This window comes from Zonotrichia leucophrys, chromosome 4 (genome assembly GCF_028769735.1).
Source record: "Zonotrichia leucophrys gambelii isolate GWCS_2022_RI chromosome 4, RI_Zleu_2.0, whole genome shotgun sequence".
Taxonomy (NCBI): domain Eukaryota; kingdom Metazoa; phylum Chordata; class Aves; order Passeriformes; family Passerellidae; genus Zonotrichia; species Zonotrichia leucophrys.
The window spans coordinates 27,491,483-27,747,578 of record NC_088173.1 but is presented as its reverse complement, the minus strand read 5'-3'; the positions used below and the strand labels follow the sequence as shown (position 1 = coordinate 27,747,578).

At 38.2% G+C, this 256,096-nt stretch overlaps 3 protein-coding genes across 5 annotated transcripts; 2 read left to right on the top strand and 1 right to left on the bottom strand.

The window, feature by feature from the left end:
• The first annotated feature begins 128,901 nt into the window (after positions 1-128,901).
• GIMD1 (GIMAP family P-loop NTPase domain containing 1) lies at positions 128,902-132,522 on the top strand. Its single transcript, XM_064712281.1, has 3 exons — positions 128,902-128,992; positions 130,275-130,696; positions 131,899-132,522. The coding sequence occupies exons 2-3, from the start codon at positions 130,304-130,306 to the stop codon at positions 132,166-132,168; spliced, it is 663 nt and encodes a 220-aa protein (XP_064568351.1). The 5' UTR covers positions 128,902-128,992; positions 130,275-130,303; the 3' UTR covers positions 132,169-132,522.
• A 1,574-nt stretch (positions 132,523-134,096) lies between these two features.
• Positions 134,097-166,144, bottom strand: AIMP1 (aminoacyl tRNA synthetase complex interacting multifunctional protein 1). 2 transcript variants are annotated; one of them, XM_064710927.1, is made up of 7 exons: positions 165,814-166,144; positions 150,131-150,264; positions 149,289-149,402; positions 146,872-147,030; positions 144,190-144,401; positions 140,769-140,937; positions 134,097-134,346 (listed from the first exon to the last, which is right to left on the bottom strand). In XM_064710927.1, coding segments are annotated over exons 1-7 (957 nt in total). In that variant the 5' UTR covers positions 165,816-166,144; the 3' UTR covers positions 134,097-134,179. The 2 variants fall into 2 exon arrangements, with proteins under 2 accessions (XP_064566997.1, XP_064566996.1); XM_064710926.1 differs by lacking the exon at positions 165,814-166,144.
• TBCK (TBC1 domain containing kinase) lies at positions 166,134-253,961 on the top strand. Of its 2 annotated transcripts, none has more exons than XM_064710924.1 (26): positions 166,134-166,177; positions 169,904-170,138; positions 171,997-172,069; positions 187,694-187,808; positions 189,287-189,360; positions 190,355-190,496; positions 190,994-191,054; positions 192,312-192,373; positions 193,123-193,184; positions 193,550-193,698; positions 194,631-194,769; positions 196,252-196,351; positions 198,219-198,268; positions 198,610-198,739; positions 199,550-199,648; positions 200,671-200,733; positions 201,574-201,700; positions 202,265-202,315; positions 203,023-203,106; positions 205,335-205,420; positions 211,555-211,591; positions 213,013-213,174; positions 226,918-227,096; positions 239,756-239,931; positions 243,405-243,564; positions 253,308-253,961. In XM_064710924.1, exons 2-26 carry the CDS (start codon positions 169,946-169,948, stop codon positions 253,416-253,418), a joined length of 2,685 nt encoding a protein of 894 aa, XP_064566994.1. In that variant the 5' UTR covers positions 166,134-166,177; positions 169,904-169,945; the 3' UTR covers positions 253,419-253,961. The 2 variants fall into 2 exon arrangements, with proteins under 2 accessions (XP_064566994.1, XP_064566995.1); XM_064710925.1 differs by lacking the exon at positions 166,134-166,177 and adding an exon at positions 167,551-167,568.
• Positions 253,962-256,096: the final 2,135 nt, after the last annotated feature.

Here is a 256,096-nt window from a genome sequence, read left to right as displayed (position 1 = left end):
GCAGTTCCTTGCACACCACAAATGCTGCGCCACATAGCTGAATGGAGTAGCGTGCAAGCAGTTTCTAAAGACTGAACTTTGGTTGTTTAGAAGACAGTCAGTCAATGTGTTGTGGAAATATACATCAGTTTGAGAATAAAAGAACAGCTACATTTTGGGATAATTGCTCTCACTCACTGTGTCACTCATCACAGGAATTAAGAATGAGTTTGGTTCAGTAACGTTTCAGAAATCTGCTATCATGACACAAGTACACAAGATGTTATTGCTGAACAATTCAAATAATTTTCCCATTAGCCTAGAATAGCCTCAGCAGTGCAACATCTCTTTGGAAATGGTTATCAACTTTCCTAAAAATAATGGATTTCTACTTTGTAACTACATATATTTGATTTACTGTATAAATGTGGGTGTGTATCTATTACTGTACTATTTGCTTTGTCTCATTTTGTTTGCAACCTATATTATTTATGGTTTTAAACATTTTTTAATGAAAACAATTAAAATTATTTATCTGCTTCTATAACACTTTCAACAGCTTACATCCAGCATCTGCCACCTAAACCAGAATTCACTGAAATTTAAGCCATCTTCTGCATATTCTGACTTTCCAGCTCATTGTCTCAGCAACAGCAAAAAAAGCCCTCACCAAATAAACACCCTAAAATATCTTGGGCAGAGGCTGAGAAGAGACATTCCTAAACTATTGCTTCCCTATCTGCTTTTACTTTGGAGCTCTGCATCATCACCTCCACTAGCAAAAGTAAGTGCTAAAGAAAATTTGTATTTTTCATCCTTTCCAGTTTGCTTTCCTTCTAGGAAAGAGGAGATCCTGAAGGCCAAAATCAGCAGAAACTCATAACAGAGACTCTAAGCTCAGGATTTTAAGAGTTTTGAGACCTATCCTCTAACTTTCAAAAATTTAATTGCTAGACAATTACGTAATATCAAGACCACGTTTATAAAAAATAAAGAAACCTTGTTCTTTGGGTTGTCAGTCACATGTTCTGAAAATAACTGCCCACAGTGGTGGAGTAAAAACAAACACTTCCTCCTCGCCCAGGCAACCTCACCTGTAGTCCCTGACAAAGGGAAAGCAGTTGTTTTGGATTTCTTTTGCTCTGGGCACAATGTACACAAAGGAATCATTAATTTTGTTTTATAATAAAGTTATGGTTTCTTACCTTGCTTACCAGTCTGAGGTATGATATCTCTCTTTTGCTGCATGAGACAGGAGTGAAGAAACAGAGTTAGTTTCAAGTTCTGTGCTCCCTCATTTAAATCCCAATGTTTCACTGAGATAAACAAAGACTTTCAGCTCAAGTGCCTTATCAGCTAATACAGTTTTTTACATGCTCACCACTACCAAAGAAGGCTTACAGTACAACACACATCCTGTATCCATTCTTGCCATTTGTTCAATTTTACCTGGCTGCTCTGAGTTACTGAGAAGCCCCAGATGTCTGCTGCAGCCCCCTCTCACTGCTCTGCCAGCTTTGCACAGCCCTGCTTGTGGCAGAAATGTGGGAGGTGAGGGGAAAGCACCGAAAAAGCTGGAGGTGTCAAGGGTGGGAGCCAGCCCAAAGCTTGAAATGGTGAGGACAGGGGGCAAGCTACCTCAAAAAGTGGTTAGATGCTATTGCAAACACTGTGAACATTAATGGTATCCCACACAACAATTAAGAGCAAGGCAAAGGCAAATGCCCTCTCTTTGTTCCTGAGCCACAACCCCGCAGTACTGACCCAAAGAAGGGAGGCCTGGCTTAGTGACTCAGGTCCCTCAAAAGCTGAAGTGTTGAGCTTATTTCCCCTGGAAATAGTGTGCCTCTCACCTTGGTCCTCTGTGTGTCCAAAATCCCAGTAATTCCAGAGGCTTTGGATTCAGGCACATTGTTTGGATAACATTGCTATAGCTCAGAGCCTGCCCCTGCAGAGGGATCCCACTGAAAGTCTTTGCAGAAGGAAGGAAGAGACAAAAGCAGGAGACAACTGCTCTTTACAGAGCTCCAGCAGGTCCTGGAGCTGTTATTTTGACCTCCACTGATGGGACTGACCCGGATGGATATATGGCATTGGATAGAGCTTGTTGCAAATTTGTTTATTCTGGCAGCTCCCTGAGTTTTTTTTTGGAATTTCTTATTGTTATAGCATGAGTGTCAATTACTTATTTACAGATGTCTGGTACCAATAAACTCTGCATTTTGCAGTACCAGCTTGCAGCTTGATTTAGAAGTGGTTTGCTGCCTGCCAGCTTCCTGAAGCAGAGGAAATAATCTTTTACAGGAAACTAGGATTTGAATAAGCACAGGGGTGGGTTTTGTTAAATTTTTTTTCTTTCCTTGTTAGGAAAAAAATATTTAGAATAAAAATAATAAAACACCATTAACACACCAAGATTTTTTGACACAAATAGTAGTTTTAGAGTCTTTGGCAAAGCTTGTACTGTAATTCTCCACTGCTGTTATCAAAGTTGGCTGAAGAGTAGTTAACAGATCAGAAATGTATACCAGTGTGGTTGCTATGGGATGGTTGTTCCAGTTTTCTATTCCTCATGAGCTAGTTATTTCTGAGAATACCTTACTCAGCAATATTCACTCAAACTTACAAACTTTTTTTTTAAATCAAGTATTAAACATTCAATTATTCAGTACAATTTTAATTGCAGGGCTCACAAGTATTGTGTTTTTCCTTAGTGAAGGCAATTTTTAATGGAGTCATCAAAGTATATAGATACATTGAAAGTACTGAATGCCACAGTGAGTTCTGGAAGAAATTTGCCAGAAATTTTGGAATGCAGCACTCTAATGAATCCAATGACCACCCAAAGCTTTAGAAAAATCCACCTCAAAGTTATTTGGGCAATGTCTTTTTCTCAATATCTGAGCAGTTTCGGATATTGCAACAATGCTTAAAGGAAAATTTTAATGTATGTGCTCTCAAAGGACAGTTAACTCTTCTGTTTCAAGAAATATTTAATTTTTCTGTGAAGTTCAGAGGAGGGTGATAACTGTGCTTGCCAGTGCAGCATACAGATAGCTGGTAATACTGTACATTTTTAGACTTATTGGATTAAGTTATAAAGACTTTTTAATTACTTGAAAGTGAGTGCTCTTTATCCTGAACCTTCCTTCCAACCTGTGTGGAGATCAATGGTTATGGAGGGAGCATTCTGCAGGTCATAGATGAATTTCATTAGATGAATAGGAATAGAAATTTCATTAGAAATTCATCAGGATGGCTGTAAATAACTCTGGAGCAAGAGGCCTTCCCTCTGCTACTGCAGCTTCCAGTGAGAGCTCAAAATGAATCAAAACCTATTCATTCATCAGATTAATTTTGATTTCTCTGCATCTCTGGATTTTGCCTTTTGACAGAGTCAGATGTGAAAATGGCAAAATACAATTCTCATACTTTCTCCAGCATTTAAAGTCTCACAAAATGACAGCATTTAGAATCTCACAATAATAAGTGCCATTGCAGAACTTTTTTCCATGAGATTTGCAGCTCAAAACATTGATCCAAAATGTTGAGAAGCTTTGAAGCAGAATACAGAATTCCTTATGTTTATTCAATTATCAATTCTGAAATATGTGGAGGTTCTTATGTAAAAAGCTCTTGTAGAAATATATCCTTATGTGATCGCAATTGAATACCATATTGTGCAATGCACAAAGTACATACTTTGTGCAGAAAAGATTAAAAAAAGCAGAAAAGATCAAATTAAGGAATTTTCTTTCCACATCTGATGCTGAAAACTAAAAGTCACCCATGACAGAGTGCGAATATTCAGCACTCGTATTGTACAGGGACTATATTAATGATTCAAACCAAAAATGCAGAAGTGTGTTAGCACAACTCACTTGAATGCTGGAGTGACACCAAGACTGCAATATTATATGCAATATAATAAATAAACAAACAAACAAATAAATAAATAAATAAAAATAGCAATATTAATCTAAAAAGATATATGTAATAACTAATTTAATGCCTTCCTCACTAACTAATCATTGCACTGCTGTATACCTGTCAGCATTTACAGCAACAGGATTTCACCCATATGAAAATTACTTGTTGAAAATATTTGGTTGTAAACAGGTAATTCCCATAATGGCACCATAAACCTGTCCATGCAATCTGTGCGTTGACAGTCATTACTATAATTAGTAACAATCTCTCTAATTAGGCAATCAGGAAGACACTCATATGAAGGAATGTTGATTTGCATGCATTCATTTTAACAAAAGCTGAAATCACTTACCTATAATAAGAGTCAACTTCCCTGGTGTAGCCTTTCCCATCTGGACAAAGAGATTCATTTTTATATGACCAAACATATTTAATGAGCTTCTCAGCTGTGTTATCAGAGCAATTGTCCTAAAAACAACATAGGAAATTAGTTTTCATTTTTGAGCTCAAATCTAGTTCTATGTTTGATGATATGTTCACATATCTGCGTTTTTCTAAAAAGATAAACTATCCTAATTTTCAGATTGTTTCAGTTTTATTTCACCTCTAACCCAGTTTCAGAATTTAAATCAAAGCAATTGCATGGAATGTAGAAGTAAACAGAACTGAATGATCATTTCTAGTTTCTACTGAGCACTAAAAAATCTAGTAGACAAACTGTCAGGGAAATGTGAGATTAAGCCTGCAACAGTTTGAAATAAATGCTAGAATTCCTGTTTATTTCAATACATTCTGAGTGTTTCCTTAAATACATCTCTGATATACAAATACTTAGAGTATATAGAGATTGACTTAGCAACGATCCCCTCACTTCAGTGATCAGGAGTAACAACATTGCAGGAACAGAAAATAGCTGCAGGAGAAGATTCATGGAGGGGAATAAGGAGATTTGGTTCAAGGTTGAGGGTTTATTGACTTTTTAGAAAGAAAATTACTGTGAAGATGATGATGAAGTGCTATAAAGTCATAAGAGATTGAAAGAAGGTAACCTGATGCAATAATTAAAAATTCTTCATGTTAGAAAGAACCAGTAGGTCATCATAATGTTCATGTGCATAATGAGATACTTTATTTTATCTACTTAGCCCATTTAAACAGTCAAGAAAACTGTCCTAAAGCGCAGCTCACACATGATATCAAATATTTCCCTTGAAGTCATTTCACTTTGAAGTCACTAAGATAGAAGGTGTCTGGTTTCATGTTTAAATATATCTTTTTTATCCCCATTTGGTTTAAATTGGATTTTTTTTCCTGTCTGGATGAAGAAGACACATCTAGCCACTCACATTTCAGTTAATCTAGGGAAACTGGTGAGACTGTTTGAAACATGCACAGAAACTGCTAAAGTGATCAATAGCTCAAATCAGCTTCATTGACACTTGAATTAGTAACTGTGGAGACACTCAAATACTGTAGTTTAAAGCTCATCAGAACTAGAACTTGTAGCAAAATCTGTGGAAATTTTTGTTTTTACTCTTTTACTGCTTCTATTTAAGGCTAGAAAGTGGCGTTTTTATCAGTGATTTTTATTTTTGGATAGCTCCAGATAAAAATTCCTTTTGAGGACTCCTTCCAGCTCTGGGGCCTCAACATAAGACACACATGGACCTGCTGGAGTGAGTCCAGTGGAGGCCATGGAGATGCTCAGAGGGCTGGAGCACCTCTGCTCTGCAGACAGGTTGAGAGAGCTGGAATTGTTTAGCCTGGAAAGGAGAAGGTGCTGGGGAGACCTTACAGCACCTTCCAGTGCCTAAAGGGGACCTACAGGAAAGCTGGAGAGGGACTTCTTACATGGGCAAGTAGTGACAGGGTAAGGGAGAATGGCTTTAAACTGAAATACTGCAGGTTTAGTTTAGCTGTTAGGAAGAAATCCCTTCTTATGAGGCTGGTGGAGCACTGGGATGGGTTGCCCAGGGAAGTTGTGCATGCCCCATCCCTGGAGGTGCTCAATACCAAGTTGGATGGGGCTCTGAGCAACCAGAATCCATGGAAGTATCTTTGCCTGTGGCAGGGGAGTTGGAACTAGATGATCTTTAAAGTCCCTTCCAAGCCAAACAAATTTTTTATTTTATCCTTAATCAAGTGTTAAATATTGGTGTTGCATCTTTTTTTTGCCACAAACATCCCACTACAACACTGACATTTAGAATATTTCCTTACATGATAGCATGAAATGTAGACTCCATGCCTCCCTAAGTCACAAGGATGGTTTCCAGTTCTTAACAGGGAAATATTAGCAATGAGAAATTAATTTTAACTTGCTTCCTGTTTGATATAAGGATTGAAAATACATTTTCTTTAGAACAAGTAGTTTGGATTATTCCTGGGAACTTTAGTGAAAAAGTTTTGTAGAAGAATTTTTGTATTAACAATAAAAATAACAGCAACAACAACGTGATAGCAGTAATAACAATATTTTTCTAGTTTGCTAGAAGATTTTACTACATTTTTAAATATGTTACTTTTAAGGCTTAAAAATGTACAGGACTTAATAAGGGATTTAGCCAAAGAGGAGACCTGGCACAGGATTCCTTTCAGCAAATTTTAACCGTCTGAAGGTCAAACATCATGACAAGATTATCCAGACAAGAGACACTGAAAAAATCATTCACCTGCCTCGTGTCAGAGCCTGCTTCTCTGTAGAAGACAGCCTGGCGCTTGGTGCTTGCCTTTTTTTCTCCACTGAGAGGAGGGAGAGCTTCAACACTGAGCTCATACCACAGCTGCTGCCTTCAGATGAGTGAGGAACGGAGAATATTAATTGTACCCTTTGTGCATAGAAGGGGAAGGTTTATGGAGTGTATGCACAGCAGGAAGAGTGGGTCAAATACTGCCTGAGATCAATATTTAAAGATACATAACTGTCTATATTTTAACCTTCCCGTATCTCACGCTAGCGTGGTGCAGTTTTTGCACCCACCTAATGAATACTTTATAAACTGCCTCTCATTGCATCTGGGTCTGGATCTGTTCTTCAAACCTCTAACAGAGTGCAGTGCTGCCCTGACCCTTGAGGGACATCTACCACATATCACACCCTCTGAGCATCCCTCCCTCCTGGCTCTGATGATGCCCCCTCACTAACTGACCATTAAATCTTCAGCCAGAGTTTTGACTCTCATTAACCCTTTGTTTCTGGAAGACACTCCTTGAAGACACCAGGACATCCACAGGCATCTTTGACATCAGCAGAACCACCGGCATGGCCCTGTTGTTTTGTTTTTGCTTATTCCCCCACCAGTCTGCAGCCACCTCTCTGAAAAAACACTTTGGTGCTGGGGCTGAATTTTTCTTCTGTATTTGTACAGCACTTAGCACAAGAGCATAAAAATTCACAGACAAAAGTCTATTACCATTCCTATTTTTACTAATTTATACGTATATTTACTACAAATTACAGACGGGATTATTCTGTTAACAATTCCTAGAGCCAAATGAATATCGAGCATTGCCCTCCCTCACACTGCAACAGTTTTCAAGTTGTTTCATGGCCCTCCCATGTTCAGAGACCTTAAACTGGGAAGTATGCCTGTTGTCAGTAAGTTGGAAAATAATTAGGAGTTTTCAAACCAAAAAAGGCAATAAAAGTATTGTAGAAAGAAAGAAAGAAAGAAAGAAAGAAAGAAAGAAAGAAAGAAAGAAAGAAAGAAAGAAAGAAAGAAAGAAAGAAAGAAAGAAAGAAAGAAAGAAAGAAAGAAAGAAAGAAAGAAAGAAAGAAAGAAAGAAAGAAAGAGAAAGAAAGAAAGAGAGAGAGAAAGAAAGAAAGAAAGGAAGGAAAACCTCATACTCTGCATAAAGGTGATCCTAAGACAGGCTCTGGGAAGCTGTTCTGCCTTTTCAATGAGAATGTGGATGAGAAAGCTGTGGGTATCTTGGAAGACAAGCTGCAAACACAAGCAAACCCAGCTGATGGCAGCTTGCCTCAGTGTCTTCTCATAGGGAGGTAGAATTGCTGGTTCTGCATCTGAACATTTCCATCTACAGCCAAAACACTTTAAAGTGTCTTGCCATCACACTTGATATCATGCTAACTGCAGAAACTCTTACTATCTGCTGTTCCCATCCCATGAAAAGCATGACTTCACTATAGTGGGATTACAAACTGCTCCTCAAGCAATGTGGTAATTTAAATTCCATTTCCCATATGGACAAGGCAAACAAGCTGTAGATGGACCTTCCAGCTATTCTTTCCTTTTAATAACTGATGCATGATGGTCATATGCTAAACTCATTCGTCAATCTTATTTTTTTATCTATTGCCTGGAAAATACAGCAACTTAACCCTGGACGGATGGAAGGGAGACTTCAGGGCTGTGAATTAAAACCAGCCTGCTTGGAGAAGTGAGGACAGGTGCTGGCTTTGGCCAGTAGAGCAGGTGGAAGAGGTGATTGTGAGCAGGAAGGGTCCAGACAGACCCACTAATTGGGAGGGTGATAAGAGCAGGGCACTTTGTGTAGCCAGTTTCCAACCCTGTAAGCTCTCACCTGAAGCACCCTGGCTGAGCCCAGCCATGCCCAAGGAGCTCCACCTGCCCTGATGACGTGCTGGTGAAGGCTCTGCACACCCGGTGGTCGCTGCTCTTGGACCCGTTCCCAGAGACGTCGACTTCCCAGCTTCGGTCCAACTGGCAGCCTCAGTTTGCTCTAACGAGACCCAAGGTGGAAATTAGCCGGAGGGGCGCATTCCTGCTCTCCTCCTGACCAGTGCCTCTCAAGGGAGCTGCTTGCATGCTGCTGTGGCCGTGTGAGCTGAGCCATCAGCACATGCCTCCCTGGGACGAGAAAAGTGACACAACCCAGCCATCACACAGCCCATGGGGAGGGGTCATGTGTGATGGCTGGGTTGTGTCACTTTTCTCGTCCCAGGAAGGAAGAAGCCGTGTGCACCTGTGGCTTTATTAAGGAAAAAAAAAAAGAAGCCTTAAGTACCACATTTCTATATAATTCAAAAAAAAATCCACCTCTTTTAAATGTTTTCAAGCACTGACATCATGTTTCTTACAAAAAAATAGTGCAGTTCTACTTGTATTAGTTTTGTCCCTCAGAGACTTTTTTTGTTGTATTTCAAACACATCTGAGCTAGGAAAACCAAGGACAAATTTAAAAAATCTGTATTTGGAGACACAAATTGGGAAACTATTTTGGAAATGGATTTGATTGGTGAAAGGAAAGACAGCCACTTTACACAATACATAAAAATGGTTTTGGAATATATTAGACAATAAACAGGGTGAAGAAAGATATTTACACTACTTAGCTGCTCTAAAGCAAGGCATGCTCTTAGCCAGAGCTGAAAAACACAGATTCAACAATCTAATTTACATATTTTGAGCTTAATAAAAAAGGCTTAAGCTTTTCAATTACTTTATTCTTATAGAAAAAATTTCAAGGGCTAGATTTCTACTGTGTTTTTTCCTGTATATGCAGTAAGTTGAACTAATCTTGTCTTTGAATGAGTTCACATTTAAAATTTAAAATTACATTTAACATTTAAATTTAAAATTCAACTAAATAATGATTTAATTGAATTTACAATTCTAGGGAAACAAACAAACTTTCCAGTACTTGTTTCAACAAGGCTAGTGTTTTGCAGAGACAAAGCACTTAATAATTTCTAAGATACCAGTCCTGAGATGGGGGGTATTTTTAATGTGTCTAAGATATCTGAAGGTGTTGAATTGAGACTTTCAGAAATATTTACCTTTTAGTAATTCTCCTGGCTTTTAAGTTGAATTCTTCAATAATTTACATTAAATATTTGTTTCTTATGACTGCTCTTGCAACCTGCACCTGTCATTAGCAGACATACCTTCAGAATTGCAACTTGAATTTATATCCTATTGATAAACTTCTAATATCTGGGTATAAAAAGAGTCCATTTACTCTTGTAACACTTATAGACCCTGCATATCAAGCCACATCCTGCATGCCTGAAAGCCTTGCTCAGGTTGGGAGAGCAGCTTCTCAGGGCTGGGTCTGGGGGAAGGAGAGGGGGATTCCTGGTGCCACTGCCCATTTTCCCCCTGCAGCCCGCCGTGCCAGGGGCTGGGACCCCTCTGTCAAGGGCAGTGTGTCCCCTCAGACAGGAATTCCTCTGACCCAAGCCACAGAAGCTTTGCAGAGGAACATTGTGGAGTCAACAACCGGGCACCGACACCAGCAGAGAAGATGTAGAAAAAGCAAAAGCAGGAACTGAAAATATTCTCTCTCTTCAGACTGGGCTTAAGCCATTCTTGATGCTTGATCCAAGCTTGTTCCAATCTCATCTCAGTCTCTCCACCTCTGCAGTGCTCCACAGCCCTTATCTTCTCTTTTCCTACTCTTTACTAAAAATTTCCCCTATTTCTTGTCTTTCTAATCCCTAAACAATATTCTTCTGCCAAAAAGGGAGAATTAACATGTCATTTATCATCACAACATTAATAGCTATGTATTACTGCTCTCCCTGTTTTGTCTATTCCTATACTACTCTCCAAGGCAGGAAGATTACCTCTTACCCTACCCTTTGTATCGTGCCCAGCAAAATGTGCCTGGTTTTGGTCAGTCCCTCATAAACAACACAATCAGTAAAACCTCTGCAAGAAGAAAAGCAAGGAAACTTCCTCACCAGGATTTTTGATGCTGATGAGATATTCTCTCAAGCTGTACTCTGACAGAAAATACCATGTTCTCACTAAGTAGAAAATTCTATTTTTGTCATTTGACTTAAATGGGTGAGTTGTTTATACTCACAGCACAGGCTATAATTCTTTGCTCATGGCCTGATAAAATGCTTCAATTTCAGAAGTTTACCACCTTTTCTGTTTGAATTTCTCTTCACTACTCAGATAGTATAGCTACAATACTTTGTTTCTTGAAAACCCAAAAACCAAAGCAACCCAGACTTCCATTTATCCCAAGCTCCTGCAAGTCATTTTTCTAGGACATTTTTAAACAGAATAATTACGCCAAGACCCAGATAATTTATGTAACATCATGAGAAATCAGACAGTGTGAGAAGCATTCTGGAAACCTGTGAAACTTGTTCCAAGGAAGCTATAAAAACAAACTGCCAGCAGTGCTTGCCAGGTTTCCTAATGTTCTTACCCATTGTCTTTCCCAACAGGTACTCGAGGCTCTTCAGAGCTTCCATTTGCCCGACCCTGGTTCCTGTGCATGGTCAGTCCTGTCCTGAGGGCACGTCTCGCTGCAGATCCATCGCTGTGCCTTCCCCAAGCCATGGTGAGACGTGCAGCACACACCATCTGGCTCCTCAGCCTTCTGCCTTCCTGGCTTGCCCTTCCCTGAGCCGTCTCCTTACCCTCCTATGGACACTGTCCCTTTGTTATTACCTGCAAGAGCCATAAGCCCTGTGGGTTTTATGCTCCTGGCCAGGCTTCAGGTTCCAGCGCTTCCCTTGCTTCTCACCCTCCGCACACTAATCAGGGCTTCCCTGGTGGGGTCTGGGATGTAGATGCCTGTTTAACTTCTGTCCTCAGCATTTCAAAACCATTAGTCAGGGCCTGGACTGTGGCCATCAGAATACGAGAACTGTAAGGTAAACAGTAACTCCCATATTTTCCTCACCCCCTGCATCTGGAAGACAAATAACGAGTCCCACAGTGTATTGTTTATTCTCATCCCATATTAATTTTAGTTATAATGGTCAGCTAATGGCCTTTTCCTGGACATTAGGTGGAGCATGGCAGGGTACCACAAAGCATGGAGATGGGCACCCTGAGATGGGAGGATGGCCAATTTGTGCCTTCACACACTTCACCATATTCTGAACTTTATCTCCAACTAGCAATCCTGGTCATTGTCACTCTGAGTTACCTGTGACAGTCTGTACTACCTGCAAAACAAATGCTTGATCCAGACCAACCTGTGGTCAGAGCAAGCTTCTCTGAGTTAAACCCCATGAAATCCCCAGGTGGCCATGCCTCTACCTGCATTGCTATAAATAACATCCAGCCCAACTGTTAAACTCATCTGCAAGCACTGAGCCTTCAGCTCATTGCTGTTAATTCATTCAGGCTCCCCTCTTCGTCATTTTAGGAAATGTCAGGTTGCTTCTCCCTTGGGTGAGATAATGCTGTGCTCACTAATTCCCAGCTTGTGGGAAGGACAGAAGACAATGGGAGCTTGTAGAAGACTGAGACAGTCAGAGAAACCTGGAAGACAATCTGCAGTTCCCCTGTCAGTCTCAGGCTTGAGACTATTGGGATCTACTGGTTTGCTTAAATTTTCTTTTGGTAGCAGCCCTTTCCTAAAATGACCTTCATTTCTCTGATCATTTACCAAATCACTCCACTTCTATATGTGCAAGTTGCAATGCTTTTCTTCATTTTAACTTGTCCCTTTGCTTACCAGCATCAACTGTTACTGAAGATCAGCTTCTAAAACATGCTTACATTTATATTGCATAACTTGCATAAAATATACTATAGTTTAGCAAACTACGTTAAAATACAGACGTGTCAAATTACATAAATCCTAATAAATATCCAGACCAAAGCTGTAGGGTCTCTTGTACTCACATCTGTTCACCTAACAGACCCAGTCCCTGTCTTTATCATAATAATAAATCCTGGTCCTCAACAAGTGCCGGTGAGATGTGCATGCAAATTGATTTGTTTTCATCAATGCAATACCTAATCAGATTCTGGTACACATTAATAGTGATCTTCATCATAAAAAAACACCCCAAAACAAAACAACGAACATGTGAAAATGGAAACAGATGTTTTCCTAAATACCATAATCAAGAAGACCAATTTACAGAGTAGAAAGTTATTTGCATGGTCAACAATGATGTAACAGATCATGTATCTTCTGCTACATGTTATAACAAATACCTCATTTTTTTGCCTTAGGATGAAGTATAAGGCTCTTACCCAAATAGACTGAGGAAAGAACAGTGAAGAAATTGTACAAAAGCATAATTTTTTTTCAGTTTTATGGTTATGTTGTTTTCAATATTGCAATCTTCATCATTTACTGGTAAAGAAAAAAAAAATGTTATAAAGGATGAAATGGTATTTTTGATGCAATCTATTGCTATTTAAATGGTTATATATCCCAAAAACATTAGATCTTGATTTGTGCCCATACTACATGCAAAAAATTGGCTTTGAATGCAATGGAAATCAATCCCTTCTTGGAATAACTGTTTTTATAGACTATGTGTTCATTTGAATCATTATTTGATACTTGAGGGCATCAAATTTTTATGAAAAATGAAAGAAAAAAGAATTAAAAGGAGCAGAAAAGTGTAACTGTACCTAATATTTCAACAGGAGGAAAGATAAAGACTTATGCCTCAAGACTCCAAGGTCTAAACTACCATCACATCTCACTCATTAGATAAAACATGAAATCTCTCCCTGTTCCCAAAGAAGCAGGAACATAAGACCACAGACAAAAGTAGTTTTGCTAGGAGAGGTCTGCACAGAGAAAAGTTGTTCCAAAGAGAGGCTTGAATGACACAAAGGGAGGTCCTTGGTGCTTGACAGATGGAGAGTGGGACAGCGTCATAAAGATGTTAAGCTATGACAGAGAGAAAATAATAAAATCAGAAAGAAGTTACTGGTGGTCAGCAGGGAAGAGCGTGTAAGTGCTCTCTGGGGATGTGCACCCCAAGCCCCTAGAAGTTAACAGGAGATTACATTCATCTTTGTGTAACTGGAATATAGACTGGAGCCAAATAATTTTGCCCTTAGCTTCAGCACTGTCAGGACTTCCACTTATTTCAATGCATCATCGGCATAAGAATACATTTAGCCTTGGTGCTAAACTGCAGTCAACACGAGGAAATGTCATCCAAAATCAAACTTGATACTGAGCTACCCTGATTTATGACATGTGTAGATCCAACATTTTCAGAAAGAAACCTTCAGCTCAGAAATAATAGAGGAACGTGTAATTCTTGCAAAGCATCTAAATCAAGCGCTTACAGGAGGAAGCTGGGGTCCTGACAGCGCTGGGGGGAGGCTAAGTCCTGAATTCAGGTGGTCTGAATCATCACCTGGCAGGTCCCCTGCACTCTGCAGGAAGCACCAGCGCTGGGGCTGGGCAGCCCCTCTGCCATGTCCTCGGAATGCCCTTTGTCCAGAGAGAGAGGAAGCAGAGCATTGCACACATCCTCAGTTTTACTGAAAGCTCTGCTTTTCCTCTGAAGATTACTTGCTCACTCTCCCACAATAAAATTTAAAAATGTTAATGAAGAAACCTACATAAGTTAGCATGAACAGAACTGCAGTCACCTCTCAGTTACGCACTTGGAGTGTTGCACAGTTTGTACACGGAGCACAGAACAGCTCTGGCACAAGCATTTCACTGGATTTGCTTCCCTAAGGAGCAGATTCACTCTCTCTCTCTACTCCTCACAAACGGATGTAGTAATGAAGTAAGCTATCCCAGGCCAGAAAATGCAGATGTGCTGCTCTGCGTGCTATTGACACCCAACGCCGCGTCCAGCGAGAGTGAAGCCAGAAACATCCACCACACCCAGAGCGTCTCTGAAGAATCAGACACGTATGCCCTTCCTCCATCAGATAAAAACCCCTGAGAATTACAGGTTTTATTAACTGCTTTCTCCATTTCTTTCCTTCTTGCCTGCCAGCTCATTAATCTGAATGAAGGCCCTCTGAACACTTTCTAACAAAAAATGTCTTCTCAGAGATACTTTACATTTTTCCCAAGAATCGCACTTCGGCTACTGCATGGTCCACCTTCTGTTTCACACACTGCTCATCTTAGAATACAGCAAAAGTCAATAATGATTGTGGGGAAAGGAATGCTAGAAGAATGATAGGAGAAGGAGTGATTTTCAAAAAGTAAAATAAACAATTTCTCTTAGTCTCCTGCCACTCCTCTTTGCTCCCTCTCCCTCCCTACCGGCTTCTATCTCATGCACAAACACTGTACTTTGGATAGGTTACAAAGTTTTGCACAGAATGAAGAGCAGTTATTCTTACTGACAGTACTATATGAAGCCAGTAACTAGGAGTAACTGGGGCCAGGTCCTTTGGGAAAAAGGTCAGCAGAATTCCAAGGTATTTTTTCTGTCAGCACTAAGCAATCCGCAGGGAGTCAAAATTTATCATTATACCGGACTCATGCTTGAGCCTATCAACTTTTTCTTCCAGGAACTTTGGTCCATATATAAATATAGACTAAATATATTCTTACATGCTGAAATGCTTGGCTTTTGTTTTTGCCACAGGCATTCAAATATAGTTATAAAACAATGAACACAAGGAAGGATATATGGACAAATCAGAAAGAGTGCTTAAGACATAAATCTATGGTCTAAGGAAAAAAGTTTTTCTTTAACAATGTGTAACAGATTATGGACCTGATTTTACTATGAACGTATATTTACTCATTTGACAATTGCATTCAGTATTCTAAAATTAATCTAAGTTTCTTTATAAAAAAATATAATTTTTCAATCATATCTGTTTTCTGTGAAAACAGATTTTATGGAGACACATGGAACAGGAAAAAAATAAAAAGTCTGTATAGAGCTGCACATGGTCAAAAACCTAAAAAATGTATATGGGGCTTCATTGCTAATAAAATCATGCGACAATTATTATGAAGCCTGTTCTTCCCTTCCCTCAGAATAGCAGAAGAAAAGGCAAACCCGAACTTTTGCAGAAACACCCAGAAAACCACCTGAATAATCCTGTGCTGGGTTAGAGTTAATTTTCTTCCCAGTGGCTGGTATGGGGCTGTGTTTTGGATTTGTGCTGAGCACAGAGTTGATAACAGAGATGTTTCTGTCATTGCTGAGCAGACAAAAGAGCCAAGGCCTTTTTGTACAGCCATGCTGGCAAGGGCTCTGGGGGTGCGTGGGTCTTGGAGGAGGTGACCCAAACTGACCAGAGGGATATTCCAGACCACATGACATCATGCTCACTGTATAGTGTGGGAGGAAGAAATAGAAAGGGAGGGGCATTTGGAATGATGGCGTTTGTCTTCCCAAGTAACCACTGCATGTGATGGGGCCCTGCTCTCCTGGAGATGGCTGAACACCTGCCTGCCCATGGGAAGCACTGAATTCCTTCCTTATTTTGCTTTGCTTGTTTGTGCATCTTTTGCTTTTCCTATTAAACTGTCTTTATCTCAGTCCACGAGGTTTTGGCCTTTTACCCTTCCAATTCTCTCCCCAGTCCCACTGGTGGGGGAGTGAGCAAGATTGTGTGGGGCTTGGCTGCTGGCTGGGGTTAAACCATGACACATCCATACATTCCCTTGGCATAAGGTAACCAGTTCCCCTATGTACAACTTCTCCTCAAATTCACTCCGTAATTCTTTTTTCCCCAAAAATGATGAAAACTTCAGCCTTGAGAAGAGGAGACTTAGAAGAGTCTTTATTTTGATTTTTAATGTCCTCACAAGGGGAGACAGGCACTGATATCTTCACTCTTGTGACCAGTGACAGAACCTGATGGAATGACATGAAGCAGACTCCCAGGAGGTTTAGGTTGGACATCAGGAAAAGGTTCTTCATCCAGAGGGTTGTCGGGCACTGGAACAGGCTCCCCAGGGAAGTGGTCACAGCACCAAGGCTGTCTGAGTTCAAGAAGTTCAGACAATGCTCTCAGCACAGGGTGTGACTCTTGGGGTGTCCTGTGCAGGGCCAGGATCTGGACTCAATGATCCTGATGGGTCCTTTCCAATTCAGCTTATCCTGTGATTCTATGACAGAGTAGCTAAAAACACGGAAACTCAAGGATGGTTAGTACATCCTCTTCCATTTTAAAACCAAATCAAGAACCTCAAACTTTCTCAGGTCCTCAAGCACTTGCTCCAAGCCATGGGCCAGTCATACACTTTTAGTTCGGCATCAGTCCAGCAAAGCACTTACACATGCACTTAACTTTGAGCACTTGAGCAGTCCCATGGATTTCAGTGGGACTTCTCACAAGTTTGATGTTTAGTGAGGGCAAAAGTGACTTACCTGGACCAGTGCCATAAACTGGAAAGCCCGTACTGCTGAGACTGAATATTTTCATGTATGAAGTGCCTGTCCTACTTTGTGGGAATGGATACTTAGAGATAATGCTAATAATCACAAGAACCTCTGTTATTTCAGGTACAGGAGGGAATGGAAGATTTTTTTGGACAGAAAAGAAAACAAATATCCATCCAAACTGGTATAAGAACCACCGTCAGGTGTTGCGTCTGTGTTTCCTAGGACAACGAAAATAATATTATTGTGTTTCCAGAGCAACACAAATGTATATGCCATGATGCAAAATACATTCACAGTATGCAAAGGAAAAAAATGTCTTTATGTATAGTAGCATAACAGATGAAAGATCCCTATCCAGCTCAAGGACAGTTTTCCCTCCCAGTAACCCAAATAAAATAAAATCAATCTAGCATTTACATTTTTCTGTTTCTGTGCTATGCACTGACACAGATCTGCTGTGCATCCGTGAAGCAACCCACATATTTTTGGGGTTTGAGCCCAATAGGTGCTTTACTTTGTGTGATTAATGAAGGACATCAGCCAGGAACTGTCTTTTTCCTCTTTTTCCAAATGTAGATTTTAAGTGCTTTTCGGACCCATTCATTACTTTTAATTTTATAAGTGTGGAGCACTATAGAATGGACAAATAAATAGCACCATGGGCAAAAAATGAAGCTGGAAACTGTAGGCACAGTGAGGATTGGCTGGGTCTGGGCTGCCTATCTGGGCCCTAGAGGATTCAGCAGTGCTCAGGTGCAGACCAGCTCTGTGATTCACACACAAGCAGCCAGCAGGGTGAGAGGGGTGCAGCACACTCCAGGTTTTCCAAGAATCACCCCTGCGGGGTGAAATAGAATCAGTCCCATGTTGTATTTGCTGGTTTCATTAGAACAGCCTTACAGGGAAGATTCACCTGCACAAAGTCTATGCCATGCATATGCAGTAACTCCTAAACACATCATGTACACAAAGGTTGCTGCTTGTATCTCATGGACCACATTTTTCTCCAGGATGACTCTGGCAGACATAGAAAATCTTTATCCATCACCTATGAAAACCACAATGAAAACGGTCACTCAATCATTAGCGGAGGTGCCAGTAACTGAAAGGCATGGAGATGAAAGAAGGGATTTTCGCTATAAAACCATCTTTCTGATGGTGCATGCTGACTTACTGTTGCTCTAAAATCTGTGAGGAAAAGGAGAAATTGTTTTCATTACTACCAGACTACCCCCAGTTGAACCTGTGCACCAACAGGATCTTATCAACTGTGAGTGGGATATAACTGCACCAAATTTATTTCTGCTTTGAAAAAGTCATAGCCAGCATCTTCTAGGAGTCAGTTCCTCATAGCTCTGTTCCTGATTTTACCATGAAATGTCAGCCTCAGGTTACAGCAAAACTGAAACAGAACTGTGGGACAACGCAGGAAAGGTTGGCTGGCTGAACAATTTGTGAAATATAATTATTTCATTTTTGATGAGAAAAGAGTGATCAGGGTCACAGATACAAGTATTTACAAGTGCAAGCTATTATCCTAAGAACTCTAGGATTTAGCTAGGGAAAAATACATTTACTGGAATGAACACTGACAAGTAAAATATTTAATCCCTAAAGTTTTATTTCCCCCTAACATAAAATAATATTACTTTGAATGGTCCATAAATAACGTTAATGGAGAGATTTTGAATGGTAAATCTCTAATGATATACGAGAGAGGACTTAAATAGGTTTAGCTGGGCTCTTTCTCAAACTTGGCAACTGTGTTACAAATGGTTTTAGGGTTTTTTAAGCAGCATTATAATCTGTTATCTTTTTGGATCAAGTCCTAAAAAAGCTTTTTGTTCCAAATTTGCAAACACCATCAGTGCAGAAGCAACTAGAAGAAAAGCATTTTTAGTGCCCCTACCAAATTCAGAGAAAACACCAAGAGAAAAAAGCACTCTGGTGCTCTGTGGTGTGATGGGAGCTCTCTGCAGATGCCAATGAGGGGCTGTGCAAAGCCTCCACTGGGCTTCAACGCATGGAGTATGTAAAGGGAAGCTTTGTAGCAAACTTCTGCCAACAGAGCTGCTACCCGAGTCCACATCTACAGCCCAAATGGGTTAAATGCTTCTTTTTAAAAATTAGTGTTCCGATACAGCGTTACTCAAAAATAGTCTGAGATAGTCAAGGGTTATTGATCATATTTTTGTGAGTTAAATAAGAGAAACAGAAAGATGGAGAAGAGTTTGTCCAAATTAGCATAGGAATGCTTTCCTTCCCACCCTCCGCTGAGCCCCTTCTAGTCCTCAGCTCTGTGCCTCAAGCAAAACTAGTAACACTGGGACATAAACCACAGGTCAGAATTTGAGGTCATGTGAATTGACAATATTCCCCCCACACGATAATTTTAAGCAAAATAAAAATTCCATCAATAGTGAGTCATCAACAGAGGTTCAGTCTAAGATCAGAAACAGGACTAAAACTGTGTCTGGAGGAGGAAACAGCCCAAAGCACTGTCTTAGAAAGTGTGCAATGAATTTGTGTGGAAAAGGCTTCGGCTGCACACACTCGCAACAAAATTGTGCATTAATCTATAACCTTCTCTGGTTCACATGCTGAACAATTTTAAATGCAATAAAATAAGAGTTAAATTTACTGAACTGGTGATATATGTATGCCACAGCTTAGCCCTCTGAAAATATAAAACTGTATCTTATATAATTTAGAGAAACTATTCCGAAAAATCATTTTGCAAATAAATAACAAATTGAAATCCCTCTAACTAGCAACCTCTTAAGCATATAGAAGAAGAGAATTGTTCAAGAGTATAATTATAGAGGGAAGTCTGTTTTTAATTTTTGTTTTGATATTATTTTGATTTTGGTTACGTGTCACAAAAAAAAAATTTAGATTTGTATTTAGCATGCGTTACCTTGGTTAAAATGCTGTACAGAGGATTTTACTAAGCCAATGTTAAGATACCTTAATTCCAGCATTAGAAAGAAACACTATTTAAAAATGCAATAAGTTTTCTACTCTGCTGTAAAATTTCTGGACTACCTAGATGTTATGCTTTATAAATATTTCTACACTGGTAATACAAATTAAGAAAAAATATCCACAATCAGAAGTTCCACATCTCACCCTTCTTATAACATAGACTTCCAGAGTAACTTTCTTCATGTTTATCAGCTGTTGTATCTAAATATTTTTTCCAAAAGATTTCCACAGTATTGGAAGTCTTTTGGAAAAATATTTAAATACAACAAACTAAATTAGATAAATTTAATAAATTGAATATTTAGATAAATTAAATATTTAGATATAACAACTCTAAATTGTGCATTAATCTCCTACAGATCACATATTGAAATAAAAGCATTTTTGACTACTTAGATAAATAGTCAACTGAGGTCCATGGTTTCAATGCTTATGAAGATGAGCATTAGGTTAAGCAAAACTTATGTCTTTCAAAATTCAGGGAAAGAGGTATATATTCAGAATTTAAATTGAACTTGTACACAATCAGAATTTGTATACAAATCAAACTCCTGGCCAAGGTATTCTAAAACAACAACAACAATAATGGTCAGCTCAAATGAGATCAACTTGTACTTTTATTTTCTCTGCCTCAATCAATAGTATTTATGCCTTTTTTATTTCTGTATAATTAATCATTTAGATAAACTAAACTCTGTCATCAATGAAATCAGCTCTAGCAAAGTCAAAATATTATTCAGTGGAATTTTTTCTCCAATTTTCTTGTACAAAAATTAGGAATTCCTCCACTGAATAGACTTACCTGGGTACATAGTCATCAAGAAAAAAGAATTCAAAGCCAGTGGCTGAACAGACTTTTTGCAAACAGGCAATCGCTGCGGTTCATTTTTTTCCACATAATTTTTTTTGCAAATGGGCGATCGCTGCGGTTTATTTTTTTCACATCATGAAATGAAATTTTCAAGGCTTGTTTTTCTCTAATGGTCATTGTAGAATAGAATACCTTCAGCATAATATTTTTTCCTTACATTTGAGTGCAGTATGGGAGAAAAACAATACTGAGGCTGAATTACATCTGTTAGTGATCATATAATTTCAAATTCATACATAATCTTCACTACAAAAAGATTTCATCGGTGGCTGTGTTTCATATAACAAGGACAGCAATTACTAACAGAGTTTTAACACCCCTCCCAAAATCAAAAATCCCTTTAAAAAACCAAATTAGATATATTGGAAATAATGTGTGCTACAAATCTTTTTATCAAAAGGAAAGAACTTTTAAATAAAGTTTTCTTATAACTTCTTAATCTGCTTTTCGCTTTACTTTTCCTTTTGTATTTTTTGTGCTTTCACCAAAATTCTCCCATTGGTCTTGAAGCACGTAATGATTTCTTTGCTTTCAGATAAGGAAGAGAATTCAATATTTTTAGCAAATTTAGGTGTCTAAACCAAAAATGCAGGTGCGTGTCCAATCACTCAAGGAAAAAAGATATCCTCAAAGCCACTCAAGTAAAAGGGAGGGAGTCATGTATGATAACCCTGAACGGAGTATTTTGAGGAGGAATTAAAGAGAATGAGACTGTGCAACTTTTAGGCAGGGCATGAAGAATGCAGACAGCAAAAGACAGCAGGCAGCACACTATGTTGAATGAAAGACTCATACAGCTACAGAAAAAAAAGACACTTGCCACGTTTCTATTTCAACTGAGCAAATTATGCATTCTATATTTAAGATCATCAGTTTTGCTTCAAAGGTCAATCTATTGTACAAATATTCTCTCCTATTTTGAAGAACTTGTATTTTTTAGGAACTCAAATGAAATGAAGTTGCTAAAATTAATGTGTCCTAATCATATATGCTCATCTTCTGATATTTTCATCTTCAGTCTCTTTGGTGGAAAATAGGGATACTTTGTTCAGCTACTCAAGACAGTGACATTAAAGCTAAGTACTGAAAATTAAGCTAACACACTTAATTTTGACACTGTTTCAATCAAAATACTTAAGCAGAAAGAAACTATGAAAAAATAGTTATACCCAAATCCTAACATTTTACCTTTTTGAACCCCACAAGTCCCCTGAATTGTTTGCAAGACTCCCTGCAACAATAATTGGGATGATGGAAGCAGTTCCAAGCCATTTAGTAGAACAATTAATGTCTTGGATTTAATGCTGAGAAAAAAAAAAAAAACAAAACAAAACACCAAAACCAAAACCAAACAAAACAATAAAACCCACAAACACAAAACAAAACCCAAAAAAACCTAAACAAATAAAAACAAACAAAATCATTGTTTCATGTGTAATTTTTGATCAAATTTGTAAGACATTGCCATAATCCTGATGTTATTATCACTACTGAAAATCCCAATGAAGGAACTTTTCATAGAATGAAGAAAATTGTTTTGCCAGAGGAAAAATATGAGAATATACCTTTTTTTCTCCCAGTTCAAAGTCACTGTTCAGTGTTTGCTGAAGGTTTGATTTTGCAACACCTTGAGCCTGATTCAGTTGGTGCCAAATTCCATGGAACTGTACCTCGTCCTTCAGTTAACTATTGGACCATATCCCATCACAAGACAAGCTATTCCCTATGATTAACACTTGGGAAACACAGCACTCTCGGTGCCACAAAACATTTGTAGAAAGGATTAAAATGCTTTCAAGATGTGAGAAGTAAAATTAAAAATTAAGCTTCAAACAGTACAAGGTTACTTTTAATCAAATACATCATGCAGATAAAACCTTATTTTTATGTATTTGTTTTGTTTAATCAAAAATACTGGTGTGGTATTCCAGAAGATTAAAGTTTCCTTACATCTAACTATGGCAATAAATCATCTGTATTTTTAACACATTTAAAAGTGTTGAGTTCCCTGTGCCTCGGTCACACAAGTTCAGAATTTTCCTACATTTAAATTAAGATCTTTGTCATTTCCAGATTCTTTAAGAATCTTTTCTCATAGGTCAGATTAAGATGTTTCTAGTGTGCCAGAATCATCATCTTTTTCTGTTTGTTTGTTTAAATGAGGATTCCTGTAGGAATTCTGTGAAATGTCAGCATAAAAATACCTTTTTTTCTGTCCTTTGACTGGAGTAGGGCAGCTTGAAAATTCCTAAATTCAACCGCAGCTAGCACTTCTCGTCCTGCAGGGATTCCTGCAGTTCCTGTATTCCTGCTTTCACTTCATTTTTTAAGCTGTTACAGATACCTTTTTATGAACTGATATATCTTCACAACTACTTTACAAGCATTTTGTGCTTCAGAATATTTTTCAGACTGAGTTTTCATCTTTCACTCAAGCGAAGAAGTTTATCGCATCTCCTTGCATATCTCTATGTTTAGTTTCCCAAATATCTTTTTGAGCTTATATTTAACTGGAAAAAAGCCCTAACACCACACCTCACAATGACCAGAGTGTGACCTAACTCACACCATATAGATCATTGATATTGATACCAGAAACCCCAATATAAATTCACTTAGATAAAAATGGACTCTCTTCGTACACTTAGATGTAGTAACTTTGTTTTCCTAAGGCTTGCCTGTTAGCTGATGCTTCAAATCATACTTTGCTGCTGCCCTGTCTTTTGGGAAATCCTCCTTTTCTTGCTTTTCTCTCCTCTATTTTCGTTCCTCTGCCAGCCTATGAAGCACACTGTAATTAATGGCATCTTTGAGGGTGCTGATGAAGCAGAGCCTGGAGCCCATTCTGTGTGGGAGAAGCAGGGCTGATAATCCCAAATTGAGGGAGCCACATCCAATGGAAGTGAATGTGCAAGCTCCCTGCTTGACCTGCTGATTTTTGATATTGGTCCCAAATATTCAAACACTACAGCATAAGTGGTGCACTTTACTCCAAATAAGAACTTTTTCTTATGGCTCAGATCCCAGGACTTCATATCTGGTTTGAAAGAGTGATAGAAAAGCGACAAGAAAGAAGAAAGGGAAAAATGAAAGAGAAAAAATGTAGAAGCCATTTCCAAAGGGGAAAACAAAAAGAAATGAAAAAAAAAAAAAAAGAAAAATAGAAAGAAAGGAAAAAAGGAAATAAAAAACCAAGTGGAGGGAGAGGGGGGAAAGGAGATGTTCACAGCATCCAGCTCTGTTTCCCGGTCTGAATCAGTTGTGGGTTTGGACTCAGAGTCACAGATGCTCCAGGAATGTTTCTCTCCCTGTTTAATCACCACACCTCAGATAACCACTTGCATTTAAGGGAATGAATCTCCCTTTGCAAAGCTATAAGAATCTTCCCAGTTACACCAACAGGATCCTGGTCAGCAGCTTTATGAGGATAACTACTAGAATTGCTAAAAACATCCTAAATTCTATCTCTAAATGAAAGTACTCTTAATTAAGGTACTTTTGCTGCCTTGCAAAAGACTTGCTCAAACTTGTGTAAATCAGCACAGTCCTTGGCTCGCACAACTTTAATAAAACCCATGTGGATTTAGCCAGATTATATGACACATGTTAAGGTTCATGTTTGATATCAAATTAAGTATACGGATGATTTATGGAAAAGAGTTCACCTCCCTTTCCCCCACGTGAGGTTTAAAGACTAATCTTCAACCAGATCTTCCTACACTTTCTGCTTTTAGGCCTTTCCCACTTGAAACCTTCAATGTTGTTTTTATTATCACAAGAGACTGATACCCAGCCTAGCATCTGTTATTATTCCCTTACCTTCTCTCCCTGGGAGAATGCATGAACCCAGCACACATCACTGTGATTACTGGATGCTGCTAAATTCCTAGAAAAAAGAGCAGCATTGCTTTCCTTGTAGAAGGATTTGATTGCACTATTACTCTATGCACTAATGTGCTGCTTGGCTATAAAGGGAATTGTTGAGTGATTTCTTTTAAAAAATTCCAACATACTAATAAAACAAGTTCTATAAAATAAATGAACACCCACCATTAGCTCTTACCCACCAGGATCAGCACGACAGATGTATTGATAATGACAGATATTTGGCTGGAATAACTTTGGGAGGCAAAATATGAGTTAACACCTCTCTCTCCCCAACAAGTTGCTGTGCTCTAGCATCTGCTGTCAAAAGCAGACAGGTGATGCTGTAGGTCATTTACTCCCTCTTGTCATCTCCACTGATAGAGAAGCTTCACAGGTCACCAGGGACATTAATAAAAATTATCTCCTCAGACTGAAACACAAATTCACTGCTTCACCAGATAACCTTGGTTTATCACTTCTGCTCTTTCCAGGCAATCAGTGCCCTGCTTTGAAGTGCACTTGGTTGCTGTGACCCTAAAAACTCATTTCCATTTGTTCTTTTTTTTTTTTTTTGGATATGACAGGAATCTAATTCCTGCTGCCAGTATTTGGGGCTTCCTACTCATAGCCCTGACCCCTTTCCCACCCTTAATACTTCTTATTTTTGCAATGTTTTCCCCAGTGCTTTTTTATTCTAAAAAAAAAGAAACCTCTCTGTAGGTATTTAGTCAATACTGTAATGAAATCTGAGTTTGGTTTCATAACATATGCATGGTTTTTTTCCTACTGCTTACCATCTTTCTTCGGAAGGGAAACTAACCTGGTGAGGACCATGATGCAAAAAATTTCCTTCTTCTTTAGAACATGGGTACATTCAGGTACGTTGCAAACTCCTAGAGAAAAAGTTTCAGAACAGTAAATACTTCTGAATATAATACAGATGTATTCATGTTTATATACGATCTCGCCTGATAAATTTGAATCAATGCATAGATCTGGAATTAATTAACTGTGTGTTGTTACTTTCAGCAGACCCTGTCCTCAGCAACAGACAGCAGTCTCTAGTTCTACTTATGGTCTGAGTTATTACAGGCCAAAAAAGATGTCCCTCTTAGATTTACTGCCTGAATAGCCAGGCTGCACTGGTATTTACATGGGATTTTAGTATATGCATATCACAGGGCTCATATCCCTCTTTTACAGATGGCTCTTTCAAAATAATCTGACAAGGGTTAAGTTCCTCACATGCTGAGACCACTTGCTGTCCTGTAGGCAAATATACTTTTATTACTTTCCTCTACTGTGTACATAGGATTCCTCTGCAAAGATGATATATTCCTAGGGTCACAGACTGTCTTTTTGTGCTGCATTTTGCTGCACTTCTAGCAATGGGAACACACTGAATAACAAGGGTGAACAGACTAACCAAATTACTAATAAATAGAAAATTCAAATTACTTGACAAAAACCTCATAGGAAAACCTAGTGAAAATGCTGTGGCAGCAAAAGACCTTTATCTGTGTATATACACATAAACTGCTCCTTTCCACCATGTACCTCAGAGATTTGTGTCCTCTGTTCAGTATCTTAGAATGAATTGATCACAGCCTGATTATATAGAATTTTTTTACCCCATAAGATATCAATCTATGGGACCTCTTTATGGAATCCTGAACCTTTAGGTTTATATACTTTACAATGTCTATAAATTCATTGGCTTAAGAGAGGTTAGGAACAGCCCAACAACATTTTAGAAACCTTCATTATGTGAGTTTTGCTCACGTATCTCCATTAAAAGCAGATGCACACAGTTAAATACCTTTTCTGGTTCTGACTTTCATTTGACAGACAAATCCATTTTAGAACAATGCCCTATTAGTGCTAGCAATTTTATTCTACATGCTTTACTGATAAGACCTTAAGCGGAGTATGACAGTGCATATAACAGGCAATATATCCAAAGAATTACAGATGACGTTTTATCTGTTCACGGAATGCTGTGCACATTTCTTTAAACTATCTTTGAGAATCCAGTCGTCATCATACAAGAATTTTTCAAAATCTTATTTTAATGAAACACATTTAGAATCTTGTTTTAATGAAACACATTTTACCTTCTCATTCATTGAAATGAAGTAAGAGTTTGCCCTACTGCTTGCACCCCTTTAAGGAATCAAAGGCACAAGACAGTTTCATCACAAAACCAGTAGAATCACCTGCAATTCCAGTTGTCTGTCTCATTCCTCTTTCATTTCCTCTGCCTGACAGCAGGCCACTTGATATGCCCCCAGATGAAAAAAAAAAACATTTTCATGTTTTCATCCTTAGATATCCAGACTTGATTTTTCCCTCACTCCTATGAACTGGACTTTCAAAGTCTGGTCAGCTAGCTGAAGTTTGCCTTTTTCATCACAGCTAGCAAACAGAGTAGCTGCAGGAGTTTAAAAATTTTAAATCATAGTCACAGCTATGATGAAGCCATCTGTTTCCTTCTGTCATGGTTTAGGAATGGTATTCCCCAATTTATCGTATCCACTGAAACACTCTAAGCCATGTGTCGCTTGCTCACTTCCCCCTGCACTGGGCTAAAACGAAGAATTGGAGGAACAAAAGGTAAAGAGGACAGGTTGAGATAAAATCAATTTACTGAAAACAACAATGAAATAACAAGGTGATCAGTGACAGCAACAGTGTTAATAAAGTGTATGAGAGAGGAGGGTGATCCAAGTGCAATTTGTTCTCCACACAGAGCCCTACAACACCTGATTCTCACTTCCCACTAGGAGACTGGAAGGGCACCCTTTCCCCACCCCCAGAAAATAACTTTAGATGCTGTGGAATAACCTCCATGTCCTAACTATGCCCTCTCCTGACTACTGCAAAAATTAACCCTGTTTTGGCCAGAACCAGGACACTGTCTGAGCCTGTCAGCTGTAAAAGAGTGCTGACCACATCTCCATGAAAGCTGGGATGAGGAGGAAGGCAGCTGTCCTTCTCATTTGGGGACCTCACACTTAAACTCCTAACCCACACACAAAGGCAACAAAGACAAGCATGACAGCAAGCTCTAACTCTGCAAACACTTCAGCACTTGTCTTACTAAGCAAAGGCACCTCAGGTTTTTGCAGAGCACTGCAGGTTACAGTAAAGATGGATCACAGCCTAACTACAAGCAGCGTGCAGAGGACCAAGCTCACCACAGCGTGAAAAATATGCAGCCACCTAATTTCTCCCAGCTCATACCCAAAATACAGATATGACTTGGAGGACACAGATTGTCCTTTATGCAGCCTGATTAATCTGAAATGAAGTAATAATAACATACTTTAAACTTTCTTGTTCCAGTAAAACTCCTTCCTCTTCAATTTCCAATTTATAATACTTGAAGATAAGAAAACTCTAAACAAAAGTAGCAAGAGGATTTAAAAGATAAAAATAATGAATATTTTTCAAAAAGAACTCAGTATCAGATATAATTTTTGTAAACACTCTTCTAAAAAGCTTTTTACAAACACTTTGTAAAATCCCCACTGCCATGGGAATATCATTCAATGTCCACAATGAATAGATGTATTAAAAGATAAAAACTAAAATTTAAAGCTAAATAAGATGCAACAATGACAAATAGAAACTTTACAGAATGCAATAATATATAATATTCATTGGTCAGACAAGGCTTGGAAGAAGAGTACACAACATTATAATCAATTTAAATGAAAATAAAATCAGACACACATGCAACATTTTTACAGATCCCACCCTCTACAGAAATTTCCCAGAAAATTATTTCCTTCCGAGGCAGAAAAATAGTCTTTGGTAAACTGTGTACAGCATGTGTCACTTTGGGACAGTTCTCTTGTATAATCTTTGTCTCCAGGCTATAAACATAAAAGATGGATAGATCTAATTTATGAAGGTCACTCCATTCATTTTACCCCTACTTTAAAATATGAACCTATTAATTTTTACAGCAAGAATATTATAGCTACACCCAAACTTCACTATAAAGTCTCCAGTTTCCCTTATTCCAGGTCCAGAGGCCCTAATCAAACTCCAGGAAAGAAAGTTATCAAATTATTCCTGCAAAGAATTTAAAAAAACAAACACAAACATCCAAAAAGCTCACTGCTGAACACGCCAAATGAACTAAATAATGGGAAACACATTCACAATATCCTTTAATGGTAAGTCTATCCAATTTGTGATTTAAGAGGTCAAGCTATTGGTTATTTTTGCATTCCTGGTAATTTAAGAAGAAACAGGCTGGGAAATGTGTACTCACAGGCCTTATAAAACTGCCGGCCTTATTTTGAATAATGGACATCCATTGTAAAAAGCTTACTGGTGGAAAAGCCCCCCTCCACCATGGAGAGCCCGCTGCCCATGAGGCTCACAAGGAAGATTGAGTGCTTAAAGAGACAAAAGAAGTCGGCCACAAAAAATCCTGCCACCCATGAGTCCGGAAAATGTGAATTGCTCCAAGAGCTGGGACGGGGAGAGCCGCGGACACCAGATGGGATCGCTCCCTGCAGGAGCTCCGGCCGCGCTCTCGCGCTGGGAGCCAGCGAGGGCTCTTCTCAGGGCCTCAGGCTAAGCCTCGTAATTGGGCAAGCAAGAGGAAGGAAAGGATGAGGTGGAAAGACGTCTGCAGCTCCCAGCTGGGGCAGCCCCAAAGACTTCCACCCTCACTGCACCAGCACAGGCTCCAGCCAGCCCACCCACAGAAATCAGCGGCCTGGTCTTACCTGGGCTTATGATCCTTTCATAGGAACTGAGGGCCCTTAGGTTGATGTCAGTGGAATACTCCCTTCAATGTGAAGAAAAAAACCCAACAAATCGAAGCAAATTACAACACATCTATAAAATAAATTAAAATTTTTAAGTGTACGAAAATCTTGATTTCTTTCCCTACTCAAGGTGGACTAGAAAAATAACTCAGACAAATGCTACATTCTAAAAAGGTAGTTGGAAACCTAAAAAAATCTTGCACAAACCACTGAGCAGTTCTTAGGGAATCAAAGAGCCTTTCCACTGTCAGGTTAGTGTTGATTCTATACATCATTGTCAAAAAGCATTTAATAATTTCACAATTTAGTTATACAGCATTTCTGCTCAATGATTAGTGCTAACTGGAACATTTCTAATTAAATTTCATTTCATTACAGCTGAACTGGGCATTGCTTATTTGAGGTTTTCTATTCCAGCATGAGTGGAATATAATAGGCTGGTGGTTGGGACACTAACTTGAGGTGTGGAACAGTGAATTCCAGTTTCATTCACTGCCTGTGTTCATCCAGCTCCAGAAGAAATAATCTGCCTGAAGCTAGCCAGAAGCAGCAGCAGGGAATGGGGCTGTGTTCACGCTGTATCTACACAGCTATACTTTTCTAGTCAGTCTTATTCTTCAAAAAATCATGCCAATGGATTTTTTGTTTCTTTTTAAGTCATTTGCAGGCCAAGTATTAGGACCATTTTTCTGTGATTCTGAATGAAAAGGAGATTTAATTTTTTTTCTTCCACACAGCACTAACCTGGCTTTGTTAAGCATCAGCAGAACCTAAATTGAGTTCCACCAATTATTTCCAATTGCAAGGACAGTGAGCAGGAAGCTGAGACCCACACTTAATATTCAGCAGTAAGCAGGGCTTAATGTCAATATATCAGCTGCTCCAGGACAGGCAGAAAGAGAAGAATATTCCATGCCTGCTAAGTGGAGGCTGGCCATCATTTTGTGCTCTCAGTACACCTGATCTGTTCCACTTCCTCTGACCCCACAAAAATTTACAGTCAAAGCCAGCACGACTTTAGGTATGATAGCCTCTTGCAAGCTGTGTCTGCAGAAATTAAATTAGCAGCAATATATCCTTTGCCTCAAAGGACTGCGTGGAGTCTTCGTCAGTCAGGTTTGTGGAAGGTTGGAGGTCACTGGATGGGAGTTCTGCACGAGTGCAAGGCATTACAACATTACATACTGCTAAACTTTGTAGAGCTACAGTGTTTGTGGTAGCCTGGGGATTGTCATGGTCAGAATCAACTATGTCACTCTGCAGTTTTGGTTACTAAGTAAAATAAATAGATTCCGCTATTTGGTTTCAGCAAGGTACATATGTTTTACTAGGTCATTTTGTTCACCCTTTACTTGCTGTCTCTCGTTCCTCTGCTGTCCTCACTCAGGATCAGAGCCTTTCAGGCTGGAAGGGACTTTGGGAGGCCATCCACCCAACCCACCCTGACACACAAAGCAGGCCCAGGTCTGGACTCATGCCACACTGCCGGAGGCTTTGTCTAACTTGGTCTCATCCAAGAATGGAGACCACAGGGCATCTCTGGTCCATTGCTTGGCTGTCATAGTAAAACATGTTTTTCTGTGTCAAATAGAAACCAGCCCTCTCTCAATTTATGCCCTCTGTCTCTCCTCCTCTTACCTTGCAGCTGCTTAAGGCAGCCTTTGGCATTTCCTTGCAGCTTCCCCCTAAGGCAGTGGCTGCTGTGGGCTCCCCTGGGCTGCGTCTCTGCCAGGCTGAGCAAACCCAGGTCCCTTTGCTGCCACTCTCAGGGCTCCTGCCTCGCTGCCCCAGCTGTCCTGGTGGCCCTCAGCTGACCCTGCTCTAGTCTATTAACACCTCTCTGTCCTGAAGCCCAAAGCAGGACGCAGTGCTCCAGATGTGGTCTAATGAGTAATAAGTACTGTTTTCTCTTTCAATCTTCATCTCAAAAGCAATCTAACATTTCCAGCGTTGATGGTCCCTAGATTCAAAGAGAAAATTGCAGAGATTAGCTGCAAAAATTCCCACTGAAACAGTTTAAAATACTTCAGCCTTTTAATGAACTTAGCCCTGGAGAACTGCTTTAAACTCAATAGGCTGAATTTCTGAAGATCATTTGGAGTTAACAATTTACATGCACCGTGCACCATGACAGCTCTGCCAGGAGGGGCAGAGCCACTTTTACAGTGCACTTTTAACCATCTTTGCCAAGTTTACCAGCTAGAAGTGCCTCTGCCTCTCCTGATCCCTGAGCAGTGTTAATCAGTCACCATTTCTCATATCCTGTCTGATTTATGGTTTTCCTCCAGGGCAAAGGCTTCAACAATTGAGTTTGGGTTTGGACCTACAATCTGACATATGTTAAACATTACCAAATTTTCAGGTGTTGTGGGGTATAGGAACTGTGCAAATAATTACTTTTTTGGAAACATGACTGAAGTTATTTTTAATAAGACTTTGTTTGATTTCTCAGCATTTTGGACTATTTGCTTTCATTACACTTGTAATACATTTCTGGCAATTGCACTCACCTTCCTGTACATGACAGGAAAGCTATGAATGGCTTGATCATACAGAGTGATTTATAAATCTGTTAATTAGTACCATGGATCACTTATTTTAATCCTAAGGCTTAGCTGAGCTGTATATTGGCACTGTGAACAAAGGGAACAAACATATCTGAAAATAGTAGTTATGTTATTTGTTTAGCTTTAATAAAAGTTGAAATTAAACTCTTTTCTGCTCCCTTGACACAATTTTTGGACTAATCAGGATGGGACACAGTTGAGAATTCAAGAAAATGTACATACCTAGCTGTGATTGATTTCAAATGGTGTTAGGTACGTTTCAATGTTCAACCTGAGCCTACTTTCTCAATACCACAGAGAATCTTTTTAATTACATAGGCTCATTTATAAAAGTCATTTAAAATGGCAAGGACAGAATGGATTTCCAATAATATGTTGTCACACTGATACCTCTACACAGCAGCCTCTTTCCCTTGCTGAATTACAAAAGCGCATTAAAATTTCCTGCCATTTAAAAATAATCATTAGGAGGAATCAAGACAATATTCTTTCTATTCAGAGGGTCTGTCTCTGTCTTGCCCCTGGCTTGTCTGGGCTTCAGTACAGCAGTTTGTCTTCTCTGCCAGACCGCTGGGGTGTCAGCAGAGAAAATGTTTGCTAGTTCTACTTTCATTATTTATGTCAAATATCTTAAAAGATCACCCTCCTCAGGAGCTTGGTTGGCAGCTGAATCAATCATTTTAGCCAAAGCTAAATGTGTCCTACCTAAGCTAAATGAATCCTTAAAAAAAACGAGTCTTGAAAATCTTGAATTGAGTTTTGAAAAAACTGAATTAATTTTTGTTAATTAATTTAATTTTGAGTGGAGAGGATGGAAAGCAAGAAATGAGGAAAATGCTGGGAACTCCAGCTCAAAAGTTTAGCAAAGAATCAACCTCTTTTGAAAGGATCTTTGAACAGGAACACTTGGCAACATTAGGCAAAACAGCTTATTTCATCTACCTATGCAAAATAAGATAGAGGTGCAGGAAACTGGCTACTTAGTCTATTTGCATGGTTAATTAATTGTTTTTCTTCAGATTCTGAAAATTTTTGTCTCCTGAGCCATCAATACCGACAATATTTGAAGAAATCAATTTTTCTTTGACATGCTAAATTTCATATATGGCTGATACTGAAATGCAAGTTTAAAAGACCATTTTCACCTGTGGTTAATGTCTCATGAGCAGAAACTGGCTATGGACAGCTCATTTGAAAGGCAGGCACATCTATTTACTACTCTAACATTACACTAGGAGCATCAAGAGAAAGATTCTTTTGTACCACTTGAAACTGCCTAACTTATTTCCTAAATGCTGGGAACTGGTGATGAATTTTGATCATCAAAAAGCAATTTGGCATGCCACATAGTGTGTTCAGTTGTTTTATTAGAGACACACCTGGAAAGCACATTTTCCCATAAGATTTAACAGAAAAGAATAGTGTGATGCATAGGGCAATGCTTTATTTAACAGTAGTTTCATAAACTGTATAATGTTTAAAATTTTAATGACACTTTCTAGATCAACATGAAGGGAAAGTGTCTTGAGAACTCTTACCATTATCCTCCAAATAAAACAACTTTATCTAACAGTATTACAAGTTTTTTTCAAGCTGTGAGTGGTAGCAAAGGGCTAGAAACCTTCAAGAACCAGTTACCTAATCTGGCATTTGTACAAACAGAGATTAGACTGTCAAGCCAAAGAATGTGTCAATCATGATACTGGAAATATAGAAAGTTTACTTTTTAATCCACTGCACATGGAACCTTTTTACAGTGTGTTTCATATCATTGCTTCTCATCCCAATTATCAAAAATCTTTTCTTTCCCTATTCACGACAAGCATGAACAATATAAGCACAACTGCAAGTGGTTGCCAAAGAAGTTACTTCATTGTGGATATCAGTTCATAGTTTCAAAATTAATATTTTCTTTGGCTTGCCTTTGGCTTTTTTTTTTAGTTTTTATTTTTTCCCTGACCATTTAAGACAGAGTAATACAGAGTCACCTCAAGTTAGCATGCAATGTTGATCTTAAACTACAATGGAAAAAAAGAAAACTCTGTCAGTGATAATCAGGTTTGCCTTGCAAAGAGCTTTCAGGTTTGTTTTTTGTTTTGGGTTTTGCCCCCTCCTGTCCTCTTTGTCCCACATCAGTTCTTGAAACTCTTATGGTACAGCTGGGTGTTAGCTTCAGCTATACATAAAGGAACTAAAGCTAAAGAAAACTCCTTGACTGACAATTGTGGAGTGATTTGAAGGTAAGTAGATTTCATTTGTTTGCTTATACGGTGTGGGGAAATGATAAACATTTGTGATAAACACATGGGAGTACAACATAAAACATTCTTCTGGGTCTCTCTAACCAGAAAACATATTTGTTTCTTGCTTTCATTTTTGAATTCTCTAGTCCATTGGACAGTCACATATTTCAGTCACATAGACAGTATTCTGTATTCTAATCCATAGTCCATTGGACAGTCACATAGAAAGTATTAGCAACATATACATATTGCTATAATAATTTTGTGGTTTCTGGGAAACCATTGATTTTATTATTTCTAAAATGCTTGGACTACCAATTTAGCAACTTTGAATGCTTCAGCCACCTCCTAAACCACCAACGTAGCATCAAAATTAACAAATCCCCTTTTACCCAAATTTACTTTAAATAGGTTTAGTCATTGATACTACTGATATAAATGTCCTCAGAGCAGACAAAACTTTGGGTGAAACCACAGCCAGAGATGGAAAGAAGCAGGGTGTAGCTACCAATAGTTTATGTCAGACACCCAAATAATTTGGATAAGGTCTTTTGATCATGCTGCTGCTGTGTGGGGACACAAAGCAAGCATCTCTTCCTGGCCATCACCAGGAATAACGTATTTAGCAATTAACCCTTTGCTTAGGTGACATTTCCTGATAAGGAATTGTTAATGTCTCTCACATTAACACATACAGTGAGCACCCACGAGTGAAGGGCAAGGAGAGGGTTAAAATCCATTTCTCTCTGCATATGGTTCCTGTCTCAGCTGTGAGATCAGTTATAGGTCCCTGGCCAAAGATAACAGCTAAAATATAACAGATGCTGGTACTTCCACAGCCGAGGTGAAGTATTTCCTTTCATCCTCACTAGTCCCTGATAATGTCCCAATTCTCCATTCACTGCAAACGTCAAGGGCACGAGCAGGTTATTACAGCAGGGAATGAATGGGCTGCTTCAACTGAGCCCATGCCTGCGCACAGTGTGAAGTTTCTCCAGCCCTAAGGGATTCAAACTTGGTGGGGAGGAAAATGCTGCAGTCACAAAGGCAGTGCCTGGATGCTGAAAGCTGGGGTCCCTCTAATAGGGTACTGCTGGGGAGGAGGGGCTGCCTGTCCCCATCCCAGTTTTCCAGGCAGAGCCATCAGTGCAGGGCTATGTGCAAGTACTTCTGGGGCTGTCACTGCTCAGTCTTGGACTGTTGCTTCCTCGTCCCACTCAAACCAAACGTTTTGGAGGAAGTATCCACCTTGTATGGATGTCCCCAGTGCATGGGGACCCAAAACAGCTTCTCTGAATTCAGGCTTTCCTAAATATTGCCAACAATTTATACCACTACCTAGCAGTCATTCATATGGAACATTTTGGTCACCATTTGAATATGTCTTAACCTGTAGGATTTTTTTGTGCTTTAAACACAACCACCAAATGTTGACACATCTGAAACCAAGTCTACATACATAACATTTTCCAACCATGGGTAATAAGTTTAGGCATGTATTAGTCCTGCAGGTAGTTATACTGGCAATCAAGTTTCTTTTCATCACTATAGCTGAAATAACTTTATAAGATACAGTGCTGGCATCAGTGCTGCATCAAAATTGGCAATGTTGCTAGAATATAACAGGGGAAAAAAAGAGAGAAAAAAGGTGCAAGATGATTCACAGAAAAGGAGGGTGGAGTTGGTGTGAAGGGCAAAATTGGAATATTTCTGTAGGAACAATATCCTGGGAAAATGTGGTTCCCAGTTATGCTCATGCATAAAGCTCCAGAGCACAATCATACAGAACTGCAATGCCAGGAACCAAGATGACAGGACGACACTGAGGTAAATAAATAAAAAAAAAAATGAGACAAAATTACTTAAAGAGAAAAGGGAATATATAAAGAAACAAATAGAAAAAAACAGCTTGTGGTGTCTATTTTCCTTGCATTAATTAAGGGGCACCTTCAGAAGAAATACATAGACTGTAAAACCTAGATTCAAGCTCAAAGTGTTTTCTACTTTGAAATCAAAGTTGCCAAAAATCCACAAGAGTTGCAGTGGTGATGTGTACAATTCTGAATTTCTCAACACCATCTGGCCATAGTATTTGTACACATCTCAAATTCTGTTTTTGTGAAACATGCACCTTGATTGCTAACCCAAACCAGCAGAAAAATTATACATCAAGAGGAACCAAAAAAAGTAATAAGACCAGAAAGAGTCATTTTAAATACGAAATAACAAATAAGGAAAATCTTGAAATTCACTAAAATTAAAAAAATACTATATGAAATGTAATCTGCTGTTGGTAGGAGAAGACTGTGAGAGCTGTAGCTCAGGTGGATCTGTGTGGATGCTCCTTGTCATTAGGATTACCTGTGTAGCTGCTTGCTTTGGAAACTGACACACAAAAACCAACATTGCCAGTGAAGAAATATTCACTCAGCCTTAAAACTCTTGCTGACAGAAGTATGTTTTTCCAAGAAATAGACACATTTCTGCAAAAACTATCATCTTTCCCTGGGAAAATACTGACAGGCCACTAGAAAGCATATAAAATTAAAATCTTGAAGTAAAACTATACTGGTAAAATATTATCTTTTGCTCATATACATGTGACTGTGCCCTGTGGAAGCTGCCAGCCACACTCCTGTCCAGGCTGCTCTGCACTCTCGTGGCAAATCTCTTCTTCTCAGCAAGAAGAGAGGCTGGAATTTGTTGTAAATGCTGTAGCACAACCAAGAAACTCATTCCAAAGAGAAGAGGGAGAGAGTGAGACAGGCAAAGTACATACGTCCACTTGGAACTGGGCATAATTTCAGAAAGGCCAGTTAGTCAAAATACAAAATATCCTCACCTTTGGTACATTTTTTTTTTCTCTTTTGGCAATAAAATAGCAAGCTTCATTTTTTGGACAGTTTGGATTACTTTTTTATGGTTCTGATTTGAGCAATATTTTCTTCAGAAGAGTAAAATTTCACCTTTCTTCCAGGAAAAGATTACCTTTTGAGTTGCTCATAAGAAATCAACCTGCAGGGCAGGAAATCTGCCTGAAAACTTAGAATTTCTTAAAAGCATTTCAAAATAAAAGGGGAAGGACAGGAAAATAATACAGCAACTCATATTGCCAAAAGCTAAATAAAATATCAAAAGCAAATAAGGCCAGAAAGATGTGGGTTTTTTATTCAATATTTAAGCCAGCATCTTGATGAGAAGTTGTGTTTCTAAAGAAGTACTTTAAAAGAAAATCTCTATTTGAACAGCTGTGCTGAGCTTTACCTGAATCTGTAGGGGGAACTAAGCTCTAAAAAATAAAGTCGAGCTGCCTTTTTTAAAGAATTGTAACTAAAATGACCAAGAACATAGAATTAGATTTTTTTTTTTAGTCCCTTATTGGAGCCAGGCAAAATAACACCCTTGCAGCTGTAATGATGCTTTTATCTATGAGACAGTGCAAGCTGTAATGTGCCATATATAATTAAGGTGCTACTACAGGATATTTTGTTGATGGTATCCAGATATCAGAAAAGGAACAGTAATCAGTAATTGCCCAGTGACAATGGCATGGCATGCTGCTCTCTAACACACTGAGAACAGCTGGGGAAGTTAGATACATGCAAATCCAGAGCTGGCACCTGAAGTTGTGGGTATTTCAGAGTGGTAAAAACTGTGGGCCATCTTTTCAGCCACTCTGTTTAGAAGTATTGGCTACTGATCAAACACTTGCCAAATAATTATGAGAATATTGAATTTCATTAGGTCCTTGCAAACACAAACCACAGCCATAACTAATGTTTTAGCAATGGCAATCGCTGACAGCAAAATTCAGGGTCTTAAGCACAAAGCATCCTTTCCATGTTCCCACTGACAACTCCTCTTTTCCCTGTGAGTGCCAGATTATTGTTAGCATTTGGATCTCACAGTTCCATTAGGCTCACTGAACAGATTCAAAAGTGCTCCTTGCTACCTTATGGAAATATCAAGTAAAATAATCTCTTTTCAAAACCTGGGAGAGTAACTGTAGGTCTTCTAAATTTATTTTTGATAGAAGTCTGTTATGGCAGACAGAGATGAACTGTCTTCTCCTTCTTTTTTTTTTTTAATGCAACATGTGTTAAAGGTATTATTTCATAAAATACATGTTTATTATGCAGTTATCTCAGCCCGAAGGCTTATGGCTTTCCAGCATGTATAAAACAGTACATAACTATAATCCATAGAGACTCTGGGTTTATTTAAGTCTCTTGACTCTCAGCAAAAATACCAAAATAGCATAAGTAAATAGAAGGCTGTCTGAATGTAATAATCTTAAAAATAAACAAACACATCTCGTAAGTGAGCACAGATCAGCAATATTGTCTAGTTTAAGTTCCAAAGCTTACTGTCTCCATCCAGAAACTGGTAAGAATTATTCACATAGTTGTAAACTTACTAGCTTCAACCATGCTTTCCAAATAAATCATGTAACCATATAAAGATATTTTAATAGCCAGATGTGCTTTGGTTCCTCAATCATCTGAGGTAGTAAGAAACATCTGGCAAGGAACCTGTCCAGAGAAGTACAATTTGCCTCCCCATAACAAACACACATACACATATGCATAAGAAGATACCTTCCAGCCTCAAATATGCAGGTCTACCTCTAAATATTACATCTGCTCATGTTTAATGGTTCTCTGTGGTTCAATATTTAACTATTTTAGTATTTAGTCATATAGACAAGTGCATGTGCTTTTGTATTCAGCAAACTACCACTAGGAATAAATGATAAAGAATAATGTTCTTTACTGATTGTATCTCAACCAAACACTCAGTCAAGGAACCAAAACAGATGTCAGCTTCTGAATCTCAAGAGGTGGATCTAGGGGGAACCTTCTGCAAAAGCCAAATAGGTTTTCACACTTAACACGTGCACAAGGAGTTTCAATGTTCCCTTGCTGAAGCTGGTGCACACACAGAGTTTAAGGGCTGTTTTTGCCAGAATAAATCTATTGCATCCAGTTTTTGTTCTCTGGGCAAACCATTACTGTTTTCCCACGAAACTGAGAATGTAATTCAAAAAAAATGGAAAGTTTTTGGAAAATATGACAGTCTTTTGAAAAGGGATTTGGCAGCTTGAAAAAACACTATGGATGAAAAAAAAAAAGGAGACAATCCCTGATATTTAATTTATCCAGACTAATTTTCAATAATATAGCAGATGATTCTCTTCTTCTTCAGAAAATCATTGCTGGGTCTTGCACACTAGCAGTATCACAATGGCATTAGCAAGCAAAAGCATTATTATATTTGTGACTGAATATTGTTTCTAGCCACAGGGCTGACTTCAGTTTGTGGGTCTATTGCTATAAGAGATAATTTATCTGACCATTTATTTAAAGGAATTTTTATTTTGTCCATTTGAAGTGTGATAGAATGTTATCTGGCTTATTTATTGCAGAAAGGATCAATATACTTCCAGTATTTCCTTTATTTGCAGATGCAACTCTGTTCAGACGCTTATAAAAAACCCCTTGTTTTTCAAAGAATAGACAGTGTAATATTTGGCTTATTGCTAAGCTGATCATTGCAGGCAGCTGATCATTGCAGGCAGATACACAGAAATAAGTGTGTATATAATACAGGCAGAAATAAGTTCTTTCAATATTTTCAATTTTTCAACTGAAGTCTTCTCTGTTACTGGGACTTAACAGCCTGATATTCCCTGTTAAAATGCTCTGTTAAAAGGCTGAAAGCAAAGACTCTGCCCTTTAGTAAACACTTCAGCAGTAAATTGTGGGGTATGATAACTGGACCAGGTGAACAAAAAGCCACACAGAAAATCTAATTTTTAGAAAGAGTAACACAGAAGCCAAACCATGAGATTGGAACCAAGCGGTTTTTAATAGTTGTTTTGTAGTTCAAGTAATAAAAATAAAAAAATTTTCTTACTGCACAGTAAACTAAAGGAAGCTCTTCTAAAAATGTTGCATCTTTCTCCCCCTTCTGTTTGCACCAAGAAAACCTCTTTTACAATCCGATTCATGGCATCTGGGACGACAAGGATGAGGATTAGGAGAACTATTACAACATAAAACCTTACCCTTAAAATTCTTCTCCAAATGGGAGAAATGTCAAAGAAATCTACCCTTAAAATTCCTCTCCAAATGGGAGAAATGTCAAAGAAATCTACACTTAAAATTCCTCTCCAAATGGGAGAGATGTCAAAGAAATCTACCAGCTGATCAATATATGATCCTTTGTCAGTTTTCCCTGTAATAGGTAAATTTACCCCATTGCCTATTGCAATTCAAGACCCCAAGGAGAAAACCCCCCAGAGTCTTTGGTTCCTCTTGTTTCTCTTCTGAGTTGTCCTTTGCAGTCTGAGTCCCGACTTTTGTCTGAGTATTCGTTTCTTCTTATATCTTGTTGAGGAAAATCGCTGCATAGTTGCAGACTCGTTACGAGATGACACTGTGGCTCTGCTGAACCGATCTGGCCTGTCGTGCACTTCGGTCATTCCCCCACGAGGTGGCGCTGTCACCGACCTCCCTGGCTGGGGCGACTGCATGAACACAACTTCCTCCTTGTTCAGCGATTGTCGCTGTTTGCAAGCTCACTCAGGGGTTACCTGGTTTTTGATTCAACTGACAATAGGGTTAGAACACACAAGCCTCCCCAGGAGGGGAGAGGCTTGGACTCCACGAGGGTTTTTACCAAAGGCACCAAGTCTGGAGAGGGCCCCTCCTCGCCTGAGACGTTACCGGGGGTCTGGCCCGCCCCCGCCCGCGCTCTGCGCATGCGTGCTTTCCGAGCCGCTCCCTGTCTCTCCCGAGGTAATTTCTCCCTCTCCCTTTTTGTTCCGCCTCTGAATTTTCCCTCCTCGGTCTGCCCCTGACTCTGTCTCCTCCTCCTCCGACGCTGTGTGTGTGTAGCCCCTCGTCGGTGTGTGCCGCCCGCCCCCGCCGGCACCCGCGCCCGCCGCGACTCGCACCGGGTTTTTTGCGTCACAACCGCGCGCCTCCTGCGTCTCACGGCAGCCTTCTGGGGTTGCGCAATTTCCCCTATGCCGCTGCCCATGTCGGACGCCCCTGCTGCGCTGGCATGTGACTTCTCCCCCCGGGTTTTTGCGAATTTCGCCTGCCGCGCGCGTTTCTGCTACCTTGCCGGCCCCCGGGGCGGCTGCCCCCGCCGGCCCTGAGCTTAGCAAAGCCGTATCTGAACACGCGTCTCTTGTTTTTTCTTTACCCGCGCTCCCCGCCTGCTCCGCTGCAGCCTGGCTGCGAGAAAGCGCCTCCCCCGGTCCCCTCTCCCCCCCCTGCTCCCCCCCTTCAGCTCCTAAGTCCTCCATGCTCTCTGGAGTTTTTGGACGTTTTGGGGGTTTCCCGGGGTTTCTGGGTTTTGGGACCGGGTATTTTAATAATATTTCCTGCCCTCTTTCCTCGAGAGCCCTTCCCCCTGGCTTCTTAAGGCCAGAGCTAATTTTTTTTTTTTCCTGGAGCCTTGCTCCCCCCCCTCCTTTGAGGGCCCCCCCCAGATGTCTGCTGCGTCTGGAGGTTTTCCTTTTCCTGGCCTTTTAAGGCCAGAGCTAATTTAATTTTTTTTTTGTGTATGTTTGTGTCACACCTTGTAAGGCAGACAAAATTTCCCGTTGTTCCTGGGAAAGTGTGCCCCCCATGTTTTTATTTCTGGGCTTTCTTACCAAATTTTTCGTCAGGGCAGTCCGGAGGTCTCGGTCTCTGTCCAGCAGATCACGAGATGTGGTCCCAGGGCACCTTTCTGGGTCCAGTCCGGGCTGTTCTGCTACGAATTGTCTTCGGCAGAAACTGAGAGATGGATTCCTCAGTGACTGCTGGTTTTTGCAGACTCTGTTGGCTTTTTGTTTTCTTCTTCTCTCTGGTCTTCAGGGCTTTGAGGGTGCCCCCCCCGAAAGGTTGTGGTGGTGGTGCCCGCCAGGGAACGCCAAGTGTCCGGTTATCTCGGCTGTTTGAGGGGCCTGGAAAGGCCCGAGGTGGCCTTGGGGCAGCCCGCGTATCGAAGGACGAGAAGAGGCTTCAGTTCTTCTTTCGGTTTTTATGTTTATTAATTGTTTATCTAAAAGATGTTCTTTCAGCCGAACAGAGATCTGCTCAGCAGTCAGCCATGAGCACACTGTGCCGTCCTCCGGACCGCCACGTATCTTTATACCCATTGTTACGTGTACAATATTTATCATTTTTCCCCAATACCATCTATTCTTATAACTCGGTGCACTCTCAGTAATAACCAATCCAAAGGTGCCACCGTGGCCAAAGAAGATGGAGGAGAAGAGGAAGAAGAAGGAGGGCAGGACACACCCCAATTCCTCCATCTTACTCCTCTAAACCCCCCTGTACAGAAATCCTAAACCCTGTGTCTCACCCTCTAATTAGCTAATCCCTTCACCATTCACCCTGGTGAAGCCCTCATCCTTGTCGTCTCCTGTGTAGGACCAAAGTCCAGCCACCAGACACTTCTGGCAACATTCCAGGACTCCCGAGCCCCCCAAGGTGGTCTCGGTGGCTCAGCATCTCAGGACTGAGATCTTGAGATCCGACACATCTTTTTCCTCCGTTCAGCTAATAGTTACTACCATATTGCCAGTGGATATACAAATTTAAAAACTCCATGAAAATCAACTCAAGGAGATAACCAATATTAGTAAGGGTAAAATTTAAACAATGTAATAAAAGCAGATTAGATGTAATGTTTAGGCAATAGCAAATGAAAATGCAAAATATTCTATTTAAGCACTGTTCTTATCCAAAACTCAAAAGGAACTTTCCCAAATCGGTAAGTCATAATCTCACAGATGGTAGTACAGTCCCTTTAGCTCCTCAGCCAAGCTTATAAACATGTTTCAGACAGCTAGCATACTTCATCTTATCTGATAAGGTGATTCCTTTCCTACACAAAAAAACCCCACAGAAAATGTAATCCACTGGACTTTGCTGAGGCATTTGATATGTTGCCATATGGGAAGTTATTAATTCAGCTGCTAAGAGTGGAGATTAGCACCAGAACTATGAAAGAGATAGTGGACTTGACCACTAATTGTTGGGAAGTACAGAAATTATGGGGCCAAAAAGAGGTTACCAGCGTAACTCCTCAAGAGTTCGGTCTTGGAGACAACTCTTTTCATTTAGTGACATTTTCACAAACTGAAATAATTTGCTAGTGAGTCTGCCAATTACATAAGTGTGGTGGAGGTCTGGAATATCCCATGGGAAAAAACAGTGATCTTAGGGATGGAAATGATACCAAAAGAATTAAAAGTTAAAAAAAATACCAAAACAAACAGAAAACCAGGAACAGGATTACTAGATTTCTCTTGGACAGCTCTACCAATGGAAATGGCAGAGGACAGAATGATCTGGCTACATTTTCCAGAGACAGGGGGACTCTCACATGTTTATGCCATCTAACCCTGAATGTACCTTGAGGATTTTCCAGCAGGAACAAACATTTGTGTTTCAATAGAAGACACTGGCAAGATCTCTTTTGGAAGACTGTGTACACTTATGGTCAGCCAAGCTCATAAAAAATTTATTTAAACCAGAACAGAGCTACCAGAACAAATAAGAACACTAGAATGTAAAAAAACAGGGCAGCTTATTCAGGCTCTTAAAAAAAAAATGTTTAAAGGGACTTAAATTTTCCTCTGCAAGCAGTCAGAGTGATTAACACTAGCAGGGGAGAAAAGCTTTCCAGGATCCTCTTGCCATAGGCAAATATAAGTGAAAACATTCCTCTCCCAGTGCATATTCCTCTCACTCCATGTGAACTCCTCTGCTGCAGTTCCAGCAGGCCTGGACTGGGGCTGTGCTGGCACACCCAGCCAAAACAGCTGCATGGGGCAATGGGGGCCTCATCCATCCACATCACCTGCAGGCTGCTGAGAGCAGCTTTTCAAAGAAAATCAGAGAAATGACACAGATTCAGAGACCCTCTGCAGAGCAGGCTCCAGAAGAAGCTGGTTCCTTGTACCTCGTTATTATTACCTGTGTTTTTGTATTTATGGAGGCATCAACGTCCCATCTTTTGCTAGATCAGATTGCTCAGAGCCCCATCCAACTGATCTTGAACACTTCCAAGGATGTGGCACTCCCAGCTTCTCTGGACCTGTTCCAATGTTTCACCATCCTCATCATAAAAGAAAATTGACTATGCAGTCATAGTCCACGTAAAAACTGGGAATTTCCTGCTGAGAAGAAAATTGTGCATCTTCAGGAAGACTTCTGGGATCTCCTCATGTTCTCTCAGTCCTTTCCACGTCCAACTCACAACTCAGCTCTACTTTCATCACTTCACTGTCATGCCACATCTTTGGCTCAGGGAGGGTTCTCCTGTCAAGCCCTAAGAAAATGTAAGATTTTTTCCTCTTTTTTGACCATCACAGTCTATCCTCCTCCATTTCAGTCTTTCTGCATCTGTCTAGCCCAAATACTCAGAATTTGGTTTTTCAGTCCTTTGTCATACAATACTCTGCTCAGATGGTAGCAAGTTTAGATGCCCAAAGAGATGAAGAAGCCGTTCAACAATATACATATTGTTTTTCTATATCACATCTGATAGAACTTTTAGGTTTTTTTCCTTATTTTAAAAACAGAACCACAATCACAAAAAAAATATTTCTTGAGAGTTTGCCCAAATGAGCAATTACACTTTTATTTCAAACATTGGCAGTTTAAGGGGACACAAGAGCAAAGATTTAGTGAATCAATGGACACTAATTTCTAAACGAAGTTATTGGGGGATTTGTGGGATGCCAGTGCAGAATGATGGAAACATGGCTAAATAATGCATACTTTGAAGACACAAACCTGTTCATACATTTTCTTGGTTATCTAAAATGAAACGTGTTTCAACCCAGATAATATATAAACATGAACTTAAAATAAAATTCTTCCAGATTGCAGTGACACAAAGATTAAGAGATTTTTAGATACTAGAAGTAAATTTGAATTACATTGAGATATCTGACTAATAAGGTATTCTAGATCATGTAGTTAAACACCTAAATACCACCTAGATGGCAGCAAATACTGAGTGGTAGTACTTACATGAAACTGAAAAGCCCTGTAATTAAAATCTACCCTTTGTTCCATGTGCTTAGAACTAAGTTCAGGTTTTTGATTTAACTGCTGAAGAATACCAAGCTTACATTATTATAACACACTATAGCCTGAAAGATGAGAACAAACACCATAATGGTCATTAAAAAAAAAAAAAAAACAACCAAAAAACCAAAACCAAACCAAATCCTACAGTATAATGGCTTTTAAAATGTTGGGTTAGATATACTACTATTATAATTCACCACACCTATTCTAGGGCACTTCGGGAGGAAAAGACAGCCACAAAACTCTCTGCTCACCTGGCTATAGCTATGCAAAGTGTTGCTGGTTTCACAACAGTGAGCAATTCCAAGTCAACCATACATGGTAAAGAATCCAGCCTGACAGCCCCACCTGCAGCATGACAATGCCATGCATAGGCTTGATTTATACCTTGACCAAAGGAAAAAGCTTTTTCAGCTCCAGGAATTTTTATGTAACCATGCAATAAAGATCACCAAAGAATATGTTTAGTCATAGGTTAATTAAGATAGAAGAAACAATTGTACAATCATACTCAGCTCACCCAATGATTTTGTGGAGCATCTGGGTGTCATTAGGTTGGCTTCTTTTAGTCTGATCATATTGCCAGCCAAGTGGTTTCCCCATAACCTGAATTAATATAGCTCTTTTGCCAGCTAATTGTTATAATCCAGAATCACAGTATCAAAACATGGTAATTGGTCTACTTTTTTGCTCATTACACAACCCTATTATTGACAAAAACATAAAAGTAAATGATGATGGAGTATCATGCCTTTATTATTTTCATTACCACTGAGCCCTGGAGCCACATCACTAGGGAGGACCCCACTGTGCAAGGCATTCTACAAACAGAGTAAAAACGGCTCTGGACAGAAAGCAGAGCTCTGCAGAAAACCAGAGAGGGCAGTTAAAACATAATAATTTACATTGGGATGAAGCAGACCCAAAGAGTGAGGCAAGTTAAAGAAAAACAATGGAGAGTCTCTAGGAGGAGAGTTGCTCTACCGAGAGGGGAACAGGAGAGGTGGTGCAGGAGACTAAGGGAAATGCAGACTTAGAAACACTTCTAGTTTTGTCTATTAGTCCTAATTACTCCACAGTTACCAGTTTAGTTCTAGTAGTGTTTGTCTTAGAAGAGGCAGAGAGAGTTTCCTCATATTTTAGGGCGAGCAGGCCTGCTCTGTGAGGAGGCCTCTAATGGCCTCTTCAGATCCATGTACCTTCCAGTAGGACACAGCCACCAGTGTGACTAATGCCAGTCATATGCAATTCATTCCCTCTCTCATCCTGCTGCCAGGGGAACAAGTGAGTGTGCAGGGAATGTTTTGTGTTAGCAGCATTTGGGTTTTCCCATCCTTGCACACAATGCAGAAGACAAAGCCAGCTGAAGAAATGCATTTTTCCTTTGCAGCAGAAATGCAGAGGCTCAAGAAAGTTTTATATTCCTGTGAAAGTATATTAAAGTTCATGCCCCAATGTAAGTACAAATGGCTAAAAATTCTGGGTTTGAATGTGGCTTGTTTATTTAATTGGGAATCATCAGATTATCTCACCCCCTGTATTTCTGAGACCCAGACCTACAGGGACATAACCATGGCAGACACAATTCAAACAAAACGATGAGAAAATAATATTTTCTCTGTGTGCATGTGTGCAAATGATCAAACAAGAAAAAAAATATCTGAATGCTGCTTCTCATGGAGCCAGTAAAGGAGAGGTGTCATAGGAATGAAACCACGGCTACAGGCAGACCCTGGAAACCAGCAGAAACACTGCTGATTGCTTTCAACAGATGAATAAACCTGGTGCATCAGTAGGCAAAGCCTGCACTCTCAACAACCCCTGCAGCAGTGCAGAGCACACAGTGATGGCCCACAAGTCCTTTCAGTTTGCCTGCAGTAAGTGACTCTCATCTCAACTCCATGATGAGCAGAAGCAAAAATGACATCCGGGTGTAAAGGCGCAGCAGGCAGCCATGGGCTGTGGTGTTTCTCAGTGGTTCAGTAGGCGAGGATACTTGCTCAGGGAACAATTCTTTCACTGAGTAACTCTCTCTCCTAAATCCACTTTAAAATGGGTTTGTAGCTGCCACATTGCTCCAGCTCTGATGAGCGAGACAAGACATGTATGAAGAAAGGTACCAGCGACACTTTTATTAAACCAGTTGTTGCAGCCGAATACCTTATCTTAGCCATTCTTTCATTTCCTGTTGTTTCCCTCTCACAGCCTGTTTTGATTTAAAGCTGTTCCTTCAGGCAGGAGTACTTCATATAGGTAACACAAAGTTTACAAGACACAAAAAGTGTGTATGCATGCACACATATACACACACACACTTGCCCGTTATTCCCACACCATCCATATCTGTAGTCTAGACAAAGCTACAAGAGCCAGAAGTGGGGAACAGGAAAGGGAAATAAAAGGTGAGGATTGCATCAGTGTCACCAGAGCCTAAACTGGGAAAAAAACAGAATGAAAACTTGCATGTTTCTCAGTGAGCTGGGATTTGACCTTCCATCAACCCTGGTCCACACAGACCCAAAAGATATTAAATCACCTCTGTGGCAGGAGCACAGTAATCAAGCCCTCAATCCCATAAGAATTTATTTGATGCACTAATTTGCCTTTGAGCTGCAGAAGGACATACTTTCAACTCAGGGTCTGAATAGCAGCTGATGCTGTGCCACAAACAGCTGGGACAAATCTACACTAGAAAGATGGGGTTCTAGCAGGAGTAAAAATGCTTCCAGAGAATATTTTAAAGTCCACAAAAACAACTGGCCCCCAATATGTCTGCTCTTTAAAAATAGCACAGAGCAACAAATCACACAGGGGATGAGATGAAGGGCATAGTATTGGGGCATACTCATGAAATACTTTGAGTATAACCTTGGTTATGAAGAATTAAGTTTTAAAAAAATCACTCATTTTCTATTTATTTCTTTGATTCACCCTGCTGGAAAAATAAAATAGGCAGTACAGTTTCCTAAACCACAAGACTTCACCACAAACCATATCATCTTTCTGCTGGTATCCAAACACAACAGGCATGGGATATACCCCTTCATCTCCCTGGGTGGCAAATTGTTACTCAGTCCATGGAAAACAAAAGGAACAGATGCACAAAATAAAACCGTGGTGCTCAGTTTTGCAGGTTGCAAGAGGCAGTTCCATCCCCTCAGCAGCACCACTAGCCCTGCAGAGCAAACCCTTGCCATGAGGGTGTTGGTGTGAATGACTGACAACTGCACTGCGGTAAATGCACATTAACACTTCGGGGTTGAAAGCAGCCAGGTTGACAAGAGCTCCATGGCAACAGATGAGTCAGCTCTGGATGGATCCTAATGGAAGCCAGCAGCGTTGCTGGACATTTTGCACCAATGTGCTGGCCACCTGCTCCCAGGGCAGCAGCAACGCTCAGCATGGGCTGCGTGCCTTGAGAGGGGAATATTTTTCAGATGCTAAGTAAGTTCATGGGCTGAATGATTTCAACTAAGCACAGCTATCATATCTCAGGCACCTTTAGCAGAATACAATCCAGAACATATACCAGAGTATAAATGCTGCCGCTGTTATAGAACATATAATCTATTGTGTATGGGCTTAAGCAAGGGGGATAAGGCTTTCTTGAAACCAATGTACAATCAAGCCAACTCATAGCCAAAATCTAGCCACTATTCTGAATTTGTTGGTTGCTTTGTTTTTAAACAGAACTTTAGGAACTGCATAACTTTGGTGTTTTGGCTGTTGTTCATTTAATGGCAGAAGGATTTGGACGAAATTTGACACAGAGCCTTGCTGTCTTGTTCAGCCATTTCTAGTGAGAACGTTATTGGTGATAATTCAGACATGTTCCAGATGTCGAAGAAATGTTCACTCATTTCTAAGATTCTTGTGTTATGCCAAATACACACAAATAGAATTCATACCAGAGGGTGCATAATTTGTCATTTTCCAGACCAAGAGGCAAGATAAAATGAAAAGATCCAGCACAGATACCACTATATATATTGCTAAGATAAAACATAATCATTTACGAGACACCCCAAGTCCCAAAAAAAGACAAATGTAATCTTGATGCGTGCACCTACTATAAGATTCTTTCTTTTTCCTATGAATTCAGTTATTATTTATTCTGTAAGTGTTCAGTTAAGGCATTGGTTTCTAAATTGCATTGTCCTCTTTGATTTTATTATATATTTGAGATTTGAGGTGTCTTGTTCATTGGCACTTGTGCGCTCAAACAACTAGTTTCATGTGTATGGAAAGAGTAATATTATGAGCAAATAAAAATGCAATAGCACACATTTATCCTCAATTAGACAATCCCATTTAAAAAAAGATCCAATAAGCATAGTGAGCCAAACTGTACAAAAAAGGTTGCCTATTTTCATAAACTGAAATGTTTACAAAAATGTTCCAATTACTAATTTCTTTGTTCACCTCACTCCTCATGCTGAATGAAATAAAGTGCTTAAAATCACGCCACAGAAGTTTTACAGAGCTTTGCAAGTCTCTTCATATACAAATGATATTCAATATATGTTTCAGTGATGCAGTTTCTACATTTAAAAATTGACCTGTAGATTGCTCTCCCTAATTCTTTCCTCTACATCTCACTAGAATGTTTTTACATTCATCAGTCACCCACAGACAAAAAACTTCAGATCTGGAATATGTTTGAGATAATAATAATTTGAAATAGCTAACAAAGATAAACCCTAAGAAAACAAATTTTAGAATTTTCACTTACTATACATAGATAATCCAAAATATTGTATTTAAAACTTAGCTGAAAAATCAGTTTTAGAGAAGGTAGGAGAAGGAACAGAAGGAGAAGGCTGTGGATTTTCACTTGAGGGCAGGGAGGGGAGTTTTAGTTTTAATTTATTTTACTTATGGCTGGTGAGTTGAATTAACCAGGTATGGTTTGAATACATAGATAATTCATTAGACTAAAGCTACATTTGCATACAGAAGGTCATTTTGCTTGTTAATACTGAAAGACTTGCTCATGTGCTGAGTTTAACTTGACATGAAATCCCATGTCAAGTCTGTTTTGCCCATGATGGTAATTGGTGAGCGACCTCTCCCTGTCCTTAACTCATCAGCCTTTTGTTGTATTTTCTCTCCCCTGTCCAGATGACGAGGGAAGAGAGAGAGAGAGGCTTTGATGGGCACGTGGCATCCAGCCGGAGTTAACTCATCACACAGAAAAGTTGGAAAAGAACTATTTAGAAGGGCATGTGGTGGTAGGGCACAAAGGGTGGCTTTAAACTGAAGGAAAATAGGTTTAGATTAGCAAATAGGAAGGAATTCTTCACTTTGAGGGTGGTGAGACACAGGAACAGGCTGCCCAGAGAAGCTGTGGATGTGCCATCCTTGGCTGGAAGTTGGACTGGCCTTTGAGCAACCCAAGTTAGTGAAACCTGTCCATAGCCATGGCAGGAGTGTTAGATGATATTTAAAATCCTTTCCAGCACAAGTTATGATTCTCTAATACTAAAGCATTGTCAAGGGATTTATCACAAGGTTGCCTATTACAATAAGGAGCAGACATTCCCATTACATGAACCTGCTAAAATACATTAGTTCAGCACCTGACTATTTTTCCAGTAAGGTGAGAAGAGGGGAAAGGTGCAGCAGGCAAGGCTAAAGCAACATGCAAACGTGTTTTTTTGATATCCCAGGTATTACAGGAAGGGTACCCATAAAATCCCTGAAACAGCTGACAGCAGACAGCCTTCACCCTGCCCTCCTCTCCAGACATCCAGCCCAGCAAAGGGAAAACATGTCATGGGCAAAGGTCTCCTGAAAACCAATGCAATCTGTTGGCATCCAGTGGGTTTACAATTCAAACTTACTGCACCCAAATGAAAAATAAGTTTGAGGGGGATCTCCAGATCTTCCTCTGCTGGCCCCCGAAAAGCTCAAGTTGCCCTTCACAAGAAGATGATGGTTGCCCACTTGGTGTTTTAGTGGGCACATCTACCTCCCAGATATTCTGATGCTGTTCTAAGGTAGCTCACCCAGAGAAACATTTCTTATCTCTTCCCTGCCTTCATCGACCTTCTCCAGAAGAAAATCTGAGCTAATTCTCCCTGGTCCTTTCTGCCAGCAGGTATATAGTTGCTTGTGTTTCTATCTGTTACCATTCTTTCCACTTTCTAAAATATTTTTTGCTCTTTCTACAGCTTACTAGGCCTAGTCTACACTTCCAAATTTATTTTCTATTTGAAGCCTAATTAAATGTAAATCTGACAGAGAAATCCCAAATGATGTGTGCCTTTAAATTCAACATTTTATTTTAGAATTGCACTCCACTAAACTGTAAATATCTGTCTGAAATTACATATAATTTCAAAAAAAGAAATATTAATGCCCTGATTGACAATTGCACAGATGTAATCTGAGTGGCAGTACTCACACCACACAAGACCAACACAGCATCCTATTAGAATCCACTTGCACAGACTGTATTCTTTAAACTGCTTATTTTCCTCCACTCCAGACACACTGAACTCATTGTTTTAATAATTAGCATCAAAAAGCCTGAACTTTAAAAAAACACAATAAGCATACAAGTAACACAATCCACATAAAAGACAAAAAGCATTTGTTCTTTCATTAGATTGACTTTTGCTTAGATGCACTTAAAATACCACATCATAAAATGTATGTGAGGAGACCATTTATTATATGAACAATTAAAAATTTTCTCTTTCTTTATTTATTTGTATAGGACTAGCTACCCCACAAACCACTTGGCCAAACAACCTGTTGGAGTACTTCCAGGATGCATTGAGACATCCACCAAAATATCAAAGGCTGTAATTACACTTTCATCGTATGTTCCAACTCATCCAAGAATAGTCAAGAAACATTAAAGACAACAATCTCATCTGAAGCTAATTACTGACAACTAGCTCAATACTGCCTATAGAACTCATCATCTTTGATTCTATTCTTTAAAGAGCAGTCTCATCAGTTCCCATGTATCTCAAAGTATTTCTTGAAAGGGTTATAATTTAGTGGCGATGAATTCCAGGTCCAGGGTTTCTGAAATTTTTATAACTTCGCTGTCGTAATAGGTTCTTCGTAGTTGGTCCAAGTTTGATCATTACTGTAACGATGAAATGATTGGTTGAGGGAGAAAAAAAAAAAAAAGAAAAAAGAGACTGCTGAGTTAATAAAAAATTGGGTGGGATTTTGGCCCAGAAAAAAAAAAACTTTCAATCAAATATATTTTATGATTTCTTCTCCCATTGAAATTTTCAGCATATTTAATAATTTTATTGTTACTCACGAAATATTGTTTATTAAAAAGAGAAAGTACTGTTGCAAGCATTTTAGAGCTAGAGAAATGAGACACTTTGGAAAACTGCAGTAGAAAAGGAATTTTTAGCCTGGTGTCCAAACTATCAAATTGATCTTCTAAATACTAAAAATCTTTTCTTATTGCTGCTCTCAAACAGCAGCTGCACTAACTGCAGGCTAACCACATTCTGGCTGAAGCTGTGCTGGAAACCAGATTGATTAAACCAGTGGAAGCATTGCTGAACAGATTGTCCTAACCAACAAGGTCAATTCATTTTCAGATTTTTCCCCTCAAGAGAGATGGTGGACAAGCTACTTCAAGGAAAAGGCTTTCTATAAATATTAAGCAAATTTTCCATGAAATCAGTATTTCATTCAAAATATAAAATGGAAAAAAATGCAATAATACTGCATTGCTTTTGAAAGTCTCACTTTCCCCTTGGTGATTCCTTTGGCTAAAGTATTTTACTGAAGCAAAGCACACTTTTTGGTCTTACTAGTGGAACAGGACTTGTGGAGACCACTCTTCTCCCCCAGGTGGGAGGAAATCTCAGCAGATCACAGACCCGCTATTGTCTTCTACAGAAAACCAAAAGAGAAAGCACTCTAAGAAGCACTGGGTGGCAGCAAGGCATGCTGAAGACAGTCTTGAAAAAGTTCTGAAACCAGCTGTTCTTTAGTATTTGGTCTATTCCCTGCTAAACCACAGTCCTGTAACTGAAACATACCAAACACTGTGTTTTCTAGAACGTTTGGTCGCAGAAACCCCTCTGCACTGAGATGAGCCTCACGTCCTTGCACTTCCACATCTGAAGATACACATAAGCTTTGCTTATCTGCATGGCTTGAGGCTCCCTTTGAGGTAGTAAATGGCAACATCAAGTCCTGCTTGGGATCCTAAACCAAAAAAGTAACATGGGGGGGGCATAGGACAGAAGCTTAGCTTTGTTTGTGAAGACTCAGGGTTACCCTGGAGGTCCCAGGGTCATAAGCTGCTGGCAACCAATGCTCAGTGACTAGCCAGGAGAGGGATGAGTCCTTGGGAGATGGGTGAAACCAGCCAGGGGTAACCAAGAGAGCAAAGAACAAGTGTCAAACACATGTCAAAACCACCATATAGAGTAAATTCAAATGCTATGTGGAACTACAAACCAGTCAAGAATAAGTGCCCACCATGCAAAAATGCCTGCAAGCAGATCCTAAAGTGAAGGGGAAAGAGTTCTCCCAAGGATGTGTTTGGAATACTCAGGATGTAGACAGCTCACCAGAAACCACCACTTCTGCCAAGACTGAAAATACTGACCTCCAGACCCAGAGTGCCAGTGGAAAGTATAACTTAAAAGAAAGAGATACATAAAACTTATATAATTGTATACATAGTAGAAAATGTATGTATGCCTCATTTTACCTGCATTTACTTTGATGTATACATGCCACTATTATTGTAACTAGACAAATAATAATCTTTTGACTGTAAAATTAAGATTTTAATAATACTAATGATAATTTCTTGTCTTTGAATAGAAGTTGAGGTTTTTTTGCCTATTGTAAGTTCTTGAATGTGACAAATTTGTGGGAATTCGAGGAACCTGTCTGTAACTGGGATGCAACAATTTCCTAAGAGTAACATGCTCACTTGGTTCATCAAATTCAGGTTAATTCTTCCTTGGGGAGGGAGCAGGAGTGCTTCAGAAAAGTCAGAGCATTTAATAGGCGTCAGTTCAGAGAACATGATACTTACAGGAGTAAAAACCATTGACATCAACATTTTTTCACCCTTACAGCCTCAGAAATGTTTCAAATGTGATGGATTTTGTGTCGATACAGATCACTGGCTCACCCAGCACTCAAAGCCCAGGCAGATGACACATATCACAGAGCATCATTAACATATGGTGCTCATAAACTATACTGCTGCCCGCTCATATTTGGGGAGGTTTATGGTTATGTTCTACACGGAGTTATCTTGTCTGAAGGTATCACACAGATGGATCACAGCTATGAGATCTGCACCTAAGGAAAACCACCGGCCTCCCGGCCTGCTCCTATAGTAATCAAAGCTAAGGAAATAATGCTGTTTCCAGCACACTCAGCTACAGCTGAAAGGGCTCCATGAATTCCCCAAGGCCACACATCCCTACAAATGTCACAGCCTAAAAGGGAGAGGCCAGCCACATCCCCTACCCATGGCTTTTTGCATCACCTTTGCTTTGCTTGGGGCTGCTGATCATTAATCGACTTTCTGCCCTCCGCGTCCCCCTCGAGCAGGGTGGGCAGCATCCCCCACAGCACCTGGGAAGTTGTTCCAGCAAGAGAACCTGGCCAGACCTAGCGCCTCAAAACTGAGACCCTGCTCCCTGAGTCAAAGGAGGTTTGCCAGGATTTTACGCCACACATCAGGTGCTGCCAATTAAAAAGTCCCAAAATAGTGGAATTCGTGCAATTATATGAATAATAATAATAATATAATGTGTAAGTTAAGACTAAAACCCTGAATTAATTAGTAATTTTATTGAATAAATGGAAAATATAGATTAATGGTGAAAACTGATATCTAATATGACTTTTAGTTATGATTTTGGAATAGGAGTTCTAAACATTGGAGGGGGTTTTTAGAATAAGACTTTATTAACTGAAAATCAGATTCTGTAGAAATTGCTCATTTTTTCTTTTACCCTTTGTTTTATTGTTGGACTAAGGCACAGCAACTTTTGCCAAGAAAGGGTAAGATCCTATATAATATAGCTGCTCTAGGGATAGTAAGAGGTTCTATAAATCCTCCCAAAGGAAGGGATTTGTATTTTTTTGTGGAACTATAAACATAAAGCAAATGGAATCGCTTAAGAGTTGCTATTTGCCCTGTTGGTTCTCGTTCATCTTGTAAACTAAATGCAATAAAAGAACAAAGACTATTTTCCATTTTTAAGGATTGTTTCTCCATCAGAGCTATTCAGAAACTGTTTATTTTCCAGTTGGTGAATTCAGATTCAGGAGATTTCTGTCTCTCCTTCCTATACTTGGCACAACTATTCCATTTTTGAAAAGTACAGGATCATGTCAATGCCTTACATTTTACTTTAGTGCAAGGTAAAGAACTGAACTTTGACTGCTGAGGAAAACAAACAATATGTTTTAGAAAATTGCTAAAGGAAAATTTAAAATAATTCATATATTCCTTTATGGAAGCTCTCAAGGAAATATTTTAAAATAGAAAACACAGTGAAGAAATTAAAAAACTTATTCCTAATTTACTTGAGCCAGCAAATATTCTTTAAACAAAACAAGCAACCTACATGACAAATAATTTAGTAGGAGCTGCTGGTAGCTTTCTACCAGGAAAAAAAAAAGTATTTATTTATGTACTGATTTGTGGGACAGGATGGGTATTTTAGATAGTGGCTAGGGTTCTTTGCAATCAGGCTGTGATTATTTCAGACCATGTAAAAATTTATTAAACCTTCATCTACATTTCCTTCTTTCGTGTGTGTGGACAAAGCAAAAGATTTGAGAGACACTGAGTTAATGAGAATAAATTTATAGTGCTTCATTAGTAACCCATGTCAACTTGGAAAAAAAGGACAGATATTAATCATGCAGTTCACTCTCCTGGGTTCTCCTGGTTTGTTTTAACCAAGTAAATGTATTGATGGAAATGGGGAATCTCTAGAAAAAGGAGAAAAATGTGCAAGAGTCATCCATCATGCAGAACTGGGAGAAAAACAAATATTTTTGCTACTGACAAGAATTCCACAGAAAACACATTTTCCTCCCTACAGGCTGGAACACACACAATGCTCCCTGTTCTTGAGACACATATCAGAGTGGATTTAAAGAAAAATATCCCAAAATTCATCCTCATTGTCATACATTATTTGGTCTCCTTAGGCCATTAAAAAAAAATACTGGTGATGATGCTCAGTAAAATTGTGCCTGTTGAATGCAGTTCTATACCCAACCACTCAGGAAGACTTCTGGCCCCTGTGAGTTCTGCTTTATCCCTTTGTATCCCTTTATTGGGCTGACACATCAATTCGCATGAGGTACACAATTAAGCCAAGTGAGAAGTAGAGAGGTTTTCACAAGGCACACTATTGCACTCAGTATATTAATGTATTTTTAAAGCTGAAACATCACACACCTTTCCCAGATATACCTTGAGGAAGGAAAATAATTTTTGACTCAATTAGCTGCAGAAACATCTTGCAACCTCTTTGCAACAATTTGTTACGACCTTTCATAAATCAGAACTGTGTTGTTTAGCAGCCAATGAAAACATCTGTCAGAAGACAAAGAAATTAGTCCACACTCACATGCAAAGACGATTAAAATCAAATTCAGACATTAATAATTGATCCCAGGTGTCCCTCTATTCTTTGACCCATAGTTGTCAGTTGTCGCTGATGTAGTTAGATGGTTAGAAGGCTTTTTCTTTTTTTCCATGGTGATTTGGCAAGGTTCTAAAAGCTTTTAAGAGTCAAATCCTGGAATTCATGCAATAAATATCATTATTGTAGAAGCCACAACAATTAAAACCTTTTCCCAAGAATTTTAAATCATCTTAATCTGGAGCATTATAGACCATAAAAATAGCAAGTGTTTGTGGATAACATTGTCTGCACTTTTTCTTTGGAAATTTTGAAACAGACATTGGAGATGGGTTGCAAAGTCAGCAGTATATTTTGATCATTCAAATGTGCAAATATTCAAGATGACATGTTTTCTTTCTATCCACAAAACACAGGCACTTCAACAGCTGAAAACCAGTAATGCCTAAGTTCATGAGCTAAGGAGCACTATGGCTCCATAACAGACTTCCTTGATTCTTGGGCCTATTGCATTTTTTAACCATTTATCTTCATCTTTCAAAAAAACAGATCAACCTGCTATAGACAGAGGCTACTATTGCCTACAGTTTAAATTTCAAATGGCAGCTCTCATCACGGTGCATGTAAAAGAGGAGAGTGGGAAAGTCTGTAAGGAGGCACTGTTTTTGAGTCAGCAATGAGTAACCACTGCTCTCAGTTTGACCTTTTGGGTTGATGAAGAGTTATAAACCAGTCACCAAAGCAGCAATCAAAATGTTACTGGACATTAAATGAAAAATGCATGAGTTAATGGTCAATTAAGAATTGTCAGTCTTTCTTTCACTATCCAGACTTAGATGAAGATTGTTTACTTTTAGACACACATGCCATGAGGCATCACCGCCAGGATGCCACCACGCTCAGACACAAAGACCCTTGTTACAGCAGAGACAGCTAACCCAGCCAAGAGACTGGGTCCCCATGGTGACCCTTGTGGGGATGCAGGTCTCAGTCTCATTTCGTACTGCATCATCTATTCAGGGCATCTCCTCAGTCCATAACTTACAGTTAAGAGTTTGTAGAACTGTAGTAAGCCTTGCCATCACATTATGTTTTCTCTAGTTATGTTGCCAGCTGAGGCAATGTGTAGTCTTTCCTGCTTTTCCCAGATTTCTTCACAGGAAACCTAAAACCCACTATGTCTGGCAACAGCAGGCAATTTCCAGGCAAAAGAGAAGAGTAATAATGCTCCCAATTAACAGCCAAAGGCCAAAGAACCAAAGTTTCTAAGCCACAAAAAAATGACGCATCATAGTTGCGTCAAGGGTACTTGCTATTTTTAGTTAATGTAGAGAGAAAAAGAAAATTTTGTTGACAGGTGAACTTCTGACATTTCCTTTTCCCAAAGGCCACACATCCACAAAAGCATTCCAGAAAACAGCAGTAGAAAAAGACTTCATGTAGGAAAGGTTCTGTTGCATCAGAGGCCAGTATGGCTTATTTAGAAGAGGGGTATCTGTGTCTTCACAGAAATACTTGGTTGCTCTTGCAGTGAAGGAATAAACACAAGGTTACATAAGAATTTAAACTCGCTGCCTCCTAACATCAGTCAGGACTATGCTGGCAGCTCCCAGGCTCTTTTGTTTTCCACATCGAGCTGGAACTTGATACAAAGAGGCAGATTTCCATGATGTAATTAAAATCTTGCTGGAAATGAGATTTTTCACGTACTTCATCAAGCTTAAAAGCAGAGGCATTCAAACAGACTGCATCTTTTTAACTCTTGGATAAGATGCAGTCTGTTCTTCTACCAGCTCTCATTATTATCCGCGCAGAAATTCTCTGCAATTACCATTACATTAAATTAAGTCCACAATCTTTCTGCTATGATCAAAGTAGGTGCAGATGTTAAGATTGTATAAGGCATGGTTGGCAAAAAATAGGATGGGAGTTGAAGCAAAATCACATCACAATCCAATAAACCAGATAATTAGTAACAAAGATGTTACCTCCTCTGAAGATACTATCATTTCCATCTAATTTAACTTACTCTTGATTATCTTACAAAAGAAAATATCCTAGGCCTCAAAAAACGTTTCTCACCATCATTTGTCTTTGGAAAAAGTCACCCAAATAAATATTTATTTTCAAAAATCATATTCTTCTGAGTAATATCATCTAAATGAGATCCCTCCATAGCATTTATAACCCTCTCTGTTATCTATGAGACTCTAATCATGCTTTTCAATAACTGAGGACAGTATTTTTCCAGAAGAACCACTAGAGTTCATGTTAACCATTTCTAATGATTTTTATTTTACAGTTCAGAAAAGGCCTGCAATACAGTATGGAAGTATTTAGCATGCACACAAGAGTTAGGTATTTCACTCTTTTTTCTTTTTAGTGCCTAATTGTTTTCAAATTCCTGACAGAGTAAATTAGTCAGAAAGAAAATCAAGAAAAAAATTGTACTGGCATTTGGTATTCTGAAGGTCCTGTTCCTAATTTCCTCCATTCTTTCATGTAATAATAGCTTTGGTTAAGCCTCCGGATACATGGTAAATTGGACTGAATTTGAGTTCTTCCTCTTAACAGCTTTCCCTGTAAAAGGGTCCAATGAGAATAAATACAATAGGTCACATTAATCCATAAGTTTTTTGGAGGGGGGAAATCACAGAGTGATTAATCAGAAGAACTGATTAAAAGTTTGCAAAAGATTCATAACTTTAGAGAAAATAAAAGGTTCATTCAGTTCTCGGCTCATCTCCCCTGTGATGCATGATGATGATTCAAACCCACCAAGATGTGCACATGGAACAAAGCAGGTCTGGCTCTCCTTTCCTGTGACTCCTTATATTTGGCAGATAATTATGACTTGAACAGCCATGACTAGGTAGGTGACAGATTACTTTGGATGCTTTTTTAGAACCTGGGGTGGCTTTGCAGGCCAGGCTAAGAGTGAGAAACATCTTCCCACAACAAGCAAGGGGAGCAGGTGGACAGTAACGAAACTTCTAACCACAGTCAGATGCTGAGAATTCAGCCTGAAAGTTGGGTTTTCAGTTGATGACAGGAGCTAAATCTTATTGCGTTTCCAATTAAGTCCCTAAGTGTTTCCAATTGTTATGCTAATGTAGACAACATCAGCGTACCAAGTTTAGAAAAATATACATATATATTATATGCACATCTACAGTAAGTGACAAGAGCACCACAATTTTCACAGTTCTCAGGAGGTGTCCCTGCAGGGGACACATCAAAATCTTGCACTTACATAATACATAATGATTATTTTCTTACCCACCCTCGTCCTGATCACCTTAGTAACTTATTACCTATCTCCTTTACTTTGTCTATAAACATGGATGCAGTTTTGGTCCATCCAATTGCTTGAGTTTTCTGAGCAGCACTGCACCTGCAGAGTTTACAGCCTCCTACAATCTGCTGCAGCTAGAAGTTATCCTCCCACTGGTCAGCCTGTAGGAGAATTCTCCAGCTACTTACAATCAGCATGAGACTGATTACCAAAGACACACAATTTGAACTAATTAACCTAGTCTAGATCCTTTTTGCTTAACCAGGTGTGGGGTCAGCCCCATGACCAACTTAGCTGGCAGCTGTGAAAAAGTGGAAACCTCTGGGAGGAAGGATGTGATGAGCAGCCAGTAACCATACTTCGTACTTCCTCTTCCAGCTGCATCCACAGCTCTCCCTCTAAAAACAGCCCTGATCCCCCTTGCAAAGGGTCATGCTTTCCTCTGCAGACTAAGGCAACACACAGCAATACTAGCAGGCTGAAACCTGAGAAGAGCAACTCCAGTATAGCTCTTCCTTATGCTGTCCCAACTATTCTTACCAGTCTCTGAGGACCTCCTCTGGCCATAACTTGGCATTTGTAGGCCATCTGTTTTCACCTCCTCTGTTTGTATACCACCAACACCATTAGATTGTTCCTTTTAATGCTGTGTCCCGCCCAAGTTTCCATAACTCTGCTCTGGCAGTTTTCCCCCATTCCAGCTAAGCAGTGTTGAGTAAATGAGAACATTTGGGTGTCTTCACACAACAGTGTGTGGTCACTCCCTGGGACACCCTCCTTCACCTGTTCAATTAGGCTGAGAATAATTTGAAACAAAACTTGTGCTGAAGGTTCTTGTTAAATACCAGCTGCTCCAAGGTCCATAATTCAGTCATCCCTGAAGCATTACCATGCCTATGTTGGCTGACATTTCCTCTGAAAATAGGCTCCCAGCAGTTTTCTTCTGTACCTTTGCAACGTGTCATATTTTATGCTTAAATACAGTACACTTGAACAGTCGTGCCAACTTTTTAATTAAAAGCCCCTTTTTGTTACTTCCAATTAGGTAGGAGAGCAAAAATCTCCTTTTCCCAATTACAGAAACTCCTATTTTTCCTCTATTTTTACAAGAAACACAGAGACATTTCAAAGCATGCCCCAAATGTGTCATTGTCCAATAAAATTCCACATGTGCAAATCCAGCCCTAAAACTAAGATACTATACTGACAAAGTTATAGCCAGAGGGAGGAAACAAAAGATAGTGAGGTGCAAGTTAAGAATATCATTACTAGCTGTTGAGGGAGAGTCCAGGGTATATTTCAGAAGTTCAAGAGTGAAATCGCCTGGCCAATATTATAACAGAATTCCCAAAAGCATCCAAACAAGTTTTTCCTTCGTCTTGAGGAAACCCTGTTATTATGCCTTTTCAGGTCCACTACAACACTTCCAACAACATGAACCTTTTGTTCTGGAAACCAGAGGAGGAAAGACCTGGAATACATCTATGCAACATGAAAGCTGGGAGGAGACCCAAGCGGGGTGAGCTGCACAGGAAAAGAACAGTCTTTGATGGGTCTTGAACAAGCACAGGTGTGGTGGCATGAATTCCTAGTAGGATTTATGCATTTGTAGGAAGAAAGACCTTAAAGAACCAAATTTAATTGTCAAATAGTCTAGAGGACGACTATTTCTCAAAACACATAATTACATAACCATATATGATTTACAGATGGTGAAAAACTACAGCACCTGTCACAGACTTTGCTAAGCCAAAGCCTAAATATGTTTATCCTTCATAACATGTTTCTGACAAATCTTTTTTAATTCTAGGTCTGCTGCCAAATGTGAGGACTAATCCGTTCACCAGAAAAGCAGACAGAAGTCTTTACAACATTGTCATCAAACCAATGTTTACCAGCTGAGGAGAAACCCAACGCCCTAGAGGGCATTAGTCCTGCTGAGAAAAAACAGGTAAGGTGTGCTCAAAAATAATGTGCTCTGAAATGAACATTGTAGTGCTTTAAACACTGGTACCAACAGAAATTATTTCAGCTAGATGAACAAGATAAGGGTTAAATATTTTCCTCCAAGTTTTCTTCAATGTTCAAAACACCAAAAGGTCTTCATAGGGTATGAACTAGTAGGATTAAGAACATAGACTAAGCAAGTAGTGCAGCATGATAGAAATGCATCCATAAAGAAAAGCAGCTGGTGGTGAAGATGAGATACCCTCACTGTAGGATATTCAGCAGCCTCTGGTGCCCAGCAGTCAGGTCCTGGGAGCCAGATGCCCACTAGCAGCTTGGAATGTAATTTTTTGTTTAGCTGCAGCCAAAGGAAACCCCACTAACGTGCTGCAGGCTGCTCCACAGAGCACAACAATTCACTTTCAATGTGGATGAGTGGATGATGTGTTTCAAAGCTCACTAACATACTAATGGAAATGTTGAACACAGAGGAGGATAAAGCTAAGCCTTGTTTAGGACTTGTCACTCCAGGGCACAAGATGTGCAGCTTTCTTCTTCACTGATTGCTGGCCATCATGGCAGGCTCATGGATTTCAGTGACAACTTCAGGAGCTCCCTTCACTCTGAAATCTAAGCCATTTTTATTGGGTATCTAGTGTTAGGACTTTGTATCTGATACTATTTATTTACATGTTTTAAGAAATGGGAAAGTGTAGCTGAGGTGAAGACATGTGGCAAGAGTATTCCAGATGGTCTGAGCTGTAGGGGAAAGAAACTGGATTACACTGGTGTGTTACAGACCCGCTGGGAAGAAATTAAACTGAGTAAGTTAATGATAAATTATAAATGAAGTATGTGCCATGAATATTAACCACACACACTGTGTACTTTCTGAAACTGTCTGTCTCCAGAAGAATAGTTTTGTAGCCACAAGACAGCACCAGTTTATTTAGGGGACATGGGAACTCTGTAGGGAGTAGGAGTCCTACAGAACTAAAGAAATTGTCCGGTGTTGTGAAAAACAGACAATTATTCCTAACTTACACACCACACTAAATAACAAAGACATTAAACTTTTATGGCACTCTTAGGGATGGATGGAAGTCCATTTCAATAGCAGATTTAATTCTCCCCAGTTACAAAACATCAAGATTTACATGAACCTAGGGAGGAGGAAAGCCTGGGAGATACAGAAGAAGAATCACATCCCAGTACAACATTAATTAATAAATAACAGAAGTGTCTTGAGAGTCAAAAAATGTGGGTAGAAGTATTAATGTCAGTAAGAGATATTTTTGGAAAGGATACCTGTGTGACTTCAGAACAATGGGGTTTTTTAAGTGTTGGAATGAAACTTCCACATGTCAACCATAAAAATGAAAAATAAGTTGTCACTTTAATTTTTTTCCTAGGCAAGCACCTTGTTTCAGACTCTACTGAGTGGAGAATCCTTTTTTTTTTTTTAACTTTTTGAGGATATACAAGTGCACAGGCACTTCTTTAGCCTGTAGTTCCCCATGCCTTAAAAGGTTTACTCAATAATATCAGATATGAAGACTGTGCTGGCACAAAAAACTGAAAGCACAATGCTCCTGACAGCCTTTCTAAAGGCTCAAGTGTTTGTGGTCAGACACCTCCTGACTCAGACATGTAACTTCCCAGATTCCCATTGTTCTGGCATGTGGACATGGCAAAGAGGGGAACACAGCCTTGGAGGTCCTCACTGGCCAAGGAAGGGCAAAGAAGTCACCAACAACCTCTGCCAGTGCCTGGCTCAGGAATAGGCATTAGCTGCTGTTCCTCTTTGTTTTGCCAGCAGCAAAGGAGCCAAACCAGCACTGGTCAGAGCACAAGGTGTCAAGATGAACTCTTGGGAGTAAGTTAATGAGTCAGGCAGGTAAGAACACCGCCAACCCCAGGCACTCTCTGTCAGGAGCTGGGCTGAGCTGCTGCTGGTGATCACATGCAACAGGTAAGAAATGCCTGAGACACAATGCAGGGAACAGACCTGGGACTAGTGGCAGAGAGATTACAGCAGCTGGAGAAATCAATCACTTGCTACAGTGCCTAGACCTCACTTAGGCAAGAATAAAGTTTAAAATTTACTTTGGCTTTTATTTTTAGAAGATTAACTTGCTTTTCTCTGTATTACATGCTTATTAAAGACATCCAGAAAACTATACTCCGGCCCTGTGCCTCAAAAGTCACACCTAAAACTTACCATAAACTTCTACTCTGCTCTAAAAGTGCCAGCAGTGACAGTTTCAGGGCAGAAATTGAAGGACAGGTTTCCAAATACATGGAATATTATATCATTTATATAATTGGCATAAAGGAAAAAAATGCAAAGCATTAACATTTACTGTAAGAATTAAAAGCCTGAAAAAGTCAGGATGTGTAGTTTACAAGGTTGTCAATCATGCAAGAAAAGTCCATATAAAGAAGGAATATATTGGCAGTAAGAGTCATATGAAGTATTAATCAAGTGACTACCCCCACACTTCTTCTGAAAAAGGAAATGTTTTCTAGGTATACAGAAGAATACAGGCTAAGTGGACATAAGCAACGTATTTCACTCCACTTTGCAAACACCTAAAAATTTTTTGGGTTATTTGGTTTTTTCTTTTTTCCCTAGTAATTTAACTTTGGAAACAGCTAGGCATTCTAGCATCAGTTTATTCAAAATGTCTGCTTCAACATGGGAAGATAATGGCTGCTTTCTCTTATTGTCTATGATATGAAAACTTCTACAGATATTTTATCTCTGCAAAATTCTTTGAAGTTTTGCTGAAAGTATTGCAGCTCTTTGAAGGAGGACCTCAAATTTAGAAATGAAATGGCACTAATAATAAGGAAGTAATGTCAAAATCACAAGATAGCGTGCTGTGTATCTCTTAAACATTATTTTCCCCTGCATATAGAGGTAAATAGAAGGGTGATTATAGAATATCCTGCTGTAATAACTTAACCTAGCTAGCAGCAGCACAGGTTATCCAGTAGCATGGTCTTCAGGGCTGTGATGACTTGGCAGCTGGGGGCATGGCACACATGCTCTGATGGTCGGCAAGACCTGGAGCCTCTGTTGCAGCATCCTGAAGCCCCATCACCCTTGTCTCCAGCTTGCTCTAAAGATGGGGAACAGACCCTTTGGAATGCCATGTGAAAAATATTTTCAGAGCATCTGCTGTGTAGAGCTATTCATATACCAGGAAAAAACCCCAAAACAACTAAACAAACAAAAACAAGGCTGAAAGCAGAGAAGAAAACCAGATTACTCAGGTTGGCAGTGGTTTAAAACCTATTCCTATCAGCCTGAAGCTGGAAAGTGACAGCAAGCACAAATTCAGGCAGCTCTGAGTTAGGCAGCAGAGCCAGGGTGAGCAGAGGGGGAGGCTTGGCTGTGCAGCAGCCCAGCCTCACTGTGCTGAGTGTCTGGCTGGGGAACCTGCATCTGCAGCCTCCAGGGATGTAAGTAGCTCACAAGGCCACACACAGCTTTTGCTGGATAAGGCTCATGGCGAGCTGTGCTCACTATCCTGTTTTCCAGGGACATCAGGGCCCAATAACTACTTAACTTTTCACTTGTTCACTCCTTGTCACTCTTCAAAAGAAGTTCTAATGCCACCTAACGCATACTGGGTAGCAGATACAGAGTGTGTGTATCCTGGCAGGGATAAGCTAAGTGAGTAGAAACAAATGAGGTGTTGCAGTCTGTGACACAGGAAAGCAGGCAAATGATTAATAGTCAAATGAAAGATTATCCTCATCTGATATTTCCACACTTGAGTGAAATCCATCCCAGCTGCAATTTAATGTAATGGTTGTCTATTTGGAGCTCCTAACAACTCTGCCTCAAGTACTTTTATAATTGCTTGCATTGATGTTCCAGTAATCTTTAAGAATTAGTGTAAAAACACCTTAGAATCCTAAAGATTTTTAGCTGAAGGGTTCAAAATAATTTGTTTTCCAAGCTTAGATACCACAAAATGGTAGCAAAACTCTCTAGCCATGGCAAAGAGTAACGCTGCTGCTCATGTGGCAATGAAGACTTACTTCAAGGCTAAACTCCTTTCTGTAGCTTAAGAAAGCTGCCATTGGCAACAGTGTCAGCATCAATCACACCAGGGAGAGGAGGAAAATGCCTTTCTTAAATCTAACCACCAAATACCAGAGCTTTTGTAAAGATGAGCCATGTCTCATGTGCAACTTGCTATTTAGTAGATAAATTCTTAAGCATCTTTTTATCTCCTTGTGCCTACAGTGATCAAAGGTTACAGGAAATTTCCTGTCCTATCTTTCTTCATTTATTTCTCACTGTTTCAGGAGGCCTTTGCAAAAAAAATCAGTATCGCTTACTACAGCAAAAAAAATACTTTCTGTAGTTCTCTATTCTTATTACAGGTGAAAAGGCAAGAAAATTCACAGTAAAAATCCTTTACCAAATGACTACTGTTGTGATATATATAGAATAATCAGGGGAAAAACTTGTCATTAACAAGACATCATAAGAACTCTGAATTCTTGTAAGATCTATTACGCCTTTTCACCAGTTCTTCCATGGCCATGTCCTTTGATAGAGAAGGGAGAGTTCATTATTTTCTGATATACCAGGTGGGTGGGAAGGAACAAAAAAAAAAAAGGATAGAAAAGAGAAGATCCACAGGAGAGTGTCATGATCTGGTTATGTTCAGCTTATACAGGAAGTTTAGAAGGTCAGAGTTTATAGAGACAAATGGTCCCTCTCCTGCAGAAAATCTTGTTTCTACAGAGGGAAATCAGCTGACTGCTCCATCAGTTATTCAGGGTGGCAGCTCAAATCTTCCCTCATTTCCTTCCTCTTTCCATTACATTTCATGTACCTTCTGATACATTGCTATTGCATGTAATAGCAGGTGTCCTACCTTACGGTAAACTTCCTAAGGAAAAGCCCAAGGAAAACATCTGACAAGCCTGGAGACACAATATTTTTGGTACCTTTGGGGAGGAATCTTAGGGGAACACACTTTCAAGCTGTGCCTCCCACCTCTCACTTGAGTGGAAAGACTCAAGGAGAAAAGACTTAAAGACAAGCTTCTCCAGGGAGCTGGAATGCTGCACCTGCAGCGAGTGCAGAGAGAATGCTTTATGTCAGTGAAGTTATTAAGACCTTTGCAAACATTCTTGTAACCACAGTCCGGGTGGATTTTTTTTTTCCTTTATTTTCTTTTTTTCTTTTGGTTGTTTTGTGGAGGCTTTCTCCTCACTTCCCTTTATCTTTCAGATTGAGTGGGCAGTAAAATAATGAGCTTGGTATTCACCGGATCTAAAGATAAACTATTAATAGATAATGGGGATGAGGCTTAGATTTAAAGACAAAGTATTAATAGATAATGTGGAGGAGGCTTGGGCTAAATACCATACAGGAAGGGAGGCTCCTTTGAAAAGCATTCCATACTAATAATTTTTCTTACAGTTAAGGAAATGGTATGATCGTATCCTATGAATATTACCAGCCATCATAATTCCTATCTCTAATCTCTTTATCTAACCTTTCAGAAGCCAAACAATCACAACAACAGTGATGATGCACCCTGTCAAAGCTGGGAGAAAAGAATAGTCCCCATGGTCACTACTATTCCATCCACATGCTATTTAGTAAACTTCTCTCTCTTTCGGGGAAAAAAAGAACCTTACAATGTCACAAGATTTGCATGGACATTTTGGAGCATTTTCTTCTCTGAGGTTTTGCATTAACTCTCAACTAAGTCAGATGAAGGAAAGCAAGTAGAAAACTAAACAGAAAATTTATCCATTTTTCCTAGGTTCTGTCTTATGACTGGATGAGTCTTCAGTTGTTACTTTCACGCTACTTTTTTAAAACAACTTTTTGTAAGTGCTTCTGACTTCCTTTAAAAAATCCAAATTTGCTCTTCATTGTGGAAAGCTACTTTTTCTTAGCCAACAGGATACTCTATTTACCTCAACTCTTTAAACCTTTCCATCCTCCAAGTCAAATAGAACTACCAGATTTCCAGATCTAATTTCAGTGAATTGTGGGTTGGTTATTTTCTGAACAGGGACTTCAACAGGTTGAACAAAGCTGAGGAGAGGAAGTTCTGTAGACCAATATTTCAGCTCCTTCTTCATAAGGCACCCAGCCAAAACATTCATCTGCAGAATTTCCTTCCTAGTTATAGTGAGATTTACCCCTGAGTGTTTGCAGTGATAGATAGAGCTTTCAAGAGACCAACTCTCACTCAGTCTCAAAGGCAAGGAACAAGAACTATGAACAATATATAATCCACACCATCAACATCTGTACCCAGTGTCTTTGCAAGTTTACTTCATTTTGTTTGACCCCTCATCTTTCTCAAGCATTTTTCAGGAACCAGCCACCTTTGCTGGGGAGTTCCCCCTCTTCTGTCCCTTGAGAAGATGCAAGTGACAATGACAACATTACTGCTCACTTAGGATTTGGATAGTGAATGTTCATTGTTTTATCAAGGAAAGTTTATTGAAGGGTACATTTCACAATTTTTTGCATGTTTATTATGGGAATAATTACCACTCAAAGAAGTGTGTTTCTGACATTTATGATACAATTTTCACTTTTCAAAAAAAGGGAAGGGCTTGAGTCTTACCTCACTGCACATAACTTAAATAAATTGCTCCTAAAAAGTATCCTCTGGTTTTGGATGAAATATTTGAATTTTAACAGTTAAGGTCCAGCATAAGTTTTACACCAAGTTTAAACTAAGTTTCTTCTACTGATTCTGGTGGAATTATTCCATCTTTTGGTAAATATCATATCAGTGTCAAAACAGAAAAAAATTTTCTTGAAGAATGTAGACTAATATCTAGATATTTTTCCTTCCATTTAATTAAAATCTGTGTTAATAAACTAATTTCTTATATTAAAACTTGCTCCACCTAGATTGGACCACAGATGGTGTCTCTGTCTTAAACAGAGTATGCATTTTGTAAGCAAAACATCTAATATTGTGGGTAAGGCAGGATTACGGTGGAGACACTGTTAATTTAAGTGTCAAATGCTTTTAAGAGTTGAAAGTGTTCACTCATAACTGTTATGAATTCAGCATATGTTATAAATTATGTGCATATAATCTAAAAAACAGATGAATTCTGTGTAATGTCTTCTTTCAATTAAGACATTAATTGGCCAACATGTTAAAAAAAAATCAGGAGTAGGATAGGTGAGGCTGCTTTCTGGTGTAAAAAGAAAGAATTTTTAGAGGAATCAACCAAATAGTTCCCTGGTAAAATTGGTAACTTCAGTGGGAGAGGCAAGGGTGTCTGTTGTTTGATGCTTTTAAGTCTTTCATAAATTTACACTTGCATCACATCCTTGATAGCCTATAGTAGCTGAAAATTCAGATGGAAAGTCACAATATTTCCTTCATGGAGGGGCTGGACAGCAACTGGATATTTTGTCTTAATACCTTTTTTCTAACTTGATACCCTATCATTTTTTACTGTCCCATGTGGACTGTAAAGCAGTCAAAGCCCACATTAAATAACAATGAATTTATAACGCCTTCATTCTGCACCCATTTCTTACCAAAAAAAAAAAATCCAAGTAGCTAAGAATATCAGCTGTACCATTTTCAAATACTTTTAGTTCCCAAGGAAAACAGTACTACAAACAAAACCACCCCATGTACACAAAAAGTGCCCACCAAGGCTATACCAGAGATTCCTTCAAGCAACCCAAGCAGCTTCTCTGCAGCTACCAGGGTTTGGCAAAGGCTGTTCAACAATGACATTTCCTGGCAAAAGAAAAACCAGGCAAGAAGAAATGAACAGTGGTGAGTAGTACTTTGTGATTCAGATGCATATAAATTCAATTACAAGTCTGAAACACCAAATAAGAAGGAGCTGTAAATAAAGGTCATAAATGTTTCACATCAAGATTTACACAAAGAAGCTGTAAAGCAATGTCATGTCTGCACTCTGTCCAAGCATACATTAAATGAACTCTAAGTTTTGTCACAGTGCTTTCCAAGGTATTAAACATAGCAAATAAATAAAAAATTATAGACCCCTCAGCCAATATAAGCATGTCGGATAAAGACTTCCCATCTAGCGACCAAACAAAATTACAGTCTTTATTTTCCATAGTAGCTCGTTCCTCTTTTCTGGCCATTTTCAAGTGTTTGCAAGTTACTGGTTTCCCAAAAAAGTCAATATGTGAAAAGTCACAAAAAAGACTGACCCTTGTGTTATTTTTGACTCTATACGAACCAAAAAAATGCTGATGTACACATTATGGCTTTGTCTCTTACAACTTGGAACTCCACAAAGCACATTAAACTATTACTTCTGTGGTCTAAATCTCCCCTGAATGCAAACTTCAACAACCTTTAGCAAAGAAATAGTTGAGATTATGATTTCTAGTTCTGTTAAATGCTTTATAAGAATTTGAACTTGAAACGATCCAAGTGCCCTCTCCTACTGAGGAGATCACAATAAAAATAAATTATTAAGGAGAAAGAAAATGCCACCAAAAAAACGCTTAGTGCAATGAGGTTGACACTTGCAGTGTTTACGGGAGGGAAAACAAACAGTAGTTAACTTCTCCCTACGTCTAAAAGAGGCAGTAAAACCTAAAAGCAAAGCCAAGGTCTTCCAATTCTCACTCCTCTGTCCAAGCCACTCGGTCTCAGTTGCCTTAATTTGATGCCTCAAAGAGAGGTCAAGGTACGGACTGCCTTTCAATCTAAAATACGCTGGAAAAGAACTGAAGCAAATGTCAACCTCAGCACAAGCAAGGCAGCCAACTGATGAATGAACTGAGGGGTTTGGACCCACTTTTAATTGAACAGACCAAAAATCTCCTTCAATGGACTTTGAATGAAATCTTTAGGGAGAAATTCTGGTTCTGCTGGATGAGTAGGAGCTTTGAGTTCTTTAAGCGATGAAGTCAACAGTTAAGCAATGAAGCAAGCAGTCCAGAGTTAACCGCAGAAAATATTCAGGGCTTCTCACCTCCAAGTTCAGCTTTCACATTTAAATTCTACTGAGGATAACTACAGTAGTCTGCCAATTCCAATTCGCAAAAAGGCAAGCAGAGCCAGCCAGACTCCTTCTGTGCAATCTACTGGAGACAGCATCACAAACTTTCTGCCTCTCACTTCCCATTCTCTGAAGTAGCAGACCACCACATCTGACTCACAGGCATAGCACAGGAATTACTCCAGTCAAATTAGTGTAGGTGCTCAGACTGCTATGGTAAGGACCACAAATAAACCTTATAAACAGAGAGGAGATAAAAGCTTCTCATTTCTCTTGTTTACAGAGGAGACACTATCCTGCTCCCCAGGAAGCCAATACTAAAACACTCACTGACGTCAAAGGGAGTGCATTCAAGAATCAATTTAGGTTAAAATTGAGTCATGTTCAAGTAGTAGTTTTTGTCTTCCCCTTTGCCCTCTATATAAAATTGAACAACTCCATCCTCACTAAATCATTCATGTTTGTCAGCTTCCTGCCTCTCCCTGCATGATGGGATCCAAGCAGCCAAACTGTTTATAGATACACATAGACTTGTCCATGATTTTAATTTTCTTTGGCTCTAGAGAAGAGCAAGCCTTGCCAGGGGTGGTTTCTGTCACTACAGGATTCACTCATTTTCTTCATTCCCATCATATTTGCAAAAACAGTGAAGCACATTCAAGCTAAGACTCCTGTGGGTGTGGCAGGACATAGAATCCCTAAATATTTGTGGGAGCTCCTATAAGCCTTCCATTGTTTGAAGAACTTAATTCAAAGGTTTTTCAAAAAACACTGGGATTCCCGCAGATATGAGAGAAGACCTTGTCAGATCCTCAAAAAAGCATAAAGCAACAAAGATACATAATTCCCCTTTTATCTCAGAAGTAATTAGGTGCATTACCTTCTTGGTTAGAATTACTCTCAACCCTCTTTTCATGGATTTGCATCAATACTTATTAATCACACAGAAAGTGGATAGCAGATCTCTGCTCCCATTGATTTTGCTGAGCATAGCTGGGCTCTTAAAAGTTTATGTCAGTGTTGCCAAATGGCCCTAAAGGGATAATTTGGAGAGAATTGTTGCTACTGAGATACTGAACACTGACATCAGAGTTAAGCATGAATGCTCACCTTCAGCATTCCATTTCAGTTCAACAGCCGCAGCTTCAAAAATTTGTTTCCCAAATGCTTCAGTCCCATATGCATTCACCTAGAGATTTCCAACCACTCAGCAAGGTTCCACTGAGTATCTTACTTCCTTTGATTTATGAATCTCTTCAATAGGCAAGAATTGAAGAAAAGCCTGAACATCTTGGAGAAAGTCAGAGAGATATAAATATGCTTACATTTGTTTCAGTATGTGGCAGTTGCTGTTTGTTGAGTGAGCAAAAGTCTCAAATACTGCAGTAACTGGAAAAAACTAATAAAGGAACCATACAGGGAGCAAAGCAGTTAGGAGAATATTGACCAAATATCCCTTTTTCTTTCTCACACATATCCATTTTATATAATAATCAAAGAAAAAAATGGGTTTTATGCAGGAAAGGAAATTGAGCCTCTCTACCTAGTTTGTTGCATATTCTTCTTTCTGCATATTGTGACATGGCTCTTTTAGAAGTCACTTATTGAAAATTTCAATATTGTTTCATCTTAATATTGAGACCAAGTTGCCTAAAATATATGACTTCCTGAATAGCTGCACAGTGTTCTTTGACAGCCTCTTTGCCTCACAGAGATGTTACAGGGGTGGGCTCTTCCCCCTCGCCTTCCCAAATATTTTCTTTATTGTGATCTGAACTTCAGAGAAAGATCCAGGAGGGTAGCTGTGCATCAGCCAGGCCCCACACTGGCTCTCCTCAGGGGTGGGGAGCAGGCACTCCAAAGCTATCCTGCATGGCAAGTGGGGTCTGTCCTAATTACTAACAGACTGACATAACAGGCACCAATCTGAAGATGATTAAGTCTCCCCTGACATCGCTCCAAAAGACACTTACTCACCCTCCTCCAGCTTTCCCCTTCCTTTATAGGTGAAGAAAGGCCACAGCTAAGATCACTGCTTCTGCAGTAAGGCCAAAAATTAGAGGGGAAAGTGATGGCTAACCACACAGCTCCATAGTATAAACTCTGTTAATGAATATAAACCACTCCTAATGCACAGTTAATAGTTTCTGCTCCTGAAACTGCCAACATCTGCTGATTTATCCTTAGCTTACTTACCACCATTTCAAAGCCTTACCTTCAAGAAAACGGGGCAGATGAGCACCGTGTGCATTGCCTCAGATTGGTACTTAGCATTGGATGCTTTTTGCTTATTCTCTATTAAAATTAAGTATGCCATGCTTGCCAAGGTTTCCTGTGCAGACACACTGCAGAAAGAGAGTGAATTGGAAGCCTCCAAGCACTGCAGTCTTCTCAGAGAGCACAGCTTTGTTCACAGTGCAGTGAAATGGATCTGTCCAATACGAGCAGATCATCAGTGAAATGTCTAGGAGAAGACACCTGTACAGCAGAGAAAGCCAGCTAAAGCTGAACACAGAGAATGCTTTGGTAAGCTGAATAAATTCTGCCCAGTCACATCAAAGAATATTCTCAGGCAACTCAAAGGAAGTCAGCAGAAAGTCCAGTAACTGAAAGAGTGGAAGACCACAATATAAGCTGCTGGCATTTACAGAAATTACAAACATAAATCAAATAAGAAAATAACACTTAAAAAAAGAATTTTATTTATTAATAAAACATATTTCCATAATCTAGACCATACACTGGCACAGGCAGAAACCCATCAGTTTTCACTTTCTCATTCAGGACAATTTATGGTGTCAAATAAAAAACTCATGAAATTAAGGTGTCTAGTGAGTACAGCATTTTCTTTAGAGAAATATATACCAATAGATAAGTCTTAATGAAAATAGTTGAGTAGAAGACAATGAAGAGAGTTTTGTCACATGTCCACAGTATTGTCAGAGAACTGCTGCTTATTGAACTTCACTGAATATTTTCCGGCAATGTACTTAGCATGTGACCTCTCTGTGGCTCCACAGTTTCCCCAACTGTTTTCATAGCTCATAAAACGTTTAGGAAGTGTTTATAAAAACTGCTTGAGGAAACCGTGCCACAAAGAACTTGAGCTTCGCTTCTCAGCAGTGCAGCTTTGATTTAGCTCTCTTCGACGGGATTTCATTTTGCAAATGCCCCACTAACATCTGCATGCAGGCCCTCTCGGGATAGCACCGAGACAGAGCGCAGCTTTATGGATATTACTTGGCCAAGTTCCTCCAGCATGTGATGGTTGACTTGCCTCCCTCATGAAATCACACATGCAAATGTTCCCCATGCATACACTTACTGATGGCCACTTTCAGTGATCTGTGTTGGGAAGAAATATTATGTCATAAACACCATCGCAACATCTGCGGCGGATCCTTTTGGAACCCGACACGGCCCGCCGAGCCCAGAGAGCGCTCTCACATCACACGGCCGTGACTGACGGTGCTCGACCCGCTGCCCTGCAAGCTCACCCCGGCTTTTTCATGCATGCTCTAGCCGGCTGTTGGAAACACACAGCCAGAGAAGTGTCACAGACAAGCTCTCAGTATACAGCTCTCCAGAGAATGTTTGCAGAGTGCAACAATGAAACACGATCATGCAAGAACAATGAGGTTTAAAACCAACATTTTACAATGCTTAATTAACTAAAACCAACATTCAGAGTGTTCTGGTGGAACTCTAGTCTTCAGCCACAGACTCATGACTTCCTGTGTCTTGGATATTAATTAGCAATTATCAAGAGCCTTTGAATACACTCAGGATGAGGAGATTCACCCCTACAGAAAGACTCTTCATTGAATTTCTATGCTGTAGCTTTCAAGTCAAATGCCACCAAGAATTCTACTAAATAAAGTAAGAAATCCTTCAGTCATAACATATTTTTCTTATAAGTTAAGAAGAAAATTCTTCTGGTAAAAAAGTAGTAGACATAGCTCTAGTAGACATATTTTAAATACAGCCATCATTAGCCTCTTTAAGTACAAAGGGAAGATCACATGGCAAACTGATGGCCCTGACTACTTGTCTGAATAGTCATATAATCCACCAAGATCATCTTAAAAGAGTTAAGCAAAAAGCTCTTCAATCCTGTTCTTGTACCTATCTCCATACACCTAAACTGGTTACTAAGATAGCTTGTGAAAAAAATACCAATGCTATATGCAACAAAGTGCCACCAATAACTATGGAAAAGATTTTATTCTCCTACTGGTAGAGATTAAATATCCTTGAGCAAGACAAGCCCTATTTGTAATAAAAATGAATTATGGCATAAACATAAAACTTTTAGCACATGCTTTTGACAATAGAACTTTTCCAGTCCAAGGCTGCTTTACATACTAAAATAATGTTATTCAAACCCAGGAATTAGTTCTGTGATTTTTGAGTGTCTAGTCAAGCATGCACATTCTCACCCCTGTTAATTAATTATCCACTCCTAAGCAGTAAATAAGAAGCAGTACATACCCTTGAGGAAAAAGCAGGACATATGTATCAGGTGTTAGACATAAAAACCAGCCTCAACTGTTTATTTGGCTCTCAGGCTTAGCCCAGGAATTCAAATGAAGCAGTCAGTGAGGAACAGTTACCCTGTTCCTACCTCTGAGGACCACAGGACTCTTTAGGAGTTGTCAGAAAACACAGCACTGCACCTTTCTTTAGACTTCAAGTTACAACTAAGTTTAAGTCATTCAGACTTTAACTCCACCTTGACAGACATGAAAAGGGACAGGGGTAAAGTGAATGCCTCTTCTACACTCTCTTGACATCATTTCAGAGGAATGAGTAAACCCTGCTTATGACATTGAGAAGAAATTGTAGCATGACCTTTGAATCTTTTTTTTTTTAATCAGTTCAACTAAAATATTAAGAAACGTGTTATTGGCTACCTTTAATCAAAAAAGACCTCTTGTAATGCACACACATACACTCACCACACTACACCAGCTCCTTTACTTCGTTTTACCTTCCCACTAAAAAAAGGAAGCCTGCAATAGTGCTCTCACTGCCCTCCACCTGAACTGAATGACCCAATCCAAACATTTCTTACTGTCTTGATAGTTAAACAGAGACAGAAAAGGCACGAGCACTCTGATCTGAAAAACAAGATGAAATGCAGGAGGTCTGAACTGTGGCAAAGTGTGACCATTATTGATTGTGGTAGTTTTTAACTTTCTCGAAGCTATCAGCCACAGTGCTGCTGGTTGCTACAGTCTACATATCCCAGAACATACCTCAATTGATTTAACTTCACAGCTATGGCTTTTGTACTTGAAGGAACGGCCAACATATCCAGTAACAGCTGGAACACTCAAAGTATATGTTCTAAAAATTAGATTTTATGTGTGCTTTGCTCCTTATAAGGTTAACCGTGATTGCGAAGGCTCATTTTGCAAACGTAGAGGAAAACAAAAAATATAATTCAATAATGATGAAGGAAGGCTTCAGAGTATTATCAAATCCCTGGTTATGAAAACCACAGAGAGAATATAAGAGCTGCCACGTGAGTATGTATGTATGTAGCTCATGCTTTCCTAAAATCCCTACTTCACAACAACCCTGTCTCACAAAAATTACTTCATAACGGACAAAAGTCAGGCAAGAATCACATCTGCCTTGTTCAATGGAAGAGATTGGTAAGTCCCCATATTTTCCAGTCATTGAAATCCTATGATGCAATTCCTTTGGAGAAAAAAATTACTCTAGAAATTTTTTGGGGAAAAACAACAACCAGCAATCAACCAAAACCAAAACCAAACTCCCAGAACATGACCATCATTTAAATATCCTATGTTCTGAAAGTCTGTGCTCACCATCTGCCTTGAGAATTAATGAATTTTTTGCTCCTTAAAAGTCATGTAATCAGACCACAAGTGAACACAATCTAATACTAGCATTAAAGAGGATACATCAAAGTTGCATTGCCCAATTCCTCATTTCTTAATGAACAAAATACCTACAGACATCACTATTTTTCTCCCCCCTACTATCTACCTCTGTACTTGGCTGTCACAGAAGCAGATCATTAACAACACTACATCACCATCATATAAGTTAATAAGAATGCTGTTGGTTTGTTTTACTAAGGTCTATAAAGCTATGATAATATGGAAACAAATATCAGCTTTGAGGATCTTCCATTCAAACATATGTATGCTTGCAGTAATTTCTCTATATAATTGAAATTTACCTTTGTGCTTCCTCAAAATACATATGACTTCATCAAAATGTCAGCCAACCTACAACTGCTGGAAAGGGTGTGATACATGAAGTACACAATTTAAATTTACTGTGCTCACGAGGGGTAATTCCCTCTTTGCTGAATTAAGTTGAAGGCTTTCAATCATCATTGACAAGCAGAAATGGAAGAGGCAATCAGCAAGAAACATTGTTAGGTGTGGAGAGAAATTCACAAGAGGAACTGCTCTGGAAAGGCTCTTTGATATAAGACATGACACTTTATGGTCGTAGTGAGATTTTTCTTCACACTGCTTGAAGTTCCTCGCCATTCTACAGATGGCTGATATTTAATGTTTTTTTAATATGAGAGAACTCAAGTCTATTTAAGAAATCCCTCTTCTGTTACCTTCACAACACGTTTGCTTTATTACTGAGCAGTTAATGCTGCAGACATACACTCACATGTCTACAAAATTAATTCACTGTCTTGCTGTAGCAACATTAATGGGCTCTAGCTGAATAGTTTTCTTTTAGATGGAAAATAGATGAAAGAATATTTCTTTAAAGAAAATAAGGTATTTCTATTATAAGTAAAAACTTCTAAATGGACCTTTTTTGGGGGGTGGTTAAAATAGTAAAGTTAAATGAAGATGGGGAATGAATATTTGGGCAGAATCAAGACTGACGGATACAACTCACCAATCAACATGTCTACAGCAGGATGACAAAGAGCTCTGCTCACAAGGGCACCTTCTGTTCTGTAGCCCTCTCCTTCCATCCCCACAAATGGGGAACCTGCATCACCCCTTAACAGCTCATCCAGAGCCCCTAACATTTCCCTCACAAAACTGAACAAAATTAGTAGCTTGTAATGTGCCAAATTCATAAGCTGTGATTGCAAGAAAGGTGTGTGGTGTCTTAACAAAACCAAAATCGTAACACCATCCTTCCACCTTAGATAAGAGAAGGAGTGAGGTGCACTCAAGCAGAATTCAAAGAATTCTTTTCTGGGGGGTTTTGAAAATGTCATTTCTAAGCTATGGCGCATTCTGTCGTTACCTTGGGAATCTTTCCATTTTCTATCCCATAAAAGTACAACACTTCAACTGATGCAGAATGTCTCTAACTGGATGACTGCCCACCACTTAAAAGGCACCTTGCTTGCTTGACACAGTTATCCTTCTGCCAGCCGTGGAGCACAGGCAGTCTGGTCTCATGTGGTTTCACTTGTGCATTTGTTTCTCCCTTTATTGCAGATTCCACACCTGAATATGTAATCTTCAATGGTGGTGTGCGTGCTTGGCCAGAACTGAAACATTTTATGCTCTTGCCTTGCATTTCCCAGTGCCTATATGAACACCAAGGATTTGCACAGAGTATTTCTGACCTCCAGCTGCCAGCAGGATTTCAGCAAGGTGGCTTCTTTTGGAAGAAGTGGGGGAGAAGAGAAAGAGGGAATTCCTTCCTTTTTGCAATGGCTCTAGGACCCCGATAATTTAAGGTAGGGTGATCAAATAACAAACAGAAGTGTCCCACGTCTAATACTCTTGAAAGACAAGATAATTTTATATAAAACATTCTTTCTATGGCTTCCCCACTTTTCATTGCTAAATACCAACATGAAAAAATATTTAAGAAATTATCATACTTGTTTCCTAGGCTCAAAGGTACACATCTAGTGTTAAAGAACAGAATTCCATAACATCAGGGACACTAGATGTGCTCCACATACCATCAAATCTAATAAAATATCTAGTTTTTCATTGTCCACTTGTCAGAACACATTTTTGACCAAATAATTATTTGCCTTTCTGTTTTATATTGAATAAAAAATTAATTATAAGACAAGTCTGGTTCCTGTTCATGTTTACAATAGTACAAAATCAGATCAGACCTTAACTTCATTAATTATTTAGTAATCACACTGACAAAAGCAAAATGCCACTCATATATGTCTTTCTACATTCCTTTCAGCTACTAAAACATACAATCTTTTGGTTACATCATTGTACAATCAAAGAAACTTGAAACCAGTATTTTAAACCCTAACAATGCATGTTTCTTTTCTGAGGAACTATAGGACAAGACAATATTGCTTACATTTATTTGTATCCCCATCACTCTATGTGGCAACCCTGAAAGCAGAGCTTCACAGAACTTTATGACCTGACTCTGCATTACTTAAAGAAAGTTCTAGTCACCTTTTATGGGTCTTCAGCCTGTAGAAGGGAAATGCTGAGCAATACTAGCTTATCTTTGCAGGAGTAAAAGTCATTAACTCAAACCAAAAGCCAAAACAAACTAGGAGAAGTTACAAGAACTTCGAGAGACGATTCTCCCCAGTGCAAAGAAGTTTTCTGATCAGACTATGCCTTGTTCCAAATAACAGAACAGTGCTACACCCACAGTGACTTACAGCATGAATTTCAGTGTGATAGACAAGAAATCCCAGTCCTGCAGTTGCTAGTAAGTTTTCAAGCCCATGAGTCCAGAGAGCAAGCTTGTTCAGGTACAGCCAGGAGTTTGAGTGGTACACAAAAGCCATTGCTTTGACACCAGATCTCAGCATACTTGTGTACTTCAAATGTAGCAAGTTATTGCTTCCTCACTGATCACTAATACATCTGTATGTTTGCTTTATGCCTGGGGGCAGTTGCAGGCCCCCAGCATTTTAATAAGGCATCATACATGTACTTTCAAAATTCTATTAAGAAATTTACCCTACAAAATACTGCCAGAAGATAGCAGAGGGGGGAAAGCCTCAAAATCCAAATAAAACGAAACAACCCCACAAGTGCATCTGGACCTCCTATTGTCAGTACAATACTAAAGTTACATTAGATTAGATCCCATTCAGGAAGATGAAACCTGCACCCAGGATGAAGCTGCACACTAATGACAATTTGACCACCTTAGAGAGCTTTCTGTTAGAACAAAAGCACCTTTAAAAGTCAAAAGGTATAGAAAGCTGACAGTGAAGCAGCTGCATTTATTTCCCACTGGAGTTTGGCTGTTGTTCCAAATGGCCCAGTTCATTGTTTTCTAGGCACCAATACGGCACCAATACGCTGACTGATGCTCCATTACTCCTGAATATTAGAGTCCTACTGACCCAAAAGTATCTGCAGATTACAGTCAGGAGACTCTCATTTGCTAGGGAGAATGGTTCTTCTTCAATAAGATATGCTCACAGCGCCTCCACTTCACTGACTCAAGCACCTGATGTGCCTCATGAAAGAAGAAGAGTAAAGAAATACCAGGAATTTATGTATTAAACGTTGATTTGATTTTTCTTTCATTTGAATAACTCTGAAAAATGGACCCTACTATGAGACATAAGAAACCATTTACTTTCAAAGAAGTGAAGTCCACCAAATGGTTAAAGACAAAAAGCTATGCAAAAAAAGTGCTGTAGCATTGGTCAGTGCTGATATGCAGTTTGTGCTTATCACCTTATGGCAACGCTCCTTGGAGTCAAAAACTGCCCGTATTTCATGTGAGCCAGAAGGAGGAAAATGCAAACCAGACATTTCCAAACTATTCTAGAAGACCACGGTTATATCCTCCCTTCTACCTCCAGCATGAGCTCACTTGCAACCTGTCAAACATATGGCCACATTTGACATTTTACACATATCAAGCCTTCCAGCCTCACCTGTGGGGCAGTAAGTGAGCACCAACTGGATGTCCACCAGCTGACCACGGATTTCTCACCTGAACATGCTAATTTCCATATGGATACAAGTCTTGTCAGGGAAGCAGGGAGGTGGTACAGAAGTGATGATTTGAATTTTACTGTTCTGCGTTACTCCTCCTCTTCCCAAGAAAATTCGGTGGTTGAAGTATGAAATTAATTTGGTACTCATTATTTGGTTTTAATTATTAATTATCCTTATGGCTTTAGCATAAAGACAGCCGCCTTGCTTATTGCCCAAAGTGCAGGATGCTTTCTTCATGTACTCAGAACCACTTGGCCTGCAGTGACATGTGTAGGAGTACATGGTGATCAAGTGTAGGTGTTAATTAAATGGGACTTGCCTAATGAGGAGCAGCGCTCTCATTGAGAAGAGATAGGAGTGTTTCTGGATATACAAGTTACTTACATGCTTTAAATAGAATATGGCAGTTTGTAAGTCACATACTCATGCAGAAAATGGCATGTCTATTATTCAGAGTTCCTCCTACTCAAAAAAAAATATTTTGAGTCAGGGAAAAACCAATGGCATAGTTTCAAGTTGATGAAGAGAGATCTATCAATGTTAACAAAAATACTTAAATTCATTCTAGGAATTGAACAATTTGGCTGAGAAGACTGAAATATTTTAAATTTGTTGAGGTTTACTGATTCCACAAATTATTTTTTTTTGTTTTTAAAACTTCTAAGTGGTAATGAAGTTATCTTAATTTCCCAAAGGAATTTAAACCGTGTTGTTTCTGTGAGGCTCATGTTGAGAACACTTCTGAATAGCTTTCACTTATTGAACACCAGCCTTGAAGGTAAGCAATTTTTTAACCCTTATTTTGCACATGGACTACAAGACACAAACCCCCTGCTTTTCTACCCTATTCTCCTTTCCTCTAGTCCTCACCCTTTCTGAGGAATTTTTCTGTATTATTTTATTCATGGAAGTTTCACAATAAAAACTAAGTTGGTAACTGGACAATGTACTAGGTAAATCTTTTAACTTACACTGGTTTCAGGCCCACCCAAGGGTCTGAAGAGAAGTAAACCAGGTGGTCTAACCCAAGTCCCATGGCAGAGATATGCTATATTGCCGAAGCAAAATAAGTGATCCCACAGAATCTGAAACATATCTGTTGACTCTTTGCAACGAAATGAAAGCTGAAATGAATGGAAATTAAATTATCTCCTCCCCCCAGAGGCAGTCATCTTCTCAGGTCAGAGGTATGCAAAGGAAATATGAGTTCCCATTTCATGGCTTGCACCATAGCTATGACTAGACAGACACAATCTCCTTTTTTTTTCCTCTCCCACCCCACCATCCTGACTTGAATCTTCCAAATATTCCTCGTAATAGAACTATTACAATACAGAGGAGGAAAAAAATATATTCAGATTTAAACAAAGCATTACTTGTGGAAATGTGTTGAAACTGAAAATTTTGTGGTTTTGTATAAAGGAAGAGCATATTGTCACATAACCTTACAGAAACATATGGTTTGCATTCATTCTCAAAAACGATAAATAAACATTAGGAAAATAATTATGAAATTTTTCAGAAATTGTTTGTGGGAATCAGAAAAGAAGAGACACTGCAAAAGAAAACAGACTGTCAGATTTGCAACTGCAAACTAGCTGAGAATAAGTACATTCAAAAACAAGCTTATGGTTTACAAATATTTACAGTAGATTAAAAGCCTAAAGGCATTACTTCAAAAAAAAAACCCAAAAATCAGGAAGAAGCACAATTTCACCATTAAGATCAGCATGAAAATGCCTAAGCCTTAATGAATTCACAAGTCCTGCCTGGGCCTCTCGCAGTGATTTAATCAGAATTCAAGATCAGCATTAACAAAGATGAGTTCTACCACATGTGTAATCTGTAAACATACATATAAACCAAAAAATGTAACAGACAAACATTTTAATGCTTGCAATATTTTAAAAATTTGATTATTTTTCTCCAACACTGTGACCAAATTACCTTCCAGATGATCAATAATTTTTCTTGAAAATGTATCCTGTTTTTTTAGCTATCAGAAAACCACATGACATACCAGTTACTGCTCGAAGGATTAGAGTTTTAGATCTCTGAAAGTGCAGACTGAAATATCTTGGCCTATGATAGAATAGCTGTAAATCCATCAAATAATATTGGGGTGGTTTTTTTTTCACACTAGCCACAAAATAAGTACACAGTCACTGAGAAATACCTGCTGAACAGTAGTAACTAATGAACAATCAGTAATACAATCACTTCTGATTATCTACACATACCCTTCACCAGCTTGCTCACTAAAGAAATGCTTTTTCTATTAAAGATATTAATGATTAAGTCATGTTTGTTTTGTTTGCGTGACCCAGGCCATAATCCATACAAAATTGACATCAATAATAAGCCAGTGTAAATTGAGTCAATTCCTCACCTTTTACAATATTAAAGAAACAACCCTATATTTAAGCCATTCATTTCTATTACAAAGAGATGCAGGAGTGAGAGCCATTTCCTTCCCCTTTTGTTGCTTAAATCTTGCCACCAATCTTAAAAATGCAGGAGTCTCAGAAGTTTCTGTAGTAGCCTTCAGTGTTCCTGCTCAGACTGCCTCAGAGCAGGACCAGCGTCCTTTAGCACTGTCCTGCATGCTCATGTGTCTGCGCCTTTATTCAGGAGAGAAGTTTAGCTTATTCTTATCCAAGATAATAATTTCCACTGTGCACCCTGAAACTCTGTTTCTAGTTAGTCCAACACTTGACCATATTGTTAAAAATATGTAAGAACATTTTTGCAAGAACTGAATATAAAAGTCCTCTAAGTCATCAGGAAAAAAAAATATGGATATGGTAAAAGAAACACTTTCCAGGGAAAAGACACACACTTTTCAAATCTTGTTTCCCTGGATCCTTTATGACATGATTTTGATAGGAGTCAAGTGGAATTTGATTTTACTTTTTCCTTTTCCTAAGGAGCGTTGGGGTGAGAAGATGGACGTGCTGCCCATAACAGTGAGCTCAGCTGCATGAGAAGCTGCAGTGGGTTTGTGACCATGTATACAAACAGAGCCTGAGAAACCACATCTGTCCTGTCTTTGGGGTCTTCTACAGAGAGGAGCTGATGACAGCTCAAGCAAAAACAGGCCATCTCACTATGGACAAATCCCTTTGTGGCACACACTTTGCTATTACAAAAGTAAAAATAACAAAAGCGCTTTATCCAACTATAGCATGCCAAAATAAAATAAGTAACTAAACTGTCTCCTCCCTCCCAAAACAATCCCAAAACATGTCCAATGAGTACCTAGATCCTCCAGTGCTGCAGCTGTATGGTCATCATGATACTTGAGCTTATCCATCTTAGCCTGAATTTACTCTCTGGCATGGAATTGTTCATCCCGTGAGACTGGTTTTATGTTCAAAGCATTCTCAAAGCTTTGTTGCCTTTGTGGCACATTTTGTATCCATCAACATCAAGCCACAAGCTCCATTTTTTCCTTGTTAATTATGCTTATGCTGCTCTGCTCTGGCTTTGTTCATTGCAGAGCTTTGATAAATGAGCTTTCTGCCCCCATCGTTATGAGGACACAGAGAGAATTCCCATCCAGTCCAAAATTAAATTATGAAAATAAGGAAATGGTTTAGTTTTTATATTAGAAATTGATGAAGTGTGCAAGAGAGGGAGGGTAGGGGGGGAAAAAAAAGGAAAAAATCCCCAGAATTAACCAGACTTGACCAGCAGCTCTGACTTCCTGGAGCCACTCCAGTCATCCAACTCTGGTTATGCTTCCAGCTATAAAACAGTTTTTCACTTCATTTTTGCACCAGTGGGCTGGGAACCTCAGCCTCAGCTAGAGGCTGGTTTTACTGCTCTGCCTAGGGTTAGGGTTATGCTCAGGATTAGGGTTGAGAAAGCCACGAAGCCCAGAGCTCCAGGGACACAGCAACTCCAAAAGGCCTGCCAAGGGCAGCCCAGCACTGCCCAGCTCTGCTCCCTCCACACCGTGCTCCCTGGCATCTCCCACGTCCTGGGCACCTCAGCCTAGGAAAATGCTGGTTTTACTGCTCAGCTTAGGGTTAGGCTTGAATAAACCACAGAGCCTGGAGCTCCACAGACACTGCAGCTACCAAAGTCTTTGCAGTCTGAAAAACTGTAAAGCTCCTCTTAATTGGATAACTTTTCTTTTGAGTGCACCTTGTTTCCTCTGATTAATAACTGCACAAGTGCTGCATGAAATTACTCAAATGCCACAAGACCACTAGGAGATGTCCTGGGTTTGTGACCAAGTGACCCACTCACATTTAAAATTAACTCTCTGCTCAGGATTCTACTCAAATATTCTAACATTGCAGTTACTGTGTATCAGCTCACTTCTACCTCAGTGGACCTTTACTGGAAAAAACAACCAAAGCTAAATTCTGCATAAAAGTACGGTGTCCTCTCCTTCCAACACCCATGAAGGAGTAAAACAGAAGGGACTGGTGGGCTAGGGATGAGAGAGGTAGAGAAAGAAAAAAAACCCAATCCTAAAAGCACAAGCCCATGACTGCTCAATTATATAATGACAAGGTCTTTATAAGGGTGGTGGCCCCACCTTCTTATGGAGGAACTCCATATGGGTTATAACTGTATAATTACTGTGTATAATTACTGTGGCCTGCACAGATTGGTTAGATGACAGAAAAGCAAGAACATCATAAAGAAAAGTGATTTCGGGTTGCTTTGCATAACCAGCTCAAGCAGGTATAACATAATGACAAAACTTGTTCAAACAGCAGCAGTCACCTGGCCACTCAGGCCACTCCAGGCTCCCAAGTGAGGTGCAGGGCAGCTCATTTCAATGCAGGACAGGACAGGCTATTCCAGGTCCCTGCTCAGCAGAGCGAAGTTGTGTTTCCTGTGCTCGTTGCCCAGGCCACACTCAGAACAGGGAACACCATGAGCAGCAGCACTCACATCAGAGAGCAGTAGCACAATACCATGACTAAGAAGGAGTGTGTTTCTTTCACTTATTATCTTAATTCTTTCTTTTTGTCTGTTTTCTGTCAAACAAAACATCCTTCACTTTTTGCTAACACATTGCAATGAAATGTACCTAGAGGGACATCCAGCTGTGTTTAAGTTCACTTAATTTCCTTGTTCTCAGGAAACTTTGTGAGTTTCAGGCATGATATAAATAAGGAAGCAAAACAGACGTGATTCAGAACAAGAATCTTGGTGTTCCCATGAGCTGTCTCTTTGCTCTTCTTCTGTTTCTCTCTCTCTCTATCTGATTTTTCCTAAGCTTCCACCAGCAGGATGGCACAGCTTTTGAATTTTGCTAACTGCAAATCACTGTTGCTCTGGGTGAAATAAATGGAGTTTTCCTCTGTATTCTATGTTGCCAAGCACTTTTACCTGCTGATTTAGTCTTGGATATCCATTGCAAACAAGGCAGCAATATTTTGTATGAAATAGATATTTCAGTAATAAACATGATTGGACAAATTCTGCACTGAAAGAAATACTGTGCAACATCTCAAGATTAAATGAGCTCATCTGTAGACGTACAGCACTTAAAATATGATTCAATTTGCTTTGAAATAACTGAGAGGAAGATGCAGATTTCTGGGGCAATCAGAACTGCTACAAATGTCCCTCCTGCCTGACCAGGTCATACAGGCTGTTCTGTGAATGCACACCTTGGGCAGTGGGGTCACACAGACCTTTTCCAGCCCTTCCTTCAAATCAGTCTCCAGGGAAGCAATTCAGATTAAAGATGGTACAGCCATTGTGTGCCCCTTAAGCACATGCATCAATGTCCTCTGCATAACTGGACTTCTCTGACCTTACGCTTCTCATGTCTGACATGTGTTCCCCTGTTCTCATAAAAAGCCCCTCTCACTCTACATTTTAGTAATTTGCCCGAGCTATCCTTTCGGGATACTCCCATTTCACATGCACAAGTGAACTTTATTAATCCAACAATTTCCAAGTTGGTGCCACTTGACTGTTCAGCCACCATGAATGTATTCCTAAATATCTAACATGACAAAAAAATAATTTAGTTAAATATGCATATGAAAAAAGCAAAACAGATGAAACTGTTAAGTATGGTTTCCACTCAGCAATTACCCAGTTGCACAGCATTATCACAGTTTTCTTCATTTCCATCATAGCAGATGTGCCTACTAGATGCCCATACCAGTTTTGTATGCATTTGCAGGCACACAAAAAGGATCTTATTTTCTCAGTCCTAAGTTCTCTCCCTGATCTGAAGGAAGCAGGAAAGTAAAGCTGAATAACTCTACCAAGTTCACCTATTTTAATGTGAAGGTCTTTGAATTCCTCATTTTAGAGGCAGTGGATAACTTTTAATTAAGTAATACTTGTGTTTTAAAGGTAAACAAATGTATTGATTTTCGAAATACTTACTTGGAGCTATGATGTTTCTTTTGAGTTTTGATTTCCTGATAATGGAGAAAACAGTCAACAGAAAACTCAACAGTCTCTTACTGAAATCACTTTCATACCACTGCAGAGTATAAAAACCAGCTACAGTACACCAACCCCAGAAACATAGGAAGCCACATCAAAGTCAGAGTATTTTGGTGTCTTTCCTGATGCTTATGTCTTCTCTTCATACACTTAGCTCAGGAAAAGCCCTGAGTTCACCCTATGCCTAAGAAAAGAGATTGGAAAAAGTTAAAGGGAGGGTTGTTCCAATATAAAAATAGAGTTTACAAAGTGTGGTGACTTGTGTAACATGCTTTCTGTTTTACTGACATGCAAGCCAGGCACATCTGATATTCAGCTGGCTTTTTTTCACACAAGATAGTGGGATTATATCAAACACACTGTGGCTCACCACAGCAGAAAGAGAGGTGTGCCACATGACTTTCATTTGACCAACATGAGTAAACATGTCACTAAAAGCTTTCTTAGGAAACATTGTCTTCTTGAAATAAAAAACATATTTTGAAAGAGAGCCCACAACAGAAGTCATGGAATCTTTGGTCTTTGCGTAACATGGAACATTTTCTGGGATAACCATCATGCTGCAAGTCCTTGGGAATGCCTTCTTGCTGGCCTTCAAGTAACAATGCACAAGGGTTTCAGACACTCCATGTTTGGCAGCTGTAAAAGGTACCTTGAAATATCAGGGAAACTGAAGTGGCTACAGTGCTATTAGGCTGTGTGCTGGCAGCGGCCCAGACCGTGTTCATTTTACTCACAGGAGCCATCCAGCTGAGGTCAATGTGGTGTCTCACAGGGACAGAGTGCACAGGACTTGGCACCGAGTGCTGCAGAAGTGCAGATGTGGAAACTGCTCCACAGCCAGAGACAAGCAGGATTCACAAGGCAAGGAAGGTTTTGAAGTTGTTTCTGCTGACCTGTTCACGCTCTGAGACCCAACCAGACAACCACAACTCCCTCAATGTAGAGTTCATTGCTTGTGTGTTATTTATGGCTTCAATAACCTCTGTCCCAAAAACTCCCCAGTTCAACAGGACCCATTGACATTTTTCTGAGCACCTACTGCAAGCCAGGTCCAGCGATTAGGCCTTGAAGAGAGAAATGTAATTGAAGATTCACAGTTCCCACAAGAGCACCTTAACATGTTCACATTTCCCTACATCTCCAGTACAGGAAAGTATTTTTCCCAAGACATTATGTGGAATCTCAGACAGTTTTGTTACTCAACATTAACCTTCCAGTGCTATTCCTGATAAATCACCCCCATACCAGAAATGAGATCTTAAAGGCTAAGTTTTAATTATTTATTTAACAAGCCATGTTGTGGAAACGTTGAGCAGCTGTATTATTTTCCAGTACACATTTTTTCAAATTAATCAATCTATTCACTTTGAGTAGATGCTCTCAGATGTCTCAGCTTCTTATGTGGTATGAAGGACCTGGATAACTGTGTGAAAAGCCTCTGAATAACTGCAATTTTATGAACTTTCATTCCATTTGGAATACATCGCAGTCAACAAGTTGGAAACTCCACCAGTTTTGACTTGTGAAGTGTTTCTATGATTTTTCTCTCTCTGAGGGCATTTTTGACTCTCCCCAAAGAAATCGGGAGTTCCAACCGACAACTCCAGATGGATCACTAGAGACAAAGATCACCTGCCGTGTAGTTTACTACATGTGCTACTCCCAGGAGTATACACTCTGCTTGAGTACTCTTTCCAAGTACTTCCTTGATAGTGTTTGTTTTCAGAACATCCCTTCAAGGGGAACTTCCAAACCACAAAAGGGCAAACATTATAGTCTACTACTGACTGTGAATTGCACTGTTTGTGAGAGAGAATAAAAGACAAAGAGTACTACCCCTGCTCACTCACAGAGAAATTAGGCATCTCCACCAAGAAACAGTGAACAGAAATTGCTTCAACCTTGCTACATTAAAAGCCGAAAAGATGCTTTGTGGCTATGCAATGTTATCAAGACTGAGCTATTAACATTTTCCCATTTATTTACATTGCTTGCTACAGAGCTGATCATAACAAACTATTCGCAGAGTGCACTTGCATTATCTGGGTAACTCTGGGCAAACCTACGTAGCCCACTTGCTCTGGAATTTCAGAGGATTTCTCAGACCCATGTTGAATGAATTCTGTACATGCCAAGTTATTTGGAACTTTGCATCAGTGTGTGTAGCCTGATTACAGGGTAATAGAATAAAACACTAACACCAGCATCTGACATCTTGCTTGTTTGATGGTTCAGCTCTTCTCTGCAGCTGTAAAACAACTAAAGCGCATCCTACTAGATTTGTTACAGGCCTTCCACTTGCCATGTGAAGTCTGAGGAAGAGCCTTGAGCTAATAATCCGAAAGAACGCTCCCATAACCTAGCCCTGGGCAAAATTTACACTGATCCTTCACACTGCAATCAATCCTTGTTTAGTTTTGTAGTCTGAGTCTGACAGCATCTGCCTTCTGTCAGCTACAGGAAGCCATATGTGACGCTGGGCACTAGAAAGCAGACAAGTTTTGCATTTTCATAGGTTACACCACATATTCAGGACATCACAAATGAAGAGACAGGTTTGCTTAATATTAATCACAGACAGGACTGTGTTCTATAACACCAGAAGTTTAGACTTGATTTAAACCAGGCACTACAAAAGAGTCTCTAACAACTGTCTCAACTCCTACAGGAACAGCACTTCTATTCAGTTTATGGGTATAGATGTTTGCACTGGTCAAATAACATAATTATTTATAACAATCTCTGCTGGTTTATCTTCCATAGGTAGCACAGCAGAAGAGTAACAATTCCAAATTATGGCTTTTATACAAAACTGTCTCTTAAGAACTGACTCAACTCCTACGGGAACAGCGCTTCTATTCAAGTGCTAATGACAACAAAGCATATTTTGAACATACACCAGAGTTCACCAGAGTGACTCATGCTTTTACTCTTCTGTTTTAGGCTTTTTTGTGAACCTTGGCTATCCTCCATCTTTCCCCAGCCTACGACAGAAGGAGAGAGCAAACATTTCTGTCACAATGGCAAAGATTATTGGCCATTCAGTCATACCTGCCCAGCTGGGAAACAGTTCATAAAGAAATAAAGCATTTTGGAAGGCCTGCAGGACCAAAGTCCTTGCAGGGACCATGTTAAATATTAACAGCATGAATGGTCTGGTGTCAGCGCTTGGGTGATCCTGCTTAGCATTTGCTCTTGCCTCCATTTCTCAAGGAGAGTGGGGTTTTGGTAAGACACTTTGTCAGCTTTGCAATCTAGTTTGAAAACCGTGTAGGGAGAGCACTTCCAGTCAAGTTCAGTGAGCTCTGCTTTTTGATATCATTACCTCACACAGACAATTCTCCCACGCAGCTTTAGCTCCAATACCTGGCCAACAATATATAGGCATAATATCTCCTTATGTGATGTTGCCCTTTCCAGCGCAGCCATACTTGTAGCCCTGTTTTTCCTGATCAAAAATGTGTCTGTGTTTGCATTCTTTTATTTGCATGTAAAGAGGCATTTTGGCTTCTTCTGCTAACTGCTCTAACAGCTTGGTAAGGAATTTTTAGCTTGTTTTGTTGGGTTTTTTTTTCCCAAGCATCGATTCTCTAAGTCAACCTACAAGAACAATCCCTCATAAATGTTGCCTCTCATATTTATTGTGCTCTCATAATTATCCCATTATTTGCAGTATTTCAGGCACCCTGTATACCTTGCCTAGCAGCTACATGCTGTTGCTGACATCAGCATAACGTCCTTGGTGAGAAATGATGCTAGTTAGAAATATAAAGCAACAATAATAAATTCAAGGGAAAAAAATGCAAAAATGCTCCATGACCTCCCTGACAAACTGCTGTAATGGTCTGAAAACTGCAGATGTTTTTCCACTAAGTTTTTACAATGTTTGTTTTGAAATGATTCTTTTTAAAATCATGTTGTTTTCCTGTTGTAATTTCTGCAAAGCAGATGTGACATCTTGGGCTTAAGGGCTTTAGGCTGATTTTGATGGCTCAGTCTTGCTGCTATTCAGGGAGCACAAAAAGTTCTCCTGCAGTGGAATGGAATTCTCTGTGTAAAGAGCAAAGAATCACCCGGGAGGAAAGGGGTTATCCTCACTGTCGGTGATGGGACCTGGCTGCTGGATTTAGGGAAAAGGTCCATCTACTGCCTAGTCCCATATGGCTAGTTCTCAGAAACTGGAAGAACACAATGGGCCATATCCACTGGCCTAACCCATCTCTATTTCCAGCAGCCTAGGGTCACTCATCTGCACACAGACTAGTGTTACAGCAAAACTGTGCCTGAGAATGGCAGAAGCACTGACTGCATCCTTGGAAGCATTTACAAGATAATTCTTTCTCCTAAAATTAAAAAAAAAAAATCTGTAGGACAGTTAGGAACTGGATTGAATAGATTACCCTCTTGTATTACCAAGCTACAGTCAGAGCAGAATGAAACCTTTCTGCCATCATATGTTCTCAGAACAACTAGGAGAAAAGCCATGAATGTCCAGCTGGTGAGAGCGATCAGGAACCCTAAATGCCTTGTCTGCCTGCCAGTTAAGCTGTGAATAGCATCAGTGAAGTGCAGAACAAAGTTATGTAGGTTTTTCCCAGTCTACAATCTTAGGTTTCACTGAAATCTACAACCCAGGCAGGTTTATACCCACAAAATCAGATTATTCCTATGTAGTAATACAGGAATAATAAAGAAGATGATTTTTCTTTCTTCCTCATGGCCCTGCTACCCTCCTCATCCTCAAGGCCCTCTTACAGACTCCCACCTTTCAGCATAGTTCTCCCTGTGCAGGGAGTTGTACTTGTGGTTGCCATTCAAAACCTTTTGTGATGAGTACAGATGTTATTCTAGAGTTTCCAGAGAGGCTGTGGCTTGTGCAGTGAACTTTAACACACATTAAACACAGCTCCAAGACAGAGAAACATCCCTTATGGAGGCAAAACAAAAGACAAATAATGATGGATGGCTGTATTAGGCCCTCAAGCACTTATCATTAGAGCATCTTACCACATCTGAGATAGTCAATAGTGCAGAAACATTAAAAATGGGGATTTCAGAACTGTCTGGATGATTTAGATATTCATTAATTTTCAAATATGCTTGACAGGTCAAATGCTGCCCATAAATTTCCAGTGATGGTTTAAGGGCTGTATAGCTAAGATTTAAAGAAAATTATAGTCATAAGTAGACAGTAGGAACTGAAATAAGAAGTTAATGTAGGGGGGCAGGCAATAAACCTAGAATGAATGTTTATTTGATTTTTCAGTATAAAAATAGCCTCTTTTTTTTTTAAGGCTTTTTCTCTCTTTACACATGCTGAAAAGGAAGCTGCACAATGCAGAACAATGAGACTTCATCAAATCCAACATTCAACAAAATACTGTTGTTGGTGTTACTCTAATTCAAATCTTCTTGTCAGTATTTTATTTCTTTTGCACCATGAATCAGAGACAAGACAGCAAGTAGTGTAGTCCCAAAAGGCATAAATAAGGCAGCTCTGTAGTCAAACTGAGACCTCCACCTCCCTAAGGATTGTTCTTTCCAAGCTGTTCAAATATTGAATAACTCCAGAATATAATTACCCCTTGTATTCCATCATGTGCCAAAGTTAAACTAACCAAGCATTGTAATGTAATATAGTTCCTTGAACCAGCTAAACTTTCATATTGTTTATCTCTCTGCCATATGTAAAAGGACCACCCAAACAGTATACCAGGTAAAGATTCTGTAAAAAATTAGAATATCAGTTATTGTCCACGAAAAGCAAAAAGGGAGGTGCTGGAGAAGAGGCTATAGATGACACAGTAGTTAAGGTGACTTAGTGACACACAAAAGAGTTGGAAGATTTAGGCTTTTTTCCTGGTTATAGCCACTGACAGCTGTAAGAAAAGCAGTCACATAACTTGTTTGGCCTTGAGTCAGTACTTTTTTTGTAAATTGGAGGCAACTCCATTGAAATGCATCTGTTGCCTAAAGGCTTTTTGAGCCAGATAAAAATGCAACATTATATTCCACTAAAACTAGATTTTAATTTCAGAAAATGGTGAGGGGTTTTTTTAATTATTAAAGATAACAAAAGTAGAACACACTACTTTCAAGCAATCAATCACAGAAAATTCACTTGTCTAAAATGTAATATTATAATTCGGTTTAAGATCAAAAAAGATAATATTCCATCCACTTAATCTGATGCTAATAAATATCCCTCTATTTTACATCAATGAAAAATGTTTCAAATTAAGAGATGCTATCTGAACCTGGGACTATAACCAGCTACTAAAGATTTTTTTCCTTTCCAGATAAACATTGAACTCTGAGACATATAAAAGTAAGAAAACACTAACTAATCTACTGAGACCAAAAAAGTTACATTCATAGATACCTTTTTGGAGAGTGTTTTAAAGACCATGTGGGGAAAAGCTGATGAATTTAACAGGATATTTTCTTAATGTGGGTCATATTAAAGACTAGGGTCATATTAAAGACTAGGGTCATATTAAAAAAAAAAAAAATTGTCAGTGCCCACTAAGCTTAGAATATGGCATTTCCTGTCTGATCAGTATCAGAACCCAATTTTCCTGCATTTTCTGCTCTGAAGTCCTTCCACAGCCCTTATCTGGAATACAAGGTAAGGCAAAACATGAAATGGATTTTCCACATGCAGTGAAAAAGTCATCATCATTATTCAGTTTAAACAAGGAGTGAGACATTATTATTATTTACTGTTGGTAGACAAGGATGAACCGGAGTCTCAGAACTTCTGATCCTAGTTCTGTATAGCACCATCTTCAGGCAGGTGACTCACACAGTGATCCTCAGAAGATGCCTGAGGACCAAACTTTCAGTGGATTTTAGGGCTCACATCCCAATCCAGAAAAGCACTGTAAAGTATCACATGGCTTTCTAGACCAGGATTTCACCTCTTGTGCTTTCCTTTCAGTCTGCAAAAACAGACAGAAAACTGTATGAAAAGGTCAAAATAAATTTGTACAAGATTGGGAATAAGATTTCCCAAAATCTCATGTTCTTAAGTGAGGTGCCTGAATACCTTCTGTGCAACTCCAGCCTTTGTTTCTTTTTAAGCTTATAGAGACAGAACTTCAAATGTGGCTCTGACATACCATTAGCTTCTTTCCTGGCCATTCACACCACAGCACTGAAAAAACGCAATTATGAGGCTTTCTGTTTGAACTTTCATGAGGAGAACAGGGATCCAAATGGTAAAAGAAAATTATGTGAACCAGCAGCAAAAATCACCCTCTAGAAGGAGGGGGTGATGGAGTCACAATTTGGTTCAAGAACCATAGAATGGTTGAGACTTGCACATGTCAGCACTTGCACATGTCAGCAGATCATATATTTGAAAAGTTGTAAACTGAGGTGACAAAACTGAGGGAGAAGTGAGGAGAATTTTTGGATCATTGCACATAAACAAATGGCTTCAATATGCCAGGTTACTACCAGGTAAGCCTCAGAAAGATCCTACAAATTCTCATGATCTTAATCTTCTAGAGACAAGAGCAAGATGAAAAATAAGAAATATTTTTCAGAACAAGCCTCAACCCATCTGAAAACCTGAGCATATCCACAGTGGAGAAGGCACTTGACCACAGTAAGGAGCCAGCCATACCAGTGGGACAGCTAATGAAGGTGTAATGGACTATGCTAAAGAAGGGGAAGGTTTATCCTACACTTTGCAGGCTTTTAAGCTGCTAAAAGCACTTTATAAATTCCTCTGGCACCAGGAGCTACATAAGGAAAACATAAGTTGTTCTATATGAGTGTAAGAGTTATTAAAGCTTTCAAGGAAAGCTCAAACGCAGTGCTTATAATACTTTTCCAATAAAAGGAGAGATAAAAACAGGAGGAGAGATTTTTGTATGCAAAAATCCTCATTTCAAGCCACCTGTACCCTCTGAAAGTACTTGCTCTACACAGGCTATTCTTCAAATGCCATGCAACGCGGTTCCAGGTGATGGGATCGTCACCACAATTTTGCATCAGTGCACTAAAGAAAATGCCAAAAACCAAAATTAACAACCAACTAAAATAAAAAGGGCTCACACCTATCTTTGCTCACTTATTTTGTGGCACTCAACTCCAGCATAGGAGAGAACCTAAATTTTTAAACCTACTTTCTACATAACCCCCCCTCGGTTCATTGCACAATCTTGAATATGCCATCACAGCTGACATACGCATTTCAGAAGAGATTAAGTTTGTGGGGGGGAAAAAAAATCCCCAAAAACCCAAATAAAAAATTAACTAGTTTTTGGGGTTTCTGCAGAACAGTTGTAATCTGACATTTAGTTTTCCTGTATTGTGTCATACAAAAAAGCCTCAGCTGCTGTCACTGCCTGCATGTAATAAAGAGAGGCTGTGTTTTGCTCTGTTTGGACACAGTTACACCAAGCTGCTTTAAGCCACTGTAGAATTTAACATCAATGTGCCTCTTGGAAACACAATAACATCATAATTAGGGCTGGCAAATCACTTGCTATCATTAGCTAGGAGAAACAGAAGCAAACTTAAGTTGTATTTAAATTGACTGTTTGTTGTGTATTGAAAGTAAGCCAGCTATTCTCACCAGTGGGAGACAAAGTCTACAGACATAAATAAATATGCATTAAAATGTTTATTTATGAACAAATGCATGGTCTTTGAAACAGATACCTCAGAGAACATTGCTGACAGGCACTACATATCCTTCTAACCTTGAAATAACCAAATGCTAAATGCAGTGGCCACGTGATATTATTAATTCTTAGAATACAACATTGACCACAATTAACACATGTGTGTATAGACGTGACTAAAGTTTAAAATTTAAGAAGAAAAAAACCCCTTAAGAATAAAGAAGATGGGCTTCCATAAGAGTGAGGATCCAAAATATTCTTTAGCAAGAATTGTAGGTGACCTGAGACAATATGGCCTTTTAAAACAATGGGAAATGTGTATAAACAGCAGTAACAAAGTAGCAGTATTACTAACACATCAGTCTCAATTGTTTTGATATAAACATATTCTTCTTAAATAATTATTTTATTTCTACTTGGAAAATATCTATTTGTGGTACACAAAGAGCTGTGATTAAATTAAAATCAACTTCTGAACTGGAAAGTCTTCATTAACCACACAGAAAAAATTAAGATGCAAGTAGGTCACCCTTCACTCTTACAAATTTCTCAAGCTGTCATCCAAACAGCACATAATCAGGAGTCCTCTGTTTCAGAAAACTAGACTCCAAAAAGGAGGACATTCAAACTTTCAGGAAACTGGCCAAGGCTTGCAAATATGGGATTGATTTCTTGCTCTCACAAGGATTTCCAGTGTATCTTGGCTTACGTTACCAAAGGGATTCCAAAAATCTAAAAATCAGACTTGGTAACAAATTTAGCATCAAATATTCATCAAAGAGTGTTTGCTTGACTTGGAAGCACCCAAGACCATCAGCACGTATTCTTCCTAGCTTCCAATTAATAAAACTCTCTGGTTTAGAGTGAAACAATGACAGCCCTACCACAGAGAGACAACCATCCTCAAGTGGCACCCCCAAGGGACAGCCTCTGGGAGCCTGGGCAGCAGGCTTCCACCACCCGCTCCACATGGTGCTCCTATTCCTGCTCTTCTTCCATGTGTTGGTGGTGGGACACACACACACACACACACACACAGACTTCCTGCACACATGCAACAGAAGCAAACTGAGCAAACTGTACCTGTGCTGCCTAAATTGCAGCTGCCACACCAGCTCTGTGGGGTCTGCCTTCCACACCACTGTCGTGGAGAAAGCAGAAAGGTCCAGATGAGCTCCTCAGGCACTGCGGGAATAGGGCCACACTGCCCAGATGGAAAATATCCCCATTTGGGATGTGGCCACGGAGGGAAAGGACTGGAGAGTCTTGTGCAGCAAGTGTTTAGAAACTTTTCTAGGTCACGGTCCAAGGGGAGAACAAACCCTGGGGATTGCAGCGTTTTCTAGCAGAGGAAAATCCATCAGTTGTGTAAAAATGTCCTGACAGTTTGGCACACCTGTAGTTAAGGACTTCAGTGAATAACACCACTACACAGTAAAATGTGTTTTCTATTGTGTTGCACGAAGTCAATACTTAGATTAATTTTACTTGACATTTTCCACTTCATATCATTACTTTTTTCATCAAAATGGAAAAAAAGTAATAAGATGGATTCCCCTGAGTAACATTTTTCCAGTGTGAAGAATTTGTATAAGGGATTCTGGCCAAGGTACAAATTTCATATAAAACAATCGAATGCAATTTTACATGCAGCTTTCTACCCTCTCCACCCCCAACAAGTGGAAGGTAGTCCTGGTTTTCCATTTCCTTCTCTTCTGTCCTACTTGAGGTACTACCATGACCCATTGTATTATGAAAACAAAATATTTTTCCAAATTAAAATGGTCCTTTCTAAATGGTCCTTTCTAATCCTTCTCTACGTCCTGATAACCATGAAAGATGAAGCAATTTTCTAGGCCATTTTGAAAGGGGATTCTAGCAAGCTAACAACAGAAATCCTTGTAAGTAACTCACATTCATTTTCAGAATCACTAGAAGTTCAAAACAATTGGCTTTTTAAAAATTATTGTTCACTTATCTATAACACAAATACCACATGTTGAAAGGGATATTCTTTTTTTTTTTTCTTTTTTCCTGACCAGGCCAAATCTGGACATACTTTGTATGTCTGTCCCATATGCCTGGATTCCTTTAGATGTAAAGGAGGAAGAATTCTATCATGCCCATTCTAGCCCAAAGAGGCTTGAAATGAGCATGGTAGTGTGGCATGGTAGCTTGTAGGCCTTCCAAAGATGTGCAGTTTAGACGTATCTTTAGCAATACAGAAGAAAAATTTCACTGAGAAAGAAACTCAGCAGTCTTAGCCAGATATTCAGGAGTGGTTATGGATACTACAGGGACAGTTCTTCCTCAGCTGTTCATCCAGAGAGGTGAAAAGACATAGGCCAAAGCTGATAAAATTATCAACTCAGTGCTCTGACTTTTCAGCTGAGGTGCTGCTGGGAATTCCTCACATACCCAATCAATTCCTGCCAGTTTTAACCAGCAAAGTTCTGTTCTTTATGACAAGTTGGTTTAATTTCTCCTTATAAAATAGCAATGTAACTTTGTGCAAGATACCAGTATTATATATTGAAATAATACAAGGTGTTTAGAATGGGTTTCAGTAAAAGTCGTGCAGTTACTAGAGGAAATTGAAACTGCTACTTTAGCATACACAAAAATTTTGTGCATCTCCCGCTCAGTCCAGTATCAGTCACAAGCACAGACAGTGTGCCAGAATAAAGAGATCCAAGGCCAATTTTGAATCCAGGTGGCCATTTCTAAGTGCTCCTGTGTGACAGCTTTCAACAGCAGAAAAAGGCAATTGGTCATAGTTTTGTACATACAAAAATAATGAAGATTTTTACTTGCACTTTATATATATATATTAATCACACACAAACAGTCCCAGCAAAAGCCAGGATCAGGAACAAAATTCTCACATTTGAAAAAGAAGTTTCTCCTTTGAGCTATCAGCAGCTCAAGGACGTACCAGGAAGTGGTTATTTAAAGAGTTTTCTGATCTTTACCAAGAACTTAGCTGCTAAACGAAAAAGAATGTACGAGCACAAAAGCAGAAGCGCTTTGTGTTATGGTGACTGAGGAAGAACAGACTTCCCTATTCCTCCCTTTTCAGTGAAGCATCTTCTACACTTTGTGCAGTCCAGGAACATCTCTGGCACTGACATTTTAATGATCCTCTCCCACAAATTATTCACTTAACCGATTAACCTTATTGTTGTAACACTATACTGGTTTAATTTCACTTCTAATTTGGCGGAATTTTTCTGTCTGCCAAGACCACTCATTACTTTGAAGCACTGTTTGCAACTCAGCTCCAGCTATACAAAAAGAGTTCTTAAAATAGCCCATGAACTGTGTGAGGTAATGCCAGACTGAAATCAGATATTTGCCTGTGCTCTTCCAGCTACTTTATTTGATGTCTACTGAGAAGAACCCGAAATCTGCATTTATTTACTATACTTCATACAATGCCTAGCTATGGAGAGATGGGCTTGATGGATGTATATATCTGTGCTAATCTCACCCCTGGATTCATAGAGGACAGGTTTTTGAGCACTCGTTCATGAGAATGTTCAATTTATGAATTGCTGACCAAGGGATTACCTCTCAGCACAGAACCCTGCACAAGGGGAGAAAGCAAACGCACACAGCAACACATATGAAGGAAATAAAGTCAGTGATCTAAAGCACAGTATCCAAAGGTGCAAGAGAACATCTATAAGGACCAATTCTTCTAGGAAAGAGATTCTGGATGAATCTGCTGTTTTAACAGTAGGTGTGTCAGCTGTTATGCCAGCAGGGAGTTAGAACAGGGTCCTTTCAGCTGTGTGCTCCCACAGGGAACAAAAAATTAATCCTTTTTAGCTAAATTATATCAGAAATGTTTTTTGCTTGGCTGTATCTTTCAACTGTGAAGGCACTCTGAAGCCAAGGATTTGGTAAGCAATTGGAATTTGCTATAAATTAATTCAGATTTTACTCAAGTAGTCTAAAGTCCATGTTTCAAAAAACTTTACATGAACAAAGTTTTAGTAGGGTACATTTTCAGTGTGTTGCTAGTATTTGGTAACACTGCAGGATGAATAAATAAAACGTAAGCAGAGATATGCCTGATAGGGAAAGTGTGATTTATGAGCAGTAGGTAGACACTAATCACAATGCTTTGAAGAGGCCATGTAACCATAAAAAGGATTCAGAAAGTGTGAATTTTTGAAAGATGCAACATCTGGTAGAATTTTCTGAAGACACAAGGCCCTCCAAACCTCTAGAATAATCTATAGAACAAATAATGCCAAAAAAATAAAATCTGGGAAAAATATTTAGGAGAAAAAAGTAACTCTATGTGAAGACATCATCTCGCTATTCAAAATCTACATTATTAGCTGTTAAGTTGGAACAACTTTTATTTCTTCAAATCAAAACTCCTGGAATTCTCCTAAAGATACATCCTGGGCAGATAGCAATACTCTATCACCACATCATTACACTACTAAATTAAAATAAGCTGCATAATGTCAAGTTTCAGTTAAATACTTTACCAAAAGTTTGCAAAGCTACCCTTTAAACTAATGGGGAATTACTTTTGGAGTCTTCACTTGAACCCTTGCTGCCTTTCTGATTCTCAAAAGATTGAAGAAAGGGGGCTTTGGGGTGGAAATTGGAGGCAAAACTAATTGTGATACATTTTGTCCCAGCTAGGAATGCTGCCTGGTGAATCTTTCAGCAGTATAGGAATATTGGCAAAAGTCTTTACTATCCCCTGAGAATGTCATCTGGATTACATCCTCTCTAGCATTGGAATTAGACTGCTTGTAAAATAGAGATCCCTTTTCACTATTTTTAAAAAATTTATTCAAAGAGAACAACTATAAAACTAAACACATTTTTTTTAAAAAAAGAGGAACATTTGTGTGGATTTCTCAAGACCCAGTCTGAACTTCACAAGCTCTTCTGAAGGAGTAACTGTTTGGTTTGTATTTTCAATGTGTTGTAAGAGTCTCACTTATCCATGGGTCTGATCATGACATTCCTGTGGGGCAAAGTTGCTAAATGGTGACAACACAACACCAATAGTTTTGCAAGTATGAGGATGGGAATACAGGGTCCAACACTTACAGACAGAAATCTATAATCTCCTCCCCCCCAAAAAAGTTGTTTTGTTGAACCTACTGAGAAAGGGTCTTAGCTGTAATCAATAATTGCCCACTACAAGAATTTTGAAGACAGACGCTAAATATAGGAAGTAAATCACTACATTCTCTATTTCTTCAACACTGACCCTTTAACAGTATTAAGAGAAAGGTTTAGGGTATTTTTACATCTGCAGCTCAAACTGAAAAGTGATGATTTTGGCTGCAGTTTAAGCACACCTTGGAGTAGGATTTGGGATGTCTATAACCATAGAAGACAGAAGTTTATAGCTCCAGCTCTGATCTTAATGCTGGTTTCACAAGGGCCTGTGGGAGATCCTCTGACAGCAAGCAGGTTTGAAGGCAGCTGTGATTACAGTCACTCTGAGGCTGCCAAACACTGCCTGCGGGTGGGACAATGCACCATTCAAATTTCCAGCATGTTTTCTTCCAGCAGAGATTTTACATTTTGATAGAGAAAGAACACAGCATTAAGACATCACACAGAAGGAGCATGGGGGGAAGAGGAAATCTGTGAAAGTGAAAAAGAAACCTTTAGGTTTTTTAGCAGCAGCATGGTATGAACTAAAGGCACATGCACTGAAAAGCCATATGAAATGATACAAGACATTTTAGGTACAAAAAACAGACCCGTTATGGTGGTGGCTGGGAATCTAATAGTAATACGGGTATCCAAATTTGCTGTGTATTTTAATCTGTGTTTTACAGCAAACTCTTCAGAGGGCTCAAATGCTCCCTCTTTCCAAGCTGAGTTTTCACATCATTGTCCTCTCTAGTAGGCAGGTCAGAGCACACCCTCTCTGCCAGCATGCCATGCCCACCAAACTGTGCTTCGGAAGAAGTACACCACCTCACACTAGCATCATCTGCTCAACAACTTGTCCGGGTCTCACACACATCACTGGAAAGGGACCTACAGGGGCACTCTGAAATCAGCTGAGCTCTTTGCTGTCTACAGAGACAACTGTAAACTACATTTGCCATGGTTCTCTGAGTACATGCAAACCATCTTCCCCACTCCTCTAGACTGCATCCTGACATTTGATTTATTCATAGCACAAATGGTCTTTATTAATCTCTTCCGTATTTATCTTGCAGTCATTGCATATCCCTGAGTCAGGTGATGCAACACTTTCTGAAGAGTTCCTCATGGACTTAATCCAAAATAATAATAATAATGAAATAAGAAAAAATTATTTCCTCTTATTTGAGCACATTCTTTTTATTCTTACTGAGGAAAAAATATTTACTTCACTGTCAATGAGTTAACAGAGAATGTTCAAATAGAAGAATAATTGGTTTGATTTGATCCTTGTTTATCAAGATGGCATTTTTTGTCAAATTATGTTGATTTAGTTTGGAAATCCTAAAGTAGTATAGCACATGCACAATGTTAGATGAACTAAAAGTTAGCCCCTATTGTTTAGTATTATTTTAATTTATCTTAAAGTTTTATAAATGAATTGATGACAATTTATGACAAATTACTTGCAAGGATGCATACTAACAAAACAAGGACTGAATCTAAAGAATCTGTGCTAAAAATAAAATTACTGCACCCTAAGTCCATGTCAGACCCCTTAAACCCTTTACTTCATTCTCAGATGTCAGCTGGCCATGAGTTTCTGTTATCTAAACAATTGTATTTTAAGTCCTATGCAGCTATGCAAAAGCAGAAATGAGGAAGACATGTCTCAGTTCCATCAAGGGAATCCTTTGGATGACAGTCCTTGGCCATGACCTGGACTCTACTGTCTGCCCATTCTCACTTGTATTAGGCTTCAGTCTTTGTACAGCTGACTCCATTTTTACCTTACTACTATTTACCCTATCTTTGCTATAAATTTAGAACTACCAATAAAATGGATAAGACGACAATTGGGAGAGAAAGCTCATTGCTTGACATTGCATCTCTCAGTATCACCCCCACTGTCAGAATGATACTGTAATTGATGATGATGTCATGTAAGGCAGCTAAAGGCTACATTCAAGTTGTTATATGTAGTTGTTTCAAATTATCATATGTTGTTTCTCAAGCAATGACAATGGACTGTGACCTGCAAATTAAAAAAGCTGCATTATAAATGCAACACACTTCAAATAAAAATAAAATATTCAAGCTAATTTTAACCATGTTACCTAGGCATGTCTTCAATATAATATTCATCTGGAACAACAATGAACATGAATAGTCTTTCATTTTCTACTGTTTGTTTGGCAAAATCCTTCATTCTTTTACCTTCATCATGAATGCTTTTGACAACAGATACTTGGCTGAGAAGCTGAAAATCAAACTGTAAGTACTACTGTAAAGGGTTACAGACAACATCATGATCTTTCAGTGAAAAAGGATTCCAGCTTTAGAGTGCAATAGCAGACCTGTCTCTGAGATCACTTCTCATCCTTTGGGCAGGTATTGTACTGTTTCAGGACCACTCATTCCTTCCTGGAGCCAAATTAGAATCAAAATCATTTAGGTTGGAAAAATGTTCAAGATCATTAGCACAACCATTAACCAAGCACTGCCAAGCCCAAGTGCTGCCTCTACCCATCTTTTATCTGTCCAGGGGTGGTGACTCCACCACTTCCCCGGGCAGCCTGTTCCAATGCCTGTTCCCATTTTGGGAAATAAATTTTTCCTACTATCCATTCTCACAGGTCTTATACTCCAGACCCTTCCCCAGCTCCACTGCCCTTCTCTGGACACGCTCCAGCACCTCAATGTCCTTCTTGCGGTGAGGTGCCCAGAACTGGACACAGCTCTTGGGCTGTGGCCTCACCAGTGCCCAGTACAGGGGGACAGTCACTGCTCCTGCTGGCCACACCACTGCAGACACAGGCCAGGGTGCCCTTGGCCTTGCCTACTGCTACAGTTCTCTACAGATGAAACAAAACTATTGTCTGTAAAGTGAAATCAGCAGAGATCTTGATCCTTTGTCTTTCAGTATAATGCAGGTATCCATTTAAGTCACTTACTTTGCCTCAGCCACTAAAAGACCGCACTCTTCTTGGTGGTTAGGTTGCCAACATCTATTTTAGTACACACACATACAAAAGTGAAAAAGAAACTAGAGGAGTCATAGATCAGATTTCTAAAGCTGCCAAATAAAGTTGTATTTTCTACTTGATGTGAAAGCAAGAACAAGACAGTCATCCACCATCCAAATCATAATTCTGCTAGTTAAATGACTGCCTTTCTTCTCATTTCACTTCCAAAGTTCCCAGAACACATACTATTGCACACAAGCAAGCAAACAGATTTTGTAACAATTGCCACTGATTGTCAAGAAGCTGCTTCTTGTCATTTTAAGAATGCAGTTCTTCAGTGTTTGCAAGAGTTTTTAAATATGTGGTTAAAACACCAACATTTTTGTCACTGAAGCAAACAGATCTAAGTACAAAAAAAACCCCCAAAATCTCTATGATGTGACAGGAGTGAATTTCAGAAGCCCTGAACTCTGAGATGATCTGTTGAATCCTGGGACAGACACACTGACGCCTTTGTCTGTGCTTCCCCCTTCAGGCAAGTTGTGAATAAATCTTTCTAAGCACTTTTCATGACTAGCCCAGGTTTACTAACGGCAGAAAGTCTCTGATGCACAAACGTCCAACACCATCCCAGGATTAGGTGGCTATATAAAAAGTTCAAGACATTACTACTGCACACTGATGAGTAACTTTGTTAGCAAAACCCTGGTGGAGGCATCCATCACAGTAACTTCTACCTGAAAGAAGCACTTGAGGTGGTACTAAACCACATGTTTAATACTCATTTCATAGCAACCCTCACTTTTTCACTTTGCAAGATGCATTGCAGCTCACTGCTGTTCTTCCTTTAATATTTAGGTTGTCTTAAAGTCTCTATCCACAGCAAGTTTGTTTGGTGAGGTACCCAGTTACTCTTAGATCTAATTACAAGGTATGCTCACTATACAGGAAAACAACATAACTTTTATTTATTCTTTGTTATAATCTGAGAGTGAAAATGCTTGAATACTTTCTAGGCATCACAGGGATAAAATACCTTCTTCAGAAATAAAAACCCCCTAACAGGTCAATCCAAGACTATCGAGCCGCAATCAACACTTTCATAACAGTTCTGTTTGAACTTTGCAGTTATTCCTGACATACTTAGTTCACTTTTCACTTGATATGTAATACATTCTGCTGTTTCAGGCTGCCATGCTGTGCTGGCTCGCTGAGTAATACATGTATTGTATACTGCCAGCTATGAAATCATGCTAAGATTGTGAAATACATCAAAGCAAGGACATTCAAAGTTTCTTCAGGCATTCTCATCTAATTTCCTCCTTCTCTGCTTTAGCTGCAGTTTATGTTGCACTACATTGAGGCATGAGCTGGAGATTCTGGTAATCCATCAAAAGAACAAGATGCAGACTTTAAAGACATTTTTCAGCACTACTGTTAGTGGGTGAACCTCAAAGGCATGACTGAAAACACCCAGTGCATTCACTAAACCTCAAGTCTTTGTGACAGACTTTTGGAATCAGCTGGCATCTTGCTTTTTCTTCTCCTGAGTAATATGAAATTTTTCGTGCTTTTGGAAATCAAAATGTAGTTTTAGTGGTCATTTTGTTTGGTTTGTCATTTTGGGTTTTTTTCAAACCCAGATGAAACTCCTAGGGGCTCCATCTCCCTTGTTTAGCATTACTTGCAACAAACATTTCTTGGGAAACTTGGATATGAGTAGCTACAGTAGGTTTTAAGAGTTTGCAACAACATTTAGGTTACTACTTCAGCTTTTTCCACTTACAGGGAAAATGCTGCCAAAGCAGATCTTTTGGTCATACCACTAAACAGGCTAAATGAGCTGTAGGTGATGCTGTCCAGCCATCACAGTTAAATTCTATATTAATTTCTTAATATGTCTCATTATCAACATGAAGAAAAAATATTATTCCCAGTGATGATTTTGGGGGTTTTTTTATAGTAAACATTTAAGCTGACACAAAGTTGCTTTACTTGCATTATAAAAATCATTGATTTTTCTAGTTAACACCTTGTGTTTGCATCAGAGCAAGATGAGAGGTCACAGACATCTTTTATGTGTGGTAGAAATCACTTACGTGCTCCTACTTGACCAGTTTGCTGAAACAGCATTGGTCATTGTTTTTGTTCCTACAGTAACTCCAAACATCTCTTTCACAGGCTGTTACCCTTCTCTTCTAGGAGCTACTCTTCCTTCTGTCCAGAAATCCCACCTGTGGCTGGGATGCAGCCAATGCAAAGGAAGGGGGTGGATCAGCACTGAAGCTACGACTGTTCCAATTCTGGTCCTACTGTTGTCACAATCCAGGCTCTGTTCAAAGCATGTGAAGTGACATGAAGGATTTGCTAGTGAAAGTTACCAAGAATTTGGTGGGAGTTCAGGAATTATTTCTGTCATATAATAACACAGCTCTCTTCTGGATTTTAGACAGATCAAGCAGTAACATTCTATTTCACTGTGGCTCATAACACTGCCATAAAAGACAAAGATACTGGCACACCTCATGCATTTGCTCTTTTGAGGTTTCCAGATGAAAGAGACTTTAAAATACTAAGATACGTCTGTACTTAAGCTGTGCTCTTGCAAGCTGGTTCCTATGCCGACCTAGCTAAATTACCACTAATGGGATTTTTTATGGGATGCTGCTTTCTACTGCCTGCAACTTCCCTGTTCAGTTTCCTTCCCTAAATGTTGGCTCGCTGGCTGCACGTGCTTTGCTTAGCCAACAAACATCAGTTAAATCCTTCTCTTACTTAAAAGAAGAAATAAAATTAAACAGAAAAGCATTTTTTACTCTGATAAAACAGCTAATTAATCTATTCATTACGAAATTTCCATTACACACCAGTTAACAGAAAAAGTTTACAAGCAACTTTTCTTCAGAAAACACTTGGCAGCCTATTGTATCCATGCTAAGAACACACTCTTACAAGACTCTTCCATTGCTTTAATAAATAAATAAATATATATATATATAAATATGTATATATAATGTTATTTAAGATATTTCAGATTTTCAACTATACTGTTAAGACAACTTCATACTGCAGCTGGCATAGTTTAAAGGCTATTTTTTATTTGAAATTCAGCGACATGAAAGAGCCAATGGCGGCCAGACTTTGATTCACCAATCACTCATCAAAATTAAGCATGACCAGCCTCTTTTCCTTCCAATTATATAGCATTCTGCAGGAACTCAACTTTCAGGAGCTGGATGCATGTACATTTCTGAGGGTGAGATTTGGCTGCTTCAGTAATCCACAAATAAAATACAAAAGAAAAAAGAGTGTATGGGCTTGGGGATCTCTCCCCTCCTCTCAATTATTACTAAACAAATGTAATTAGTGGTCCCAGATGGAGTAGATGGAACTGTTACCCACACTCCCATTAGGACAGGCTAACACTTCTGCTAATGGGTGTTTGTCTGCCAGGACTTTCAATCTACCACATAATAAACCGCAAAGTGCTCTGGAGCCAATCCAGCCAGCAAGGAAATCAGAGTCCTGCTCCTGTATGTCTTGTTTGTGGCTGCACCAGCTCTGTAATTCTCAGTCTCACACTGGATTCATGAAGCTGTCACAGTCCTGCTCTACTTCCCAGCTGTATAGACCCCTGCTCTTTAGTGAATCCAAAATTTACAAAAATCCTCACTCTCCCTTGTTCAGCGACTGACTGCGTTGGTCCTCTGTAGTAAGAGGAGACTGATCTTTTGTTTGTTTTCCAAGAGTAAAATTGTATTTCAGCCATTCTTGAGGCATTTCTCAACATGCCCGGAGGCAAACGATCATATCAATTGCTTTCCTAATTTCCTATAAAAAGTCAGCATTCTGTTTTTGTTATGCAATACAAACAAAGGCATGGGCAGTTCAGGAGAGCATGGGGGTGGTATTGGTTTGGGCTTTTTTACTTTCTTCTCCTCCACTCCCACTAACTTTTTAAAATAAGATAAAATAGACAAATATCTTAAAAATTCTCCACTGTATATTTATAATTTTTTTAAAAATCTAATAGAATTTGTTACTTTAAAAGACCATAAGGAAAATGTTATTGTACATCTGCTGGAATGCAGGACTGTCATTGCAGAGCTGGGACAAATATTTAAACTCCAGTTTTTCTGAACACTGAAGTCATGTTAACATCTCCCATTACTTTTTCACTCTCTAAGCACCAACTAGTTATTTGGACCACTATAAAACAATGTAAAACAATGTCAAATGGAGACAAAGATAATCCAGTGAACATCAGATTTTGACAAGGGATGTTTTTTCCCAGCAGTCTTTAAGCCAATTTAGAGATATTTATGTTTTTTTAACTATTCATAGAGCAGGGAACTGCATGAACTGAGGAATTATTATTTAGCACTTGCATGAACCAAGCATTAACAGACAGCTCACAGAAAACTCTCCCTTATTTGAACTACTTTACTGTGGTACACCCAAATTGGAAATACCAGCTATTTCCAAAATTAAGCACTTGGTCTCAAAAAGATGCAAGAATGCAAGACGAAATACATTCTCTGCCATTTTAAACAGGCTGTAAGTCACTCTAAATAACAATTCATAGTGAAAACGAAGAAAAAAAAATCAAAAACTGTCACAATTCAATGTGCCTTACCCTGCAAATATTTACTTTTTAAGGGATAAAGGCAGCCAAAGCTATAATCTGGCAGCACATTCTTTCAGAAGGAATATGTTCTCAGTTGATAAAGAAATCTGTAGGCTTGTATCACAGCCATGAAGTATCCACACAGATGTCTTGTCCATAAAGACTCAGGATGCAGTTGGGGACTTACTGTGAAGAAGCCCTCAATACAGGCAAAATACAGCCTTCCACTGACAGGATAACCTTTGAGATAACTGTCCCCTCTGCCACAAGTGCCATCAGTAGGACCATTTGTGGCATCTAGCTAAATCAAAACCACCTAGAGCAAAATGTGGGGTCAGAGAGGAAAAGAGGAAGAACAGACTTGGGAAACTAGCTCTAGATCCATAGGCAGAGAGGAACAGAAGTCAATTACCTCTGATAAATGCACTTTAATAAATGCTCAAGTTCCAGAAAATTGCAGGGCATGTGATTTTATCATATTTGGGCCTTCTGTGAAACCTTGAAAGAAGAAAGTTTTGTAATGTTTTTTACTTTTTAATTGAAAAAAGTCCTTGAAGGTGTCAGTTTTCCATGTGCATTATGTCTATGGTTATTTCAGTGATTATTTCAGTGGCACAAACTGAGGACTGAAGCACATAAGCTGCCCTCAATACTACAAGAAAGGAACCATCCAAAAATAACATATTTTAAAAATTCTTTTTCTTGTTTCAAAGAAATTTAAAATGATCAAGCACAGTTTCACAGGCAGAAGCTTCCTGTAAACAACTGTGAGCCCTTACCACCTCAATATTTCTCTACAGTCATACACAGAGTAAAAGCCAGAAAGATTCCTGGTTTTTTCTGGAGAACCAGCTTAAACCTATCCCTCAGTATGAAGAGCTAAACAAGAAATACATATTAGAATTTGCATTAAATATATTCTTTAAAGAGACAGAAAGATGAATTGGCAAAGTTTTTGTGTTATTTAAAAATAAAGAGGAAGAAATAAAAACCCAAAAATATTTCCACAATTGCAACATCACTGGATGCATGTGGTAAACAAAAATATGAATTTTCACATTTTGATGGCATTTCAACTTCACTTGGTGGGAATCACATGCTGTACCCTGTAGCAACACAGTGTGAAGCTCATCATATTCAGTTTAGTAATCTTTATGCGTTGAACAGGTCATAGGATATAGTATAACAAGATGTATATACAAATATATAGAATAACTAGTATATCACTGTTAATCTACATTCTGATCCTAGGATTAATTAAGCTCTTATTTATTTTTTATTCAGTGCAAGTACATCTCCTTTCATGATTAATTTTGGTGAGTAATACTGTATTCCAATGAAAATTTTAATCATTTTAGTTAAGATGCAGTGAATCCCATAACCATGAGCCTTATAAAAATTAGGGTAAAATAGAAACATAAAAACAAAAGGTAGGGTGAAAAAGCTTCTAAATAAGTTCAAACACCTCAGTGTGACATTACTTTAGCAGGGTTACTCCTAATCAAGACCTGTTCATTGAAAACTGAGAAAAATATTTAGTACTAACAGTAGCACTGGAGACACCAGTCAAACAGATTCTGCATATTTGTTCTTCATTTAGAAAGTTTCAGAGCATTCCCCAAGATTATCTGGACTTTACTTCTGACCTAAACCCAATCCTTTGGACGGTGGACATGGCACCTTTTTAGCCAGCATGCAGCAGCAATCCTTTACAGACAATTACAACCAGATGAAGGCAGTGGACTAATAATGCAAATCACAGGTCAGCAGGGGAGTTAGAGCAGGAACTTTGTCTCTCAAGCAACCTGGTTCTCTCCTCACAGGGAAAGAGCTGTGCAGGCCCTGTGAGTGAGCAGCTCCACTGCAAAGCCCCTGGGCTCTTGGTGGACAGGACTCTGAGCATCAGTGCCTTGTGATCTGCCAGCAGCAAAGGCTGACAGCACACGTGGCTGTACCAACCCAAGAGCTATCCATTTTCTAACTAAATTATTAAGTTTCCTTAATTAGGGAACTTCAGACTGTCTCTGAATTCATTGTTGGGCAACCTCCTAGGGCTCCTCCCAGCCGGAATGATTTACATTAGTGCCACCAGATTGTGAGGATGGTAATTAAAGAGCTCACTTCTACTAGTGCAGCATCTCTCGAAATAAAAAGCATCTGCTTCTGCAAACCTTTGTGTCCAGAAAGTTTCACATCCAAGATTTAGCCTTACTTGGCCCTACCTTGCTTGAGATCAGACAAGATATCTTTATTATCATTAGGTATCATCTCTGAAGAATAGCACCTATCAAGCTAGCCAAGTCAATCTGTCTTAACAAAATCCATGCCAGCATATTTGAAAGATTACATGTATGAATCATTCCTTTAAAGCAATTACTGTGATGTTTTTATTGGAAAACTCTTGCATTCCTCAGATTCTCAGTGCTGTTCCTTGCAACAAAACCTACAAGCACAGAATGTTGTTTCTTTTGTTTCACATCACCAAAAGGAGTACAATCAAGTGAGCGAGATTTCAAGACTGTTATCAAGAGTCAAGCCAGATTGTCTTGTGAAAGGGAACCATCACCACATTTATCATAGTTCTGATGGAAAGGGGGAAAAAAAGGGAAAAGGAAAAAAAGAAGAAAATAAAAGAAAAAAGAAAAGGAAGTTACCACCCCTGTAGTAATGCTTTTCCTAAAACCTACAGCTGAACTGGGGAGAAAGTTACTCACTATATTACTATACTAGGCCATTGATTTATATTGTCTAAACACACACACTCAGCTAAAACATTGTACTCAACCACTATTCACCACCAACTCAACCATACGTGATGCAGCTGTGTCTGTGCTAGGGTTGCTGCAGGAGCAGCAACATCCCTGTCCCTGGCAGGATGGAGAGGGAGCAGAACAAGGAGGAAAAGTGGCATTTGAATAATCAATAGCAGTCAAAAAATTTGTTAAGTGAGATTAGTACATTCCAGCTAAATAGATGAAAATTACTTCATACTTCAGGCATCTCAGAATGTTTGAAGGCTTGCAATAGGTAAGTATTACTTTAAGGAAGCACCACATGGGATCACTTATTATGAAATCAGACTTCAAATTAAACAGATGGAAAAGAGAAACGCTTTGGTAATTTACTCTACGCCTACCTCTAAAACTCCCTGTTTCATCTTCCGCGCCGCCTGCTCGCTCCTGTGTCAAATTGTCTCCTAATGTGCTCCCAAGTCCTGCCTGGCTCTTGTTACTGCACAGGCGCGTGCCAGGCAGGCAGGCAGCCAGCCAGAGGCATGTGTCCTGCTGGCTAACTGGTACCAGCTGATTCCTGCCTCCTGGAGTTAGTGTGATCCACCCCTCACCTCCACATGTTAATCCTGACACACCTGTGCTATGCATCCAGTTCAGCACTGGCCTTCAAGCTGGTGCAACTTCATCCAGAATAAAGACTGTTTCAAAAGTTAGACTAATTGACTCCAGCAGCAGATTTTCCATAGAAACTTCCCTTTTTCCTTTAAAGTTGGTGAAACTCTTCTTTGTGAGAAGGAATAAAGAAATGAAACTACTTACGGCGTTGGCCTATTTGCATAAAATCTAAATTAAGTGAATACAGGAGTTTAAAAATACATTCTTTAATCATTTCCCATCCATATGTGGCATCCTAAGTTCAGCATGAGTAGAGACAAGGAGTAATTCTTTGAAAAGCACCAACTTTCACGCACACCAGAAGAGGTTCCTTTTGGTTTTGAGCTGCATCACCTCCTTCACCAGAGATGTCCATGGTGAACAGTGAGGGCTATAGTGGCAGACAAGAACTGCTTCTCTCTAACAGCTCCACCTCAGCATCACTGGCTTTCTCTTCCCTACACATCAGCAGATACAAAACACACTGCAGAGCTTCCCACAACTGTAAACACAAAGCCCTTTCAACTCAGTACCTCCAGCACTGGATTCACTGTCACTAAGGCTCAGGGGGAGGCATTTAGCTCTATTGGGAATGTAATCTAACACATATTCATATTATGACAGTCCATGTACCTAAACACACACATGATTTAAAGCCATGCAGCACATAGAGCTTACCTCAGAGTGGAGCTTCAAAAACAAACCACTATTCCCCATGCAGACCTAAGCAAGTCTCTCTGCCAGATTTCAGTTCAATATTATGGCAGCCACACATACTGGCTCACACAAACTCATACAAACTGGCCTTTCAAGAAAGGCTCCAGAAGCAGTGAGGCTGATGCTTTCCTCTCCTCCAGCTTTCCCCAAGAACACAGGGCACATATACAGTGGATTCATGTCCAAATGGCATCCTTCTCTCCATAACAGCCCAACTGAAAACTGAGTTGTCAACTGCTTCCCCAGAAAGCTCACAAGTTAGAACAAGTCTCTAGAGACTGGGGCTATTTGGTAGCAATCAGAGAGTGGATGAATTTCTTAGACATGCACAGAAACAGCTTCATTGAAACTCACCCAAACCTGGACCAAAAAAGCTTTTTTAATCTGATTTAGAGCCTCTAAATTTTGATTCATCCAGCAGGGAAGCAAAAAGGCACTGAGATATGAAGATATGCAGGAACAAATGCATTTTCCACAGGCAACAAGTACGAAAATACCACGATATTTATGGGGACCCACATCCTTTTGCGCACCTATAAGCAGCAAACAGGATTTCATTCACGTATCTTCCACTTAACCTTGAAACTCCACCACTTCTCCACTGTGCCAGTCTATCTTGTTCTCCCCAGCTTACATCTAGCTTACTCCTTCATTCTGTACCTTAATAAATAATTTCCACACTTCAACAGCAACTTCGCTTCAGCACCCAGCCACTCACCTCCATTATTCAATGCAGAAAACCAGAGGCTGCTGCTCAGCAGAAGTCATCTTCTCTTTTAGCTTTGCAGTGTAAAAGAATTAAAATAACTAACTGTACATCAAGCATTACTGCAGTTCTTTAGAGAAAAAAACCCCTTGCAGAGAGCAGATCATACACATCCATACTCACCCACACCCATCCTCAAAAAAGAGAGCAAAACCTTCCCATGGCATGCCAACAGCAACCCCATTTCATCACCTGTGTTACACAGGTGATAAGGATCAAAGCCACATTTTTGCTGGGTAAAAAAAAAATAACAGCATCATATCAACAATGCTTTACAGCTGCCATAAATGCTTCTGTGGACTTCTCAAAACAAACCACATATTTTCTTTCTATTGTTTTATTTGCCAGAGTGTTTGGAAAACCTTTTATTTCAGAAGTGAAGAGAGAGGGACTTCCCTCACAGATTTCAAAACTCTAACACCTTTCCTTGAAACCACTTGGTGTGTAATCTGAAGAAAAACATTGTAAGAAGGCTATAGATTTCCTTTTGGGCTTCAGGTTCCTTTCTCCAGCAAATCTCCTCTTTTATTGTCTCTCACTGTTCAGTCTAACAGATTTGTGCAAGTGAGCAAAGCCATGTAGCCCTCTTCTTCTTGCACTCTAATTCCTATTCAGCTTAGTCTGAGCCACTTCTCTTACACTCTTCCCTACTTTCTGATGTAGAAAACTATGATCAGGCAAGAACCTGACAATTTTTTAAAATGCATAATTTGTTCTCAGTGATGCTTTTAACAGTAGGGTGAAGACTCCATGTTTTAATGTTCTTTGCTGCTATATGATGAGTGTGAAAACACTGCCAAAGCAGCAGCCCTAGAGAAGGGTGTGAGTGCCATGGAGCAGCATGTGCCCAGCTCTCTGCTGTTCCTTTTAGAAAGGCTGGACACTTCTCCTTGCTTTCATGTGTTAAGCTTGATGGATTTTTTTGCTGGAAATTTTCTCCTGGAGTGACTGAGAAGGGGCATCTTTAAGATGATTTGGAGCAGTCAGTGTTTTACAGCTCCAAAAAGAAATGAATACAGTCCATCAGGAGTCAGCAAAGCTATTTCCATTGGCAATCTGGAATGTCATTAATAACATTTCTAAAAGTACAAGTAGAATCCCATCTTCATTACCTAAGTAATCCTGGAAGGAAGAGAAGCCAAAAAGCTTGTATGTTTAAAATTTTAGTTATGTGTTTTCCTTCATGTTTCTCAAGAGACAAATCTGCCTGCCTTTTCTGTGTAGTATGAGAGCCAAAGTTTTCCCATGCATTTCATTCCAGCTTTGTTCTCTATCTTATACCTTCATTAGTATATATATAACCTTTGTGGTTATATGTGGTTGTACACCACAGTTCATTGCACTGAACTATGCATTCTCACTTTTAAGAATATCATATAAAAAAAGGTCATGAGTCAGTCTTAAAATAAATTTTAGAGTAAGCTGTTCATATAGACACATGCTATGCAGCTTGAATAGCAGGCATACTATGCTTTGTCAGCAAAACTTATCTTTGGTAGCAGTTCTGCTCCTTAAAACCGAGTTTCTAGGGTTACCTCTCAGCATCTGCTTCTCTTTTCTTGCTATCTGTAAGCTGATGTCATTAATATATAGGTTATATGGTTGTACATTAATTCTGCTGTTCCTACTTTTTTTTTTTTTAAGTATGTTTCTGATACATGATATGGTAGGAAACATGGTGGAAAATATCTGTGGTTAGGCTGAAAACGAGAGGTATTTGACTGGCTTCACTTTTGTGCAGAGCACCGTGGAAAGGCCACCAGGAAAATGCTTCAGGAGCTGAAGCCTCTCAAGGCCTCTCCTCTTCTTCATAGACAGAGCTCCTCTGACAGTGCTGCTCCTCAGAAAATAGGAACAGTAGAACAGGCCAGTATCTGAAGTATAGCCACCTATAGAGGGAACAAAGCCAGCAGCTGGAATGCAGCAATGCCCAGTAATTAGAAATTGCTGGAACAAACACTTTTGTATTAGCAGATTGTACATGGTCAACAAAATAACAGATTTCATGCAGACAAATTTCAGTTTTAATTGATAAGTTCTATATTACCTTGAATAATAAGTTATATATTATTACCCTGATAAGTTATATATTACCTTGACTACATTCACAATTATTTTGTCCTTGAACTCCTATGATATTGACTCATACCTTTCTGTTTCACCTTGTTTCCTCTGCTTAACTCTACTTTCACTGTCTTGCTTAATCAATGCCTAATTTGCCAACAGAGGTCAGGGTCTGTTTGCATCCCCTATGTGTCCATTCATTTCACACAACAAAGATTCCTATCAACCACATCAGTGCTCTTTAACAAGCAGCCTTGTTTGCTGTCTCATGCTATCTCATGGCTTGTAGTTCTGAAATTCCTTGTTTGTTGCTATCTCATGGCTTCTAGTTCTGAAATTTCACCTTTTATTTCAGCTAACTGAAATGAGGGAAATTACTCTTGCCATGCCTGTGCCGCTTCTTTTTTAGAGTTCATCTCACTCTTGAGGAATCTCTTCATTCTGTGAGCAGAAACAGGAACTGGTTCAGTTACAAGACATTCCTCTACAGTCAAATTAAATGTGAGTTTTCTAGTATCAGCAAATAAAGTATTTACATTCCTTTAAAAACCACTTCATAATGAGCTATGTCCATTCCATTAGTGGCTTCCAGTTGCCCCTGAATTATGGTTCAAGCTAATGTATTGATTTTTTCTTTTGTTTAAAGCACTGCACAAAAACAGGATGTCTTGCAAGAACTGGCAGTGAAACCTGTGATCATTAAAAATCCAGTACTACATTTTGCAACGTTTTTGATGAATCACTGGATAAATATTTGGCAAGAGCATGAACTCTGCAAGCTTGAATTGACTTTTCTCACCCTATTTTCTTGTCCCTTCATGCTTTGATCTTGTGTAAAAGGAAGAATGGACAACAAAAACACTTAGACAGATATTCTGGTTTCACAAAACATGCCTTTTTAATTTTGACAGTTTTTAATAAGGTTTCTGATTTCTTGAAGAACTGTAAAAAGAGAAACTGTGATTTTCCAGAGAAGAAAATAAAGAATAAAAACAAAAGAAAAATATCCACAAGAGTTATAAAAGAGATTTTAGGATATTCCAGTTAAAGTTCACAAAAAGAAGTATCTCAATATGTATGTTATGAAATGGGTATGGGCTTTATAAAGAATAGCTATAATTATACACTGAAAACAAAGGCTTTTTTATCCTATCATAAAACTACACTTAAATAAAAATATCTACAATGAATGCAGAAACATTTTCTGAGGGTGGGGGAGCAAAAATATGAAATATATTAAACAGATGTTAAATGAGATAAACCCAGAAATTAATTTTGAAGTTAGAAAAAATGAAAAGACAGATGAAACTGTTTGTCAAAAAGTTTCTAATTATTTTAATGAAATAGTTTGGCCTTCAAGTTTTCTCTGAGTTCTGATTTTTAATACCTGTCCTTGCAAAAGAATCTTTAGAGAGAAGAATCAGACACACATAGTGACTTATGGTTTTTAAAATGGGAGCATTTTTTCTTGGCATCTACATATGACTAAAAACATTGTAAAGGTACTATAGATACTATCACAAACTGAACAGCATGAGGATAACTCTTCATATCTAGCAGCTGTTGTTCATGAGTCCTGGCAGGTAAGAATCCATGGATTTCTTAGCTGGAACTGTCAGTCAAGAAACCCAGCAGGGCCAGTGATTTTCCCCAGGGTATATCCAAGATGAAGCCCCTGTGATGTGAGCTGTTTTCTTTGTGACTTGAGGTACAACACCCAAAGTTATTCCAAAAAAAAGAGCAAATGATCATTTATAGCAAGGAGTAACTCAACCTCACAAATTGCATTAATCTTAATGAGACATGAGGTAGGAATTGGAGGGGTCAGTAGCAGACAGAAGTGACTCCTATTTGCACTGAGAGAAAAAACTGTATTTATCAGCACACAGAGGTATCACGACATGAACAGCAGCACTTGCTTCTGGTCAATATTGATGGCAACTTTCAGATAGGCAAAGTGGGAACATGGCAGAAATCCTTTCCTTGGGACCAACAACCAAAATTAAACCCTTGAGTGGAGGAGTCATGAAATGAGAACTTAACAAATAAAAGACACGCTGTTATTTCTTTGGTTTAGAAAGCTGTAAAACTTATCTTTCTTGTCTGCTCTTCTCAGTTACAGAATACCAACGCTCCTGTTCTTTTGTAGGCAGAATATATAATCTAAGAGAAATGAGAACGAAAGAGGGGGGAAAAGGCACTTAAAGATAGTGGCTTTTTATCAGTGACAAAATATTTGTCTCCCCTTTCTTGAGACATTTAGAAGAGTGCTGCTTTTTATCCTTTCAATAAATATTTTTCTCTCTCTCTATTCAGACTATTAAAAATAATAAGAGGAATATAATACAACTTTAAATGAGAGTTTATATATCACATGCTTTATGACAGCTGCTTTTATTTCACTTTAGATTAACAAAGCCTTTATGTTGAGACTTTGGAGCTGACCTTACAAAGAAGCAATACCATTAGCCCTGAAGCACATGTTTCCCATTTAATGTTTCTGAGGTAACATTCTTTGTGAAAGTGAGAGAAATGAGAACGCAAACTTGCAGGGAAAATAAAAGTCTGACTGTCCTCCTTTTGAGCAGAATTAAAGTCAGTTAGGACACTTGAAAATATGAAGTGAGAGGCCATGGCCTTACAAAGAGTTTCTCAATGTGATCCCAAGAGCTACAATGCTCAGCTTTCCTTTAGTATGCCATAGCTCTCTGTCATTTCCTCTCAAGAGGCTGGACATATTTTGCCATCTCAATCTGAAGTGAAAGGTGTCGCTTACATCAATGTTATTTCAGTTTTAACCAGCACTACCCCAATGATTTATCAGCACACCCAACCAAGAGAGCACTATAATAGTTAAAGCAAACAAATCCAACAAGTTATGTGGGGATATAGCAGAAAGGAATTGGATCTGCCGTACCTGAAAGAGCCCTAAGTTACTGTTATGCATGGAAATCAAATTTATCTTCATGATGTTTTACCATTGCCCTATTCCACTAGTTCAGTGCAAGAGCAATGCACTGTTTTTCCCATCAATAAAATGAACAGTGCCTACCCACAAGTCTTCTATCCTTTTGTTCAATGCCTTCATACATTAAAGTCTGTTCTTCAGCTACTGTCACAGTCAAAATTTTATGCTTCTAACCCTTCTTACACTCTTTTCAGCCAGTGAATGTGAAAACCTGCGGACTAGAGTTTACAAGGTTCAAAGCAAATTCAAGAGAATCTGAAAAACACAGGAAAGAGGTGAACAATGGCACAGTTTGGAAATCAGCGTATGCTCTTTGTATCTGGGGCCTTGCCAAAGAAAAGGAAAACCCGTATGCACAAGAAAAGGAGAAAAACTCTGTGAATTTGGAGGAGAAGCTGACAAATTCAGCACTAAAATAGTCATCTATGCCTGTGGAAGCTGGGCCAAAGTTCCTCTAACATATGGCCTTACACTCCAAGCAAGCCTCACCTTCTAAATACGCTTCTGCAAAGGCTTCCAACGGGAATGCTGCAGGATTTGCTGCAGGTGTATCCAGATTCCAAGAGACCACCCCTGCACAGGTAACTGGGACTGGTTAACAACAGAGACATGGGATTTTTCTTTTTCTATTAAACTTATTTTTAAAGAAAAAGCATTTGTTTCTTAAATCCATGTTTAAACACTTAAAATCAAAATTCTAAATGAAAACTGCTACTTTTCTCTCTTCCTATAGACACAAATGAGGCTGAGCACTGGAGGCTGAGCACTTCTGAAAATTAGAGATGTTTAGTACAAAAGACAATGAAGAAGCAGACTCCTTGGAGCATCTCTGTAATGCTCTTGTACTAAGCCTCAGGAATTTCAGCTGCTTTTTGCCCCAGGACCAATATTCTTTTCAGAGAGCCCACTGTAATCTGCACCTTAGGAAAATACCTTTTCCTAATCTTGCAGTGAATATGAACTTACATTTCTGGTATCAGATGCAAACAGACACACAGGTTTCCTAAGGCTTCCACTGGAGAAGAAGTGTACTACAGGAGCCTGTACACTCCTCCAGTTTGATATATTTAACTTCTGACTCTAAACTGTTGGTTTCCTATGCTACACTGATGACACAGCTGCAGTTAAGGGACCCCTATGTCTAAGTTTGTATTTCAGTAAGGCTTGATATGTTCAGATACAAGAAATCTGAAAGGTGAAACACTAGAAATAAAAATCACCCATGTGCAAGTGCAGACTTAAGTACCTAATAAGTCTTACTGAAATGACAGTCTGAATTACCACATTATCCTTGTACTAAGGTCCAAATAGGCTATTTTCACCACATTACAGTCCAAATTAGAATTTACTTTTGTCTATGATTAAATATGAACTCTGGGGAAATCTTCCTTTTCTTTTTTCCCCTTTTTGCTTTCTCTAATAGCTGGTCTTGATATCATTAAATGGCATAGAACAAGCCAATATTTAGATTTCTGTTCAATTTTCTGTGTTTGGTCATTTTGACTTCATTCTCTTTGATGTCTAGCAAATAACTTTTCTTCAAGCTCTTTGTATTCAAGGGCAAAAAAAAATCTGCAACTCTTTTGGTGTGCTAAGAATAGGCATGGATATGTTGGGACAGGAAATACATACATGCCACTACAATTAAAATAGACTAATTTGTTAGCAATTCCATAATATCCCCCAAATGCAGAAATTCTAAACAGTGTGTAGTCATCTGGGTAACTCCTCTTTTCTGCTGCCAGGCTCCACAAGCCGAGTCTTCCATAACAGTGAATATCGCGGGGAGAGACAGCATGACAAATGTTGTGGGCTAATATTGAACACTGCAGCACCAGCCAGTAGGATATAGTGCATATTTCAGACAGTCCCTTAGTCTCCCACCTACTAATGCCGACTCCTTTTTTGCAAGCTCTTTTCATTTTATGATTTCTCAGCTTTCTCTACGTGCTCTCATACATGACCGCCTTTCCTGACACATTCCCTGGATAATTTCACCACTGAATTCCAGTTGTATGCATGGTAGATAGAGAGCACTTTTTAAAATCAGGGTGGATTTGTGCTCTTGCTAGAATAAGAATTCTCAAAACCAGTCTGAAGTCCCAAACTCTCCAGAAAAAAACAGCCAAATGATGATCGTGAAAAGCAATTCAAGATGCAGCTCTCTGACAGATGTTAAAACCAACTCATCTTCTATGTAAATGCTGTAAATTTATATATATAATCCTTCCATTATTCAAGTCTAAAACAAGAAAAACAAAACCATATTTTGTCTTTACACCAAGATTATAAATTAAGACATGATAATTGAGTGTTGTGAGGTTATGGAAATGCTAATGGCTGAAAGTTTTTGTTCCAGCATTACAGTTTCTTTTTTTCTTCTTTTTTTTAAATGAATTCTTTTTCTCATTTGAGACAAATGCCATTTCTGAAGAAAGAAATGTGGGTGTAAAAAATTACTACTTGTTTTTTTCTTCATTGGCCTTTGATGATTTTATGCTGACTCTAAAAAGAAGTTTTGTATAATCTTAACTGTGACAATGAACAAGCACTGTTTGAGCTACGGGGGAGATAATGCAAGAATATAAACTTACTACATAATTTTATTTTTCCAATTCAAAACTGAACTTCACTTGCAGCCCTGAATTATTCTTGCTGGTTCACTTAACTGGGAGACAGAACTTCTTGGGACTCCCACTTTGGTCTCTGCTATACAGCTGTCCCCTGTACACCTCTGTTCTGAGAAAAGGCTCTGGAACATTGCATGACAGGATTTTATAGCTGAATTTCCACCAGCAGTGCTCCTCTTGCACTGAACTGCAGATGGAACACTCTCATCTCTGCCACAGAAGTTATTCACAGCGTGATGCCACGTCTTAAACTCGTCTCATGGTTTTGTGCAGTTTCATTGTAAAATACATCAGAGGCTTAACTCTTCAGATAAAAAACAGAGCTGAGAACAGGAAGGGGACACAATACTTTCACTTAACTTTATCAGAGTGCATGAACCTGATTGTTGGTTAGTGAGGCCATGTAATCATCAGTCTTCCCTTCTGAGCCTTTATCCCACTCTGTACAGGGAGCCCAGGTTTGCATCAGGACTGGAAGCACCAGCAAGAAAACCTTTTCCAGGATGCTAGATGTCTGATAGTGGGAGGGAAAAAAAGAAAAAAAAATCAAAACAACCCAAAAACTTTGTTCTGAGATGGAGAGGTTGCTGTCAACTAAGGAATCAAATGCATAAAAGTTGCACCCATTTCTTTCTGACAGGAAAGGCCATCACATGAAGAAGGAAACAAGCCAAGCCTAAAAGGCAAGCAGGTGAAGGGAAGAGGGGGCCATAGCAAGACTTTGAGGACCTGAATCCATTTAATTGGTAGTGGCAAACTGGTTTGTAGACCTCAAGGAAAAAAAAAAAAAAAAGGCAAAACCAAAAAACAAACAAACAACAACAAAACCAACAAAAACCACAAAAAACCCACAAAAAATCCCTGCCAAAATAAAATAAACAGTGTCAGACTTCTGAAAACTTTCTTCTAGTCCATATTTGTTTCTTTGTGCACCATTTTTACCTTTAAAGTTTCCAGTCTAAGTTTTGGTGACTCAACAAAAGGTGTAGGATGTCAGGAGGATCTGGGTTCACATTTTCTGTGTGCCACATGGAGTGCTGGACCTGGGCTGCCTCATCTGAGGATACTCAGCAGAAGGCTTCCACTGTGCGCAGATCAGATGAAGTCTGCCAAGCACTGAGAGAAAACCATGGAGGAACTCAGGGAAAAGTCCAATCATCCTGCAACTTCTCAGGCCTCTGCTGTACCTGAAGCTCAGGTGTGACTTCCATTGCTCCTAGTTGTGCCAGTGCTCTCTGTAGATAGGCTTCAGGTCTGCAGCATTTGCACAGACTCATTTTATTTCTCTATACCTACAAAACTTTAATTTCAGGGGAGTGAGCTGTGATGCAGCTCTGTGTTTTCCATCAACAGCAAATTCCAGCCACTGAATAAGGTAATGGTCTGTCACACTTCAAGGACTGAAAGATCCTAGACACATTCCACAATTTATAGAGGTAACACATTCCTGAATACAGCACATTACAGATGCTACAACACACACAGTATTAAAGAGAGGAAGCATTCTGATTTCTTATATTCTTTCCACTGTGAAAGGCAGGTAGGGATTTTTGTTCCTTTTGTCCTCTCATGCAGAAAAGGCATCAATTTGAAAAGCTCCAGCTTCACAGTATCTTGTGATAGTTCATAATAGAAAGTTACAAGCATTGAAGTTAATTACCAAGTGTGGCAGTCTCAGTCCCAAACCACATACAGGCTCTGTAGCCATGTGCTTTGTGCCCCTTCCTGATTAGAATTTTAATAATGTATATACAGCAATTTCACTTTTCCAAATAAGTCTGTTGCCAAAGCAAGCCACATTGACTTCTAAGATGACTTTTACATGATAATTCTGACTTTACATGTTCAGTGGCTTGACACCATGAAATATATTGAAAGTTGATCTCAGATTCAGCTTGTTTGAAATGTTTTAAAATAGGAAAAAAAGCATCTGTGCAGGTTTGATGTCCTCAAGTATCATGATTATAAAAATCAAGAAGTGTAGTATTTCTAATTAATAATTCACTTTCTTAGACTTGTATTTCTAAGAAATGCTCTTTGCTATTCAGCATGTTGCCTCCAAAGGGTAGGTATACAAAGAGAAAACAGGAGAGATTTGGAATCAGCATAAAATATAAAAATACCAAGTTGCTATCTATTGTGTATTTCAAGAGAAGTCGTCAGCCTACGTTGTATCTATAGAAATACTAACACCCCAGAAAACCTGGAAAATTTATTCCTTAAATAAAGGAACTGAGTAATGAATCTGTCCTGAATACACACAGATACCCATGTTATTGAGTAGAAATATGTCATTTTTACACATCCTTAAGTTGAAACTTTGTAAGATTCATATTACTGGCCCTCTGTGAAATACCTCTGAAGGATTAGAGTGCCTAAGATTAACAGTGTGACCAGTTCAACTCTGTGCATCCGTACAACTTCTGTGCATACTCGTGTTACAATGATTATAGCCTTTCCAGGCATCATGAGATATTTTTGTAAAGTATGTCTTCAGTCCTTATAGAGCATCATACAATATGATAAAAACACTTTTTTTCTTCTTTTTAATGCAAGAAATGCTGTTATTGCTGTATACAGAAATCTGTTCCCATCAGCTAAATCTCTCCCACTACACATTTTCAAAAGAGGTGCATACTCCCTGTATTATTTAGATGAGGAAACTGAGAAACTGTGCAGCTTCTCAGAATCAGGGAATGAGTGTTGCAGAAAAAACAGCCAGATCTGGGTTTCCTGAGCTTCCAAATATGTTCACTGTTCACAGGACTTTTGTCTCAGGGGCAAAATTCTTTTACACATGGATATATTTTGAGGCTAAGCACAAGAAAGTGAATGAGTCTGGTATCCTGACTCATGTGGTCTCGACAGGAGATGTATGAGGCAAGTGACAGAATTCACCCAACTAAGTATGTACAAGGGAAAAAGGAGAAACAGGATTCTTAAGTCTGTATTTTCATGATATCTGATTATTGCTTCTTTCCCAAATATGTGCCTTTGAAATCAACAGTTTATTAATTTGGTTTGTTGGTGGTGATTTTATGGTTGTTGCTTTTAAGTATTATTTATATGTGTGTAGTCTTCCTTGCAATATCACCTTAATTTCCTGCCTATTTTCCTTTTTTCTCATGAAGTCATGAACAGACACAAACATGCCAGCCTTGTGGCACAGTCTACCAGCCAGAACTGTGCACTAGGGTCTTACGCCCAACCTTCATATTGTGGAAAGGATTTTTTGGCAACTCAGGTGAAAACAAAGTAGTTGAAATATCCCTAAGTAACCTGATTGAGAGAAGCATAGCACAATACGGTGTATTAAAAACATTCCTTGCATATTAAAAACCAAATTGATATGGTGCCATGGGGAAAATCATCACTTAAATGATGGAGAAGATGGGATTTGTTAAAAGAATTAAGGAGCTGGCAGCCTGCAGGAGTAAGTGACATACCCTACTTTACATTGCATTCCCCACATTTTGAAAAGCCATGTCACACCAAACCACACTAACAAGAAGAGACTCTGTTCCTGTGGCTTGTTCCAGTGCTGTTCTAAGCACATGGAGAAGCAGAGTGCTTAGAGGATTATCATTCCTGCCAACACAAGGAATTCCTGCATTACTTCCACAGCAGAGTCTTACCAGATGAGCATGTCAAATACACTGCATTCTAATCTGAAGTTGCCTATTATTTGCAACAGAAAGACAAAGATACGTTGTGGATCTTAGTGATTCCTTTGGAGAATAGAGAGGGGGAAAAAGTCCAGCTGATGTTTTTTCCTTGCTCTGATAGCTCTGTTTGGTTTTTTTCCAAACACAAAGTGACTCCTTGATCTGCCTTTCTGCCAGCAGTATTTGCCCTGAACCCACAATCCACTGTAAGAAGTACAGTGGGAACTTGAGGAGCTGCTTCCACAGTTGTACAAACAGGCAGCACCCAAAAGCTGGTGCAATTTCAAGTCTAGTCTGCAGCTACATCTCACCTCCTTTCCCCTTAGCAATGCCAATGTAGAGGCACACAACCTGCATACCCACCAACACTGCAAAAAGAAACACGATCTTGTATACTGCTGGTAATTGATTACTTCTGTTTAAAAATACCAAGAATACTAAGGACTGCATTAAGCAAGGGAAAAAAACCAATCATCTGTTTTAAGGAATCTTTAGTGTACTTTGTATGTGTCTCCCTTTGGAATCAGAAGATTTTTGTGTGAATGAAGTCCAAAAGGAGAAGAACACCACTAAATCTGTCCTATTTTTCTCTCAGTAGTGCTGTGCTTGCTGTTTCTTAGAATTGGCACATCTAACAGAACTGAAGCCACACTGACTATGTGGACTGCATACCTTCCTGGATTTCTCACGTTGTTTGGGCAGGCTAAGAGCTTGTCTTTGTGTGTGGCAATCCATAAAATGGCCTCACTGGGTTTCCTCTAAGTAAGAGAAATTCATCAAAGCACATCTTAAATTACTTATTATGGCATCATCTTAGGCTAAAATGAGAGCCCACATCAGGAAAGAAGCTGTAAGGGATGGGAAGGCGTGGGAACCGAAAGATGACACATGGTAAGAGATACCATGTGCCTAAAGCGAAACTGCTCTTTTGGTTTTACAAGACCTAGCCTGCTTGGTATACCCTAACAGGCATCATGGAGAGCTTGTTTAGGGTGTGTGCAAACCAACTGGGTGATCACAGGGACTACAACAGAACAGCAGCTGACACACTAATGTGACTAAAATGCAACTCCAGTTAACTCTACAGATACTAAAACTAATGACTACTTGCAAAGTATTTTAGCCTTGCTTTATTCAAAGTCAAATAAAAATGCTAGATACACCAATTATCCTTATGTTCAATTAGATTAAGGATTTTACTTCCTTAGATTCCTGATAATTTCTTACTAGACTTAGTATTTCCATGGGAGCAGTACAAGGCTTCCTTTATCAGTTGCAGGAACTCTTTCTGCCTGCCCATCTGTACTAGGCACAGTTTTCATTTTCTCTTTGCCATTTCAAAATTAAAGAAATATAAAAACAAATCAAACAAAAAAGATAGGGCACCCACTGGAAAAGCAGGGCTAAAAAGCATCCTAGGCAATTTTATTGTACTCTGTACAAGATGATGTTCTGACAGTAGATTTTATGATCTTATATCTAAAGCCTCATAATAATTGTCACTGACACAACTTACAAGCTAGTGAAAACAAAACTTCGATTTTCAAGAGTCATGTAGGGAAACAGTGAATAACTGCTACTGTTCCATTGCTGATGTTCAAATTCATTAATTAAGGTGCTACTGTTTGTATTTCATATGTAAATTCAAAATGTTTCTTCTGACAGAAGAGAGAAAAATGCATATCTCAGGAGATGCTTGAAGAGTCCCGTAATTATCCCATGTTTTCTAATGCTGTAGCTCATTTCTGATCTGGTATTTTATTTCAGCATAGGACTGCAGAGCAAGGGGACCCCAGCTGTTTTACAATACCTGTGGAGCAGGCTGATACTGCCACCTTGGGGAGGACTTTTTCCACGTTTGAGGAGTCCATGCAAATGTCATGTAAATCAGTTTGATTTTTCCCTGTCATAATCCTCCCAAGAAGATAACTTATTAAAATCCTCTGCCCGTGCAGTTGTAGGACCTTCCAAATGTGTTCCAACTTGGATTGTATTCCATTCACAATAATACTGGAAAGAAATTATTTTTTTAAATTTAGCCAAGTTTTAAAGCTCATTCAGGTAGTGCATCTTTTACGCCACTCTTAATTTTACTGCCATCTTGCCATTATAAAAGCCCTGTTCTGCATCCAGCTGGGCAAGCTGTATTTTGCATACAACACTCACCTGCTTCTGGTATTCTAGTTTTTTTGGTAGTCTAAATCCTTGTCTCTGCCAGCTTAAATTATCTAGTTGGATGTGACTGCTAGGACATACATGACCTCAGATGTCATAAGGGGCATCACTGTGCAAAGGAGCAGTCCAATGCAAAACACAAATCTAGACTGGCAATTTAACCAAAATCAAGATCCATAATTTAGGAGACTGATCTACCCTTTTGCTTTGCAATTGAGTGACTCTTCATCCAACACAATACTTCTTTGAGTTTGTATTCACCAGCAGTGAAGGACCTTGCCATACACTTTATGCATAATGTGCCTTGAGACACAAAGGCTGTGCACAGCACAGAGCTCTAAGGCAGTGGGAGCCATGAGAAGTTGCCTCAGGTACACACACAGTACAGGGACAGCTTTCATGTCTGGCCTCTCACTAGGAGAGGCAGGCCCAAGAACACTTGAAAAACATTCAGTAATAAAGTTTTTTCCATGGTCACCTTCAGCCAAGTAACCCAAACGATGAACTCACTCATGACTCACAATGTGAATTGACAGGAGGAGCTCCCGCCTTCTGCCAGAGCACTGGCTGTGCCCGTGGCTCCACAGCAGGACACAGCAGGCTTTGAGAGGAACTGCAGCCCCCCTTCACTGCTGTGGCTGGCAGGAACAGCCCTGGTAACGTGGTAAACCAACACTCACAAGCTCCCACGCAGAGCTACACCTCAGATGACAATGTCCCCAGCCAGGACTGGGCTCAGGAAAGCACATTCCTCGTTTCCTGGCACCACATACAGCTTACACACCAGATTTGTGTTCTTACTGACAAGTATCTCAATACCCTTGGAGTAAACTTCTGCCTGCACCTCTGGGATTTACAGAGAGATGGCTGATCACTGTAAACAGACAGGACAGGCTCATCCACTCTCCCATTCTAAAACTACAGCCTGGTCATTAAAGCACAAATTAGCAATTTATTTTCTAACCAGTTACTTTCCCACTTGTGGAAAATTGGAGAAAAACAAGAGATAGGTCCTTCTGGGCAATCTTCTATTTCTGGTTTGAATGCTACTATAGCATGGCAAATAATGATGCTTGCAAGAAAAATTATTAGGCTAACCACCATTAGCTAATGCATACCACTGGCAGTTCTGCAAGAAGTCTTCCGTTTTCTTCCTGGTTCACAAATCATTTCTGTATCTCAATATAAGCAAACATCGTTATATCTGCAAATGATTTACACTGTGCTATGAAAATATTGTAATTAGTAATTAATTGCAAAAATAAGAGAGTGCACTTCCTATTCACATGCACATATGAAGACACATTCAAGAACTTGCAATACAAAGGAATCCCACTACTACATTTATCATTTGCACATTTAACTGCTGGTGGAATTAATTTACTTTTAAAAATATCAACGTCATGCAATCACTTAAGTGACTTCAAAAACAATACTTGCAGCTGAGTTACAAAAATTCAACCGTGCCAATTACTGACCAAACATATGCAATTGAATGAGGAGCTATCAGTAATAAATTAACCAGATTAATGTGTACGTAACAGTCTCAGCATGGTACGGGGCTGCTGTTAGTTTCAAAGTTCACATATGAACTTCTTCCTACACTGCACATGTGGTTTATGAATGAAACCTGAATGAAAGAAGAAATTAAGGGAAAATAAGGTAAGTGACCCAAAATGAAACTAATCTAAGTATTTAAGCATAGACTGCTTACAGGGAAAATACACCAAATCTTTGATTATGATATAAAAAAGGAATGGATGAATCCATGTCTACTACTTCCTATTATTATGCCACAAGTGTACAATGCATATCTAGACTGATAAATAACTGAAGACAACCATTTCATAAGATATATTTCTTAAAAGGAAATTGATAATTGAAAAATAAAAAAAAACACTCACTGTGGATCCAGTAAGGGAGATTGTCATATATGTATTCAAAAAAGTTAGTATGTTACTAGCTCTTGCATCTTTGGTGTTGTAATGAAGTTATTTCAAAATATTCATTTGGGCATGGAATTTATGAGAGAAAAAGCTTAAACTGAACAGCAAGAACCTAAATAATTAATCGGAGGAAATCCCTGTCTGAAATTATCCATGGCCTCTCTATGAGTAACTAAACATAGTATCTTAAAACAAACAAAAAAAAATTCTTTCTGAAGTTCACAAGTCACAGAAACTTAAAATCCACTATAGGCCACTATGGTTTTACCTTATCAAACATGTCTCAATTTATTTAAATAAGAAGTTTTCCTGTTAGATGATCAACACACCCCTTCAGATACTGGGTTACAGAAAAGTACAAAGAGAACGAGAGGTCTTGTTTATGAACAAATAGAGTAACTGGAAATGATCCCAAGCCAGCTCCCTCTCTCTATCCACCAGTCTATGTTTTTCTTTTCCACTTGCTGCGCTAATAAGTTGGTTTAGCATACATTTCCAAAATCTCACTTTCATGAGATTGGCTATTTCAGTTCTCCTCCTTTTAAGTGACGTATTTTTTGCATCAGAAAGCCCTTCCAGACTACTGTCTATTTCAACATCAGTGGTAGCTGACGAAAAAGCTGTGAAAATGTGCTCCCTTAAAATCTACTTATCCTTGATTATTCTTTTGCCTAAAGCAAGTAAATATTTACATCCTGAAACACCGTCACTTAATAACAGCAGCCCCTATACGTCACCATTCTTTTCTTCCTTCCCTAGTTAGCCTCCTTCTCCTAACCTACTACTGTCCCAGAATGGCAACAGTGTTTTCCACAGGTGTTCCCCAACTCCTTGTCTCTCTCTTGCCTCTCCACAACATTATTGCTTCTTCCTAAAACTCTTTTCACATTTCAGGCAGGGAAAAACACTCAAAAGACTTTGAATAATGGAAATTCTTGCCTCTTCTTCCCCCCCACCCCCTGAAGCTATCTGAAGCACCTAATGTTATTTGTACTCAGTGACAGGTTTGTGGATAAAAACACTGACAATGGCAGACAGGAATGAGATGACCATCAACCTTGTTGTGCTTGGAAAGACTCAGACTGGCAAAAGTGCTGCTGGGAACAGCCTGCTGGGCAGCGCAGACTTCGAGAGCCGTCTGTGCCCCAGCTCTGTGACCAGGCGCTGCAGCCTGGGACGCAGCGCCCGCATTTCGGGGCTCATCCGGAGGAACGGCCGCGAGTCAGCGCTGCGCGTCCGAGTGCTGGACACCCCCAGCTACCCTCACAGTGCTCTGGGCAAACAGCAAGTGAGGGACACCGTGAGAGCAGCCCTGGCTCAGCACTTCGGGGAGCAAGGCCTGCACTTGGCCCTCTTGGTCCTCAGGGCTGACCTGCCTCTGTGTCCAGATGAAAGCCATGACACACTTCAGCTCATCCAGGTAACAAAAAAAAAAAAATAGAAGTCTGCCCTAATGGCAACTCTTTCATCTTCAGGTGACAATAGCTACGGAAGAGTTGACTCTTCCATAAAAGAAAAGTGAAATATTTTCTTCCATAAAAGAAAAGTGATTTTTTTTTCCAACAGCCTAATAAATTGCGAGTGGCAGACGCTAATTTCAGAACTAAGATTGTAATAGATTTTGAGTCCTCAGCAAATCAAAGTTCTCTCCTCTGTTTCTGAAACTGGTAACTCAAGACTTTCTTGGGCAGCTTAAAGGAAAATTTTGTATGTGCTTGGTATTTTTCATCCCTAGGGTCTAAAACAGATTAATCACTATCAATACACCAGGTGTTTTTGACACCTCACTTACCTTGGAAGCAAGCAGACATCCTTTAAAGTAGTTTTATATACCACAGCATTTAGGTTACAGAGTTAAGATCACTGCAGTGTCCTTTATCACCAAGGCAGGCTTCTTGCCATATACAGGAGTTAGCAGGATTGCCCAAAGTCGTAATTCCATTTCCACCTGTAAATTAAAGCCCAACCTCTCTTATTTCTATTAAAATTTTCTGTACTTTCTGAAAGAAAAGCAGCTTGTTCTCTCCATTCTCCTCCATCAGATAAATCACAGAAGCTGAAGAAAAGCTCTCTGGCCCATTATTTAAGGTGTTGCATTTGATTTGTGTTTTTCCTGAATTGCTGAGAAAAGTTGAGTTTTATGGATTACAGTTGGAACTGAAGTTGGTGTTACATAGAAATTCATCATTTATTTTTTCAACAAAAGGTGCTTCAGTGTTTTCAAAAACATTTTTTTAGGAGTTCTAAAAAGTGTGGCAATATGAATATGTGGCAACTACCGATTCCAAACTAATGTGTGACATGGCCAAACAACCATTTTTCCTTACTTACATGAACATTTTTTACCTGGAGACATTCTGTTAAAATCTGCAGCCAGGGAACAGAGAACTCCCTAGTACTGCATGACCACATATTTCCACTGAAGGTGGATGTCAGTGTCTCAGAAAGGTGAAAAAAGACCCAGAAATTTCAGCAACTTGGATAACATGAACTAGATTACTGCCAGGGCAAAAAAAAAAAACAACCATACAAGTAAATGATCTGGTAATGTACTAAGCATATTAAATAGGAGTGGGGAAAAGAAATAGGAGATAACTAGTTAAAATTTGCTTTTCATTACAGGAACTTCTGGGTCCCATGTGGAAGGATTTCACTGCAGTCCTACTTACTCATGCAGACAAGGCAAGAGAGGCTGGATACAGTGAGGAAACATATTTGCAGAGCGCCTCAAGTACCCTGTTGTCACTTTTGAGCTCGGTACAGCATAAATACATCTTCCTAGACAACCACAACAGCATAATTAGAGAGGAAAGAAATATTGTCTTAAGAAAGCTCTTGAATTTCATACAAAGAAATAATTATCAAGTACTACTTAAACACAGCAAGGAATAAAATTAGCTTTAAGGTGCTCACTTGGCTATTTTCTACATTAGGTAGCATCTAATAGAAATAAAAGAGTAAAAGCCATCAACTGAAAAACTCCACATCCATACCAAACATCTTTGAACACACAATTAGAAATATCTCTTTAGCTTATCAAACTACTTGCCTTCCACAGAGGACCTCACACTACTGCATTCAAAATCTAGATTCAGCCACAAAATCAGAACAAGCTAGGGATCCAAAATCATGCTCCTAATGTGTGTGTAGTTATAAATTGGATTTTGCACTACACCAGACTGTATATTCCAGTTTACACAGAATACAGATCTGGAAAAATAAAATAAAATTAAAAAAGAAAAAAAAAAAAAGAAAAAATGCATGAGTTCAGACTCAGGAGGCCTCTTTGCTCAATTCTTCAAGCCTTCAGAAGTTCCTCTGAACTTCCATTTCCAAAAAGAGCTTTCCAGTATCAAAAGCTAAGATTTATCTGTTGTAAAAGTATTCCCTACCATGATTCAAGATTAGTTATAACTGAGTTCTTGAACTACAATGATTTTATTTAATAAGACATTTAGCATATACAGTTTACAAGGCAGATAAAATGGCTTCCATGTGCTTAATACTATTCAGCACATTTAAAAGAACTAATTGCTATTACTTATTACCAGATGCATGAAAAACTAACAGTTTACAGGCACAAACAAAACTCATTCAAAAAGAAAATCTGTTCATATCCTCTTTATGCCTGTTCCTTTTAATTTTATATCACTGTCATTTTGTTTTCTCTCCACTTACTAGATGAAGTACAAAGCCTGCAAAATTTAGACAGGCTCAAGTTTGTTTTTAATTTTAGTATTTAAAATAGTATTTACTGTTTCAATGGTTATACAGCAACAATTTAATTTAATATTATATGCAAAAGATCTGAATTATGTCTACACAGCTACTTAAAAGAGTTATTGAAAATGGATCTAAAATATTTATTTTCATATTACTGAAAGTAAGGAATTAAAAGAATGATTTTGAGGCTAATAGCCTAGCAACATAGCTATTTGTACAACATTACTATGAAATAATTCTAACTCTAAAAATTGAAGAAGCTATTTCTGTTAAAACCAAAGCACTTTTTGTACAAAACATCATTGCATAAAAGCACATTAAAACAAAACCAAAAAATCAATTCATTTTCTACCTGTTTGAGCATTGGAAACAGATTGTTTTTTGTTTGGTTGCTTTTTGGGTTTTCTTGCAGGCTGGTCTTATGGGGTTTGAGGTTTTTTTTTATTTTTTATTACTTCCAGGAATCTGTTATTAATTATTTCTTAGTCCTACCTATTGGTTTGGAAGGATATACCTAGGTTGACTAGAGAAAGAACTATTCTAGCGAAGTGGCAGCTTCAATCTTAATGAAATTATAGCAGTTTAGTTCTGGGGACATGAAAATGTGTCCACCCAAACATCCTAGGGCATAAACCAACATAGCTTAATCTTCCAGTTACAACTGACTGCAGACTACAGAGAGAACACAGGCAAGAACAAAGTTGCAGAAGCTTACAATACACCTGAAAACTGCTTGGAGGAAGAGGAGAAAAACTATTACAAAGTGACCAGAAGAATAAAGACAATTGTGATCTTCACTAACCAGCTGCTAGTCCTGCAATTAGCACACAAGGAACATGGCAGAAAATTTTCCTTCTTTCCTTTAGCTCTTGCTAAATAGGAGCTCTACACCTTCAAGCTGTCCAGAAAATTTACTTGCCTGCCTGTGGTCCCACCACAAACAAGCCTTGGCAATTAAGTTATGAGCACTGAGTGGTTAATAACTGCTGACAGCACACAACCTCAAGGACAACAAGCCTAGTGAATGAGTGAATTGTCAAAATGTTGGAGATGTAACATATTATGGAAAAGAAGTCAAAAAAAACAGGTCTTAGCCATACATTTAATGTTTTTTATTCTGCTTGCATCACTTTCCATTTCAACATCTGTACAAGTTTCTAATAACTATTTATTTATTTATTTATTTGATTCCGCTGTTTGCCATGGTCTCTGCCCTGCACACTCCTTTCCCTTTCACTTCAAATGGAACTCCTTTGTATGTAGCAACACACTGGTCATTGGTATGAAGATCAGGTTGGATTTGCTCCCAAATCTTCTTCTTTGGATTAAGTTCCTTCTCAGGATCTCCTGTTTCAAAACAAAGAATAACCTCATAGCACACAACTCAGAACAAGAGCATCATGTACTTACACATCTATGACAGCCCACACAGCATCACTGCACACACTTTTAAGGGATAAAAACCCTACCATTCCTTTTGATTCTCAAAATGAAAATTTTAATTGGAATTAGGAATTGTCTAGGAAATGTCTCCTCTCTGAAAAAGAGGATCTTTCAAGTATCAGATACAACTAAGGTCATATCAGACAACAAGCACTGTCAAAAGGAAGAAATTAAACCATTGCTGTTAGTTTATACTACAAAAGAATTCCCAAGAATTAAGTACATATGGACCACAGAAGTACACTGCTCACCAAGACAGGTTTGTCAGCATATTAACTTTAGAAATGAATGATGTTTTTATAAGAAATTAAATGCACTTAGCAGATGCTGTTACAGTTGGGGAGTACTGAACTTAGACAAGAATAGTCCAGAGGTAGAATACTGACATATAATTTCAGCCCCGAGTTACACACTGTTCTGCTATGCTTTGTATTGTCTGATGACAAGCTGTAGAGTCCAAAACAACAGAGGCAGTAGAAATTAGCTAGAGTTTCAGCAATTATGGCCTCAGTCTTGATAAGCCTCAGTTTCCTGCTTCCATGGATATATAATGATAAGATACCTACACCCTACTGGTATGGACAGTAACTAACTACATTAGCAAATCTGATTATTTAAGGATCTCAAATGACCACAAAGTGCAGACTTCTTCTATTAATGTTTTGAAATATTGTCAACAAATTAGATAGCATAATGAAGAATATTTTTCCTATTTTAAAATAAGCATGAAATTCAAAGCACAGACATAAACCAAACTAAATACAGGGATTTTAACATATCTTTTTCTAATAGGTGGTTGAAATCCATCACTGCTTGCTAAGTCCTGACTGACTCACCAACCAGTGGTTAAATCCACTATTCTCATTCCAGCCTGTCTTATGCCTTATTGGTATTCTCCTTTAAATGTTTTCCATAGTTCAGTCTACTCACATTCTCAATGCCTGCAAACCTGAGCTATTTCTGTCTGTATGGGTATTCTGTAATGTCTGGTGTCTGTATTCTGTAGTTTCTACATATGCAAGAGAAGCAGACTAAGCCAGATTTCTCTGTGAAGTAAGCTAGCCTTATCAGAGCAGTATCTAATAATGCAGTCAAGTTATTTCACATCCAGATTGCATTTAGTGTTTCAAAGAAAAATCAGTCACAAGATCAATAATTTTATTTATATAATATTTATAATTAATATTAAACAGAGGAAGAAATTTAAATAACTAATTACTTAAATAATTGCACTACTAAATAAAATTAGTAAATGTTTAGAGCTAATTGTGCATTTTCACAAAGATAAATCATCTTAATGCTCAGGTTCATGAACAAAGGCAAACTTGGATTTAGACCACAGTGCATGCATACAAACTAATAAAATCATTAAACAGAATGTTAAGTGATCCACTGTACATTTTCCTTCCTCTCCTCAAATATAAAAAGCACATGATTTCTTTTTTTCAGTAAGAAAACCTCCTGACTTTTATTATAAAAAACAGGCTTTGGATGTTAATAAGTTTCTCTGGAATCCTGCGTCAAGCTCCCTTGGGATCTGTGGTGAGCTCATATTAGATTAGCATAGGCACCAATTTTAAATACTACCAGAGCTCTAGGCTGTGCATTTTCCTATGCCTTCTCCTCACTGCATTCCTCCTTCCCAGAAAATATTCTTTAGAAGAGTTTCTATAAATAAAATAAATTGAAGCTTTTAATGGTTTAATCAGTTTTCCACTCTTTTTACCAAAAATGGGCCAAATAAGAGGTCCCAAATTTTGTTAAACATATCATTCCATCTCACCACTTTATTACAAAAAAATTTCATAATAAGCAAGAAACCTGTCCACTTTGTAACAGTTAAAAAACCGCTGAAAGAATATATCTCAGCACAGCAAGGGGAAAAAGGACAGAGTGATGTGTGACTTTACTTAATGCCACTTGCCCCACAGTGGATTGTAACCAGGCAGCTGAAGGAAAGCATGCATACACTCTAGCTTTGATTAAAAAAACCTGCTAACTACAGGCTAACCACTGCGCTCCAGCTTTACCACTTTTCATTCTTTTAAAGAGATAGTAATTCACTAAATTGCTAGTGATTCTTAGACCCGAATGATAATTTAATTATCTAATTTAAGTAACAGGTTTTTGGTTCCAGTGGCATCAGAAAAGAGATTTCACAGTTAGCTATAAATCTTCAAGTATTATTGCTCTCTTAAGGCAATTACTGTACAGGAGGTTATAGAATTTACACACACACGATGGAAGAATTCTTACACAGTTTAAAAATCAGACCTTTTCTAGTGAAGACGGATAAAAATTTGATAAAGTTCTTAATGCAAAAAAAGGCTCAAGAGACCTTGAAGATTCATGCACTGGAGTATAAAACACTTCAGTATTAAAAATTCCACTGAGGGCAAAGACATCAATTAAATAAACAAAACAGAACAGTACTCCAGGCAACAGCATTCCTTACCAAATCACTCCTCAATAATACTCAAGATAGTTCTAGGTAAACACTCCACTAGCTGCAGAAAAAAATTTAATTGTTTTGAGACAAGATACCATTTGTTTACTTTGACTAAAATGGCCAAATAAAATTAGTCTGTATCTCATAAATATTTTGTATAATGGAGAGAGAAGACTTAAAAATAGCTTGACTCCAAGCTGCTTGATAGACAGCTGTGTGCATTTTAGAATTGCTTTATTGTTGCTGGTGGTGCTTCTGTTGCTTCACAGACTTTCATACTTCAAACTTAAATAAGACCCAGCTGTCCTTTCTATTTTAACTTCAAGGGCTCCAACTGAATCTTTATGCTTTACAATTACTTTTTAAAACAAAAAAATTCATCAGAATATAAATGGTTACAATTAAGCAGTGAAATTAAATGACATCTGACACAACAAGGAGTCTATCCTCCTGGAAACAGCATCAGGCAAGTACCAGATGGTCTTCAAGGAGACAGCAGCAGCCCAGAAGCAGAAGGTTTAAACACAAAAAAGGTGAGTAGAAGATAGATGTTCAACCCTTTTAAAAACTGAGAAACTCAGTTCTCCAGTCTCCAGTGAGCTTCCCCATCTCCCAATGAGTTTCCCCCTAATTTAGTTTACAACAGCAACATTGAAAAGACAAATACCCAACAAACAAATTTACAGAAACAGATGCCACCATGATTTTGTAGGTCTCCATCTACCAATGGATTTTTTTCATCTTCCTACTCAAGATAGTAAAATCACAAGTCTGAAAATTCTTTTAAATAAATTTTATGTAAGAAGAAGACAGATCACTCTACTTTGTACTACTAAGCATTAGGTAAATTTTCAAAGTCAATGATTAGCTTAGATCTCCTACCTACAAAATTTTCCAAGCAGCTCTTTATGAAGCAGTAGAAAACAGTGCCACATTTCAGATTACAATCTATAGACCTGGATATATACACCTTGCAAAAGAATTGCAAAAACCTTCATTTGGCACTTATCAGAGCCCCATGTCTTTGGCTCTCCACCAGAAGGAAAATGATATAATCCACACAAAATCTTGTCTTACTGGCTGCAAGTCATAACTTCAGAACTAGAAAAACTTACACACCATATTTAGCTTATTCTGTATCTTTTAAAGATCAAAATGTCAACACGGTATTTGCATACCATAACACCTGGGAATTATTTTAGAACAAATATTTCTATAACTGATTGCTCTAGGAAAGCTTTTTGCCAATGTAAAAAACCTAAACAACTGGAGTAAAATAGTTCAATAATTTTGATGGATCTCACTTCATCAGTCATGTGCAAGAACAGATATGCTGGTGAACAGAAAACAGTGCTACTACCAGCTCTCACATTTTCAAATGCCAGGTATATGAAGCTTGAGATGTAAGTTTGGAGGAAGGCTATAACTTAGACAAAAGCAAACAAAAAAACCCCCTCAACCTGGGCAAAGAACATTTTTGAAGGCTGAACCTGTACATCATTTTCCAGGGCTTATGCACTGGAAGTGTTTACTCTACAACTTGATGCTCTCTTGCACATCCATTTCCACAGCAACAGACAGCAGTGTGAGTGTATTTGTACCTATGATTCTTGCAGGTAACAAAGGCCCCACATTTAATCCATCTTTACTCACAACTAGAAGCCATGAATGAGTATTCCTACAATGTAGTCAATGCAACTGATTGCTGAGGCATTTAAGATTTCAGTGCAGCTAAAGAATTCAACTAGCAAGCTTGGTATATTTTTAAAACAGGAAACTAAAATGGAAAAAAAATTGCTGTCTGACTGATTTCCTTTTAAATCAGTATTATTTTAAAGTATTTTTAAAATAATATCAATTGGAGCATTAAATCACAGCAAGCTGAGCTATTTTTTGATTTCATAAAACACCTAGATAGAGCATTGCTTCCTTTATCATATTCTAACCAAAATATATATATTTTTTTAAGCATCACAATTTCACTCTTGAGAAGCATAAATAAACATACATATACATGTATTTCTGAAAGGTATTTCATGCAAATATGTTTAAGCATGGAGCTTGCCAAGAGATTCATAAATCAAAACTCTGCTGTACAGCTAGAAATTGTCAGAAGTGCAATAGTTTATAAAGGTTCATATGGGTCTATGCGGAAAATAAAAGTTACACCATTTTCTCACATGTGAAAGCCAACTTTTAAACAATAAACTCCTGAAGATGAATACTTCATTGATAAATGCACACACATACACTTTCAGCCAGTATGGGAAATACTGGGATTTGGAGCAACTTCTTTCAAGTTTAAGTGGTGGAGTGATCTGTTGGGAATTTAGCTGCTAGAAAATGGAAAAGTACAAAACCATGGCTAATTCCAAGTCCGGCACCTGCAAGATAGCAGTGTCCTTGGGCCTAGCTGTGGTAGGATAACAAACAGTGAAAGAGACATGAGAAAAAAGAGATGTAACCCCTAAGGAATGAGGAAGAGTTGATAGTATAGTTTAACCAATAGATTGCTTAGCTTACAGAATATTCATAAGCTTATTACTCGCTGGATAAGTGTCTGATGCTCTCTTCAATAAACGGAACTTGCTTATCACTCATATTGAGTGTCTGAGTCTCCCCTCACCGACAAATGGCTCGACCCTGACAAAGGCCTCATTTTTTCTCTGTAACAGTGATCCTGACCAGAAGAGCACTGCTCACCAAGACCTCTGTGATCCACTTAACAGCCAACCTGAGTAGCTCTGGGCTTGGGCTGTGCTGCCGAAATTCCTAAATTCCTTGGGTGCAGGATAAACCTAGGCAGCTGATTGTAGGAGAGGAGTCTACAGTCAGCTCCCACGTGACACCAGCAACTGAGCCACCTGTGTGTCCTCATCTTTTTGGGACAGGGCAGCACCAAGTTCTCACACAAACTTCCTTTATGATTGACAGCCACAATGAGTAAAAAGATATAGCAATAACTCAAACAATGGAAAGGGAAGAAACTCTCCTTATGCACAGTGTGCTGCAGGTGCATTCCCATAATCTGTGACATGTAAGATTATTTATACTAGTCTCTCTTTTCAGACTCAGCTCTTAATAAACAGCATTTTAGATCAACATGATAAACCTATGATGCTTTGAGTTCCCAATATGCAGTCAAAAGTTAATAATTTTCATTGAGGTGGAAGAAATGGAAAAATGGATGAAAAGTCGTCTTTTGATAAAGTTTAATTTGGTAAAATTCTCATTTATATTCTGAAAAAAGATGGATTCATTAATTTAATTAAGTGGGGAAAAGTCCAATGTCTTTCTTTGGAAACCTAAAAAGATATTTTGTCTCAGACAAACAAACAAAAAACCCTGGTGATTTGAATATTACAGGCTCCTCTCATGAATAGGAGACGTTGTTCCAACCCCTTCTATCCCCTCCATCCCTTCTTCCTCAAAAACGAAAAACTACCCAAAGTTCTGACACTTTCATTACAGGGAGGAGCTGGAATTAGGAATTTAATACTTTACCATTTACACTGAGACACTCTGAAAGATGCTTTACATTTGTTTGTTGCAATTTGCCAAGTACATTTATCCATATATATCAAAACTGAAATACTTACTGACACTTTAATAATGGAGTATTTTTCATTTAAGGTCTACACAACTTTATCAAGTTACAATTTTTTGACAGATGATAAAGTATTTTCAATCATTTATTTACACAATATTAGCATGGTAGTAAAAAAAATTCAAAACAAGAATTAATTCAGAAAATTTCAACAAAAAACCCAACGAGCTTTAAAAAAAAGCTGTTTTATGTGCTTCAGCACTGAGGTTACCTTGGCATACTTGTTTCTATTATTTATTATATATATTATTTTCCTAAATAACTACTTACCAGGAAAACCTTCAAAAGTGATTCTGTCCCCAGGTACCGCTCCAGGTGGAGGAGCCAGAATTTCCACTTTTTCTGGGGAGCTGGCACACATCACCATTGCTTGAGACACCACTCCTCTCATCTTCGCAGGCTTCAAGTTACAGAGTAGCACTGCCATCCGATTCTGCATCTTGGGGGGGGAAAACAGAAGGATGTGAGTACTGAAAATGGCACGTGGCTTTAGGGACTCCCATTATTTCATTAGAATGAAAGAATTACAGTGATGAGATCTTACCATGACAACTGAAGCGTAAGAGAAGCATGTAGCAACAGATTCACAATTTTAATGGCTGGACACTAGTAACATAACATCTAAACCCCCTAAGAGCTGGCCAGTGAATAAATGCTTAAATGCAACATATTTATCATGGAAATATAAAATATACAATTTATTAAATTAAAAACCAGGCGAGGCATTTCACTCTCATTCCACCTTTATGCATTACTAACAATTGCTTTAGTCCACTTTCAATACACCACTATTAAATAAACAATTTCTATTTAATGATAATAATAATTTAATGATGATAATAGTAAAAATAACAACAAGTCTACAAATTAGGCCCATAGGTAAAAAATTCTAAGTGTCTCCTGGAAGCTAAGAGGTCTTGTACATAATGAGCTCACTTGAATCTTAAATTTTATCTTAGTTAACCCAAATGCCTTGAGTGGTTTTTATTCACTGAAAATGGCTGTATATACTGAACACTGTATTTGTTAGTGCAAACATGCAAAATGTTTCTCTGTTTGTTGTTTTATTTTAATAATTACAATAGTAAACCAGAGAAAATACTTTGCTGAGGAAAAACTGCCAATATTTAGAGTCTAAAACAAACCACACTTTGAAATGGAATCAAAATTAAACCCTGAACATTCTTAAGAGACAAAGTAAGGATGTCTTAATTCCCATGTTACTAGTGCACATTATATAGAAGTATTTAATATTTCTAGATTTTGGTCTTTGTGCATCACAGTACAGACTTTGAACAAAACCAGCAGGATTAATAATTGATCAACTATTTCAAACACTGCATATTTTCCAAGGACAACACCTTAAAAAACAAAATTATAAATAGCCAAAATGAAGCAGTTATAAGAAAATGTTATCTTGCATCAGTTTCAAGCCAGCCCACCGACTGAAAATTTCTCAAGTTATTGCTATGAAAGTAAGTAGCACAAAACACAAAAAACAGTTGTAACATGCCAGTGACTAAAATGCAAGTTGTAGCATTATCTAGCACTGAATAACAATTAATGAATGAAAGGCTAATTATTGGGTGGACATCACAATGATCTAGAAAGAAAAGATTTCAAGGCATCTAAGTGGAGGAAAAGTTTCTGATACAAAAATCAGAGTATATAGTTCACAACAGATGTAACTGTAATGTATCCTCTTACAATGAATGGTTGGAGAATAGCATTTCTGGAGGATTATGGTGGCCTTTTCTCTTCTTGTTAAGTTTAAGAAACATTCCCTACATTCCTGTTCTTCACTTCTGCTCACTGACATGAGGTTCTCTTAGGTTAAAGAGGACAAGGTGACAAAAAGTGACACTGGAGAACTGCCTGAATTTCAAGAACAATTGCTTGAAACGGGTATTGATGCTAGGAACACAGAGATCCACTTCAAAAAGCCAAATGCAGTGGCAGAAAAGCTGTCAATTCCTTCTGACATTTCAGAAATTTCCCCATTGTCCCCAGCTGCTGAAAGAGCTCAGCAGTGGCACGGTGCACCTTGTGCCAAGATCCTTCCACATCCCTGTTACTTGTGACACAACTCATGACAATAGAGGGTGCAACTTCTGACATGGCTTCAGCATCACGTGAACAAAAACCACAGCATTTCACATATAAAGTGGGCATGTCAGAAGTTTTCACACCCATAAATAACTTGCACTGCATACTGAAATGTTAGTAAAGATACATACTGTGTTTCCTAACCAAAAGTAAAATCAGATGATACAAATACTACAGCCTCAAACACTGCTAAATTACCACATCAAACACCAAAATCATAAACAGCTGAATTTTTTGTGAAGAAATTTATGGCTATGGTCCTTGATCTGATGTATATATTTTTATTTCAATATATGGCAGTAGAGACATGCCAGGCCTTCAGATTTTTGAACACTTCAAAAAACACAAAAAGATGGAAGCTTGCCCCTAAAAATTTACTGTCTTAATAGAGACTTGCCAAAACCGAAACCAGACACGCAAACAAAAATGCTCTCAAAGAACGTGCAAGGATGATCCCTAATTCTCTGTTAATGAATACTTCAGATTATTTTTCCACTCAGAAAGAAGGTTAAAAAGACTCCTGCTGCCATTTCATTCTGTACACTTGATGTTTCTAAGTATATTTAGAATGGCTTTTAATGTTTTCCTCTACATGCTTTCTTGAAAGCAGACTGCTAAAATGCAATCAAGTTGAGATTTTGCCCAGTGCAAATCGAGTAAGTGGACACCATCAGCTGATCAGTGCAGAATAGTTACTCTATTCAGGTGGGTTTTTTTGGTTCAGTAACTTTCTGTAGCATAAAAAAAAAAATAAATCACAATTTTAATTGTTTCCTATGCTTGCAGTCTTCCATGGGGACAGTGTGCAAATAAAGACTGAAAAGACATTTAAGAAAGTGGAGCTTTTTCCAGGCTAAGATCAATTCCTTCATGATCCATTTTGCAGTTGCTCTACACAACACCGTTTTAAATGCCAAGCTTGCATTTGAATTCAGGAACAACCTTTAGTAAACTCCTCTCACCCTCCAGAAGAGGTGTGAAAGGAAAACTAAATCTTGAAGTCTCAGGTTGTTCAAAGGCACCCACAAACCATCTGTGTCAAACACCAAAGCGTATCAACTGAAAAAAGCATGGACACAGATTCTGTTCTGCACAAGGAAGTAAAAGTATGCATTTTGTATTCCACTGTTGTTTAAGCTATTCATTGCCAGCTAAGTTGAATTTACATGCTCTCTGCTTTACTTCATGCCAAATATTTCAACAAGCTATAAAAGAGAATTGGAAGGAAAAGGTTTCAAAAGTTTGGATCATACCAAAAAGGTTACTATGGCTTCTCTACTACATAGTAGGAAACCTAAAGGAAGAGTAACATCTGTTTAGTTTAGGAGTTCGGTGCGCACTGATGGCAGAGGAATTGGAATAAGATCCCAGGATAGAAGTTTCTGCCATCAGAAACTGATTTGGGGTAAGGGTACTTCTCTGGTTTCTGGCAAATGTTATTAAGTATTACTTCCATCTGCATTTTATTTTTGTTTTCATGACTGTACAAATCTTTTAGCAGAATAAAAACATATCCTATAAACAGATGAATGCCTTAAGATACTTTAGGAAAGGAAAAGCTATCAGTAAATAATTTTGTCAATACCTTATCCAGAGGAACATGTTTCACTAAACCGCTGACAACAGTCCTTGGGCTTGCTTCACCAACATCCACTTGTTCAACATACAGAGTGTCTGCATCTGGATGCTTTTCAGCACTAATAATGCAGCCAACACGAAGATCCAGACGAGAAACATCTACAGGTTTCGCATCGCCACTTCCAGCAGCTGGCTGCTGTTTCTTCTCCTTCTTTTCACCTATTAGAGAACATTTTGTTCCATGAAATAAACATTAAAAAAGCACAACTAATGTATATGAATACTGAAAGGGAAAAGTGAGCTACAGTCTCAGAAACAGGCATAAATTCTGTGCAAAACACAAAAGAATAAAGAGTTAGCACCTCTGTTACCAGTTTCCAGTGGTGAATTATCGTTCACACTTCCATTTATGTCATTACCTAAACTTATTACCACCTTCTGTTTGCAAAGTCACCCTGAATTTAAGTGTAGCTAATGTGTGACACACATACTCTGACAAAGGCCACATGAATTACCTGATCATCCCTTTCAAATAATTAGCAATTACCAGTAAGCCTTGCCATGGTGTTTCAGCAGCAAAAGGAAACTTGAGAATCACAGTCCAAAGGGTTATCAGTGCTTATCAGCATGGTACACAGCCACGAGCTGTGAGGTCACTGCAGCTGCACTGCTCCAGCTGCAATGCAACACTTCAAGATGACATTAGCCAAAATTCTGCACTTCCCAAACACAAGAGTGCATGAAAATGCTCATGGCTTATGAGATGCCCCTGGTGTGGTGCCTTTACCCCGTTGATCATCACAGAAAAGACTGTGTAGTATAAAACAATATTGAAGCAAAACTCCCCATACTCAGCTGCTTATATAAATCATGGAATCATAAAATATGCAATATTCCTTTCAAGATGAGCAAGTTACATGCAGTTTATAGATAAGACTGTGCTGTTTTGGAGACATTAAAGACTTGTTTAACAGCTATAATCTCTGGGTGATTAAAAAAATCTAAGATGTGCTTACCTTAAATAAACATATTCTGTTATTATTATATTATATATATTATTAATATATACATATTAATGTAAACTAAACTCCCTTCTTAATGGAGCAAAAAAGGTAAAGTGGACACAATGTGCAATTTGATTTCATTCATAATTCTTCTAGTACAGGCATGAAATGAAATGATACATTCAATAATAAAAAGGCAAATTTTTTAATATAAGCAACAGCTCTTCAAAAATACTTGCTCATTTATGATGAAAAGCTCTAGTGATTTGGGTTTTTAATGTAATTGACAATTTGATTAATAAAATCAGTTGTATATTCCATAATATAAGAGACACTGGATAAAAATCCCAATCAAAATAGCTAACATATAATACCTAAGATCATTTCAAAGACCTGCTAAGTTTATCCTTGGTATAATTCCACACTGTTCTCCATGACATTCTTCTACAAGAGAAATGAAACCTTTCCTCAAAAGAGAACACAGCAAACGCGTACACAGTGTATATACATACAGATACATAAAAAATATCCATTTCAATGCCACAGGCTAAGGAAAAAAACGCACTCCTCTGGCCAGTGTCAGAGTCAGTCCAGAATCCATTTACAGAGAAATCATACAGATAAGATTTGCAAGAAGCAGAACAAAGAAGATGAAAATAACCAGAAAGGAAAGAGATGACATAGGTGACAGAAAGCAAAGGGATTTGAGATAGTCCATAATTTCATTAATTTCTAGACTTAAAAACCAATTTTACGTATTGGTTACTTCAAATGTTAAATGCAACACCTACAACAGATGCTGAACTCCACAGAAACAGCCTGTGCAGGACTACTATTTAATGTTTGTGCTATATTTCAGCATAAGACAAAAGTGTAACACTGCTTTCCATATGAGATGAGCGGAGTTGGTCAAAGCATCATCAACACCAAATGTGTGGGTTTAACCCCTGTTTGGGCCATTCCCTTACAAGGAGGACTTGATAATGCTTGTGGGTCCATTTCAACTCAGAATATTCTGTGATCTGTGTTTGTCTGACTGAACTTAAGCTACTTGTATTGTACTTTCCCTCATCATATATAGAAAGTTTTATTTTTCCTTACTAACTGAATGTTTGCTCTGTAGCTGCTGAATACTTGAGGGAAAAATTTAATTGCCTGCTATGACATGCGGCCTCTGCTTTTGTATTTACAACTCTGTGGAATATTAAGGTGTCAAAGGCTGAAATACATTAAAAAATATAAAATAGCTTATAAGTAGCTGTACAACTCACCAGGAAAAAAAGGAATGTGCACTATCATAATACCCAAATTCTGCAAACCTGTACAAATCTAATCATAGCAAATTAATAATAATCCGCATAAGAGAATGATTGCAAAACATAGTAAGTTACAAGATACACTTGCACAGAAGTACAGGCGTCCAACAGACATGCCTTGTTTTTTGCTGGTGGTGTTTTTTTAAATGAGGAAGTGCAGTCACATTAAACAGAATTTGGCATGTATCCCATGCAATGAAGACTGTAGCTTACCTGACAACCATCATTAGCTTCAAGTATTTTCAAGATTTAAGAGCTAGCACGACTCTTCCTACTGTAGCTGTATGAAAGCTTTTTTCCCTCAAAATCATGCAAAAGCACTTGCATAAATTAAATACCTCAACTGCCTATCAGAGATAAGAAAAATACCTTTTTTCTCTACTTTTTCTTTCTTTTTCTTTTCTTCCTCTTCACCTTTAATTTGATCTTTGGAACCAGAAGATGCTGTAACTGCTGTAGGTTGTGGAACATTCTCCGAAAACGAAGCTGTAGAAAGGGTTGTACCAGTAGGAACTGCAACCTGCTTTACTAAAATCAAAACCACAAAAGTTAGGGGCAGCACCAGAACTTAGAACACTGACATTTCTAAATGTACAAGGTAGATGAAAAAGCAGAGAGAACTGAAAATTTTGCTTAATATACTAAACCACAACCGCTAAGTAGTGGACCACATTACAAAACACGTTTCAGAACTTAATCTATATATGATTATTATGATCAATAAAAACAAAGTGTTTGATTACACATTTTTAAATGCGAAAAAGTCCTAAATACAAGAAAATATATAAGCAAACAGCATCTCTTTTTGTAGCTGATTTCAACATCTAGTTATTTTTTTTACCAATTCCCTATTTCCCATTTGTTTAGTTTCAGTTTATAGCTACTAGCTCTTGTTATAATGGAGACTATTGCATAAGTGAGTTATGCACAAAAGCATTTTTATAGCATATTCAGATCATCCATCAACTCTTATGATTAACTTAAGAAACTGAGCCTGAATAAAAAAAAATTACCTGCAGCCCTAATGTGATCTGCTGATTTCTCTTTTCTCTAAATTCTCCGTATTACCTTCAACAGCTCTTTTTAAACTGCTGATACAGTTTAATTCTGTAATTCAGTTTAATACAGTAATTCTGGAGATTGCACTATCAGTCTTACCAGACGGAAGCGTAAGAAGCACCTCTCTTCTACATTCTGCTCTTCAAGAATCTCATTAAGGCTTTTAAGCCAATAATTGTACAGGGTAAGCATCATCAGTGCACTAGGCAGTACCATCAAGGTTCCCTTTCCCAAGCAAGGTTAGATGAGAGGATCTTTTCAAGTTCCTTTCAATCCTTTCAATGTTTTATCATTAACAACTGAAACATCCTTCTGGTGTCACCATGACAGAATTCTCCATTCAGAATACATAAACTGAATACATGCTTTGTTTTTCATTTCAGATATCTAACTTTCCTGAAGAACTGCACTTTGTTAGTTGATGCCTGTCCTCTTCAACACACAAGTGATTTGCACAAATTATATTCTTATAAACAGCCTTCTAAAATAATTTGAATATGAAATTTGCTGTACCAACAACCACTTGCTTGCTAGCTGAGGAAAGTCTTTGTTTCTCAGGTTTTTGAAAAAACATCTTGTGATATTTTTGATCTTCCATGTCCATCTAATTTCTGTGCTTAACTACTTAGTCCCTTCAGATCTAACAAACATCTAATCCCTTCAAAAGAAAAGATCTGAATTTAGTCCTACTACCACTTAGATGAACTAGCTAACTAAAGGAAGATGCACACCAAGTATTTCCTCTGCCATCTTGGACCAATATACCTTCAGACCTTTCTCAAGCACAACAGATTCTGTGGAATATCCCACACTTGTCAAGAACTGCTGCAGACTAAAAGGCAACTGAGAAATATAAGTAATGGTTTGGTTTAGTACATGAAAAGGCTTTATTGGTGTCCAAAGGAGAAAAATAATTCTCTGTATTCACATGTTAATCTTTTTGAAGACTGAACGTGCTTTTACACCAGTTAAGCATTCAGTGAAGTTAAATGCCAGCATCCAGATACACTGGATACTATCTTACACAATTTAGAATTCTGATAGCATGGGTTAATAGCAATAACTGTTGAGGGCAGAAAAGGACTTTTTGGCAATAAATTTAAAAGACAACAGTGTATCTGAAACACTTCAGTTTTGGGGTTTTTTCCTTCTTTCCTTTTTTTTTTACTATGAAGTACATAATGATGGTATAAACTGAATAGAACTACATATAGGAGTGCAAAGAAAGAGTAAGTCCAATGGAAGGCTGGTCTAAAGCACAGAATCATAAATTCAGAACACATTGTTTATAAATTTACATAACCACAGCTTTCCTAGTAAGTCCCTGACCATCTGTACTTTTCACCATGGCTTGATCTTTCCATACTGATTTTTCAGTCATGCTAGATTAAAGCCAGAAGAGTTAGACATGTAGCAATTTCTACAGAATTACAAGGAGTCATTGTCATCAGTGAGGTTCATGGCCTATTATGCAAGGCACTGAACAAAAAAATACAAAGAACTAGTTCCATGTCTGATTAAATTTAGTATACAGATCTGTCAGACCAGCAGCTTATTAAAATGCTGAATATTAAAACGTTGGAAAAAGTAATTTTTCATAAGCATGGAATCAGGGAAAATCCAGAATTTGTAAGAAGTACCATAGAGTCACATGCAGAACAACAAAACTCAAGATAGTTTTGTGCTAACTACACCAATTTGCATGAGAGTAGCACTTTTTTCCCCACCTCCATTTCGAATTTCAGCCTGAATCAGCTCCTGTTTCAACCCTTCAATTTCTTTCTTCAGTTTAGCATTTTCTACACGGAGCTTCTTCTCTTCTCGGAGAGATGCTTGCAAGACTAGAGTTGACACATTAAAAAAAAAACCAACAGGTTTCAGTAACTAGCATTGATCACTATGGACACAAAGCTATGTTTTTAAAGAAAACTGAAACATGGTGAGCCAAACAGCACAAAAGTGAAAAATTTCAAGGAGTATATAATCAGAAATACTTAGGAATTATTTTCTTTGTTGTTGAAATAGACATTTTAACAATAGTTATATAATCTGCCTCTCAATATACTATCTTCTCAGTCCCCTAAACAGAATCACAAGAAAAAACTCTGAGAAACCTACAGAAAAACCATGATGATCTTTGTAATAGAGAGCATCTTTGTTCATTGATACAGCTGAATACAAAAGATCAAAACTGAAGCTATGACACTCTTGAGAGAATGCCATAGGTGTGAAAATTCAGGATAAGGCATAGTCTTGTATTCTTTCCAACTCCTTTTCTCTCTTCAAATGGAATCATGTTCTATCAAATTTCCATAATTTATGTTTTAATTCTTCCTCATCCATACCTCTTCTATTTCAGAATAAGCATCTTCAAAAAAACCCAAACCAAACGAGAACAAAACCCCCACAGCCCACACAACAGTCAAGTGGGGCTACGATTGCAAGGTTTATCTTGGAGAACTTGAAATGCTTTAAAGGCTGACACACCAAACATTCTCATTTTCTCCTATGTGCATTTACTGTTAACCATCTGGTTAATAGGTTTAGCATAAGATAGATAAATCCTTACTGGCTTTTTCCTTGAGCAGGGCAAGTTGCTGCTTGAGGTACTCAATAACTTGATCGGCCTCAGCACCCTTCTGCTCCAGTCTGCTCAGCACTGCATTGTTGGCTGCCATCTTTACCAAAAAACGGGATAAAAACCTAGACAAAAAACAGCCTAAAATTAATGACTTCTTAAAGTAATAATACTATTATCTCTTACCATGTCAAGCAGTTCTCAAATCAGTTGCTGAACAAAAAAATTTGCTAAGTGAAAAGCTGGGCTCCTACCTCCTAACGCAAAGTCCAAACAAAAAGCAACGTTAAACAGAATTTGATGTTTGACAGCTGCTTTCAAGTGTTTTGAAAGAAAAGCTATTTTTCTTCCCAGCAGAAAATGTGTTCTTCCTTCACGAAACAGGGAAAAGGTGGGGGGGCAGCGGGGGTGGGGGGGATGTGGAAGGAAATAAAAGGGGAAAGATTGGACAGGAAAATACTGTATCCTGGGCTTAACTAAAAAAAATTAAGTGTATATCAAAATTTATTGAGACTAAGAAAATGGAATCATGCCACAAAAATTTCCAAATGTTTCCAATAAATCCATTCAGAATATACTGAATACTTCATACATTGTGCTTATGCATATATTAAGACTTTACTGTTTTAACAGTCATAATTCACAAGTATTTTAACTTATCTCAGATAAAAACAACTTTTATTAGAAGTTTACACTTCAGAGTTATTTTAGCACCAATTTTGACTATTTGATTTTGCACCCGCTGAAATCGAAGGGCCAGCACACAGATAACAAAGAAGCAGGGAACACAAAAGATCAGCAAAGAGCAAAAATAAATGCTGTCTAACCTTTTATGGTATTCACCATTTACTAGTGTTTCACAAATGTTCCAGAATGTAGTTATGCCTTGTGTACAGCCTTTATTTTTTGAAAGCTACCATATCTGGCCTACCTTCCTTCTCAGGAACATTTACGTCTAAACACAAGAGCTCAAATAATGGCAACAGAATGATGAAAAACAGTCACAATCACTCCTATCTGTAGCAGAGAGTGCTTTTTCCCTCCCACTCAGTATATAAATGAGAAAAGAATCTGCACTAACAGCTGCCTCTTCTGTAAATCAAGAAAACTGGTTACAGGTGGGAAGAAAAGATCTTTACAAGCAATGGTGATCTAATTCCTGTGAGGTGATTCAATTCCTGTAAATTTGTCCATGAGCTGCAACAAATGAAAGAACTGGTAAGAAAATGGCAATCCAGGCACATATATTGGCTCCTCAACTTTATCAAAATACAGAAATGTCTTTTCTCATATCAAATTGGCAGATAAATTCATATTTTATTCCAAGACTATTGTAACACTATGATCTAAATCTGGTTTTAACATACAAATAATATTCCCTATTGGGATATGCAACAAAAGTCATGCTGAAGAAAAAAGAGATTAGGAATAACTGAAAGGTGAACAGCTACAATCACACTCATGCCAGGGCTAACATACTGTCTCTGCTGCACTCTAAAAATCAACACATGTTTTAGATCTGATCTTACATTATAAATAACTCAAATGTCCACAGGAATACATTTAAATTTAAAAAAATAATAGTAAAAACCCCAGAAAACTAACTACAATTATTCTGGAATAGTGTATTTAAAAGGAATAGTGTATTTAAAAGTTCCCAGAGTAAAATTCATAAAGCCAGAGAGAGGTGTAATAGACAGATGATGCATGGGGTATCTTGAAATGTGATGCAGGAACCAAAATCCTGCCTTCTTTGCAATGCAATACAAACAAAGTCTGTTCTACAGAACACACTGTTTCACTTAAAGATGCGAGAGTATTATGGCCATCACACCTTCCACTCATCCACAACAGATTTTTCTTTTAAAAGAAAGAAACTCTCTTGGAGCAAAGAGCAGAAAAATCTCTCCAGGACAACTAAATTAATTTTTATATTCAAATTAATGTCTGCTAACAAGAAAATAATTTTGTTTTCATGGGCAGACTGAAAACAGAAAGTTTCAAAAAGGAAACCAGTGATTCCAATAAGCTCCTAATTGAGATGTCAAATGGAAACAGACATAAAACTATTATGGCACAACACAGCATAATACAAAGCCTAGGATATTACAGTCTGCATACCAGTAAGATTTCTTGCAGGCTACAAATTCTCTCAGGGGAACACAATACTAACAGTGGAAACTTTTCCAACAACAACAAAAATGCTACTAAAACTTCAAAGTGAATAGAACTGGTACATTTTATAGATTTTAGCCAAGTTGGCTAATGAACTGAAGATCTGGAAATGAAGTTACATGATTACAATTTTCCCACTTGTCAAATAAATTTCTATAAAGCCAGTATTGTAACAATAACACAAAGGAATAGGTATTTCCGATGCTAATATGGAAAGGCAACAGGCTGAAATGAACTGCTGCAGGAACAAGCACAGGAACCCGTACAGCAGAGTGATAAAATTGTATCCAAAAAGGGCACATGAAGGAAAAAAAGTAAGATCCACCCTTTATTATAGAATACAAAACACACTAAAAATATGAGAACTGCAACAATCAAAAGTTACAGTCAATTTTCTTTTTTTCTTTTTCCACCTTTACTCTCTTTTCTTTGCCTTCCACTATCTTATCACCCTAACACAAAAAAATCCTAAAAAAACCTACCCTTATTGGTGATACACAAACTAAAAATTAGAAAGAAAACCAGAAATAATATAGCTTAAAAACCAGATCACAGCTTACTGCATATATATTCTGACCTGCTTAGGAAAAAATGTCCCAAAGAGCAACTGAAAGTAAAGTCACTTCATCCAATCGTGCCTAATGAGCTCCTTTCCCTTGCTTTGAAAAACAGGTATGGTGTATTTACATTCAGACTTTCTGGATAAGTCCTTAAGTTACCTGCTTGCTTAGCTAAGGGAAACTGGTTTATCTCAGACCTCTGGGGACTGCTGTGTTATTTGCAAGACACTCAGGACCACTCCAAAACCCACTTGCTCACTCAGTGGAACTCAATCTTGAAATGAAGGACTCAAGCTGTACAGCTATTCATCACAGTGCACACCAACACGAGAGCTGTTTCATTTCTCATCATTCCACCTGAGGATTAAGAGAGTTGCCCATGTTTTTTTTTAAACTGAAAGCACTGCCTGATGCCATCTTCTAAGTAGCTGCAGTTTCCTTGCAGGAGAAAACAGGCACTATCTTACTTTGCTGCTCAAAAACAAGTAGTGTGGAAGTGTCCCCAAAGTGGCAAACTCTCTATAACAAATCAAGCCTTCTCATAAAAGTACAAATTATCCCCAAATTTTAACACATTTTACAAATACTTTATCAACATTGGCTCAACTTTAAAATATATCAAAATCAAAAACTGAAAATACAAAAGATGCTAAAAATGTAAATCTGGTTGTACCTTACTTTTTAATGCTGTTGATTGCTAAAAAAAAGCCAAAATCCTTATAAAATTAATGACAAAATTTAAAACTTAAAACTCTAAAAATTAGTGTTGGAATCTATCCATAGTCTGAACATAGACCCAATTACTTTCCACTATTGGAAAAGCAACCACTAAACAGAAAAAAACCAAAACAAAACCACAAACAAACAAGCAAAATAAAAAACAACACCTGAAACTGGAAAACCATTGATTCCTAAAGCCTAAAACAATTAACTCTGAGCATTCCTTTTTCCAGCTGGAAGTTTTAAAAAGCTCAGTACATTGAAGCTCTCAGCTTTTTCTTACAGTGCTTTGCCATTATCAACACAAAAAGATTACAACTGCAGATTTAACCACAAGTGCCTCCTTCTCCTCTCTTCCTCTCTCTCCCCCGTACACGTTAATTCCTCCACAGTAAGAGGGAAAACTTTGACAGCCCACCACACCTGGACAGCATTCTCCTCCGCATGGAGCGCTGCTCTCACCCACTGCTGCTCTGTGCTTGCCATGGAGGAATCAAGAATTCCTAGAGCAAAGCTAATTCCATTCACCTTTAACAAAGAGTAGGAAACAACCACACAAAGGCCCAGGTGGCATTTTCTGTGAGGCACATGTTTATGGTATGTTAATGAGTGCCAACCGAGATCTAAGATTTTATTTTCTCACAAGAGGAAAAAAAAAGATCTGACATGCTGGCTTTTCAATTGAGATTATCTGTTCAAATCAAACAGAATCAGTGGCATATTCTAAAAGTTATCAACACCACAAAGGTAATTTCTCCAATGCTAACTAAAGTTCAATAATTTAAGCTACATAAAAATACTTAATGTTAATTCCTCTTCCTAAGCTTTTGGTCTTAAATCCTAAGGAGATGTCAAATTAAACTCTTTTTCTTCCTTTGCAGAATTGTGGCCAATTTGTATAGCAAAGTCTGCTACTCTCTGTAAAAAGACCGAGTACCATCACTTTGTTTCTACAAGAAGTGTGTTCAAAGCCTCCTATCCGAGCATCTTTTCTGTGTATGGTCCTTTCTGGCACACAATCTTACAAAAACCCATAAACATAACAGAATGTGCCAGCTGTTTGCCAGACTCTGCTTTCCTGTGCTGTGCACTTCTATGAACTGTGAGGATACAGTGAACCAGATTTGAGAATCTCACATCACACCTTTTTATTCTGCAAGGTAAGGAGCAACAGTTAGCAGATCAAAACAGAAGAAAGCAGACTAGAAGTATGTTTTCTTTGGCTGAACCAAAGTATCACTGCAACTAGACAACTGTTGTAACTCATCCCATATTTTCTCATCTTGGAGAACTGAGACCCACGCTTTATAAATCAATTATTTCTTAAAGGTTCCTTCTAACTTCTGATAAAATATTCTAGGCCTGATGCTGTCAGCACCTTTTGGTAAGATTTAGAATACCTGATTTGATGAGTTCATATTTTTGGAAGAAAAAATTAAGACAGTTTTTAGTTCTCAAATCTCCGAAAATTTAAGCTATATAAAAAATCCAAGCCAAAACACAAGAGAGCTACAACTAATTAGTTCTGAGATCAAATCTGAGTTTTGACTTGATCACCCTCAAACTTCACTCTAAGTAATGCAAAGAAAATCAGCAGCAATTCCCCATTTGTCTTAGGGAAGCAATGGCCTGAAACACTTTGCTACAAATTTTCAGTTAGACAGTTCTATTGCTAGGACATTTTGGAAATCAGGTACATTTAGTAAGTTTCATCACTACCACAAAAAAATTGATATTTCACTAGCTTTATATCTGTTATATGTTGTAAAACACAATCATGCTCTTATACCCATATATCCCTTCTCAGGAAATGAAGTTCCAAAAGATCATGTGATTCCACCCTTAACAGACAGAAAACAATCATATTTACATCTTGGAAATATAGGTTTTCCACAGTTTTATGTGTGGCAAAATATAATTCCTCAATAAAAAAAATTACTCAATTACAAAAAAAAAATCCTCAGTTAAAAAAAGTCAAATATAGAGCAATTCACAAACAGTTTCAAAAAAATGTGCCTTTTAAATCCATATACAAATAGGCAATGTTATCAATAACAACCAATATAATGCTGAGAAAGAAAAGAGAAGAATTTTAAGTATTAGTTATTTCTGCATTGCATTACTATCAAACCCATCATTTACTTGTTATAATGGAGCAAAAAAAAAGACATAGTGCACTAACACTTAAATACCATTTCAAGCACACTTGAGTCATGCACATATCAGTGAAGATTTGACTACCAGCTCAACTCTCTTTCAGAATTAAGTTTATTGTTAGCACTGTAAGGGAAGAATGTATATTTCCTAAATAGCACAAAGTTCACACATCTAAAAGTACAATCCAAGGCCTTAAGCAAATGTGTGTAAGTATTCAAAATGTACATGGTCACCCAGGTCCTTCTCCACATATGGGAAAGGAGACATATCAAAATATTTTTTGGCAGAACAATGGCAAACACTTGAAAAGCAACAGCAAAATTTAAAAAAACAACAACAATAAACAAAACAAACAAAAAACAGCCAAACAAAAAAAAAAGACGCCCAGAAAACATACAAACAAAAATCACTCCCAAAAGAAACAAAAACAACCCACAAAAAATTTTTAAAGTCAAGAAATAAATCAACAAAACAAAACTCCTAACCCCAAACCCAAACCACAACTGGTCAGGTTTTGGGGTTTTTTTCCAACATTTGAGCAGTATTGTTAGATTGCAGTATAAAACGTTGAAACCTAGAAATTATCAAATGAATCATCATGGAACCTGATTTTTGACTTGCAGTACTAGACCAGCAGTTCCCTGCCAGGTACTAGAGATATGGGTACTACAAAAGATGAAATTAATTTCTAACTACTACCCTGGTATTTTTCTAAAAAACTTTTTTTATCCTAAATTTTATTAGAAAAATTTTATTTTTCTAAAAAAGGAATGGTCTTTTGAATATGAACAAAATGAAGTTACAGCCTAAAGTATTAAGAGAGTGTTACAAAATACATCAGCACAGCTTTAAAGATTCCAAATTGCAGAAAGGCATCAGATCTTGTCATCCTTTCTCCCCAGATAAAGGATGTATGATGCTGTAACTGGGGCTTTAAACAGTCAAACAACCTGGTTCGTTGGGGTTTTTTTTCCATTTACCTCTTAAATACAATTTATTATGCATTCCCTGTCTATAAGCTTCTGTGTGGTCAGTATTGAAAGGAATTTGCCAAGCACCAAATTAGTAGGCAAAGCTGCACATTTTTGCTGTAAGTTATTTCAACTCACATCTTTGGCACTGAGAAAGTCAGAATAATTGCTTTGCAGATTTTCAAACACCAAAATGTCTAATACAGTCCATCCAAGTAGGAATGTTAGCTCTGTGGAATGATTTGCTAGCTCTGGAGACTACAGTCCAACCCTTCTGGCTGCCAGATAAATCAGGCTCAATCCCAGCTGCAGACAGGTCCTTTTAGTAGTCCTAAGAGCCTACCCCTCCCAATTTTAAAGGGCTGTAAATAGTAAAAACACAGAAAACTGAACTTTTTCATATTGAAAAACACTGCAGCGTGAAAGAGATTTTTTAAACATATGATGGAACATCACACGAAAGGCCCATCCACTGGTACCAATTTTGAGACAACAGAAGTTACTTAGTAATGCCTATTTTTAAATGTGAAGACAAGTCTGCCTTGAAAGGGAATGATGCACTGAAGTTACAAGCAAGTCATAGCATTAATGAGACAGGCAAAAATCAGATCTATGAGAAGCAATGAATGAGGAAGTAAGGCATATATTACAACATATAATGAATGAAATTGACTGGCCTAATTTGCATTAAATTTGATGTCTGGGATTGATATGGTAGAGCTCATCAGAAACTCAAGAGTGAGGAGTAAAAATAATTTTCATTCCATTTCTATGTCAAGACTTTAGTAGATGCCACATTGTACTAATTAACTTACCTTAACACACTACAGCTGCAACACTCAAGAGGTTAACAGTACTTTCAGCTTTATTCACATTCCTGATGTAAACTTGTGCTAAATGTCAATTCAGGGAGAAATTCCTACTAATGCTTGCCTCAGCCCAATCCTGAACCAACTTTGTGTTCTTTCCCACCTCTGAGGAGACACTCAAAGGACTAAACAAAGCAGAGACATGATCACCCTTAAGGAGTTCTGCCCAGGTTAAGACAGCAGTCAAGCATTTGGATGTGGTCTGTAACAAAATTTACACCTTAATAAATTAACCTGAGCAGTCTGCCTGGTAACTGAGCAGCCAAGGATGGCTCACAACACAGCTCAAGGAAAGCAATTGCTTTGAACCACTCGACTGAAGTCTCAGCAGGTTCCACACCCACTGCATCTGCCAGGTCCCTGCAAGTGCCCTGGAGATTCATCTGGCTGCGCTTTGTAGTGCAGCCTGCAGCTTAAGTAGCAGCTCATATGCCAAAACAGTTGGACAGCCTTATGTATTTTTCAACAATGTTTATCTTTCGAATCCCACTGCATTAATATTTTAATAGTACTATCAAAATCTTTCAGTAAATGATCATCATGTGCACAAGAAGTTCCCACAATAAATCCCATGATGGAAAAAATGCAACGCCCACAACATGCTGCCTCATTTCTTTGACTGTAATCACCGATTGCCAAACACAAAATACATCCAGGTCTTTGGAACAGAAACCTTACATCAAAAACTGACAAGGTTTTTTGTTAATTTCGTTTTTCTTTCTTTTTTGTTGGGTTTTTTTGTGGTTATATATAAATATGTGTGCACATACAAATAAATAAATAAATAAATAAATAAATATATATATTAAAAAGCATTTGCTATTCATGTCTCAAAGTATCCTCATAAAACTTCCCTGACAGGTGATGAACTTTACAATTACCAACACACACATATGCCTATAAATTCAGAAATTTAAGAGGACTCAGCTGCATCTGGACAAGTCTGCAAGGTCAGCATATGTCACAGGAACTCGAAGAATCTGTACTGTGGTTCACCCTCTAGGGTTTTACTGGGAAAGTAAAGTGAAAGCTTTAGATTACTGTTGTAACTACAGAGTAAACTACTCATAAATCAGAGAGAAGAATCAGAACTGCACTGAAATCTACCTGTTGATGCCAAGTACAACAGCTTCTTAGGCATTTAACTGATTTCTGTAACTTTATCCTAAAAAAAGCAAACATTAACACTACTTCCTTAATTTAGAGCAAGTACAGCAGTAACAGAAAGGAAATGAAACAAAGAGCTGTTTACACTCTCTCCCTAAGAGAAGTCTCAGTTGAGAACAAAGATGTATTTTTTTTGTCAAAAACCCTAGCTGCTAAGAAGATACTTCAAAAATATCTTTTCCTTAGTAACTTGAAGTTTGAGAATAAGAATGCCATTAAACAATGTATTTTATGTCTGCAAAATAAATGGTATTGGTTAGATAGTTCACAGGAACATTTCAGTTCCCAATGCTCTTAATATCTGAAACCTGGCTGCTTACATAGTACAAGGGTGTTAAAAAAGAACCTTGACATTTACTACTTTTACATTAATATCAGCTTTTCTACATGTAAAAGGAGTATCTTGTAGCGCAGCTAAAGGAAAACAGGATTTAACCATTCAATTAAAACAAGTGCTCAGGGTAAAAATAACCATTATTTACTCACAAAAGCACTGAGCTGACCCCATGCAGATGTATTTTGAAAGAATCAGTGTCCTCTAACTTCAGACACATTAACAGCTGCTGAGGCAGAACCTTGAGGCATTCGTTATGTGGGCCAAATAATACCTAAACAAAAAACTAAAAACGTGCATGTTTGTGAGCACATCTGTGTGTAACCAATGCAAGAATAATGGCAAACATCTTTTAATGGGGAGCAACAAAGCTGTCAAACAAAATTTTCAGGGTAACAGCAGTCCTTGACAAACTTGGAGCCTGCAGCTGCAGCACCTTATATACACAAAAAGAAAAAAAACAAACCCACACAACACAAATAATTGTACTTTCCAATGCTGAATTCACTCACATAATAGGATGATATTTTAATGAAAACCTATAAAGACTAACTAACCCTGTGCAGAGAAAATAATTTATTCAGCAGTGGAATGAAAAGTCTAAATGAACTTTTGAAACTAAAGTGGGCTGACAACTAATCCTCAGCAGCCAGATGCAGTTTCATGTCACTTCAAAACCACGTTCCAGCAGTATCTACCACATCTTTGCAGTTGTATGCACTGAGAAGTGCTTGGGGTTCACAGCTTTTAAAACTTCCAGGATGAAAATTATTTCTCCTCTTTTAATGCTGGTCTGTGCAGCAGGAAATAAAAATTCACAAAAGCAAACAAACTCCCTGTGCACTCATCTTGGATGCTGAGAGGGCTGATGTCAGCTATTAAGACTGATAGTCTCTGACAGAAGAACCCTCCAAGCAGCTTTTGGGAAATAGCCATTTTTCATTTATGGATTCAAACTATAGAAACAAAAGAAGTTTTAAGTTAGCTAAATTCTAATTTTGCTGTGCTCCAAATTCTTCTATTAAAAATCCAATAATTTTTAAGCAATTATTTTCAATTGACATATGTTGGTTTAACGTCCTCAAAAGTGCTAATTTGCAGGTAAGTTTTCAGTAAATTGGAAAGGAAAAGAAAAGATCTGTGTGTGCCTAGGTCTCATCATGAGCATTATTTTATAGAAGGTCATTTGGATGTGAAATTACTTACTCACTGTGATGCAGCAGGGTTAACTGAACCCCTAAGAAAGGATTAATTTCCCAGGGGTACGATTCAGTGTCATGGCCTAGCTGGCAGCAGTGACTGCCTCAGCGTGCGACTGTTACCAATTACAAGAGCCCATGACCCAGAAGGTTTCAAACCTTACAGTAGGACTAGCAGATGTGCTCACAGAGGTGAACTCAGGGCCCTGCCTCCAGAGCAGCTGCCAGCAAGCCAAATGCAATGCCTCTCGCATGCCATGCACCAGCTCCTGCGCTCCTGGGGGAACAGCAGTCCCCAGCCACCCCCGACAAATGAGCTGCTGAAATGATCTGGCCACTTATCTGACAGTCTGAAACAAGATGCCACTACAAAGCTGTATATTAAACTGTAACTGAGAAACACTCTGGGATAGAAATCAGATCCAATAGCCATGGATAGTTTCTCAGAGAGGGTCCTGAAGTCACAACCTAAGCTTCACACTATTAATTCATACTCAGCTATGTTGGAAAAGCTCCTGATGAGAAGGAAATGGAAATAGAAGTCTTCATAATAGGCGGTTTTATGCCAAAAGATTGAAGTAAATGACCTCAAGAATACATGTGCTAACTTGAGGCAACTTTTGATGATATTTAATGCATTACCAGCTGCAAGGAATTCAATTTTCTCCTAATCCTGAATAGAATCTCTGTCAGCGTTTCAGAATTCTGAGGAAAGAATGAGTTCTACATGAATTGTGTTTAGCAGATGATGATTAAATACAGTACATGCTGCTTTCTAATAGGAATGCTAGTTTAATCTTCCCTCTCTGCAGTTCTGGAAGTCAAAGAACAGTTTCTAGGCTGTTAATTTATATTAAGTGACATAAGAACCTAAGAACTGAGAGTGGTGAGGCACTGGTTGAGGCTGCCCAGAGATTTGCATCATAAGCAATTGTTCCCTAGAAAGAACAGCAATCTGGCACACTGAACTTTGTAATCGAGACTGACAGCGATTGCCATGCCTAAAACCACTACAACTGCCCAGAAATTTCTAACACTACTGAACTTAAAAGCACTTGCTAGAAGCACAGAGCATGCTCAGGCAAGAAACTTTTCCTATTTAAATGTAAACACAGATGTTTGGAAAGTTTAGGAATACTCAAATGGACATGGTGACAATCTCAACACATTTGGAGCCATCATGCTACCCAAGCAAACTAGCACATTTTTATTATGCTCAAAAAATCACTTTCTCTTGTTTCATCTATCAAATCTTTTCAACTGACTGTAACCACAGGGGCTGTATTTTCAGGAGGAAAATACATTCTTGCAACATGTTTCAAGCTTGTAGTGGACTTCACTATTAGAAAACTCTATGGCCCGAAAGGCATAAAGGCAATCAACAAGTCAATCAATTAACACAACACTACATCACAAAAAGAACAGAGAACAACTCCTCACCTGGGAGTCTACTACCCTGCCACACCCGTCTGCTCCCGTTTAAAGAAAAAAAAAGTTCAAACTTCTAATTTCTCTAGAACTCAAGTCTGAGTGCCATAGGATGGAATAAGGGAGAAGGAAGTCAGGAAAGGCCTGACCAGCCCCAATTTTTTATAGGTAAACTGCCTCAGCTGCTGAAGAGGCTGCCCAAGCAATACTCACATTGAACTCATACATACTCAAGACCCCCTACAACTGGCACAGAGATTTGCCTTTGTTCAGATTCCCCTTTCCTGTCTCTCAACTTTTTCAAGACACTTCAAAGAAGATCAAAAAGCTTGAAAGAAGTGCAGTTGTTTAGTCTACAGAAGAGAAGATAAATGGGAGACCTGGTCTTGTTCTTCAAAGACAAAGCAAGTTGGTACGAGAATGGGACTAAACTGTTCACCAGGTCTGATGCAGACATGAAAAAGAAAGCAAGATTTAAGTTTTGGAAAACTTTCAAGTAAGAGTAATAGACTGAACAGGCTGCCTTTGGAGGCTGTGGAATATCCATCACTGGAAGGTTTTAAAAACAGGCTAGGCAAACATCTGTCAGAAGTGATTAAGTTACAGTAGATGAGAAGATCTTTTGCTCCTCTTTTGCTAAGGTCCTTTTGTTACACCCAGTATTACAAACCCAACCACATTTCTGTCTTTTGCATGCCTGTGTTTTATTTAACTTAAAAAACCATGCAATAAAACCTGCCCTTCTGCGATATTTCCACATATTCAAGTGTGTTTATTTGGGGCAACATAATAGACATGAAAGATTTGTTAAGTGTGAAAGCAGGATAAAGAAACCACCTGTGAAGTAAAATAAATGTATTAAATTTACACTCACTCTGAATAAATTGACCTCTAACATTATAATGCAGACAGCACTGCATTTTTTGTCCTCCAATAGAAAAAACTGTTCAACTGATGACTTACTGATCTGCAGTCACTTGAAGATTTCCCTTAAAGGATTTTTTTTTTTAAAAAAAAGCACTTTTCCCCAAGCACAGAGAAATACAAAATTCAATATTACAAAACATTAATACAAAAAAAGACATCAGAAGGTGGCTTTGAGAAGTATCCAAACCTTTTCAAAACCATATTAAATTATAAGGACGGCTTCCATTGCACTAGAGGAAAACAAGCCATTGGAGACCTTTTTCCTCCCCCTGCTGTTTAATACTAATGTAACCATGGAAATGAAAACTAAACACTGACTTTCCCTCACCCCCAGCATGACAGGATATGTAACAGCAGAAATGTTTCTTGGTGAAGGTGAGAACAGGTAACTGCTCAGGAGAACACCCGGGTTTCTGGGGGTCTCTGCTGCACTGACACCGTACAGCTCACACCACTGCCAGAGGGAAGAGATGCTGCTTGCTGTGCTCACATCTGATGTTCCTACCAGCTGCCCTCTGTGCTGACTCCTCACTTTTGTCTGTGCTGGCTAGCATTTGACCTTCATTAGGTTTTAGGTAACACTCCCTTAGAAGAGGCAAACATGAATGAATAGCTGTGACATAAAGCAATCAGATCGTAATCAGGCAAGTTCAAAAATATTATGGTCAATGCCAGATTTGTCTTTCTGCACACCTGACCAATCCTTCTAAGGACAACTGTTTTACATCATTTTTACTATATAGGTATTTCCCAAGGAAGTTCATCGGAACTTGTAAGGCACGTGGGATTTGTAGGCACACAAGAACTCCACCTTCTTTTCATTCTTGGTCTAGACAGGTCTGGGATAACATTTACCTCCTATTTTGCATCTCAGTATGTGTTTTTTCTTGTCAATTCAAGATCCACCCTTCAGTCTGATATCAAGCTTTGTCAGAGTAACACAACTTCAATAAAATTATTTATTCTACTTAAAGGGGAAAGGGCAGGGAAGCTGACAAACTGAGAGGATTAAGAAAAATCCATAGACTGTTTAGCCCTTCTTCAATAAAGAGACCCTAGGTTAACTTGCCCCTAGTAAATTCATACTAAATTAGAGTTACAACAATATGAAGGCTATAGCATCATACCTTTCTGCATTAAACTTATTTTTCAGATTGTTTTCCCACTCAAATATGGGAAATATACTTCATTATCAGAAGTATCAATTCTTCAAGGCTCTAGGCAATTTGAGTCCTATTATCCAATCTGATGGACTATTTTAAGATTTGCACAATTTTTTTGAGCTAATATCCTTCTCATTGGATACTGTTTTCTTCACACAAACCACTGCTTTCAGTCTAGAGAATAAGTGTTGTTTCCTTCCCTCTTTACATTCAAAAGTGTAAAATAAACAAAGCTACCTAGAGCAATGTATGGAAAACAGCAGGAAGGAGACATTCTAGAGCACAAACTTGCTGAAACTAGTTTTAAGAATAATTTCTGCCTTCAACATCTTGGACCTGAGAGGGCTGCTAAAATATCAAAGAAATTCACAAATATATTGCATGATCTTCTCATAAATCAAAATTATTGCAACAGGAATATATTTTAAAGGAGTGACAGAGTGGAGAGAACACATTACGATGAAGCTGTATGGATAAGCAATGACCCATGAGGCTACCTAAAAATATACAACACTGCCCCCCTGCAAAAATAAAGTCAAAAAAAAACCAAAACAAGACTAAAACCCCCACTTTACCAACCATTTGACAAAGTTCTTTCTGTGAGCCATTTCTAAGGCCTTATACCTTTTAGCAACTTCGAGTAATAAAAACTCAGGTTTCAGACTTTGGTTTTGCCTAATTTTATTGAATTTGGGCCTTTCCCACAGTGTGTGATAAAATTTAAACATAACTGGAGGATAATATAACAAGTGAATGGTAAGGACATATGAAAATAGGAGGCTGAATTTAATCCCTACTGCCTCACCTTAGTGCAGATTTCATGTAAGCAATCTACTTAGATTACTGAGTTATTCAGTTATTAATCTCAGTTATTCAGAACTGAGATTAGTTCTGAATCCCAGAACTATTTGTGAAAAGCAATGACTTCACTTAAAAGAAAACAAAAATCTCTGAGTTAAAGAAACAGAAAGAGCAAGAAATGCAAGTATTACTCAGTTTGCAGTAGCATTGCCTTTATTTTGCCAGCTGCCAATCCCAGCTCAAAACCACTTACTGATGAGGTACAGCACTGTCTGATACATACAGTACTGATATATACTGATTTAATACTGATAGATACTCAATATATACAGTGCTTCAGGAGCGGTGCCATATGCTGGGGGCTGTGCACTGGCAATATAACCATAAGCTCATGGCTGTCGGGCCAATGCACACATCCCTGCACAGAACACGTGCTGTATGTCAAACCTTGTACCTCTGCTGGGAATGGACCAAATACTGCGATACACTCTGCTCCTCACTCAAGGCTATGCCAGAGCATAACGGCACTTACATAATTAACCAAAAGTGAGGCAACGTCTACATCTCCTTTAGCAATAAGCAAACGTCAGTGGATATTCCCGTGCGTGCACTTTCTAGGCTAACACAGCATCTCCTCGCACAGCCCACCAGCCTAGGCCGCTTCCAGGCGCTCATCCCAGTGACAGCACCGAATAAAGGACCAGAACCGTTTGGAGACGAACGGCTTTGAGACGAACGGCTTTGAGACGAGCCGTTTGGAGACGAGCCGCTTCACCCACGGCTGCGTCCCCCACGCAAAGATGTGAATTTGCCACGCCGCCCGACAGCCCGAACGCTCGGGATAAATCCCCTGACATGAACTGAACCACGACCGTGCCGCCGCTTCCTGCGGCTCCCGCTCCAATCCCGATACTCCCCCACGAGGGCGGCCTCCCTACGACCCCGGGCTGCGTGTCCCACGGGGCGCCCCCCCGCGCTGCGCCGGCGGCTCGCAGCAAACTGGCAGCCGCAAATTACCGGGGCCCCGCTGGCTCCCTCCCACCCCCCCCCACCCCAGGGAGCTCGGCCCGGCCGGGCCCGGCCCGCGGGGCAGCCCCGGGGCACCCACAGGGCCGTCTCCTCCGCGGCCAGCGGAGCGGGCACCGAGGGCGCGGTGCGGGCCGAGCCCGCCCGGCCGAGCCGCGGCGCCGCCGGGACACTCACATGAACCGAGGAGCCGCCGCCGCCGCCCGCACGGCCAAGAAGGACCCGCTCGCAAGGCTGCCCCAACGAGCGCCTGACGTTTGCTAGCAGGCGCCCGAGAGCGCCTCGCTCCCCCAGCACGCGCAGGGCTTCGGCGCCCAACGCGTCGTTCCAGAACACTGGCAGAGCACGCACACACACGGGGGGAACGTTGTTAAACTTTTTCTCTTTTATTTCGTTTTGTTTTGTTTCTGTTGGGTTTTTTGTTGAGGAAAAAAAGGAAGCTCAGGCACTGTGCGGGTCGCCCCTACGGCCCTAGAGCGAGCGGGTGGCGGGGAGCAGTGACATCACTGGGGGCGGGCCGGGGGCGGCGGCGCTGGCGCAGGTACCACCGGAGCCTCTGCCTTCCCTCTGTACCGCTCTCTCGCGTTGCTCCCTCCCGTCCTTCGCCGGTCCCTGTACCTGTCCCGTCCCTCCATCCTCATCCCCTTCCCCTGTCCCTCTCCTCGTTCCAGTCCCTGTTCTCATCCCTCTCCCTTTCCCCATCCACTTTTTCCTTCCCCTTTCCCATCCCCTCCCGTTCCCCAGCGGGCACTGCCCAGGTGTAGCAGCGCAGGGGGTTCAGGGTCCCCAGCATTTCTCTGAGTCCTTTAGAGAACCGGCTAAAAGCCATTTCTCTGTGCCAGGTTTAGTTCCTCAGTCCGTGTGTGTCGGATAAATCAAACGGTGACAAACCCGATTTTAGGTCTTCATTATGATACTGATGTAGCAGAATTCGACTTTTCTTCTATACCTATTCTGCATTTTAATAAACTTTGTGAAATCACTCAGTTTCAGGGTTTTTTTGTGAAGTAGCGACACTAGTTAGAGTTGTATATTCTATTTCAGTCATTTTATAAAATTAATAATATTTATTAATTTGATGATAAAAATATCAAATTAATGATATTTCTTATATTAATAATAATATAATAATAACAATAATGATATCAAATTAATAATATGTAGTGGTAGCAGGAATATTTTAAGACTTAAGAGCAGAGTTATTCTATGGAAGAATTTCTTCCTGTGAAATGGCCCACTTTGTTTAGCGTACCATGATTTCATGGAAAAGTGTTAAGTATAGGATGTTTAGGGTACCCGCTCTCCTGAAATTGCTCTCAATTGCGTTAAAAATAATTTAATATCAGTATAGTTATATTTTAACTCAGAAAAGCTGCCTTCATAAGGTAAGGAATATTTACACCTGAGCACTCAGGAGGCATTTCAGTCAGCAGGCATTTCAAGTTCCTAAAGGGGCTATTTACCATGATTTCTGCATGTGGATGCTTTAGGAATTTTAGGCATGTTTCACTGGATGGACTCATTCAGGTTGGTCTCTTTGTATGTGTTATATTTGCTTCTGAGAATTAGATTTATTATGTTTTAACTTTTTTCCCCCTAAGGGCAAAATCCTTAGTTTCCCTTAACTCAATCACCTTAGCACTGAAGAAGTGGAAATGCAGTGAAGTTGGAAATGATGGTTCTAGAAAGGCTGACTTCTGAAGAAAAAACACTTTTCTCTGAGAGCAATAGATATTTGGAGGAGCAAATAAAATGCTCAATAGTTGGAGTTCCACTTTGTATTTTATTTCTCATTTTTGAACATCAAAAAGATACCTACTGCAAAATTTTTAGAGTAGTGCTAATCTGAATATTGAATTTCTAAAGGTCTTTTTTTCCTAAATAGGAATTTCTAAAGGTCTTCTTTTTCCCCTGATTTTGCTGAGAATGTTGGTGAGTGCTTTTGTGTACTATGAAGGTTTCTAAGGGGGATTTGGATGAAGGTAGGGAGCTGGGGAAGGTTGTTCAGAGGTGGGATGCAACAAACCCACTCCTGGACTACTCATCTTTATGCCAGGCACGTTTCACAGATGTGACAGACTGTCTCTCATACATGGAATAAATGGTGCTTTGGAAACAGTGACTCAGTAATTTTAGATGACACTAATAAGACAAGTCTTCACTTCCTCTTCCATCCTTGCTGTTTTGGATTATCAGAATTGAATTTCCAGAATTCAACCCCAAAATTGAATTTGTATTAACTGGTTCTGGTGTCAGTTTAGAATAACAAACCTTTGTTCTTCTCTTCCTGTTTTTATTTCAAAGAGGTTCTGCAGGATATAATTAATTCCTTCAATCATAAAATTAATGCAGTATGTGTCTTTTCTATACAGTAAAAGTGAGTTGGAGGTGTAGAATTGTGTGCAATCCAGTAGGGACAATGTGTAGCACTCTCCTGTGTTTCTAGTTCTGCCAGACTTTGATGTGAAGTGAAAAAAGAAACCAAAAACAAACAAACAAACCCTCTCAATTTAAAAGTAGTCAGAGAAGAGCTTTTTTTCAGATGAACTTTTAAAATATCTATAACCATTCTTTTTGAATTTAGAAATGCCAGTAAGTTACTAGAGAAGTGTTGAGACTGAAAAAAATTTGTTAAAAAACCCTCTTTCATTTAAACTGTAATATGTGTCCCTTTCTAAAGGTGGTGGAAGGCTTAAGTTTGGGGTTACTCATTTTATTTTTCAACTCAGTCTCTGGAATTTGTGTAAGTTGAGAATTAAAGAAAGATCAGAGTTTGACTGTGAGGGTAACAATTGACAGAACTAGCTGCTGATATCTTGGAAAACCATTTTCATTGATTTCATGGATTCCCTGTAATTAACTCTGTAGGAGGAGAATTTATTCCATACCTGTTAAAATTCTTTATTGATTCCCTTAGGTGGGTGACAGGAAGGGTTGTTGGCTTATCTCATGATCAGGTCTTGTTTTTGCCCGTCTGGTTCCCAACCAAAGGGAACAAGTGATGAGTGTGCAGTTGCCTACTTGAACAAATTCCAGGTGTTGTAATTCCTCCTTGTAAGCAAAGTGATCTGAAGTGCAAGGAAAGTTTAATCACTTAAAATGGTTAAAATTGTTGGAATTTAACAATACTTTTTAATAAAATTCCTTTCTAAGTGTCAGCTGAATGCAGGTACAGTGCATTAGAGAAGTATTATCTAACAGTATTTTTCTACAATAAAAATAAGAACATTTAACCTCAGTAGATATATTGTACACTACATATTTACCTTCTTCAAGACATGATGCATCTTGCTGCTAGGCATAATCTTACTCCCCCTCCCCTCCACTCTAATCATAATAACTTGTTTTTCTTCTATTTTAGAGCAAGCATTAGAGGATCATTGCGCCAAGCAGGATTGTAATTGAATCTGTAAACTAAGCTATTTTTTCTAAGTGTTTAATATATATTTTCTTTGTGATGTTGAGTAGTTTATTTGGCAGATGTTTTTACAGGAATGGGGGTTCTTCTTATAAATACACACTTATGGGTTTCCAATTGGAACCTGCTGCATGCCAGTAAATCTTTGTGCTTGCACTCTGTCCAATTGATGTCTTTCCAGTGGAAAAATCAGACTGTAATGTGCATTGTTCACATCCTAAAATAAATCATCTGCAAAAAATTATGAAATATTCATGAGATAGGAAAGTATTGTATCTTTATAAATAAGACTTTTAATACAAATATAAATATTCCAGTCATCAAAGCTGTTTTGGATTTTCCTTGCTTTTTTTAGGTTTGATTCCTTAACACTATACATTTATATTCAATATGATTTATTTTGATATGTATTAGAATGTAAAAGTACATATCTCATGCCTGTGTTTCTTCAGGGGAAAAAAACCACAAATGAGATCAGTCTTTATGTTTGCTTTGTATCCTAAGTTGGACTGTATTAGTTAAAACAGAAGGTATCTTTCCTAAGATCATTTGCATAGACCTAGTAAATATGTTTAGTATATAAGGATTTTTGTGCAACATGTATGGAGTTGCTGTCAGTTGGGATTCAGAAATAAATTTAGTATTTTTTATTGGGAATTTTGTGCTTTGGACAAGATTGTTTTCTTAGAGAAAGAAAAATTTTGAGACACCATATTTTAAAGTTTTCTGTTTCTCCTGTGTGACTTTCTGAGGGGAAAAAAAATCTTAATTGCATTATTTTGTAAACAACTAGTAACCTGAGTCTGTGTCTTTTGCTGATAAATTTTTAATCTGTGTTCTCTGTTGAAGGAACACGAATTGCTCTGAAGGGCTTAAGATTGTGTGAGAAAGATGTTTCCTTTGAAGGACACTGTGATGGGTGCCTCCACCTTCTTTGCCTCAGCCCTGCCACATGATGTCTGTGGAAGTAATGGCCTCCCTCTAACACCTAACTCCATAAAAATTCTGGGCAGATTTCAAATCCTGAAAACAATCACCCATCCCAGACTTTGCCAGTACGTTGACATTACCAGAGGTAAACATGGTGAGTATCTGTTTAACGAGCAAGTTTTTTTGTATGATTACAATTTGGGGGTTGGGGTTTTTTTGGTGACAATATATTTTAAGGTGCCTAAGCAGAATACTGCCTTCATAGCATCAGCAAGTGACCAGTTTTCAGTCTCAAAATTCCTGAATTCCTTTACTATGATAGTGGTATTGGCTCTTTTGCTTCTTCTCTGTAGACTGAAAGGAGAGATTAGTTGTCTGTCCTGTCTTTTTGTGTTACACTAACAGATAAAAGGTAAGAACTTCCTTCTTTTTATACCTCACTGAAATTCCTGAGCTCAATTGCACTGCCATGTCTTTGTGTGGAATATGGAAATAGATGTATTTTTGATGGTGAACTCCTACACCCATGTTCTGATGTTGTGAACATTTTCATGTGATGGTTAGGTTTCTTGTGCTTGATTTGCAGCTGGTGTTGCCATCTCATGTCCTGGCTGCAAGCCTCCTGTATTATTATCTTTTGATTTCTTTAAGATTTCTCCCACCAGGCGTTACTTTATTCTAGCACAGGTTTGAAAGGTTTCTTTCAGTACCTGTTCTCACACTTATTGTTAGCTCAAATAAAACTTCTCTTCTTTTTTTCTGCTCTAAATATTCTGTTGCAAGCTCAGCAGGACTACAACACATAATTTCCACAAAGAGGCTGCAACACCTGTGACAATTTAAGTCACTGTCACCCTTAACTTTTAAATCAACACTGTTCTCATACAAAAGTGCATTGTATGTATTTGATTATCTGCAGGCTCTCATAAAGTAGGGCAAGTCATTTTTCTTCCTTTTAGAATGCAGTATGATGGAATGTTTCAGGTTTTTACAAAATTAGGATATTGCCAACTCCAGATACTGAAGTATTCTGTGAGTCAGGGAGTTTTTTGTGTTTTCCTTTGCCCTCAAACATGTAATTTTTCACTTATGCAGTCAGGAGGTCTAAAAAATTTAATAATTTTCATTTGTATTTATTAGTACTCCTTGAAACAAAACCTGGGATTTTCTTACAATATTATTTGGGATGAAAGGTTAGGAAATATTAACTAACATAACATTTAATAAATAAAAAATAATAAAAGATGGCATTTTTGATTAAAAAGAGTAAAGGACATGAAGATTTATCTGTGTGGATAAAAATGAAGGAAAGAATTCATTCTTATAGTTGAAGTAACCTGAAGGATAGTAAATAAAATGTCTAACCATGAAGTCAGGAGAGAGTTCTGTTTTAATAATGGTTAGAATGGCAGTTAAGAATTTTGATATAATATGGGAAATTTGGCAGCAAATGTTATCATTTTGATACTGGCAGAACTTTCCATGTGTCAGTTCTGTGCCTAGTGATTTCATGTTTGTGGAGTTGTGCTTGCAAGTGTCAGTTTCCACTCTTGCAGAGAAATGTGAGAGCAGACTAGCAAAACAATTAAAAAATAAATTAGATGTGTAAATTCCTCCACAAAAGGCTTTCAAACGGGGAGTATAAAAAAAACCCAAAAACATTCAAATGTTTTTGGGTTTTTTTTGTAAAATTAAACTTCTAAAAAAATCTATGCTAGCATTGTAGGTGGCAATCTCAACATTTTTGATAGGAAATTACTGGATGCATGGATGGTTGGATTGACAGTGCTTTGCACGAGGAAACCGGGAAGATATTCTTCTGTATCTCATAAACAAAGAATAGTGGTGTTATCCATAAGCTGTATGTCTTGTAACATTTATTTATGTGTAATTTTCTATACAATGTATGTCAAAATACTTCAACATCTGCCAAACAGGTACAACAAGAAGTCTCTACTCTCAGAGTTTAATTTGTATTGAAGTCCTCTTATACTTTTTTTTTTTCAAATTAGAGAGACTGGTTGTGGCAGCTGAACACTGTGAGAAGAGTCTGGAAGATTTGCTACGAGAAAGAAAGCCTGTCAGGTGAGGTGTGAAGCTAACTCAAATCCACTCATCATTATTTCAAATATCATCTGTGGCAAAATCCTGGACCATCTTTTAACTTTACTGGTTTAGCTAAATTTTACTCTGTTAAAGTTTAACCTAAAAACATTTTTTAGCAGATAAAGAATATGCACCCAAAGTGGGAGTACTCATTTCTGTGAAATGTTGTTATGGGGAATTTGCTTACAATTGAAAGAAATACTTTGCAGCTCAGAAAATAATGTACTTTTGGTGTTTCCTTTTAAAAATAAAATGAGACCTATGACAGGATATGGAACTTTCTAAGATTTAATGTGAAGGTTAAGTCTGCTAGGTGATGAAATACAGCTTTCACTAGAACAGATAGAATTTTTGTGTGTGTGTTTTTTGTTTGTAGAAATCTATTAATTTATCATCTTGAAAGTGAACAAGATGTCAGATAATATGCCCTGTGTTTTTGTTAGCATTTTGTGAACTTGGACTTGTATGACAGGGTGTGTTGCAGAGGGCTGTAGCTTGAGGAAAGTAAGGGACATACAGCTTCCATTTCTTCTAAGGCAAAGAGATATTAGGTCTAAAGGGTTTTTCATGTGTGATATATGTTGTAGTTCTTCACAAAGTTTTGCATCAGGTTCCTATTGTGCCAAGTTCCAAAACAGTTAAAGCATCAGAAGCTCCTTTCATTGCTTTTAAATTCCGTTCTCACACTGTTCTTCTTTGAGCATGTGTGCCTTGGTGTCGGATGAGAAGCAGCCCAGACTGCCTGCTTCCTTGTGCACTGTTCTGGAGAAAGCTTCCCTGTAGCTGTTTTCATTTGCTTTGAGTTGCTTGATGCAGTGTACTTAGGTAGATTCTGTGGTAAAACTTCCTCAGATAGCAGATGTGCTCTATAAGCACATCCCTTTTGCTCTTTTATACCAGCATGTCTTTTGTGGCCTCCAGAAGGATTTTTTAGATCTTTTTAGGTAGTTTGGTAAGGTGTGCAACTTCAGGTTTTTGTGTGCTGAACTAAGTTACTTCCTTAGTTTGTGATGTTACCTCAGCTCTTTGGGCTGTGGCTCTGTTAAAAGTAGTTGCACAAAGCATGGCTTTAATTTTTTTGTCTTGAGAGAGTTTTTGCTGTAGTAAATTGTTCTACTATCAGATCTTTCTTTTAATGAGTCAGTTGGGATTTCTTCTGGATGTTGTGACACTTGAGGATAAGGGCTGCAATAAAGCTTATATGTATATCCACAGCTTTTAGAGACTTCAATGTTTCATCTACTGTGAATTACAGTTTTTGCAGAAGTAGCTAAAGGATAAATTATGTTCACTTCAAATGATATTTCTTGCATGACTGACATTTTCCTTTTCCTTTTATTTTTTTAATGATACCAGAATTTTTTATTCCTATGGAGACCTAGAAACTTCAAGAAATAAGTTGGAAGGACCAATTCTCACTTATTGGTTATGTGATCTGTGTATATCAGTTACCTCTGAGAAAATATTTGGCTTTTTTATGAATTCTGATTACACTGGTCAGTGACAGCATAGCTGGCTACACATCCAGAGCTGATGCATGTGCTATTGCAATTAATTTTTTAAACTGTTTATGGAATGTGAGAAACTGCTCCTCTGGTTTCTAGATTAATTTTCCTTATGCTTGCCAGTAACCTAAGTCCTTTGCACCTGTACTACAAGCTGATGTAAAGTCAGCAGGAAATCTTCTATTATGTTAGTGCTGAAATTCAAGACATTACATTATGTACAGTCTATCTTTCTGTACATTTTGGAAAACAGGCCATACAGCTGTTTGATAGTTATTTGCAGTTAATCTTTGCTGAAGTCATGCATCAAGTGTAGCATACATTCCTTAATATATTAATTACATTTTTAAAAAAGAAATGTAGCTATGTTCTTTCTTCAGTTATCTTCAGACTTTCCCCAGGTTTTCTAATTCTGACAAATCAGCTGTATGTAGGGGCCAAATTTGGAAATTAGACCTTCAAATGTTTGCTGCTGTGTTCTGTCACAGTGCAGAAAGTAATTTTATTGACATACCATCAAACATTTGCTAGAAATTGGAGTTGTGACATATTCAAGAATTCATTAATTCATTCATTACCTAACAATACTGGGTCAGCAGTCCCCAGGAATTGCGGAGATTGTTTGTCATTGTCCTCAAAGCTGACATGCTCAACTTCATTTTCAAAGATTAATGCAAGTAAGTGTTTGGTAATTTATGGCCAGATTATTTTCTGCTTAGAGTGTTGCATTTTGGGATCCTGGAATAAGCTATAAGAACTCTTCTCAGGTAAATTTTCCCTTCTGCCATAAGAACTCTTATCAGGTAAAAATCAGGAACTCTCAAAGGGAGGAAATGAGTATCAGCTTTTCACAATTCTTACCACAGGGAAGCAGGTACTGAAAAGGAATTTATTACAGCTCTCTAGTGTTTTGGTATTCTTTTTTCAGAGGATAGACAAGTGGACATAGTAACTGCAGTTAATGCTTCTAAGAGTGGCATTAATCCAAATTTTCTTTACTGTGCTTCCACTGGGCATCACAGTAACAGCAGGGGAGCTCTTTTGGAGTTGTGTGCCACAGGAAATTCAGGCTGCAACCATGGATAAGAGGGTATGATAAGGGTAGGATTAGAATTTTATTCAATGGTATGGGATAAGAATTTTAGGCATTGATATCCCATTTTTCACCAGAATGCTGCCCACTGTCTTCCCTGAGAGAGATTGTAGTCCGGGTCATTGTTTCCTGTTTGCATATTCTCAGTTTAGTATCCTTTTTGTTGTGCTCACTGAAAGGATGCACTTAATTGCAGTTTATGACAGTCACACAAGTGCAAAATCAGCTTTCTGAAGTATTTTCAGGAGTCAGTTAAATGTTTTAAAGGCTAGGAATTTATGTACAGTCTCACAAAAATAGTAAATACCTGATTTAAGCTCACAATGGTTTATTGCTGTTCAGAGATTTGCAAATGTGTCTCAGTCTAGCTGGTTTCCTCTGTCTTCCTGTGCATACAAGGATTTTTTTCTTGTGAATGAATTGAAAATAAGTCACAAAAAATCATTGTGGGTAGATGTTTTATACTTTAACAGTCTCACTAAAGTGGCAATCAAAATTTTAGTTTTTCCAAGTTGCTAGTAATTAGTATTGCTACCAAAGACCAGAATGTAGGATGTACAATTATCTTTAAGGTTCTCCATCTTTTAAACACATTTCCAACTACTCCTTTGAGATTCCTATTCCAGACAGTGTTAAAGGAGTTATTTTCTCTGCTCCTGTGCTGTTATAAAAGGAGTTGTGAGCATTTCCTTTTCTGTCATGCTTCAAGTGTGTTTCTTCTTTGAAGAAGTTGGTCTGCACTTGTATTCATAACAATAAAAATGCCAGAAAATACTGACATTCAGCAGACTTTTGGCACCTACAGTACAGTTTCTGGATTGGTCTTCCATTTGTGGCTTGGACAGTCTAAGTCCATTCCTTTCTTCAATAAAATATAGTTGTCATATGTTTTGAAAGTCATGGTATTGAAAAATTACTAGTGAACCATCAGATACAAGGTATAGTTTGTTATACACGGAACATTTGATGGGAAGCAGACTGTGTCTGCAGCTGTTTACTGATTTGGAGAAAACATGATCTGATGGATTCGGATGAGTACATTTTATTTGGCTACATTAAACAGTTGTCTGTTCACTGATTGGACTAGAGTTCTTCATGCCATCATTGCTGTTAGTGTGCTTTGGCAAACTTGAGGTGAGACTGTGGTACAGAAGGTATTAGATGGGGAGGAAAACAATTTCTGAGTAGCCAGGCATTCTTCAAAAATGTTTGTAAAACAGGTGCAAGTCATCAAAAGGCTGAAGGTTTTACATGATTTGACTTGAAGAGCTGCATATGAAAAGAGTTTTAATGGGTTGAGTGTATTCTGCTTTGAATCAAGTCTGTGTTGGAATTTCACATGAGAAATCCATATATCACAATAAGGCTGAATTTGACAAGGATAAATCATGTAATAATAAAATTAAGTAGCATTATTAAACAAACTTAAAGGGTTTTTTTCCCCTAAGTATGTGTGAAGATCTATAGTTTGGACATTTAGTGTCTATAGATTTTTTTCTTCACTTTCTTAATAATGCTTTACTTGCACAGGTATGATGAAAGATTATCTGCTAGTCTGAAATTGTTTATATATTGTCCAATTATGCTTTTCTTCATGTAGAAGCACTGGTTCATTTCTGTGAGCAATTTTTAGCCTGACTGCCAATCTTCCTGTAGCATTCCTTTTAGCATAGGTTGTCTCCTGTGATTGCCTTTACTCTCACAAGAAAACAATTGTTTGGAATAGAAAAGGGGTGCAGCTTGCATGAGGCATTAGAGGTGAACATTGTTGCTTGAGATATCTTGTTTGAGTGATCTTTTTAGGTATGGAACCAAATTCTTTTGTTGCATATTTGGCTGCACTGTTTGATGGCAGCACAAGGACATTTCAGAACACGTAAGTGTTTCCTCCTTATATGTGAAACATAACAGTGAGTGCATGCTTGTTTCTTATCTTGTCTTCCAGTAGGGGAAAAAAAGGTGAGGAATCCTACTCTTTGAGATTGGTAGTGTCTGCCTTTTGCTATTAAAATGTGTATTATAGCTGTATGCAATTGTCCTGATTTCAACTAGGGTAGAGTTAATTTCATTTCAGTAGCTGTTCAGTACATGTTTAGGATTTGGAATGAGAATGTTGTTGATAACACTGATGTTGATGTTTTGGGTTTTTGCTAGGCCGTGTTTATCCTGAGTTAAGGACATTTTCCCTTGGCTCATGCTCTGCCAGTGAGGAGGTTCACAGGAGAAGCTGGGAGGGAGCAGAGCTGGGAGAGGTGACCCAAACTGGGCAGTGGATGTTCCACACCATGGGCAGCACCAGCTGGGGGAGTGACCTGGAAGGGAGGCCAGCCTGGGTCTGGGGAGGGGACCTGGCATTGCTCAGTGGCTGGTGAGCAATTGCTCTGTGCATCACTGGTTTTTCCCATTTCATTACCAGTGTTATTATCAGTTACCATTATTACTGTATTTTACTTTATTGTTAGTTATGCCACTAATCTCAGCCTACAGGTTTTACTTTGATTCTTCTTCCCAATCCACTGAGGGGAGGGGGAGAGAGGGAGGTTGAATGAGTGGCTGCATGCTGCCTAATTTCCAGCTGGGCTTAGATCGTGACAATATAATGTCTGTGCATGGGGAAAAAGTGTATGATTATTTCAACCTTTTTTTCAGCTGAGCTTTTTCTTTAGTTCTTGTAGACACTTGATACAGATTTCCGTGCTAAAAGCGGTATTAAAGGTCTTAAACAGAGGATGAGTTATGCTGAGTTAATTAAGAACAAAAGTACTGGAGAGTTTTGAGTCTACAGTTTCTAGTGAAAGAGAATGTTGAGTTTCAAACAGAAAAAACACCATCCTCAGCAGGAGGGTAGCTTCATCCTGCAAGATAATTCTGCAACGAATTGTGTAAGGGTCATGTTAAAATTTCATTCTGCATTAATGAGCAAATTAGTACTAATGAGCTAATGGCTGAAAATCCAAATGTCAAAGTTGTACTGTGCAAATCTTGGGGGATTTAAAGCACATTATTAATCCGAATGTTGATTTATGATAGTTGTATTTAGCATCAAAATTGCTGTAGACTGTGAGAACAAGATGTGGTTAGTATATGGTTATTTTAACAAAATGCAGTGTTTGACACTTCATCCTTCTTCTAGAAAGAAGATAAAAGGAAGAGTGAGCACTTGTTAGACTTGCTTTATAGTGCGTCCTTCTAGAAAGGGACTTTATGTTCTTAAATGCAAGTTCTTGTTTTGGACTACTGAGCAATGTCTTCAAGGGAACATTTGTCACTGATTAGGGATCAGACAGCTGGTTTATTTAGATGCCTTGATATGCTTGCAAACATCTCTAACGTCATTGTGGTTTGAGATTTGTTTCTTCTGGGCATATGGATATTCTCTTCTTGGGTGTGTAACTAAATAGGTACCAGGGTATTGGCACTGTTGTGATGGGAGTGTTTAGAAGGCTGGCAGATCAGGCTAGTTTAAAGGTTTCATTCATTCATTAGCAATATACATCTCACTAAAGGTTGGCTTGTGCATATTATTACTCATCACTCTGTACACAGAACTGATACTTACTGTAAATTAGCTGTGTGTATCCAGTACCACGAGACTGGTGCTGTGCAGTCCACAGTGGCAGCTGTGGCCCTTGGTGGTTCTTAAAAGTGGAGGTGGTGAAGCTTGAGAGCTCTTCAGGCAAAGCATGAACTGGTCTTTCTTCTACTGTTATCTAATGCCTGATATTTTTATGTAATCAGCACTGTCCAGCCCCTGCAAAGTGTGATTTCCTGTACTTCCAGTACTGTCTTTTTAGGTTTTGCCAGTCATCCTTCCTATGTACTTGGGTATGTCTACTGCACATTTACAGTTGGTTCTGCTTCTCTTGCCCTTCAGTCTCGCAAATTTTGGTGTGTGGTTTTCTCCTACATGCAATGGCAGCCCTCTTTATTTCCCCCTTCACATTTCTCTTGTAACTTTGAAGAAAATTTAGTATTAATTGTATGGTGATTGATAAATTCCTAATTTATAGTCACAGGCATCTGTTTTGTCTACACGTAAGTTTATGGTTACCTCTCCAGATAGGTGTTTCCTGCCTCTTGTGATGATGTGTACTGGTTTAAAGATCAAAGTGATGTACTTCCTAGCAGCTTTTGCAAGATCAGGTGTTAGCTGTGAAATTCCTAGCAGCACCACTGCTTATTGGTCTACTTGTAAAGTCTCTTTGATCACTTGAATTTGCAGGCTGTTCTTCTTGAAACTTCCCATTCTGTTTCACTTTTTAGCAATATCTGTACCACTGATACAGGAATCCAGATTTTGTGAGCTAAGCACTAAAACATACCTAGGTAGGCTTTTGGCCTTAGATATTTAGATTTTTTTTCTTAAATGTGTTATGGCCAAGTTATTTGTTAAAGTAACACTGTTGCAACATATAATTTACATCGGGTGCCTGGCTTCAGAAGATCTGTATGGTGTTGCAAGGTTTGATCATAGTTTTAAAAGTTCTGTTGAGGGAGAAGGGGTTTTAATTAGGAAAGTGGCTTGTTAATAATACTTAATCCTTTCATAGAGATGCCAATAAAAATTAATTTTAAAAAGCCAGTCCTCTTTGACTGCAAGGAGAGCAGTGTTTATTGATAGCTAGTCATGATTTCTAGAGCTGTCAGTTCAGTTTATACTGCCACACAGCTGCGACAACGTTAACTGCATCAATACTTATCCTTCATTTTCAGCTTTTCTTTTAAAATTTTTCATTGATCAGATTTTTCTGATCCACCTAGGGCACCACAGTAAGAATGAGGGAATCTATCTCCTTGTATGATGAGGTTAGGGACCCATCACTTCCCTTGCAGTGTGGAGGAGACAGTTGATATGGCTGATGTTAAGTAAAACTCTATTCTCTATGCCATAGGTGTAGGTCTTCCTTAAAAATAAAGTAAAATATGCAGTTGTACTGAGTTGTACATTATAACCTCAAATGGGAAAAAGCACTCCTATAATCTTAAAATGTCAGATCAGTACTTTGCCCTCTGTTGCAGCAGGGAGAATTGATGGAGTATCAGTCACAATGTATGGCTTTTTAAAGGTGCCTTTTGTTCAGAGGAGTCCAAAAGAAAGCAAAAGCTTTTTGGAGATCTGACTTCAATTGATCTTAATTCTACTACTTTTTGAGATCACTCCTTTTGGAGAAGGAGAGGAGAATGTGAGATGTGTTGTTTCCTTCAATGAAATTTTGGCCTTGTGACACTTGGTACATGTATATAATGCTATTGGAGCTACTCCTTTATTGTATATTTTGAGGTCATTCTCTTGTTTTTCCCTCTGTTAGGTCTTGTTCTTTTATTGTCACCTGTGCATCTAGTTCTATTATGTTACTCAGTGTGTATAGTCAGGTGTAAGAATGCTGAGTCTTTGAGTTTTAAATGAGAGCTACTTTATCTAATTTTTGTATCTAATGATTGAAATAATTTATTTCATTGCACGTTTTGGTCCATTGTAATATATCAATATTACATGTTTTACATATGAGCCAGCTGAGGCTAAGATGCAAAAAAAAACTTTTTAGAAGGTAATCAGGGGCAAGATCAAAACTAGGAATGTGGATTGTCTTTCCTGTTCTGTGCATTAAATAGGATGGCACTGGAAGTTTCATTAAACTACCACTTTAGAAGGTATACTTACTTTTCAAAACTACTTTTTTCATTTGCTTATAATAATTATCTGAAAAATCACCAGTCTGATATAATTGTTGTATTCAATTGTTGTATTCAACTTTATATACAGAGCATATAAATACAATAATAATTGTATTTATATGCTCTGTATATAAAGTTGTTCTTTATCTGTGCCTTCATCTCTTGTTTCATGGACTTTTATCATACATTACAAGTTGAGACCATCATAAAAGTGTAACATCATCTGTGCTGCTTTTAAAGCCAGGCTTGCAGCTTAGAACTTTAAAAAAGGATTGAAAGGGCTTTCTGAGTTTCCTCAGGTGAGCGATGAACTTGTTGAAGATATCCTGTGTGAAATAACCTTGTGAATGAGTTAGAGACTTCTGAGGACTGTGTCTATAAAATTCTTTTTTTGTGTGTGTGTCTTATTCTCTGTTTGTTGCATTCCTTTCCAGTTCATTTCATTCTGGTAATGTGAATGCATTTCCAAGTAAATTGGCAGTGTTTACAATCTTGGTCCCCAGTGCCATTTTTTAATCAAACACATAATAAAGTGCTAAATAAACCATTCCCACCTGCATCAAACTCTTTATGTTCTGTATAGGGTATTTTGTAATTTATTTACCCAGGAAGACCCAGTTTATCTGCACATCTGGTTTTCAACCCAGTTCTGCTTTTTATCCAGTTTTCCAGCTGGTTGATTGAGGAATAAGGAGGTCAGATGGCTTTCTTGAGGTCAACGTAGTGATTGTCTCAGCTGGGATTATACCCAAACTTTATCCTTTGCTGAACCATTTGGCCACACCACTTCTAACCAGTCTATCCACATTGTTGGCAGTAATGGAACTAACTGCAAATGTCATTTTCTTTGTTTTATAGTTTTGCTTGTATTGAAATATTGTCACTTTTATGAGTTCAGAAACATTACATCTGTTCACAACCTGGTTCCCTTTCACTTTGAACAGACGCAATTTTTTGTGATGAATCTCCTTCCTGGATTCCAAATGTGTATTAGTTTCACAAGTTCAGGGATGGTGATTGATGACATTGCTGGTTTGTGTTGCTCTGGTGTGCTTCCTCAGGGCAGACCCTGTCTGACACTCTGCTTTGGGAGAGAAACCCATGTTTTCACTCCTGTCTATCACTGCTAAAAGCTTCTTAAGACTTCTGCTTGTTGAGGTTCTCTTCCTTTAGAGTGTACTTTTTACAGGAATGTGACAATGTTAGAACAAGATGCACAGATTTAATGGAGGACTTATTTAAGCATGCATTGCAATGTATGTACCTGTGAACTGTAAGTTTGAGGAAAAAGAAACTCAGAAACATGGTATTATCAGCATACTCTTACTGTGTTGGGTCTTGCTCTGTCTTCCTAAGAGAAGTCAAAATGGTTCTGGTTCCAGTTTTTGTTATGATTTCCTCTTTATTTTATTGCCACTGCATGAATAAGCAGGACTTAGTGCTAATCTACATACACATCTCCAGTACCTACAAAATTACAGGACTCTGTGCAGGAGGCTTGCCTTCTGATACCAGTCCTGTTTTGTTTTCAGATTCTGATAAGGCCTCTCTTCACTTCACTTCACTTGATGAAACATTCTTATTCAAAATAGTCCATTAAGTACTGAATGTACTTTCCAGGCACAGCTTTCTTCCTTCTAAAAACTAGGTTGGGAGCTCTGTGTTGACTGATACAAAAGCATAAAAGGAAATTAAATTTACAGCTGGCCATAACCAGTTAAAATACCACACACATATTTGAAACAGCCAGAATTTTTTCTCCTTTCCTCAAGATTTTGCTCCTGCCTTCATTTTGGTCCAGCCTGCTGTTTTTGCTCCTGTCCTGCTGTACAGGTACATTAATGTGATAGGTTGACACTGGCCAGATGCCAGTGCACCTGCGAGAGGTAGTGGGATTGATGCCCACGTTCTTCACAAAAAATTAATTATTGCAAAACCACCACAATTACTATGTCCTGATTACTGTAATAGCTGCCTCTGCATCAAAAGGGGAGGTGATGTAGTCTAGAAGATGGGACAGGACACAGTAAGGAGACAGGAAGCTCTTTTGAGATACCCAATTACTCTTTTCATATTAAACTATTTAGATGGAGAATATGTATTTCCAATTAATTCATGAATGCACTTCTCTTAAAGATAATGGAGTGAATTTTTATGTGGATTGGCATTGATTTTCCTTTAAACTGGAGGGAAAGAAACGTGTGAACCTGTAACTTCCATGGTATTGACATGAATGCTGGAAATTCTTCTCTTCATTGTTTCTTTTCTCATGTTGGAATTCTTTTAGTCAGACAGTTTAATAAATCAAGCCTCCTGACCCCACCCATCTCTGATTTCCATCTTATTCTTCAGTATTCAACATGTCATGCATGAAGTAGTTTTTATTTTCCCTTCAGCAGTCTGTGGTGTATGCAGCAACTACCATGCTGCTGGCTGTCAAATGCATTTTTCCACAATTGCTTTTCCTGCGCCAGAGTCGAGCAATGATAAAACAGCAAGGAGATTTTACCTACAGAATTCTTGATGGGTGTGGAATGCCACAGGATCTAGTAGATGATATTACCAGACATGATGCTTAGGAGGCAAACTTTTCTTTCACTCAGAAGAAATCTTGTACTAGAGGAAGTTGGAAGCCAGGAAAATATCAAAGAAAATTTCACATGTGCTTGCTCTGTATTACCTTTCTCCTAGGCATCTGCCTGCTTTTTTTTTTTTTTTTTTAATGGAGAAAATATAGTGGTCTGAAATAATTTTTGGTCTGAGCTAATATGACTATTTTTAGAATTTGGAATTTTGTTTAAAATGGAAATAATTAGTTGCAATAAATTGTTTGTTCCTAGAGCAGCCTATCTTGGAGTTCAGTTCCCACTTCTACAAGCAACTGCATTACCATTCCCATTAATCACAAACCATAAGTTAAAAAATAGCCACTTCAACAATATTGCCTATATATTATTCAGTTTGGGTTATTTTAGCAGGAATTCAGCATACTGCATTTTTGTCATAAAGCTTTTGATTTCTAAATAAAGCAATTCTTTTGTTTGGTCTTGTGTTTATGGTGACCTATGGCTTGGGCAGTTCTGCTCAGCTGTTTCTTCCCAGGTACTGCTGAGTCCCTACTGGCTGAATATGCTCATTCTTGGCTCTCCAACCCCCTGATTGTTTTTAGGGCTTATTATCTTTGCTTGGTTCCTGATAATCCATCTTTCCCACTTTCTCTGCTAAAATCTGATCCTTTTGAAAAAGGTAAAACTCTGGGTATGCCAACTTCTTCTAGCACTTTCCCTTTCGCGCTGGCCCAGAAGTTGTTCTCATTTGGATCAGGGAGTGTAGTGGGTGTATCAAGAAGCTTTCCTTCCCCACCCAACCTGTCTGAATCCAAAAAGTGACAACAGTCTCCTAAGCAATCAGGTGATTTCATCAGTGGGTTTGCAGAACCACAAGAGATTGAAACTCTGCTAAACCATCTGTTTCCTGACAGGTTAGGTTTATTATTCCTGAATGAACTTCCAGAAAATGTTCTTGTGTCCTTAACAGTAAGAATTCAATAGAGTGGAGATCAGGCTGGCTGCTAAGTGAAAAAGTTTATATTTTTTGTGAAGGCACAATGCAGCCACCTGTGTACTATTACAGTGTGGAAATTAGTCATTTGTCTGGTATAGCTTTTGGTCTGACAAGTTCTGGAGGTAATAAAACAATCCTCCTTTTTGTGGGTTTTTAAGTCGACTTCCCTTCTCTCTCCACCCGCAAATGCCATGCACATGCCTCTCTTAACCATGCTGGGTTTTGTACTGTTGGCTAAAATTGCTCATTTCAACTTGTAGAGATCTTTTTTTCCTTGTCCTACTTACAGGATGGATCTGAGGGGGCAATACAGTCCTGTTTAGTGCTTCCTTTCCTATGCATTCAAGTTATATGCCCCAAATCTGGTATTGGTTTTAATCCTAACAGTTTTTTAATTCATGATTTCTGGTATGAAGAAACACAAAGTGACCTCTTTTCATGGCTGGTTCTTCTCCAAACCAGGGATAATCATTAAATTTAACCAGTTTGATTTTATACCTGTGTGCAATTCTTTCTGTTGAAGAGAACCCCTGTTCAGAGGCCTGGCTGACGAGGCTACAGCTGAATAGATTTTTAGGTATCCAGACTGAGGATTAAAATTCTGTTCAAGAAGCAGACAGCTTCTTGAACATGTGTTCCTTTTGCAAAGAATTTTGTTTATTTACTTGCTGGTGGAGGGGAAAATAACCTTAAAACAAGTCTATTTGGAAGAGCTAGGCAACTCCAGTGCATCTCACACTTTTGCTTTTACTTGCTGCATCCTAGAGTGTTGCCTTAAGCAGGGGAGTGATTGGTTTTACTGTAATATGAAGTCACAGCCATGGTCATCAGCTGAGATGAAGAGGCCACACAGCTGCCCTTCTGGCCCTCCTTAGGTCCATGGTGTGATTGGTGTCAAACCTGCCCCACTTAATTCGGCCACTTCATCTCCTGTGTTGTTTCTAGGGCTTTTACTGTTGGGGGTTTTTTTTCTCCACCTCCTGCTGAAGGCAGGTGCTGATACCTCTGCAGTTCAAGAAGCCCAGTAGTTAATCAGGGCTACATTTATTGTAGTTCAGCAGTAAGTAGTCCATTGAAAAACAGACTGGCAGCTAATTGGCAAAAAAGTTTCTGAATCTGCTCACAGCTTCCCACCAACACTCGATTTTTCTAAGTGTCCTCCTCGTTTAGAGTAACATTTTCTTTTTCTGTTTACGGGAGCTTTTAAAAAGTCAAGTTACACTGCAGCCTGGAAGTGGCTTTTGAATGTACTTTCTGCATTTGCTGAAGGCTGATGCAATGCTTGAGGTGTTGGCTGTAGAAGCTGGGACAGAACTGAGACCCACTGAGGCAAAGGGACAGCCTTGGTAGCGATCTCCAGCGAGGCTGAGAACATGTGCTGAACTTGGCCTTGGGGAGTATAAAGAGAGAAATCTCTTAGCCTTAATAACAGCAGTAAGTGTAGTTGTCAGGCCCTTTGGAATTAAATGCAAATCTCATGGGTTGTAACCACACAGTGCATTTTCCCTAATAAATAAGAGATGCACAAGGTGCAGCAACACAGTGCAGAGCTTGGTATAAAGAATTCTCTCTCTGCTGAAGGACCAGTGGGAGGTACTTGGCTCAACACTTCTGCCCAGCAGGATGGCATCAAGAGTCCAAGAACACTGAGCATTGAAAAATAGTTACCACTTGTGTGTTCCTGATCGCTGTAATGGCATGAAGAGTTATCTTAAAAAGCTAAGAATCCCAAAGCAGTATTTTCATGTATTTGCCTGAGTTCTGGGGTGTCTTTTTAATAAATTGCAAGAGAACATGGAGAATAAATGGGTGGCTGAGGCCCCCTGGTGCCAGCAGAGCACACTGCCTGCCTTCCGCAAACGGCCACCAGATTTCACTTTTATTAATAATTACTTCTGGTTTTTTAAATATTCTATATTTACTTTTACTTTTTAACACAGAGAAACAATGTTTAGGCTAGAATACCTCATGATGTACTAATCGTTTACATGCAATTGTTTCCTTAGTGGAAACATAAATACTCCGTCATTTATTTTTCGTGTCTTGTTTTGCAAAACTGAGCAGAAAATGAGAGAGGGGATTCTGTTTGCCACCACTATAACTAGTACTTGCATTGAAGGCAAAAAAATATACAGGAAAGCTGAAGACTTGTAAGGAAATTTTTTTTACCACATTTATATTTCTGCCCAAGAATGACTGAGAGGAAAGGTACACAGCTAATAGATTCTGATGCTGTGTTGTATTTAATTGTGGGTGGGAGGGGCTAGGGAGGGAGGAGCTAGATGGTTGTGGGGTTTTGTTTTGGTTTTTTGGTTATTAGCCATGAGGTTTTGATCAAATTGCTAAGACCTTGAGAATCACTTTCAAATACTATGATCTAAGATTCAGCAGTATGGACATATGTTAGAATGGATTCCCTTTGTATTTAAAACTTACCTTAAAATTATATATTCACAAATATTGTGAATTAGTACAGAGCTCTTCTAAGAACAAGGGGAGGATCTAGAGAATAGCTCCATGCAGGGTAACTTAGTCATGGCTTTTTTCAGTATTTCTGTGTTGCACTAGTTCCAGAATTTGTTGTAAGTGTAGCTGTTGTCAATAGCTAGCTATTTATGCTTGTAAAACAATTTTTTGTTGCTCCATTAGGTATGAATAGCAGCTGATGAAGTTGAATAAATAAATTAATTTTGGTGTTTAGTCAGATAGTTGGCTTGTCACAGTCATCAGTCTGAAATAAATACTGCTCCTCATTTTGCTCTTGCACAAGTTTTTAGTGAGCAAGAGAAGTTGGTGAATATCCTCCAGAATGATGTTGTATGTTATTCTTTAACAAGGAATTAAAAGAAAAGAGAATTGGAATGTAAAGTTAGGTCTTTATAAGTAAATATGCTTTGATTTCTGGATGTTGTGTAAACCAGTGTCTGCAGAGGGAAAGTTACCAAAAAGCCCTGAAATGGCTGAGATGGAGTGGACAGGAAGAGAAGAGTAGAAAGTTAATGGAATCTCTTTAGGTGACATGAGATCTGTGCCTTTTGTTCTTAATTAGAGTGCACTTTGGAAGCCTGTTGTGGTGATCTGTACAAATTCCTGATCAGCTATTCACAGAAACTCCTCTTTAAAGCTGTCAGTCTATGGAGGAAATGGTAACTTTTGTCAAAATGCATAGTTATGGCAAAATGTTTTGCATGGTAAGTTTTGTTGTCTCTCTACAAAGGTGGTAAGGTTGTTACTCCCAAGGTTGTAAAACAAAATGTGCTGAAAATGCAGATTTCTGCCTTTTTTTCTTTTCTTGTTTTAGATTTTGAGATGATTGAAGGCTATAGGTACAATCTATTTAGGCCTCTCTGCTGTCTTCTAAATAAACTCTCGTCACTATCTGAGTTTTGAAAATATTTTGTTCAGGTGAATTTTTTTTATGAATATCAGTAGGAGACTTAAGAAGAGCAAATAAAAATAGGGGAGAGTTGAGATTTTTATTTGCTGATTAGGTGAGTTTCTATTGAAGACAGTATTTTACACTTTGACAGCATTTGCTACACTTTCTAGGGGGCAGTTCAGGGTGAAGAGACCTAGTTGTGGGATTTTGAGGAGATGTGTGTATGGCATTGAACATACCCCACCTTATCCAAAGCTGATCCCTTAAACTGTTCTGGAGTTGTAAATGTCTCACTTTTGTTTGGAATAGCTGTGGAGCACTACATTTTTACAGATTAAAAAGTAAAACATTCACTATAACATGTTGTTGGTTTGGTTTTTTTTCAGTTCTTCAAGGATCTTATGCATAGCATATGAGGTTTTGCAAGGTTTGCAGTATATGAACAAGCATGGAATGGTCCACCGAGCACTCTCCCCTTGCAATATCCTTTTGGACCGAAAGGTACAGCCACAGGAATAAATCTATGGGTTTATTTGCTGCTAACAAGTGCTCTGCTGTGTCATAGATGGACTCTGGACAGTCACAGTCCTTCCATTGGGGTAAAAATTGCAGATCTGGAAATTTGTTTTGTTTATTTTTTTAAACTACAATTTCCCCTCATTTCCTGAGTTTCAAATGTATTGCTGAATTAATTTTTCTATTCTATCCCAAACCACGCTTTTTCTCCCTTCTCAAAGTGGTAATCTAAGCCTATTTGTCATCACTAATTACTGGCAAGGCCTTCCTAGCTATTTGAATAGAATACTTCTTCTGGTTAATTAGCTGTCACTGGTATTTCTTGTGTTCCGTGGTAATATGATACTTGCCTTTTAAGATACAAGGATTTTTTTGTACATGTTAAATTATTCACATTTAAGTATCTGTCAGTTCTGTCCACAGACTATTGAGTTGGCAGAGAGGAGACAATTTCTGGTCATAAAAGTTGAGAGAAATTAATAGCTGCTGTTGTCCTCAGAGCAGTTTCTTCATCAGAACCAGCAGCTAAAGTGTTTGACCTATCTGCATAACTTCTCTATCAATCCTTTTTTACTCAGTTTTGCTAGAATAACTAGATCCTCCCCTTGGAAGGCAAAAAAAGGAGAGGACAAAAACAAACAACCCCAAAAATAAGGAATACATATATTTTTATATGCTTGAAAACAAATGAAAATCATAATAATGCTTTAACATGCAAAGGTACTCTAGGATTTTAGGAGTATCTTAAAATCAATAAAAGAACAGAAGAGGGATGTGAGGCAAAAAACTTCTAAGCTCTCCCCTGCCCTTTGAAAGCTTTCTGATGTAGCCTTCTCTGTTGCACCATCTGGAGGCTGGCTGAGTGGAATTCAATATTCAGCAGAAATAAAGCCTCAGTTTAACTTCTATGCCTAATTTTTTGTTGTTTTGGTGTTACCTTTCTGTCTTCACAAAAAAAAAGAAATTACCTGGAAACACTGTTTAAAATACATATCGATACTGTTAAGGAGAGCAAGATGGTAATGGATTGATGGGACATCTGCAGGAGCAAGGCTGGGTAAATGGAAGAGTTGTGGGAATATCGGTCATGTTTAGGGAGTTCTAGGAGTCAAACAGGGTTTTGAAACAGAAAAAAATGTTCAGTGGAGTATTTAAGCCTTTTTAGTTTACTGAAAATAATACTTTAACTTAAGAAGTTTTGATGTGTTCCAAACAAAGTGATTTACTTAATGCTCTTGAGAAGTAAAAGCATTAGAAATAAACACCTCTTTAACCTGACATGCACTTCTTGCATAAGAGATGAGACATAAATGTATGAAGGTGTTTTTTATAGGTTTCTGTCCTCTGACAGCTAATACAGTTTGAAATTATTTTTTAATTTTGTTTGTAACTTTTTAAATTTAACACAGATAATTCCAGTGTTGGATTCTGCTGCTCTTGATAATTTATTTTTCCCTTTGCAGGGACATGTGAAGTTGGCTAAATTTGGGCTCTACCACATGACTGCTCAGGGTGTTGATGTTGATTTTCCTATAGGGTAAGGATTTAGCTACACAATAAAGATAAGTCAGAGACTTAATTTTTCACAAAATAAATTATGTTTAGATCACCCCTTATACAGAAGCTTCTGATAATATCACTAAAGAGGCTATCATCTGGCTAGGTGAGATGAATGAAAAATAGAGAATGGGTACCATGCCAGCATGTTAGCCTAACTCCGTGATTCCCTTTATTCAGTCAGTCTTTATTCCCTACATTTGGCTTCAGATACTAATACTTCCCTATGACTTGGATTCCTAATTTCAAGTTTAGGAAAGTGAACAATCAGTGCTTCGCTGTTGCCCACCAATGTAAGGTTTCTTATAATTTTATTATTTATTTATGATGTCCCTTTATAATTTTATGATTTATTTTCAAGTGATCATACTGTATTAAAAATGACTACTTTGTTGCAGAGGGGTTTTTGTCATTTTTTGGTTTTTTGAGGTGTCATGTTGTTTCCAAATTAAATACTGAGATGATGTTTCCTTTCAAAACATGATTGTGTACTTTTTAGGTATTATACTGAAGTGCTGACAAAAAGAAAAGTGATAATATTATTTTTAAGTCATCTGGTAGAAGGTAATACGTGTCCTTAACACTTTTTGTTACCTTTTTTACAAATACAGAAGTTATTTGATGGGAACACACTATCAATGGAAATCTCCTGCCACCATCCCAAATTATGAGCCTAGGGCACACTTATTTAATATCCTAATGCTGAAACTCGGTCTCTCTTTTCCCTAAGATATGTAAATATACCACTTTGAAAGCTGAGGTTTACTTCCACAAAACAATCAGAGCCAGTGATTGGGATTTGACCTTTTCTGTAGTAAACACTACACTGGAGTGAAACTGCAATGTGTAGATTTTGGCTGAATAAAAGAGACAGTATTGTGGTTTCTCAAAATGCCAAAATATTATGATTGTGTAATGGGAAGTCACACTTTTTAGTCAGAAGGATTGTATCTAATGTTGCTCCATCTTTCTAGGTACCCATCATATCTGGCACCTGAAGTAATTGCACAGGGAATAGGCAAACCCAGTGATCACACCCAGTGTGAGAAGCCTCTGCCTTCTGGCCCTAAATCAGATCTGTGGTCTCTAGGGATAATATTATTTGAGCTGTGTGTGGTATGTAAAAGAATAATTCTCTTGAATTTCTCTGGGGGAATAGTTTCATTAACTTGATTGCTCTTGAATGTGGGGTTAATGACACCCTGCCCATCTCCCAAGCCCAAATATCAGGATATGCTAGCATTCCTACCTGGACAGTACTGGTTTTTGAAGGAATAGGATGTATTTTGATATGTAGGATGCTTGGTATATCTGCTAACCATGAAGGATAGTTACTTGTGGAGCCACAAGAATTTGACTGCAAGGCAGTTCCATTTAAGAGAAGTTATCAATGATACATTTTTGCTATATCATGATGTGAAACTGTGTCTGCCATAGTTGGGGTAAATAAGATTTTTTTGTTCTTACATATAGTTTTGATGTGTCTAAAATTCATATGTAGAAGCTTATTTCACTGGTTTTGTATAAAGATGGGATATAATGTTATCTAAATATTTTTATGTAGTAGCTATTTCTTTCAAATTCAAGTGTAATTTGACTTTGTTGTTTTGTAGGGGAGAAAATTATTTCAGAGTTTGGAGATAGCAGAAAGACTGAAGTTTATACTTATGTTAGGTAAGTAGCACAAAATCAATTTTTCAAATTTCCAAGCAGCTCTGTGATTAGAGCTTTATAGACTAATCAGCTTATGATGCTCAGACCTAAAGCACTTTACCTTTGTCATCTTTCATCTACAGATTTAAATAGGCATTTGTAGCGTGTTGCTTCTCTAGGGAAAGTATGGAGCTGGATGCCAGGGAAAAAACTTGGGAAAAGCTGGCAGTATATTAGAGTAGGGGCAAACTGTTAAAGAAAAATTAAAGACAAGAAAACATCCTCACAAATGATGGTTGTTTTCATGGTTATTTGTTGGTTTCTGTTGGAGGAGGTTTCTGAAATTAGTTAGGAATTGATGACGCTGAAGGAAACTATCCCCTACAGTGCCTATGTAGTAATGGCCAATCAGGGAGAAGCAGGACTCAAATAGGAAGACAGAAATAAAGAGGGATGAGAAGTTTTAGTGAACTGAGGCTTTTGTCTCTGGTTTCACCTTCAAACTATAAAACACCACTGCACAAGTGGAATTTTGGCTTAATGTAGATGAGTCAGGAAGTGGGACTATCCTCGCAGATTTTAAAACTTGATTTTTGGTGGTGTTTATGTATACACCATGGGAAGGGGAAAGGCAAGAGTTTGCAATTTGAAGCCTTAACAGTAAGTTATCATTGTCCAGAGCAAACAGCAATACTGTTAGAATTAATTGCTCTCAGGAGAAAGATCTTTTTCATTCAGCAGCTAGTGCTTGAGTGCTGAAATTCTGACTGTTTTGGGGATTTGGTAACAAGGCTTCCTAAGGCATCTCCATACACTTCAATCTGAATTCAAGTTGTTGGTTTATCCACTGAAAAGCATTCATGTCCTGACTTGGGAACTATTTGTTCAATAAAGTAGTGACAGGAAGTTCTAAAATACTGCTAGTATTATCTGCAAGGAGCAACAGAGGCAAAAATTACTTCAAATTTCATGTAGGTACCCCTAAGTTCTTCCAAAGATTTATTTTATTTTATTTATTTAAAAGTTGAAAGACTGTTTTTGACAGAGACTGACACTCTGGATTAGATGTGCTACTTAACTTTCCTAGGCTTCTGTCTGCATAGGTTATAATAATTTTCATTTCTGATTTTCATAATTCACTTTCAAGTGATGTGGCAGCATCAGTAAAAAGCCAAATTTAAGTGCTTTGTATTTGAACAGACAGTTATCTGATATTCTTTTTAATTGGTGTCACTCTATTAATAATTAACTTTTTCTTGTTCTATTTGTTTTCCAAAGGCTGTGTAGATGATATTGTAACTGTATTGGCTGAAGAACATGGTTGCCTTGATATTATTAAGGTTTGTGAAACTCATTTGTTCTTCCATGCTGTCTTACCCAGAATATTTTATTATTGCTGCATAGTATTTTACGTATTTATTTTTTAATTCATTTGGTCAATTACTGTATTGCAGTATGATGAAAAATTTTGAAGTCATAACTACATATCTAAGATCCTTTCAAATAGCCAGCACTTGTAATATTCCTTCTTAAAATTGCTGTCAGTCTCAGTAAATGTTAATGCTCTCTGAGTAGTTTAATAAGCTATAAATTTTCTTTAAAGTTTTGATGATTAAGTATTTTTCTTCCACAAATTATGTCCTCCAGCTGGTGCACTTCACAGATTCTGATAGTGTAGGTTTATATAGTTCAACTTTTCCTTACCCACAAAAATGATTACTGAGTGTTAGTGTCTGTATATTTTGGGACATTATATGAAAGAGTTCTGATTGTTAGCAGAAGGAAGTGGCCAGGCACTGCATTGTTTCCAGCAGTGTACAGAATATCTCAATTAAAAAATAACTAAAAGGCTGCATACATTGCACATTTTTCAGATTTTTTTCCCCTAAATGAAATGTAGGATTGGGAGGTGAGAAGAATTGCTTCCCCAGAATTTTAGTCTCACACGGCCAACCTCATGTGTGTAGGTGTGAAATTTTATTGCCTTCAAAGGAATATCCTGTATGTTAAAAGTTAAGTATGAGCCAAGTGACTTGCTGAATTAAGACAGTAATAAACAGGCCTCCTCCATATTTTTCTTATGTTCCAGGACCTTTCAGAAAATGTCACAGCTCTGCTGAAGAAATGCCTTACGTTCCAGCCTTCTAAGAGGCAAGTGTTCAGTCCAAGGGCCTGGTGAACGCTGTGGGTTACTGTGAAATCAGAAGAACTGTTGCTGAACCTTTCTTTGGAATACTGACATTTGGGCTCCCTATAAGAAATTCTCAGTTTTGTGCTTTTCAGTGATTAAAAGAGAAGAATTAGAGGTCTGAATTTGGGCTGTAAACAGACTAGTTTGTTGTACTGCATGAATTGAAACATGTTGGGGGGTATTTTTTGCTATTAAAATTTCTGAAACCCAATATAATTAGCAATAACTTGCTAAAATATCTATTACTGGGGATCTTTTTTGCCAAAATGCAACATTTTTGGGAGCACTTTGCTCCAATTGTTTTGTCCTCTTCTCTTAATTTAAGGCCAACTCCAGAGGAATTGCTACATGACAGTTTGTTCAGTGAAGTATCCCCACTATATCCTCCCTTCCACAAACCTGCTGGTCTGTTCTCATCTTCTCCAAGGTGTGCCAATTTAACACTGCCTGAAGACATAAGTCAATTATGTAAAGGTAAAAGCAGGTAGTGGGATAAATGTCATTGGAGGGGGAAGGAAAATAAAGTGTTTCTGCATTTTCTCTCCAACAAATTATTGATAGACACTAGATGTTAAATGTTGCAACACTAGATTAATGCAGTAAGTTGTTTAATAGAAGGAGACATCGACAAACATATTTTCAGGGATATGTGCAAGCCAAAGGAGTCACATCTTAATTTTATGCTTCAAACTCACGGGAAAAAATAACATTAGTATTCGAGTCCATGTTGCAAAAGCAGTGTTGTCTTTTGCCTTCAGAATTTGGACACATGCATGTAGAAGGTAATTTTTTTCTGCCATTGATAATTGAATTTTGCTAGATTGTAACATAAAATGATTTTTGGAAGTACTGGAAAGCAAAGTCTTTGTGAAAGAGGTCACATTCTGGACTAAAAGATTAAACTTCTAAGTTTTAAACCACAGTATGTTGAAAATGGTATGGCTCTTAAATCCTGATTAGTTTTTTTTTCTTATGAACTTGGAGATGTTTAGAAAATCTCATCTAGACAAAGATTTTTTGCCTTGTTAGAATGAGGTATGTGAGGAGAAGAGAGATTATAAATACTCAGTAGGAATCACTTGTTTCTTATTTTAAGTCTTAGTGCTATGCATAGAACACTGTTTTGTTTAAAAACAGACAGGAAGCAAAAGTTCACACTCAATGTATTCATGTGAGGAGTTCATGGCAAACTGCAGAAATAGCTGCATTTGTAATGACTTCTTTCCTTAAATCTCTTTAAAGAGCACTTGCAAAGCAAAGATCACTTTTCCTCTAACTTCACATTAAGGTCATGAACTTTTAAGCAGAATAATTTTTTTTTTCAGCAGTATGTGTTTAGAGTTGTAGAAAGAAATACAAACTACCTAAAAGACTGTAATTTAATTTTGTGTCATTTCTCCCAACAGATGAAGATAATGATTACCTAGCAGAAAGATCAGTTGAAGAGGTTTATTATCTCTGGTGTTTGGCTGGAGGAGACTTGGAGAAAGAACTTGTCAACAAGGAAATAATTCGATCAAAGCCACCTGTCTGCACACTTCCCAAGTAAGGGTGGGGAAGCACTTTAAAGGGATGGATGGATGGATGGATGGATGGATGGATGGATGGATGGATGGATGGATGGATGGATGGATGGATGGATGGATGGATGGATGGATGGATGGAAAACACTAGTTATTGCGAGAACATACTTAGTTTAAAGACCTGAACATGTGAAAACACTGAAAATGGCATTCTTGAACAGAAGAAAATTTTCACTTCCCCTCTTATCCAGTTTAAGGTATTATTTGAATGCCTTGTAACTGTCTCCTACCTATTGCTTTCTGAATTTGAAAAGATGCTGGTGAAGTGGAAAATACTGTAATTGTGGGTGTCCTTAAATTTTGCACACTTCCCAATAGTATTAAGTTTTACTAATAATGTCTCACTGTGCTTCAGGGGGTTATTTGCAATCTAATTTAAATATGTTATGCAGTGAATTCTCACATTCTGAATTTACTTTCACAGAACAGCAGCACTGAATAGAGAGCCCAATTATTCAGCAGATCATCTAATTACTTTTTTCCAAAATGCTTTGTTTTATGATTTAGAACTCTGTCTCAGCATTTTCGTGATTGCTACTTTTATCTTACTGTAAAATTGCTGCACATGTTGCAATTTTATGTTGAACATTGATGTTTTAATCCTATGATCTGATCTTAACAGCATAATTAGCTGCCCATATATATCAATTTACTGTTTCTGTGTTTAAAAACCAGATGAAGTATGTTCAGCCAAAATCCAATATCTTTTAAAAGAAAGATGGTGGAAATAGATTTTAAGTGTTATTTTGGTATCAAAAGTAGTGTGAGATTTTTGAGGGGTTGCTTATTTCTTTGCCCATAGGTGAATGCCGATGCTTTTCAAGTTTGAGGGACAAATATTTACCACCATACTGTCTATCTTGAAGATGAGGAGTTAATTTCAAAAATGTAATCTATCTCCTAAGTGACACTGAGAATGCTAGATTAAATTATGAAAATCAGTTTCATGTGGCCTTCTTTTAAAATATCATAATAATGGAAAATTTCTGTACACTCTACCTTGGATACATTTGTATCCTTAGATGGACTGCAACAGAAAAGGTCAGACTTTCACTTGGGGTTTTTTGTCATGATGGGAACTGCCTTTCATATGATAATAATATTTTATTTTTGCTTTTCACAATAAATGACAGGTCTGTTCTGTGTGAGAGCAATCAATAAAAGAGGTTATTAATCCCATATCTCATAACTCTATGTGCAAAGCAAAGTTACAGAGAACCTGAAATGTGCCATTTTACAAAAGAAGCTGTCTGAATAACTTAAGTTTATTGTACATTCCCTTGATAGCAGGTTTCATGCCATGCAGAGTCAATAGAGTATACTTCTAAGACCTAATACTTTGTTTTAAAGAGGAAACTTCTTGATGTAAGAGATTTTTTCCTAGCTCAAGTCCTGTGTTATAAAGTGACCTGATTTTTTTTTGTTGTTGTTCTCATTTTTGAAGCTTTTTATTAGAAGATGGTGAGAGCTTTGGGCAAGGACGAGATAGAAGTTCCCTCCTAGATGACACAACTGTGACTTTGTCTCTGTGCCAGCTCCGAAATGTAAGAGTGATACTGTGAATTCATTATGTTCTTCTCTGCAGAAACATTTGTTTAAAGGGAATATGTAACAGCAGCTCCTACTGCTGTTTCTGCCAACGGAAGCGTCACTGATTCCAAGAGAACACTTCTTAGTGTCCAAGTCAGATTCTGGTTTGTGCAGTTAAATTGCTTTGCCTGCAAAAGCTTAGTAAATTTTATTTGTCTTCTGTCCCTCCCTTTCCTTTTTCTGTTACCTGCTTTGTTCCAGTGTAGTGCAAATTGTTCTGTACCACTTGGTATTCTCCGCAATTGCTACAAACTATTTGCTCGGGGAGTGTCTTCTGTATGCATTAATTACTGTCTGTCAATGGCTCACATTATCCAAAAATAAACCAATTCATAAAACTCTAAAGTTTTATACTTAACATTGGATACCAATTTTCTGCAAGTTGATTATTAATTTTTGGAACACATGGCATGAAATGGCTAGTTCAAAAGATCTCTTCAAAGCATTTTGCAAAAATGCTGTAATGCAGTTTTCTTCCATCTTTATTGGGAAAATCAGCACATGATAACTCATGATTTGGCTTGGTGTAATGATCAGTTACAGGATTTACTGTATCTATCACTGAAATGTTTTAATTGTTAACTTGTCTTTGTTCTTGTAGAGCTTTATTGCTGTCAGATTGGGAAACTATGCTGCACTGTTTGCAGCTTGCTTTTTATAGTAGCAAATTCAATTCTGTCAGGTTTTTTCTTTGAAAAACCCTTTTCATAATACAGGGGTTAGGACAAAAAAGAAGGTGACTCCTGACTGCCACCTTAATATTGGAGGTAGTGTGTCAAACACTGTGTAAACACATTTCTTCAGTAGAACTTTGCACTGCTTCACACAAATGCATCAAGGCAGACCAAAGAACTGGGTTATTTTTGTCAGTACATTAGTGGGGCTTGCAAGGCAGGAGGGAGGTTAAAAATGTGCAACATCTATTTTAAACATAATACACTCTGCAGCTTCTGCTGTTGTTCTCTAGAGAACAGTTTTTAAAGGCTTTTTTTAAATGTTTTGATCTGAAATTTTGGATATTGCTGCCTACTTCTATAAGTGCAGCAGGAAATAATTGCATACTGAAGTTTCATTTTGTGGAAGATGCAAGACTGAACCTTGCAATGTAAGTTGAAATAAGTTTTTGAACTTGTGCAATTTTTCAGGCACCTTTATAGAGCAGAGCATGATGCTTATAATCAAAAGAGGAGCAGTACTGAGTGAACGGAGAGTGAACTCTTCTGTCAGCCCCAAGAGGAGAAGGCTGTGTGCCGTGTGCCTGCAATTTTAAGGGCTGAACTGCAAGACAGAGCATGGCATTAAACATTAATCATGCACCATTAGAGGTCTGAAAAGTTCAGTCAAAAATCCAGCCATGTTTGTCTGTCACCTTTGCTGAGTGTATTTCCTAAAAGGAATTCAAGTTTGCATAACTCCTGACCTGATTAGAGCCATATAAGCAAGTTATGCAGTTGCTTTGCAACTACTTGGATAGGAAGTCCAGGTAGAAAAATGAGGAAACAAAGAAAAATGATGTAATACTATTGATCTATGAATCCATGGTACTATAAACTATTTTTTGTGTGGAAATAGGTTTATGGATATCTTTAGGCAGGAGGACTTCCATCAACTCCAAAAGCCTGTATGAGCAAAAGGTTTTATTCTTGAAGGCTGAGTGCTTCTTCATTGCCAGCAAAGGACTGAGCTAATGTTTAGGTCTCAAGGCAAGTTACTGAATTTGACAAATGAATTGCTATTTAATAGTTTTTATATTCCACTAAGATTTCCACTTGAATTCTGAGCAGCATTCTGATAACAAGTTATTTTTCTTCCTCCTTTCAGAGACTGAAGGATGTTGGTGGAGAAGCATTTTATCCACTGCTTGAGGATGAGTAAGTATGTGTGTAAATTGGTACATCTGTAGCACACTGAATTTTGAGTTATTAGTTTTGTTTTTGTGGCACACTGCACAGCTAGATGTAACTGCCTCCCAAAAGCAAAACTAACATGTCTTTGTTTGGCTCTGAAAGCCAAGAGCTGATAAACATGCTGCACTTCAGACCTTGATACCAAGCTGAGGATCTTAGCTTCTGTCCTGGAAATCAATTGTTTGTGTTGAATACTCAAAATTACTTGTTTATTCTTGTTTCTGACTAAGAAATGCTTCATGCAGTATTAATTATTTTCAGTGATTGTGTTTTCTTGCTGTTCACTGTTACCCTGTTTTTTCCAGCCAACCAGCTTTACCTCATTCCAACAGTAGCAATGAGCTCTCTGCAGCTGCTACCCTTCCTCTGATCATCCGGGAGAGGGACACAGAGTACCAGCTAAATAGAATTGTCCTGTTTGACAGGCTGTTGAAGGTATGGAGTTCTTGTGATGCTGGATAATTGGATTTGGTCTGTTAATTGGAAGGTTTTGAAAGACCAAGTAATTGTAAAAGGAAGCAGAGGTACAAGAGACCACAGTAGGAAAGGGGGAAGAATAAAACCCTTCAGAAGTGTAAGAAGATTGAAAATAAAAATAGAACAAATTATTCTCAGTACTGGTGAATATAAACGTAGATTTTAAAGTATCCACATGGAAATAGAGCTGCTGCTAATACTGGGTTTTTACTGATGAAAATAATTTTATATCCTTTATTTTATAACAGACTAAGCTATTATAAGTATAAATATGCTTGTAACATTTCTGCATTTCCAAGCAGTAAAGTATTTGAAGACATGGCAGTGCCATGTTATAAATGTGAGATTTATACTGGGTAAAGGAATAGCAGCCCCTAATTTACATATATGCAGAGAGATAGATTCTTGTTTAAGAATGAGAGAGCTGATGCACATTATCAGGCGTAAATAAGAAATGTTTCATAAAACCAAGGTGGATACATATTATGAAAAGAAAGATATAATGAAGAAAAAATTGATAGTACAAATTTGGATTAGTAGATCTATCCAGTATATACCAAAGCACATGAATGCATTTATGAGAAAGAGCGGACATTTTAACATCAAACAGTAGTCCTTCATTCAGGCCTTCCAGTTAGGGATTAAATTCACTTTTTGTGTAACTTGTATTCACTGTTTTCATTTGGGGAAAGACTGTTCCTGTTTTGAGATTTGAATTGTTTCAGTTACATGATAACATTTTTTTTTGTTAATCTCTTCTCTTTGAAGGCCTACCCATACAAGAAAAACCAAATTTGGAAAGAAGCCAGGATTGACATCCCTCCCCTTCTGAGAGGCATAACCTGGGCTGCCTTGTTGGGTGTTGAGGTAAGGGTGTTTGGAGAAGTTCCAGTACTGACTGATGATGGAGTGCATTAGGAATGGGGTCAAGGAAGCTTGAATGGGCTTAAAGATCTGGCAGGTAGGTTGCTGAAATTTCAAACAAAATGAGTCATGAAATTGTGCAAATAAAGGTGATGTTCTGACAAACTTGCTTCTTTTCTGTAAGGTTATTTGATTTCAGAAAGCATATGTGAACTTGACTGCCTTTTGGTGATTAACTGGGGTTTTTTGTTTTGATTTTTAATATTTTGACAAATGCAGTTGACAATCCTTCTGCTCCAGTCAGTAGGAGAGCACACAGGAAGTGTATTTTTCTCAGCTACCAATCAGTACACTTCCCAGAAAGAATGGAGAATAAATCAGTCAAATGCAGTCCTTTGGGACAATGGAATGTCCCAGAAATGAGGTCTCCTTACAGAGTTGCTGGACTACCCAGCTTTTGGATTTACCTTGCTTGCAATCCTGCAGCAGCAGATCATAAAGATTCTTAGCGATAACACATCCTAGGTTATTCAGGAGATTTAGCTTAGGATGTGGTCTTTTGAGTACCATATACTATAATCAACAAAAAAGCTGGAAAGATGAATAAAAACTGCTGGTCAGGCTTGTAGCCTGAGTCTTGGGAAATGAGTCAATTCTCATGCTTCAGCAACTTGCCAGCTGTACAATATGGGTGTTTTCCTGTCCCATAACATTAAAATGGCCTTGTTAATAGAATAGAGAGCACCTTTTGACTTGAAAATGGGAAACTACAAAGTGCATAGCTTTCTACATAAACAACTGAAAATCACTGAAGATCAGGCTGAGGAGATCTATAGGAAGGTCTGTATGTCTTGAGTTAATAACAGAATAAAGATGGTTTTGTTGAAATTAAGCTGTCAGAATCTTCTGTTCTTCTGCTAACTAAAGTTCCTAAGAGTCAACTTCTCATATCACCATGTACGTTGTCATGTGCACTTATGTTGGCCAGGGCTTTCTAAATTCACATATTCTTCTTCCACATTTAGGGTGCCATAGAAGCAAAATATGATGCCATTGATAAAGACACACCGATTCCTACAGACAGACAAGTAAGATTTGCAGTGTTACCAAATATTGTCACTTGAAGATCCTTCCCACCCATCTCTTGCCTGTTACAGCCCTCGTGGTGGATAACAACATTATGGTTCCCCTTGCCCTCCAGCCTTACACTGTAGCAAAAATCTTGCAAACAGATCGACACAATTACTTTCACTCAACTTACAACATGGGGAAGCTGAAATCCTTTTTTAGGTTATAATCACTGTTTCTGTAGCAGCAGCAGTGTAGTGGACAATATTAATCATTTGTTGTTAAAAATCCTGGGTTTACCAAATGCTTGCTGTGCCTGTTGGACCTTGTAGCAATAATGCTGAGGTCCTGTAATGTGAGCTATACTTCACAGAAATGGGGGTTTGAGCTATTTTGTTCTCCAAGAAGAGAATGTTCTCAAATGTTCTCTTACCAGACATAAAAAGACATTACAAACAACTGTTCCTTTCAGCTGGGTGAAGAAATATTTTCCATCCTATTGGTTGCAACATTGAGAACTCTGATTTGGTTACCTTTTAAAGCAAAGCAGTATTACCACCTAAAATGAGTCCAGAAGTAAAAAAACCCTGTAACTGTCATCTGTTTTCTGCCTTTTTCAAGGGCTAGAACCCTTTAAAAATATAAGTGCAGAAAAGGAGGGAAAAAAATCTCTATTTTTAAACTTTGGTGTATTAGGTTCCCTGTCAGTTTTGGTTTTGAGAGTGATGGAGGAAGCAGATAGTGTATAATGGTGGTCTGACCTACATATTTTGGCTGACTTCTGCCTCTAGTGTTGTAAGATTGCTGTAGTGCTGCCCCACTCATCCCAATTTCTCTTTGTGTGCTTGGCTGTGGTGCAGATTGAAGTTGATATTCCTCGTTGCCATCAGTATGATGAACTGCTGTCATCACCAGAGGGTCATGCAAAGTTCAGACGTGTATTGAAGGCCTGGGTTGTTTCCCATCCTAATTTGGTGTACTGGCAAGGTGAGTTTGACTGGTTGGCAAGGGTGGATAATTGAATGGAAAGCTTTGATTGACTTAAAAGTACCTCCTGCTTTTCACCCCCACAATATAAGCCTTTTTTGGATGCTTTCCTTTCTGTTTCCTTTGAAGAATGAATCTGTGGATTATTGCAAATTTAAATCCTAATAACTTACATTTAATTTGGAATAAAAAATTGCCCCACTCTCTTTGTTATGTATTCAGTCTTCATAAGTTTCAGTCACTGTATTTTAAAAAGAAAAGTCTGTTGCTTGCTATTGAGCTCCAAGATAATACTGCAAAAGTTACTGAGTTCTTGGAACAGTAATTGGCATTTCTTGGATGCCTTGGCAGAACAATCAATTTGGCATTATAGCTGAACAATTTGAAATCCTTGCTGTTTTCATGCATATATTTCACAGTTGTTCTCACCATTACTGGTGAAGGCCTGATAATGCAGAACCAGTATCTAGTGTGCAAATTTTCATTAGAAATTAGTGTATTTATCTTGTGCATTAAAATAAATGAGCTCTTGGTGCTGTTTTTTCATGGCTCTTCTCTCTTTAGGTCTTGACTCTCTTTGTGCACCGTTTCTGTACTTGAATTTTAATAATGAAGGTGAGTACATTTTTCAGCAGTAAGCAAAGAAAAGCACAGTCTCTCATCTGTATCTACGTGCAGACAGATGTGTGAATCCACTTAGAGATGGAAAGTTTCTGTATCTACAAAGGAATTTTAAAGCTCTTGTTGCCACAGGTCAAAAAAAGTTGGAGTTTTGAAAACTGCATGTGGTGTACTGCTCTTCAAGCAGGGTTTCAAGTATTGTTTATTGCCAAGTGCAATAATGATATATTTTAAAAAGCACAAATAATCTTAAGTAGAAAAAGGAAGAAATGCTGCTGTAGCACTTGTGTTTTTCAGTGAAGCTGTAGTTCAGCCTTGCTTAAGGTGAATGCATTATTTGGCAACCTAAGTGCTAAACTGTCAGACCAGCTTTGTCCAGAAAAGTTTATGGTAGTTTTAAATGCCTGATTCAGATCAGCTTTAGATATATGACCTTTATCTTCTTAGAATGTGGTTTGTTCATAACAGGTGTAGTCCAAGCTTTTATTGTCTTATACTTGGCTTTCTTTATGTAAGATCGCTGTGTGGGAAAACTGGTTTCTTAGGACAATGACTTCTGTTATACCTACTGTGCATGCAATCATTTTTCTGTACAGATTGATTTAAGTACTTATGCTTATTATCTGGTGAATAATGAACTTTTTAAGGTGTAATTAAATTCTGCCTCTGTCATTGCATCTGGGTTTTTTTAATTCTTTCAGCTCTGGCATATGCCTGCATGTCTGCTTTTATTCCAAAGTATTTGTATAACTTCTTTCTGAAGGATAATTCTCATGTTATTCAAGGTAAGTCTGTCCCTTTATTTGGTGTAGTTTTAAGAGAAGTAAAATTGTTTCTGGATATGTAAATACACTTTTTCAAGGGGTTGCAAAATTGGGATGCAGTTAAAATCATGTAACTGTGCAAGAAAATTTGGAACTAAGTGGTTAAGGATTCAGACAGGAGAAAAAAATCAAGAAGTGCACATGCACAAAAGTGTTCTATGTAATATCCAGGGTAAGAGTCAGTCCATGCTGCAAAGTTGTGGAAGCAGTAAATAGTCTTTCTAGTGTTACATTGTAAAGGCTTACCCTTCAGGTGATCAAAGTCATCTTGTTAGAGGAGCGGCTGGACAATAAGGGAAAATGAGGAAGAACAGTACAAACTAGGGGTTCTTCAGAAAATGAAAGCTATGGTATTCAGGAAAATAGGGATTCAAGAGGAATTTCTTACTGAGCAGATGATGTTATTCAATACAGGACAGGAGATGGAATACCCTGAGGAATAATGTTCCATAGTTCAGCCTTCAACAAGTACATAGGTATCTTAGATGATTTAAAACAATAACTAGGAATGTCTGTTCTAATTGAAAAGTAATTTTAAATTTCATGGAAACATGAGAAAGGAATTGTCTCCACCTAGAAAGTCATCTTGGCACAGTCTGTTTTGGGAAGATAATTTATCTTCCAGACAGTCTTTAAAAAACAAAAGAAGCTGTTTCAAAAGCCATTAGTAGTTAAAAGAAGCAGGTGGTAATTAATGTTTTTAATTGCAAGCAGTTATGAATGTTTACTGAATACTGAGTATCACCATGGCTTGCTGTCCTTGTATTTCTTTTAAATAAATTCTTTTGTATATTTCTCATGAAACTTGTCAGCTTTAAAGTGTCTGTCCTTTTTGTCTTCAAGGAAGGTAATTAAAAACTGATCAACAAAACTTTAAAAGCATTTACATATTGGGTAACTGGGAGAGGGCTAACATAAGGAGAGAATGCCAGGGGTAGGAGAGTTTATGTACAGAAGACAATGGGTAAGAGGTGTTATGAACTGAATAAAAAAATAGAAGAAATTATTCCAGAAAATATGTTTGCATCCTTTTGTCTGCAAAGAAAGGTTGCTTGCAGTAAAGATCTAAAGATGAAAAGAATAAGTATGTTCCTCTGGAGACAACTACTTTAGACTTCAAGATTAGTAGCTTGGTAAAGACTTTTCTGAACAGGTTAGAGTGCTCCATAAAATAATACTTCTGCTCTCTAGGGTTTTCTGATGTTATTCCTAAGGAGCTTTGCAAAAATATGTATCAGCTAAAGTCAGAAATACAGGTCAGTAGGATTCTGTGAACCAAATAGTGTAGGTATTCCTGAGTTCCTGTTCTGCTTTTGGCATCATCAAGGACTCAGGAATGTTGGACCTTTTAGGGTTCTTTCAGTATTGTAATTAATCCTTTCTAGGGTTATATGTTAAAACACAATGTATAAATAAAGGTATGAAGGAAGATGCTGTGTCATTTCCCTGCCTTTTTAAGATAGAGGAAAAGGTTAAGAATGTGTCATTTAACTACCCACTGCAATTTTAGCTGCTCTGTGTCTTCTGTGTAGATACAAACTGTGTGGAGCATTGAGATGCCAGCACATTCTGGAAACGGAGATTGCATTCTTTGTTGCTCCCCTGTTCTCTTGCTGTCCACGCCCTAATTGCTCTGATCTTGGGAACATGGTGGAAAAGGAATTACCATCTGTTACAAAATTGCAATTATTGCCTCTTCAGCTTTGTTCTAACAGATTATGTGACAGTGTGGACAAAACTGGGAGAGGGGCAGAGCAGAGAGAAATCTGTCCCTGTCCTGTGTTCTGCTGTCTGCTTCTCTTCCAATTAAAAGCAACTGTTGTTTAGACAACTTAATGAAATTGTACCCATCAACCTAATAGGCCAGACTGAAGATGTAATAAATTTTATCTTTTATAGTGGGTATTTCTCCTTTCTGGTTACTAAACAGTCTTTAACTTTGCATGTCAAGCATTCATCACAACCTAAGTGTGTGCCAAGTTAAACCATTGTTAAAAATCCAAATTGAGATGTACTAAAGAAGAATAATTAAATGTTTCTTCCTTTGTATTGAATGTAATGGTAACAAGCAGTACAGCACTTGTTATTTTATTGGAGGTTTAAAATGAGTGGCTTTCCTAGAGCTCTGTTGTGAGCCAGCAGCATGTGATGGTTTGTGTTTTTGATAAGTCTTGGATTTGTCGTTTCAGAGTACCTGACAGTGTTTTCCCAGATGATTGCATTCCATGATCCAGAGCTGAGTAATCACCTCAATGAAATTGGGTTTATTCCAGATGTAAGTGCTAAGGATCCTTTTAAGTATTATCCAGAGGAATAAAAAGTGGAAAATGAGGGAAACTGGGATGAGATGGTTTTCCAAACTGCTTCAGTAGCAGTGACTAAAGTGAAACTTCCATATTAATAGACCTTCCTGAATATGCAGATAAAATGATAAAGTCTTGATTGTTATTTTATGTACTTTGGTCCTTTCTGCTCTAATGGGATGGTAAATACAATAAAAATACTTCTAGCCAGTTATTATAACTTAGATTCATTTTGAAAGGTATATACAGATCTATTTTTGAAATGTGGGTTAATAGATAGAAAATTAGTGTACTCATAAAGTGCTAATAGCAAAATTACTGCAGCTAATTGAATGCTGTTGATTAGCACAAATTACACATTATTTTGCAAGTTATAGAAAAAGTCCATGATCATCAATCTTGTAGATATGTCAGGCCTTGGAAAATGCTAAGCAGTCATTTGCTGGAGTGTGTCTCAAATGTGGGACAAGTGCATAACATAGACTCAAGTTTTATGCTTCCATTGGAAAAAATCTCTTAGATGGAGGAAAATTAAAACTGAGAGCACAGCCAGAAAATAGTAGAGAGGATGGGCTTTGTTGGAAAAAGCAAAACCAGGCATTCTGTAGAGCCTCACTTCTAGCTATCACTGTAAATAGTAAAGCCTTCCTCCTTTTTTTAGAGAGGTGTGTATAGTCAAGAAAGCCAAAATAAAAATATTTTTCTGGCTAAAAATACTGATGTTTCTGAAAAGTAGATTTAGGCAAGGCCGTAGAGATAAAGTTAATTGATATGGTCTGTATCATTCTGTATTTGGAATTTAGAAATTTGGCAGTTACCAGTTGGTCATAGGAACAGGTGATCACTGAGAGGTCAAAATGGAAGAAGATAACTGAACTCAGGAGATGTTGATGTAGAAATGCAAAATTTATAAGTAAGAAATTTACATGCATTATTCTGTAAGCAATAGAAAGTTCAGCTTATCAGAAATGCCTTATGCTTATTAGGAAATATTTTAAGTTGGAGCAGCAAGACCAAGCCTCTGAAAGTCGTTTATTTTAAATCATTCCTTAAAGAATTTGGGACTGGCAGATAGTCATTATCACTGTTTATTAACATTAAATTTAAATTAAATTAAATATTAATTTATTAATAGAAAAGAAAGTATGTATTTTCATTTGTAGAGGGTGTTTTTAATCTAATAGTGTTGTTTGACTGATACAAATTTAGGAGATACAGTGGTATTAAAATGAGCAGAAGGTAAAGCCAGTGTATTGCCTTATAAAGAGAGGAGTTTGAGAAGGCCACATAAATTTCAGATAACACACATCTGAAGAGGACAGGTGGGAGGAAGATGAAAGGAAAGTGAGAAGAAGTAGGAGTGTTTATCTGTAGAAAACCTAAATATTTGGGTAGATGAAGTGCAAGGGTTAACAGCAACATTTAACATTCCTGAGGGAGGATCAATTATGCAGCATCACTGTAAAAATGCATTTGATGCTTATTTTTTAAAGGCTGCAGATGACCAAAACAATTCACCTGTGTATTTTGTCCAGGATGCTAATTCCCACTAAGGAGTTAGAGATGTAATTTCCCTGACCACCTTACAGGTCCTTGTGTGGGCTACTAATCTATACCTGGGCTCTATAGCAGCCCATCTTGTGTCTTACCTGTATTTCAGCAGCTCCTTATCTCTGCCTATACAGTTATAATTCTCCATTGAAGGCTTCCAAGGTACAAGTCAGATGGAATAGTTTGAAATCACATGTTTTGCTATCTTTTAGTTTCTGTTGTGCTAGTCATTAGACAGTACATAGTCATACATGAGCCTTGTCTCTAAATCTGATAATCTATAGATGATTAGGTAATATAGCAAACAATTGCAAAAGAAGAATATTTTTTTAAAACTCTTGCATTGAACAAAAATGCAGGTTCTAAAATTAACACTAACCTATGAAGAGAGTTTATCCTTTCTGAATTATCTGTCAGGGTTTGGGTTTTTTTATTAAGTAAAAGTTGTTCTGCCTTTTAGATTAGTCAGAGAGGTGATTTTTTGTGACTGTAACAAGGCAGCATAGGATCCATCAAGGTGAAGGATATGCAGTGTAGTAATGAGATCTGAACCAGAGTTTCGTGCTTGAGTACTAATCCTATCAAAGTAAACCCTGATTAATCTTTCATCATTGAAAAGCAGGCTCTGCTGAGGGGAAGATTGGGTTCCTGGCACCCTTCTCATTTGCTTCAGGTCACGTAGCTCTCAGAATATTGAACACTGCTGAAGCTTGAGTCGTTGGGAATATTATTAGCTGATGTGGTGCCTGGATTAAGTACATTGCTGTGGCTATGTGATTTACATATAAATGGAGGGATAATACATGCAGTGAATCTTACAGTGAATCTTTGCTCACTCTTCCAATATCTATACTCTTCTCCACCCTGTATAATGCTGTATAACACATTCCTTGTTTTACTGACTAATTCTGATCCTAAACAGCAGACCATGTTAAAGGAGAAAATGAAGAAAAACAAAGTGTACAATGTTGCTAAAAGTGCAGCCATTGCCATAAATTACCCTAAAGCACTTTCAGCTGTGAATTATGGAAGGTAGACACAGTTGTCATCTATCCACTAACATAGAAGGCAAACTGATTGCAGTTCCTTTATATCATTGTGCTGAAGCTGCTGGCACAGGTAGATACCTTAGCTTGGTTTTGGTGATATGCATGAGGTGTCAGTAACAGGGCTGCATCTTAAAAATCCTGCCCTTTCTTTGTTTGTCCCATTACATGCTTACCTGAAAATGAATTGCTGATATTTTTATCTTGTGAAGCAAGTGATCATTCTTCAAATTTTGTTTGTGTAGGTACATATGGGTGGGTAGAATCTAATATTAAAAATGTGATTGTTTGCCTTATCTTTTGCACCTTTCTGAAGCCTTTAAATATATGATTGTCTAGGCACCGTATAGGATTGAAGCTAAGTACATGTGTTTGTATTCAAATGTGGAGCAGGAAGGTGAAAGATTGGGAGTTTGTAGAATAGACAATTTCCTTTGGAAGGGACCCACAAGGCTCCTGTAGTCCTGCCTGGCCACTTCAGGGCTGAATTAAGTGTGCTGTTAAGGGCATTCTCCAAATGCCTCTTAAGCACTGGCAGCCTTGGGGCATCAAACACCTCTCTAGGAAGCTTCTTCCAATGTTTCCACCTTCTTGGTAGAGAAAAGCTTCCTCATGTGCAATCTAAATCTTCCCTGGTGCAGCTTTGAACTATTCCAACATATCCTGTCTCTGGATCCAGGGAGAAGAGCTCAGCATTTCCATCTCCACCTCTCCCCCCAAAGAAGTTGTAGAAAACAAAAAAATAGGGTTTTTTAACAACTGAAAGCAAAAAGCAGAAGTTGGAACAACTGATAGAACAACTCAGCAAAATAAAATTCTGCTTATTGTTGGACAACATTGTTTCACACATACATCAAACAGGAAAGAAATTAAACAAGCATTAATAGGAGAAAAAACCGCCAAACCTCTTTATCTTTGGATTTGGCAAATCATATAAACGGCAATATATGGTACAGCTAAAGTATATACAGAAAAAAAGTTATACTTTTTCTGTATAACTTATTAATGAAGGGAGTTTTTCCTCTGATTTTAACAAATATGATGATTTAAAACAAGGAGGTGTTTGTAAGCCTGAAGAAGTTATGAATGCTATTAGTAAGCAAGGAAAGGAAAGGCAGAACATGGGTGGCATTACTCCCTGACGCGAAGCAAAATTAAAATTGTGGCTCCTCTCAAGGTCTCCCTAAAATATGATGCGTTTATTTTACAGGCTCTTTTTTAATATGGCTTATTAGATGCTATTTAATAGGCCGTTCCAGATGCTACTTTGATTACACATTAGGCGTACTTCCCATTTCGGGAGAGTTAAGTGTCAGGTAAAACCAGACCCCCCGGAGGTTTCAGGGTTCAGCACTAGAGGGTTGCAATCCCTGAATTTCAGTTTTCTTTTCTGCAGCTCGATGTTCCTGAGGCGCGGGCGCTGCTGTTGCGCGCGGCGGCCGCTGGAGGGCGCCATTCCCCAGCGCTGTGCGCAGTCCCGCTGTCCCCGCGCATCCCGAATTCCGTCCGGGCTCAGAGCGGCTCCTCCTTCCCTTTCACTGCCCGCGCTCTGCCTTCCCCTTCCTGGCTTGCTGATAGCATCGGTAACCTCTTGGGGCTTACCAAAACCTCTTGTCTTAAAGCATTATTTTGGTTAAAGTCAGAGGAAAAACTCCCTTCGGTAAAAGCTCGCCTGACACCTTCTACTTAAATTGTTTGACCTACTTTTCATGTCACTGCTGATAGGTTTGGTGAGGACGGTTTAGAGCAAAGCAGTGATTTTCCTCGTGATTACCTTTTAATAATCTTCAAAGCTTCACATTTCATGTATTTTCTTGTTTATTTCTGTGTAAATGCATGCATGATAGAGGTGTTTGTGAAAATAGGAGAAAATAGGGATCTGTTTTTGTAAAACATTTTAATCATATATATGAAAAGGAGGAAATAATTTCTTTTAAATGCCAAGGAAATAATGTGGTTTGCATAATATGTACCTCCAAGCAAAGGGGAGCCTCAGGACACTAGGCTTGTTTTCTTACTGCACAGGAAGCAAGATATTGCGTATAAACAAGCAGATAAACAGGTATTAGCTGATCACAACCAATGCAGGGGATATTTCAGGGAATGGGATATGTTACTATTCTTAAAATGCCTTCTGTTTAAAACATGACCTAGATATACTCAAGGAAATAGTGTGATTGTATTATAAGATTTAATATGATGATAGGAATTGGTTTGATTTGGATTTTGAATGCTTAAAATCAATTGGTGGATTGGGGGTCAAGCTTCATAAAAGCCTGCTGAATGTTAAAAGTGGTGAACAGGTCATTGAACCTTCCTTAGTTTAGGGGCAGTATGGTTCAGATCTCAGGCACTCAGATGAAGGCATAGGAATGTAATTTAGAGCTGTGCTAAGAAGGTTTTCAGGTTTTTACATCATTTAGTCACAGCCATAACCCAGTTCAGACTTTATGGAATAAGAAGTAATTTATTAACATAATATCAGTTATGTTTTCTGCTCCTCATTTGTTTACTTCCAGGAAAAGCTCAATGGGAGGATTAATTTGCACTTTTTACGAGTTAAAAAGTAATATATTAAGCTTTATGTTTAACTGTAAATCTTCATAGCACATGAGCCATGCAGTTGAGTAAAATTTAACAATGATCGTCTCACTCTTGCATTCGTAATTTATGGAAACTTTCTGCACAGTTTGATGTCTTGAGAAAATAGATTCTCTTGCCTTTGCCTTGCTAAAGGCTTCACTGAAAAATTAGAAGTTCTTAATGTGTCATAAATGCTTAGCTCTTTCTCTGTATGATGAGTTTGAAAGTTGGCAGGCATGGAAGGTTTTCTGTAGCTGTTGCAGCAGCACAATCTCATAGGGATGTAAGTGCTGGAGCAGGACACCTTCAGGTGACACTGCCCCAAAATGGGCACAGTGGAACTGCAGAAATGCTTGGGTGTTACTGAGCATTTACTGAGAATGAGACTGTCCTTAATTGCTTCACTGGCAAGTGTGCATTTTAATAAATACCAGCATAGCAGAAAAAGGCAGAGGTGATTTTTTTCTCGTGAAAATCATGATTTGAACTTTTAGTTATTTCTATTAAACCATTTTCTTCCATAGCCAAAAAGATGTATTAAATCAAGTTGGTTTATGCTTTTTCAGGCATCCTTGGCTATTTTTTGCTTATATTATTGAGAATTTCAACCATTTAGTAGAGTGGGTTTTTGAGTTCTTTAAGACTTTGAAGGTTATATTGTGCAAACCAGCCTATTAAGGGTGGTGATTGGTTTTTTTACTGTTTTCAATACAGTGTTGCAAACTAATAATTTGAAAAATTTGGTGAAAAAAGTTTCTGACGGGCTAAGAGTTGTGTGATAGAAGATCTGCCACTGCAGTTATTTTCCTTTCTAACTGAATTCTTGCAAAATAGGCGATTTTTGATGTAGTTGACAATTGTCATAGACAACTTGAGTTCCTGAAACTTTTTTTTTTTCTTCTCTTCCACATCACCACCTTTGGCAGCTTTATGCGATTCCTTGGTTTCTTACAATGTTTACACGTGAGTATGATTTTTTTTCTTTTGATTAAATGTTCTTACATTTCTTAAGCTTATTTTTTCTCACTTTTTCAGCTAAAGCCTTTCTAAATTGGTATGATAGGTCCAGCATTTAGTTAGGATGCTTATAATTTGCAAGGATGTGTTGTGGAAAACTCAACAGTGGAAAACTCAGCAGTGCCTGTCACTTGCTTTCTGGCCTGATTTCATAATAGTTAATATTTCTCCTGTGGTTTTGAATTGTTTTTATTGTTAGATTATTATATGCTGTTGTTGTTATCATAGAATGGATCATTTTACACATGCAGTATTTAGGGTGTGTTCAGAGGAAGCTGTTATCTACTGGAAAAAGATGTAATAATAGTTAAAAAGCAAAACCAAACCACACCACCATCCCCTGCCATCACTCAAATAATGTAAGAAAGAGAATGACTTTGTTTTTGAAAATAATAATACTTTTGTTGCACATTGAGACACTGTTATTCTGGTAGAACTAGTTTACTGTATTTGTGCATGTATATTAGGAAAAAAGAAGAGCTTTCTAATTTGTTGGGTTTTAATTAAAGAGAAGAAAGTTAACAAATCAAGTCTAGAAAGCAATTTAAAAACTTCTTTTCTCAAAAATCTGTGATTTTTTTCATGTCGTATCAACATTGGCAGATGTTGAATTTAAATTTTCAAAGAAGTGGCAGAATGAAAAGAGCTGATTATTTCTCAGAGATTTTTTCTCTGATGAAATATCACAGAACTTAGTTTGAGATTCTTGATTGCATTTTCTAAAGATTTTGACTGTAAAGCACTGGTTCTTGCAGTTGTCCCTGTTTCTCTACCCTTCATGACAATCGCCACATTTGGGAAACCAAGGAGATGATTTCCTTAAGCAATCAAGTGCAATAAAGTCTTGAAACTATCTTGTTGGAACATAGCATATTTTAAGACAGCCACCTTCAGCTTTATATATAAAATCTTTCTATTTTTAATAGGCCTTTTTCCTTGTCTTTCTTTTATTCTGCCAATTTTTTCTTTACTCTGTTCATTTTTTTTTTTGGTCTAATTATAAGTAGTCAATCTTATTGGTTAACTCATTAATGTTGTCTTATTGTGAAAAACTCATATGTATGCCTTGATATGTAACTACTCTGTACTAAAAGAAAAATAAATTGCCTGATTCGTGACATACTTGAAATGTGAAAACCCATGTGCTTCCAAGTATTCATTAAGAAAAGATGGCTGTTATTTACAGAATAATTAAACTGCATATGAGCACAAACAGGATCCTGGACAGGTTGAGTCCTCTTTGCTCCCAAATAAAAAAGAAATCACTCAAGATGGGAAAGGAAGGAAGTACATAGGCACCTCATTAACCCTGTTATTGTGTGTGTGTGCTTATAGAGTTTTATTTATTGTGCTTATTCATTTTACAGATGTCTTTCCTTTGCACAAAATTTTTCACTTGTGGGATACATTACTGCTTGGAAATTCCTCCTTCCCATTCTGTATTGGAGTTGCCATACTTCAGCAGCTGAGGGATCGTCTTCTGGCTAATGGATTCAATGAGTGCATTCTCCTTTTTTCAGACTTGCCAGGTACAGAAAATACTGTTTCTTCCTTTTTTCTCTGTCTTCCCCAGTGTGTTTCTAAATATATGCTTAGAAATCATGGTTGGTTTAGGCAAATTCACTGCCAGAATGTGTGGATCTTAACTACAATTTATTGTAGTTAGTCAAAGTTTTTACTGTCATCAGCAAGAATGCAGTAGGATTGTTATTTCCAGGTGAAGATTGGAGTGTTTTGTTGTGAAATTTAGAACTATTTAAATTCATTCAGAAGCAACTGTTCTTTGTCATACAGACACAATCAGTTTATATGAATTTCTAAATAAATTGAGTACAATTCTGAATAGTCCTTTTCCTCTTTAGTGGAAAGCCTGTTTTCCTTTCAAACATAATTAAACTTGTACTGTGGAAGTAATTAATGTAAAAGGATTAGGGAAAGCAGTACAGGAAGCCATTGGAATTACTCTGTTAAATATTTCCATTTGAAATTTAAAGCTTGCAGAATAATTTTCAAAACTGTATCAGAGTCTGCATGATCACTGTGCAGATATTCTGTGTCTTTGCTCAGTAGGAGGTGATTAAACTATCCATACAAACTGGTACCTTACAAAAATACAATGCAGTTAACCATGAAGTTTGGAGCTTCCTTCTGAGCAAGTACGTAGTGAGACAGCAGAATGCATTGGAACAGAGTAAGCCATGTCACCTGAACGGTGTGTTTTACTTTGTAGTGACACAAGTAAGACGGCTGCTGCACTCAGAACATGCTTATATTCTTGCATTAATTCCCTCTCTCCTGCTCAGGATCTTACTAATGTAATACAAATCTTGGGTAAGAGATTGGCCCTGTTTTAAATGTGTGGCTTTTCTTTAGATAACTCTAACTTTGGGGTAATTCCTGGCCTAATTAAGGATTTAGTGAGCTCTATTTGAACTCGCATGTCTGCAATTCAGTAATTCATTTAAACAGAAGTTCTTAATCAGAAGAACTGAAGGAGAGAATGAAGTTTGGAGGAGAATTTAAAAGGTCTTCTTAAGAGTTGCAGTCTCCACAACTGCAGAGTTCACAGAGGTTAGCAGTAGTCTAGGATATGGTACCAAGCAGATGAGGCTGAGTTCACAGTTGCATAAGTCAGTGAGTTACCATAAATGAGGGTCTGTGTTTTCTTTAAATACTTTTGTCACAAATTGTCTCTCACTGTAAACCCTTCCAGATGGGTCTGGATTTCAAAATTTGTCTCCTACTTATTAGTTTGAGATGTACTATCCATTTGCTACTGTATTTTTTTTAATTTATAAGAAAATTTAATTAGGCCATTCCTTATGGAGTAGAATTTTAATTTTCAATATGTATGTTTAGCCATTTCTAATAGTCATGGTAAATTTAATGGGATATCTACAGATGGCTGAAATGTGAGTGCTAAACTAAAAGATTGATTTCCTCCCGGCCCTCTCCTCCCCCATGTGTTAGGCTGTATGTCCTAGTTAAGTACAGATCCATTAATATTTAACTTATTTTCTTGCCTAAGGTAATTTCTCCATATTTTTCTTTTTCTTGATGGGTGCTAAATTATAGATTCCAATTTATCTCAAATCAGCTGATTTACTGACAGTGGAAGTATTTTATGCTGAGGTAATGTATAAGAATACATTAGTTCTTGTAATAAATAAATATGTGTTCATATAATAAAATTAAATCAGTAAAATCTGTAGTGATATAAGGTGCATGCATTCTGCTGGTTTTAGGTAATGACAACTGTGCTGGTACTCTGGTAGGAAATACAGGTTTCTGAAAAGTTTTTTTTTCTTAAATTGGTGGTGTCTGTAATATTTAGGATGTCAACAGTGGCACAATTGAATCTTTTGAGATGAATCTAAAGCATTCCATAAAATACTGCTAGTAAAACTACTAAGGGAAAAAAGAATAAGTGTAAAAGACAATCCTAGTTTGTCTTAAAAGTTAAATGTTGTTGGTCTAGCTTAATCAGTAACTATTTCAACATATAATTCTCATAGCCTTGTGCCTTTTCTTTCTGACCTCTTATTTCTGACTCAAAAGTATTGACTCGTTATGCATTTTGTCACCTGTGTCTTCCAAATAAGACTTTTGTTATTTTGGTTACAATAAGTTCTGTGCCAAGGCTGAGAATTTTCTGAAAGTAATTTACAAATAACCTTCATCTGAAAATATATCACTCCCAGGAAGAGATTATGTAGTTCAAAACATCTGCATTGATTTTAAACTAAAATCAATTGTTGCTCAACAGTCTGAACCTCCTGTAGTTTGTAAGCTTTGTGTGCGCTGGAATGGCTTATTGCAGGCTGCCAGTGAAGGCAACTACCTCTCCAGACTGATAGAGGTATTTTACTGCAATCTTGAAACTTTGTGGAACACTTTTAAGATTTCTTGTTTAAACGAAACAAAAAACCCACTACCTAATTTCCAGTGCACTGTATGTAACACCAATGGAATTATTGCCTTAAAATAATTAAATAAAATAATTATTAATTAATTAAAATAATTTTGGACGTTTAAATAATAGTCATGTGAGGAAAATAAAGGGGCATTGTGTCAGCATTGATTACTTGCTTCTGAAAACCCTTTCCAATACTTGTCTCAAAGCTTTGGCCATATTTTATCTATAAAGCCAATACAATTGGGCAACACTTGCTATTTTTGGAAGCTCTGTTGAAAATTTTACTTTATTTTTATGTTGTTCAAACAATGTCGTAGCAGATTAGGAAATTTATTTGAAAATTTTGATGAAATAATTGACTAATTAAGAATACTGGAAAATCCTTTTGCAACAAATGTCATAGTTCATTCCTCATGGAGCTGTATGAAGGGGGCATATAAGCAACTGCTAAATAGAATTAGATTGTTTAGGAAATTACTACTCCAAAGTGCTGGGGGTTTTAAATTTTAATTCTCTGTCATTTATTCTTTTATATTTTTCCTTGTATTTAAGGAGGTCTGTTAAGTACAAACTTTATTCAAGCAATACAGACTCCAGAGGATATTTAGGAATATTTGAGACAGACAAACAAAACCAATGCTGGGATTGTTGCTAGTATTTTACCTGTAGATTTGAGACTTAGTAAATTTTGTCTTATTCAGGTGATGCAGAGAGAGCAAAGACATTACACATTTCCTTTGTTTTTCCTGTAAGTCTGGCATGTAGCAGTATGTGTCAGGAAAATGAAAATGCAAAGGGTGACACTACCATGATGAGATTCCTGAGGCACCAACAACAGAGACAGGACTCTGCTTTCAGACCAGTGCTTATTTGTACTAAGCCAGCCTGGATATCCCTTGACCTCATGCATCAGCAGATTTACAACCCAGAAGGCTTTTCATGCCCTGAGCACCAGCTGTACAAGTCTACTTTAAAACATGCAGTTTTGCTTATAGCTTAGTCTTTAGAATCTTGCAGTAAGCTTGTGTGATAATGTCCTTTATTCAACTCAAAAATGATGGTTATTGTAGTTTGACTCGATTACCAAGTTCATTACCCACTGTACCAGTAGTACAAAGTCCTCAGCTTTGTTAGGGAGCATCCAGACACATATTCTGCTCTTTGCAAACATTTGAAGGATCCTTAGAGCAATCCACTCCCACCTGGAATGGGTGCAGTATAGAGCCTGGCAAACAGATCTTCCTCCAGTGATCCCTGCCAATATCAGCACTGACATACAGAGGTGAGCTGTGGACTTCTGAGAACTGATTAAAAGATGGGGACAGATGTTGTCAGACAATAGGGAAACACCAAGCCTAAACATGAGATAAAACATACTCAAACAGACCTTTTAGGTTAGTTCAATACGCTCATCCTCTGTCATTTTGGAGCAAGAGAAGGGTTCATCCTTCGAATGCTGTGCAGCTTAGGAAGGTTTCTTTTTGCTGACTCCAGGATAGTCAGTGCTTCAAAGGAAGAGCCTTGGTCTCAGATGAGAAGTTCATATAGACTGACTGTAGAAAAGCAATCCAGTGCAATGAGGAGCTACAGTGAAATGGTTGAAGAGGAAAACTTTGTGAGACACAGGCGTGTAGCTTTAAGATGCAAGATCTGGCTGTCATCAAACCACAGGCACAAATGATTCTCCAGAGAATGGATTTTCTCTAATGTGGGAGAAATTATTATATCCTTTGCCATTCTAGTGATGTGCCAGAATGCTGAATCTCATAATGGTGGAAGCCATATGGATGCTTAGAAGGATTGCATCCAGCTTATAAATGGACTAAAAGTTTAAAAATAGTGGAAATTCTCTACAAAGATTGTATGGAGCAGTTTTGAATGATGCATTTCTGTTGACAGCAGCAAAATTAGACACATATCATAAGGCTCTACTTTAGATATGTTTCTGACCCTGGGTAGCTACCATTTTACTTTCTGCTGTTTTCCTTTCTAAAAACCCTTTGTCTGCCCACATCTGTGATCCATATGCTTTTATTGTACTGGAATTGCTGGTGGTTCAGCATTTAGTTAATATAGATCTGATAAGAGGAAAAAAAGACAGTTGGCCACCAAGTCCACCCTGAGTTTGTGGGTGTTTAGTGCCTGTTCCCATTTGTTTCACCACTCCTCCGAGGAAAATGTAACCTCAGAGATTAAAACACCACCTTTGAAGGGATTTGCAGAGATACAGTGATTTTTCATATTCCAGTGAGCAGTAGGAAAAAGAAAGATAATACAATGTTTTGATTATTGTTTGACTTTTTCATGCACTTTTGAAAATATCTTATTGCTTAGATTAAGGCTCTGAGGAACAGAAGCAGTGACAGCTCTTCTAAAAGGAAACTTTTTTAACTTCAGCTACAAAAGTTTGACATATTGCTCTGTTGTCATTCATGGAATATGGCTCTGGAAAGTATTTTGCTGCAGAGCTAGTGAAGCTGACTACTTTTTCAAGTTACAGTACAGCTGAAGAAAAACAGCACTTTGGTGTCTTCCACATGATACACATGATAATGGCGTTGTAACTGTGACAAAAATATTGATTGGAAATATCAAAAGACATCAGAATTTAAAAGCAAGTCACTTTTCCTAGTTTTATTTTCTTGAAATATGTAGGTCAGGCTCATATTTATGGAAGCATCTTTTTCTGAGCATGGTACTCATTTTTGCTATATTAGGTGACTTTTTGGAGATGCAGGTGCATTTCATGTTGCAATTCCTCAAGATTATTGTCTTTGGAACAGAAGCAGAGAGATTTGTTAGGGCACACCTGCTCACCAAGGCTGTCTGGTAGTGTCAGACTGTAAGATTGATGTTGTTTTACCTGAAGCTGTGAATTCTTTAATTATTCACCTTTTCCACTCATTGTGACACAAGGAAAACAGATCTAAATTATAGATTCTACCCTCTTGGGACTGAAGAGGAATGGTGGAGGGGGCAACACACTAAGCAAAAAAATACTGAAATACTTTATTGTAGTCTGTAGTTGTCACTGGCAGAAGAAAATCAAATATATATCCCTTAGCAAAGGGCTGTCTGCAAGACAAGAGATTGTGCTTCATAAAAAGGGGGAAAAGAGAGTTCCTCAGCAGAACTTTCCTAGTCCATGTCTTAAAAACAGTCTGACACAGAGCTTATGCCCCCTCTTTTTTGAAAGAACCTTCATAGTACTCTCCATAGTGAAAAGACACTTCAGAAAATAATATAATCCATCTGTTAGCCATGTAGAATTTTGTACTCCTTTACACTGAAATAAAATCAAAGTACAAGAAGGTAGACTGTCAAACATGCTATCTAGGATTTCTAGGCATGAACTGACAGAATTCCAGCTGCTCTTATCTGTTCTTATTTGTTGCTAGATGTGGTGATTTATTTTTTTTTCTTCATTACAAAGGTGTCTTGGGAAAATACTTCCTTTTATTTCCCATTGAAACTACAAGCATAGGAACTGATTCAGGATTAGACTCATGCTTAGAAAGCAATACTGGGTACTAGACTTCTTTTCCTTTTACAATTGCAGAGAATGTTTCTGACAGAGCAAGGTGCCTCATTGGATATCTCTTTATAATTTCATTATGCTGAATATGTTTGTTTGCTTGTACAGGTATAAATGTTCTGCTCAATAATCTTTAGTTCTCTACCTATTAATTGAGGAGAATTTCTAAATGGGCTGCACAAACAATGCAGTATTAAAAATTCTTGATTGAAATGTACATTATCGCCACATTTTTATATGATTGTAGATATATTTGGGGAGTGTATGTCTAGCATTGTACTAGAGATATACATTACTTAAGTACAGATTGGAATGGCAGTGTAGGCTGAGAGCTAGAAAAATCTTTCTGTCAAAATAAGGACTTTAAAATGAGGTTAAGTGAGCTCTCAGTGCTCTTTTACTTTGGGGTAGCTGTCAATTCCCTTTGATTTACTTTCACATAATATTTCACCTAAACTTTTGCCTTTATAAAGCTGCATGAGGCATTTGAGTCTCTCTGTTGAAATTTCTTTGTTCCTAATGTCCTAAGAGTATCCTGGAGTTTAGCAGAGATAACAGGAAGACCAAAACCAAACATGGAGAACTGGAGCAGGGTTTGTACCTAAAGGTGAGACTTTGTTAATTCTGCAACTTTGGAATAGATTTCAGGACTACATTGTTAATACTGAGGGGTAAAATTTGTTTAGGAAGGGCAGGTATCCCAGCTGAGAAGAACTTAGACTGTATGTGACCAATGTTGCCTGCATTCTCAAAATGCTGATAGATATCTGAGCAACCAGCAGGGGTGTGCCAGGTGGCCCCTCTGTCACTTCAAAAATTTAGGTGCAGACAAGCATCTGTAGGAGATGGGGGGATAGGCTGGACACATGGCATTTGGCTTTAGAGCAAGGCAAGGAGCTGGGCAGTCTCCTGCTAGTTCTTCAGTCTTCATGCAAAAAAAAGCATAGCACCATTCTAAGGAAACAAATCATGTAAGCAGTCATGTAAGCTGATAAACCACAAACTTGTCTGCTGGGAATGCAACCCTGAAATGACAAAATTTTATGTCTTGGATGTACTTTAATGCTTTCATGTGTAAATTCAAATGAGGATGTTAACTTAGCTCTTTCACAGAATAAAGGAATTTTTCCCTGCGGCTTATGAGTAGGTTAATTATGCTGCAAGCTTTAAATAACTTAGAAAATGTATGCTGACAAGGTTGGGCTGCTGTTTGTTACTTGAAGCTATTAATTTTCCTATGTGAAGCACTAACAGACTTGACTAGTAGTAAACACTGGAAGTTTTGGATCTCAGTAAGTTTTCTTCCGCAGTGCCAAACGGCAAGAGCATTTTTTTGGAAATGAAAGCAGTTTTAAGTATGGGTACATAAGCAAGATGGTTATCCTTCCTGTTTACAGTTGCTGTATTTGTGGGAAATAACATTTCAATCCTGAATAAGATGTTGCTTGCTCCAGCAGTTTGAGAGTATTCCATGGTTCAGGATACTCATTAGGCAGATCTAAATACTCTATTTCTATTTATCTTTACCCAGAGTCTTTCCATCATTGGTATGGGAATGAACAGGTCAAATTAGAGGCTTTCATCCTTTTCTCATGGCAACAGGTACGCCTTTTCAGGATTACCTGAATTTCCATTTTATTTTAAAAGCAGAAAATCTGAGTTACTTCATGTTATTTCCTTACAAATATCCTGAAGGCTAACAGGAGAGCTACTGCAAAGGTCTTCTACTTAGGGCTCTTGAGAGAATCATCAGCTTTATAAGCCTTTGGCCTGGTCAGAGTTTCTGACTGTAGAGTTTTTACAGATTTATACCTGTTACACCTGGGAAATAACTGAAGTAGCTCATAGTTACCACCCAGATGGAAACCTGGAACAAGATGATCTCTATTTTTGCTTGCTGAGTCTCAGTATTTTGCATATTATTGCTGTGAAGCATAGACTTAGGATAAAGAGTTTCACTAGTATTTCATCTTCTAAAACTGGGTTAACAGATATTTAGCAAATATTATAACAAAAAGAACATAGAAAAGCTGAAAAAGAGTCATTCCTTCAAAAATTGACTGTTGTCAGATGTTGTGTTGGTGGCACCACAAGTTTCTCCTCTGAGCTGATCCCTGAAATTTTATAAACCTCTCCTGTCATGCATCTTCTGGTTATTATCTACCTATGAATTAATGTTCATTTTTCTGCTGATCTGCTTTATTTCCCCCTTTGTATTTCTCAAGTTTTGCATAGCAGTGTCCCTCTGACTCTTTCCATTATATATTGGGAATTCCTGTGCTTCTGTCATTAGCCAATGTCGTATCCTGTGATAGCACTGCTCCAGATGTCTTTAACATTTTGTTAGTTGGCAGAAATAGCTGCTGTTCAACAGCACTGGCACACCTCATAACAAAGTTTAAAAAGTGCTTTCTTGTCAGAGCTTAGCTCCAGTCTTTATGTAATCTATTTCTATCTTTCTCAATAAGACATAGCATGTGGCGTTTGGTGATTGGCTTACAGTAAAGCTTTACTCTTTGTACAGTCACTTGGCATTCTGTGTCTCCCCTGCTCATGTCAATCCTGCCACCGTCATGTTTCCATACTGAAATGTATTCTTTAGCCAACCTTTCCAGTGAACTGCTGAATCAGAGGAATTTTTACAATCACAAGTAAGAAAATAATCCAAGTTTGCCCTTTATTCACCCTCCTAATGTCTAGGGAATAATTCGTAGTGTTTACTGCTGCTTGTCTCTACTGCTGTCCACAAAAAAAAAAAATGAAGTCACGCAACTACCCTGCAATGTATGAAATAAATAATGTAAAATAATAGTTCTGCATTGACCTTTTCATTTATAATAACCTTCTTACAGTAATAGATACAGAGATGTTAGATAGAAATGTCACTTCTCTTCCTAGATTTGTCCTTTTAAATATGCACACTCTTCTATATGTCATCAGGAAAAAAGAGTTTATGGCCTTTCACCTCTATTTCTTCTAAGAGCAGGAATCAGGAGGTTGAACTGACTGACCTATTCAGTACCAGAGCATTCATAGCACAGAGATTTTCTGGCCTATTTATGTGGCTGTGTGCTGAAAGCTAATGTTGCCTGGCAGGGTAGTAATAAAGTATTTGTGATGGAGATGTCAAACCACACTCATAATTCTGGTCTATTCCCAAAATGCAGAAGCAGTTTATTTTGGCTGAGTTTCTTAACTGGTATCCTGTTACCCAAGGAAAAGGCTCTGGAATTGATTAACTGCACACAAAGACTTGGTCTGTGTAGATTTTCATTAGGAAAGAACCATTCATCTTGTGCTTTTCTCCATTACTTGCCTTCACTTGCTGTGAACAACATATGCACACCCAGCTTTACTATAAAAATAAAACATTGTATGTGCTTTTTTCACAGGTGTATTGCATTTAAACTGATACTTTTTTCAACATCTGTTTCAAGTGCAATCTACTTCTCTCCTGTATCTATAATAATAAACTTACATAGCTTAAAAAGCAGCTATGTCAGGCTGAGCCCTCCTTTTCAGTTGAGGCTGTGCATAGAGGCAGGCAGCAGCTTGGTAAGAAGTTACAGTTTAGCATGAAAAAAGTAAAATTAAAAACATCTTAGGAAAAACAGTAAGTTTAGTTCAGAAAAGGAGCAAAACATTTCATAGGCTTAATGTTAGGATGGAGCCAAGATGCTGCTGTTGGATCACTTTTCTTTCCCTTCTCAACTCCTGCCTTTATCTATTGCTGTATTATTTGCATATTTAGAAATGACAGAGACAGCCTTTTGATCCTGAGCAATTAGCTGCTGCCATAGAATTGTTTCCTGTAAGGCTTGGTTGCTGCTTGACTGTGAAATACTTGAGCTTATTTGAGCCAGAACTCCTAAATATAATGTAAAATTAAATTATGACTTTGGGCCTAAGATACTTCGGTTCCAGCTTTGACTTTTTGAAATACAGGTGCTCTGCATTTTTTCAAAATGAATTTGAAGATGTACTAACTTTTGAAATTATAACTTATTTTTATAGTATTTTTATGATGTTTTAAGTCAGGCTTAAATTTTTTCCACACTTCATATTTAATGACACCATGTTATTCAGCATGTTTTCATTACAGATTTTCCAATGAAATAATTTGTCTTCATAAAACCAGAAGGCACATCATTTTTAAACTACAAAATACCCTAGTGCTGGGACCTTGCATATGAGATATTACATATGCATCTCCATGAGTGAGCATGCCCTCTTCATCTTTCTAAATGTTACTTTCATTTGTTGCTCACACTTGGAGATTTATGCAGAGCCTGCTCTCAGAAGAGTGTTCTTCTAAGTTGTTTGCAAGTGGCAAGTACTGTGGCATTCTACTGAGGTAGTCTCTGTTCATTTGTTCATAGTCCTGTTCAAGAATCTAGGCTCTGGCTTGATATACTTATGCTTCTGACATACCAATGGTATGTTTGCAATAATGTGGAAGCTCTAATGGTTCCTGGCTTGTAATGCAGTGACTTGGGAGCAGGAAGAGTACAGGCAGGATTAATGCTGTGTGAATGCAAAGTCTTGGAGAGATAACATAAAATGGACATTTCACCAGAGACTGACTCATTTGTCATATATTTGAAAGGGCATGGGAAGAAATTGGGATTGAAGTAGCTTAGCAGACCCTTACTTATTAGCCAAAAAGAGGAGAAAAGATCTTATCCAGCAAGTGTGCACCAGATTGAATTGCATTTTAGTTACTGACGGGAAGTGATTTTTCTTAAACTGAAATTGCAGACAAATGATGAAGAAGGGCTTGAAGGTTGCTCAAGTGTGAAGCCTGTTCATGCAACATGACTGTAAATATTTATACCGGTTTCATGTAGTCTTAATCTCCAGTATCCTGAAAGTAATTGTTTTTTTCAAAAGAATGTGAGTAAATTCTTTGAGTGAATTATTTCAGAACCCATAGTCTTGTCTCCCTTATGGGTGCTAGATGTTGGCTGTTCCCAAGCATGTGCCTATGATTTGCACATTGTTGGGGGGTGTTTTTATTGTGGCTGTGGGGCTTTCTTATTGTTACTTGTGGAAACCAGAATTGCCTTGTTGTAGTTTTTATTTTGCATTACTGAGAAGCAGATGAATTAATTGCTAGCCTGTGAATTTATTTTAGGCTTTTAACTAACAGCCTGTGAATTTGTTTTAGGCTTTAGATGGCTTCCCCCACAAACCATTGAAAATTATTTTCAGCCATGCCCACTGTCCTCCTGAAATGCTGCTTAGAAGAAATAAAAAACCAAGCATTCCAAAATCACAGAACGACAGTCTCCTACATTTTTTACTTACACCCTGATGTGTGGGAACTGGTTATGTTTTTTACAAACACGCACACAGTTGGAAGGGATCACAAGGATCATTGAGTCCATCTCCTGGCCCTGCACAGGATACCCCAAAAGTCACACCATGTGCCTGAGAGCGTTGTTCAAATGCTGCTTGAACTCTGTCAGCTTTGGTGCTGTGACCACTCCCCTGGGAAGCCTGTTCCAGTGGCCAAGACTTTTTACCAGTTCTCTGAAATGGATTTCTTTTGAAATTACAAAGCTTGTTTCTAGGAAAAATATTTAGACCTGTTTCAGTGTTTAACACTGTCAGTCTCAATTTCTCCTTTGAGCTTTTTTATAGCTTTACTGCAAACAGTGTTCTTATTCCACCCCCCAGTTCTGTTTTCAATTTCAGATATGTGTTGGCTATTATACCCTCTCACTGCCAAATGCTTCTCATGCTATTAATTATTGTTGTTCCAATTTTTTTTTACTAGCTAAATTCTGCATTCATATCATTTATTATAGAAGTACTACTAATGTTTCCTTAGCTAAGAATCTCAGGAAATGGGTCTTATAACTCAATTCCAGCAGTCTCTTTAAAATACAAAAAAAAAAAAAAAAAAGGAACCATGGCCCCACTATAAATGTACTACTGTCTTGAACTGAAATTCTCAACTTTTTATAATGAAATGAGTTTTCAGAAATGTGGAAAAAAGTGCAACTGTAATGATGGTGCTTTGGGGTGTTTTCTGAGCTTGAGGAAGATAACCAGTGGAAGGCATCTTCTCTCTTTACCTGAATTAAGAGATTGTGTGAAATTCTCCAGTTGTGTGTATTTTCCTTGGGAATGATGCTGAATAACAGCCTTCTATTATAGTGTAATTGAAATGGGAAATTGTTAGCCACTGTTGACACATCATGTAGTCCATTTATCTGTGACACATATTATCCCAAGCAGCTAGGGAACCTGATATTGTCAAGGAAAATTGTGATTTACTTTCACACATCCACGAAGAGGGTTTTAGAGCTAGAATTAAAATTGGGTAAGCCACAGCTCTACTGTCAGACTTTTCAGAATTTTAGAAGCAAGTTAGCACATAAGCATCCTGTCATCAATGGAATTAAAGCATCTGGTGCAGATTGTATCCTACCTGAACACGGAATGCTTTTTGAATGGGAGAGTAATAGATCACATCTTCCAGATTTTAAACAGCCAATAATCTCATCCAACTAGATTATTCTGCCCCAGGCTTCAAGTTCAGCTTCTTCTGCTCACCACCCTGCTAATGACTGAGATTTCTGGAGTAGCTCCCAGATTGATGGCAAGGCATCAAATCCGCTGATGGCAATGAGTGATTGATGGCAGTGCATCAAATCTGTATGAGATCTACAGATAAAGCCCGGCTACAATGCCTCTGTTTTCTTCATAGAAGCTGAAGCTTTAATCTAAATTTTGACTGTTGTAATGAATCATACAAGATCTTGGTACCGACACAAAAAGTGCTGATATCCCTGCTGTTTGTCTGTCACACTAGACCAGTTTTGTCATGAAATGCAAGCTAGGATCATTTTTGCTCTTCATGAGACCATATACAGGAGGTGCAAAACTAATTCATTCATAGTGGTAAAGGAGTAAATGGCTTTTATGTTGCATCTTGTTAGAAGATATATACAAGCAGGATGCTTAATGTTGCGAAAAATGTATTTCCTACAGGTTTGCTTTTTTTCCTTTTACATACCTGTTTCAGTGTAGCTTCCTGCTTTTTGATTGACCACATCTTATTTTAGGATGCTTCTCATTTGACAGGTGTCTGCTTTCCTTTCAAGTTGTGTAATATATTTTCACAATGGCACTTCACACTTTCAGCTAAGATTTTTCACTCCCATGTCTGGTTGGATTTGGGACTGTATTGTTAGTTTGTTTGTTTTAAAAAAATTCTCTAAAATCTCTAAAACAATCCATTATGTTTTCAATCAAGCTCAATTGAATGTTGAAAACCCTTGTTTCCCAGCAAATAGATAACATGTAGCTTTGTCAAAATGTCAGGCCATGCAAAATTCAGTAGATGAAAGCTTTCAATCTGGGTGTTAGTAGGATTTAACTGACAAATAAGACACTTAGTTGATCCAGAAATTCTGATGTCTGTACACTGTATGAAGTCTACTTTTGATGAACGGCACAAATTTGCATTGAATAGTCAATAGTTTGACTTGTAAAGACTTTACAATGCCTTACAACGACTAGGTTTCAATTATTGTCCTGAATTTGCATTGGTTAAGTTCTGATACACTTTTCTTAAACAGTTCATACTCATTCTTAAAATGTCTTTACTAGTTTTTAATAAAAAAACTTGGAGTGTTTTCTTTTTGAGCAGGAAAATGCTTTTGAAATCCACATTTGCTTTGAGCAAGGGACAGAGAGACAGACAAAGGTATAGATGGGTGTATGTATATTTAGCAATGTCATAGTTTGGTTACTTGGCTTGACTGATGTTTTGCTCTTGAATTTCTTGCTTTTCCTTGCAATCCCTTGCAGAGATTGACATAGAGCGTTGCGTTCGCGAGTCGATCAACCTGTTCCGCTGGACTCCCAAGAGCGCCACGTTCCGGCAGTTCGCGCAGCCCGCACGCCCGCCCGCCGACGGCAGCGGCGCCAGGAGCTCTGCCCTGGCCTGCCTCTCTGCAGACTACCAGGAGGCTCCTCGCAGTGACCTCGTAAGCAGCCTGGCAACGGGAGTGGGGAGCATTGTTCGCGTTATTCAGATTGCCTGGTTCTCCTGCCTAACCAACGCCTGCTCCTTCAGTTCTCTTACAGCAGCCCACTGATGTCCCCAGCTCGCCTGCAGAGCTAAAGCAGGCTTTATCATAGGAGAAAAGCAGTAAAAAGAGCGCTGTGCCTGTGAGATTAGATAACTGGAAAGTGATGCAGGCAGCTCTGGCTGCTTTTTCCATCTTGGCATGTTAGGTGAAGGATATGCTGCAAGTTACTATGAGAGTTTAATTGGTGACTTATGCCTGGTTTTATCTTGGCAAAGAGTAACTAGTAGCTAAGAGAATATCTGCATTAAATAGATACCCAGTTTAGCAAAATTATTTTTCTCCTCTCTCTCTAGGAGAATCTAATGGCCGTTTCTTTGGACAGTTGCATTATCTGAATACTGGTGATTTGAAATTATTTCTTTCCTTCCTCTTAACGGTATAAATCTCTAGCTAGCCTCTCAAAAATTAAATTTTATTTTGCTGGGGTTTTTCTCCTTCCATGTTCTCCAACAATCCTTTCATTCATGAGCATTCCAATAATCTAGGAAGTATATATAGACCTTCTATGTCTATTCATCAATGGAATTAAAGCATAATATTTGGTGAATTGCATCAGGTTTTAGTATTTCCATTTGTTTTTCCTAACTACTAGGAAGCTAAAAAGTGTTGTTGTCGTTCACGTGAATCTTTACTTTTTAGTTCTTAAACTGAAGCTTGATATTCAGTAATTTGCTTAGTTTTTACGTCAGTTTTTATTTTATTTCTGTTGTAATTTCTGGAAGCCTTAGCTAAAAATCCAGGACTGCAAGTGCAGACATGCAAATGAAGAACAAAAGGAAACTTGAAAGATCTTACAGGATTTAAGAAACAATAGGTGGATCTAGAAAGGCAATGGGAAAAAAATTAAATTCCAGGGGAATACTCGTGTTGTCATCCAGGAATTGTAGCCAGCACAACTGCTGCTGTGCTGCTCTGGAGATTTGTAGAGAGGCTTTCTGAAGGAGCCAAGGGCTGCACTTTCAGAGAGTAATTCAGATAGAAATTCCTAAGGTCATCTGGTACAAATTCCTGCAGAAAATGTGTCCAACACTGAATTCAGGTGGGGTTGCCCAGGGCTTTGATCTCTCAGGTCAAAGTGACTTCCAAGGAAAGTATTCAGTCTCTCTTGGCAGAGATCTGATCAGATGTCTGACAGTGCTACCAGTGAAAATGACTTTGTGTATGTGCTAGTTTTTCTGAATGTTATGGCAAAAGAGTGAAAAAACAAGTCTTCTGATTTCTAAGTATTTTCTTGTGCCTTTATGTGTAAAAGCAAGAGTCAAAGCATTTGGATATAGCAAAGAGGGAGAAGGGAGAAAGCGGCCCTGGTCTACTGAAATGAGTAGTAAAAAGATTTGTATTTGTAACAGAGAGAAAAATCCTTATTTCAAATTAAGCAAGTTTCTTTCAGTATTCTCCCATTTTCTGAGAAATGTTTTGGGTGGTTTTTCCTGATAGTGTTTTTGTTTTCATACCAGAATTTGTATTTGTTTATAAAGCCAGTAATTAGGATCATCCATCCCACAAGTTCCAAGAAATTAAGCAAATGTTTTTGGTATGTTAAAGAGTAGATAAATAAGTACGAGAACTTCTATTGACTTCTCTTTAATTTCTAGTTCTGTCTGTCCAGCAGCAAAGACCTCTGCAGTGCAGCTGAAGGTTTAACATCTTTTGAAGCACAAGTATATTGGATCTTTTGATTACTGCTGTATTTTGGTTTTTTAGCTCATCATATGAAAGAGAGCTGTACAGATTCAGAGATCTATACAGAAATATGCAAGCAAAGAGGAAAGTAATCTCTTAGACACAAGAAATACTATTCATATCTTAAATTATAGTCTGTAAATGTATTGTTACTCTCATGTGCTGTATTTTTGTGTGTCAGATTTTGAGACAGATAGATGCAAGTCAAGTATGTTATGATTCAGTCAGGAGCCATAGATCAGACTTGGAAAGTCCTGTGTAACATGAGTCCATAATGAGCAACCTCTCACTTGTGACTGTACTTTTGGATGTCTTCATAAAATAACTCTTCTCAGGGATTAGAGCAATATTGATAAAAACTAAATTGAAATTATTGGTGAAATACACCATTTACACACAAAGGTGGTGTGGTTTGTTTTTGTTAGTGGTTTTTTTCAACCTTAATCCTGGAATTATTTCCTTCTTCAGACATGTTCTCTACTGGTGTTTGCTGCCATGGGGAAACTTTTTATCTACTTGAAAGGGTTGAGATCTGAGTTCAGTCTTTAGTACACACAGCATCCTTTAATGGATTTTCTAGAACACCAGTGTGTCCTTGCTCTGCAGTTTAGCTCTTACAAAAATAACTTTTCTGTTTCCTTACCTATTTAGTTGGTGATTCTTTGGACAAGGACTTTACACTACATTTCTATCTCCAGTTTTATATTTGTGGGTCACCTCTGTATTTGAAAGTGGGTAGGGTACAAAACAATTCTTTGTGAATAAAATCGTGGGTTTGCTTCTGAAGGTAATTTATGACTTCTTGAAACATTAAATGTTTAGTGTTTTTAATTGTAAACACCAGCTGTCTCTTACCTCTCTATTTGTATTTTATTTCTATGCTGCTTCAGTTTGTTTCTTAAGTGCTTTTTATTGGCAACTCAAATATTTGTGTGTATCTGTATGTTACTGTGCTTTTGTTAATAATAACAGGAGAAGTATTTCCCCTCTGGGTGTGCATTTTTCTCCCTAAATCAGCAGTCAGTAAAAAAAACCTGCTTTTTATCACTAGCATTGCTTAGTTCTTATTTTAGTGACATCTATTTACAAGTTTGTAAATAGGCTTGGGTGCTCTCTTTTTTTCTCCTGGACTTGTGTGTTGCTTAATCTTTTACTCTTTCAGCCAGTAAGCATATTTCTACTGAGATAAAATCTCAAGGAGGAAATAGTTTCAGAGAGAATGAATGTGCATCTTAAGTGGGGTTGCATTGTTTATTTTGAGAAAGATAAAACGTCAAAAATAACAACAGAAAAAACCCTTTAAATTCTGAATTTACATTAAATACTGAATTTACATTACAATCTACTCAATGTTGTATCTGTAACTTTTCTTTACCAGTACATGGTTGATGTTTTTTTCTGCTTACTGTTCCTGAAATTTACTTTCATACCCTGGAAACTCCTGAAGTATTTTTCCTGAATGAGCAAGGGGACACAGAGAGAAATAACACTGTAATATAAAAATTTTCTGCTGTATCTGTGTCTCCATTATTATAGATAAGGTAGACATACACTCTGTCCAACTACTTCCACAATTCTAAATAAAAAGGGGAAAATGTTGCAGCTTCTCTATCAGTATCTGCTCACTGATGGCAGGTGAACTCACAGAAATCCAGACTGACAGAGTTACAGCTTTGCTTTCTTCTTCTACTCCTGATTCTCTTTGCAAACATGGGAATTCCTCAGAGATGTTGAGGAATGAAAGCATTGAAGTGGAGAAAAGTCTACCAGATGATTATTGATCTTTGCAGTGATTTGAATGCCAACAGCTTCAACAGTTTTTTGTTTTTGTTGTAGTAGAAATACCTAAGCAGCAACATGACTTAATGGCTTAATCAAACAACACAAGTATGAAAAACATGTTTTTATCATAAATAGTATGAGCATATTTTCCTGAAGATAACTTTTCGTTGCCAGTAATTAAGGATAGCTTGTGTGATAGACTTTCAACAGATGGAAATTTAGGCCTATTTGTCATACAACAGCACTCAATTGCTTCTGAGTTCCTGTCAGCACCTAGGAAGTATTGGTCCATAAAAAATATATTGGCTAGGTTTGTATTAAGTCTTTAAATAACTGGTGTGTAAATCCATTTATTCTTCAGAAAGAAGCATGGTCAGTAGTGGATACCAACACTTCTGCTTCAGTGTACAAGCTAAGAAATGTCTGTGTGATGCTCATGCTGTTTATAATGGCTGTTACTTATATTCTGCCTGAAGGGTCTTCTGATTGCCTTGACCCATTTCAGGTTTCTTTTGTTGTCTGTTTTTAGGTGGATCTTGGTTTTGTTTTCCTCTTCCATTGTTTTTAGACTTAATGGAAAGCTCTTATTCAAATTTGTCTTTAGTTCAAATTGTGTGAAGCATTACCTGATCAGGATCTCAGTTAATGCTTCTAATTTATTTCACATTTGCCTTTGATGCTTCTGCTCTTCTGGTTGTTGCTGCCAGCAGCTTGAGTGAGAAGCTGGGGTTATTTGTCATTTTTTAGAAGAGTTGGTTAAAATGCACTTCAATGTCACTCTCCTTTGAGTGAATAAACAAATCGCTGTTTAATTATGCATAAGCCCATCACATTCTGGCAAATACTTTAGCAATTGTTGCAAACTTCAAAATGTTCTCTGTTTATTGGTTAGCTTTTCAAGGGTTTTTTTGATACTCATAGGCCAGGCAGGCAGCTACCAGGAAGTGGGGAGTGTGGGGAAACCTCTGCTTCCAGAACTTTGGTTCTGCAGATTAAATTATTTAAAGGAAGCCTTATTTAGCACCTTGTCTATTCTGACTCTTTTGGAAAATCTGTATTTATTTTCTATAGTTTTAAGGCTTTTTCTCATAGAAAACGAGGCATTAAATTACCAGAGTGAATAAAATACAAAATATAAGGCTCAGGAAACAATCTATGTTAAATGTTAATTCAAACATTTCTAATGAATGTTGTGGGTGTTTATTTTAAGTTGTAATACAAATTACAATTATTTAAGTTGAATGTAAATTCATTTAAACAAATTAACTGCTTAGTTGAGGCAGAATTAAAGAAATATGTTTGTAATGATCTAGATAGTATTTATATGAGACTATAATAGTTTGTGAGACACTCACTCTAGATCATACTTAAGGATTCTAAGTTTGTTTTGCACAGACTTGGTTTTAGGGTCTCCCTGGGATGTGTTCATCTGCTTTGAATGTAAATGGGGCAGTTGGAGCAGCCAGAGCACTCTCTGCTGCAGCCTTAGGCTCAGGTTCTGGGATCACTGATTGTCCACTAGTCCTTCCTCATAAGCTGTTGTGATTATACCCACTTTGCAGTTGAAAGCTGGGCGCATTTGACCTTTTAGACCTCCCACAATTGGGATTCCATGACTGATTAACAAATGTGCGGAGGGGAAAAGGGTAAATTTACCAGTAAAATTAATTTTTTCTTTTTTTTTAATCTAGCGGGTTCTTTCTCTCTGCATCTTGTAGGAATGTTCTTTTTAGTTTTTTTTTTCTAAATTTGGAAATTGTTTTAAAATTGGATTCTAGGAGAATATTAGAAAATAATTACACATCTCCGTGGTTTAGTAATTTTTCAGGCTCTAGTGGTCCTGATTTGAAATCTGGCTGGCTGACTGAAGACACAGTAGTTATTTTGTTTGTTTTCATGTATTTTACAACTGACTCTGTTTATTTTTGAAATAAGTGGAAATAAGTTATTTTGGCAACCAAAGCCAAACTCAAGTTTCCTGAGTGACAGTTTTATTTCATACCTTGTTAAACAACCCATATTTTATTTTTAAAAAATAGTGACCTGCATCTAAAAAAGGGAAAATGAAAGAGCAGTGCAGTGTTTATGTAAATTCACTTTAGGAGAGAAGTAACAGTCAGAATAACCCACTGAATGTGTTAAAATATGCTTTAGGACCAGCTCAGATCTAAATGGCTTAATGCTTCATTCAGCTTCTGATAAGTGCAATTAGATACTGAAGTGAGGAATTATCCTCTTGGTGTTACATTTTTTATTTGTGTGCTTGTAGCACTAGAAGCAGTGGAGTTTGGGAGAAATTTTTGAAGTCGTTTTGGAGGAGAAGTAGACTGAAGGATCTTTATGGTTTGTCTCCCACACAGACATGCCCGGGTACACAGCTATAGCTCCCTCCTGCCACTCACAGCATCTCTAATTCCAGCCTGCAGCAACTCCTGTGTGTGCCATGCACTGCTGCTGTGAAAGTTAGGTCTTAGATGTGTAACTGTGCTATTAACACAAGTTTCATCATGTGGGGAAGAGATGTATTATGTCAGCCTAAGGTGCCTTTTCCCTCTACTCCTCAGTCTTGTGTCCTACCCTATTTGTTTTCTCAACACACATCTCTATAGGAGTCTGCGTTAAGCTAGTCTTGAATTTAGGATTCCTCACATTCCTTCCTTAGTGCACCTCAGGCCAGGCTAGGTGCTGTATGTTTTCTCAGCTGAGTCAGGATGCAGTGGCATCATGATCTAACTTTATTAGGAAGTGCCGTTGGGGGATAGAAAAGACTTTCTGGATGCAGCTCTCTTGCCTGTGGGATGGTGTCAACACCATCTTAATCTACTATTAAAAGTGTTACAGCTCTGTATGTATATTTACTCTTCTGACATTATTAGGAGTGGAAAATCTGATTATCAAATCAGGTTTGATTTGATAGCATAATTAGTGTGACAGCATAACTAGAAGAAGGAATCGATGCTGCTTGTGAAGTTGAGCCTAAAACCAAAGTTTAGTCATAGAGCCCATCCTGCAAATGCGAATGAATAGATTTTAGGCTTATGGGAACAAACGTTTCTGTTGATGATGATTTTAATATAGCTCAAAAAAGTTTGGGCCCAGGTCACTAAAATGGGTGGAATGGTGCAGAAATCCAAGATTTATGTGAAAAGCACATACAGCTTACACGGTAACTGTCTGGCTGATCATACTGTCAAATGTTTTGTCAATTCTTCGAATTCAGTACTCTTCTTAATAGTCACCAGTTAAGGGAGAGCCTGAAGAGCATGTTTTGACAGGTTTCACAGTGGTAAATGACTGAAAATGTCCTAGAGCTGCTTTTGGTAATGCCAGTTCAGAAAATAGGAATGTGAATAAACAGCAACCACAAATGAAAGAAGGTAGATTGTCTAAATCCCGGATCTTTGACCAAGTGAGATACATGATCGCATTATGAAGGAAACTCCTCTAGCAGTTGCGGTTTGCATTGAGTTGTGTTATTAAACTCTGGTTGTTGTTGGTATGTTTTTTTAAAGAGGTCAGGGGAATCACTGACTGTTTCCTAAAGATACTGTTAATATTTTTTTCTGAAATCAAAGGAATACAGTTTCTTGTCAAGGACAGAGCATCTATCAAGAGGGAAAAAAAGAGGCACTGATGGAAAGCATTCAAGGCTGGCAAGATCATTCTTGCTCCTGCTTTTACTTCAAGTTTTATTGCACATTAAGGTATCCTGTGAGTATTTTCAAGCATAGCTGGATTATGTCTCAGCTTTGTCTTTTGAAATGGTTCCATGCAGTGGTGAGCAGCTTTTACCTTTCTTATCATAGCAGGGACAATAACGGAGTTTGCAGCATGTCTGCCCTGCTGCATGCAGAGGAATATTGTGTCTTTCAGCCCTGCTGATTCAGTTTATTCACTCAGTTATGTTATTCCATTGAGATGACCTTTCCTTGTGTTTCCTTAGTAATGAGCTGGTTTGGCAAGCAAAGCTCACTTCCATTTTATGTAGACTGCCTACAAAGTTGCATGCAGACCTTTGGAGGATGTTTCTGATTGACAGCTGGCTGGAAGTTGCTGTTTGTACTTCCCAAGGTGTAAGTTCTGAAGTAGGGAGCTTTGTGGAGGAGTCAGGATGGTGGAGGGGGTGGAAGAGCACAGCTTGCAAAATGAAAATGGAGCAAACTTAAATAGGAAGTGGAGGGAGGGAGAGAGGGAGCATGGGGAAGGTGGATACCAGTGTCTTGACTAGGGAATATGGGAAGCAGAATATGATGGCTACAGAGGACTTAATCTAAGTGTAAGAATCAGTTTGCTAGAGATATTGTGTAGAGAACACTGACACTCAAGTGTTGAAAAATTGTAGAAGAGTTCTTAAAATCTGGGATTTTGGTTATTCCTCCTTTATAAACAGTCACAACTGAACATCAAAAAACACTGAAGCCTTTTTGTATAACCCTTTGCTAGTAATTGTAATAAAAATGGTGGGGAGGGCAAGTGGAGAGCTGAAACCATTATCTTATAAGCATTTCTAAATTAGTCTTATTTCTGTGTACATTCATACACTGATTTGAGAAATAAGTTTGAAAAATATGGAATGACATTTTCATAAAACATGTTCCTTCATGAGGGACCTTGATAGTTTGAATAGAGTATTTTCCTTGAACTCCAGATTTTAATTATTCTGACTTCCAGGCTGAACTTTCTAGTATATTAAATAAACTGCACTAAGTTTTGTCAGCTTCAAAGACAAAGGGGAGAAACCCTGCATCTACTCAGATAAAGCTGGGTATTCTATCCATTTCCATGGATAGAAAGTTCCTTTATCGTTTCTCTGTTTATCTGATGGGACTGTAAAATTCAGGTTCAGCAGAACTAAAGATCCTTGGCTATTTTCTCAAAAAAATGTTTATATCTTCATTTAATAGCCATGATGAAATGCCTGTAAGAGATTACAGGCTAATGGGAAAAGAGATAGGAGCTGTGATTGTACCAGCCTCGTGTTCTGGAGTGTTTTAATCTTTCTGAAACTTGGCTTCCAAATTGAGAATGGTTAAGCAGCTTTAATTCCTAATATTAAAAAAAAAAAAAAAATTAATGCCTATTACTTCTTATTAAGAGCAGTAAATGCATATGGATTAGCAATTCCCAGGCCTATCTGAAAATTAATGGGGTGAGAAGAGTACTTTGAAAATAAAGAATGTAGGGTGTTGTGTCAGAGAAACTTCTGGGCAACAAGGAGACTTCAGACTTCAGCTTAGGAACTCTTTCTGCTATTGCCATGCTGCTGATTTAAACAGTCTTCCCTGACAAACAGTTGCTTATAGCTGAAGAGTCTAAAGCAAGATTCATGCTTGTAGTTAGAATATGCTAGAATAAGTTTCTCTTTGCAGGAAAACAGATAAAACCACTTAAGTAGTAAGCTCAGTATCCTAGCACAGTGCATACATCGATCCTAGTACACTTGTGCATACATGGATGTGTGAAAATGTGGGTGTCTTTCTGATAATTTTTTATGACAGCAAGTATATGAGTATGCTCTGTATATGAGCAGTTCTCAATTTCAGTATTTTTGTCAGTATACACAATTGCTGAAAGACAAGTTTGTAACTAGACCTTTGACTACCTTCTGGCACTGTGCTTAAAGTGAGCTTTTGCCTTTTTTAAGAAAGAGTGTGGGTTTTTTAGAAAGTATGTACCATGTCTGCCTTGGGAAAGTAAATATCACAGCAGGAAAATAGTTGAAAGGAAGAAACAAGCATTTTATATATGTGATAAGCTTTTAAGGGTTTTTTAATCTTTTCCCTGTGGTTTTTCTGGCTTTTTTTTCTTTCTCTTTGTCCTGTCTGTACTCCCTATAGAGTATCACTAGCATGGGAATTTTAAGTTGTGATAATCATTGTGCTTCATTGTTTAAAACAAAACAAAACAAAGCAAAAAATTACAGATGATACCTTCAACAGGATATTTGCAAGTAGCTGTCCTAAAATGTGCCTACTTGCCACTTAATGTAGCTGAAATCAAAATCTCATTTTTATTGTACACCCTGTTCACAACTTGTTGGGTATTTGTAAACAATTACTAAGAGACTATCAGTGCCATAAACTTTTTCTGAGTGCAGCTAACCTAACTTAAAGGATTTGGTTTACAGTGAACCCTCTTCCTTCCTTCACCTGCTTTTCCTTCTGGTTTTTCACAGCTGCAAAGCAATGCCTGCAATGACATAGGAAAGCCTAAACAGGGAATTGAAGCAAATAGTCCTGACAAATGTGAAGGCTCCTGTCTAAAATACCATCTTGTATCTTACACATCTCCATGGTGAGGTAAAGAGAGTAGGCACTAAGGTGATATACAACAGCTGGAACACTGCTGTGTAGAGTAGGAAAGGTGTTGAAGGTTCAGAAGAATCTGCAAGATTTGTGTGTTCAGTGGACGTGATGGCCTGAAGAGCTGTGTCAACTCAAGTCCAGTTTCCGTAGTAGCTTCTTACAATTTCAAAGTATCTGTGGCAGGATGGTGGTTATGAAGACAAGGTGTGAGGATGGGGTAGAAGGATTGACAGCTTGATGTTAGCCATGTTTAGTTTCAGTTCATTGGAAAATTCCCGTGAGAAAATGCCTCAGATGAAATATAGTTGTTACCAGATACAGCAGATGTAGTAATTTTTTGCAGGAATTAGCAAAATTATCTTATAAGCACATGCATATATTTCACTTTGCAATCTGAAGGAAATAAATTAGTCTGATAAAAGAGTTTTTAAAGAAAGAATTGCTGAATCAATTCTATTTCCAGGAAGTCTGTTGAGAAGCTTCAGTTTTGTTCAAAGCCTATATAGAGATGTTACATCACTGAATCTACCAATAAGGCAAATCTGGACATAGTAGGTCAAAGCAAAATGGTTGTAAAATTCGTAGCTGAATGTGTTTCTACTTAATTACAATCCAGTTAAAGGGGAAAAAAATGCTTTTCCTGGTTATTAAAGCCTTTCAGCAGGACAGATAGTGTGTACCTGTAAAACACTTTGTATGGCTTTATACTGTTAGATAAAATGTTTTTATATCAGATTAGGTGATTTTTTGTTGGTTTGTTTTCTGCTAGACTTTTAAGGTTCCATTCTTTCCTGAGGCATTCATCCCATCAACTCAATAGACAAGAGTTGTATGAATAAAAGTAGGAAGTGGTTTTGTAATTAGAGTCCAACATAATGCAGATGTTTCTCCAGAAGACTTAATTTGGGTCATCTCGGCCAGTTTCACTGACTTCATTATCCAAGTGTTTATTGTTACCTGTAATCATGTGAACCTGCTTCATGTGAACCTGCTTCAAGGACTGAACTCTTGGCAGCAGACTTGCTTCCCTTCCCTCCTTGGTGTTGCTCCTCAAACCTGCTCCTGAGGCAGAAGCTGTTGTCTGAGGATTGCAATGTCTGCCAGTTTGCCACCAGGCAGATGAAGCTGTGTCAGCCAAGTGTGTATTTATGTAATCAGTATTTTTTCTACATTACTGTCTTTCTTGGATCTCTCAAATGTGTCTGCTGTGAATCCTCTAAAATGGGACTGCTGAATTCCTTTGGCAAGTCTGAAGTTTGTGTGAAGATCTTGAGTTTTTTTCTTCCTCCTCCCATTTAATGCAATTCATTTCCTTGGACTCCTCCTGGGAAAATTCAGCTGTTCAGGTGGGAGGTGGCTTTAGGCAGCAACTGGGAGTTGGCTGTGCCCTGTCACACTGTTTTTTTATGGATACAGGTCTCCCTTGAGTATTGACTATTCTGTTGAAACAAATAATACATTATCCAGAAATAATGTATATTTCTGATTATAAAGCATCTTGACTTTATTTTTCTGAACTTGGAAGGAGAGTGTTGAGACTGGAAATTTGTAACTTCTTCTGTTTTAAGTATCATTATATACAATGGGAAAGGCAGTTGGGTGAGGTAATGTTCCCTGAAATAGAATTACTGATTTTGTTTGTCATTTTGAGGGCTTTTGGATAGCTTGCTTTACAGCAGAGGTATTTCTAAGTGCTGGACTGTTTTAAGAAGCCTTTTCTGGGACATAACTTTAAAAAAAGTCTGTCTCCCTGTTTTGTCTAGCATATTCTCTAAATTTGGGATAATCCTCAGATTAGTTGAGGAACTGGTATGTTTAAAAACCAAAAAAATACAGGGTTACCTACAGTCATTGGACTAATAACAATTAGTAATCCCTCAATTTTCTTCAGAGTGCTACCCCTGTTCTCTTGAATGATGGGCTATAAGCAAATAATGTATTGGTGTATTACTGCAATCTGAAACAAGATAACAGAAGTGTAATATTTTTTAGAAGCAGAAAAATTGTTACTGAGATATTCTTTAAGAATACGGAGTGTAAAAATTCTAGTACTCCTGAATATTTCTGGGATAGTCCACAATGAATGTTCTCTTATGAAAAATAATGCAGTTGCTTGAGTACTACCAGGAGTGTGGTGTGTGTTGTGTCATAATCTGTCACATCCCCCAAAATAATTTTTAATTTAATATATAATTCTCCTGTCCCACAAAACTAAGGACAATTTTTGGGATTATTTTTTAAAATAACATATTTCTAGGTATAGGGTAAATCTTGTATTTCTGGTGTCCTGGTTTGTCCTAGGTCTTTGGGCTGGGGTAATGACTGGTGTTTAGATAGCTCTGTGTCTCCCAGAGATATCCCTGCAGTTTCTGTGGCAAGCTGCCATCTTTTCTGCTCCAATCATGGGACCTTTCAGTTTCTCTTTTCAGGGAGTGTTTTCTAGCCAGTTTACTTAATTTCTGATGTTAAGAAATGTTCTGTGGATGTTTTGAGCCCTTCAGCCACAGTGAATAATTCATTAACAAATCACAAACTGAGATCTTTTGCACAGACTGTCAAACATTATTTCCATTTTAACAACTTTTAACTGAAGATAGAGCTATAGTGTCAGATAGGCATTTGGCTCTGGAGCTTTTCTGTATGGATAGTTAAACTCTAGTTCAGAGTTAAAAGAAAAATATCTATTTCCATCTGACTAGGTTGTTACACTTGGAGTTTGTCAAATAAGCAAGTTTAAAAAAAAACCCATATCTCTAATTCTTTTTTTTTTTTTTTCTTTTAAAGTCTAGAGACTCCATCAAGTTGGATGACCTGAAGGCAGAAGTGTCCCCACGGATTTCAGCAGAAGATCTGATAGACTTGTGTGAGCTGACAGGACCCAGCCATTCCAAAACACCTGTTAAGAAAACAAAGCCCAGCAAGCCAAAGCTGCTGGTGGTGGACATCCGTAACAGTGAGGAGTATCCTTCAGATCTGAGTGCCAGCCTTGCTGAGCCCTGCCTGTGCCCATTGCTGAGCCCTGCCTGTGCCCATTGTGAGCCCTGCCTGTGCCCATTGTGAACCCTGCCCGTGCCCATTGCTGACCTCTGCCCGTGCCCATTGCTGAGCCCTGCCTGTGCCCATTGCTGAGCCCTGCCTGTGCCCGTTGCTGAGCCCTGCCTGTGCCCATTGCTGAGCCCTGCCTGTGCCCATTGCTGAGCCCTGCCTGTGCCCATTGTGAACCCTGCCTGTGCCCATTGCTGAGCCCTGCCTGTGCCCATTGTGAACCCTGCCTGTGCCCATTGCTGAACCCTGCCTGTGCCAATTGTGAACCCTGCCTGTGCCCATTGCTGACCTCTGCCTGTGCCCATTGCTGAGCCCTGCCTGTGCCCATTGCTGAGCCCTGCCTGTGCCCATTGCTGAGCCCTGCCTGTGCCCATTGTGAGCCCTGCCTGTGCCCGTTGCTGAGCCCTGCCTGTGCCCGTTGCTGAGCCCTGCCTGTGCCCATTGTGAACCCTGCCTGTGCCCATTGTGAACCCCTGCCTGTGCCCATTGCTGAACCCCTGCCTGTGCCCATTGCTGAGCCCTGCCTGTGCCCATTGCTGAACCCTGCCTGTGCCCATTGCTGCACCCTGCCTGTGCCAATTGCTTCCTCTCTGTCTGCAGGCTGGTGTGTTAGAGTGGCGCATGATGGAGAGAGAGAGGTCTGGTAGAGCTGGAGTGGAAGTGCTGAAGGCCAGGGGGTTTCAGCATGGAGAGGCCTGGTTTGCAGACCAGAGGACAAATCAATTTTTCCCTTCCCATTGTAAATTGTGGGCTTAGTGAAATCACTTTGTACCAGTAGCACAAGTGCTTTAATGCTACATTTTTCTTTAGAACAGGTTTTGTCAGCAGACCTTCCCCATTTAATATGACCAATATTTTGGAAAGGTGTGAGGCTTTCCAATTAAATGGAAGTGAGATAGAGAAAAGTTGATAGCTGATGTGCTTTGCCAGTCCCTGAGTGGAAAATTTATTCCTTTTGAGTGCCTTCTAGCTACGTCAGGTAATGCAACCGTGTAGCCATCCTAAGTTCTCTAGTACTGATAGTCAGAAAAGAGTTAAAGGTGTTTTGGAGCTGTGTTTTTACCAGGGTCACTACCCTGTCTACACCTTTCATGTGTTTCTTTTCAAGTGTAGTTCTTTGCATAAGGAGTATTTTTTTAAATTCTTTGGTTTGTTTTTTTTTTTTTCCTGAAATGGTGTAGTTGCAGGACTGGGATTATTTGCATTTTGGGAGGGGTAATCCTTCTTAAAGATGTTTTGTTATGTTTGAAGTTTGTAGTAGACTGAAATGTGCTGCCCTTTATATAATAGGTGGACTGATATCCTAACACCCATCTGGTATTAACAGGTAGGAAGTGCCACTAAAAAGGCAGCCTGGTAGGTAGTAAAATTGCCCTTGAATGTACTGGTTACTATATCATTTGCAGAAGAAAATATCTGGCATGCAGGATATTATCAAATTGTCAGCAGTTATGAATATACATGGGAAACCATAAGAATATTGCATTCAGTGTCCTGTTCATTCTCAAAATAAGGAAACAGGCTTTGTGTTTGTCACAAAATTTCAACCAATTAAGATAGGATCAGACTTTATGTTTCTGTGGTGTGTGTTTTAAATGATAGACCGCTGTGGTGTGATTCAAAAATATGATCATTTTGTATATTTTGGTTTTAGTCTTTTTCCCCAAGCATGTCTATCATGCTAAACTTTGCTTTCACTTTGTTTTCTTAGTGCTTTGAGAAAAGCATGAGAGGACTTCCAACAAGTATCAAACATGCTTCATATTTCATAATATGACCCACATGAAAGCTGAGAGATTGTTTTGTAACGAACCTCATCTTGCAAGGCCAAGACCTACCAGCACTGTTTCAGTTGGCCAGCAATTCTTCTAAGGCTTATTTCATTAAGCATGTTAGCAGATACATTGGCAGCCTTCCATTCCTGTTTTGAAAGTTATAGCTGCATATTTATGGTCTCTCAGGCTGTACCACAAAATCCTGGCCTTTTTGTTAATTGTCTTAGCAATTAGAACTTTTTTAAAGGCTAGTTCATGTTTCTCTAGGGGTACTCAGTAGCTTAAGTAACTAAATTTGTCCGAAGTTATTTTCTGTCTAAATGATGATCATTTCAGAACCTAATCAATAGCTTTGGGAGTTATGTGGTTATAAATGGGGTTGGGAAAATGGGATTGGCACAGAGGAGTGAAGGAGGGATATCATTTTCCCATTCAAAATAGAAATAAACTGATAACATCAATGAATGGTGCATGATCCTATTTTGTTCTTTCAGATGTTTTTATATAGCCATGCTTTTCCCACACTATAACAATGATGATCATAAAACTGCTACGTAAATAATGAGAAACAAATGCTACTATTACTCTAAGTCAGTTGAATCTTACCCCTATTTAAGGCAGCTCCTTTATTTAATAGAATTCTGGGATTTAATTATAAATTTAACTAGCTTTCTGCAAGTACAATAATAGAGTGACTAATCTCAGTATTTGACATTGTGTATATTTTTGCAGAACTTTGCTGTTTCTCACCTCTACAAAGCTGTTTTTGCTTATAGCTGGGGAAAGGGATTGTTCCAGGCATGTGTGTCCAGTCTATGAAAGTAATTTAGGGTTTTGTCAAGGCCATAGTGCATTTTCAAATTCATTAAAAGCTAGCTAGGTAGTAGTAGTCCAACTCAATTTTTATTTAAGAGACGTTCGCATTCAATATTTATTTATAAAATCTTGTTCATCCTCTGAAATTGAAGGACAGCTAACTGTGATATCTCAGAGATTTTTGCGTTTTGCTTTTCAATACCCATTACACACTTGCTTTTAGCGGGACTGCAGATAATATACATGGTGCTCCTTGTCTGGGAATCTGAGGTCATATACATTAGAATTTCAGTTTGTATCAAAATAGTAGAGGACTTGTGAGGGTTGACAGGAAGTTTGAGCATATTCCTGATAATCCCTGTTTAGTTTTGGTTCTCATTTTAAGTACTTCGTTCTTTTTGCGTAAAGTGCCTCTGGAAGAGGTGCTTCAGCTGCTTATTGGTATTTGGCTCCTCTTAGCAGAGTAGAGTTGAAGTGAAATCCACAAAATTAGGTGTCCTGGGGATATTGGCTCTTTAGTACTAAGTATTTCATTTAGCAGATCATTTTCTGTAGTGCTGTGCTGTGTCCTTTTTTGAACCAAACAGCTTTTCATTCTGTGCTTGCTTTCATAGGTTGTGTTGGAAGGTTTTTCTCCATATGATTAAACAGTAAATGAGGTTTGTCAAAATATGGTGTCACAAAAACCCAATGGTGCTGTATCATGGCAGCCAGGATGAACAGCAGGTTCATCCTGCAGCTATTCATGCTCCACAGGTTTCTCTGCCTTTCAGACCTCCTTAACTGATCCTGCTAAGCTTTAACCGTGGCCACATCTCTGGCAGCATCAATGTCCCTTTTGCATCAGCATTTACTGCAGAAGGGGATCTCATCCAGTGCCCAGCGACTGCCACACTGCAGAGCTTCAAAGGAAGAGTTGTGGTGATTGTAGGAAATGCAGTGAAGAACACAGCTGCTGTAAGTATATTGCTGTCATGTGTGTTTTTATCCTTAGACATACATCAATAGCAAGCATATGGCAGCAGTAAAATAAATGCCAGAGTCTGGAAAATTTAGATTAGAGTTTTGTGTATGATGACAGGATTTGGGGTGGTGTTTTTGTTGTTGCTCATTTCTGCTTCTAGACAAAGACATTTCCCTTAAGTTTGTCCACATCTGAGAAGGTTTATGTTTTGAAATGAAATTGCTGAACGTCTTCTTCAGCTTTAAAATCTTTATTGTTGTCATGCTGGAGAAGTGCCATCAGCATTTCTATTGTGCATCAGTAAGAGCTTTCAAAATTGGCCTGCATTTACTTTTTGTGGAGTAGGAAGGACACATAAGGTGAGTGGGATGGGGACAGTACATTATGAAGTGCAAAGGAAATAATATATAATTCATATTCCTACTAGTAAGAAACCATGTATTGCCCATTTTTTAGAATCACTTATTCCTGCAGTTGTGCTTAGTGAAGAGGAAAATGGTCCTTACTGGTAACTTCGGTATGATATATTTACTGTCAGTGCCTTTAGCTAGACAGGAAGAATATTCAAACTTGCCTGTTTCTTTCTAGAAAAAAATATTTGATGGTGTTGAGAACTGCCAGAGGAACAAGTGAAAGTGCCTAAGTATTTCTTTCACTGTACTTCTCTCAGATGAAGAAAAGTTATCCTTTTTTTTTCAGACACACTCTTAATTATGGTTTAACTTTAGTTCACTGTTTCTTAAGCCTGTTTACTCAAAGGACATGAACTGTAACCCTGATATGACAAGGAGTGCTGTGAATCATTAAAAGGTCTTCGTGTCAGGAACAGAAGCATCAGCCTGACACGTGGTGTTCATTTAATACTTGTAGGGAGTTGTAAGTACATGGAGAAATCCCCTTTATTAACCTGCATTTCATCATCTAGAAAATTAACTTGTGATATGTATCAGGTTTCTTAAATACTAACAGAGATGGCATGAAAGAGGCTGTAAAGCATCTCTCACATAGTTTCAGTAATGAGTATGTGGCTTTGTGTGTGAATCCAGGTAATTTCATCTTTTTTGATGTTTCAAAATTTTTGTAATGAACATGAAATATTTCCTTTGCTGTGCAGCTAAAGAAATCTTGCAGTGTGCTTAGTGTAAGTACTTTGGTCACAGGGGAGGTGCTGTCTTAGCCTCTAAACCCAGATTTTCAGCAGTCAAGACAATGTTGACCCAGAATTGTCAACATTATAGCTTTCCATAAAGAAGAAATGCTGCTTTGACTCTTGGTTTGCTTTCAGGATTCTTGAATCCATAGCAAAAGAGTTTTGAGCTTTAAATAGTAACAAAATACTGGATTGACCAGTCTGAGCACAAATTAATTCAATACTAAACCCTAAATACTGGTTGGAACTCACCAGCTCTATCACACCCTTAAAGTACATATAACACCAGCCTCAATTTGACTGTGTAGATAACACCTTTTGTGGATAATTTTTTAAGACCAGTTTCAGTTTTACTCTGTACAGTTGCATGGAACTACTGTCACACCCAAGCTATGGTGTTCAAGGTTTGACAAGAGCCATAGTTTTTACCTAATAAATTTTACTAGGTAATCCAATCAGAGGAAAAAAGTTAAAAGTGAATGCATGGAAACAAAACCAGTTTTTTTCCATGTTATAAGATGCTCAACTTTAAATGTGTATTTTCTAAGCAGGGGTATGTATTTCCAGATGAAATGAGATGAGCCAAAAATTGTAACTTCTGCCATAAAGGAGAATTTTTCAGAAGTGTTCACTGATATTTAGTCCACTAAAAATTTGGAGATTACTATATGTTTCGTTTAAATTTATATAGGACTGAGAGGCAGGGGTAAGTGTGGAAAAACACTTATGTTTATGGGGCTGTTTGTAATTAGAAGGTTGAATCTTCCAATTGTGCTTCATATGAGCAGCCTACTTGGCATCACTTAAAAATAATTTAAAGAGCAAAGTGAAGTATAGTGAGCAGACCTGTTGACAAAGTCTTTTTGCACTTTGTTTCTGTTTCTATTTTTTGCATTTGATTTGGCGCCAGATTATAAAACATTTAAATGGGAAAGAAAATGCTGTCTAGAATTATTATATTCTGAATAGAATATGAGATGTGAGAGGGAAAACTGAAAGCTTCACCCCAGCACTGATCCAGCAAGAGGATAAGGAAGGCAGCAGAGTCTCATAGTGCCTCTGGATCTGCAGCTCTGGCTCTAGTTGAACACTCCCTTAGTACAGAATTAAAACAGAGTAATCCTGCATGCTAAGCCATTGATGCTACTAACCCTAAAAATTAAATTAATATATTGACTGATGTACAAGAGCCTTACTGAATGCACCATTAGCAGCATGAAGATATTGAAAAAGCGGTATTGTGTGGTGATGTTTGGCTCACACTTCTCTGGAGAATATTCCTGCCTTTCAGCTGCTTCTCACTTGGTGCCAGCCTTTCTTCCAGGTTTTTCTAGGCACTTGTTAACAGAGCAGATATTTGTTTTTCTCTGAAAACAGCAGGAAGCCTCCACATAAAGGGCATTATTTTGGAGTTCATCAATCAGATTCTATTTTCATCTTTGACTTGTGGATATGTTAAATGGCAGCATATCCTAAGTGAGTTGAATGCCCCTTTCCCACCTCCATAGACAGATAAGCACCTTGTAAATTCCGTTATGGACAAGGGATCATTACAGTTGGGAATATAACAGTTAAATGGGCAATAAGTGTTCAGCTCTGGCTTCTTCTTTGGTCTAGGACAAACAACATGTCTCCTGATTTTTGTCACTTTGAAAGTCAGAGATACAGCAAGTAAAAAGGTGGATTATAGTTATGCATATGTAGAACAGGGATTATTCTGGGTCTTTTTGTTGAAGGGTGACATTACTTCATCTTCCCTCCTTCAGGCAGCTTTGAGGTGCTAAGCCATTATCTGTTTCCATTTCAAACTTTTGTCCATATTACTGCAATGTTGACTGAATTTAAAACAGGAGAAATACCTTACCTGACACTAAATCATTCTCTAGTAATTTAATTTTGACAGTGGCATACTTCTATTTCTGTCACATGGTTGTTTAATAAATGTGTTTCCCCCAGTGGTTTAATATATGTGCTTTATTGTCAGCTAAAGGCTATGACAGAATAAAATATACAGGATGCTTAAACTGTGTAATAATTAGCAACTTATTTATGTTCTGCTTGGAAGAAGACAGATAAGCTGTAAGTCAAAGCTTTAAAAAATCTGTCTTTATAGCTGAGAAATAAATTCTAAATTGTAAATTCTAATTGTTACATCGATTACTTTTTGTCTAGATGAGTTATGCTGCTATAAATATATTGTCTAGACAACTTCTGTAAGTTACTGAAGCAAAGTAGTCATTCTTGCTGCATTGCAATAGCTAATAGATAAAATACATTAATGATCTCCAAAACAAAGACAAGTTCTGATTTTCCATTAGATCTTTCTGACCCTTTTCAAGGCAAGAGGGAGAGGGTCAAATTCAAAATTCCTTTTGTATAACATATTCTTAGCTTGGAAAAAAAAAAAATTTCTATATGAAAATAGAATATAGCATTTCCTCTCTCCTGGTACATTTTCAGAAATTCATTTCTGCTTATATGAAGACTGAGGCACATAGGTTAAAGTGTCTGGTTACTACTGAATTTGTGTGATTTTATTGTCATCTTCCCCAGGCCTTACTAAAAGCCCTTGCCAGAGAAACAAGTCCTTGCATGATTTCTTCAGTTATAAACTTGTCTAAAAGTCACAAATGGATACCTATGAAGCTTCACAGGGTGATCTGAAGATTAGGAGTTGCATAGGATACTAAAGGACAGGTGCTTCTTTAAACAAATACATTTATTTGAAGGGCCTAATGAAATCTCTGGAGTGCAAGCAAACAGATATTAGGCAATAAACTTCTGGAGATGCTTCCACTATACATCTTTTAGACTCTGTTTCCCTGTAAATAGTTTCTGCAGAAAAGGGAACAATTGGAATGAGAACTCTTCTCTTTGCAGGGATGGAGGGGCCCCTTATGATTCCCAGAATGGCTCTTTCATGTTTGTTTTGTTAAGGCCCCATTCTCCATCTGCATTCAGGCTCAGAGCCTACTGGAAACACCAGAGCCTCCTTGTTGCCTTTAAAGAGGAAGAGATTAAGCTTGTCCTTTGAAAAGTTTGGAACATTTTAGTTAATCAGCAACAATCCTTCTGGTTGTAACTCTCCCCAATAAGTCTTCATTAAGAATTAAGTCTTCATTATTTTATTCTGTAAATTTAGCCCTTGTTATTATTGTAACAAGTGTAATGTATGCATGCTTTCCTTCATGGAGAGAGAGCAGCCCTGCTGCTGTTGCCAGTGCCTGCTCTCCACACAGCCTGAGAGAGCCCTTGGGCTGCCAGCCAGGAGCTGTGCTGTGCTGTTGCCACTCTGCCCCTGGCTTTGGCCAGGGAGCACTGAATGCCTCAGGTACAGCAGTGAGGACCTAAATCTGTCATTGCCACAGCCAGCTATGAAAGAGGAAGGGACAAAAATGCAAGATCTTAGAGGCAGAATTTGGGTGTTCCTTTTCCTCTGAAGTAAGTGCCAAGAAATGCAGGCTAATTCTAGAACTCCAAAATAGGTTCTCTTTTTTAATTTTTTACTGAGACCAATGGTAGCAGCCACTGGAAATTTTAGCTGTTGTTTGGCCTGTGTGCCTTACTATGCAGAGGTCTGGATGCTTCTGGAATGAGGAATCAGGGACCCCTTGGCTTTCCCTATGAAAATATCTCTGAGAGATGCTGGCAAGCAGGATGTCAGCTCTTTTCAATCATCTGAGGACAGGGAAGGTGGGAGAATGGTGAACCTGAATCTTGGCGTGGTGCTGTCAGGCTGTGGTTATAGTCTTTGTGGACTGCAGCTCTGAAAGAGTGCTCTTGTCCTTGATGGAGCTTGCATAGATGAGGTTGTATCCATGTTGTTTAGGGCTGCTGCATTATGACAGAATTTTCACTTTCTGGGGCTGTTTCTCAGCTCTGAGACCGAGTTTTGTGTTTCCTGGTATTCCAGTTCAGAGAATCTGAAATGGTGATAACTGAAATAGACATGGTAATGAAATATAAATATTTGTTATATATTTGATATATTTGTTATATATCCTTTGTGTAAGGATATACCAGCCAGAATGGTGCTGGTAAATTTGGCAAATACAATATCCATGCTGCTTGTCTGGAGCAATGTCATTTTGCATTTCTCTAAACTGTATCTGAACCAGCCTTTGAATGGGATGGACTGACTGACTGCTGCAGGAAGGTTTGAGTAGAAACTGGACAAAACTTGCAGTTTGGGTTGTGTTAGGAGAAAGTACTACAAATCACAAAGAAATGTTTTTCATTATCAAGTACTTCTCTGACCATTTTTCAAGATCTAAGACAATCCATAGACCTGGGGGGAGGCGGTAGAATCTTTCACAAAGACTCATATTTACTTTTTTTATATCCAAGCCAGCTGTTACGTCTCTTTTCAAAATTACATATTTATGTTCCCTAACAGCTTTTTTAATTTTCTGTTGAGTGAAAAGTAGAGTAGTTTTATTTCTGTATTTTCATTTTACATTCCCTTCCTCTATAATGTGTGCACTGCATTTATTTTGTTCAGTATGAATTAGCTGTGCTACAGCAGCTAAATATCTGCAACTGACTTTAATTTTCAAGTTCTCACTTTCAGCTGAGTTTTTTTTTAATGCATATGATTTCTAGATGGAAATTTTAAAATACATGTGTTTAAAATTTATCACTTGAAGAAGTTTGAGAAGTAGTAAGTTTACTCTTACTTTCATTCTCAGTAAAACTTGTTCTGAAACCAGCTATTAAATACCTGTTTGTTTAGGCTTATTTTCAAATCTTAGCATGTAAGTCCTTTAAGTTACTGCTGTGTTTTTGTACTGATGGAATGGAAAGTGTTCCCTTTTGGCCAGGTCTACATATAGAGAATTTTCCTTTGATCTTGCTAGAGCAGTTGGTTCTATGTTCCACCCCTCCCACCCCCTGGTATGTGTTTGCACCAAATTGTCTTTTCTGTGTTTGTTTTTTGACTTCCATTCGCTTTATGGTAATACTACAACCAACAACTTGGCACTGTTTTGTTGATATGGGAGGTTTTAGGTTACTGTCTTTTCCATGGTGTTTAAGTGTTATTTATCTGGAACCCTTTAATATAAGAAGTAGCTGACTAAAAATAATCTTGTGCACTGGATCTCTGTTGTGGCATATGGAGAGTGTTGTTTAAAAAGTTGCAAACTGATCACTTTGACTGTTGAGCTTTCAGAGGGGTGTAGGTGAGCTCCTGGACTGAAATCACCCAGACTGCAATTCCTGAGAGGTTTGTGTAGCATGAGTTTGCTAGTGAAATCTAGAAATAATCTTGTGGAAATGAATGAATACTATGAAATTTGATTGATATTTCTCCTCCAACTTCTCTTTTCCTTCTGACTCTTTTGGAGTAAGCTGTTAATATTTATCTATACACTTGTCACAGCGATCATTTTTTGTATTCTGGTGCAGGATGTTGCTCCTCCTTCCCTCCCAGCGTGCCCTTTAATTACAGCCTGTCACAGGAATGTCTGGCAGAGTGAATAATGTGTGCACAGCCCCTCGTTGCTGGCCCAAAGGGTGCTGGGAGTGGAGTGCTCACACTCACACCCTTGTGCTCTCACACTCTGCCGCAGACAGCCTGAAAACGTGACGTGCCTGGCATCAGACATGCAGCACTTGAAAGCTGTTCTTTGCTGCTTGGAGCAGGCTAGTAGAAACATTTTGATAAATTCTCCAGTGTGCAGATCATTTAGGTTCTTGATGGTGCTTAAAGGAGCAGTCCTGTTCTGCTATTTATATTGAGAGCATCACCAAGGCAGGGTAAAATCTTTAATATTTGCCCACATTTTGGTATGAATTTGCTGTGATCTTGTCTGTCTGTGAAAGCCTGACTTCTTGTACCTGCATTAAGAGTCTTAACTGACTACTTTCAAATGCACATTGCAACTTTCTGGCTCAGTTGTGTTCATCAAGGAGGCTGTTTTGTGTGGAATTGATGGATGCACTACTTAATAGAGGAACTGTATTTCCAAAGACCTCAGCAAAGTCATCATATAGTAGTCATTAAACAAGTTTCTCACTTATTCATCCTTTCATGTGTAATCCTGTGAAAGCAGCAAGAAGAATTTCAATTTGGAAGTTCAGTTTAGGCATTAGATGCAACCAGGGAAAACACAGTAACTGGGCTTGAGAATCTCATTTTGAGGAAAGGCCACCTGAAGCAGAAAGTAAAAAGCTTAAAGTCGTGTAGTATCCCTGAAGGCTTTCTCAGATAGGCACAACTCCCATTTCCCCCAACTAGTCTTCTTGTCTAAATGAAAGCAGAAGCATTACAGAGGAGTGTGATCCATTGGTGGTGTGGGGAAAGATACATTTCAAAAGTTACATCAACACAAACATTTGATAATTTTGAGAAAGTTTAATCATATAATAAAGTACAGTATATTTCTATTTACAGAAATATATTTCTGTAAAATGGAATTTAATTGTACACTACCTTTATGTGTTTCCATACATCTCTCTTTGAAATGTAGGTGCTTTACAGGTTGCTAAGGATGATGTAGCCCATGGGCTTACCTCTTCACCATGTTATTTTCAAGCTTAACAGCACCTTTGTAAGTTGGATTATTTAGTGAACTAAAAATTACCTATTTGGGTTCCTGTTAGGAAAATTCTAGTTGACACTTTCTGGTTGCATTTATAAAGGAAACAGAGCCCCTGTATGCATTCCAGGATGGCAATTTCTGCTGTAGAAGGTCTGGGGCATTCATTCAGAAGAGCACCTTGGGATTTTTTTTGATGCATGAGATTTTGCTCTTTTTGGATCACTGATTTTTATTTTTTTTCCAGCTTTTTAGGAAACATTAATTTTTTATTCTTTATTTCTTTGATTCAGGCTACTGATATTGGACATAACTGAGATCAAACTGGGGAGAAAATCTATGTAGCTGTTTCAAACAGTCCTTCCTGTCGTGCCTCTCCATCAGTGCATACACCAGAAATAACACTCCCCTGTATTTTGAAAATAGTGCCTTCATGGAGTGTATTTTGGCAAGGCAAGGTAGCAGGTGGTGTTGGAACATTTCTGACACGTGGTGAACAAGTTCCTGTTCTTGTCTGCCACAGACAGGCTCCTCTGGCTGGGAGAGGGTGGCACTGACATGAGCAGAGGAACAAAACTGTAAAAAGTCAAACCTTTAATAAGGAAGACTACTGTGCCACTAAGAGAATATTTCTTAGTTTAGTAAGAAATAGTAGTAACTTTTGCTTTACCAAAAGTTACTATTTCTATTCCAGTGGAAAAATGGGGGTAAGGCAGAAGGTAAAACAGGAATGTCTTTGATCAGCTCACGTCCTATTGCCATGTGACTTAAACCTGGAGTCTTTTGTGCAGTGCCTGGGCAGATGTATGAGCAAAGCTCTTGGAGGCTGATATCGGGGATTGGATGGCAACTCTCAGCTTATGTCAACGTGCCTCTCAGCCCCTGATCACAGCGCATTCCCACAGGAGTGAGGTACTGGTAGCAGCACATTTCCTGCTCAGTGGTTTTTCCCTGGCTGGATGTTCAGCTGCAATATTTTGAACTGTATTTGAAGCATTTCTCACTGAAACTAGGCAGACAACAGCAAACAGTTCTGTGACAACTTAAAAAAAACCCCAAAACTGTTCTCAAATAGCATCACTAATTATTTTAAAGCGTCAGAAAGGGAATTGTGAATGTTTTACATAGCCCATTGGAAGCACTCAGTGGTTTTACAAATGGTACTAATTTGACAACCAGTTTTAAAGAAACAGTCTCAAAGACGCAGATGGCAGAGCAATCTCTCACAGCAATTGGAAAGTAAGTAAATCTGTTAATTTCTCACTGATTAGTCCATTTTGGTGCTTGCTTTTAATGCATTGTAGTCTATCTAGAAGGCAAATTTGACATGTAATACAGAAACAATTGTTTGGATTTTAGTATTCTGAAACAAAATTTTGATTTTTTTACTCATGATTATTTTGATATACAAAACATCTTTGTCAGTGCAATGTTTCACAGAGTTCCTATGTGGGAATTGGCAATTGCTATGTTTGGTTTATGGCATGAGCTGCTTGAGGAGAGAGGCTTTCCATGGTGAGGGAATACCTGCTTGTACTGTTTAGCCTGCCTGTGGGCACACTGGTGGGAGCAGGGAGGATTAGAGATGGTAAACCCCAAATTCATATCTGACATCTGGGGAATCAAGTCACATCAGACAAGTCTGACAGGGAAGCAAATGACTTTCCCTTCAAACAGTGATGCTTGTACACTTGGGAAGCTGCAGAAAAGAGCTGGGAGTTAGGTTAATGCACAGAAAAATATTTGTTAGTTCATGCTTTGAGAGAGGCTCCAGTGATTGCCCTGAGATTAAACAGTCCTTTTAGAATGAGGTATAAACCTGCATAAGCAGAGATAAATAAATTGTTATTAGTATGACACTTTCAGGTTTTAACTTCCAGCTGTTTTAACACACTGGCCTGAGCTCCTGTGTGTTTTTTGCACTTGTGGTGCAAAAAAAGAACTTCCTGTGGTCTGATATTTTTTGTTTAATTTGCCTTACATAACAGAAAGTTATTGTCACTTAAGGACTATGATATACAGTGGGCTAATGATATATCTGTTTCAGTTTGCAGCTCATCTAGTGAAAAACAAGTACCCAAGGGTCTGCATCCTTGATGGAGGGATCAACAAGATCAAGCCAACTGGTCTTCTCACTGTTCCTTCCCCACAAATCTGAGTGACTGTAAACATTCAGGACAATCTGTCTGAAGAGGAAGGTCCTACCTGCAGCACAGATATCCTGAGCCTGAAGGGCATTATGGCATCTTCACAAGCAGTCCTGGTGATCAGTGTCTTCTCCTGCAGCTGTAGAGCCCAGGAGTTTTGTGTTTGTTCTTTAATATAGGGTTAGTTGGAACTAATCAAAAGTGAAGCTTTAAGCTTTCCAAGAAGCCTCTTTCAGCACTGATGCAGTGCAGAAGTGCTTGGGCAAGTCTGAACATAGAGAGAGGAGCTTAACCTGGCTTTTGGTGTCTTACATTTCTGTGGAACAAAGTTAACTGGCACTTGATGGCTCTAAGGTGCGCTTAGATTATTTGAAAAAGTATTTTACTGTGAATATTGAAGGTAGCAAAATGAAACTGTACCATGTATATTATGTGAAAAAGTGTGTTCCCTAATATTTGAAAAGTAATTGCTGTATCTTCTGGCTTGCTTTATTTCTGGAGAAAGTGTTTTTTCATCTGGTTTGGAAATAAAGATATGTCCCAAATTGAAAGTCTCTGTAAGAGCAGCTGCTGATTCAATCCAAAGTCTGTCACAAGGTGGAAAATTTCTTCTACTCTGTGGTGAATTGAACAGTCTATTTCTATAATCATATAAAATTTAACAATTTCTGGAACAATTACAGTTACCAGAAAGGTGGGCTTTCAACAATACTGTGTCTTAGGAGTATAAATAATTTATTCTTAAAATAATAGTGTGCTTCCATTTTAGAATCTCATGCCTTGGAAGGAAACATTGCAATTTTAATTTTCATGTGAAAACATTCTAGAATGATCACTCTTGTATGAATTGGAAGTTGAGAGTTTTCTTGGGCTCTCTGCTCTTTCAGCTAGTGGTGTCAATTTTCTTGGGGATTTTTTGGGTCCTTGAAGATGAACTTTGGCACTGACAGGTTGGGACAGCAAAGCTGCTTTGGAGCTGGGCTGGCTGCAAGTGCTGCAGGTGAGTGAAAGCAGGCTCCCACAAAGGGCAGAAGGTGGCTGTGCAGCAAAGATGTGGGAATCACTTTGCAGTCAGAAGCCAAAAGCATTCAAAGCACCAAGAGAAACAGGACTTGGCATATCTCTTGCTGAGAAGCTAAAAATAAGCTTGATTCAGACAGCTACCACCTTTCAAGAGATGTGGGGAATAGAAACCCCAGCACCCCATTCCTCCCCCTCAAAATCCCATGTTAGGTTTGCTATCTTGTCATGTCCATTATTCTAAAAATAATGCTGGAGATGGGAGGAAGGCTAGGAAAATAAAATAATCTGTCTTCAAGAATGCTCCTTAAAAATATTACATTTAATCCAGGAAAAGTAGTTATGATAATGTAAAACTGTCAGTATGGCACTGAAATTAAATAGAAGTGTGGAAGAATGTGTTTTAGAAGACCAGAAAGTGTTAGATTTAGTTTTTTACATTTTTAAAGCTGGAAAAAACTGATGCAACATGAGGCTTAATAATCACTGAAGTGTGAGAATTAAAATGTATTTTGTAAAATTAACAAAATGACACCAAAGACCTGTTCACCTGGTTACAGTCACATATCAGCTTGCATTGTGAATTTGACACCCTGCTCTTTTATTAGAGCATCATCTGAAACATGGCAGGTTCCACAATACAAGCTCACTGTAGGGTAATGAGGATTTGCTCTGGAGATGGGATTATTGTATGTCTTATTTGAGGATTTTATATCAGGGGTAGGGAATAGTTTTAATTTGGCAAGCAGAACATTGCAGCAGCTAACTATTTTGTTCTTCTGTCACAACAGGTTTCCAAAACTGGTAAGTCTAAGAGAGAGGTGGGAGTGAAAGGCTGGGAACAATTTCTGTACTGGCACCTGACCACTTGTTTTGTGGAGTTTTTCAGTGTTGCTGGTTGTGGGTTTGGGGGTTTGTGGTTTTTTGAAGGGTTTTTTGAACTGAAACTGTGGGAGATGAGACTTTGTGAGAGGTGCTGAAAGAGAAGTCTTCATTCTCTTGGTGGGGCAAGCAGAAGGTTTTGTAGAGCTCTTGAAAGATTTCTGGAGGCTGAGTTTTCCAAACATGTGCATTTCTAGAGCATGGTTTGTCCAGCTGTGCCATTCTCTGGTTTAGACTGCAGTTGGATGCCATAAAGTTTTAGTAGGAGAAAGAAAACAATATTAATGTTCCATGTTGGTGTCTTTTGCTGCTAGCATAAAAATATCATAACTAAATATTTCTCACTGTTGGGCCTGGAAAATGCAGCCTCTCTTAGTCTGTTTTTTCCTGCCATTTTAAAAACATCCTGAATCTGCCCCAGCCACCTGGGCCTATAGCTTCCTGCCAGGACAGTCATCTTCCCAGAGTATGGTACCCATGTGGGCTTCTAAAAAATGCCAAGGAATTCATTTTCTTTGGCAGCCTTAGACCTATTTTTTATTGCAGACTATGAAACAAGTGCTGCTGACACTGGAGTCCTTCTTCAGACAGCATATATTGAGCTTTTCATTGCAGTTTGCATCTAAGTTCTTTGGGGTTTATTTTGTTTTTACAAGTAGATATTTGTCCTGTTTGGTTCACTTCTTTTGGAGCAAAGGCTAAGACTATTTGTTCTTATCCTAGAAACCTCCCTTCCTGCACCCATTTTTTTCCCTTTGTCCTCCTGGTTTCTCCCAGGTTCTGTGTG

Coding starts and splice junctions, on each gene's coding strand:
- TBCK (XM_064710924.1), top strand. CDS start 169,946: ATGTTTCCTTTGAAGGACACTGTGATGGGTGCCTCCACCTTCTTTGCC. Junction 198,269..198,609: donor TATCCACTGCTTGAGGATGA/GTAAGTATGTGT, acceptor TGTTTTTTCCAG/CCAACCAGCTTTACCTCATT. Junction 199,649..200,670: donor CTGCCTTGTTGGGTGTTGAG/GTAAGGGTGTTT, acceptor TTCCACATTTAG/GGTGCCATAGAAGCAAAATA.
- GIMD1 (XM_064712281.1), top strand. CDS start 130,304: ATGGCAGACAGGAATGAGATGACCATCAACCTTGTTGTGCTTGGAAAG. Junction 130,697..131,898: donor ACACACTTCAGCTCATCCAG/GTAACAAAAAAA, acceptor TTTTCATTACAG/GAACTTCTGGGTCCCATGTG.
- AIMP1 (XM_064710927.1), bottom strand. Junction 147,031..149,288: donor GGCTGAAATTCGAAATGGAG/GTGGGGAAAAAA, acceptor TTTTGATTTTAG/TAAAGCAGGTTGCAGTTCCT. Junction 134,347..140,768: donor CACTTTTGAAGGTTTTCCTG/GTAAGTAGTTAT, acceptor GTTTTGAAACAG/GAGATCCTGAGAAGGAACTT.